A 288,358-nucleotide genomic window follows, 5' to 3' on the forward strand; every position below is an offset into this window, starting at 1 on the left:
TGTGTTTGAAGTTGCTTGGGTGCATACCCAGAATGAGCATACAAACACAGACACCAGGTGGAACATCCTGGTCCTCGTCCCCTTTATGCCTGATCAAAGTAACTAGCAGAAAATGTACAAAATATATCAAGTAGCTGGTGTTGGGCACTCAGACCGGGTAGTTTTGGCTCAGTACCTCCCGATCTCCACAGTTCCTGGCACTTTGATGTGTGAACCTCACAAGCCCACAGCCCTGCTCCAGCTGCTGCTGCTCAGGACTCTCTCGCACAGCCGTGCCCTGTGCACCCCTTCACAAAATGAGCCCCAGACACAGGAACCAACCCGTATCTGGCCCTCAGACCCCCAGGTCTCCCAGTTACATGCATACACACACTGATAGACAAAACCCTGCTGGATCCGTGCTGCTGTTCTTGGTGCCCCACACGCGGCCCCTCTGAGCCATTGCCTTTTTGGTGGCAGCTGGATCTGTACACACACATACACACGTGCAATGAAAAAAACTCCCAACAAGGTAAACAGTTAGAAATGAAGTTTAATAAGACAGCAGGACAGACTGTGGTGGTTGGGCGTGCAGCAGGACAGGCACCCTGACCCCTCCCGTCATGGCCGGCCCCCCTCCCTCCCTCTCTCCCCGCCTCCCCGGCACGGAAGCTCGGGGCTCTCGCGAGAGGCACGGCCTCTTTTCCCCCTTTCCGGCAGCGTGGGGCTCGGGCAGCCTGCCGGCATGGCGCTCTACAACTTCAAGAAGATCACGGTGGTGCCGTCCGCCAAGGTAGGGCGCCCGTCGCCATCCCCCCCTCGTCCCCGTCCCTCAGCCCCTGCGCCCGCCGCGCCTCAGGGGAGCGCCGCCTGCGCTGCCCGGCGTGGCCGCGGCCTTCGCCTTCTCCCCCCTCCCCCCCCCTCCTCGGGCTCGTGGGCTCGCCCTGGGGCAGTGCGGGGCGGCCCGGTGGGCTGTACCATGCAGGGCGCGGGGGGGGGCGCCTGAAGGGGGGTCCCGCGGCTCTGCCCTGGTGGGGCTGGCCCTGACAGGAATCCCATCTGTTCCCTCCCCCCCCCGTCACGCTCAGCCTGATTGCCGTGCATTTATCTAAAATAAAGTTATTTCCTGGTCTAATGAAGGAGTTTCGTTCCATAGCAGCAGGCTTGCATTAGTGGGGCCATTTCCCGAGCTCTGCTGGGGAGAGGAGGCCAGCCCTTCAATAATTGGCAGGAAAACCCCACTCCGAATGCACGTTCTGTTACTGCTTGGAGATAAAAGTCTGTGTTTCAGGTGTTTTATACTAAAACATGCTCAGTTCATCCATTGCAGAGCAGTGGCGTGGGCCACATCGCTTAGTGGGCCTAACTGCTCTGCCCACTCCTCCACCAAAATACAATTAAAGCTTTATCGCTTCATTAAAACTTGACAGCTTACGTGATTAATAACATGTATTTGATTGCAGGACTTCATAGATTTGACATTGTCAAAGACTCAGCGAAAGACCCCAACCGTCATTCATAAACATTACCAGATCCATCGGATTCGACAGTTTTACATGCGAAAAGTCAAATATACTCAACAGAATTACCACGATAGGCTCACTCAGATCTTAACGGACTTCCCCAAATTAGATGTAAGTATTTGTTCGTTTGATCATAAGGAAGGAACTTCAGGAATCAGAAATTATTCTGCAACAGTGGTTTTATTAGAGCTTATTTTGGCCTGAGCAGCATGCTGCTGATTTCCTGCATGGAAGATTTAGACTAAGTCTCAGTAGACTTTTTGAGAGTAAATTTAGGCAAACTTGTTCTACAGAAATACTTTATTCCTGCTAAGAAAAGTCAGAATTGTGCCCCTGGGTGATTGCCAAAGGATGCATTTTCAAGGTTTTAGCTGATCAGCTAATGTTGGCCAGAAACTGCTGTTAAATGATGAGTAAGAAAGTTTCTTTTACCTAAGTATGTTGTGTTTGTGTACTTCTTCTTAATGTGTGTAAATGTAAGTCATTATGTGCCTATGGTCAGTCTTTCCTACAAAACACCTACTGGAAATTAGGAATTCCAATAGCATATCACATTGCTTCCCATCTTCAGTTCTTCAGGAGTGTTAATTTGACAGCAAAAACCGTGTTCTTGGCCACACAAAGGATATTGTTGGAAATGCACTTTGACAAGACACATGTAGCTTTAACTTCCCAACAGCTACAGTTGCATCCAGGTGTCCAGTGGGACTTCTTTATGGACAGCTGTACGTTCTGCAGCCCCATTCTTGCTGCTGTTTTTGTATCCAGTGATCATTACTGAAGGATTTCCACAAATATTTTCTGCATTTTAATATCTCTTGATGAAGTTTCTGCAAATAAATACATAAGTAACTCAAATAGCCTTCTAAGATGAAATCGGAAAGTATTTTATAGTGCAAGAGAAGAAATAGAAACTATATGAATGATTCCAGGATATGCTTGCAGAAAAAATATGACGTGTTAAGAATTAGGCATGTAATGACCAAGGAGATTGTTTTCCTTAAGTAAGATGATAATGAAGACAGTCTAGGTTGCATTGCCACTTGTGTTGCTATATTAGAGAAAAAGATGAACTTATATAGTTGTCAAGACATAGTCATCTTCAAGAAAATATGAACCTTAATTTTATTTTATGCTTTTTTTCTAGGACATCCATCCTTTTTATGCGGATTTGATGAACGTTCTCTATGACAAAGATCACTACAAGCTGGCTTTGGGGCAGATTAATATTGCCAAGAATCTGATTGACAAGTAAGGAACATTTATTTCTTTGATTTTCTACCTGTGTGGTTGGTTGATAGCTAACTTCCTATTTCATTGTCTCTGCAGTGTTGCTAAAGACTACGTGCGCCTGATGAAATACGGTGATTCTCTGTACCGCTGCAAGCAACTGAAACGTGCTGCTCTGGGACGAATGTGCACGATTATCAAAAGACAGAAACAAAGTTTGGAATACTTGGAGCAAGGTCTGTGTAATAAGTAGGCTAAAACAAAGGAGTATAAAGAGAATCTGAAATTTATTTGTACAAACAATAGCAGTTAGAAAGAGAAAAATGTGTTTAATATGGGATGTAGATAAAGGGAACATAGAAATAGTTCCAAAACCCCCAAACACATAGAATTTATTTTTCAACTGAGTGCTTCTCTCTTTTTAAATTCAAAAATGTATATTGTTACTAACAGTTATAAAATGTTTTTCTTCACTTAAAGATCACAGGCATGCTTTTATTTATCATTATTTTCACTTACATATATTTGAAAGATTAGTACTAGACATTTTCCAAACATTACTTCTTACTTCAGGCTCATTATTCCTTTAGGCTGTGTTGCCTGGTTTGATTGGCTCATTCTAGCTAAGAGACAGTGGTCTTCGTTTTTAAAATACTTACTAAGTTTCTTTATTGTTGTTGTGTGTAGATACTTCTGTAGTTAACAAGCAACGATATATTTTCATAAATAATCGCTCAATAAATTATGATGTCCAAAAATATTAAGTCATGAGTAAATACTTCAGAATATGATTTTTTCTCCCATTCAAACTGGAATTATCCCAAATACTTAAGATTTTTTTTCAACATTTCAGTGCGACAGCATTTGTCTCGTTTGCCAACCATCGATCCCAATACAAGAACTCTTCTGTTGTGTGGCTATCCAAATGTTGGAAAATCTAGCTTTATAAATAAGGTGTGTGAATTTTTTTTTAATTATCCTGAGATATCATTTAATTAAGATAAAGTAACATTTAAATAATTTGATTTAATTATAGCACTGTCTGATACAAAGGATGGGAAATTTAAATGTGTAGATAGAGACTGAGTGAAATTTTTGGAGGGTTATATGGAAAATTGCAACAGATGGCACTCATAAAATCATTATTTTTTCCAAAATAGCATGTATATAATTAACATATTTTCTCATAAAGTCTTACAAATAAACAGTCAGAACAACTAGTTTTTAGCTTTTCTGTAGCAAAGGAAGTGTGTTACAATTATCATGTCCTTCTTGGAAGTTCAGGAAATTATCACTAAATGTGTGAATAACTTGTTTTAAGGTCACAAGAGCAGATGTAGAAGTGCAGCCTTATGCGTTTACCACCAAATCTCTCTTTGTGGGACATATGGATTACAAGTATCTGCGTTGGCAGGTAAGGACCATCACTGTTCTGCATTTTCTTCCAGGAATTAACAGGTTATAATCTGATTTGCCATTTTGGAAAGTGAGTTGCATTTTTGTGTCTTGGAACTATTGATTTACAGTCTATTGGTTTACAACTATTGTAAACTATTGGTTTACAATCTTGTTTATGAGTGAAAGGAAGGAGTACTGCTGTCTTTAAAAGGATAAATACTGACCAGATAAATATGGACCAGAAATTGAGTACATGTTACAGCATATCAATTACCTTGTAATAAAGCCTGAGTTAATTCTGTTCGTTTTAGGTAGTAGATACTCCTGGTATTTTGGATCATCCTTTGGAGGACAGGAACACCATCGAGATGCAGGCTATAACTGCACTCGCACATCTCCGTGCTGCTGTGCTTTATGTGATGGATGTCTCTGAGCAGTGCGGGCATAGCCTGGAGGAGCAAGTAGAACTCTTCAGAAACATTAAGCCATTATTTGCCAACAAGGTAGGTTTGCTTTACATTATGAATAAAATCCATTATTTTTTTTTGTAATATGATAGCTTGGATTATGATTCTTTTTTTTTTTTTTTTCTTTTAATTAGCCACTTATAATTGTTGCCAACAAATGTGATGTGAAGAGAATTGCAGAACTTCCTGAAGAGAGTCAGGTGAGACAACTACTCCCACCTCTCTTTTTCTTCTGAAATTTACAGAAATACTATGCAAGATTCATGGGTTTGCATAATTTATATTGGGCAAGAAATTGTACATGATCATTTCTGAACTTCATTGTCTAATAGTATAATGGAAAGTAGTTTTCCAGGTCTTGACCCAGGTGTCTAACGTATGTACTTGTATTGTCTAAAGCATGTACTTGCCTGCCTATTGTAAATGCCAAACAGAAAGCAGCTCGCTAATGGTTTCAGAAATGTTGGACACACTGAGAACTGCTATTAATTATTACAGTAGTTGGAAGACTGAATGGCCTTGATCAAAAATGCCATTTCACTAAGAGTTCAGGCTGAACTGACAGTTGCTGCCAGTTGCAGTAGGAGCTCCCGTTGGGCAGCAGTTTGTGTATATGCAGGGCTACTTCTTTTGTATCTGTGACTTCAAGGACATGTTGAACTGGTGTTTCTTTATCACTCTTTTTCTTTATCACTGTTTTTTATTCATGTGTCATTTACAGTTACCGTATAGGAAGTGTCTAATTACTTAAAAAAAAAAAAAACACACACAAAAAAGATAGAACTATAGTTGTAAATTCCTCTCATGTTTTTAGAAACAGATTTTAATGAAATACTTAGTAATGAGTTCCATATGTTTATTGATGTTAGATTAAAATTTCAGTTCTTAATGTAATGATATATTAAGAAATGGGCAGAGTGTAATTATTTGGCATAATGTTTCTATTTCAGAAAATATTTGAAGCTTTTGAAGCAGAGGGATTTTCTGTCATAGAGACAAGCACTCTAACAGAAGAAGGTGTAATCCAAGTTAAAACAGAGGTATGTCTCCTTTCTCTCAATTTCATTCAAAAGGAACAGCTAATGTTTTTGCCTCATTTGCATGAATTTAATCTCAGTTAAACTGTGCATTATAGTGACAAGCTTTAAGCACACTAGCCTTACTGTCCTCTTGAGTCTCTGTGGACTTGTTGCAAATGGAAACTTACTTATCTAATACTGTTCAAAAATGTGGTGGTATTTTTTCAGGGTCTTGTTGCTTTTTCTTATAGTCAGCTCATTATAAAAGATGGGTTATACCAGCAAAACAGTATCACATGCATCTTCCTGTGCTGCTTTTTCATATAAAATAGTTTGATACTTTCTTAAAAGCTAGAGAGGTAAAACACAAGATAAATACAAAGCTAGATATTTGGAATTGGAAACTTACTGTATCATTTGCTGGGTCAGGATGATTTAATTCCTTACCTTATGTTGCCATGTGCACTTTCAGGCCTGTGACAGACTGTTAGCCCACCGTGTTGATACTAAAATGAAAGGAAATAAAGTGAATGAAGTGTTGAATAGATTACATTTGGCCATGCCAGCCAAAAGAGATGACAAGGTATGTTATATATTTACACTTTTTTGTATGTTTTCCAGTACTCTTTAAGAAGGATAAGAATTCTCTCCTTGCTTAACAAGTGAACAACTTATATGATGAGATTTGCTTATTTTTTGAATCTATAACTGCTGTTGCTGGTGGGTGAGTCAGCCTGGGCCTGTGCTTTCATTCAAAATCCGTTACTTTAAAACCATGATTTATAGCATTATATAAAATTGATTCAAGACTTCAAGACTTCTTCTGTTTTTTGTTTTTTTTTTTTTTTTTTGTTTTGTTTTTTTTTTTTTTTTTTTTTTTTGTTGTGTTTGTTTGTTTGTTTGTTTGTTTTAATCGGAATGAATTGTTGCATTAATTTCAGGAGCGGCTGCCCTTTATACCCGAGGGAGCAATAGCACGGAAGAAGCGCATGGAAGTAGACACACCCAGGAGGAAAACAGTGAGTGGCATCTCTTAATTAGGAGATCAGCGGATGGTTTTTAAATGCTTCATAATAGCACATAGATGTACAGTTATGAGATACATAAAGCTGTGTATGTCTTTGCAGGAGAGAGATCTTGAACTGGAAATGGGAGATGATTATATTTTGGATCTTCAGAGTAAGTGTTACATAAGTCTCAGTATTATTATTGATCAGTAAAGTTTAACTATTTCAGTCTTATTGGAGAATGCTTAACCTGGACTCCTTTCAACTGAGTAACAGTGCCACCTTTTTATTTCTTACAGTCCTTTTCTTCTGTTCCAAAACTGGTGATCTTTATTGATTCTTCCTTGGTTTTTAAATTTTCTTAGTGGTTTCCCATTTTAGAGTCACAGACAGAGTGACTGGTCTGTTGATTCCCTTTCACTTTATATTGTGGTGTTTCATTAATTGTTGATGCTGACTTTGTTAAGAAAGCATCAATATGAGAACTGGATATCTGTTGCTTATTATAGTTTGCAGTGGACTTGTCATTACTGAACAATATTTAGCAGTAGGCAGGGGATCAGAAGTATTTATGAATATGTCAGAGATGCTGTCACATTTTTGCCACAGAGGGATCTGATTTATTTATTTTTTTATTGTGATGAGTGTTGTTTTCTGTCATTGAACATTCTTTGAAATTGTTTTTGTCTTCTTATTAACATCTGGTTTTGTGTGTTTGCTTTCATTTAAGAATACTGGGACTTAATGAATGCATCTGAAAAGTATGACAAGATACCAGAGATATGGCAAGGTCACAATATCCTCGACTACATCGATCCAGATATAATGAAAGTGAGTTTTCCTTTGTACTTTTTACACATTCTTGCCTCTTTATCCCTTTATTCGTTTAGCATAGATTGCTGTATTCCTGGATAAAAACAGTATGTTACGAAAACAAATTCTTCTACACTGTCTGTACTTGCCATGGGAAAATAGACTGTTTTCTGAGTGATCAAGGACACAGTTTCAGAAGAATGGAAAATTACTTCACCCTTTCAGACCTAACGGTGATCTTGTCTCTTGCATCTTAAGTTGTTTCCTTACTCTATGACTGTAGCTAGAAGGATTGTAGTTATCAAACAAAATAGACTGAATTCTCAAATTTATAGCATTTTTATTTAATAACAAAAACCTGACTTAAGAACCTAATGGTTCTTAAGAAGAAGTTCTGAGTACAGACAGCAGAGCCTGCTGGTTATGCAGTTGGGTTCATCTGAATTGCTAGTGCTCCAGAATCACTCTAAATTATAAATAGAAGATTTTTTGAGAGTGTGTTACTAGAAACAGCACAGCTAGTACAGGTCACAGTACGGTACATCTGAACTCACACAGTGGGCTACTTCAGGGCAGCTGTACAAATACAGCCAAACAACAATGTGATGTCATGTGATCAAGTTGGTCTTCATAGGACTTGAATCCCCTTGGATTCTTGCTCAGTAATCTGTATCACTAAGTGCACTAAGCATGGCTGGAGGGACCCTAAAATAACACAGTTCCATTTTTGAAGTGTCTGCATGCTGTCTTTGGAAAGGCCCTGTGCCATGTAAAAATGTAATGTTGAGGATTATAATTCAAGGATTTGATGAGCTTCTTGGTTTTCATTTAATCTCTTCTAAGAAACTGGAAGAATTAGAGAAAGAAGAGGAGCTGAGAGAAGCTGCTGGAGAATATGACAGTGAACCAGAAAGCGAAGATGAAGAAATGATGGAAATCCGACAGCTGGCAAAACAGATCCGAGAAAAAAAGAAACTGAAAATCCTGCAGTCAAAGGAAAAAGATACTCGAGGGCCAAGGATGCCTCGAACGGCTAAGAAGGCAAGTATAGAACATGTTCTGTAGTAAGACTATATTGTTGTATAAAAACTTATAAAACCACGTACTAATTTTGGGCAATGATGGCTTTTTCTCATGTTTGACCCTCTCCCTTGCTGCTTGCTTCCTTCTGTGCTCCTAGGAGTTCTGATAACTTAGTTATGGAGGCGAAACCTTTCTTTCTTTTTCTTTTTCTGGAATACAAGTGAGTCTTTTATAGGATTCTATACATATTATAGGAAAAATTTCTAAGAGTACAGTTCAGTTGTTCAGTTGGGTTACTGCATCTTTTTTTATTTTTTTGCATATTAAGACAAAATTAAGATATAAATATCATTTTTTAAACTAAACATGATTTCCTAACTGTCTTTTAACAGGTCCAGCGGAAGGTGCTAGAGAAAGAAATGAGTGATCTTGGACTTGACATGACTAACAAAGATGATGTAAGTTTCTGCTAATTTAACATTGTTCATCCGTTACATGCTAAATTTCCTTGTGCACACTTGAATGGCATATCACAGTTGAGACGAGAGAGAGGTGGAATCGATTAAGGACGAAACAGGAAACCTAAATGAGGCAGTTGATGCTGGAATTTTTGAGTGATGTGATAACAGCATAGTGGGTTGGCTGAAAACATGTACTAATGTGTATTTCTGTAGAATCACACATGCATATATGCAATGCTTTCTGTTAGAATTCTTCTGGAATTGTATAGGATTTAAGAACTGGGCTTAATTTTCAGGACTGCGTTGTTGGATGAGACACAACTATAAAGTAGTGATATTTCAGAAAGTGGTATTGGATCAGGCTCATCTTTTTACAGTTCATTAATGTTGTGACCTGTAATTGAATTTCGGATACCGTGACTGGCATTTTTAGATGTAAGTCAGTCAGAGTACTTGAGACCTAGATTTGCCTTAGGGAGCCATTTTCTTGTATTTCAAGTCTAAAAAAATATATTTTTGCACAGAAAATCCAGCAGTATTACGGATATGTAATTGAATTCTTTAACTGAACAAGGGGTTAGGAAACAAGGAGTGTCAACAGTGCCCATCTGAAGCAAGCATTCGCGCTTCTCAGGGCCGGTATGCCATGTTGACTGAAGAGCTATCTCGGTGAGGAGGAGTTTCATTCTCACGCTGTGGGATGATGGTTCCCTAGGGCTTGGTCCTGTAAACAGGCTCTAATCAGGGGAGATTTCTGCATTGCTTTTACGCTGTTGCAAATTCGCTTCAGTATTGCTATCTGTTAGTCTGTGTCTTTTTATCCATTACTTACGAGCTTTTGAAAAAAATATTATAAAAATGGAATTGATAATTTTTAAAAGAATGTGCTAATATTCACTGAAATTTGAATATTACTCTGGGACAGAAAGACAGTGACCACCAGGTGACAAGGTCTTAATTTTACTGTGGAGTAACCAAAATGCCGCAGGTATCATTTTGTCTTTTGGTATCCAAAGTAACTGTTTGCATCACGACAATGAATCACAGCAATTTACTTCCTGTTTTCTCATGTTAGTCTAATTAGAAATGGGGCATCTGTCCGAGCCGATTGGTTCAGTTTTCAATAACCAAAGTGCTGTTCTGAATTTCAGGCACATTATGTCAGAAGGTCCCGCAGTGTCACAAGGAAACGTAAACGCGATGAGTCCGAAACCCCCACATCTGTGGCACGCAGTCGCAGCTCCTCTCGCCCACCACGGGATGTCTCCGGGCTCCGTGACGAAAAGGTTTGTAAAGTCATCTGCCCTTTACAGCAGGTGGAGTTGTACTTAAACCAGCTTCTGGGAAACTTGCAGTACTGGTTGGTTGTGCTTCTCTTTGCAGTTTCATCGTCTGTTTGAACTCTAGACTTTAAAAACGCCTAGTTTGTTCTTAAAAATAAGATGTAACAGTACAGACTAAGAAAGTACTTTTTATTTCTCTTGAAGTACAATTATGCCAGAAGAGATCTAAAATCTGTATATACTCCATAATCTAATCGTGGAGTTCCACCTTCAGTAATGTAAGATCTCTAGGGATAGCATAATTGTATTTTTAGTATATTGGAGGGGGGAAAAAAAAAGAGTTTTTCTATAGCAGTTAATTGTTACTTACCCTTATAATATGCTAGAGTAGCAGCAGGTGGTTATGTTGGGCATTATTTCATGTCCCTGTTAAAATCCTCTAGCTTTGTTTTTTTAAAGGTAAAGCTGGTTACCTGAGTTACCGAGGAAGTCACTCAGCATATTTGTGTGCTTGTTTTTAAATAGATGGTGAAGAAGGTCAAGACTATGGCAAAGAAAGCTCAGACGAAAATGAATCGCATGGGCAGGAAAGGAGAGGCGGACAGGCACATATTTGACACCAAGCCGAAACATCTCCTGGCCGGAAAGAGAAAAATGGGTAAAACACAGAGAAGATGAGCGCCATTCTGAATTAAAACATAATTTTATTAAAAGTCACTTCTGGTCCTGTTTTCCTTTTTCTGTAACAGAGAATATCAAAAAAAGCACATGGTATTTGAAGCTCAGAAACTTCTGATATGCTGATCTTACAGCTCTAAGTTGTTACTAAGGGTTAATAATAGCAGGAGAAATTTGTCAGTACTGGTGGCAGAAGCCATTTCTAAATAGACATGACAAATGACACTGCTGACTTTCCTGTAGCAATAAAGCATTTGCTATTTAATGTAAAACTAGGTTTAAAATGAGGTTAAAATATATTATATAAAAAAAAGTATTTGTTAATAAAGCTGCCACCAGAATTAAAAGTGCAATGCTTTATGAGGAGCTGAATTAACGAGGCTTGGTTTTCAACGTGCCTGTTAATTCTCAGATGTAGGTGATGAGTTCCTGTTGCAGGTAGGGCTGGAACTGGTAGGGAAGGGACAGGAGACAGGCAAGCACTGCACTGAGTTGGTGTTGAGCACTGAAAGGGGTTTGGGTGAATGAAATGCTTGCCAGTTAACTAAGCTGAATGTTGACTGCAACTGGAGAAATAGTTGCAGATCTGGTGCTGACCCACAGCCTAATGGTCTGTAAAAGTGTGAGCAGGGTAGATTACAACCTAGATTACTCATATTTCAGATTATGAATTTAAATAGTGTTTAAAAATATGGATCAGACTGAAATGGCTTGAGTTCGTGTCAACACTTGTTTTCCCTTCAGAAGCTGAAAACTAATCTGTATACGTTCAATGCAAAATGCATTGCCAAACTTTAAATATTCCCTTTTTTTCCCTAGTTGGTCAAAAACAGGGTAGAAAATATCTGTACATGAGTAAAAGTGCATTATAAACGTGGTGCAAGAAAAAAACACAAAGCAGTTTTAAAGTTTGTACTGGAGTCTGGTGAAACATGTAAAAAATATAAAAGGCAAGGAGGAGAATCCTTGATCTTGTTTTTACTTCCAACTATTTTTCAATACCAGAGGGCGTTTTGGTTAAACCCCAGCAGGCAGCTACACACCACAGCTGCTCGCTCACTCCCTGGTGAGATGGGGAAAGAACCAGAAGGGCACTAGTGAGAAACTCCTGCATCGAGACAGAGACAGTAGAGCTAAAACAAGCAAAGCAAAATAACAAAAAAAAAAGCAAAAATAGTCACCGTTTCCCACTGTCGGCAGCTGTTTAGCAAAGGAGCCATCACACTTCACAAAAGACAAATGCTGTAACTCCCAATGCCCCCCTCCTCAGCCCCCAGCTTTTATTGCTGCCCCAAAGCCCCATGGTAGGGAACATCCCCGCGCTGTCCTGGCTGTGCCCCTCCCAGCTCCTGGTGCACCTGCAGCCTGCTGGCTGGCAGACAGTGTGAGCACCACACTTGGCTCTGTAGGTGCTGTGCTGCACTCTGTGAACCTCACTGCGTGAGCCACGCTGTGTTTTCCATCACAAATCCAAAATACAGCAGCCTGTGAGCAACTGTGAAGACTATCCCAAGGAGGCCCAGTGCAAGGGGTAACAGGAGTGTTCAGGTGTCAGCTTGTACATACTAGAGCTGTATTTGTGGATTTACACTCGTATTCCTTCCCTCGTCTCCTTCATGTAATAAATTCATTATTAAAAATGTCTTTAATGCTGCAAATAAGTTCAATGTCAAGAAAAACTTTAAAGTTCTCTAAATGTTTTGATGTTAAAGAATTGTTTAGCACAACTTTGCTCTCAGCTTCATGTCTGTTATTCAGGACATGCTTTGCCAGCTCTCGCTCCAAGTGGCTCTTTGAAATAGAGGAGACCTGTGTTAGAACACGTGTGCCCCATTACTCCCAGCCATATCGCTTCAGTGATGCGTATTAGGAGGCCTGTTCATGGGGCAATTAAGTCTGCAAAAAAAAAAAAACAGTTCACGTTTTTAGGTCAGGAGTTTTAATAGTCATCTTTTATTCAAGACAATCTTTAAAAAGTATTCCAGGTATTTCAAAAGGACTATAAAGACATTACTTGGGTAATGTGACTGATTGAACTGAATTCGAGAGCTGTTACACTGCATCACTATTCCCTCCCTGTTATTTGCTTCATGATAATCAATCTTTTCAGATCAACATACAACAACTTGGCCCTAAAAACTTTAAGTGTAGAGCTGCTGGCACAACTGGGATGAGAAACACAAAGCATTTGAAAATCTGGGTTTTACCTTGACACCAGGCACAGGCTAGTTATAACCACAGCTCACAGACACGGAGCACCAGTAGGAACAATACCCTATTTCACCAATAAATGACCTGAAGGTACCTGGATTGAATGCTCTACTAAGAGAAGAAATCAATTAAAATTTTTTGGGGGTGGGAAGAAAAGGCAAGATGACAATGGATTGGCTCTTACACTCTGCTGGAATTTCTGATCAACTGAAATTAAGACTTGGTATAAACCCCCAAATTCTCAATCCTGAATTTTGGTATTGAGGTTTGCATTTTCCAGGACTCTGGAAGGATTATCACAGCAGATGTTGCACAAAGAAACAACTTGTAGCAGGATGCCTTTGCTGGAAGATGAGGAAGAGCTACCCAATGCATATCCCTTCCCCTCCTGCAAGGACACGCCACTACCTGTGTTAGGTACCCACCATCTATACCTAAAAATTAATGGTTAATTATACTAATTAGCAATGTCCAGTATTTGGTTGTCAACCGAACAGGTGGGGGACGGGGAGAAATCAATGTTTTGATTTTGCCCACCACGTAGCACTTGCAGTCTGTGTGGAAACTCAGTCCACACACTCCAATTACTGAGCCTTTATGTGCTCGGTTAATTGTACAGTACAGTAGTTGAAGAGTTGCACACTCTGCAATTAAAATCATCCTAACCACTTTGAACTAATCACCTCTCCTTTGGTGATTACTTTTCCCAACATCAGCACAGAACCCTAATTCCTTTGTAATCGCTGTTTAAGACATTGTCACCTCTAGGGGACGAGCGGGGCAGCAGGCACCCAGCTCCCTCCCCAGGGCACGCGGCTCTGCCAGGAAGGGCCAGCCGGGCACACACAGGCTGAGGATTCTTTAATATCACACGAGGCAACGGAGGAAGATGAACCCAAGGGGGATTCTTGTATTACTGTTGCTCATTTTAAATGACATCAAGCTTAATTCACTCACGGGGAATGGGGCTGGAAGAAAGGGGTGAAGCAGCAGGAAAAAATGTCTCTAAACACCTCTGTATAATATTATTTGTTACACGTGCTCCATATGGGCCACTTTTCTGCACCTGAGTGGTGAGTTACCACGCTTAGCACATCATTACTAGCCTTCAGCATCTTTCACTGCAGCTATTTACATTCTGTGTATTTTTTCATGATCAACAAACTTGTCCAAGTTAGGCAAGTTGTCCCACCACTTAAACAGAAAGGTCTCTGCAATCAGTTTAAACCACGGAGTAATCTTGACTTCGTTCCTGGAGGCTCTGTCCAAGAGCTGTTTCAGTTCTTTCTGCGTCACGTAACAGTAGCTCTGGATCTCGTTCGGATCAGGGTTCAGCGTTACATCCTTCTGCACAAACAGGATATAGTCTATTTCGTGTTCACCCCAGATCCCATCAGACTTGGCCTTGTAGTGAATTCGGGTCAGGTAGAGGATTTCCTCCGGAGTTACCTACAACCAAAGCGCACGTCAGAACCAGGAGCAAGGCAGAATAATTCAACTGCTAGGAACTGCTGAGAGTTACCAGCTATTACCATCCTCCCTCATAAATTATTTCTCCCCTCAAAGATACAGCTGCACTGCACTTCTTCATAAATAATTACTAGGAAAAAATCATTTTTGTTGCGCTTTGATCAGATAAATTGCGCAGCATTTCTCTAGGCAGATTTACCTGACAATATTTTGACAGGATTTCTTCTGTACACTGAAGTTTCAAATAACGTTTCCCAGAGCTCACAGCACGCTTCTGGAAGCACTGATGGACAACCCTTCGTACCTGCCCCTTATCTCCCAACAACTATCTGACACCACGGCCAGAAGTGCTTGCTGACAGACCATGTGTAACGCTGACCCAACAGGGATCCGTGCAAACAGCAGAGCAGGGAATTAGTTCAGGGGATCACCTAACCATCGTGTTCCCCAACAGCCCACAGCTTCTCCCGTGTCCCATGACACAAATGTACCTTGTTACAAAATGTGGAAGGAGATTTTGATCGCCAGCATAAACCAGCCAGCTTTACCCTGCTCTCTGTGCGCTCCCAAAATGCCACTGTACCAGAAGGCAGCCAGGGAGTGCAGTTGTTTTGGAAGGAAAACCAGGTGCCCAGGGCACCCTTTTTCCCCCACAGGAAACCTGGGATCACAAAGGGACTCATAGACAGATGGTACAAGTTCTCCTGGGCGAGCAGGATGGCCTGCTTAGGAGAAAATGCAGGCACCCTTAGTTAGACCTGAAGCAATAAAATCCTTTGTTACTGCTGAGGCCTCAAATTCATTAAGTCCTCTGCAACTCCAATATTAAAGGCATTTTTAGGTTTCATGCTGCCCCCATCTGCCAGCTGCAGTTAGTCTGAGTCAGCACACGCTGTTAAGAACTGCCCCCTCTCCTTCCTTTACCTGCTCCATGGGGATTCCTAACTCTGCTTTCATTCGTCTTTGTGCAGCTCTTCGAACACCGATGGCATCATTTTCTTCCAGTTCCAGTGGGTGGCTCAGTGGGTGGCTACAGCAAGTGTTGGTAAAACAATCTGCAAGAAGTTTCAGTTAGCACACTTTTGACATGTATAAATCATTAAAAAAACACACACACAAAAAAGCCTGAGACATTGACTAGCTAATCAACATACCACATTTTGTTTCTCATTTGGAGAAAAGGTTCAGAGAGGAAGGAAGTTTTCCTTATTTTTCTTTCCATTTATGTACCTGGATTTGCCTGTCATGCACTGCTTTGCAGGTTAGTGACTGACAGACACTAACACACGTGTTCTGACTGCACAGCACCTACTTCAAAAGCCAATTTGAAAAGACCTTGCAGATGCTGATTGAAGCAGCTTTTGAGAGTTGATATGCAAAAGAATATTGGCAATACCTCTAGAGCTTACAAGACCAGCTGACAGGAAGTAAACAGGCAATTTATGTTTGTAAAAAGTTGTAAGAACGTACCCTCTATACTCTATTTCAAGTATATTAAAAATTATTTATCAGTAACGTAGAGTAACTGGTCAGCCAACCTTTCACCTTTAACAGTCTAGCTCATAAAGCATCTAAAATGGAATCTGATTACTTACAGGCTACACTCGAGTATTTTGATTAATTAACAGTCAGGGGAAAAAAAAAATCAATCTGTAAAATAAAAATTTGCTTGGAAGGAAAGCTCTTTCTTTCGTAAGTTGAGAAGGGTTAGAAACAGTTCCACGATAAACCAAATGCATGTCCTTCCCAGAGGAATTCAAGCATTCTCTAGAGCTGCCAGAGCAATTTCTCTTAACGCCATACAGATCTCTTACAACAGATAAGGTAAACAGCATATGCCATAAACAGGATCAAACAAGTCAGGGAACAATCATTTCCCAAGAACATGCATACCAATAAATTCATGTTCCCATTATGTTGCTTCATCCACAAGAAAAGTGCTTTAAAATACTTTAGAGATGCATCTCCTCTCCAAAGAGAGTAAATTCTAAAGCCTCAGAAGGAGTTACTCTGCAAAATTACACTGACATATTTTAAATATAGATTTAAACGTAACATTTACGTGCAATGTGTTTCAGAACTAACCTGGAAATGTAATTTTAGCATTTGACCTCTGCTGCAGTAACAGTTTGTTTTCTGTATTGAATAAGAAAACGCTGAATGCTCGGTGCAATAATCCTAAAAACAAAAACACAATGTTATTTTACAAAGGAGAAGAATCACATGAAGACAAAATTTCAGGGCTTAGAACAGCCTCATTTTTTGATAAACTGAATTCAAAAATTTTCAAGTGTTACAAATAAAGGATTTGATGAAAAAGAGTTATTATTTAGGTTACTGTGTCAGTATACACTAAACATCATGAAATTAGCAAGGTGCTACAAACAACAATGCAAAAATTACATCAGAAAATGAACTCCCTCAAGCACAGTACAATTATTATTATTATTACTATTAATTCTGAGCTTTTTATTCCTTACTCTCCAGGAAAATACTTCTGATGACTAGAAAAAAGGAGGTCACAAACTGCTAAGAAACTCACAGATAAGACTAGCCTAAAATAAAGCCCATCATTAATTAAAATGACAACCAAAAACCCTTTCCCATTAGAAGCAGCTGAAGCAGAACTCCACGTTCGTTAATTAGACACCAAAGCCTCCTCTCCGTAAGAACCTGGCAAAGAAGCAAGTGGCACTGTTTAGAAAAAATTACCTAAAATCAGGTGTCTATAACAGGAAAATAATACTGTTTTACCAACAAAATGCAATTCAGAAATATTTATCATAGCATAGAGCTTATGCCCATGATCACACATCTCTCTGCTTTGCTGCTGCCTCCAACTGCTTGTTCCTCCCTATTGCAACATAGACATTAAAAGGCAGGGAGGCTTTCATTCAGCCACATTTCTATGACTTGCATACTCGTAAAAACCTTCAGCCTAACTCAGAGGGAGGTGAGGCCCTGTCCCAGGCTGCCCAGAGGAGCTGTGGCTGCCCCATCCCTGGCAGTGCCCAAGGCCAGGCTGGATGGGGCTGGGGGCAGCCTGGGCTGGGGGCAGGGGGCCCTGCCCATGGCAGGGGGGTGGAATTAGACAATTCCACGCAGCCCTACCTTTATCGATGTTCTCGTTCAGGTGGCAGTTCTTCTTGGTGTCCGCTCCCACCCTCCGGTCGTTCTCGTCGATCAGGATGCACATCTCGGCCAGCAGCCGCACCTGCTGCTCGTCCAGGCTGTCAGTGCTCACCTCGGGCATGGCGGTGACGGTGCTGAGGGACAACGGGACGGGACGGGTCACACGGCCGGGGCCCCTCACAGCCCCTCGGCAGGGCGGCTCCTGAGGGACCGGCTGCGCTGAGAGGCGCTCCCCGAACACCGCCCTCACCCACAGCCCTCTCCCTAACAGGAACCCCGCTGATGGCCGCTGGGGACCCCTTGGAGCCGGTTGGGGACCGTTGGGGTCGGTTGGGGACCGTTAAAGGACCGTTGGTGGCCGTTGGGTCCCCGCCGCCACCGCCGCGCCCCCCTCCCCGCAGCCCCTCCGCCCTCACCTGAGGGCCCGGGCCCGGGCCCAGTTCCCGCGCAAGGCGGCGGAGGCGGCGCGCGGCAGCGGCTCGCAGTAGCAGCGCGTACAGCAGCAGCAGCGCGTGCAGCGACGCCCCTGATGCACCGCAGCAGCCCCGCGGCGGCCCAGGGCGCGCAGCAGCACGCGCCACATCGCCCGTCAGCCCGCCGCCACCAATGGGCGGGCGGCGGCACGCTGACGTCACCGCATCGCCCGATCGCCCCACCGTGACTGGAGGGAGGGAGGAGAGTGGGATGGGGGGGGACAGGCGTGAAGCGCAGCCAATCGGCGCACAGAGGGGTGGTGGCATGGGCCAGTGAGGAGAGGGGGGATGGCGAGCTAGCCAATCAGGATGGGGAGGGCGGGACTCGGCTGAGGCGGGCGGGCCGCACGGGGGCAGGGCTTCGTGAGGGGGGCGTGGGGTGGGGGCAAGGTGAAACCGGGCAGCACCACAAGAATAATTTAAAATAAAATAAAATAAAATAAAATAAAATAAAATAAAATAAAATAAAATAAAATAAAATAAAATAAAATAAAATAAAATAAAATAAACCATCTGCTGCACAGCCCACTCGCTAGGTTCATTGCTCCATGTGAAAAAATATAATTAAATAAAATAAAAATAAATTAAATTAGAATAAAAGAATGCTAAAAAGGAGCCAAAAAGGATGTGAGAGCCACAATAAACCCTCATCACAAAACAGACAAGTGAGAGACCTCCCAAGCATTTCTCTAAGGATGCCCTCAGGACCAAGCTTCATGCCACCTGTATCATCTCTCATCTCCCTCACACCCCTCCTGCTTTGCCCTATATCTGTAAACAAACTATTTGTGTTGGAAATAAAAGACTCTAGTTGTGGTAATGGCATGCATTACACTGAAGCCTCACAAGTTTTGCTCTGCCCTGCATGAAAAGAAGTGTGAGTGAAGTGACATCTATATAGCTTTACGACTTGATTTAATTTATGCATCTCTTGAAGTCTGCTGACTGTTTTCCGATACTCTACCAACAAGGAAAACACTTGTCACCACTGGGAAGTCTCTCACCTGAAAATCCAACCAGCTGCAAATTACTGACAGAACTTTGCTGTCTACTGAGTTGAAGGGAAATGCAAATATACCAAACTGGAGCAAAACATTGTAATTATCCAGGAAGTTAAACGAGAAGGCAGTAAACGGCAGGATAAATAAATGCAGAGTTCCATGGGATTTGACCTCAGAAGACACAGACTTGCGGAGTAAGCCTCTCCTCAGTTCTCAACTTGCCAAAGGAAACAAGTTTTTATTTTTCTCCACCCTTCACATCCAATCTGCCTTTGTTTAAGCTTCCTTTTCACTTGTTTTAAAGCTTAAGTCTTCCAGTTTGCCCTTCTTAGCTGTAGACCGAGCTGCTGATCTCCCTGCAGCATCCTTGTCAGAAGTCAGCTTCTGCCTTGGAGTCATAGCTCTTCAGAAAATACCTGTCTGAAGGCTACACTAACGTGCAGAGCTAACACCAGCCTGGAATTTATCTGTATTGGCAGGTAATAACTCCCTGTCCTAAACACTCTGCTGTTTGATTTCTTAAAAGACCAGCTGCAGGAAAGTGGGTTGGTTTTAGCTTGCTTCAGAGAAGACAGATGGCTTTGTAGTAAAAATGTAATACATGTATGCTAAATATATAAGATGCTGTATTTGCAGTTTGCTATCTCAAGTGTGATGGGAAGACTTGTGATGGAAAATTGCATGTACGGCATAAGGTGACGATGAATAATATAGGAAACAGCTCTTATAGCCAGGAATTATTAAGAGGTTTCCTATAAGAAGGACAAAACCCTGGAGTGCTTTTATCCCCTAGATCTCATTTTCTTTTCTTTTCTTTATTTATTGATGTTCTTTCTTTTGGTTTGTGCACTGGGCAGGAAGTTCTGCCTTTTCCTGCTACATTTTCAGGCTTGGGAAATTTTTATGTAGAGGATTCAATTATTATTTTGTTCCATTGCTGGTTTCCTAAGCCTCGTATCTTGTTTTCTCAAGTCCAGTTATGGTGCAGAAGTACAGCGGCAGACAGTCTGGAAGGTGGTGTCAAGGACAACCCAATGTGTGCCACTATTTTTACTGTAGCACTTAAAACAAACAAAAGAAAAACAAACAAACAAACAAAGCTGTTGGTAAGACTCATGCTAACTAATCCTGTCCCATGTTTCCCTAGGCTCCTGTACTGGTACCTGTGCAAATGTCTTTTTTAAAACAAGTAATTTGTGAAAAGCAGTTTGTTCTGTATGTGTTTGTTAAACGGTGCCTTGCTGCCCTTGTCATGCAGCAGCAAAACAAAACCAGGCCCAGGGCTAGGGTGACAACAGTGCTGCTTATCACGCAGTTCTTGTGAGAAGGCAACTGCATCCATACCAGCCCTGTTGATTTTAGGGTTAGTCCCCCCGTGTCAGGGAAGAAGTCGCTGAAAGCCCTGTCTTTCCCTGTTGCAGTATTTTGCATTGCTTCATCAGTAAAAAAAAAAAAAAAAAAAAAAAAAAAAAAGTGTTATCTTTATTGCCCCCTGCTGTTAGAGAGTGAGCTGTTCCAGAGAAGACAGTTGCCAAGCATTTTTTTTCAGGGAAATCTCAAATGTGGATTCTCATTTGCTTTCTGGACATTTTTTCCATTGCATTACATTAACAATTACATTAGGATGAAGTAACTTCGGTAGGAATAATGAGGCTTAAATAAATTTTTGCTTAGGGACTGAATAGTGGTGACCCCAGTGGTGCCTTAGATAACACGGCTGAGATAACTGCACCTGCAGTAACTATAAGGAGAATTCAAAGCATCAAACGGTGCCATTTGCTTGGTTTTGCTCAAGCTTCTTCTCAGGTGATGCTGTTCTACCCCTTCTCCATCTTCTTTTGCCCATGCTGTCTGCCCCTTTTCCTCTCCTTAATGCCACTCAGCCACTCTTTTTGCTCCCTTCCTTTTGGGGGCGTTGAAAAAGGGAATAGGTGAAAGCTATGGGAAGTTCTCAACTAGTTAGGCTGGTTATCTTCTGGAATAACCTCCAGTGAAGAAAAAGATGCTAGTAAATAGGTGAACCACACTATTTTTTTCTGTTAGTACAGTTGCAATTAAGACGTAAGACGTGGCTGCACAAAAGGAGGTAGAAAGGAAAAAAAGGCAAAAGAAGTCGGAAGGCACAGTTGTAGCTGGGAAGCACATGAAAAGAAAATGTGATAACATTTGTAGCCCTCACAACGAGGCCCATATTCTTCTGGCCTCTTTACAGACCTCTTCAGAGGCCGCTAGATAATCTGAAGAAAGAGAGCAAGTAATTAGGCAAAGGCCTCTTCTGACTTTCATAATCTGCTACAATGAATTTTACACTGGGGCTTCTTCTGAGCGTTAATCAGCAGAGGAATTAATCCCATTTCAATTACGCGTTGTAAGCCTCAAAGCGAGCAGATTGCGTGCAGACCGTGGCTGCTGCCTTTGATTTTCTCTTTCTGTCACGGTGTCGGCGGTCCCGCTTGGCTGAGCACCGAGGCTCGGTGTTGCTCTGCCTTTCCTTATTGAAAAGTAGGGAATGCTGCTGGTGGTTTTGTGAAGTTTCATCTCCCTCCTCAGCCAGCTGTGGGGCTGAAGTAAGGAAATCAGGCTGGGTTGTTAAAGGCCAGCATAAAGTGAAGGCTGAGGGGGGTGGTGAAGGGGATGGTGAAGGGGAAGGTGGTAGGGAATGATTAGGGGAACACTTAGGGAGATGCTGAGGGGGATGTTTAGGGAGACACGGGATGCTGAGGGTGACAGTTAGGGGGACACTTGGGGGACAGTTGGGACACTGAGGGGGATGCTTATGGGGACACTTAGGGGGATGCTGAGGGGAACACTTGGGATGCTGGAGACCATTTAGGGTGACACTTGGCGAGACTCTTGGGGGACAGTTGTGACGCTGAGGAGGATACTTGAGATGCTGAGGGGGACATTTAGGGGGACACTTTGGGGGACGCTGAGGAGGATGCTTAGGCAGACACTTGCGGTGCCTCCCCGCCTTACTCCCCACACAGCTGCCTCCCTGCTGGGGGCTCCCCAAGCCCCTCAGCAACTCCGCGGCGCGTTTTGCCCATGGCGGCGGGGCAGGGACCCCCTCAGCGCCGCACTCCCTCCCCGCCCCGGCCCGTCCCGGCCCCGTCTCCATGGCGGCGGAGCGGGGGCCGCGCTGCGCTTCCGCCCGCCGCCGGATGTCACCGCCGGGGCTGCTCCGCACCGAGGCGGGTCGCTGCCGGGCTGCTGGCCGCCCCTCCCGCCTTCCTCCTCCTCCTCTTCCTCCTCCTCCTCCTCCTCCTCCTTCAGCTACCGCTGCCGCTGCTGCTGCCACCCCCCCCCCCCCCCGCCGCCCGCCCGGTGCTGACAGGTGAGTGCGGGGCCTCTCCCCTCAGCGCGCCTCCGCCATCTTCCCGCCCACCCGCCCGCCGCCGGCAGCGGCTGCCCTGAGGGGACGGGACCGGGGGGGACCGGGGAGGACCGGGGGGGGGCCGGGCTGTGGGCTCCCAGCGCCTCAGGGCCCGCTGAGGGAAGCGGGGCTCCCGCCGGCAGTGCCTGGCGCATCCCTTCCTAAAAGCCAAAATCGCCCAGAGCGAGCCTGCACGCTCTCGTATGCCTGCTATCCTATATATATATATATATATATATATATTTATTCTTGATAGGGCGTAGGGATGGTCCAGTGCTGCAGGCGGTGGGAGTGGGAGCGCTTCCTCAGGGGGCTGCTGGCGAACTTTGTTTACCTCCTGCTGTGTGTGCTGAGGACAAGCCCAGCGCTGTGGCTCACGGTTTGCTTCAGACCCTCTCATCACGCAAAAATGGGGTTAAAATCCCAAAAGGCCCCGTTTTACACCCCCTGCAGCGGGGCACAGCTGGGCAAGCCAGGGAAACGCTGGCTGGGGAGGCATCGGGTAGACCTGGCCTCCGGCAGTGGGAGAATGTTGCAGAACTAGGCAAAATGTGTGAAATTCAGGCCTGTGAAGGTGCACTTGCAGTTTGTCTTTATCCGTCCCGGAGCTAAAAACTGTGGAAACAGATTTTGGGGAGGAATTAATATGCTTCATGTGTTGAAAGGTGGAGTAGATTTGTTTCCAGTTGTAGGAAACGAAATAGATGGTGCGTATGTGGAGGTGAGGAAAACTTTTTCAAGCTAAGCCCTGAGATGTTGTTCAAGGATATCTTGTGAAAAAAGGGAAACTTCTATGTGTGTTGTTATTACTTGCTGTCCTTTCCAGCTTGTGGAAGTTTGTTTTGTTACAGCACTTCCAAGCATGCTGCCTATAACAGCAATTCATGGAGGATTTACCTAAAGAACTGGTGGAACAGCCTTTTTGAGGTGATTCAGTGTCACTGAGTGCGCCTTGGAATTATACAAATCTCTATTGTTCAGCCGCTGGGTTTGAAACATCACTATCCTTCTGCCTAGACCAAGTTCTGAGACTGTTTTCCAAGCAGGCCTGCTGTTGGCATTTTTTCTAAAATCAGATTTTAAAAAGAGATCTGGCAACCTCAAGAATCCTGTGGTGCATTTTCTTATGGGTAGTTTATATTAGATAAGATCTGTGCATGTGTCAGCCCAACCCTGTCTTTCAGTAGTAACTTTAAATGTAGCTTTATCCGTTGTGTACTTGGGCAAGTTTTTTTAGAAGAGCATGCACAAAGTGTTAGAATTTAAGGCAAAGGCCAGTGTAAATTATTTTAATGCCGCTAGTTTATGTGTATACTTGTCCCTAAACTAGGTTTATTATGTTGAATTTAAAGGTAACTATGAGATGAGACTTTATCTCTCTAATGTAGACATGCTTGTACATCATGTTTCTTTTAAATTTAGGACATGTTTAATGGATGCAGTGCCTCAGGTATGGACTGAAGTGCTTGGGATTGTTGGTATAGTCAGGGGAGAAGTCTTGTGAGTGGGATGAAAACGTGTTAAAAGAGGAGTTTGCTGTTACACGATCCAGGAATTGCAAACCAGAATTACCACGTGTCACATAGCGAGAAGAGAAGCAACGTTGTATTTTATATGTTTGAGATGAGGTAGGGGTTATGCTGTGCAATTTGTTGGTCTTGGAGCTAAGGCTTGTAGCCTGTGAGGTGGAGGCTGTGTGTGGGGCTTGTTCCAGATGCCAACACTTCAAACCCCTGCGGGGTGAGTTTGCCAGTGCTCTGCATGCGAGCAGTGAGGAGCCAGGACCGTCTCCTCAAGCCAGAGGAGTTTCTTGTTTTCTCCTCATTGATTAACCCCTGCTGACTATCTTGAGACCTGGTGTTTCAAAGTGGTGGGACTGGGTACTCGCAGGGCTGTTAGGTGTGCTGACGAAAGATTTGGTAGCTCTCCCTGCTCGGTAATAGGAGGAAATGCTTCAGGAGTGTGCTGTCTGAGGGTTACTCGGTGCTTCAGGAAGGCTTGCTAGGTGTGTTACAGTTAGAGTCCAAGTTGCTTGCTTCTGCTGACATCTCATCAGTAAAAACCTCTAATTTATTAGCAACTAATATATTCCCAAATGAAAGGCAGTGATACTTGAGGTCGCTTTGCTCGCATAGAAATGCGATGGCAATTTATCTAGTACTTGGTAATAAGCACCTATGTATTGTTTGGAGAATTGCAGAGCAAGAATCTGACCTCTTAATTAGATGCAGCGCTTCCTTAAACAAATACTTGGCTAAACCACCTTTGTGCTCCAGCTTCCTTGGGATTCCTCACCCTCAGGTCTTGTATTTGCATACCCGAGCACGCATCTAGACTGCTTCCAAGCTATTAGGGATTTGCTGATACAGGAAGGAGAGCTAAAGGCTTTGTGAAACGGCTAAGGAAATAAAGTATGTTTGAAGGCTGCTCTTTGGGATTTAACCAGCAGAAAGTAATTTAGCAGGTCTTGATGCTCTTTATTGAGCTCTTCAAGAAAAGTCAGCTAATCAATACTTATTAATAAAATAAGCACAGTGTATATACTGCAGAGGTAAGTAACTAGTGTTAAATGTAAGCTTATATTGTGCACTGTGCTCCTTAAACTAGTAGAAACAGTGAACCCATTCTTCTATATTCTAAATAAAAAGTCATCTACTTTTATTGATTATTGTTTAATGTCAACTGAAATAAGTATGTATGGCTAAGGGTATAATTTTTTGCTTTAGTAGACAGCAGCCTAGGTCCGTGTTGCATTTTGATGGGATCACAACGTTTGCTGACAGAGCTGAGTTAGCAAGATCAAAGCTTGCTAGCAGCAAAACTGGCCTGCTTCACTCTTCAGTGTTGGTATTAGAAACTTGCTTGGGGTAGGTTCCTGCTAGTGCATTGAAGTTTTTATCATCGCTTCCCAGCTGTATAACATACTTAAAATTCATCGATGCAGTTCCTTTACCATGCTTGCTGTCAAAGGGAGGTTGTCTCCTTTTCACTGGGGGCTGCTCTCCCCTCTTACGTTTCAAGTAACATCCAGTTTTGTTTGAGAGCGTGCTGTTCTAAATTTAGGGGAAAAAAATCATGTTGTAACGCTCGAGTGGGTTTTGTTAGGTTTGAGCACGCTTATCAAGAGGTTCTAGCATCATCTAGGATGATCCGGAAGGGTTTTGTTTCCTAAATATTTATCTTTAGAAAAACATTGAGTCTTGCAAAGAAGTCTGTTCAGTGTGATCCTTCTCAGGTGTGCTCTGTTCCTGGCATTTGCAATGAATTAACTACACTTGAATGTATAGCATCCTCGAAACTAATTGTTCAGTGAAAACTTCAAAACGCTTTTAAATTTGATTCCTTTGCATATTAATAAAGGTTGTAGTGGTGTAGGTTGATTTTTAAATTCCCTTAACTCATGAGTAATGCTGTCAAACTCAGTTACATGTGATTAAGAACTTCATAGCTGCAGTCATTCTTCTCTCTTTCCTGTTTCCTTCCCCATTTATGAAGATGTGTTATATGCATCTTTGTACCTTAAGGTTTTATTGTTGCACAGGACAATAATTGCTGTTGCAATAAGCCTTTGCTTCTTGTATAGTATATGCCAAAATTGTGTTCTCAAAATATATTTGAAACAGAGAGACCTGAAACTGTTTAAGAGATTTAAAAGCACACGCAAACCCAGTAAAATTGTTTTGTTTTGTTTCTGACGATCCTTTAAATAGTAAGTGTTAGCATTGCTAAACTTTAAACAAAATGGAGCAGGGAGATCTTGGGTAAGAGATGTTGCTGAAATTTCCTGATGCTTTCCCTTTCCAGCCTTGCGTGTTGTCTTGAATGAACAAAAAAGGAAATGCAGTACTGTAGCCGTTCTGTCTGCGCTCTGACACTTCTTAAAACAGATTTTCTCCTTGGCTTCAGCAGTACGCATACCCCAGGAATTCTTTCCTTTCAGCAGCCTGCTGCTCTTGTTCCATGCTCGAGAGCAGAAGCATGCAAGGGGAATCAGTTGATGGCTGCAGTGAATTAATTCTTTAAGTCGAGTAAGATCTGTGTGTGCAGGTCTGTTCAGTGCCCTTTGTTGTAGCTGAATAAAGCAGTAACTGGTTTGCTGTTAACTCTGATGAAATATTTCCTGTGACTGAATACATGGTAACATCTGTTACAGAAAGGTAGGTGGCAGAACTTTAATTTAACACGCTATAAAATATGATAGGAGTTTAATTAAACAGCATAATTGAAATGCCAGAGTAGCTTTGCGTTCAGAAAGTGGTAATCACCTATGGTCTAGACTGTTTTCTAGGACACGTTTTTTTCCCCCTACTTCTGCTGACTGACTTAGTTGGAAATTCATTTGGTAGCACTCCTGAGGCTCTGACAGATCACTGTGTGAAGAGCCCTATGCAAGCCGTCTTTTCCCAAACAATTGTGGAGGAATGCTCCATGTGTCCTACAAGCTCGCTTTGTAATAATACAGTGCTGGTTTAGTGGTGTGCCTTTATTGAATGTAGTTTAGTAATACAGCTGTTTTCCCCCTTTTCTGTTGTTTTTTCCCTTGGGAAGTACTTTTGTTCAGTTTGTGTACTCTATGCTAATTTTTAGCTGTTGTGAATTCAGCCTCATTTGGTTCAGGAAACCAGTCCCATGCCTCTTGGTGACTTTCCGTTCCTACTGGTAGTCTTGCTAAGCAAGGGGAAATGAATGTGTCTTCTCACAACCCATTTATAGCATTCCAAAGCTCTGATTAACTACGTCTGACTAACAGCATATAATGGGTCATTTTGATGCCTTTTTTCTTACTCTGTTTGACTCAGATTTGGTGCTTAGCCCTAACTTGTATCGATATATCCCCTTTCCCCCTTTCCCGTAGTCTTCTGTGTTCTAACTACAAACGTTTCAGAAATGTGAAAAACTTTGGTTTGCATACTACTGACTGTGTCACTAATCAATATTTAATATGGTTTTCATAGGATATGTAACATGACACTGATATTCTGGACAGGTAATTTTCACTGCTTGAAAACCTTACGTAATGAGGGGAATCAGGTAACTGCTAGAAATGAGCACCTTATTTATTTATATTTTAGTATCGTATTGCCAAGGATCTGTTCTACGAAATCTGCTCTTGGAAAATCCCTAGCTTCTCACTGTTGCGTCCAAACACTTCTGAAATTGTCAAAGAGAAGTCAATATTTAAAGGGACACTGTCATTCCTTTTTCTATATGAATTTACGTCTTGCTTTTATAAGCTCTTAATGACTGCTCCCTTCCTGGAAGTTTGAGGCTGTTGGGTGGAATTCTGACTAATATTCCAGAAAGTTGAGCTGGTCCCCTTTGGTTTCTCCTTCCTGCCCTCTGTATACACGTGCCTGCTTGTTGCCTCTCTGGCTGCAGCTTTGCTCTGGCTGTGCCCTGGTGCTGGGCCTGGGGAGGAGCGTGCATGCTTTGCTGGCTCCAGAGCAGTGCATGAGCGACGTGGTCCTGCTGGTGCATGAGGAGAGTGCGGCTCCTGGCAGTGACACTGGCTGCAGGTGAAGTGCATACAGTTTAGAAGTGTCTCTCACCTTTCTGTTTGCTTAGCAGTGTTGAAAATAGCATCTCTCGTGCAGTTACTGGGAGCGTTTCACTGTGTAAAAGTACAATCTTGCCTGACTGTGTCCCTTTAAATTCTACGTGGTGGGATGTGCTGGTGTAGAGCTGTCGAATGTGTACATCCTGGAGCAGCGCAGAAAAGAGTGTAGCTTGGTGACGTCTCCTAAAATGAAGGAGCTTGGCAGCGGAGGGCAGGTGGGAGCTAACACAGTTAAAACAAGGAGTAAGTAAACGAACCTGGTAAGGAATAAATATAAACAATGTTAACATCTCTGTGGGTACCTACAGCTTAGCAGCTGATGTCTGGCAGGATCTAGAAATCAGATTTCTTTTCACAGAGTTGAAGTGAAACAGTGTAAACTGATTTATATGATTATATGCAACTGTGTGCGTGTGTAGGTATAAAACTGTTCAATGCATCTATGCGTGTGCACAGTTTGTTTCACTGGGCCTCAGAAATTAATCACAAACACCACAGAAACTGCTAAACTGGAAACAACCAAAAGAGTGGCTCCCAGGTGAGATAAGAAAGAGGAGAATCTCCAACAGTGCTTGGTGCCTAATTGTAGTATGGAAAGAAACACAAATGTGAGGAGCACTGAAAGCCTATTCCTGATCATTTACCATATGTTCAAGAACAGGAAAATACTCAGTGAAGCCTAGAAAATTGGCAATAACTTGATTATGGGGTTGGCTTTTTTTGTAATTTCACCCCTGTCTTTGTAATGATAGAGGAATCCAGCCACAGGGGAAAAAAGAAACCTAGTGAAATACGAAACTACCCGATGGTAGCTCTTCCTCTTCTTTCTCCTTTGGTTTGTGAATATAGGTAATTAGTTACTACTGCTTAATCACACACGAAGAGCTCCAGTGGGATTAGGTGCATGGGGGGACTGTGCAGAGTCCAGTGGAAATGAATGAAATCATTTCAGCGAAGGACAAGCTGCCAGGGCTGCAACCTGAATTTTGTTTTAGATTCACTCGGGGATTGGTGTCAGGTTACTGGAGCTCAGGTGTTCCAGCAGCTAATTGAAATACCAATTATATTTTTAGAAGGTCTGAGGATTATGGGCATCAAAACCTTAATTACATCTAGGCTCCTTTATACCACAAAATGAAGATACAAAAAAAAAAAAGTACAAAAAAACAAGGCAAATTTGAAGCTGTTTTTATTCACGGTATACTGTGTTTTTAGTAAGCTCTGCTTTTCCTTGGCTATATGATATGTTAAAAAGTTGGAAAAACCATGTCAGAAACACCAAAGTGGTTAATGCCTCATCTTGTTCGTAGCTATGGTGCTCATTCCTAGCTTGAGATCTAGTGTGTTGGCGGATCTTAAATTGGAAGTGGCCCTGGGTTTGCTTTAAATTTTTCTTTGATCATCTTGTCTGAAAGGAAGCTCAGTTGCCTTGTTAGCTTTGCCAACTCTGCTCTCCTATTTCTCTGCAGACTGTTGCAGCTATTTTAAGTTGTAATTGTTGTTTCAGAAATCTTTTATGCTGGAGAATGAATTTTTATTTTCAGAATAATAAATCCTGAAATTTTGAAAATGTTTAACAGCTGGTGCCCCATGAAGCTAAAATAATTGTTGTTGAATATCAGGTTTAATAATAAAAAGAAATCCAGAAATTAAATGTTTGTTTAAAAATAATAACAAATTGATGGTAAAGAACATATTCTCCATGTATTTATGCAGAAATCAAATATGATTTGATTTTTCTTACACAGGGGAAAGCAGTAGATCATGCATGGTAATGCTCTTTGGTGATACTGTCAGGTTCTTTTAAGGATATCAGAACGCATAATTGCCTTTAAAAAGTTGACAAAGTTTGAAAATTAACAGCAACAACTTGGTAAGTCAGGCTCGGTTTCAGTGGTCACATTAAGGCAAGTGCACTTTTACTGTCCAACAAAGTGAAACCATGAGCTGTCAAAAAACAGTGGAAAGTAGTTTTCAGAATGCCATTAAAATTAAATTCTGCTATATGTAAACAAGCACGTGTATTGACATTCATATGCTAGTGCTTGAAGTTGCATTACAGAATTTGAACCTGACAGTGTCCTTAAATTATCATGTCTGTTTGCTTTCATTTTCCAGCTGGGTTTTATTTTCTGCATGCATTTCAGTGAACTATAGTATGCATAATAATTGTTTTCTGGAAGCATTTTGGGGCTATTGCTGCTGGTATTCACCAAAATGAGCAAGGTAGTGGAATTTGTTTTCCTTTTGTGGAGGTTGGGAAGCTAATGAAACAGTAACGTGAAAATGATTCCATTATTTGCATTTATGCATATGATTTTGAACTTATGAGTAATAGGATCTCTCTATTTTAATGACACCCCAAAGAACTCCAAAATTTAGCAGAATTTTATTTTGAGGAAATAACCAAAAACCTCCAATTAATTTGGGAAAGCAAATTGTGACATTTAACGCTTGTCCTTAGTTTATCATAGGAGCCTCTGTGAAGCTGTTTTTTTGAAGTAATGCCAATAGAAAGTGGAAGTTGTGCATCTGCTCGCCAAGCAAAGCAGAAACGTAAATCGCACAGCCTTTCCATCCGAAGAACCAACAGTTCCGAGCAAGAACGGGCTGGGCTGCAGAGAGACATGCTGGAAGGGCAGGTAAGGTAACACGCTACTGCTCGGGTAACTTCCTTAGCTTTTTTTTTGTTTTTAATGAAGTATTTCCTACGTGAAGAAGCTAAGTAAACTTAAGTGATGAAATACACCCAGTGAAGTTGGAGAAACAGCAGACATGTTTGCTTTCAAGTGCTGACTGTCTTTGAAGACCATTGATGCAGATGTTGAGCGTTTCAGGTTGTTTTCAGACCTGGGAAGCTTTTCATTAGCTTTTACGTATTCTTACACGAATGATGAAACCATTAACAAATACAGGGGAAAAGCCTGTTTGGATTGCTGCACCTCCCCCTGCCATCTCCACGTACCTTTAAGGTGAAGACTGGTTCTTGATTTCATAAGTTTGAAATTGGAACAGAAGTAATTTAGGAGTATGATAAACTGAAATACTTGTTTATTACAGCTCTGATAGGGAAGGTGTTAGTGAGAACACTCTTCTGCATTCCTTTCTGTAAAATAAATAAATATTGCCCACTTGACAGGCTTGAGCTAACTTAGATTTTTGTTTGTGGTGTGTTTTTTTTTTTTTTTTGAACTTGGCTCAGATACACGTGGGATTTTCTGTGCAGTTAATTTAAGGGAAAGGACAACAACCACAAACTTCTGTAGCTTTTTAAATTGTGTCACTCTGTACAGTGCATGCAGTTTGGAGCCACTTGGAATGCTTCACCTTAAACATTGAAATTAACTGTAGGCAGGACCCCTTTATGAAGTGCTTGTAGCAGTGCTGGCAAAGATAAGCAAGTAGCAGTTTGAAAACTATCTGCTTTCAAGTTGAATATGCAATATTAGCGTGGGCCTGGCAAAGATGATGCAAAACTTGATGTTTATCAGAGAGTTGGTTTGAAATTGTAACGGCGTTTAGCTATGGGAAACCTCACTTTCTCTTCTGGTCTGCAGATACTCTGAAGTGAACAGCTTGTTTGTTCTGGTGTGACAGGCTTTTGTGCTGAATCTATTTATTCAATTAATTACACTGTTAGTTTTCTGAGAACTGACAGAGCTGAAGTTGTTGCTGCTTGTCATCTGGAAGTTGGATGGCAATACTTCCTCGGACAGAAAAGTGCTCATGCGTTTGGGCTGTTACAGCCTGACTTCAGGAGGGAAGGGCAGCTGGGAGGTCATGATGTCACTTCTGTGCAGTAAAACAAACAAACAAACAAAAAAACACATTAACTTATTTTAGTATTTCCTATCAGACTCCACAGGTGTATTGCGCTGTAGTATGTAGATCTTTTAAATATTTTGTGTGTTATCTTAGTGAATTCTGTTGACCTGTAACCTTGAACAGCCAGTGGCCAGCTCTAATGCATAGAGCAACTTCATAGAGGAGCTGCAGACCTCATGAAATCCAGATAATGCTGTCTGCTTATCTGCAAAAATACTTTTGCATGGTATTTTAATAAGCTAATTGAAGCAATGCCAACTGACAAGTTAGTATAGGAAGTGGATGGGTTTTACTGTGTTGGTTACTTTAGGACAGATTTAGATTTTTCTAATGCTATCCAGCTCTGAGAAGTAGAATAAAAACTTCCCCTGCTTTTCCTTCCCTGTTTCTACAGTTTTAGAAGGCTAGCCTAGTATCTTTTATAACCTTGCTGCTTGGAATTAGTGGGTATTTGAATCAGAAATAATTGTTTGAATTTCAGTATTTCTTTTGGTAGTGTTTAATTTGTGTAGTATTCTTGTTTAATCAATTTTATCCCGGGCTGGTTTTAATCTGGATCTGTTTGATATTCTGGTTCTCTGTGAATGTGTGAAGAGAAGTACCCTGTCTGGGGGGAGGCAGATGATGATGGAGAACAGAGTAACTGGGGAGGCATGAGGAGCGTAGGACTGCTTCTTTCAGCACTGTGCCTGCTTCTCCCAGTTGAAAGTAGCCATGAAACAGGTGTAAGACAGAGCTGTGCACAAAGCGGGTGTGCTCTGTGTTGTGGCTGGCGGTGGTTTCTCTTGCTCTTCTCTTTAAGCTGGATATCCAGAGACAACCTATTAGCTAATACAAAATGAGGATCATGAGAGGCTTTTCTGCTTCTCTGTAGTCAGTCATGCTGAATGTATGAACGAGAATGTTAGGCTAAATTCTGGTCGCTTAGATGCTGACTTGATCAAAGATGCATGCTGCCCTCTAATGGCTAGTGTGCAAACGCTTGTTCGTATTTCAGTCAGTGTATAGGAATGGAAACTATTTCTTTTGGTTTGGGTTTGCTGGAACACGTAAGAACAAAACAAGCTATAATCATTCTGTAACTTGCATTGAAATAATGAAGTTCACTATAATTTGGGTGGTTTTCTGTATTAATGTTCCACTCAGTAATGGTTTTCCTGTACTTCCAAGACCTCAAGTAGTGGTGGTTTGTGCTGTGGCAGGAGCTGACTCAATTTCTTTTTTTTTTTGTTCAGAGCTGATGGTTTCAAGACTTTGAAGGTATATACTTGTGCTTTTTTCTTTTTTAAGTTGCTGATAGGCACATTCCCTGTATTTGCTAGATGAACTCCAAGATGACAGGCTAGATATGCTACAAAGGAATAGTTGAGCTTTTTCAGTGTTAGGGTAGGGCTCACTAAGTGGAAATTTCCAAATAACTGGCTAAGTAGGTAAATGATAACTGCAGTAAGCCCATATTGTGGTCTATCAGCAGCAGAAGAAAATAACAGTTTTAGCATAATTTATTTGCATGGTGTACAAGGACAGCTCGTCCTTCAATCCATATTTGTAGATTAAGCCAGCTAGTGGATTAATTTACTACATTTATCATCCTTATGACAATATTTTTTCCCTTCTAATGTACCCCTTTTTAGTAGCATACCATGCTTTACATTTTATAACATGCTTGTTAGTACTGGGTCGCAAGTTTATCAGTGTGCTGCAGCCTTCTCCTGTACTCGCTGTCTTCTCAAAGCTCTTCAGTAACTGATAGAGTGGGGACCTTGAATCCCGACAGAAATCAGTGCTCAGCTGTTGGTGGTATGGTATGGGTTTCTTCAGTGACGGTGTGGTATTTCAAAGGCAGATTAATAAAATTTAAGTAGTTTGCCTTCAGAAACTTGTGTTGAACTGCATACTGAAGTTGGGCCCTTTAAATCCCGCATTAGTGGTTTTATCACACGTTTTTATGCCTCAGAACTGTGGTGTTGATTATGCTGAAAAAAATTCAGCCTTTCTCTGCAAACTTATCTCAAAGCATTTTCTGCAACAGGGAGGTTCTTGAATAATATGGAGGAGGGATGGGTTAGAGATTGCTGTTTATTTCACACTTAGTTATGGCTAGTGACAAAAATAGGTGACTGTTGAAAAGCTTAGTTTGTCCATAGGTTTAGTAGTAGATATCATCACAAAGCGCTTTTTTCAGGTAATGCATAGTCAACTTGTAAGTTACTTTGTCAACCAGAAGTATTTTTCTTCTTGAACTAGAAGCATCTTGACTTTATAATACATTTTTTCACCTTTTTTTTTTCCTTTATTGTTATATTTTTATAATTTTTCTCTAATAAAAATAATAATAAAAAAATGGTCACTTGAATTCTGTCCCTTGAAAGAGAAAGCATATGTAAAATGAAGTATTTGCATAGAAATGTCCCCAAAACTTTTTGTTTTGTGTTCGATGCTAGAAGAAGCTTTAATTTCCCTCTTTGCTGAGAGGTAGAAAACTTCTAAAATTGGCATAAGATTGAAAGGCAAATGCAGCTCAGAGTAAACTTTTCTATGTATGCATATATATATATATATATATATATATATATATATATAGTATCTATGTCTATACATAGATAATAGTATCTAAATAAAACTATAAAACCCACTATTTTGCCTTCTAGGATTCTAAGCTACCATCTTCTGTTCGGAACACACTCCTTGAACTTTTTGGACAAATCGAGCGGGAGTTTGAGAACCTGTATATTGAAAATTTGGAATGTGAGTATATCTTTCTTTCAGCAACTTAAGAACTGTTTGGACTTAGGAATTGGAAGAGTTTACACTGGATACTGTAATTTAATGTATTTTTTGGTGAGGAATTCAAGAACTGTTTTGTAGTGAACTTGTAGTGAAAGACGGAGTTTGTCCCCTTTCAGAAAAAATAACTTTCTTAGCTCTTTGACGCAAGTAGTGAAAACTAATGTGTGATATCCTCCTTGGCAGAGAAAGGGAAGTGTCTGTCTCCTTGTTGCTGCACGTTTGGTTTTATACCATTTTAATCTGGCAGTAACTGTGCAGCCATTGATGTTTGAGACTGTGACTGCAATATATATTTACAGGCTTCATTTTAATGATGTAATTTTAGTCAGAAATTGTCTTAAAACAAAAAATAAAACACACCACAACAGTATAAAATGTAGTGTTTCTGGATCATACTACCTCACGCATTGCATAACCAGCACCTGCAGCTGCTCATGAATTTTGAAGTTGAGCACTCAGTTAAAAATCCCAGGTGTTATCTGGAAAAAATGTTCTATGTGTAATGACTGGATTGTGATATAAATGATCTAAAGTGATGTAAGAGGACCCAGAGTAAGTAACACAAGCAACCATATTGTGAAGCCCCTGCTAAATTTTCCTTATGGGGTTCTGGAAGCTGCATTGCATGGCTTGGCTTCTGAATTGTGGAATCTGTCTGTCTTGGCTCCAAGTCAAACTTTTTTCCAAAGCTGATCTGTTATCACAGTTAAAGCAGACACTCATGTTACAAAAACACTCTTGCATGCTTTTGGAAAATGTGCTGCTTTTTTCTTATTTTAAAAATTGGAGACAGTGTTGGTTAAAGGCCGTCAGAAACACTGCACGCTTCTTGCAGTAGTGACAATTTGCACACCTCAGTTTTCAGCCTCCTGCTGTGAAGTTGGCTGGAAGCAAGAAAAGTATTTTATGACCCCCTTCTCCTTCCAAAGTTTTCAGAAATTCACAAATGGCTGTCAGAAAACAAGTGGTAAATTTGGCTGTACCCTCCAGAGCATGGTTATTTTTCCTTCCATCCTATTTCTGTTACTTCTGCATCCTTCTTCACCTGGTAGTTATATTTTGCTCCTGGCATTTGTGATCTCTTTCTGCCTCCCTGACAACTTCCGAATTTTTCTCTTTTGATGCCGAGTGTGTTACTGTGGCTCATGATCTAACTCCTGTGTTAGTGTTGCAATTATTTTATGTGGAGAATCTCACTCAGTTTTTCTTTCCTGGCTTTTCATATATTCACTTTTCCTTGTTGCAGTTAATTTCTAGTTTCTTCCTTTTCTGATTCCTTCCATGTTGCAGTCTTGATTTTTTTATATTTTTTTTCCCAGCCATTTCTTTTAGTCTGCCTGGCTTGTCTGTTTCAGTCATTTGTTACTACAAGCTTGTCTCTCTGTTTACTTCTCTTTCATTCTGTGTTTAGTAAGTTTAGGTGCATGTGACCTGGAACACAGGAAAGAGTCCTTGCTTTGCTCATTTCAGGCACTTGGATTTGATACACGGTTGCAAACTGACTCCTAGTGCTTATGACTGAGACTTCTCTGAATTTCTTAGGAATGTCAGAAAACACTCTCCTGGTGGATTATTCTCCCAGATCTGAAAGCTTTATTCCAAAGTCTGGGGATGAGTGATTATTTATTTATTTATTTTAAAAATAGTAGTCCTAAGAATTTGTGGAAGAGACAGACCTAGATTTAAGAACAGTTAAAAACTGCTTGGCTAAAGCCTCTCAACCAAGTTTCACCTAAGGAAGATGCTTGAAGAATATCAGCCCAGATTTTGAGGAAAAAACTCTAAGCCATCTTCATCTTTATAAAATGAAACTGGGGAACTTTAAAACCAACCCAGCAACTGGAAATCACTTCCAAGTACCTGATCTGTTTTAGCTATGCCATCACTCTGGTGTTCAAATGGCATTAGCAAGAGTCATAAATAATTGACAGATTATTCTTGCATACATGCTCTGTGTAACATGCACAAACATTTTGATTGTACTTGATGTTTTGAAAATGCTTAAGTGCAAATTTATGTGTCATTCTTCACTCTGAAATACAACAAAAGTGTTGTAAAATGCATGTTTGCTCTACTTTTTTTTTTTTTTTTTCCCCTGAAACTAGCAGTAGACAAGCATTTGGGGGAAAATACTATTTCATGATGAGTAAAATCTTTGCCAAGAAATGACGTATTAATTGTGTGGCTAAAATATTTCTGATGATGTAAGTTTTCTGCCTTCTGTTGGATTTAAGTCAGTAAAGGTGGGTCATTTATTTCACAGAAGTTGCTTTGTTAATCTTTAGTCACGTTTCATAGTAAAAGCAACAGTAATTAGAAGCCAGTAATACTTTCCTTGGAATCTGGGTCAAGGTTGATCTCTGGAACATTCAGCATGAGTCTTGGTTTATGTCTTGGTGAGAACTGCTTCTATAAAATCACAGTTAATCTATTTTCCTGTCCTTAGTGCAAAATACATTGTGCATATGTTACATAACAATTCTTAAATAGTATGTTAATGACATTGTTAATTATAGTTATATTTTTTTGTATTAATATGAATTTTTGCTCTCATCAGTACGTAGAGAGATAGATACACTTAATGAGCGTTTAGCAGCTGAAGGACAGACAATTGATGGAGCTGAACTGAGCAAAGGACAACTGAAAACAAAAGGTAAGAGATCCACAAAGATTTCTGTATAGTCTTTTTCAATGTACTTTTTTCGTACGTGGCTGGCCTAAACTTAGAATTTATTAAAAGGAATTAATGCCAGATACCTATTACAAATAAGCTAATGCTGTATTTGAAATATCTTCCTTTAAATTTATTTGTCTCAACAGCCAGTCATAGTACCAGTCAGCTTTCTCAGAAATTAAAGACAACTTACAAGGCATCTACTAGCAAGGTATGAGACCAATTAAACCTCTACTCATCACTGTGTACTCATGAGACTAACATGGCTGTCCTGAAGTTGTAAATTGTGGTTTCTTTAAGCTGAGTAGTGCTGTGCTTTATGTGAACCTGCCTAATGAGGAACAGTGTCTTTATCTTGGATTCATCAATTACTCATTGCTTCAACCACGCTACCACCACCTTTTTACACTAACTCTTCACATTTTTAAAGAGTGAATGTTGGAGGGGAGAGAATGTGCATGTGTGTGTATGTTTGTGTGAGACTGCTCTCTTGTAAAGATAGCTAAAGGTTTGATGAAGGAAACAGAAATTAAATGAACTGTGTTTTTCTGAGCAGTTGAAATTGGAACCTAAGATATGAATAGGCATTGTAGTGTAGGTTTAGATTTTTTTAAAAACTGTGAATTCCTTTTCTTTATGTCACAAGCCTTGCAAATTAGTAGCTAGCTATCTTTTTGTCAGGTCTCTTAGCACAATTACCCTGTCTGATGTTTTTCTTTTTGTACAGCTACGTTTGTTCAGTACTTTTGTTTTTCTCTTTCGCATTTTTCAGTTTTCCCTGCTGCTCTTTCTGCCCTGTCCCAGGGTAATTTTGTGATATGTTAAGAGTAAATAAAATATGAAGTCTCAGAGGAAAAAACAGTGAGAGCTGGTTGTGAACCTAATTATGAGAAGCTCTGCAGAGACTGTTGTTGCAGGCAATAGAATGACTGCAGGTGTCTTGGAAGTACAATCTATTAAGTAGTTTGAAAGTGAGATAATAAGAATAGTGTGGTGAAATACATCTGAGTTCATATTTTATTTGGTCTCCCCCTTTTTCCTGTTGTTTCTCAAACTTTCTTTTTTATTCTTGTCAATCTGGTGAACAGAGATACTTTTTTTTTTTCTTTTAATAGCTAATGACTCATAAGTGGCCTCACTAAAGGATTTATATAGGGACAACATAGTATTAATAGTACAATACCATGGAGTTATCAATTAATACTTTCTGCTTTATTTTTTTAATCTTTTCACCTGCTGTTAAATGCTTGCCTTCTTTTACTTGCTAGCAATGTAGTGCTCATATTATTTCCTGGGCAAGACAGGTGAACCTAATAACTTCAGTGCAGGAAACTGGGAGAATCCTGAGTACCTGCTTTGTTTCCCAGTGTTCTGATATGCATGCACATTGAAGTAGTCCTGAGTAGTGTAACAAGAAGAATTTAATTTACAGTGAGCATCGTATTGATTGTATCAGTTGGTAACTAACACGTCTGAACGTGGTGGAGTATTTCTTTCTGCAACTTTAAATCAGAATTTACTGGGATGTAAAGAGGAGAGGTGAGAACATTCAAGTTGGCAAAACTCTTATCGGAGAATAAGGATACTTTTGGCACCTGGGGTAACTCACTGGTGCTTAAATCCCGGAGAGAGAGTAGATTTAGTGCTTGGTACTCTAAAAGTCATTTTTGTGTATGTTAATGGACAAGATGCTGTTATTTAACGTTAAATTAAATGTGCTGCAAATACAAGAATTACTCTATGAAATTCATGCATTGATGGCAACTTTATTGCTGATGTCAACAACCCCCAGCTGTAACAAATTATAAGATGTCAGGAGCACGTTAACATCTTATGCAGAATCCGAAAATAAACTGAAATTGCATAACTTGCTTCGTCATGAACTATCTTCCAGGATCTCTGATTCTTTTGGACCAGGAAAAGGACTCTTAAAGGAAGGAATTACTTCACCTGTCCATTGAGCAGTTGAAGGGAATAAAACTTTTTGGTAGAGGTAGTGTTTAACCTCGCTGCTTAATGTTCTTTGACAGTAAATTCCATTAGTCAGCCACAGTGCAGTGTTGCTGATCCTGACTTGGCCAAGTTTTCATTCTTCTAATGTATCCTGTCCATTTAAGAGACATCTTTACAGTGTTTTGACACTACGTGCAAACAATTGCTTTCTCACTAGCAAATCTCTGTACAGAAGGAAGTACAGGAAACTATCGATTTAACAAGTAGGACAAACTGGAACACTGTCAAGATATTGCCCAGTTACTTGCACTTGCATATGATAATATGAGGTCTGCTCAAATAATTTAAAAACTTTCTGCAGTGCAGAGGCGTCTAGCAAATTGCATAGTATTGAAATATTTCCTTTCATTTTCTGGAAAAAATGTTTGTGAACGTGTAAGGAACCAGGAAGTAACCCAGGGAAGATCCAGTTGATCCAATTACTGGTATGTGAAGTGAGAGACAGCAAAAGAGGAGTGTATATGCGTGTATATATATGTTTTTAAAAAGATTCCATGTGTAGAGAAAGTGTCAAACAAATTTATGTATCTATCTTTAAACATGTAATATTCCTGAGCTTTTATCCCTTGTGTTCATTCAAAATGGTTGATGCTCCAGCAGGAGTATTGTGGCCTTTCTATTAAATAGAAACTGCCCAGCAGTTTTGGAAACATCAGTGCTTGTTGATGAATAGGAGTTAGGTTTCCCATACAACTTCTGCATGAGGATTCGACTCAAAATTAGAAAAACAAAGTGTAAAAGGAGCTTGAGTGTGGGTCTGAGAGCTGAAAAACTTCAAGTTTGGAATTTGAGCTGAGTGCTGTATTAGTCCTTAACTGTTATTTAGTTCCTTACTTAATTCTGTTGTTTTGTTTCTCATGGATTGATTTTGTTTAGTTCAAGGACAAGATTCAGTGTTAAGGCTGCACCCATAGGATTGTATTCATCACCTGTGAAACTCTGTAGTATGACTGAACTAATAACTTTTCCATTAACCCATTCTCTTTTCAATGCAGCCTTAATAACCATTGCTTCTGCTGCCATGAAACATTATCATTTTGCCACTGTAAAGTCAGTGTGCTCAGGATTTGGAATGTACCCTGGTTTTAGGTCTGGAAGATGCCCTTTAAGAACATTTTAAAGAAGTAATTTCTTTAATGATATGCGTCAGAACTTCTTTTTTGATGCCACAAACTAATGAGATTTTAACCTTAGTTTACTGTATCTGAAATGTAGACTTAATTTCTAACTTCTGCTAAGTTGTAGATGTCTTCATTTGATTTGTGTTGAAGCATTTAAAGGTTTTGAATCAACTGGTCAGATACTTTCCCATAATCGCATGCAGGATAAAAGATTTGTAGGATAATAGGGACTATTAAATGAGACTTTACTCTTACTGAAGTAATCTTTCACCACTCTTGTTTTCAGTTGTCTCTGGAAGTGTTAGAGTGAGATAAACTTTTTTTTTTTTTTTTTTCTTTAAAAGTATTACAGTCTTCTTTCAGCTGAAAATACAGAATTTCTGCAAGTGGATTACTTTTCTATAGACACCAAGTGGTTTTTATTTTCTTGTCCTATAATGTCCTGTAGTTTTCCCATTTTTGCTGTTTTTTTTCTTCCTTTGATTTACTATTACTTATGCATATACTAATTTGGATTTGTTGAGTCTTCTCTGTTTTCCCTTAAAAACATTTAGGGAATGTATTTATCAAACGCTTAGATGAGTTTGACATATCTTGAAAAATGTGTTAGTGCAGAAATAAACTGTCAGATGCTCTCAGATTACAGTTTGATTTAATTAGTTTTTTGCAGTTTTGAAAAAAAATGGTGAAAAAAATGAATGCTTGTGGGTTTTATTAGAATTATTTAATAGTAGATTTTATCAAAGATTGCACTGTCGTTAAGTTGTCAATTATAATTGTTTGGGAGTGGACAAGTGGAATTGTTAAGGAATTGGAATCGTTAGGGAATACGAAGGTGTCTTGTTGGTAGTCTTACCCACGCTGATGGGAAGTGTGCACTGCATTTGTACAGTATTTTACTTCAAAGAGGTTGTATTAGTGCAGTACTAAGTTGTTTAGCCTTCTGTAAAAAAAAAAAAAAAAGGACATGTTACAAGAAATTGTGGTATGTTTGCATCCAAACTCACTTTCCTGCCATCAAGTGTCAAATTCTTGACAACAGTGAACTGTTGAACACTAAAGAATTGGTGTGAAAAAATTGTTTAGCTATTTGTATTTGTGAAATAATTACTTAATCTTGTGTTAGTGTGGGGAAAAAAAGATTTTGGTCTTTCTGCTATTTCAGATCGTCTCCAGTTTTAAAACTACCACATCAAGGGCAATCTGTCAACTGGTAAAGGAATACGTTGGCCACAGGGACGGTATTTGGGATGTCAGCGTTGCGAAAACTCAGCCCGTGGTTTTGGGAACTGCATCTGCTGGTAACGTTTTGTGTTACTCGAATCTTCAGAAAATTGTGGTGTAGTCTCTAAACAATAGTAAGTGTAGATCAAAAGCATTCCTGAATACTTCACTCCACCAATGAGCACAGCTCTGAAAAAGTCGATACAAAGAAATTCCATGCCTCAAAAATCCTTAAGTTGGATTTTTCTTGAAATGCATTTAACCTTCAGAAAATTCAGGCATCCTTATTGATCTTTTTAAAGTCTGTGTCAGTTTACTTCTGTGTGGGTCACTGACGTACGTGTTGTGATCCAAAAATCAAGTTTTCAAGTTAGGAAAAGTACCACAAATAGAACTTGCCTTTTGATACCTACTGCAGATTAATCTGATTGGGGTAATTTCTTTTACTTGTTTTGAGAGTTGCTTTAAGTTGTAATGATTGGAAGCTTTTCTATGTTATGTGAAAGCTAATAGTCAAGAGGAGCTGGCATTACCTGGATTTGAAGTTGTTTTTGTATGGTATGCGGTACAGCCCAAGGTAACTAGCTTGTTGAATCCGAGTTAAAAGTGAAAAGTTTACACTTGTAACAATATTTACAGCTGTTTTTTAATCTTGTAGATCATACTGCTTTGCTCTGGAGCATAGAAACAGGGAAGTCCCTTGTCAAGTATGCAGGGCACGTTGGATCAGGTAAGATAAGGGCGTGTTATGTAAACTGGAAGCAGAATGTGTTTGGGAGGGGGACATGTGTTTTGGACAACTGCAGAAATGTTTATTGTGGTTTTACTGTCAGGTTTGCCAACACCATTAGCAAGTTAACTGTAAATTTCCATTAGTCTTCATACTGCGAATGTTTTCTAATGTGATTCTATTTTAGAGAGGAATATTAAGACAGTTCTGCAAATGCTGAATGAATAAACAGCTCCATATAAAGAAATGTAACAGACACAGGTACAACACTTAGAAGTTAAATGTCAGAATTCATTAAGGCCTTCATGCGCGTGCAGAACAAAGAGAAGCTTACACAATCAGAAATTGGTTATTTTGTAGGATCTGTGTTTTATTTGGGATTCACTATACAGGTGCTGGGTGACCATCGATCTTCACTTCTTTGTTCAATGTGTAATTTGATATATAATTTATTGCATGGTATTAAAATCTTATTTTGAAGACAGTTAATTCCCTTTTGTCTTCCTCTATACCAGTATGAACATTTCAGAAACGTGACCTTAGTGTTTTTGTATTGCTTCTTGGGTGGAAAAATGCAGTGCAGTAAGTGTTCTGATGTTAATCTTCATTTTTGGTATCCAGTTTGACAACAAGCACCTGTTTAGCTCCCTTCTACCTCATAATGGGCAAGAATATTGGGTTTTATAGACCAAAGGTGGTGATGTTTTCCATAGCTTTAACTTGCTGATGAGAGTTAAGCTCTCATACGCATATGGAGCATTGAGTCATGCAGCCGGAAGGTGAGGGACACCATTATTAACCTGGTGTGTTTGGTTAGGTAATGCAGCTGGCACATCACGTGAACTCTTTGGCAAGGACACAAATAGGATTAAGTTCTGTGCAGTAAGGTCAGCTGCTTTCAGCCAGGAGTTCTACTTTTTTTTCTTTGCTGCTACGACTACTAGCTCCTGTAGCATAAGGATTCTAATGCCCTATACATAGATGCACAGAGACAACAGGTCACACTTAACTCGTGCAGGTCGCTCAGGTTGCTTGCAGTGTGGTGAGGGTACAATTGGTGCCCTTTTGGCCACCAGGACTTGTCTTTGGCTCATGCTGATCTTACCATCAACCAGAACCCCCCAGATCTGCAGGGCTGCATGCCAACCTCTTGTCCCCCAGCCTGCATGTGCAGCCAGGATTACGCTGTCCCAGAAGCAGAATCTGACATTTGTGCTCGTTAAATTTCATACAATTGGTGATTGACCAGCACTCACATCTATCAAGATATCCCTGTAAGGCCTCTCTACCCTCAAGGAAATCAGCATTTTCCTCTAATTTAGCATCACACATAAACTTAGTTAGTAAGTACCCAGTTCCTGTGTTGAGGTGATGATTTTTTTGTTTATTTTCTTTTTAAATTGCTCTTTGGCTAATCATGAAAATAATAAGACTCCAAACTATAATTAAACAGTTTGTAAACTAAGTTTTAACGGAAAAGAATTACAGTTAAATTTCAGTTCATATAGCTTGTATTTAGTTAAACTTTGTTTACTTGTTTATGTTTGACAGTTGGTTGGAAATAGAGCAGGGATGTTGGATGCCAGCAATTAGTAGACTTGAGGTAGTTCAGCATGAATAATGAGTAACTTTTTCACTTTGCTACTAAATTCTAGCACTCTCTTCTGAAATCATGAGCATCTCTTTTACTTGTATGATAGAAATGATTTTCAAGTTCTTTCTTGAAGAACTATTGAAGAGAAGCTCATGGATTTTGAAAATGAAAGTGCTTAGTAATGTAAAGTAATTGAATTTTAAACATTGAGCTAAGAACAGCTTCGTAGGCTGATAGAATTCTTGCAGGACTGTGTTGTAAAACAATCATGCTTCAATTACATGTAGTTTTGCAGGACTGAAGTCTAATTTCTGTTATTTCCATTGGATCTTTAGGCATTTGTTCCAGTAATCTGTAGCAATAAGCAGGAAGTTGATGGTCCTGTGTAGGAAGTTTTCATTATGTTATAAATGATTATGAATACTTAATGCTTTAAATTTCCCTAGAGTGAATTTATCTCCAGCCAGCTTGCACACAATTACATGAATATAGTTTTTTTTGTCCTTTTTAACATGAAACACTTGCACTAGGTTTAGGAAATAACTTGCTAGAAAATGTGTACTGTGGTATCTGTGATTGACAATAACTGCTTTCTTTGATACTACATAGGCTTACGTACTCAAATATCATTGTGGTTTCTCTCACCTAAGAGACTATGATCTGACAAGAAGTTATTTAAAACTGAAGACTTCTTGATGTCTCAATACTTTATGATAAAGCATTGTGAAATAATTCTTTTAGTATGCTAGCTTAAAGCTTTCCTTTGTCTTACACAGTAAATTCCATAAAGTTTCATCCAACTGAGCAAGTGGCTCTTACAGGTATGTACATCGTTTTCATCTGCTGAGTACTTTAATTATGTTGGAAAAATAAATGCATCCTTTACTACTGTCTCCCCTCTCACCACTTTGTCAGTATCATTGCTGATAGAATGATCTTAATATTTGAACGTGTAAGAAATCAGAGCTAGATCTTTCCGTCTGTTTATCATATCATACTGTCAGTTGTGCTTACCTGCTCCAAAACAGACCTTTGGAATCATACATCTTAGCCTTTTTGGATTAAGTTATATTTCCAGAAGCGAAGGAAAATGTTGATACTGAATGTGCAGAAAAAAAGAAGGAAAGAAAATATGGATGGTAGTGTAACAATGTTTTCAGGATTGAGAATTTTGTCATTAAGCTTTGGGTTTGAAAATTGTCTAATGTGGTTAGTGCTGTGTTTTGTATGGGCCAGCAATTAGGGTACTACCCTTGGGATTAAAGAGATCTGGATTCAATTTGTGGTTTTTGGGTAACTCACTGTAAAATGAAGATAATTGCTATTGATGTTAGAAATTAAAATGCTGCTGCTTTCTGCTTCAGCAGTGGCTACCTTAAAAGAAGGTAGGTATGATTTCTAGCTAGGCTAACAGTGATTTAAGTTCGGCTAATTGGATTTTCCTGTTTTCATACGCTAACTCCTATAGTTAGTGTTGCAGTACCATAAATAATACTGTTATGTAAACTGACTTATAAAAATAAATAAACCAAAAACAAAAACCAAAGCAAAAAAATAGCCATAGTGAGACTTCTGTTTTTCTTTGAGGCGTTTCCGCAAAACATTTCCATTGAAAATCTGTGTCACTCGATTGACTTGACTACTTTACATGAGAAAAAAAAAAGGGGGGGGACGACAAGTGAGAAAACACCTCCCTCCCTGATCCAGAATACTGACACCCAAAAGCATGTAAGGCTGAACTTTTTTTTAACCTGTCTTACTTGGTCTATTAAAAAGAAATTTCTCCAAATGTTTTCACACACATTTTACTTTCCAAGTCTGCGCACACACATAACAGACTGTTTTTCTTCTCAGTGTAGCACTCTCAACATTGTACTCCCTAAGTATTAGGAGCATGTTTGTTTTGTCCATAACAAAGAGAATCTTGTTTAGTGGGTAGGTTTCTTTGAAAAACAGGTGAAGTCTAAAATCAAATGATACCTGCTGAGCTGTGAACTGGTGCTAGTTAAGCTGAGTTGCTTAAGGCAGAGGCAGAATAGCTCCACTCTTGCTGTTTTGATTTTCTCATTAAAAATGTGCTAGAAACATGTAACAGAAGAAATCATTGAATGAAAAGGAACCCTAGCATTTTGGGAAATGGCAAATGAAAGATGGCTCTTGTTAATGCATTAAGTAATTTCTTCAGATGTTACGTACTAGAACAGCAGTGATACTGGTGTTCTGATTTGTAGTATTTAAGTAGATATTTTTCACTGTAAGAAGGATTAATTTGGTAGATACTTACATTTTGCATGATTAATTATGTTCTTATCTGTATTGAAGCCAGGGGCCATTTCATTGAAACTTGCTTACCAAAAAAGTTACAGTGGTGTCTGCTTTAAAAAAAAAAAAAAAAAAAAAAAAAAAAAAAAAAAAAAAAAAAAAAAAAAGATGCCACACAGACATTATTGCCAAATATGTAACATTAAAGCTTGTTTTTATTTTTAACGGAAATGCTCTTACTCAGCGAGTCTCCCTCTCTCTCTCCCCCCCTCCATTTTTTTGTGCTTTCTTTTCCCTCTGCAGCGTCTGGAGACCAGACAGCTCACATCTGGAGATACATAGTACAGTTGCCTACACCTCAGCCAACTGCAGACTGCAGTGTAAGCAATCAACTTACTGCAACACAACTAATTGCACAGCAATTTCATCATATATGGGTGTTATGATAATACTGAACATTAAATTTATACATAATTAAAAAATTGCATGATTTCAGGACTGGAAAAGGTGGGGTTTAAGGTTTTAGTTGAACAGGTATATTTCAGCATCTTTAAAAAAAAAGATTCATGTTTTTGAAGATCAGAATAGAAGTGCAGAACAGACTATGAAACTGCAAGCACTTTGACTTTTTTTCTGAAGGTGCTGAACGTGTAAGTAAATGAGGTGGCAAGTATATTTTTTGTAACTAGTACAATCATAAATAATTACGAAGTTAAGTTAAACTAATTAAGTTCTTGTACCTTACCTTACCAAGGTACCTGCATAAGCTGTAGTTGCTGTGAATTGCAAACTGATGGTAAAGGTTCATATTTTCAGCAATTATTTAATTGTATCTCTAAATCTGATTTCTGTTTGACCCTTGCCAGTATTTGTCATACTAACTGACATTTGCTGACTGAATAAAAGCCTGGGAACAACATTTACTGTAGACTGCCAAGTGCTGTATTTGACTTCAAGTCACCCTTACTAAATTGTGAAGACAAATGTAAAATGTAGTTCGTAGCGTGAGCTTCTCAGTAAGCTGCGTAGAGGCAGGAGATGGCTGCGTAATGTGAGATACGTAGGTTGATTTCTGAATGGCAAATGTTTGATTCAGCTGAGTTGATTGGTACAAATGTTACTTTTTCTCCTCTGAATATGGTGAAGGAGAAGTGTATTTGGCTTGCATAAGTGAGGTAGGTTTCAGAGCTGGATGCTTTCACCTTAGCAGAAGAGTTTATTTTGTTTGTGTCAGCATGCAGTTCTGATGTAAGGACCAACAGACAAATCCTGATGTCAGGATTTGAATTCTAAGGGATAAAAATATTACTGTAAATGATTGTCTTCCCCGAGATTAAAAAACAGCGTCCTTCTAGATGCTTCTGATTTAAAAAAAAAAAATTAAAGGTAAGAAAGTCCCTTGATACGTGCATGGGAATGAAACTCAGGGTAATAGAGTGAGAGGATTTACAGAAATGATTTGCCAGACTGTAAGGTGGGCAGATATTCAGAGCTAAACAGTTCAGGAGAGATTTGAAAATGAAGAAGCTATTAAAAATGCATTTAACTCACCTGCCTTATCCCTTCAATTAAGATTTTCGTAGTAGATACCTGAGTAGGCTAGGTTCTAGAGAATTAAGCTACCCACGTTCACAGTAAAGGGGTTTGGATGCATTTACACTGTAAAATGTGACTTTGAGACATTCCTTCCCATTTATTTTTATTCCTTTTCCTATTGCATTTTATAGCAAGTGTCTGGAGAAGATGAATATGAGTTCTCAGATAAGGATGAACCTGATGGAGATGGAGATGGTTCTAGTGACTGTCCCACTATCAGAGCCCCGTTAACTTCGCTCAAAAGCCATCAAGGAGTGGTCATAGCAGCTGACTGGCTTGTGGGGGGAAAGCAAGCTGTGACAGCTTCCTGGGATAGGACAGCAAATCTGTATGATGTAGAGACTTCTGAACTGGTCCATTCCCTTACAGGTATTTCTTCAGAAAGATAAAATTGGTGGTTTATTTCTATATGTGGGATTACTTATAGACATTGAAACACTGGGGAAGTTAAGTTGTTGCTCTGGAGTATGGTGTGAGCTTGCAAAGGGCTTATGCTGCTGCTCAGTTCTGAGTGGCTTCTCAAATTCCAACCTTGTGAATCCTGTGAGCATGAATTTGTGTTCTTTCATGTGATATATGGCCAATGAAGCAGTTGTTTTTAAAGTGAATGTAGCCAAATTTTATCTCTTGCAAAAGTTTTTGTTAGCTTCGTGGCATATTAAGTAGCAATAATGTATTGCTACTTAACAGTTGTGTGAACTGAGTGGTAATTGTCTGATTTTTCTTTTTTGTTTTGGCTTTTAAATATAGTTCTAAACTTTTACAGCAACAGTAAAATGAAAGTTTGGAATGATGATTATTATTGTTTACTGTTTGTTTTAAAAAAAATCATCAGCATTTCATTCCAAGCATATGTGGAAATGAAAAGTCTTATTTTCATTACCTTACATGTCCTCATCTGTGCTTGTAGGGCATGACCAAGAGCTAACGCATTGTTGTACGCATCCCACCCAGCGTCTTGTGGTGACATCATCCCGTGATACAACTTTCCGTCTGTGGGATTTCAGAGATCCTTCTATCCATTCTGTGAATGTCTTTCAGGGCCACACAGAGTAAGTGACACTTACTTCAGAATTAATACAAAACAAAAAAATTGTTTTAGAAGTTCTAGAAGTATAAATGTCCTCAGTTGCCAATCTGAACAAAGTTGTTAATGTGCTCTTTGAGGTACTAAGTTAATTCCCCTGTTTTATAAGACTTTTTTTTTTTTTTTTTTGCGTTGGTTATACTGTAGTTTAGGGTTATTACTACAATTGATCAAACAGGTCATCTCTGCTTGTTGTGGTTTCAGTGTGAAATAAATCACTGAATTACAGAATAATTAAGGTTGGAAGGGACCTCTGGAGGTCGTATGGTAGGTCGTAAGGAGGACAGGTAGGAGTTTCTGTGAAAATTGTCTTTATTTTCACCTACAGTCAGTATTGTTACTGCCTTTTTGTTCTCATCTGAGATCTAAACCAACATCGAACCCTACTGATGTATGGTTCAGAATTGAAGTTTTGTTCCTTTCTGCTATATTTTATACTTCGTAGCACTTGCTTCGCTCTTGAATGCAGTAAAACTTCTGGTGGGGGAGTAAAAGCAGCTTTTCCTAAATACTTCGCTGCTTGGTGGCAGAGCCAGGAGCACGGGCACCAGAGCGCCCAGCAGATGGCACCACAGCTCTGCTGGTGGCCGCCAGCCTGGGTGCCTGCAGCCCCAGCTCAGAGCTGTCAAAGAAAAAACTCACACATAAAAGAGGCTCGTAGGTGCCAGACTCTGAACTCAGAGGGTGGCATACCACTTCTGCCTCTTAAAACTTTGCCATCAGACATGTGATTTCTTGGTTCCAAAAGCAATTTTTAGTTTTGGGAATGTGAGGGAGAAAGTAAAGACTTTAAACCTGCTCAGAAACTGCATTTTCTGTTCACTGCTGTATTATGCTTTGTGTCTGTTTGCATACTGAAGATGTAGGTGGATAGTGTAATTTCAAATTCCTTTTTTATTAGCTGTAATGATTGCAGATTTAGTCAAAATGGCACTTTATCTTTTAAAAATAAACTACAGTGTAACAGGCTGAGACTGTTACATACAAAGTATGATTTTATAAGTTGATTTCTAAAAGCAAAAAGCAATTACTGTGTGTTGCCTTGTGTGATCAACTGATACTTGCTCAAAACAGGTGTATGTATACCAGAGGTGAATCTGTTTGTATTTTAAATGAATGGACTAGGAAATCACATGTTATTTTGGTGTCCTGCGCATGTAACTGTTTGTTTTATTAGAAGTGGGGTATTTCTTGTAGTTTACTCCTGTCACAGTTCTGCTATAGTCCAAGGAAATAAAACCTTGTCCAGTAAGGCCAGAAGGAGCCTGTTGTGATCATCACATCTGTCTTGGGCTTCTTATAGTGGTGCCTATTTTTAATTAAGAGGTAATTTTAGAAGACTTGTCCAATTTTATATTAAGTTCTTCAGTAATAAAGATTTCAACTTAGTCCTTGGTACATCCTGTAAGTTGCTTGTTCCAGCATTTAACCTCCTTGTTAAACTTTTTGTGCCTTTCTAGTCTGAGTTTGTCTAGCTTATTATACCTGGTATACCTCCAGTTTGTATCACTTACTACTATTCCCTGTCTGATTTTTCTGTGTGCACCACAAGGAATTTATATTCCTAGTAATGTTCATTTCCAATCATATTCTTCCATGTGATGTTTAATAGAGCCCTGGGAAAAGGATGCAGTATCATCCAGATGTTGACCTGTTGCAAGTTAATTGAGCTCATTTCCCGAGTTAAAGCCTCTGTGTTTGGCACTCAAGTGGTTTAGCCCCAGCAGGCAGCTGAGCACCACAGAGCTCCTTGCTCACTCCTCTGCACTGGGATGGAGGAGAGAACTGGAAGGGTAGAAGTGAGAAAACTCCTGGGTTGAGACAAAGAAAGCTTAACAGGTAAAGCAAAAGCTGCACCCACAAACAGAGCAACGAATTCATTGACTACTTCCCGTCAGCAGCAGAGGTTCAGCCTCTGAGGTGCAGAGGTTGCATACAGCAGATGAATTGGGGCTTTCCACTGTTGTCATCTGCAGTCACACAGTGAAAGGAGGAGGAATATACAATAATCTGAAAGAGCTAGAGAATGTCAGTGTTTTTCTGTCTCTTCAGGTATTCTACATGTGGTGAGATCTTTCTAGATTTACACCTTCAAGGTGTAAAATACTGTCTTCAAAAGCAGCTTTGGGTAGCTCTTAGTTGAATGTCCTTTGTTAATGCTTCTTGACTGTGTAGTGCCTCATTAGGCATCAACTTGTCATGGCAATAAGCATGTTTCTGGCTTCAGAAACATCATCTGAGCAGGTGCTTTTGACCTAGGCTGAAAAAATTGCAAAATTTGAGTTCTCAGACTCAGAGCCAGTACATCAACGTGAAGAATGTGCTAGTTGTTGGTCTTATGTCTTTGTGGGCAAACTCAGACAAAAATTGCTCAAAGTGGATCTTGTGTTATTGCTGCTGAAGAGCAGAATGGGGTGGCTTGTAGCATTTCCAGACTACTGCATATGCCTTCGACTTTCATTCCAATTGTGTGGCTATAGATGTGTGGAAAGCTCCAGCACCCCTGCTGGCTGTATATCTCTGAATATACAGCTGATGGTGAGTTGTGCTTTGTGGGCGCTGTGAAATGAAGGAAGTGCAAACTTCCTTCGCTTCTTCAACTTTTCATCTTCTAACTCCTATTTCTGCTGAATTAAAAAACGTAAAAATACTTGATTAGTGGCTGATTAGGATGCTGGGTTGAATTCTGACATTTAATGAGTGTGGAATTAATGTCAAAATGGCATCCTGTATTAAGAGACTAATAATTGTTTTAGTTTCATGGACACTCAAGTTTGCCAAGGTCAGCAGGCTTTCCCAGATCCTTTATTCTGCAAGATTTAATTCTCATACCTGCTATGTGTCTTGTTCGCCTTTGAAAGCCAAGGTGATGTGGGTGAAGGGGGAATACCTTGTTGGATGCTGTCAGTGAAACTCAACAGTTTCAAGCACTGGGTGTTCTTGAGATACTCCTGGTCTTTCCTCAGCTATTAATGCCATCAGTGATGCTTTACTCTGTCTTCTGTTTATCTACTGTTCCTAATCAAGGAGTGCCTTTGGCATTCCCTGTGTGTGGGTCTCTCAACTCAGCTTCTGTAGGAAGTGCAAAACTTGTCTGTGAAATCTGTTGTTTTTCTGCCCAAGCCTGACTGATTAACTTGATGATTCTTTTCTTACTGTATCTATCTTGTTCTGTCTCCTCCAAAAAATTAGTTTTATTTAGGGTATCACTACCATGTGTGTAAAAAGGTAACGTGACTGGGTTTGTAAGCCCCAATAATCAGTAGTATTCAACTTAGCTTTTTTCGTGTAAACATTGTATCATCAGACTAAGAGGGAAGGCATTAAAATGTGATGCTATGGAGCTGATATCAGATTCTATTTTTTTTAATGACAATTTCTGTTTTTGAAATATTTTTTGTCATCTTTATTTTGAGAGAATAGTCAAGACTTGAAGTTTAATCCTTTCTTCCTGTAAAAGGAACGTACATAGTGTTACAGAGAAAATCAGTTACAAGGAGGTTTTGCTGTAGGATATAATACTAACAGTTCCAAGTAACTGACCTTATCCTAGCAAGTTCTCTGCTATACAACCAGTAGTACGCACTCGGAAATAAAGAGATGTACTGCAATCACTTTTGAAATTCTGGCAAATGAGTCATTCCATAAATGCTAGCTGTATGTACGTCAGTATTTGAACATTTTGACAAATAAAGAGAGTTACTGCACCGTCATGGAGTTGAAGTGATGAAAAAGCAGTTTGAAAGATAATATTATTTGATAATTTTGTTTTCTTTTTGATTTTTAATTTGTCACTGACTAATCTTCTTGTTTACTTTTTTATATTTATTAATTACAAAGTAGTTTCCTCTACATCTCTTTAAGCTGGAAGAGTAACTTTGAAATTAAAAACCCTGTTGCTCCTTAATAATAATAATAATTAAAAAATCCATCATATGTTTTATTTGGGGGAATGGAGTATATAACATACAGAGTTTGACTGTACTTGATGTTAGCCATTGGAGATTTTGTCAGCCACTTCAAAAAAAAAAAAAAAAAAAGCTGAGGGCAATAAATCTATTTAGCTGTTTGTGAATGCTCTCAGCTTTACTACAGTAGATGGAGAGAATCTTAATTCTATTTGTGAATGCATGCTCTAAAATGTACTATGATTTTTTTTTCAAATGACCCACAAAAAGCGTAGCCAAAGGCCTTTTCTTTATATCCTATTCAATGGAAAACACTTCATAGTGTTTTGTTGTTTTAAAGCTTACCTAACGCATGCAGCAAGACTGCAGGGATAAATGAACCTTTTTTATCCATCATAACGGTAATGGAATTGATTTTAAAGACATCTGCACCTTAACTAATTTGCTAACTTGCCATTGAATAATTCTCATAAAAGCTAGCAATTGGTTTTCAATCCTGTATCGTTTTGTTAAGACAGAGAAGAAGAGACACGAGGTGTTTTCTCTGAATGTCATGGAACGCGTATCTTTGAAAGGCATTGTTGATTTAAGTGCTAGAGATGACTTTTTGGTGTGAAGTTGTCTCTGAATTCCCACCGTTTTTGTGTTAATTCTTTCATGGTTTGTTTTTAGCGCTTCTCAGGTGGGAGGAAGAAGCTCTGCTGATATTTGGAGATAAACGCAGAAATAGACTTGGGGAGTTGTGTGTGTAGCTGCTCTTGGACTTAAGTTCCTTAGCACTTCTAAAACCTGAGTGCGCGGTCAGATGTGGAGGTATTGGGGTGCTCCTTACGTGGTACTCCTATGTCCAGGGCAGACTGTCCTCCATAAATGGAGGCTTTAAATCCAGGTCCAAGCTTCCCCACAGGCTGTGGGGTGTTCTGTGTGAGGATATGCTTAGTTCCCCAAACAGAAGGTAGACTCCCGTGTACAGGAAAGGCTGCCCCAAATACCTCTTTCTTTAGGTTTCATTCCTAAATTTTACCACTTGCAATATGAAACGTGAGTTGGAACGCTCTCATTTTGTTAACTATGATTTGCTGTACGTTGACTGTGTTTATCCAAAAGCTCTCTTTCAGTTCATTTTCTCCAGAACCCTGGCCCACATGCGGGTTAGTGCTTTTTAGTAGCTGCCTTCCCACTGCCAGGAAAACAAGTCCTCTCCAAGTACTCAACAGCAAACCCCAGCATAGGTTGCAAATCAAAATGGAAACAGCAGTGTTAACTTTCTTCTTTGGTGCATTGCCAGTAAGTGTTCTGCATCAGCATTTCATGGTCCAACATTTTCCACATCATTTTTTTTTTCCCTGTGTGTGAAATTTCAGCAGATTGTTATGCAAAACAGTTCTGTGTCTCAGTGTGACTGGGGAGACAGCTGTTCGGCCTAATGAGGAGTGCTAGCACTACAGTATTTCTGTTGATTGAGACCCACGGAGGGAGCAGAATGTTCGAGGCCAGGCAGCGGTGTGTGGTGAGGAAGTGCCACGCTGTCAGCTGGAAGTACACGCTCGGCTGCTCCCTACGACAAGATAAATGAGTTTTGCTGGGGTTTGGCGGGGGCTGAAGCTTTTCTGGAGAATGGTCGTAGCACACCAAACTCCCTGTGGGACCCGTGGTTTGAAGTGTCATAAGACTGCTGCTTCCTTGCCAGTTTTTTTTTTTAATGTCCTATAATACCTGTCATCTTTTTGAGTTATTAAAAACCTAATGTCTTCTAGCATTCCATTAACACGGGGTTTGATGATCTTTTGTTGACACTTTTTATTAATTTTGCCAAGGGGACGTTAACCACAATTTCAGTTGGGTTAGAATGAATTGAAGACTGGTATTGATGGAAAGTAAAAGCAGCCCCATGAAAATGCAGAAAGCAGCCTTTTATTTTTGTGATGTGGGTGGGATTAGGGAGGCAATACTTCTGAAAGGTTATTGGGATGTTGGCTGCTCTGCCAACTTCTTTCTTCCCACACAGACTTTGCTTAGCTTGCTTCTCAGGAAGTGGGTTTTCTCAATGTTGCCTTTTTGCAATAAAAAGTGCTTTTATATCTAGCCTTTGAATTCAGAGCTCCTTATGAAAAAGGCTATTGTAGTCACGTGTGCTTGTAAATAGTGCATATCTCAGTCTGCAGTGCCTTCCAGTGAAGCTTTGGGATGGGAGCCAGAGGATGAAGACTAGTAAATGCCTTTAAGGACATCATGGAAAACAGCATGGCAGCTTTCCTTTTGCCTTTCTACCCTTTACCCAGTCATCACAGAGAGCTACAGGAGAACTCTGTTGCACTTCTATTTTACAGGCTTCTTCCTGATGTGCCCAGTAATATCTGAATGAATCGTCAAACTGAAAGTAGTGCAGAAAAGGATTTTGGTTTATTTTGAAAATCTTTTTCTTTTGACAGGAGCAGAAAGAGCTGAGCAAACCTAGAGCTGGCGTTCTGTTTGCATGGCAAAGGCTTTGAATGTTTTCATTTGAAAGATGATAAATCTAAGAAAGAGAGACTTTATGTGGTCAAAAAGACTTAACTGTTTGACAGTGATAAGTGATAAAGGAGAACCAATACGAGATCAAAGAAGCTGGAAAACTGTTTAAAGTTGTGAAAAAAAGCATCCAAAATTGGAGGGTTATTTAAAGACAGTTTGGGAACATATTACGATGATAATTGGAACAAAATGTATGATGGGAAAACAGATCATATCTGTGTGTTGGTAGCAGAATACTAAAATGCTGCCTTTTCACTCACTTGGAGTCTTTCTACAGCTTGAATTCCTTATGCTGTCATGTACAAGGTGGTCTTGCAATGCTTATGCAAAGTGTACAGATTTAATAGTCAATTTTAACTGCTAAACAGTATTTCAAATGCGTTACACCGATACGGAGTGCAGTGGAAGTCTGAAACGTTTTACTGTGAGGTATTTTGCAGCTTGCGTTCAAGAACGTGGGGAAGGAAATGCAGGAATTAGTAAGTCGTGTGGAGGTCAGGCAGGTGGAAGGCAAGTTCTGTGCTAAGAGCATACCAACTGTATGTCTGCAGTAACTTGATCGTGTGGATGAATTTTCTTCCCAAATGTGAAGGTGCTTATTGTAAGACTCCTCGTTTGTGGCCTTCGTGTATCTTTTAACTTCTTGACTTTTGGTTCATGAGTCCAGAAGATTAGGCAAAGGCCTGTTATTATAATCATCTCCCTGATAGCTTAGCTGCACTCTAATAATGCATTAGGAAACTTGGTGTCATGAATAAAGTGGACCTTCATCCTAATTAAAACTTAATTTGGTGTCAATTTAAATTAAGAGGCTTGCATAAACTGGTCCATTGTGACCTGGCTAGTGCTAATCTCAATCAGCAGCTTGGGTAGGACATGAATTCAAATTTCTGCAGAACAACCAAAGTGACAGTAACAACTGACAACTTAAATTAAAATTACTAAATTCTAAGAAATTGATGTGCATGACCCAAGTTACAAGATAGGTCATTAAATCAAATCTGCAGAAACAGAGTTGAGAAGCCTTTCCTAATGATTTTAGGGAGAGATTGTATGCTTTCTTAGTGTACTCTGCGAGCAGAAAATAACTGGTTTTAGGTTAAGAATTCAAATTGTACTACTATTTTCATTTAAATACTGAGTACTACTGGTATGGTACAATATGAAATAATAGGTAAAAGATGTAAATAAGAGAAAATTCTAAAATAAAATAGTTTATGTGAGTAATATTTAATAATATAAATATATATTTAATAGATACCTAAATATATATAAAATAAAAACATTTTCTGAAAGTAATATTTTGTGCTTCCAGTTGGTATAAATACTCTTGAGAGTCCTTCTCTGGTTGAACTTGTGCATTTGAAGCCATAATAGGTCGAATTTGAAGAGTTGGCTCGTCATGCTTCTTCATATTACTGCTCTCCATTTTTCTTACCTGACTCTCAGACTTCAGCTATTGTTGAATAGGAATTGAAATCAGAATTGGAAATTGTTAGGCTGATGTAGTTGCTGCTAGTAGAGTTGTTCTGGAAGCTCTGTGTACGTAGTAACGTGTTTAGGTGTGTGCACACAATAGCATTAGTTACATCTCAAGTTGGGTATTTTGGATCTCCTCTGTGTCTGCAGTGTGAATAACAAATGCCTGAGGTATTTCTACAGAAGTTTTTGAATGGAAAATAAAAACAACTTGGGTTAGTGGTCTTAAGACACTTGAGAGAAAGAATTTGATTGTATACTACTGATTCAGTTTTCGGTGTCTGTTGTTCAGTGTAGTGAACGTTGACATAGAAATTGAAAAGTGAATTAAAGCTTCATGAGGTAAACGTGCCCAGTCCTATTAGGATAAATGGAGTACGAGTGGTGCCTCCAAATTGACTCTGCACTATTGGGCTTCTTTTCATAGCATGTTGGCCAGTCAAGGCCTTTAGACCTTAAATGAAACAACCTCTCTTAAGATTGCTTTATTCTGAGATACCCCCATCAAGTTCTGTATTTCAGGTTATTTTGGTTTGGGCAGGGGCGAAGGCAAGCTGTATCTTTTAATGGAAACATAGGAGCAGGAAGTAGAACTCTAAATCAGCAGCTAGTTTAAATACAAAATTCAGAGCTTGATCTTTTTTCGTTTTTACTCCTGTTTGTTCAGCACTGTGACATCTGCAGTTTTTACCGTGGGAGACAATGTTGTTTCTGGCAGTGATGACCGTACTGTAAAAGTTTGGGATTTGAAAAACATGAGGTCTCCTATTGCAACCATCCGTACAGATTCAGCAGTCAATAGGTAAGCAGATCTCCAAGTTACTATTTTCTTAATTCACTGAACAGAGATTTAGTTTTAGTCACTATAATTAAAGCTGTGCAGAGAGATTTATGAGTTTTTGAACGTGTTCTGAAGTGGTTTTCCAAAATACAGATTTAGTCAACATTCATTTTCAATAAATATATTGTATTGATTTTCTGAGATTTTTATATGGGATGCAGAAGTTAAACCTGTTAGAGCATCTGGTACAATAAAAGTCATCTTAATGATTTAATACTTTATTTTTTTCCACTTTTGAATACTAACCAGGAAAAATTCAGCTATATCACTTCTTGTGAGCTTAAATTTATATCATCAAGTTTTGTTTGCCAGGCTGATTATTTTATGCATAACCTACTTTTGTCTCTTATGTGCAGGATTAACGTGTGTGTTGGCCAAAGAATCATCGCGCTTCCGCATGACAACCGACAGGTTAGGTTATTTGACATGTCAGGGGTGCGATTAGCACGGCTCCCTCGCAGTAATAGACAGGTAACTGAATTTTTTTATAGCCTTAAAGTATGTCTGTTCTTCTCTTTCATACAAGGTTAAAAATAGGGTTTGATATCTGTAGTGTAAAAGCTGAAGAAATGCTGAAAGACACTTGTCTATACAAATACACTGTTGTTGAAAATGACCGAAGTGCAAATAAGTAAAATCATATTTTGGAATTGGAAATGTTTCAACTGGATTTCATCATAATTTTTCCTCTTGTGAAAGTTACCCTAATGTCTGCCTTCTCTATTAAATGAATAAAAATGTTTAAGAGCATTTTAAAAGTGTTTTAACATCTTGCTGTGAGTCTCATCAGAAAAGTTCGATTTGAGATTTTGAGGTTTCAGGCTTTTTTCAAATAATGTGTGATGAATTTGTTTTGTAAATAAATATAAAAGGAAAAAATGGGACACAGTTTTAAGAACTCACTTTATATGATTTAGTGAAAATCATTTTTTCTCCCATGCTTATGCAAAGAAATTCTTGTTATTTGATACCAACTACTCAACCATCCTTTCTGTAGCCACCAAGTTTATTCATTTGTGGTGCTATTTGGCACGGCAAGCACTGCTATTGTAGCAAATTAGACTAAGTGAAATTAATTGGATTATGTCACTCAAAGGGACCTTTTACAATACCTTTTTTAAAGACCTTAGTTTTCCAGCACATTTCAAATATTTTATAAGAAGTAGTATGCTTAACCATCTGAAAGGCAGGGTTTCTGACTGTCCTGTATCACTCACAGCTTTGTGGAAACCAAACACGTATGTGGATACAACACCTGTTGACAGAATTGAGGAAAGGATTTTAAAAGCTGTTTCGTGCTTACCTATTTTTATGCCTTGATATTGTGACTTTTCTTTTCTGTATTTCTCCTTAATATTTACATTCTGGTCGACACTACAGAAATCATGGATATTTTTTGTACTTGAATGTTTATCAGAATCCTCCTTGAGGTATTTTTCTTACTATTGGACTTGAACAATAGATAAGGCATTGCTTTTCCTCAGTATGACATTCCTCCTGCTGTACTGTTATCCTTTCTGAATTATAAACATGACAGACAAAAAAAAATCAACAGTAAACCTTGGAGGTTCATAAGAAATCAGTTGCCAGCAAGTAGTTCCTTATTTTAAGATTGCTTTTATAAGTAAAAGTTTCAAAATCAAAATTCAGTTTGCTTTTGTAAATAAAGTGGCAATTAGATAGCAGACATACTGTGAAAACATCAAAAGTTTTGATTCACCTGTTTGTAGGCTTCTGTCTTTATGGACCCAGTGCTGGTATTAAGCAGTCTCAATGTCATAAAGATTTTACCTTACCGATGAAAGTGGCTATAATATAATAGGAACCTCAAAAACAAACAAAAAAAAAATAGAGCATGAACAAGTTTCTATTTTGACTTTATGTTGACAACAGAGGCTTTCAAATTTGTTGTAAGCAGTACTGATACGTCTTGAACTGTTGCAGGGCCACAGAAGAATGGTATGCTGCTCAGCGTGGAGTGAGGACCACCCAATCTGTAACCTCTTCACATGTGGATTTGATCGTCAAGCTATTGGCTGGAACATCAACATCCCCGCTTTGTTACAAGAAAAATGAAATGCTGGAAGAATTTTTGCATTTTATGTTGCCATGGACTTCTACACTCCTGCAGACTTCTCCGAATACTGGTCTGCTATTGCTCTAAAAGCTCTTCCTTACATGGAGACTTCAGCAAATGTTGTTCTTGTTACCACGTTGTGCACAGTTTGCATGAATTGTACAGAAAATGTGATTTTTTTAAAATTAGTTCGTCTCGTGTATGAACTTTTATATTTTGGCATCCACTGGTCAATATGTTCACTATTGCATAGAGCACATAAATGTTCATAAGTTATTTAGCATTTGATAGATAAACAGTAGGGCATTACATTTGTGACATAAATGTGAAATTTATGTAGTAAGTGTAGAGAATGTATAGCAGTCTGTTACGTTTTTCCATGAGTCTACATATCTGCCTTGGGTTAAAAAGAATCTGCAGGGCTAAAAGTTTGAAATGAAGTGTGAATTTCACTAGGTATATGATTGTAAACGTTTTCCTGTTTGCATCTGATTGGAATAGTTTTTTGTTTTTTTTTTTTTTAGTGCTGCAGTATAGTGCAACTTCAACTCCATTTTTTAGTCCAGTTACTGGAGAAATAGTAGATTTGAGAAGGAAAATACAAACTACTTGTAGTGAGCATAGGCTGCAAGGTTTATTCTGAATGCTTTTTGTACTTTTTCTTTTGAAAAAGAAAAACGGTCATTCTGCCCTTCTTATATAAAGTGATTCTAAAAATCTCATGGCATTTCACACTAGCAAAAATCCAGAATATTATGGTTCTAATCACTGAAATCTAGTCAAGCAAATTTTGAAGCACTTTAGTTTATAGCTATTGTTATAAACCATGTATGAAAGTTTGACTTTACCAGTGAATGTGAGCTGACCTTTGTAAGGATTGCTTCTTTTTGGTGATCTGCCCAGAAAGGAAATAGTTTTTTTTTTCTTTCTTTTTCTTTTTTTTTTTTTTTCTTATACCTACAGTGAGCATGTTTTTAAATGTGCTCACTGCCCGGATTTTTTTTTTTTTTTTTTTTTTTTTTTTTTTTTTTTTTGAGCCAGCAATACAAAATAAATTAGTACTACCTCAAAAGTGAATGCTGGTCAAGATGCATTGAATCTCTCTGTAGCTTAGAAAAAAGCACTTTTGGTCTCTGGCTGAAGAACTATCTCTGACATGAGAGGAAAGACAATCATACTAAATGTGATCCTTAAGATAATTAACACTTAAGGCTAATGGAGCAATATGATAAGCAAACATCATCTGTCACCTTTGTGTTCTCAGCTGTGGCGAGGGCTGCTGCAGTCCCTATCCTGTTCCAAGGGGGATAATTAACACAGGTCTCCCTTCTTTCTCCCAAATGATCTTACTCTGGTTTTGCTCCTCACTGTGCTCAGCCTCTTTTGCACTGGCAATGTGGTGTTACGCCACAGCTGCTGATTATGTAAGTAAATGCAAGTGGCGGCTGACATCTTTAAAAGAACAGGAAGGCTGCTTCAGACAGACGCTTCTTAGCTGGAGCGAGATACTGCCCCTATCTGTCTGACATATCACACTATAAGATGAAGGGTGAGGGAAAGCACTCTGACGGTGGGAATCAGAGTATATTGGGTTGCTGTAAGGAAAGTAGTTGAAACTTTTTATCACCTTCTTAGGATTACATGAAGCTGTAGCTGTGCTCGTGTCCCGTACAGCACTGTTCATAATGACGTTAAGGCTGATGTGTTTGCTGGTTTGCCTGTTACCTAACATGTAAAGGCATTAGAGTGCAATGGAAGGGGATGGTGAATGCATCACTGAGTAGTTACAGGGAAGCTGGGGTCCTGGAAATGGTTTTTGAGTGCATAATATTGAAGAAACCCAAGGTATTTAATGGAGTAGTCTAGTGTCTTTATAGTATGGGTTGTCATAGCTTTTTTTTTTTTTTTTTGAGGTACAAGATATATGCAGAATTGTATTGAAGAAATCTTAAAACACCAAAACGAGTGAGGTTGAGGAAAGTAGCTGCAGAGTTTTAAGCCTTTTGATAACAAAGGTTAAAAGATGGTGTCAAAGTTTGTTTTCACTTTTTTTTTTTTTTTTCTGGGTTTTTAACTCTTGGGTAAGGCCATTTGATGTTGGGTTGCAGGTTTTATTCTTTAAGAAAAAAGGCTCACTTCTTCTTTCAGTTGGTGATGGAGAGAGCTTTAGGCAGGTTGATGCTGCTTAGCAAAGAGAGAGACTTCTTTCCAGCCAGTAGAAACGGTTTCTCCAGCATGGCCTGTGTAGCATCTTGAGCAATGACTAACCTTTAATTACGTGAGGTGGGGAAAGTCACGGTTTTGGTCCTGCTGAACTAAATTGACAGCTTAGGCTTCTCTAATATACATATGTAACACAGGACCACTGGATTCTATGCAGTTTAATCATTGCTGCAAACTTTTTATATCACCAGAGGGACACACCTCTGGCACCAGTAACAGAATGATTACACACTTCTACTTTTGAAAAATTAGAAAGAATCAACCAGACAAGGTGCTAGAGCCACGTTCTTATGAGCAGGCTAATACTCAATCAGCTAAATACTGAACTATCCCTTAGCTTTATTTTATATCCTGTACTGAGGATATATCCTATATCCTGAGGATTAACCCCAGGCTGCCATTCCCCTTGAAGCACATCACCCTTGAGCAGTAGTAGCAAATGCTACTGCCCTGGCTAAACACGTGGAAAACATTTCATGGCTTTGAATGTTCTAGAGAGTTTTTCAGCATTGAACAATGTCCAACATTTCATAAAATGGAGGAAAGTTGCAGTTTCAGTATTGTGCAGAATTTCACAGGAAATTGATCACTGGGCAAAATCAAGCTTTTATGTCTTTCAAGCAATGCACATCAGTTTTCACAAGTTGTGTGTATACTTTACACTCAAATCTGGAGTGAAACATTTTATTTGTTGCCTAAATCTGTGAAAACCATCTTTTTAGGAAAAAAAAAAAAGAATTTATAAGTTATGTGGAACCACTTTTTATTATTCTGCTAATTTGTTTTTAGATGTAATATGTTATTCCTCATTATGATTCAAAATGCATTAAAACATTCAACTTTTTTTTTTTTTTTTGCAACCTGCTGTTCTTCTGTTCTGCATTAAAATTGCTATTAATATTTCATCTTGTTAATAGTCGAATGATCTTCCTATCCATTTTCCCCTCTTTCGCTCAAAAAGTTCACTTCCAGTGCAATGATGGGCGCAGTTCTTCGGGAAGAAGGCCAAGTCTGCCCCTGAGGTAGGACTTCTGGAGTGCTTTTGGTCGTGCTGGCAGTTAAGTGTGTAGGCTGAAAGGTGCTCAGACTTGGCATTTATGCTCTCATCTTCAGTTTTGTATGAGACATTTTGTAATCACATTTTGTTATGCAGATTAAACAGAAGTCTCCATGCGATTTTTCCCAGTACTCTATAGAGTGATATTTTAAATGCAGTCTAAAACCTTCCATCACTATTTCTTTAGGTTAATGATGGTTTGCTTGTTGCACCCATATCATTCGAAACAGAGTTTTGCAGTGATAAAATCAATCCTAAGAAGCTTGGTGTCAGAGCAGGCTGTGCCATCTGGTTTCAGGTGCCTTAGCAGAGTCTCAGCCAGTACCTGAGTGCAGAACACAGCTGTAGGACACTGCAGTAGGATACTTCAAAGTTCTTCGGGATCCTGTATTGCTACTTCAAATCGTCAAGGTCTAGTGCTCTGGAAAATTGTTATTCCTGTCACTGGTGATACGGATCAGAAATAAAAGACCAAAGTTACAGGATGATACAACAGACTTGGGGGCTGGTTTGGGATAGAATGCAACTCTTTGGTTTATTTATTTATATTTTTGGTCAATCTTGAGGGATTCAGATCAGGACTTACTGCAACTGATTTTAAACTTGCAATACTTACAACCTTAAATCTCCTCATGACTTCAGTAATATACATTTACAAAGGCTATTCCTGCTCATACTTTGGGTTGAGGGGGGTTGAGGATAAGTATTCTGAAGCCCAGATTTATTTCTTTTTTAAACCTGTGAGTAAATCGCATGCACAAGCGAGTGGTTTCAGTAGGATGTCTGTGCTCTACCTTGAAGAGCTGCAGGAGAACCGCTCTCATGCGTCACACTGTGCTTCTTTGACTGGCACGGAATTTTTATTTAATGCTCCATTGAGACTAAAGTATGTCACTGAAAAATTACTCAGCCTTGTGATATTTTATTTTTAAGTAGTGTTGTTACCTTTTCTAATTCCCACAGCTCATAATTTTCAGAACATAAGTAATTTGCAGGAGCTTACACAGAAAATCCCATTTAATTCAGACTGTAAATCCTGGTCAGAAGGTACCAGCGACTGGGAGAGGCACCGTGCTGGAGAAGGGCATCTTTGCAAGCGTGCCATGGATGCTGCTCATCAGTGTCCTACAGAGAGTGTTCATGCCAGGACACGGCATTTCTCAGCAGTCAAAAGCACCTTAGGCTCTTCATACAACTTGTGGAGCTTTCAGAAGGGTGGTTCACTTTGAGGCCCCATTTCCAGCTGCTGCTAACTGCGTGGTCCCACCTGCTTCCAGCAGCGAGGAGAAAGGGCCCGTGGTGTGAGCAGGGATGGTGACCCAGCATTTGGGAGCTGATTTGAGAAGGAAGCAAGGTTGTATGAGAACATAGAAGGGCAAATTTGTGATGAAAGTGTTTGTATTGCAGTTGAGGAACACAGAAAATGAAGGGAAATGCAAAGCTGAAATAAAACCGGGGCAGCTTAGGAAGACAGGTATAATGAGAGAACAAAGCAATGAGGAGGAGGTGTGTGCCTAAAAGGTGAAACTGTGACCCTCGTGGTGGTCATCTGGAGACGAATGGTGCTGGGAGAGCAGAGCCCAGTGTGTGCCCTTGACTTGATGAGGAGAAAAGGAAGAAGAGATGGGAACTGGGCAGGGAGAAGCAGCAGTTCCTGAGCTGCTGGGAAATGTGGATATTGGGATGTTCTGGTACCCAGATCCCAGTGTGGAAACTGCTGGATATTAAAGATCTTTGCGTTTTTAATAAGAATAAGTTGTTGTTTTCAGTATCCTTGGTCTGGGGAAAACCTCAGTTATATAAACACAATGTTAATGATATATGTTCAATTTTCTACTTCAACTGTTGCAATGGTGCTGTGATTACTGGAGTAGCTGATGGCTGCACTCCTGGGATGGGGCTGTTCCAGTGGAGGATTACAAACGGTGCAGGCAAACAAGCTCCATCCTGCAAACTCAAGGTATGACAGCATGACATGAGGCTTATTAGGAGTCACTCAGACTGGAAATCTCTTCCTTTTTTTTGAATGAACAATTGATTTGCAAGAAAGACGTGTTTTACAAGGTCCCTTTGGGTACGTGTGGCTAGTCTACAAAGAAAGTTTCAGCATTTTAAATTTCAGCATGACTTCAGGCCAAAATGCTCTAAATACTTTCCTTAATTCTGTTTATTTCAATTTAATTTGAATTGACTGGGGCTGCTTCCCAGCCAAGCCAAAATAGAGGCATTTGATTGCATCAGGGAGATACGGCTGTACTTCCAATAATTCTCTTAGTCCTGGGAAAGACAGAACCAGCCCTTCCTTCCAATTTTCACTTTGAGATGACAAAATTTGACATTCTCCATCACAAACCCAAGTGAGTAAAAATCTTACTCTTGGCTTCAGTGGTCAAATTTTTGATTCCAGTTTACCTGAATTTTGGTCAAAATACACACCTAAGGATACAGGCACTATCAGTCTTATGCAAACGTGACATTCTGTGTCTACATCAAAACCATTAGCTGATAGAAAGGAGAACAAGTAACTGGTCAGCTCCATGAGGTTAATGTTCTAAACTTACATGCTTTCAGTACTTAATATTTTTAATTACTATTTTTCCCAAATGCTTAATGTGCCTAAAGCCAGAAATCCAAATTCTTATTTTCCTATTATTTTTTTTTTCATCCTTATCTAAATTTTTATGATATCACTAAGATCAGCCTCATACACATGTAAAACTGAACTTAGAGTATTTTGATGGAGTAATGCATGTCCTCTGAGGCTGTAGTTGCTGAGTATATAGCAAACAGACTAATCCAAAAAATAAGAGAGAAAAAAATCTGACACAGCGGGCAATAAACAGCACCGAAATCAGGTTGATAGTATGATAAAAACTTGAAGGGCAGGATTAAAGCATTAAGGTGCAGGGACAGAGATGAAGGAAAAGCAAAACTTTTCAGCAGCAGTTAAAGGGCAGAGGGAATAGTGATGATATCGTTATTAATTAAGATTGTTTTTCAGTGGGTAATTGCAGGACATGTTGTTTTGGCCTTTGATGTTTTATGAGGCTTGTGCAAACTGCTCGCCAGAAGGCTGTCAAAAAGTCAGATGCTGCAGTTCAGTGGTGCAACTTCCAGAAATGACGAGCTCCCATCAGCCTTCTGTGCAGGCTGGTGGGTGGTTAGTAGTTTGGAAAATCAGATTCATACGCCTAAATGTGGAATTAGAAACTTCATCTTAGGTTCCTGCTTTTGAAAACCATACCCTAATTTTGTATACGTTTTATGTTGTTGCTGAATTAATGTACTTGAAAAGTTCTTGGACACAAACGCATAGTTCAATGAAACGTAAGAAAAGTAGAGAGATTATTTTCCCTTTGAAGTTATATAAGGCTTCTTGGAGTTTGCTGCAGAAAAACTGAAGCGACATTGTGTCAGCTCCAGATACAACTATTTACTGATCAGGGAATAAATACCTTTTTAGGATACTCATTGCTCCTCTTTCAAATGAAAATCTTCTCCCCAGCGTGGAAGTCATAGCATATGTTTTCCACAGAAAAGGAAACCAAAGGTTTAGCTACAGACACATTTATGAAAAGTCGAACACTACAAATATTACGTTGGTGGCTACATGTGCTTGCTTTGTTACAGAGCCTTGGCAAGTCTGTCACCTGAATTGGGTGACTGAAGTTGTACTCATCCATATATATATATATATATATGGATGGTGTATATATATATATATACATATACACATATATATATATGTTTTTTATATTTATATATATATAAATAATATATATTTATAGATATATAATATATATATTTATATACATATATATTTTTATATATATACATATATATTATGTATTATTTATATATAAAATCCTCCATTGTTCTTCCATTATGTGAAAAATGAAGGAAATCAAATCCAAATGCATATATTTATGGGGACCGGACCTTTCAAACCGATGCCTTATTTCTGAGAAACCGCCTGTACAATAACTTGGGTTGCAGTTTGGTCTTTTCCGTGCCTACCTTGAGGGTAGCACTGGATGTCCGTCAGCAGGTGAGCTTACTGAGGGGCACTTTCTGTGTCAAAGTACTGATGTACAAGCAGGCAGTGCCAGAGAGGAGGTGTGTCCAAATGTTTCATTTACCAGAACATACAACCTCCTTGAAGTGAGCAGCATTTATTTGCATTGGTGCAGGCAAAGGGTCTTGGCGATGAATATCAATTACTCTATATGAGATGGTGTAAAATGAAACTTGGTCTTAACTTTTGTGCCAATGGGAGATGGAGCAAGGTGGGGGCAATGTCAGGGGCTTTGCCCCTAGCAGCAGCTCGGGCCTAGGCAGGAGGGAAGGGCCCAAACCATGAGGGGGCCGCCTGCAGTGCCGAGGGCCCGCCATCTCTTCCCAGGCCTCACCGCAGCTGGAGAGAGGCATTTTTGAGAAGGCTTTCATGGCTTCACACAGCCTCCTTCCTCTTCAGTACTCAGACATTAGTTTGTCCACATTCTGACCTTGCTGTTGTGTGCTTAGCACTTCTTTGCAGCACTAAAGTCTGGTGTTGTGGTGAGAGAATAACCGGGCTGCAAGGGGCCTCAGCACTTGCCTCTTAACACTGCACTTTTCTCGTCATTTACCTGCTCAGCTCCAGTGTGTCTCCCTCACGTTCATGCAAGTTCATGCTTGCAGTAGTATTTTCAGTAAATCAATTTTTGTCAGACTAGTATCTTCTTTTGAAAAAAGCATTGGCAAGTTCTTAAAAGGGGCAGCTATAAACAGATCAACAGTGCACTGAAGGAAAGCTTAAGAGCAAACGCTAGATAGAGCCATATCCCTGCAGATATTAGCTGTGGCCCATGTAAGTCAAGCGCTCATGAGAAAAATATGAATATCACAAGCGAAGATGACCCAAAGTCCTTGAGTTGTGCTCTGCTGGGAATAGAGACAAGTAGGTTGAGGTACTTCTGGGGAACAATGTACAGAAAATTAGTGTTATTTAGCCCTATATCATTGTTACCATAACATATAGAAGCCTTAACAGTAGATACAGCCAGTAAGAGAGCACGAATCTGGCCTTGGGGTGCTGCCACGCTGGGCACAGCCACCCGTCAGCCCTTTGGGGTTCCCCACTGGGGACACATTGGGACCAGGGTGACACAAGCACAGCCAGGGAGCATGAGGAAACATTGAGTGGATTTTAGAGGGCTTCATGGTGAAAACAAGGTGGCCCAGAAGGAAATCAGCGACAGGGCCCTGTGGTGCCCCAGGGACAGGATCTGATGTCTCCCAGGAGCTCTGCAGGAGGAGGGATGGGACCAGTGGCGATGGCTGGCCCCACAGGATGATGACCTGGTGAAGTGCACATCAGCTTGGGCTGTGAGGTGTGACAGGAGGGAGGTGGCTTGCTGCCTTGGGAACATAATGAGGGACAACATTAGAGGTGGTGGGAGGGGGTGCAGAGGGGTAGCGGGGGCTCAGTGAGGAAGATGAGTGAGGAGGAAGGCTGGAGGGAAGCCTGTGGGACTCACAGTGGATTGTTTAGGATATGAAAAACTGATAAAAACTTTGATGTCAGCGGAAAAATAAAATTAAAAAGAAAAAGAAGAAAGGACACAAAAAGCTCAGAAGAGGATGAGAGTGTGTGTGGGTGTTAAGGCGATAGGCTTGAGTCACTAAGGCAAGTGAAGGAGTTAGAAGATGAAAAAAACACAAAAAAGTCGGCGTCTGTGAAAGAGGAGGAGGAGTGGGCTGTGGGACAGGGAAGGTGACGTGTTTTTGCCAGTTTTCTGATGAAGGAAGCTGGAGTGACTCAGTGCAGTGATACCCAGAGGGGCTTGGGATGCAGGAGCATTTCAGGAGGAACCCACTGAGGCACGAGTCTCAGGTCAGGTAGATCCTGACTGGTGTCTTCACAGACTGAGAAATCAGGGTAATCTGAGCCTTTAAAAATGAAAGCAAACAAAGAAAAAGCCCTCACCCCTCATTCGCCTAGAATGCTGGCTTTATAACTGAAATTTAAGAAAGATTGGAATAATATTCTCCTTAGCAAAGAGACAGCACTTTCTGTTATTGATCGTAAGAATCCTTGCCTAAAGGATGAGCATCTGTTCTAGTAATCTCCTTGAGGGTAAGGTCCTGACCCGACAAGATATTACTTGTGTTTGTACTGCTGCTGTGCATTGCCTCAAGTGCTTTAGGAATGCTGTTTAATGTTACATAGATACAAGTACGCTATTCTGGGGGGGTCTTAACTATCCAGATGTGCTTCACCTCTTCGAAACCCTGTGCCTCCATGCAGTGCTGTTGTACTCAACAGGCCTTTGGCAATAGAGTGTTTGCAAGAGTCTCAGCTGCTCACTTGGGTTCCCTCTTTGAACCACCCAGGAGTGTCTCTGAGATATAACATATTTCTGCTCTCTCACTTGAAAGCCACAGCTACTGAGATGCCCCCTTACAGTCTCCTCTCCTCCACTGAAAAAGTGATTTTTCCCCCTTTGGTGTCTTCCTGCCTCAGAGTGACTTGAGAGGGGAGAGAAAGGTAAAAGCAAGCACTAGAACAAGTCCGTATCAGACTTCCTTTTTGCCCCAACCAACCAGCTTTGTAAACAGTCTCCTTCGTATTTATTTTCCCATACTGAAGGCCAAAGATTAATTTATCTGGACGTCCACTCCACCTTGCAACAAAGCCTTGTGTTGTGCTCAATAACATGTAGAGCTGTTTTAATCCGGCTTAATTTGATCTTGATTCTTATTAAATGTCCTTTTGATTTTTCCTCTGACCTGTTTTCCTGAAGTTTACAAGTATAAAATCATAGGAGAAATGGTATCTAGCTTCTGATCCACTTTGTTAATAAGCTGATTACAAGTATTTAAAGTTATCTCCTTTTTTCCAGATGCAACGGAAGGAATGACCTCTAAACACAGTCGGCCCTGCCAACAACTTCCAGAGCTCCTGCTGGAAATAAACAATGTCAAAACGCAAACACTGGCCCCAATCCCACAAGTCAAACCATTGTGCGGGTCCAGCTGGGTACCGTGGAGCTCTGTTAAGGCAAAGGTTTCCAGTTCTGGAGCTCAAAGCTGCAGATGCAGCAAACGTGAAGTCTTTGGCTGGGGGAAGCTGCTCATAAACTGTGTGAATAATGCAAAATATTTGCTGAGTGTCATAGAATGATGTCTCTGCAAGTACAGTGCGGAGATTTTTCCCCCCAGCTTAGTCTAGAGCCCAGCCCCGAAAGTAGCAAAGATGTTCCTGCTGACTGTAGTTGCCTCCTGCCTCTATTCCCTCGTCTTTCCTTTTCCTTTTTTTTTTTTTTTTTTTCTTTTTTTTTTTTTTTTTTCACTGTAAGCTCTTGGACAGGGACAACCCTCTATCCCCCTACTGCATGTTTAATTACTGACTGGTGAGCTGGAGCATCCACACATGGGTCCTACATCTCTGGGGGGAACAGGACTCTGGTGTCTGCTGTTTCCCATTACACAGAGAAGGGAAGGGGCAGTCCTGGGGGTCACCTCCAGCAGGGAGTGGAAATGTGGGACAGTCCTGGTTTGGGGAGCTGGGACCGGTGGTGGTGGGGCATGAAGACATGGTTGGGATCCTCCTCTGAGGACCTGTGGAGCAGCAGTTAGAAAATGGTTGAGACCAGCTTTTTTTTCTTCAGTTTTTATCATCCAAGTGCTGTGGAAGGAACATCCTCACCCTGGGGTCTGCTAAAAGCACTGCCTTAGGGCTGCACCATTTTTCCCCGTAAGAGAACCCATCACTTCTCCATGATGTTGATTTTGTACTGGTGCAGCTCCATTAGCAACATCGTCTTTCCATGGGATATCTGAGAGCAGAGCCAGATCCTTTTTTATTTGGGAAGAAAACAAGTCTTTTCTTCTTCATTAGGAAAGGCTCTGCGGGGAGACAATTGCAGTTTCCTGCCCATATGCTCCCTGGTCCTTTTTGACAGAAAGTTCTGATTGTTTTAAAAACAAACAATCCTTCAGGAATATATAGACACTTAAAAGGCATTAAACGAGGAAATCTCTGACTGCCCCCAGAGTTGCATGATCTGATCAAGAATACGCGAGGCTGAATTCTTCTTTTGGGGGATTTATGTTTCCATTTTCCCAAGTGAGCTGGTTTTCCAGGGGTAAGTCAGCACCAAGCTACATCATACCTTTGGGGAAGAAGGAAAGAAATGCTCTGGCTGTGGGAGGACAGAGGCTACGTGCGTGGTCCCTGCCAGAAGACAGTGTCTGTTGGTGTCTGCTGGGTGCCTGTCTTGCCACTAAGCCGATGGAGGATGCACTTGCTTTAATTTTCTCCTATTTCCAGAATTTCTCATCATGTGCATTTACCAAAACCACCCTTTCTCGCCGAGCAGAGCTGCTGGCCCCGGGTGTTCCCAGCAAGGGGGCTTTGAGCAGGCAGCGAAGTGCCACCAGAGGGCACGCCGAGATGCGAGGATGGGAAAAAAACGAAATTACGTATGTGCAGTTTGTCTGAGGAGTTAGGCGACACTCAGTTGGTTCATAATTCATGTGCCTGTAGGACATTGTAAAGGAATATAATTGGTCTGTCAGGGAAGTGGTGGTATTTTGCTTTGAAAAATGCTATCAACAAAAATATCTTAAAACAACCACAGAAGCAGCATAATTTTAGATATGCTGATGAAAAGCGCCTCCCTCCCTCCCCTGACTTACCTGGTCTTTTCCCATTAGCTTTTCCTTCATGACATTTAGTAAAAGGCAAAACTAAAAGCCAAGATTTGCTGTTATAAAAGCACAGAAGCTCTTTGTTTTTGTTGTAATAATTGCATCTCTATTTTTTATATCATGTTGATTCTGTTGCTCTTCAGGGCTAAATTTACAATACATGGGTTTATGGCATTAGGTGTTTTCCAGTGCAGTGTGCTGGTCTAGGTGGGATTGTACCCATTGAACATCTTACTGATTGACCACACAAATGTGAGTCTTTATGGGGAATAAAACCTCCCCCGGCCATGCCGCTGGCAGGAGACACAAGCAGCCAGCTAGTGCCAATACACAACTGCATCCTACCAGAGAGATTAATGACATTCAGTGATTCATTGGCTGTTATTATAAATCACTGAATGAACGGATCTGCCCAGAGGACCCCATGCAGAACCATCAAGCCCAGGGTGTCCCCTGTCCTCCCTGTCCACAGGGCAGAGGCTCCAGGCTGGTGCTCGCCTTGTGCTGTGCCGGTGGGCTCAGGGTCTGATGGGATGAGGTGGTGATGGTGCAAGGGGCTGGTGGAACAAATGTGTGGTGGGACCAGGGGCTGGATGGACCAGATGCTAAGGTGACCCTGTGGCCCGGGCCATCCCAGGTGCATGGGGGCTGATGCTCGCTGCAGGAGTGGAAAACCTGCACCACTTAAAAAAAGAAAAAAAAAAAAAGAGAGAGAAATCGCAGCTTGATTTCTAAGTGTTTAAAGACAGGAAAAGTGTTTTAGCTAATCAGGCAAAGTGCTTAATCAAACTCTCCCGTGCTGTTTAGTTTCTCATAGATCAGAAACACAGTTCTCACCTCGGAGTCACTAAAATGAGATTTCATTTCGGCAGGTGGGTACAGGGGGCATGGCCCTTCCTTGCACTGAGCTAACATCACTCTGGGGCTGGCACTGGTGTACTCAGGGTCATGTTGCACACCTGGGGCAGGGGCAGACCTGGAGCCCCTGGCACAGCTGCTGCTCATCAGTGTGGGGTCACAGCCCTGGAGGCACTCCTGCCCCTGTGTACCTCTGTCTTTTGGGATCGAGGGAATAAACAGCTGCCCAAACCGCTCCTGGTTTACATGGGAGGAGTGTCGTTTAAAGGAACGTTGTCTGCACAAGTTTTTAGGGGGATGAGATAGGATCCCTCAGCAAGGAAAGTCTTGTGTACTCAGATGGACACCTGGGGACAGCCCCACAGGAGGTGGTAACCCCAGCACCTCCAGTGACTTCCCTTCCCTTCCCTTCCCTTCCCTTCCCTTCCCTTCCCTTCCCTTCCCTTCCCTTCCCTTCCCTTCCCTTCCCTTCCCTTCCCTTCCCTTCCCTTCCCTTCCCTTCCCTTCCCTTCCCTTCCCTTCCCTTCCCTTCCCTTCCCTTCCCTTCCCTTCCCTTCCCTTCCCTTCCCTTCCCTTCCCTTCCCTTCCCTTCCCTGTTACTGGAACAGCTCCAGCAATTAGAGTAGTTCCAAGGTGTTCGTTGTTACTCATTTAGGATTTATTTCAAGGATAGCACAAAGTCTTTCTCCTTGCTGTCTTCTTAGGCAATATTTCTTTAATTGGCCACAATAGTTTGTGGTTGACCAACAAGGTTTTCAAACACATCAATTTCTACCCCTGAAAATTAGTGTTGCTTTGAAGGAATGTGTTTTTCAAAGTAACTAAGCAGTATTTGTTTCTTTTAGCTAACCAGTAAAATGATCCCAAAATTAAATTAGGAGTTTGCAATCAACTGAAACGTCTTTCTCAATCCAGCAGAAAATCTGTTATTTTTCCCTTCAGAAAGGAAATAACCCAAGACTTAAATATATTCAGGTGGTCCCAACTACACTTGTAAAAGCAACGTGTAGGTGGAAAACATCACGCACTTTATGAGAAGATTCCTTTTATACAGATACAGGAATATTTCCAATACTGCCTTTGGTACACAATCAATTTCCCAATAAAATATCTTCTCCTGGATCAGAACAACAACAACAAAATCCCCCCAAACTTGTTTTGTTTGGCCAAAAGATGTATAAACTCTAACTAACAGAGAACTGGTGGAGCAATAAACAAACATGTTTAACACCTAAGGCACTGGTACCCTCCGTGGACTCTAAGAGTTCATTAAACCTTGCCCTGTAAACTTATGGACCAATTTCGTCTCATGCTGTCTGCTCTGCCAAGTTCTTGCTCGGTAATTCCCCAAACAGGATAAGCTCCTAAACATTCAGCCGGCAGCCAGAGGAGCAGCAGCTGAGCGTAACCAGCAGTCCCACCACCGTGCTCACGCCGTGCCTGGAGCTCACTTCCATCCCTGCCTTAAACAATCATTATAATCAATGGAGCAGTCCGGGAAATAGCCTGACTTTCTGCTGCTATTTGCTGCGTGCCCCAGACCTTCACTAGCACCAGGACACCCCTGGTTTGGCTCTGGGGACCGGGGACCTCAGCCAGGCTGGCAGCACGTGCTGGTGATGTGTTAGCAGCCAGAGGTCATCCCACATCCCTACAGCCCCCTCCAAAACAGAGCATCGTGATGGTGACAGATAGCTGTGCTGCTGGTGTCGTCAAGGCAAGGACAGGTATCTCCAGAGGGTGAATTTTCCTTCCTGAAAGAGCTGGCCAAGGCAGATGGGATAATCTTCCCCTGGGAAGCGCCTCCCCAGCATCGATAGAAGCCCCTGCACGCCCAGCTTACACCGAGTGTGTGGCTTGTGAATGGCAAATGTCATAGCAGACACACTCCCATACGCACTCTGTGGGTTTGTACACAAAGTTTTAAGTAGCCGCATTATTCCCAATAAAGTAACTGGGAGGTCTTTATGAAACATCTACAAAACCACAAATTTAAGTCCAAGCCACTTGTATTTTTACATCTCTTTCCATCACGGCAAAATGTATATTCAGTAAAATGCCAGTTCTGAAGTACAGGAAGCTATCATGGTTTTCCTAGCATAAGAGAAGTGGTTAAAAAAAGTAAAATATCTGCCTATAATTATCTCCTTTTTTCCATCCCTCATATATTTATTTTCTTCTCTGTGCACTGGGTCTGTGTTTATCACAACTTAGTGCCAGGCTAAGTGGCAGCCACTCTACATTATTAACCTAAGCTATCGTATATTCTTTATAGATTACAGGCCTTAGAAATGCCTTAGAAAACTTGGAATACAGTCATTAGGCTGATTTTGTGCTCCTCTAACTGGCAAATCGTGCAAGCCTCCTAGAAAGAGAAAAATGTAAGCTAATAGATCATAAGCAGTCATTTCTTGTAAACAGCTTTCCAGCCCTTATAAAGTTAGGTTTTAATAGCCTAATAGATGGGGCTGTGGCTGGATCTGAGAGGGGATCTGTGAATGTCTTTCTCCTCCCAGGCTGGAGCTTCCACCCCTGCCTGTGCTGGGCACTGGTGTCTCCCATGGGTGGACACCAATGGCCACTGCGTTTCCTTGTGTCATTGAAGGGACAGCAGTGAATGGGGCAAATCAGGGCTTCGTTTCGGAGCAGATCCTGCCCTGGACCAGAAGGGGGGTAGGTGTGAGCAACCCATGACTTGTCCTCCTGATTTGACCATGGACTCGTCCCCACGGACTTGTCCAGCAATTGCTGTCCTCGGTTGCCATCACTGGAGCTGCTCAAGCCTTTTTTTTTTTTTTGGGATTCCCAACCTTTTTGTTTTCATTGACCAGCATTCAAGCGTGAATTTAGCTGCATAGTAAGCAGGGTTGGCTTTCTGATTTGGGGCCAAAACCATCTTTGTAGGACAACAGTGCCAAGTTAAGATGATTTGGGATTTGAACGTTTCCTATTGAAATCAACACCAGAGTCCAGCTAATTTCAATAAAAGCTATAAAAAGAACCAGAATTATACATATATAAGTCACTAGGTGGGAATAAAACACCTGACTCTGATACAGCTATTGTCTATTGTTCAGAATTTCAGAGAAATTACCTTTGTGCTGGCACACATTTTCAAATAATGGGAAAAATTATATATACACTTCTAGTAAGGGGTTAATACAAATTATATGTTCCTACAGAGAAAGAATGAGTAAGTTTGGTAATTATGGGGAAAGGGAATTAAACCTGACTAACTTCCTGGGCACAGTAGAATTGCAGTCATGAATTTTTCTTTTGATTGATACCAAGAACACACAGCTGTTAGAGATGAATAATAACACTGAAAAATACATCATCCCAAGCAGCAGCTTAACTCTGTGTACATATGTGTCAAGTCTCAGTTAAATGTTTGTTTTGAAGCGTGTGATTATTACAGAAATACAAACCTTAGGCTACAAAGATCAAATGTGAATATCTAGTACATTTTGAGAAATGTGCAACAATATTTTTATTTCAGACTGGACACCAGCCGTAGGTAAATTAATGGGGCTTTTGAAAACATTTCTTTGAAACATTCTGTTCAGTTTTTGTGTACTAAAGCTTCTAGTACAGCACCTCATAGAATTAAAACATTGATGACATTTAGAGCCTTCCTAAGAGCATGGGGCTGGACTGTGACAGAGTTCATATGGTCGCATTTCCATGTGATTTGCCCACAGGTTTTTTCTTTAGTGTATTTCAGAATCCGTGAAGTCGACATGGTACAGGAACTGCTTGATTCCTAAAAGACTGGTGTCAGTAACAGGTGCAGACCAAGAGGGCACCAAAGCCAAGCACGAAGCTCTAGGTGACACCATCCACAGCCTGGGTAGGGCAGCCAGCTTTGGCTGCTGGCAGCAGCGGTAGGGAGCCCTGGGGTGGTTGTTTGCAAACACTGAAATACTTCATGTTGTGTTTCCCCTCAGAGCTCTGCTGATGCAGCCAACAAAACCCGGAGCATGGCTTGCCTTCTCCTAAAGCCAATGACTATGATCATCACCCCAAGACGTCATGCTTCACTCAAGCCTCGCTGTTACAGATCTCAGGCATGTTGTCACACAGGACAAAGGTGCAGCCCACTGCTCCTGAAAGCCATCTCCACAAGGACACCTTTTTCTCTATCCTTAGATATTTCATTTTCTGTGAACGCTCCACTCCTGCCCTGCAGTACACGGGGCCGTACCTTCTTCTCAACCCCCTGAAGCCCAAGCCTCTTTTTCCTGACTGGTCTGTGCCCACCAATGTCAACAGGCAGGTACTGGGACTTCTCATTTCAGAGCATTTTGGGGATGATTTCTTACCGAGTCTCTCTACAAGCTCTTTTGGGGAAGCTGCTGCCGCTAATTAATCTTGCAGAGGGCTAGGCTCAACCATGGCACTTAATGAGCAATAACATTTGATCACTTCTGTAGTGATTAGTGTTGGTCATTCCTGTCTGAAGAAGGGTAACTTGTCTGACTCACTAATGTTTTGGGGCTGTAAATTGTCTTTTAGCACATTAGCGTTGCTTCATGGCGTGATATTTGATGGATGAACGTGTACATTATCTGTAGCCTATTTTCTCTAAGCTCAGCCCAGGAAAGCAGCATGCTCTGCTCTCCCTGGGAATATTGCAGAGTACCTTCATTTTAAGTCATAACCACATTTAGACATAGTGCTGCTGTTTTAAATTGGGGTAATGAAATCTTGACAAGTGGTTTGGACAAACACAACACAAGCAATAACATAGACTTTAATAAAATGAAAGGATTTCCAGGGAATACCTTCATTTCTTCCCTGCTCCAATTTAATTCTTTCTGAGAATAATCAGACCATAACATAAGACTAAATTCAAGAAATGAAGTTCAGCTGGAGAGGAAATAATGTCCATAAAATGTTTTCAAAGGTTGTTCATTTGTCTGAAATGAGTTCTGTGAGCCAGACTGATGTTCCTTAAATACTTTATAAGCAAATATACTTTGCACTTGAACTATTTTTTCATCTAGGGATCTCAAAGTGTTTGGGAGGAAGGGGGAAGGAAAACTGTTGCTATTGCCTATTGCCAACTAACAGCAGGAGGCCAAGCCTTTCAAGACAGCTTTAAACCTAATCCCAGTGCTGTGTGGGTGGAGGGGACCAGTCTGCTACATCGTCCCATGGCCTGGAGCATAGATTGCACGGGGTGGCCACATGCACCTTCACAGCAGAGCGCTCACTGCTTGAACCTGCAGTGTGGGAAAAGTACAAAGGTTTTTTTGGTGTTTCAGGGCATTTGGCTGGAGAGCCAGAGTTGATGTATGAAAGTAATGACTTGTTTATTAAGGAAACCTTAGAGTAAGCTTGAATTCACATGATCAAAGTAACCTTCATGTAGGTCCAAAGAAACTCTAAATGCTTCCCTTCCCCTCCTTCCATGATAAATACTTAAAAAAACACACTCAACAATGCCCAAAACACTCTGTTTTCAGCCTCTTCTCTGAACGTGTTCCTTGCCTGCCTTGCTCTTTGTCTGTGGCAACTCTGGTGAGCTTCATGTGTGTGGAAAGGGTGTCTGAACCACAGCTCACAGCTCATTTTCTCAGTAGGATGGGTATCATTTCCTAAATCCCGTAGTCTGACAGCCAGCAAAAACTTTTCCAGAAGTCCAATGACAGCAACGTGTCCCATTGAAACAGAGAAAAAAGGCAGCCTTTGTCTGTCCTGCTGCTGTAAAGGCTTGAATGTCTGTGATGTACAACATGGTAAAGGAGTGATGGCTGGGGAGGGACTGGGGTCACTATGTGCTGCCTTGTAGTGTGGGAAGTGATTGGGAATTATTTTGTATTTTTGCCTTGAGAGTCTCACTGAAGGACGTTTCACCCTCAGAAGAAAGTTGAGGCCCTGTACTGAGTTCACCATATTCCACAGTTTCCTTTGGATGCATAACTTAGAGCAGCGGGCTAACGAAAGTCAGTATGAAGATGATGAGATTGTGTGCTTCATTAGTATCGTTTGTATTTCAATGGACAGTGGGGCAATTAACATAGGGCTCATTACACAAGAATTTTGATCATTTGATCTGCTTATTCATCATAGTATTTCCACTGAGAATACCAGAGACTGTGATTAAGCACAGGAATAATTCATGCAGTTTCTTCATTGAGATTTCTATCACCTTTTTTTGGGGTCTAATTATTTTAGAGCCTTCATTCCTGATGTACTTATGACAAATATGTGCAGTGCCTTGCACATAAACTGTGCTTTTCAGCTTCTGGTTGAGGTTATTGTCTTCTTCTGCCACAGACTAGTGGATCCAAATAAAAAAAAAATAATAAAGCACCAGCCTCAAGGTCCAACAAGGTCTAATGAAATATTATAAGGACCCTGAGACAAGCCATAATAAGCCCAAGGGAATACCTGCTTTGGTCTTGATCCAGTTATTAATTAAAAAACATTATTAAGTAAAAGCATTACAGAATGGCTTTATTGGTCCAGGAAAACCTCTAATTACCCCCGTTTGTTTTCAACAACAGATAACCGATGCCCTTAGAGAAGAGTATAAGAACAGGACAAGCGGACTGTGATATTTATCAAAGACTTTTTCTCAAGCCTTCAGCAGCAGGACCTTGCTGAGTCAGTTATGACATCTTCATATTTCATAGCTTTAGACAGATTTTTCTTATACAAATTTGTTTATTATACATATAATGAGAGTTGTAATCCATAGCCCCTTGCCAGGACATGAGAGGGATCTAGGAAGCCCAGTCCTCCAAAGAGCAATATGATCTTCTGCCTACCGTCCCCACAGTCTTTTTCTTCTACCAGTTTCCTTTGAGTCATCTCCAAAATCTCTCTGCAGAAGCCAGACATGCTCTGTTGGGAGTTTCAGACACAGAGACACAGGTTGTACTTGTCCAAAATGTGCCTAGGGAGGACTCTGAGGGCAGCAAAGGGGGACGCACCTGGAAGATGAAAGGGCATAAAATAGCTTTAATTCTGGCACATAACTTCTCTGGGCCTCTCTCTCCTGCATCTATAAAATCCTCCTCACTCTGATATCTGGGGATGTTGTTGAAAAACCTGCCTCAAATGTCATACCGATTTGTGTGCAACACCACACGACACAAAGACACTGTAACGGGACTTTTAAAAAATGCGAAGAGAGAAATTGCATAGAAATGACATAATAAATCATTTTCTGTTGGAAAGTTGTCTTTTAATGTATGGGCACCGTGTAAGATTTTAAAACCTGAGGAAATACAAATACTTTCATTCCCAAGTGGTGGGATAATCTCAGGAACAAAATATCTTATTTTTTAAAAGCTGGAGAGTGAAAATTTGGGGGCATTTCTCAAAAGCTTTGACCAAAAATCAGTCTTGCATTCCTAAGTTACTTATTTTTTACCTCTGTTTCAAATTGCTGGCAACAGTTATTGTGAAGCTGAAAGTCTGCGTTGAAAAGATATGGGTCATTTTTGCTAAAATCTATGCAATTATAGAAGTTTTCAAACATTCAGAATAAATTAAATGAGTATCAGCTGATGTTCACAAATGGAATATTTTATTTTTTAGAAAACTAGAAAAGCAGTTTGACTGCTTGTTAATGAGTATACGAACAAATCAGGTTTCCCATTATTTGATTAGCATGGGCACTAATATATTCTGCCTACAAAGCTAAGGCAAGGAGAAATTCTGGCTCCAGTGAGTTCAGAGATGGAAGAAGGTTTCCTTATTTCTGCGAAGATTTAATTTGCTTTTCCTGCTCAGCTGCAAGCTGATACAAAGGCCTCTCCGTGAGAAAGATAATTGTGCTGGGGTCTTGGCAGATGGGAGAGGTGGGTGCAGAGCCTGAAGGTGTCCCAGCTGGTGGGAGAGGCTGGAGAACTGCTGGCTCCCCAGCCACCTTGTTGAGCAGCACCTCAACATCCTCCTACATCTGGCTTGGACTCTGTGAACAGGTTCACCGAAAAGCAACCAACCCTGATCGATGGGATGGCCACGGCTCAGCATGGAGGGACCAGCCATGCTCCAGGGGTGGGCACCATCCCCACCACCCTTCGGGAATGGGAAAAGGGAGATCCAAGGCCTGAGCATGCATACCCAACAGGCTAGGTCCTGGGATGATGCCACTCTGCTCGTGTCTGCACAGGCCCCAACACGCGTGGTACCAAAACTCCTGGGGGTGTTCTGATTCTGGTGAATCAGCAATTTCTAATTTAAGAAGCAGTTGTCTCAGTAAATGTTTCCTGGCTGCTGCTATTGAACTATTTTAGTCTGTGCTAACAGTATCATATTGCTAGCAGGGGAAGCTCATTCCACCTAATTGTTCTAAGCGTGTGGTGATGGAGATGGGAAGCTAATTATCTTCATCAAATTGATTTCATTTTGGTTACCACATGGCTATTAGAGGAATGACAATAAATTTTGGTCTCTTTGATCAGGACTGGAGTTTAACCAACATTTCTGAAGTCATTAATGTGTTATGCCTCCCCCAGGCTAATGATCTGATGGCCACGTAAATGTACTGGAGCCAAACACTTTCGCTATACATTGCAGGTGATAGATAGGAAGAGCAGAAAAAATGCATGTTGAACCTAAATACTCCAGCAGAGGAGTACGGGAGCTTTTGGATAGTTGCTGGCAGGCAGGGAGAGGCACTCACCTGGCTGCTTCATTGCAGGTCAACCCAGAGCACAGCAGGGTCAAGGCAACCCTGAGAGCCAAGTCTTGGGTGCTTCCCTGTGAGAAGGATAATAAAAAAAAAAGCATATATTAGTGTAGTGCTCAGGGGGATTTTATTTTAGAGGTTTTAGTGCTAGTTTTTAATGTGACAAGAATATAGGTTACATCAGGTAAAGCATCATATTTTTCACATTTGTACATATTTTAAAATATGTGTGTGTATGCATGTTGCTAGCATGCATGTTACTAACATACACACAATAACGTGATGTGACATAATAATGTTACATTTAAAAATTCCATTAAGTATTTTAATGAGATTTATTTAAAACCGTTTCTGTCTGGCTTGCTGTTTTTGTTTTGTTTTGTTTTGTTTTGTTTTATTTTATTTTATTTTATTTTATTTTATTTTATTTTATTTTATTTTATTTTATTTGTTTTACTTTCTTTTATTATACTTATTTTACTTTATTTTATTATACTTATTTTACTTTATTTTATTTAGCAACTGTATTTATGTGTAAAGGAGACATTCTGGTGCTTTAGCTCAAGGGGCTTAGGGTACCAGTTCAAAAGCTTCAACTGTTCACAGGACACCAGCTGCTCAATTACGCAGTCCCAAACATTCAGGGCAGCTCGATCAATATTTTAACTGCTGTCTGGAAGACACCCCACTGCCCAGCTGAATCCTTAGCCACAGCACTACACACCATCTCTGCCTCACTGAGTCCTTTCCCCCCAGCTCCATGCCTTGGTGGCAGGAAATCTTGCAGAGATTTCTCCATCCTGATGATGCTTCGGTGTGGAATAACACAAAGTTATCTGTCCCCTTGCAGTGCATTTGTAAAGAGACTTCAACAGCAGGAGTGTGCCCGTGGTCCCTGTGGAGGAAAAGAGAGGTTCAAGGGACTTTGCTGAAGCTTGGAAAGAAGCACGTGGGGACAGTTCCTGCCTCTCGTGCTGCCTTTTGCTCAGTTATTGTGGAAGGCAGCAGGAGGGGAGAAAGCAGTGAGCAGTGCTGTGAGGTGGGAAATACCAAAAAGAACCAAAACGCAACAAATGGGAACATCTGTGAATAAATGCAATTCTACAACTGACAGAAATATATTAAGTGCAGGTGCTTATATCATGGTGACTATCTGAGGAACCGCTCCATTATGTGCTGGTGAGAGCAGGCATAAATAAACCTCTATTCACCAACCAACATGGACAAGATCCTGTGCTGTGCCCTATATAAAAACTTTACAGCAGCAGTTTCTCCAGTGGGGAGCGGGGAGCTCTAAGACATAGGGATACCACATGTGAAGACCACATGTGCCACATGTACGGTGCTGCAGTGAACCAGGCCAAGTGCTTGGACCTTCTCCGAAATTATATACCAGACAAAAAAAAAAAAAAAAAAAAAAAAAAAAAAAAAAAAAAAAGAAGAAAAGGTTTTTGGCTGGATCAGGTTTCCTGCTCTGCATCACCTGGGTACCTCTCTGGTCTCCAGTGCCAGTGCAGTGCAGGGAGAGAGAAATGGGGGGACACAACGGGGAACACAGAGAGCAATACTGTTTTCAGAGGCTGTCCTGGCTTAAATGCAAGTAAAACTACTGCTTGAACAGCAGGACATGCAGCACCTCACCCCCAGTTTTCTGGCAGTGGAGGCACTGAGCAGCTGATGGGCCATTAAGTACCAGTGTCCTGACACAGCATGTGGGAAGGGGCCCTTGGGAAAATAAAATAAATATGTATGTATACACATCCATACACTCCCAGAGAGATCTACACATACCAAAGCTACCAGCCCGTGAACTACAGCAGCCCCGTGGACACACTGAGGGTTTTTCCATTTGAAAGAAGAGCTGGAGGCACCTGGTTCGTTTCCTGGGCAGCCCCCGCCTTTTCCCTGGCACCGGCTGCTGCTGCCAGTGCTCGGGGAGAGGGATGTGAAGGACTGAAGGGCTCCAGTCTGTTAATTTATTTTAATGAATATAAATTAATGCAGTTTTCTTTTCTCTGGCTTGCAGATATTAAAGGCCAGTATGACTCATGAGTGTGCTCTATCTTATCGCTGGTGGCAAGAAGACATTAATCAGCTCTGACGGTGGTTCCTACGGCCCTGCTACAGGTGGGGAACAGACTCGAAGGGCTGGGTGAAGGCACAGGACCACACACTCTCCAGCTACTGCAGGCACAGATCTACAAGCATGGGGGACCCCAAGTGATTTTAACACCCATCATCTCTGCATTGGCTCATCCCCATGTGGCTTAGGACTCCTTTAGCGGTAAAAAAGATAACCTCGGAGGGTGGAAGGACTATCAAACTGGTTGACCACTGATAACAATGGTATCAGAAGCTATTGCAAACTTCCCTGTAAAAGATGGAGAGCTGCTTCTGTTAAGATGTATTTTTAGTTTGTTCTCTTGTTTCTTCATGAATTGTTTTACATTTATCTCTGTTAGCTAGCAGGGGACCCCAAAAACACCTGACCTCCTCATGAGTATGACAATGAAAACAGTTGGCTTGGGGCATGATCAGGGATCTTTCTGCCAGGGATATCTGGAACAAGAGACAACAAGGTGAAAGAAAAAGCAGCAGAAACCGAGCATATTGATTAAAACAAACAAACAAACAAACAAAAAGGCAACTGAAAAAAAGTGCTGTGGACCTCTTCTCAGGACAGAGGTGCTGAACTGCTGTGACATGCAGGATCACACTAAAATCTCCCACCTTCTCATTAGGGTCCAATCTTCCCTGCAATGGCTGCATAGCACTTTTTCCCCATGAAAACTGGAGGAAAGATGACAAAAGAAGAGAGAAATTAGAAGCAGGAGTAAAGTATGGCACTCCTTGGCCAAACCTATAAGCACTAAAATGCTTCACCAGTTTAATGTCATTTCACAGGGTAATCCTTAGCCAGCCTTGTCCAGAGACACTAGCAGGCTGCTTCGGTGCTCAGTGGTGCAAATCATTGAGTTGCACAGGGAAAATATAAGGAGAGGGAATGATTAAGTGCTTTCACCTACCTTTTTTTATGTGACCTTAACCCCCTGACCCCCTTCATAAAGTGAATTCTGCTCAGTTACAGTAGTCTGAGTCCTCTGAAGTCAACGGGGTTGCATTAAAGCGACAGAGTTTTACCTTAGTTGGACAGTCCCATAGCATTGTGGGCCAAAATTATTATTTTAGTACAGCTCACCAACGGTTCTGGGATAGAGTGATCTCTGCATCACCTCTTGAGTGAACACGGGGTTATTTCCAGAATTAGTCAGTCTTTGCTTTTGCCACAATGCTTCAAGAGAAACAGGTCAGCAATGAGACAAATAGATGAACAGTTTAATTACTTCTCATCTCGGCATCACCACCTGAGTAATCCACCCAAAAGATAAAAGGATATTTTAAGACAACCATGCACACAGAAAACAGAGCTAAACTTGTACAATGAATGTTTCAAATAACAAGGAAGGTTCTTCAAATGTATTCCCACCTGTCTGAGGGTCGAAGAGTTACTGGGTCAGATATGAAAAAATAGAGCTGGGAAACGCTGAGCCACCACCAGGAAATTCTAACACAAAGGCTTGGATGGCAGTGATGGATGGTTTTCGTTTTCCAGCGAGTACAGGTGCATCAGGGCTAGGAACCAAGTTTTGGCACAAAAATAATAGGAAGCAGTTCTCTTAGCTCTGAAGCTGAAACATTCATTTAGTATCAGCCCAGTCCTGCTACTTGCTGCCAGCAGGGACCCTTTCCATGATTCCGGTGGCAGCAAAGTCGTGTAAGAATAAACTCCCTTACTAAACCTCTAAATATGTACAGCTATGTAAATTTAGTCAGCTATTGAAACTTAGAGCTGGAATGCCTTCTTCCCAGAATATGAAGGTCACACTTTAAAAGCAGACCAACCTACTTCATGTATAGTATACACATAGAAAATTAAGAAACCTCTCTAACAGTCTTTGATTACAGCCTCATGGCATTAATTAATACTCAGAAGAGAGCTCACTGCTTTTTGAAATGGAGGAACAGGAGGTCCTGTGGCGTGCAGGCTCCATGGCTGGGAATCACCTCCCCATGTGTCCTCCTGCGAGACCAGCAGGCCGGGCACACTCTCCTGTCAGCTGGGAGAGGCCAGACCCTTGAGATAACAAGTTCTCCATGTCTCTGGGACACTGTGTTGAGACAGGTAACCTCCTTACGGAGCCGCTTTTCCCTGCCCGTGAAGCTTGGAAAACAGGTTCGAACCAGACACCTAGCCTTGGATGGATAAAGTGGTTTAGGGGAAGATGGGCCTTGCCATTTTGTTCTGAGAATGTTCTTCCATGTGCTATGAACTAGGTGCTTGAAGGGCAGGAGCTCCCCTATTCTGAGCTCAGTTTGGGTCTCTTACTTCCTTGTGCCTCACTCGAGAGACAGAACACGGAGAACTCAGAGCTGCCCCTTTCCCAGGCAAGTGTCCTAAAACCACTGATCTTATCATATATTTTTTTCTCTCTCTTGCCAACATGTTATTAAATTATAATACCAAGTAATCCAACTTTTTCCATACAGCGTAAAACAATATAAATGTGAGGCACATCCTTTCAATATCTTTCTTTCAGAGTGCCTGTCTTTCTGGTGACTGCAATACCTCCTTGTCCCTTTAGACAGCAGCATCAATCTTGTACCAATTTGGCTGCTTTTTCTCTTGGGCATGACCCTGTAAAGGCTTTGAGAGGACCACAGCTAGGAAGTGTAGGTGTGTTTCATGAATCTGGACAGGTCCAAGCATGGTGGGGATCAGCAGCAGGCCCACAGCAGGCAGAAGGACAAGGCTTGTCCAGAAGGCATGCAGAGGATATTTAATGCCAGAGGCTGAGTGGGGAGGGTGGTACCCAACAACATGGGATTTAGGTGTTGACAATGACAGGCAGAGTAACAAGACCCTTTTGTATGTTACCGTGTCTCCCACTGAAATCTGAGGTGGAGGAGCCCAAGTCTCACTATTCTGGGTAATGGTCAGGATTTGAGGAGCCTGTGGTGTCAAGGGTATGCTGCCATGTAAATTATGTTGTTACTTCTAAACATGCTTCATTTCACCACTGAGGCCAGGATAAGAAAAAGCCTGACTTAGAAAAAGCAATTTACTTCAGAATACACAGTAAAAATGTATCTTATTATAGATTTAAGAGTTGAACACTAGATTAGTGAGAGCACAACTTAAAGAGCTTGTTAAAATCAAGCGAAACAAAAGCAATCTGTGGCAAATGATATGCTGTGGAAGGCAGGGGTGGGTGTATTTATGCTGGTGGTGCTGATGGGGAAAGGCACCAGAGGTAAACTCCATCCTTGGTGGGTATGTGAAGTGCAGCCTGTGCCTGAGCGTGACTTTGAGGACCCCAGAGAAGGAGTGGTGGGCACCAAGTCCTCTATGAGGGGGACTGGTCAGACCCACCAGCTAATACTACTCTTCACATCTTTATTTGCCTTTAGAGGAGGTTGCTTTGGTCCTGTCGGGTGTAAAGGAAGGAGCTGCCTCTTCCTTTCCATGGCAATATAGGCTCCTCAGTGATCGCTGCTGTGAAGGCATCTGTTCAGGGCCAAAGGAGAATGAGCAGGACCTTCTCCTCTTCTGGGCAGAACAAGGCGTTAATGGTCTAGTGGAAGTAATTCTGTATCGCAAAGGAAGTTGATAAAATAGAACATAAACTTCTCTAATGGAGGATTTAATTACCAGAAAAGCCAGACTGAATGAAGCATTTGAGCAGAACTATTTCATCACTGAAAAGGCGATGATCATTAATCCCCTTTCTCCAAGCCCAAATTACTTATTCTGGAGGTCTCAGAGTGCTGAGACTTAACACGTATCTGTGTGTGTGGATGTGCTTGCATGTCTTTTGTGTGTGCATGTGTCTTTGCATCCAGGCTGTCACCGTGCTTTAAAAAGTCTCAGATTTTCTGTGACTTCACACAGATTTCCAGCTAAACTGGTGTATCCACATGATCAGGCTGAAACTAACCAAAGTAATCAGGTCTAAAGGCTGGAAAGTAGGCACAACAGTAATGAATCAAAAGGCTTAAAAAGCTCTTAAATTGCTATTTCATTCTTCCACACACAAGCATGGCTATCAAGGTTTAACTGCAGCAGAAGGACTTATTTATTTTATCTGAGAAACAGGCACTTCTCTGAAGCCCTCTATTAGCCGATATATCAGCTTGTTCATGTTTTATGTTGTTGTTTTTCCAATATACAGTTGGAAAAGAAATAACTGTGCCTGACGAGGCCGGGATGTATGCCTGTAAAGTTTTAAATGCAGTTCTGGTATTTAGCCTTTAAACTTAATGAGATTAAACACAGAATCCATCCATATAATTTACCCTAATGACTGCTTTGTAGTTGTTTTCGTCAGCCAAATCGCGTTAGAGTGTTTGCCATGGTCGGGCACTAGCAGCTACTTTTGGAGGCAAAAACAGGCTGGGAGCCACCTGCAGTGAACTCAGCCATGGCCAAAGTGCCCAGGTGTGGGCTGGGGGCTCCCAGCACGCCGGGAAGCCCTGGCAGAGACTTCCAGGTGATGAGGATGAGGACACGTGTGGGGCTGCCACCTCCGTGTCCCCTTTTGCCTTTCCTGGCCCATGCTGTGCTCAGGAGCAGGGCTGAAGCTGGAGCACAGCCCCTCTGAAGCCTTTCTGTGGGGGAAGCCAATGCTACTGATGACCCAAGCAAGGAGTGTGAGAGTAACCCGAAAAGATGAAGTTAGAGGTGGACCCAGCTCAGCCAAACCCAGACTGAGTGAGAACAGACTGTCTGCAGATCTGTGGCACCTACGGATAAAAATCTGTTTGTGCAAGTGCACAAAGCCACTGTGAAAAATGGTCAACAAACATCGAAAGAACAATTTTACTTGTCATTTTATTCACTTAACAGAAACATTCACTTATCAGGTATCACTGAAGTGCATTTACAGAACTTAGCAGCAAATTCACATAAGTAAATTCGGATTTATTTTCTCTTGTTGTCTTTTTTGTTTCTTTTTCTTTTTTACAAATATTACAAATGTACATCCATTAGTACAGTATTGCCATTCACTCATGCGTGTTATGTACAGAAATCTTCGCTAAAGAGTTACTACTGAGCGAGTTTTCCTTTGCTTCAGGAAATGCTGCATTGTAGGTCATGCGTGCTTCTGGGAGGTGGTCCCACCACACTCTGTCGCTGCACATAACGAGAAGAAGTAGACATCTAAGGTCACATTCAACCCTAGTGCAAGCAGGTGCAACTCCACTGCCTTCAAAGGGATCGGCTGGTGCCTGCCTGCAGCAGGGGCTCAGTTCGATCCCCACTGCTAGATTTGTTCTGGCAGCTGAAGCCAAGATTAGGTTTAGGTATTTCTTGCAACAAAGGATAATTCAATCTCACCACACTTCTCTTTTTGTCCGTAGGAATAACCAGGCATGGCATTTTGTTGTCACCTTAGCAAGCTGATGTCGTGCCAGGGCTGGAAGAGGGCGGATGAGGGCAGGGAGATGTAAGGAGGAGCCTTTGAGGTCTTTTGTGTGCTAGGTAAAGACTAACTTGAAGAGGAAAAGTAGAAGACATGCTTCCCCATGTCATACGGGTCTCTGCTAGAGCCCTGGTCCTCCTCTCTGGTTGCCCAGTGGCTCCCCTCTCTTGGTGGGAGCAGCTGAAGCCCCTGGGACCACCACTGCTGGCATCACCAGCAGCATCTCCTGCCCCACCAGTCATGGGACTGACCACGAGCCCTCCCACCACCCCCGTGTGCCTTTGCTGCCCAGGATTTGCAGGGCAGCTGCAGCAGCAATGGCTGTGTTGGAGGAAAGGACCACGTGAAGGTAGCGGGAAGCTTCAGGAGACGTTAGAAATATTCCGAGCTCTAATCAGAATTCCTGACAAAGTGGTCAAAGCATTGACAAAGTGGTTACTACAAAATGCTTCCATTACTGACATGTCTCTCTCTTTTTTTTCTCTCTATTTTTTTTTTTTTTTTACTATTTCTACTCTAAGTCTTTTTTTTTTTTTTTTTTTTTTCTTTTTAATATTTTTGGTAGTTAATATGGAATGTATTATTTTGTTGAAAAGGTTTCTGGAAGGGGAGAGCTTTCTTTTATCTAATTTAAAAATTCTAATTTATCACAATTGTTTTTATACAAGACACTATAGATACATCTTGTAGTTTATAATCTAAAAATAAAATCTCATCAAAATACTGTAGCTATTCTATTGTGGGCATCAATAAACAATGTATTTACTGTATATGGCTCTCCAAACATGATAAACCCTATACAAAGAGCATCTATCTTTATTGATAGGAACAGTTTCCCGTGTAAAGGAAATTACATGGAAAAATATGAGCCTTATGTTGTTTGAAAAGTAACTCAGCTTGACAGTTCTGAGAAAATACCAAGACAATTATCACAAATCAGTAGCAGCATGTTATATACAGATTTAAAGAGAATCACAGGAATAAAAAGAAAAAAAAGTAGTTATATACCCGCAAATTCTGTCATTTAAAAACAAAACAAAACAAAACAAAAAACGTTTAAAGAAATATACAGGGCATTTGAAGGTTGGTTCTGCAGTGGGACTATCAAAGCTCAGTTCTCCCATGACAGTATCTTCTGCCTTCTGATTAAGTTTGGGATGGTTTGAAGCTGAGATAATATTAAACCCAGCCACAGTGATGAAGGAGATGTTTAGCTGTTAGGTGTTACTCATCTCCTAACTGAAAAAAACACCTGATTTTCAGGCAGCAGATGAATAATAATAATAATAATAATAATAATAATAATAATACTTGCCATTAATACATAAATAGAATCTGGAAACTCTTGCATTGAGTAAGATCTTACCCAAGCTCATAGTTGTACCTACCGCACCTCCATCAACTGGATTATGTGCCGAGGTGAAACCCACTGTAAGAGTGACTGCACCTTACACTGTTGGTGTATCTGACCAGAGAACTTTTCTCCTGCCAAGTTCTTCAGACATGAAGCAGGTAAGTATTATTATCCCCATTTAACAGATGGAGAAACGGAGGCAGGAAAGAGACAAGTATCAAACGTGCTGTCTAGTTTGGGATGTCTCAGTTGTGGCTACCCAACCCAGCGATTTTTCAGCTGTAGGGAGCATCCTGAGCTCATAATGACTCAATTTAAAGTGGTGGACCCTTGGCATCTTTGTGGTCTGAGGCTCTGGGTGCTGGCTTCAGCTTGACTGATTTGGGGCAGAGCGGTCCTCACCCGCAGCCCTGGCAGAGCAGTGTAGGGGTGGACAGAGGAGAGCATCTGCCCTGCAGTGCAGGCTGAGGGAAACCCAGGTGGCCCTGCTCCCCGTTGGTGCCTAAAGGTCACGCGGGATGAACTGGGCTCAGATAATTAAAATTTGCAGTGTGCAAAATTCATGGCCAGAATTGAAAATTTGGTGGGAAGTAGTTTGGCCACGGCGCCAGAGGGAATAAATGTAAACACCAAGGGAAAGCCAGTGTCTGGCATTGTGCTCAGAGCCAGCAGTGGGAATTGGTTTAAAAATGCTGCATATCTTCAAGGCCCAAATTCTTTCTCACAGATTTAGGCAGCGAGCTGGGTGATTTTTGCATAGAGGTTAGACGCTTTTTTGTTTGTTTGTTTGTTTTTTTTTTTGGTGGATGATTATGGATGCTCAGAGACCTGCTGTGTGCCTGGGGTACCTCCATCTCTGTGTACTATTTTCTGTTATTCGGTGACAACTCTTGCACTGATTGTGTGAGGGAAAACAAACTCTATTTGGGATCAGCCAGGTGGCCTGCTAATGCCTCAAATTGTTAATACCAACAGCAATAAACTATGAAAAGCAGAATCTTTGTGGGATTGGCATTATTATTTGGGCAGGTACATTCTTGGGAAGGGGTTGTTAAAAAGCAGTTTTCTAAAGTCGACTTCAGTGCATCATACACATTTATATTTGTGTATTTCCAATACAGAATCAAAAGAAAATATTCCCATGGAGTTTGCTATTAAATACCAAGCTGTTTCAATTCTCTCGGCTCATGCATCCTGCCTAGCCTCCTCTCCAGCTGATTTGATCTGGTCACATAGCAAAGGTCTCGAGTGATTTACACAGTTAGTAGGAACTGATCTTGCTCTGGGGGTTTCTTCACCCAGGTGCCCAGACCGGCTTTCTGAAACGCTTTAAACAGCTGCTGCTTGACAGACTGGTACGTCTGAGCCACCAGCTTCGCCTCGCTGTACACCGATGGCATGTCTCCATGGCTTGGTGTTCGGGTGCTCAGCTGCAGAACAAGAGTCAGAGAAGAGGAAAAATGAAATAATAATAAAAAAATCAACCCATGAGCCAAAAGAAACAGGAGGCTTCAGTAGCCGTATAATCTTCCTGTCTACATTTCATAAGCAACAAACAAACTATCACTGTGCTTTGTGTGTTTGCTTTTGGTTTAACAACAACAACAGCAAAAAAAAACAAAAACAACAGGAAAGCAATGAATGCCCATGACACTGTTTCAAACTGTTGCAAAGAGGAATGAGGTAAACAGCTTTGCCTTGGAGTGGGCATCATCATCAGCAAATCTTAGTGTGCTTTGCAGTGGCAAACATCTGCCTCTCGGTTAGAATGATTTTTAGAAAAGAAAGAGAAAAATCTTGTCTCGGAATCTTTAAAGAATGCACACAGGTTACCCCAGTAGCTCAGGGCTTCAAAGTAACACTAGGAGGCTGCAGGAGGAGAGTCTCCTGCTGCACCCTCCCTTTCCCTTCTTTAATCTGTTACTGTCAGAAATGCTGTGAAACCTGCCTGGGATGGGGCAGAAATCAGTGTCAGGATCTGTGGTGGTGCTGGAGGGAAGGAGGCCGGTGCAGGACAGCAAAGCAAGCGCTGTGCTGACAGACAGACGGCCACCTGCAGCCCTCATGGCCCCAAGCACGCACACAGCAGTACGCACCCTCTGTTTTCACAAGGACCAAGCAGAAAACCTTCTCTGACCTGCCAATGCCTTAACAGCGCCAAAGCAGTGGTGAGTCTTTGACATTATACGAAAGAAACTGAAATCTGGAAAATGCCTTAAAGCTAGAAGGCAGGTGAAAGTCCAACGCTTACAAGCCAGGGAAATAGCACCCTGTAGGAAAAAACACTGTCAAAGCACAGCCTTGGCGAGCAATCAACACTGCTTTCCTTCTCTGTAAAAAGCAGAAATGCTGAAAGAGGGACTGCAGGAAAAGTCCACAGGAACACACAGCCTGAAATGAGCTGCTCTGCTTCGCTTGGTGCCATCTGGGCACACAGCACGGGCCTGCTCAGCCCCGGGGTGTGTAGGCCCAGCCAGCGAGGGAGGGCGATGCTCCAGCTGGGGGTACATGGGCTGCAAACTGGCTACGGCCCTGCCATAGGCTTGTCCCGGGATTTGTTCCTGTGAGGATCCCTCCATTTTGGGTAGCAGTTGGAGTGTGCTTCACCTCCTGTCCCATGCCTGGTCAGGACCCGTGTCACCACATGGTGACAGGGCACAGGGCATGAAGCCCAGGCTGGTCCCTTCTGCTGTCCCCAGCCTCTAGGTCTCTGTTACTGCTTGGTATGGATGAGTCCTGTCAGACTCCTTTACCTGGGTGTCCTGCAGAGCAGAACAAGCCCTTTGGGCTCATCCTTACACCTCCCCACCATACCTGTCCTTATGCCTTCTTGGATGACCTTGGTGGTGGAAGTGGCTGTAGACTTCCCTGCAATCATTCTGCCTTGTTCTTTCCCATTAATTTCCCCATAGGAAAAAGATTTGGACACTTAGTAAAATCATTTTTGTCTTGTCCTCATTTTCTCTCACCCTACATGAACTATAGGATGATTCTGGACAAGCCTCATTATAGCAAAATAACATTACAGCAGTGAAAGGAGGAGGGCTGGAGAGACAGTGCTTTTTTCCTGCTGCTCCTCCTGGAGGTGGCAGGGTCAGGCTTGCTGCCTTAGTCCCTGCCTCCACCAGCACCTCCTTGAAAGGTCAGGCAAGAGGAGAAACAGTGACTTCAGAACTAGGAATAATGACAGAAAAATGCCTCATACAAGCATTCAGGAGACAATGTACTCCCTGATAAATTGCCAAATCCTATTCATGTAAAATAACAACACTGGCTTGAAATTACTTTTAAAAACACCCCTTTTCCCTGGGTTGGTTTGGAGCCTGAATGCAGAAAAAGTTCTTTTTTTTTTTTTTTTGTTAGGCCCATTTCTGTTTCAAAATGTTCATACTCAAATCTCCTCGGCTTCATGTTTCCCACCTGTCAACAAGAGGAAGGATTTGAGGCACCACCCAGTCCTGGCAGGAGGTGGTTGCTCCCTGCTTCCCACTCCATATCACTCTCCTTTCTTGCCCAAACCCTATTTGCTTTCATTTCCTTATTCCATACCAGGCTTCTTCCTACATTTCCTACATCCCTAAGCTCCACCTTCTAGTTTTCGGCCATCCATCTGACCTGCCACTGTCTCCTGTCTGTGGAAACTAAAGTGAAGTGTAAAGGTAGGCTGACCATGGTACCATTTCAAATGAGGGGAGCTGATGGCCATCTTTCCTAGAGAAAGTGGGGCTGTTGAAGGCTGGCGGCTATGTTAACTAATACAGCTTGTAGTTTTAATGCCATTAGGTTGTACTGCTGCTGAGTGTAATGAAATCAGAGAGCCTTCACCTTGTGACAAGTAGGTGTGTCATTGCATGGATTTATCAATATTAAATAACTCATCTGGGGGAGTGGGGAAGGAGAGGGGAATGGGCAATCCATAGCACCTGCTTCCATCAGTCAACTTGGGTGAGACAGGGAGCAGTTTAAATCCTAAAGTCTAAATCCTTGTGTAGGCCATGAAGTGATTCAGATGCCTCCAGGACAATGACAAATACATCCCTCAGGCCTCTGAGACTTGGTGAGTTCAACACTTCCCTTGGAGACAAAGAGATACTTGGGGTAAGACATAAAAAATCCCCAGTTCTGTTTGTGTGGACACTCAGCACTGTCTTGGCTTTTCACTGCTCATTGGAGCTTGGCTCCAGTGCCATGAAGAGCCAGAACACCCATCTGCTCTTCAAACCTGCCTGGGTTTCTGCTGCTGGCTTTCTTTGTGCTCTCAGCTACTGCAGCTGACCCCACAGGGTCTCTTACCATGAGATTGCCAAGACAGGGCTGACTCCTAGGTAAGGACTAGACCATGTGTGATGGGCAGCAATGTTCAATTGTGTCAGGCTTACCTTGCCATGAAGCTTTGCCCACCGAGCGAAGAACATGTGCTTGCAGAGCCGTGAGGGGCTCCCGCAGTTCCTCTTCCCCGTTGTGGCGTTGATAACCTCCAGGTCGGCATTCCCCACAATCCAGTTCACACTGAAGCCAGGAGATTTTCCAGGCTGACGAGCATCAGCATGACTAACCCCTGGCAGGAGAGAAGGACATCAGTAACACCCAGAGCCCCAAACCTTAAGAGGATGAGAATGTTTGGTCATTCACTGCGGCACATGCGACATCCTCGGGTGAATGCATTGCATGTGCTCTTGTCACCACTGGTTAAATGTGACTGGTCTGAGCACCCTAGAGAGAGAACGTGCAATTCCTATAGAGCTTTTCCTACCTGGCAGACAAACCTTTTGTTAGCCTGAGGAAAGAATTATAAAATTATATTGAATTATATTGAATTATAAAATCATAGAATGGTTTAGATCCAAAGGGACTTTAAGGACCATCCAGTTCCAACCCCCCTGCCATGGGCAGGGACACCTCCCACCAAACCAGGTTGCTCAAAGCCCCATCCAGCCTGGCCTTGAACATTTCCAGGGATGGGGCATCCACAGCTTCACTGGGCAACCTCTTCCTGTACCTCACCACCCTCTGAGTAAAGGATTTCTTCCTTATATCTAACCTAAACCTACCCTCTTTCAGTTTAAAACCATACCTCCTTGTCCTACCACTGCACCCCCTGACAAAGAGTGCCCCCCCAGCTTTCCTGTAGGCCCCTTTAGGTACTGGAAGGCCACTGTGAGGTCTCCCTGGAGCCTTCTCTTCTCCAGGCTGAACAACCCCAGCTCTCACTCTCTCAGTTTGTAATGTATGGTGTTGACAGTAGTGTCATGGTTGTTGAATGAAATCTTCCGGGAAGGCTTTAACGGGATGACCATTTTTTAAAGGAACTAAACAAAATGCTTTTGCCATGAATTACTTCAAGTGTGCTTTTCCTGGTCTGGTGTATTTATCTGTTATCAATTGTGGGGACCTTCTCTATGATGGGTACTCTTGATCATAGGTGATATAAATGGGGGATAAGAAAATATGAATCATGCATTCCAGCACCACAGAGAGATTATTATATCCAAGTTAATGAAGATCATGTTGACATCACAGACCAGCACATAAAACAACTCCTCACATTGTTTCTGCCTGCAAGATTCCTACCCTGCAGGATGTGACAATTTCTTCAAGATCTAGTTAAAGTCACCATGGCAGTATTTCGGACTTGCTTAAGTGTGATACATCTTTACTTCCAGACTGTTATAGTGATGATGTTTTCAGTTGCCTGTGGTGACTGAATGACCTCTGTGTCATTCACGTGGCCAGTTTTGGACATCTGATAACACTCTGCAGTCCACTACAGAGCCTACGTGGGTGAGATCTCCCTTGGCTATAATGGAGGGTGGCCAAAAGGTCAGCTGTGGATGTCTGTGTGATGGAGTTATTGTTAATTAGGTGTATTCCTAACCCTTTGTAACCATTTACTGTACATCGTCCTTTTCATGATGTCTACCTCTTTCCCTCTTCTCTTACCTGGAACCAGGAAAAGATGAGTCTTTGTGAGGAGATAAGAGGAATAAAGTGTGTATTTTATTTTCCAGTACAGGAGTGAGCTCTGCTTTGCCCTGCTCATTAGTGCTTCTGGGAGCAGACAGTTAACATCTGGAGCTTCCCAAGCTGGAAAAGATGGAGCAATCTGAGGCTGTCCAAATAGGTTGGACAATTTGGGCAGTGGATGATGTGGGAGGAGATGGGGACTGGTAGAAACAAGGCATCTGCCACCACCTCTAAACATGGTGAGTTCAGTAGGCACCTGAGAGGGACTGTGATGGAGGAGGAGAGCTATGCAGGGCTGGTGGCGATGGGGATGCTGCCTCCATGGCAGCTCCTGCCCATGGCCCTTCAGCAATGTCAGTGAGGGATGTGCTCCCCGTCTGCTCCTTCCACCATGGTCCCTTCTGCCCTGGGAGGGAGCTGCAAGAGCCTGGCAGAACTGAGAACACACAGTGAGAGAAAGGTGGCCAGTGAAGGGAAAAGAATATATGGCACATCCACTTTGTACTGGTGGCAAAGCTGGAACTGCAGAAATCAGCTCAGTCACTGGGACCAAACTCATTGCCGTGTAGAAGAGAATTACAGCTAAATCATAACCTCACCCAGGATTTGTAAACACATTCATGGTGTATTAATACCTCGTTCATTTTTTTTTTTTCACCTGAGATAGCAGATCAGTCTGCATCTAAGATTCCAGTTCACCTAGGCAACAGACTATAAACTGAAAGCCTGGAAATCAGATAGCTCCTGGAGCTATTGAAACGCCTCTGTACAGAACAAGATGCAAACAGATCAAAATCTGCTGTTTGACACTACACATCGGCTCTGCCAAGATAGCACCCAAAAAGAATGAGTGCCAAAAAATGCGATAGCAAACACCCTCCTGTGAGAAGCTGCCATGGGTCACAAAATCAGTAAAAAGGCCATGAAAAAAACTGTGCAGAGGAAATGGAAAGGTGGCACTGGGGCCAGAGCAGGCTGTGGGTGCCCATCAGTGGGGAGGTGTGGGCTGTACACCCGTTCCACGTCCAGCCCCAGACCTCCCTCTGCTCCTGGTGGGTGTCCATGAGAGCAGGGGGCTTGCACTATGCCTGGAAAGTGCTCTGTGCCAGTTCTGCTTTCACACTTTTTCTTCCCAGTTATCATATGTCAGTATACATATTTAGCTAAGTGAAAGATATTTTCACATCGTTGTCTGAATGCAAGAGAAGAGGCTTCAAAGCAAACACCATGAGACTCATGCCAGACGCAAATGGGATGGCAGACCTGGATATATTCTGTGATTGCTGTTTTTGATCCTTTTTGTAACATTTTTCTTCAAGTTTTCCTTTTGACAAGTAATTGTTCTGACTTTGTTTGAAAGGTAACTCCCAAATAATCTAGATCATTTTCTCTCCTTTATGTAAAACATCCTCCTTAAAACCAACACAACAAAGAGTACAATAGGAGACTGTAGGAACTTGAAGGAAAAGAAAAGTCTTTGTACAAACAATACGAACTTGAGCATTGTGGGATATGAAATGAAATCTATTCTCATTCTCCTCTCCCTCCTAGCAAAGCCTCATGCCTCTTCGCTATACCCTTTAGAACGGCCTCAGTCTTAAGAGAAAGAGAAATAAAAATTAAACAGTGTTTTTCTTTCTTCTAAACCATACACCCAAGAGTAATTCCAGTGAATGAAAGGATTTCCATCTGTCTGGGACTACTATGAGTAGAAAAGCTCACTGATTATTTATCTGTGGGGCCAAGGAGATATTTCACGATATCTCATCACACAGTATGACTCTTCTCTCCACTGAAATGCTTGTAGCATTACGATGAAGAGCCAAAATAATTGGTCTCCTTATAATTGGAGATCTCCTGCAATTTAAAATCCCCAGCTGGTCTGATCCCAGGGAGGGGAGAGGGAGGTGGAATAGCCTGGTCAAGGTTGCTGTGGTTTGGTGTTTAATGAATTCGGTATGGCTTTTGGTAGGTGGTCATTCCCACAGTCACTGAATATGTTGTCAGCACAGTTTTCCAGCTAAGAGAAATGCAGCACAAGGCTCAGTGATATAAGTTCTAAGCAGGGCTGCAGTGTGGGCTCCCTGGGACTTGTGGGGGAGGGAAGATTACAAATAATGGCTTTAGAGACAAAAACAATGCAGACAGAGAGAGACAGATTCCTCCCACTGCTTCTCCTAGGCTGAAGAAAACCCACAAACACTTCCGAAAGCAAAGCAAAAGCTTTTTCAAACAGCAGTCTCAGGGAAGGAGGAAGCCAGCCACGAAGCATGCAACTACTTGGAGTGCCACCAGTGCCCCTTTGATGCACTTCTAACTGCCCTGAAATCTCTGGCAATTACTTACAGATATAAACACACACTTGAGCAATTATGTCTTCTCTGCAAGTCCAACCCAGCCAAACAATGGCTATTCTGTGGTTAAATCCCTTGTTGTGTTTTCAGTCCTCCAACGGGTCAGGCTGGGTGTGATTTTGATCTTAACACATGGGTGGGCTTGCAATGACCTAGGGCTGGCAGAAGTGGCATGGGATGCAAACTGCTTCCCCGGTGGGAGATGCAGATGCCTCCTGAAAGCAGGGGTGTGTTAGCAAAATAACATCCAGGTTTGGGAAATGGAGAAGTTTTTCCTTCCTCCCTCCCATGGCATGGTGTGGGAAGAGGGGGCTGAGTGGTGCCCAGGCTGGACCAGGGCAGGAGGGACACGGAGGAGGACGAGGAGTGTGGAGCACAGTTTCCTCATACTTGCACTACACAGGCTTTGGCTAGCTGCACTGAAGAGTTAAAAATTGAGATAAGCTGTTCAAACAAGATAAGCCTTTTGACCTATTCACCTTATAACACGTACATGCATATTACACTTACCAGATGTACAAAACCACACAGAACCTGAGAATTTCCCCAGTGGCTAAACTATCACTTCTGCCTCAGCTAAACTAATTCTGTCACAAGGACACAGAAAAAGAAAAAGAAAAAAACAAAAAACAAAAAACAAGAAATAGATAAAGGGTAAAATAACAATTTCCATGACTTCAGGACCTAGAGGGCTATGAAAGGCAATGTTACACCCCACTAAAGCATCCCAACCTCCCATCTCTGTACTCCTGACATTGTACCGGTGTCTCAGTGAATCCTCCTGAAAAAGTTATCAGTGTCTAAGAGCAAAATAAAGGTCTGATTGTGCAGAGCTAGTGTCCTTACACTCACATGCCTCATGGGGATCTGAAAGGCATTCAGGACTGTGAGACTTTGCTGGGGTGAGGCTGGGCAACTGCTGCCTGGCTGGGGGTTAAGTAATCTGTGGTGGAGATGGGGAGAGATGAAGAAGAAAGGATCAGAGACCTGGGGCAGGGAGAAGGGCTGGAAAGAAGTGGTGGCAATGGAAGAAGCCCAAATAATAGCTGGGAACCACCAAGCTGCTCGCACAACTGGCAGCAGCCTCAGTAGGGAGCAGAAATGCCTCCAGGAGGTGTCCTAAGCAGGCAGGGACCCCTGCATGAACCCACAGTCCTTCTCTGAGCCATCTGCTCTGAGTACGACTGGTGAAGGAGCAGGGCTCCAACTAAGGGGCACTGGCTGGGGGTTGCATGCATGGGTCCAGAGATGTGAGGACTGCTTCTCCTGACCCCAAACCTTTGTACCCTCTCTGGGTGTGGGAGAGCAGGATGAAAGACTTAAAACTAAAATGTACTGAACAGTTCCACCTCCTTTAAAAAAAAATAATATATATATATATATTTCATTATGAATAACTTTTTCCCAGTTAGTGTATTGACAGGTTTCCTAGTTGGCTTATATCCACTACTAATCTTTTTCATGGTCACTGAATTTAAAAGCACGCTTCTTCATTCTACAAATTCATACTCAGCAGGAAAAAAGGCGGCACGGGCTAATCATTTACTCACAAACATGTAAACTTTCCTGTTAGTGACCTGAGCAATTAGCAGTGGGAGAGGGGCTCGTTTGTCTTGCAGGCAGGTGTTCACTTACCACTGAGAAGCAGCTGATTGCGCCGGTATGAAGCTGGCAGCTGACCAATGTCTTCTATTCTATGGCTCATTACCCGGGAAAGGTGACCAGTGTGACAGAGGCTTCCCACAATGATGCTGTGCAAGTACATGGGTTCGATGAAGGAGCTGAGGAGTGCGCCTTGGAGCCCAAGGATGTTCCACCTAGAAAAGAAATTCGGGAGAGAGAAAACACATGGGTGGAGGAATGGCCACAAGAGAGCAGTCCTGGGAAAATCAGCAAAGGCCAACACATGGATTGGAGGGATGAGGGGTGAAACCATTCCTGTCCTTGTCCTATCATGCATGAAGCACTGTGCTGATGGTTTATTATACTCCCGTAGGACTGATTCTCCCCACACAATGTTTTTAGATTACTGTCATGCCACTGATTCAAGGGATGTATTTCTATCTTCTGTTATTGCAGAGGCTTCCTGTTAAGAACTGTTCTTTATATAGGCATTTTTGTTTGACTGAAGTTAATTTTGCACATTTTTAGCCTCTTTCTTTCCTTCTTTCTTTCTTTCTTTCTTTCTTTCTTTCTTTCTTTCTTTCTTTCTTTCTTTCTTTCTTTCTTTCTTTCTTTCTTTCTTTCTTTCTTTCTTTCTTTCTTTTTCTTTTCTGCATGTATCCTTTTTCAATTGCAAGGGTAGAGCTATAATGAGTGCTTTTGTTATTCTTCCTTTACTTACCCTTTGTCCTACATTACTACCATCCCTATTCATACAGCCAAGATGCCATGTGACTTAGGATGCCAAAATTATCACAAAGGTCTTGTGAATATTTTTTGAGAACCTCATAGGGTGGCACTTACTTGCACAAATGGACATGCAGATATGAAGACATATCTAAGAGACATATCTAAGTGCCTGTTCCTGATAAGCACTTATAGGCAATTTATTTGTAACCGATACTAAAATGTTCCCAGTGATGAACCTGTCTCACATTGCTGATATCTCAAAGGTGCAAGAAAATTATGGTGAAAACCTTGGGCTCTTCAGTCTCTTTATGACTGAGCTCCTTACTGGATTAGTTGCCAGAACTATCATTTATTTTAATTTCCTACACATTTTTCCATCATGCTAGGCACATATATGAATGGGTTGTGAGTTCTTCAGGGGACAGGTGACTGGTTAAAAATTGGAAAAAAAAAAAGAGGACGAGATGTTGTGTGATGCAGTTATCTTCTGTAGCAAACCTGCTCAGCTCAGCCCATCTAACGAGTTGTTCCCTACCACACAAACACTAACATGCTCTCTTACAATATTTTTATGTAAGCTGAATGCTGTCAATCTGTTTGAATAGTTTTGAGTTCAGGAGTTCAAACTGAAAACTCCTCAGAAAATGTAGTTTTGCAGAGTGTATTTTGGCTCATTAAAAACCAAAACACTGGCAACATTTGGAACGCCGTGGCTGACTGAAGTAGAGGGTAAGAGGTGCCTGCTATTTAAGGCAACAACCAGTGGCTGCCATGCTAAATAATGTGTTTAAAGCACAATCTCCATCAGCAGCAAGCATTATGTAGCTAATTTCTTACATCATTGTTCTTTTCATTAATTAACATTTCTCAACCGTTAGTGCAATTATTGCAGTGCCTCAGTGCTGTATGTCTCTTTTCATGATTAATAAGGAGTCATTATATTTCCCTTTCCTGAAGCAGTCAATTAACACGGAATACTTTCCATTAATTACTGAATGTTTAAAACCAGCATGCTGTACCTGGAGAGCAATCTGCTCTAGGAACCTGTGACACCAATTGCTTTAAAAAGTTCTCTTTAAATTTTATTCCAAAAACACAAGCAATTTAGCTGGCTATATTAATTTGCCTCCGAAGCAGGGCTGTGAATGAGAAACATCTTTTAATCTCATGCAAGAAAAGGCAGCCATCTGGCTGCCGAGGATTTCAGAGTCAGACTCTCCCTGTCTCCCTCTGTAAATGCAGGTCATTAAAGTAATGTGTTCATCTACATAAAACTCAAATGGAATATAAAAGGTAATATTTATATACAAACAATTTAGTCCCACAATTTAAACAGTCATTGGTTTTATGAAACATTTACTTTAGTTGATCAGATTTGCATAACTTCATTTCAAAAAAAAAAAAGTGTGGTCATTCCTGCAAATAACATCACTTTTAAAGGAAAGAACTAGCTGCCTCTTTGAATAAATGTCTTACCATGATGCAAAATTAATAATGCAAGCTTAAGAAATTGAGTTGAGTTCAGATAACAGCACTATGCCTCAAATGAGCTTCTGAGGACAGTAAAAAAATTAGACAGTGATATCTTTGTCCAGTTGGAAGCTTGTGAGATTTTGGTATTGTTTTTAACATTTGACATTTCCTTAAAAAAAAAAAAAAAGTATGTTTGATTGAAGGAGAGAATAAAAACAGCTAAACAGAAAAACAACATATGTTCAACAATATTGGAATTTTAATGATATGCACATCACAAGAAATCATCTGAGCTTTATTTACCAAAATAGGAAATTGTGTTCAGATCATAAATTACAAGGTAATAGTGATTATTTCATTTAAATTCTTTGCAAGGAACCTGCCTTTTCTTTAGAGATATTTCTCTGCCTAATTCTGAACATGTTCACCCTAGCATATAAAGGGATTCGGATGTCAATGGAATTACACTATTGTAAATCATAGTATAAGCACGATCAGGTCAGCCCCTATGTGTCAAAAGCATTTCATAAACATTAATTAATTCTCACAATGCTTAAGGGAGGTAAAGCCCCATTTTTATACACACTGGGAAATCAAGGATGAAAGGCAGCACGATTAGCTGAAGTCTGTGGCATTATTCCCGTCCCAAAAGAAGACCCAGGCAGGTTTGGTGGAGCAGGTGGGGGCACAAAACTCCTATATCAGCAGTGGTAGGTATAAGTGGCTACAAAACAGATTGGGTGGAGAGATAAGACCAAAGAAAACAGGGGACACACAGGGCATGAGAGCAAGTCACGCCTGATGGGGAGAAGGTGGTGTAAAAACCACGCTGTCCTAGAATCAGAGAGCATCCTATGGTAGAAAGGGAAAAAAAAAAGCAGAAAAGGTGCCAATATCGACAAGACAAGATTCAGCAGCTTGGATGTCTTGCTGGATCTCCTCAAGCAACACCAAGGCTGGTGTCCACCATCATGGCAGGGGGGAAACAGTATGAGGGTGGCACTGGCACTGCTACCGAGGGCAAGTGATGTACTGCTGGTGGCTTTCTGGTTTGGCATGACCTTAGTTTGGCTGCAACCATGCAAGAAAGAGGAATTAAAAAAAAAAGAAAAAAAAAAAAAAAGAAAAAAAGAAAAAAAAGAAAAAAAAAAAAAAGAAAAAAAAAAAAAGGAGCTTTTATTGAAAGTCTGGCCCAGGTTCAGTGTTTGGCTGGTTACTTCATTCTGGAAAGCAGCCCTGAACACAAGTCCCACCATGCCAGCACAAGCCCTAGGAAAAGAGGTGCCCTGTGCTCAGATGACCAAGCAAAATGAGACCCTTGCACTGCTGCTCCTGTCCTTCAGAGCACAGGAAAAGGATGTTACTGTTGGGGGAAATGTTGACTTACTCATTCTGTTTCTGTTTTGGGGATAAACAGATCTGCCTTAACAGGCTGCCAGTTCAGCAGTTTGCAAAAGGAATAGACTTAACTGACAAATATTGGAGTACTGGGGAGAAGGTCTCCTGTTCTGTGTGGTGTTCATCCCTTGACCAACAAACATGGATACTGCACTGAATTGTAACAACAAAACTTGGTCCTTTGATAACTGAGAGCCTAAAAAACTTTTTTTTTTTTTTTTTTTTTTTTTTTTTTTTTTTTTTAAGGTGGTTGATAAGGAAAGTTCTCTGAGCAACAGTGAAGCTATCAATATGGGTGTTCATTTCTGAAGGAGCAATTTCTCTATAGCCTAATTTAGGTGTATGAAAGTAGCTGTGTTCCCATCTGTAACAAAGTGCTCACTTCAAATGCAGCTTTTCAAAATAAAATTATTATTCAGAGCAATGCAGTGTTACATTTTGGGTCCTCAATATATCAAAGTGACTTTTCTCACTATGAAGAAATATGCTGGATCATTCTGAATTTTCCTAATTGAGCAAGATTTTAAGGGCTGTTTTCAAGGCCAGGCATCTCTCTAATAACTTATATGCTGTGTGCTCCTTAATAACCCTTACACTAAAGAGAAAATCAACCCACTGCTCCCTTAGTCACAGATCATTAAAAAAAAAAAAAAAGCACAACAAAATCTTCAGCAAGCAGGATCAACAAAAACAAATGTCTCCCCTTTTCACCTAAATGTGGGAGCTTTCAGTGCTTAAATGGAAGGAAAGAATACCCTTCCTTTTGTTCAAACAGCAGATATTACTGCACTGTTTACAAAGACAAAATCCAGCGTATGGTTTTCAATATAGATAATCCTTAAATCAATATATTTTTGCCTGTTTGTCAATCATGGAAATGCCAGCGGCGAGCTGGGAGGCATCCCAGACCAAGGCAGTCTTTCTTTAATGAGACGCCGTGCTCTCCTGGCCCCACCGAGCCCCTGCCGCCTCCTGCGCTCTTCGCCAACCAATACCACCCGTGAGGCATTCAGGGAAATATATCCCCAAGCCACCCCCAAGTTATTTGCAGCCTTGGTTTGCACGTGGCATCACTCAAAGAGAAACTTTGGTGCCTGCCTGCCCTCAAATGGCTTCAAAACAGAGATATGGAGAAATTGGCATCGATGCTTCACAGCGTTTTTGGGAGCACTGTCCACCTGCCGTTGAAGCTGAGGCTGAAGTGTCTCCTCGGGACCTTTGGAAACCTCGTCTGTTAAAATGCACTGCTGATGAATTTCAAAGCTTATTTTGTTAAGGCTTTTAATAAAACACACACTATTTGTGTTGTTATTAAGAGCTTTAAGTCTTACCCACTTTGCGTGTTGTTAACCTCCTGTACCACAGTTTCTATTACCGATATTTCCAGCTATGCTTCACACAATATAAATTGTTATTCATGGTGGCCTGTGCTCAGCAGAACACCTGTGGTGTTCCTATTTATATGACCATTTAGCTATTATTGGTTTGGAAACTGGAACTAGTGCATTAGTTTTTGATCTGTATTTTAACAGTGGGTGGTTTATATATGTTTTCTGGAATATACCTCGTGGTGAAAGATTGAAATTGAAATCTCAGTCACACAGAAAGGGGTTAAGAGGGAGAATTACAAATCATGTGCACAAATCATCTCTAATTGAAGATCTCGCTGTGCTAATTGATTTTCATTTACATTAATATGCAGCCTTTGAAGTAGCTTTTCTTAACAGTTACCTTGTCAGGCTCAGCCTTCTGTTAACAATGGCTCCGGTCGACGGGCTAATGCTAAAATAGATCTAAGAATGCCAGTTTCTAACACTGACTTTTAGTCTTGCATTTTTATATGCTATATTTAAATATAGTTTAATGTGCCCAAATCATCTTGTAAAGTGCTTTCAAATTCCCACTGCTAAATCCTGAAACAGTGCTTTAAGACCACATTACCTTGCAACACTTTAAAGATATTCTCAAAAGATCCCTCTAGCTTGTGGGCCCACATAAGCTACGAACCTTAGCCATGGGACAGGAACAGACTGTCGGGGCTGTAATGCCAAGTTTGAAGGTCCTTTGTTACTGTTTGTGACATTTTATAGGTGAGGTATAATTTAGATGTTCTAGGTCTTATTTAACCTCCAGGCTTAATGCTGCTGTTTCTGTGAAGTACAAGGAAGTTGATGACCATTAACCTGGTAGCAAGAAAATACACAGTCTTTTAAAGGTGACCTTTTAAGAAGCTGTAGTAAGAAAACAATTTCAAGGCCAGAGCTTACAAGATACACGCCGAATTCTGGCTTTTATTTGCTGTATAAAGACAATGTTTGTGAGGACTGTTTCCCCCAAATCCTGTGTAAACACTTTCTTCAGGCCTGCATCCTGCAAGGGCAGCTGCAGATTGGCAGTTGGCAGAGGCCACCTTCTGGAAGAGGACAAGTGCCTTGTCTCGTGCATTTATTGGTACATTCATACACTATTAGATGCACATTGGATGCACAGAAAACTGGCACCTCTCCAAAGTAAATGCATCAGCTAGGTCAGAGTTTAAGATCTCCAATCCATTTGTTGAGATGTATCAAGGAAGAGGGTCTTGGGGAAGAGCAGTTCACTACACAACTCAGCCTCCAAAGGGACACACAGATAAGAACCGATTTTTATGTAAACCTTAGCATTAAATGCTCGTATTTAGATCCTCTAAATAATCTGCACACATTTCTACAGTGATGATAAATGACCTGGAAACACTGCTTTATGCTATGAGGCTGCTGTGTCATGGTGGCCTCCTCCTTGCACTCCCAGTGCTATTGCTCTTCTCTGCCAAACCACAGGCAATGGTCATCATTAAAACTTTCTGTGCAGCTATTCAGGGGGGAATGCCCCGCTATTACGGATTGGCTGGTGATGGGAGAAATAATTTCTCTACTTTCTCTGCATGGAAGATGAAGGGAGACAGGTGCTGATGTATAAGTTTGATGAGCTCAGAGTGCAGAGCAAGAGACCATACAGGAGGAAGGACAGACAGTACGCGTTGGCAAACCAGGGGCATGGTGGGACTAGGGCTTGTGTCATGGTGGAAGGAGCTTGGCCTGAAGCTCAGACAGAGTTTCCATGAGCCAGAAGACAAAGCTTATGGAAAAGAAGTTTCTGGACTCTGGCAGATACTGTCTTTCCTCTATAAGTCTAACTAAAGGATGATGGACTTCAGTAAAAGAAATATACCATTCTTTAATATTTTTTTCCCCACTATATTTTTCCTACTTTAAGAAAAAGAAGTAGAGACATTTGGGACTTCTTATTTTATATATGAATGTATTTGTTTGTGCAAATTATTACCTGCAGATCTGGAGTGCATGTATATGCTTGATGTGTTTTGGGAAGCCAGAAGAGTTGTGCAGGGGAGCGTGGAGGCTCTGGGCTCTCTTCATGTAGCTTCGTGTCACTGAAAGGGACACAGACAGCCTCTGTTCCCAAGCCCCAGGGCACCAAGGGAATGCTGAGAAGCTTGCCCCCATGGCTGGTGGGAGCCTGAGTGCCTTTCAGACCTTGCTATTCTGGATATTTATGAGGGTCCAAGGTGAGAATTTAGTGCTGGACTTTACAAAATGTTGATCACTGCACTTGAATCTTTGAAGAGCAGCTGAACTCTAGACATATCCTTTCTTTATCTAATTGTGTGTCCTTTAGTGTGTGTGCTTGTACGTTTTCCTTCAAACATCTGGACAGCAAATGTAGAGGCTTCCACCAGCAGCAGCATTAACTTGGCATTGACCTTCTAATAAGCAAAGGTATGAGCTGATTCCATGTCCAGCCTTGGTGTGAGAGAGTGAGAGCAACAGAATTTTAATCTAGTCCATTGTACGAATGTGTGTCATTCCATGAAAAAAGAAAAAACTAAGCTTTTTTAGGGCTGTGATGTTGACCTAGGATATCTTTGTTGATATAAAGGCTAATAATAACTTCTGATCAAGAAAATGTTGAATTACTCACATTTTACCCCAAACAGTTGATCTTTTTCAGAATTATTTAGCTCATGATATTGCTCTTTTTCACGGTGTACATTACAGAGAGAAATGAAAGTCAAAATCCTAGGTGTTAGTGTAACTAATGAATTTCGGGTCTAAAGAACATGGTTTAATCCTAAAATCTGTGGCACAAAAAGGCTGAACTGACTTTAGCTGCACTGTGAGACTCACAAAAGTTCTGAGTGTAAAAGCTAACACTCTCTCAGGGTGGGTTATCTGGGGATTCATGGCGCCCAAACCTTAAATTTGCACATATAAATGCATAGGATTTTAAAGCCAGAAGGAACCACCAAGATCTAGTCTGACCTCCTCTATAATGCAGTTGCAGAATTTCACCTCGTAATTCCCTGCCTGAGCCAAATAACATGAGTATTCATGCTAGAAGTGTTTGTGCTTTAATTCAGTAAGGGAATAGGTATGATACCAGGCTGTTTATCCTGCAATCTCAACACAGCCACAGAACCCGAATAATGCATACCAAGCATCAAATTCTCTCAAATTTGTGGTGATAGTAATAAAAATTGCTAAATGCCTTTGAATAACAAATAAATCTGATTAAATCACTCCCTGCTTGTGGCTATCCTCTGAGCAGGAAGAACATAAATTGTTAGATATAAGATTTATAGAATGTTATTCACTTTTCTGGGTAACTCTATTCTTGGATCTTTGATATTCGGATAGCAATGTCCTTTGCAAATAATGCAAAATGATGTATATTTTAGCAGCTGGTTAGGTTCTCAAGAGGAAACGTTCTCTAATAGCCCAGTGTTCCTGAGGGGCTTTTACAAGCAATAAAATCCAAAGTATACAAGTCAGATTTTTGTCAAATCTTGGTTATACAAACATGAATTTCAGCTCTGGAGATTTTTATTTTTCTCATTGCTAGACACGTCCAGATGATGTGAAACTAGATTCCTGCATCCTGCAGACATTTGATGAGTCAACTCTCGTTGTGTTAGAGCAAATATTTGAAATCTGATGAATGGCATGGAAACCACTTTCTGATTTCTCCACTGGGGCAGAGAGGGGGGGAAAGGGCCCTCGCACACCAATATCATTGTTCACCAAACTCCACTCCTGTCTGTACTTTCTACGTCCAGAGATAAAGGCAAAAAAATACTCTATATGTGATGACACATAGGTGAGGTGAAATCTTTGACTTCTTCTCTGTATGGTTGAGGAGGATAAGAAGGACAAAGGTTGATCATAGATCGTATTTAATATGGTAAACTGAAATTTGGGATCAAGTTTATTGAATATGTCATATCCAAGCCTTTTCTCACCAGTCTTTGCTAAGCCCTACATAACATTTCTAGCAGCCAAAAATCACTGACAACATACTCACCAGCAGCTTGCCCTGCAGGGACTGCTTATTTTCTACCATGATAGACATGTTTTTGTGAACATTTCCTGTATTGGTCCTTTGCTTTCAATACCACAGTGATTCCCAAATTAGAGCTTGTGAGCCCAACAGAAGTTATGACACAAAGATGTGTAGTTTGGAGGCTGTTTTTTAATCCTGGAGTTTTGTAATCCTGGAAAAATCCTGGTAGATTCTTTTGTCCTCACAGACAATGCTGCTTAGACATGTGGCAACAAAGAAAGGATTCACTGAACGTGCTTAGCAGATGTGCTTGGAGAAAAACTTGCTTCTGCGAGTATGTATTACAGTCAGCATCCACATCAACACCGTTTGCAAAGCTGATATTTAATTCACTGGCTAATGACATTCAAAACCACGGAGAGTGCAATATTTCAATTCTCAAACTTGAATTTTTTCTTTTATCTTTTTTTTTTTTTTTTTGAGTCTGAATTTGGAAAACCCAGCTGCATCTAAAACAGTGTGGGAGATCCACTGGAAACAGTTTGGGTTTTCTTTTATCTCTTTATGAATAAATGAAAATATTATAGCAGAAGATGCTCTTTATCTGTCATGCAAGCACAACATTTGTGATGATTACGCTTAGCAGAGTGTGGATTTTTTGTTCTGTCTTTTGAGCCTGTTAGTATTTACATTTGCTGGTTCAGTCGTACATTTTTTTGCCAAAACGCCAGGCTTTGCTAAGCCTACAGACCAATTGAACTTTAGTAGGTCATCTGGTTAAAGCTAAGTGAATAATTTATACATTTACATTAAACAAAAGCTTTATACTTTTTAAAAAGATTTTGCTTATATTGGCTTTTAATGATTGGGCCAGATTCTCAACTGCTGTAATTTAGCTGAGTTCTTAGGAACGATATTCCAGCAGAGAATTTGATCGTAACATTTACATTTTTATAGTTATAATGCAGTGTATTTTACATGGAGAGCTGCATCTATACACATTATATATATAATTATGAGCATAAGTATACATGCATGTAGAGGTATATACTGATTGTATAAGTATGCATCCAACTGCACATGCTTTGTTTTCAGTTTGTGATAACCATCATTTGTTATCAGTTAATGCTCTAAATAGAGAAAGGCAAGTATGATGACATCTTATGTGCCACCATGGAGTAATTATGAAATATTTGTAAATGGCAATTATTCTCCATAAAGATATGTCATATTTACAAGACAGAGTGGAAAGCCACGGAGGTGGCTGTGACAAGAGAGCTCTGCAATGACATTCAAACTATTAGCAATATTCTTAACAGTATTTAGGGCACTTTATTGGTGCAGATGAGGTAAGCTTATCTGCATGATGGTTGGTTTGCAAGTTTTGCAGTAAATGATCCAATAAGAGCAATAAGATGTATTTTATTTGCACACTGAAATTCTACTGGCAGAAAATGCTGAAAAGAGGGTTTATATTTTTGTCACACTGTAAAGAGCAACTAACGACCCATGGAGAATTTGGGAAAACGTCCTATTTACATTCCATCCTATTTATAGGGTCTATCTTTGCATACAAAGGCAGTCTTTGTTTCTGCAGGCTTTGTCAGCACCTGTGAGTTATTCCCCCACCAGTAGCCATCGTTTTTTTGTGGCATCAAACTTCATTTCCACATGCAAAGAGATTCATGATGCACATGCATCTGGTGGTACGGTACCTGGCGATTTTGTCTGTGCAGGACATGGTGATGAGCTGCTCTCCCAGCAGCACGCCGTCCCATGTCTGCACCGCGTTGTGGCACCGGACGGGTATGGTTCCTTCTCCAGACTCGATCTTTGTTCGGAGGTGCCCTCGGTATTTTCTCACTATGTGCTTGCTGCTGTTCACTGCACAAAATGAAGACAAGAATGGCAATAGTTAATTTTTTCAGATGCCTTTTGAAAGAAACAGGCTGTGGTGACACCATGGCTTGCATTTGCCTGTGGAAGGCCTTGAAGTTGGGTGCAAAATTAGGTGAGGCTATAGCTGAAGAAAGGAGTACAGTGGAGAAAAGCATGATTTATTTTTCACATAAATCAAAAGTTTTACATCATAGATTCACAGAATCATTAAGGTTGGAAGAGACCTCTGAGATCATCTGGTCCAACTACCTACCTACTGCCAATGTCACCACTAAACCATGTCCCTAAACACCACGTGCAACCTTTTCTTGAACACCCCCAGGGATGGTGACTCCACCACCTCCCTGGGAAACTTGTTCCAGTGCCTGACTGCTCTTTCTGAGAAGAAATGTCTCCTAATCTCTAACCTAAACCTCCTCTGGCACAACTTGAGGCCATATCACTAGTTATCTGTCTACTAGTTACCTGTGAGAAAATGCTGAGCCCCATCTCCCCACACCTTCCTTTCAGGTAGTTGTAGAGAGCAATAAGGTCTCCCCTGAACACCCTCCAGACTAAACAAACCCAGGTCCCTCAGCTGCTCCTCATATGACTTGTGTTCCAGGCCCTTCATATACATGTATGTTGACATCACATAAATTGAGGTCACATTGACGTTCTCTTCCATATATGAAAAGAACAGAGATGATTTTCTTTTTTAAAGAAGCAACATGATATTTTCTTCTCTTTTCTTTTTCTTTCAATCTTATAAGATTGAGCTGTTTGCTTAAATTCCCTCTGTAGTCCCCCTACACAAGGGAGGTACGCTGCTGTCTTGTGCCATACTGGTCTCTGACATTGCCATTCGTCACTTCAGCGATATCACACATTTGAGGACAAGGTGACTGCTGTTGGGGTGGTGAAGGGCACACAGCTAATACACGTATCCTGTGCCTCAGTGAGCTTGCCTCACAGATATACAGTGAGTGAAAAATATAGTGACATTTCTGAAGTACTTTGCCATAATTTTTTACTTTTTATAAAAGGTCATTATTGAAATTACTCTTACTGTCTTATCATGCTTCCTTGTTCCTGAGTATTTTGGTAGTAAAAGAACAGCATTGTAGGAGCAAGGAAATCCTCTGGGTCTGCTCACTGTCTTACCTCAGAGGGTTTTGTTGGAGGACACCTGAAGAATACCTTTTCTGTGCAACAGACCTTTTATATTTTAGCTCAAAGGAAAAGAAGCAGAGATGGTACAAGGTGGCCTTTGCTTTCCAGGAAAGGAATACTAATTCCACAGACATGAGGGTTTTGACCATATTTGCAGGTCCCCCGCTTATTCTTCCATGGCCAGCTCCTTAGCTGGACCAGGAGGTTTCTGCTGGTGAAGGCGATGCTCCTCAGCCCTTAGTGTGCTATGGGGTTGCCTGGCCTCATTCTTCACACTGAGTAACACTGGGATGTCACAGGTTGACTGCTCAAACCTCTGGCCATGAGCGGCTGGGTGTGTGGATGCTCCCCAGCCACCCGCTCTCTCCCTCCTGCCACTTCTCATCTTTGCCTTGTAGGACTGCTGCCTGCACTGCGAGCTCTGGTTGAAGCAATTGATTGACTTTGGCTGCTGCCAATGGATGGCTTACAAAAACAGAATGGGAAAATAAATCACTTCAGCCCACTGGGATTAGCAGAAGCAGCAAACACATGTAGAACAGCAGAGTCAGCTGTGACCTGCCAGCAGACGTGGTGGCTGAGCCCCTGCAGATCATTCCTTTTGGATCCCTTCCTGCTTTTTTAAAATTCAATGTGGGGATGTACGTGTGGGCAGCTGGCTGGACCAGGTATTGACTGGATTAAGCGGCCAGAGCCAAAACTGATTCCCACCCAAAACCAGGTTTCATCATACCTGAAAAGTTTGCAAATGCTGCAAACTGCTGCTTTGGGAGCTGATTTGGGGGAAAGTGGTTGTTGCACTGCCATCCCCACTAACTGCTGTGTCCCTGGTGGGAGACATGGTGGGTACTGTCAAACTTTGGTCAAAAAAATAAAAAAAAATCCCAGCCTCTTGGAGATGTCTCAGATCCCTCTGCCCTCAAGTTGGGTTGTGCCAGCTCTGGAGGGAAACCATCCCCATGGCTGTGTGCTCTGCCCACAGGTACATCTCTCCTGCCGGGGCTCCCTCCTGCAGCATTGTTCAGAGGATGTTATGTGCATGGGATTAGCTGTCTGGGAACCAGTCCATATTCTTCTGGTGTCTCTGCAGGCAACTTTTTTAAATGCTTCTGAGCAGTGATGAGCAGCATATTTTATTATTAAACAACAGAGGGATGGGGAAGGAAGCATGAAATTTGGACAACAAAAGGAGAAAGTGATCACTTCTGCCTAACAAATGTGTCTAGCTGTGCAACAGAGGAAATGTACAGCAAAGCCACTTTGCCTCAGTCTGATCACACTGAGATCTGGAGGTATGGCAGAGCCAGACCTCTGCCAGGGGAGCAGTGAAGAGTGACTCAAGAGGCTATAGCTGTTTCGTCTGGAAGAAAGTTTTACTTTAAGTAAATTGGTTCTCTTTTCCTAAGCTTTCCCGCAGGTAAAATGAAGATAATGATGCTTCCTTGTTCTGCAAATTCATTTAAAGGTACTGCTCAAAAGCTATTTATGAAAGCCAGATGTTACTCTTTCAATAAAGATCTACCACAGGAGTCCACCTGCAGGAAATCCCCTAGGAAAAAATGATTTGTTAGTGTTTCTTTCCCCATCTTGTTTTTTTTTTTTTTTTTTTTTTTTTTTTTTTTTTTTTTAAGAATATTTTCTCTAGCTGGGTCTCTCTCACATTTTTGACCTCTCTCTATTTTTTTCTTATTTTTTCAGCTCCTGCTCTGAACCTCTCCTGTACAAAGACTGGTCTCCTTGACCACTCTCTGTTTCAACTATTTCTCCATATGCTTTGCATACGTGCAAGGGGCCATGCAACTGCTAGGGAATTTTATTGACCACATGACAAGATGAGCATCCCATTGGGTACGTAATTTTGATTTCACTACATATATATATATTACTTTATCTAGGGAGTGGCAAGGCATCCCCCAGCATGGTGACAGAGAGAGGGAGAGAGCCAGTTCAGGGATAAAAATATCAGCAGCCCTGCAAACAGCTGCTGAGCATTTGAGGAATTTAAAGCAGAGGCCAACAAGTTGAATGCAGAGGATCTTAAACATTTCTGTGAGTTTTGAGGGAGTTACTTATCTAATTTTTATTTGTCTGGATGTACAAAGACCAAAGTACTCTAGGTCTGGTTGTTCTTGTAGCATCTCAGAGCTGGCCTTCAAGTACCAGGAACTGAAACTAAAGTTTTTTTAAAGCGTTAAGAAGTGTGTGTGACTACACAGATCACCTCACTTTCCAAATGCTCACACTAACTCAGCCCATGTATCAAACTTCGCTCCCCGCACTGCGTGCCCTGCCCAGGGTGCAGCCAAGCAGGCAGCATTAGCTGATAGGATTCAGGCTGCTGAGGCCAGCGTACACTCACCCTGGGATGCACTTCCACAGCACCGATAAGGGGTTTTAGCTGCTCAACTGCTATTAAATTCAATGAATAGGGTGTGACTAAAACCCTCTGCTGTGCTGCCTGTCTCAGGCTGCTCTCATTACTGGGATAGCTGGCGCATATGCCCCAAAAAGAGCCGTAGCACATACAGAAAATACTAATAACCCAGACTTCTGAATACTTTCAGATTGGCAACAATTAAATAAATCCAGATCCACATTTGCAACACACCTAGATCCTTTTTAATGTCATTAAATAGTGCAGGGAGATACAAATATTGAGGAAAGAAAAAGATGTCTCGTGTTTTGCACTGAAGCTGCAGACAGACTCCAGCACATGAGCTGCTTGCTGGCAGTAAGAAATGCAGTCTGCTTGCTGGCACAGTCTGCTATGGATCATTTTAAAGCAGCCTCAGAAATATATTTATTTATGTAACAAAGTCACAAACTACAGCCTACTGCTGTTCTGCTGTTCAGTATGATCAAAGCGTCAGTGACTACGAGCATTTCTGATCTTTGCTGTGCTGCTCCTCCAACTGCTTAATCTCAGCTAATTGCAGGGGAGAAGGCGTCTGAGGATGCCACTTCAACCAGAACAAAATGTCAATTCAAACCGGAATTGGAAAGGACAAATTTAAAAATCATTTGGAGTGGATTTATGATGTGTGCTGTGCTCAGATGTGGAAATTACTCCTGAGAGTTTCTAAGATAAAAAGGTGCTGGATTATTAATTATTGGATTATAAATTTACACAGGTGGCTTGTATTCAAAATAGCATCTTGAAATCCACTGATTTCAAGGCTCGACCCTTATTTTCACATTTTCTCCAGGACCAGTTCTGGCTTAAATGGTAATGAAAAAAGCCACTCCATATTTATTATTTAGTTGAAGAGTGAAGAGGAAATGGACGGTGATTAAACAGAATCACACGAGTAAGGCTCTGTCTGAAATTTTGCTTGACTGCCTCCGAGGTTCATTTTCTATTTCCCTGCTTCAGTGGAGGCTGTTCTCTCCTCATGAAGGAAGAAATAAAGCAGCATATCTTGCATTTTTTTTTTCTCAGTGCTGGACCTTCCATTCATCAGCATAGTTTATAAAGCTTCCTTAAAGTGGTTTGAAACAAAGGGGTGGAAAGAGAGGTGTTAACATCTGACTACCTTTGTACTTTGATGGTTATTAGAGATGCACATTCCTCAAGCAGATGCTGGATAAATGTACAACATTGCAGTTTCTGGAAGTGTTGCAGTGAGCATCGCAGCATTCTGAGAGCCTTGGACATCTCTGCTTTGCTGGTAAGTGGCTGGCCAGATAAATCTCTGCCATGTTGTGCTTTGGCAACCAGCAGAGAGCAAGGCTAAGGTGCAGTGGCCCAGCTTTTGGAAGCAAGAAACTTTAGGGATATTTTGAAAGGAGGCTGAGTTTAGGAAAAAAGAACAGGGCTTCTCACAAAGGGCTAAGTTGAATTGTGGCTACTGATGGTGGGATTCATCGCACCCAGAGCCAGGTAGGTAGAGGCAAAGGTCTCATCTGAGGGTCTGTGGAGCTCCCTCTGTGGCAAGTGAAGCGATGTGTCCTTCACCTGGGAATGTGCACCTGGCTTACACTAGTCAAATGTACATGGAGGTGAATCCCTCAAAGTCCAGACGTTTTTTAAATGCAGGCCAGGAGGCCTGTTACATATCCAGGAAGCTCTTCTGCTCACTGCCAGAGCCGTGCAGTGCCTACAATGTCGTGCCAGAGCTCAGTTCACATCTGGGGTTTGGACCATGTCATTAAGCCAGATATACACATCTAAGTACCGAACACGTACTTTATCCAAGAACACCTGTGATCTATAGAACTGGAATTAAAAGTTGAATTTGAACTTCTTTACCCTTTCCCTCCACTGTGCATCTTTCCTTGCTGAAATCCTGGCTTTGGACAGCAGTCAGGTAGCCCATGGTCTGATGGAAGTTGCTAACTTTATGATGGTATTCTTTCTTCTCATCATTAATCCTCAAATAACATTTATGAATCTTTCTACTTCTTCCATAATTTCTCATCTATCAGTAGTTTCAAGTGATGTACAGATAACGTACAGATAAGAAAGCGAAGGGAATCCGCCCATTCATTCTGCATCAATATGTGGCACTGCAAATGCCACATGGAGGCAAATGCCTCCACATATGATCAATGAAGGGCAAATTTTCACCTCTTCAGGTGACACAGAACTTTTATAAAGACTTTTTATTATATTTGCAGAACAATATGAAATGCATTGCATGCTCATCCTAGGGGGAGGTGTTGGCTACCTTTATGAAACTAACTGCTAGCATAGGAAACTGTGCTCTAACACAAGAAACCCATTTTGATATTGGACTAACTTCTAAGTGAGCCCTGGTCTCTCATCTAGCTTTAACCCTTTGGGACAAAAAAATAACAAAACAAAAAAACAAACCAAACCAAACCAAAAAACAAACAAACAAACAGCAAAAACAAAACAAAACAAACAACAAACAAACAAACAACAACAACAACAAAAAAAAACAACCAACCAACAAACCACAGAAATACATCAAAGTATGTACCTTGCAAACAAGTTCTCCATAAAGTCTTTGAGGAACCCCTGGGATCAAAATATGAGTAACTAATGAAAATTCTCTTTAAAACAATTTGTTGACAACAAAATCATGCCCAGTTTTCTCTGAGAGCTATAAATAACTGTTACAGGCAAGGAGGAATGAACAGTCCTGGGTCAGGGAGATCCTTCACGCCACCCACAAATCCAGGCTGGAGACTCCAGCCTGCTCTGGAGGAGAAATGCATTAGTATGTTAAAGACAAAAGCACAGGATCCGTCAGTGGAATTAAGATTCTGTGCATGTGGCAATCAAGGAAAGTAAAACTCAAACACTTCAAGATTATTATTTTTAATTACTAATTGCTCCTCTCATCTAAAATTAGATGTGCAGTGCCATTGCTTTGGAAGTATAGAGGCCCCTGAAGAGAAAAGTTTGGAGACCTGGCAAAAGGTTGTGTCAGCACTGTGAAACTCCATGATGGAGAAAACTTCTGCCTTTCATTAGCCTCATCTCCAGCCACAGAGGCAAACCAGTTGGACTCCAGCAATGATCAGATGTTCTCTGGTAGCATGGACTGCTGGTGCCTAGGTTATCAGCTGAGCAAAGCCAGGGCAGCAGTGGGAGATGCATGGGGACAGCAAGAGACTTGGTGGTGTGCCATCAGCTGGAGACCACCAGCAGGGACCAATGCGTCACCTATGTAATCAGCTATGCATCTTCTGCCTGTTTTCAAAGAAAATGGAAAAAGCTTTTCTCTTAAAGCTGGGCTTTATCTTTTAAATGTGCTTTCTGTGAAAAATTGTCAACATTCCTGGAATTGCCCATTTGGTGACAATTTTCTTCCCTGCCATGTTTTAATCAAAAAGTTTACACAAACAGAGGCAATGTACTATTCATCATAACCCTCTTTTCTTTATCAAAGAAACATGTTGTTATTCATGTGAGTTTGGGGTTTTTGTTGTTGTTTGGAAATTGGAATCTTCAAGAGTGATTTGGAAAAAAAAAAGTTAAGAAAGAAGCCAGCAAAATATGAAAATAGAAAACGAAGCCCAGGAGATGGAAGGAACAGAAATCTGTCAATAATATTTCTGCTTTAAGATCAGCTTCAGCCCCTGTGAGGCTGGTATGAGCCTAGAGAGGCTGTGGTTCCTGCTGCATCACTAGACGTACTCAGCTCAGCTTCAGCTTCTGGATCTGCAGATGAAAATCACTGAGTCCTATGGTCTCTGGGTGGACAAATTTAGGCTAGATCATAAGAAGATGGTCCCCATTGGTCTTAAAAATCTATAAATTGTAATTGCTAAATTATCCTGAATAATGAATATTCTGAATATAACAGTCTTTAAAATATATAGTGCTTTCCACTTTAATACCTAATCTCTGCATTAATTACCCTTCCTCAAAGTTGTGACAGCTGGATACCTTTTATTGCCATTTTACGGGTATGGAAATAGAAATAGCCAGAGTAAAGTGAGTTCAAGGCTAGCTAGAGAAGTAGCAGCAGTGTCATAGTTAAGATTAAGCTGTGTTTGTCACGCTTACATAGCTGTCTCCAAATTTCTTTCTTCAGAAGACTCCAAGAAACTCCCCAATAGTCCAAGGAGTTTGAAAAGCCCCACAGAGATCTCAGCTGGACCTGGAGGTGCCTGACAACCTTTATAAAACTCAGCTCATGAGCTTTACCTGTGGCTCCTTCTCAGTGGAAGAGTAAATTGGACCAAATTAGAATCTGAATGGGTGCAGTTTTTACCACAGGGATTTTTTTTTCCAGTTATGGTTTGATCTTTTCTACCCTAAATACATGCCACATTTAGATGTGTATCTCAGTCTCTGATCTCCAGTGGGCTGTTGGATGTTGGGGGTGAAACTGGAGCAGCAGTGTCCTGGAACATGTGGTCTGTTGGGCCATTCTGCAGAAGATCTCAGAGAACCTTGGAAATCATGGACAAATTCTGGGATAAGCAGCTTGTCTGGGTGAAAAGTTCTACTGCTATTCTGAAAGCCTCTCAGCCATGACCTTTTGCTGAATAAGTTAGCCTTTCTATCATATCTGAACACAGTGTCCGAATGCAATGTTTTACCCAGCAGCAAAACCCAACAACAAAGAAAAATCAATAAATATGGTGCAATTCTCTTTGGTGATTCAAGCATTCTGTTAAAATTAGGATCTGATTATAGCTGTGGAAACCTGTTTTCCTGAGTCCTAACAAACACATTTTGCTTTACATGAAAGCTTTTCAATGCTGTGCCCAATGCTGGCTTTGAGCTCTCCATAGTTTCCAGACTCTTCTTTCTCTTTTCCAAGATAGACACAAACTACACAGACATATCCTTCTACAAAATCTTATTTTCTACTTTAAAACTCCCCCTGAAACAACAGAACCCAAATAAGCCAAAGCAGCCAAGCATATTACAAGGAGAGTGAATTGGGATATTTTTAATGCATTGTCAAAGTCAAAGAATTTTCTCATAATGTATTGGTTTTGACAAAGTTTTATAACAGAAACTGAAAAGAGGAGACCTGCTAGACTGTCATTTTACTGGAGATTTGATGTAGGACTTGGGAGATACAGCTTCAAGTTTCTCTTTGAGCCTAAGTGCTCTTGGATGAGAAACCCACCCTGAACTAGGCATGGAAGAAAGTGAAGTTTTTTTTTCTTTTTTTTTTTTTCCTACCTCTAGCTAGTATGCTGATAGCAAGGAGACATGAAAAATATGGGATGAGATCCCATTTTCACACAGTTACTTTATTTCAAAAATTTGCCCAGAAGGTTTTGATTCATCTCCAGCCAGTCAGTACTTTAAGACCTGAAAGTTGCCCACGTAGTTGTTATTCTCCTGTCAGCTTTAGCAAAATACCACTAAGATGCCTAACTACCCGGCCTGACAGAGATTAATAATAAAATATAAAGCAACAGCAAACTTTGAAAAGATGAGTAATTGGTACCAAAATCTTCTTCCTGTGTAGCAAAACCTCCTTCAAAGGCCCATTCTGGGCATGATAACACCAACACCAGACCCACCTGTGCTTTTGCAGCCTCACCTCACCCTGACCTCAGCCTTTCTAAACCAGGGGATTACTTGTTTCTCTGCTAGGTTTAGGGATTAGAGATGAATTTAGGCATTGGCAAACCAACCAGTACGGCAGGCTGTTTAGGACAACAGACATCCTATGGATTACCAAAACCGATGGGATTTTCAGCAGTCAGATGCTGGGGGAGGAAGAGCTTCTTGCAGCACTGCAGGTGAGTCAGAGCACTGCCTGCAGGCCTCGTGTAGGGTGTTGGAAGAGGAAGAAAAGCTCTGCTCATCCCAAAGCTCTGTAGAGCCCTCCCCACTCCTTGCAGGCCTTATGTTGCTGTCTGTTACCCACCAGCCACTGAATCTGACCGTTACCAACCCCCTCAGGCTTCCCATCCTCACCATGGCCCTCCTGTCCAAGGTCCCACTGCTCCCTCTCCACCACACTTCCTTCTCCTCAAATCCCTTTTCCCACCTCTTCCAGAAGAAGTTTCCCCATTCACAGACTTATGCTGGATGTTGGGGAGAAATCCTTGAACTGGCTACAAGCAGCACCACCTCCACACCATGAATGTCATGCATGTGCAGGAGAGCACTAGCCAGAAGTGATGGGGCTGTGGCCATGGTTTCCATACAGAGTTAATTTCAGCAAAAGCAGCCACACTGAAACAGCATTTCATCACTGTGGGAGGACTGTGTTAGAGAAAAGGGCAATTGTATTGGAAGCTGATGAGTTGCTACTGGATCTGAGCAGGGACATAAGTTCCTTGGCAAGCCAGCTTCTAGCTACCTGTAGAAAGTCTTTGTGTTTCCTCTGTATTTACTTTGGCAAATTGAGGCTATGATGGTGGTACATGCAGAAAGGGGCCATTGCTTCAACAGGACTTGAGGCTGGCAAAGATGCTATGCTCATCCCCCAAACCCAAACAGTTTGGACCATCCCAGTCTAGCCCTAATGAAACAAAAGGAAAATTTCACCTCAACTTCTTTAATAAACAGATCGCAAGTCACTGAAACAATTCAACAGCCTCATGCTGTGTCTGCCATTCCTGCAGTATCCTGTAAATGACAAAGCAATCTGGGCTGACTACAAAAATTCATCCAGTGCTGGGATTATTTCTCTTGAGGCAGTGTTCAGTGTTACAGCCTACAGTGCTGTGTGTATTTTTTTTTTCATTCATGTTACTTCTGGGCATGGTTCTCTATGATAATTTTTTTTTCCTGAGGTCCCCCAAGGTATTATTCTGCTCAGTCACATGAAAAATAGGAAAATAATGCACCTTCATCCCAGTGCCACAGACGGGTCATTCATCAGCGTAAAATCGACTTTACAACCTAGGAGGAAGCTGCTTCACGCACTGAATAACTACGAATTTCCACAGTGGATTCCCAAGCTGCAGCAGGCCAGCAGTCACAATGGAACAAAATGATACCTGGGAGAACTTGTACAATGGAAATAAATAGTGTCCAGGCCCCAGTGATGACAGATAGCTACCCCTGATTTTCCTAACAAGGGCATGTATCAATCTGTTAGAACCTGTGATAGCTACAGATATTTGATTTCTTTTCAGGTCACTGAGTTATTTAGATGGTTCTTCTTGCAATGCCTTTTCTTCCTCAGTGTCTACTCACAAGAACAGATTTTTTTCCATTTAAACAAAGCATGGGATTGGCAGAAGGAAGGCGGAGATTTCTCCCCTTGCACTTCTGTAGTGGGTTTACGTGGCAAGGTTTTGGTAGCAGGGGGCCATAGGGGTGGTTTCTGTGAGAAAGATCTAGAAGCTGTCCCATGTTTGGGAAGGGCCCCATTGTCTTCCAGAGCTGAGCCAATAAGCGATGTTGTTTTGCGCCTCTGTGAGAGCATATTTAAGACAGGGAAAAAACGCTGCGCCACACAGCAGCTGGGAGAGTGAAGGGAGTGAGGAACGGCACCAAGGTCAGTGTAGAAGGAGGGGGAGAGGTGCTCCAGGTGCCAGAGCAGAAGTCCCCTGCGGCCTGTGGTGAGGACCATGGTGAAGCAGGATGTCCCCCTGCAGAGAGGTCTGGGGCTGAGAGTCTCCTGACAGCTGCAGATCATTTGTGTTCCTCTCTTGCAGATGGACAGGTTCCTTAGCTTCTATTTGAACCTGGCCCTCTTCAGATACTTTGCCCAGGACAGGACTTTCAGATAATCTGGTTTGGGTATCTTATGCTGCTGCAATCTGGGTCAGCCCCATCTGAACACAGGGCTGATTCTCTGGTGTGAGCAGAGCACCCCTTCAAGGCAACACCATCTCTGGGGGTTAACAGAGGCCATCTCGTCTGAGCATGGGACGTAAAATCCAGCAGCCAGAGCCGCAAGCAGGGAAAGCACAGGTTTGTACAGGGAAAGCATGCTCGAATTAGAGAGGGCAAACTTGTCTTACAGGGTACTCCTCAGCTCTCCAGCTTCTGGGAAAACTCCAGTGCACATCTTCTCCCCACCACATCACCTACTAAGGCAATGATCCAGCTCACGTGGTCGCAAGTGGATCCTGTTTAGATGAGAGCGCTGCTGAATGTGTGTGCATGAGAGCTTCAGCACAGCTGTAGGTTAATAGACAAGCAGGAGGAAGACCCCATGTGGAGCAGATGCAATGGTGTGTTTCAGACCTAAAGGGAGTGTGGGATAAAACGGGAGCTGGGCTATCAAGGAGTCAATGGTACAAGGCAATACAGCATGTTAGCAAGAGATAGAAAAGCAGCCCAGGGGACAAGAATGGAGACAAGCCCTGGGGCAGATTCTGTTCATCTCTTTCACAGTCCATGTAGTGAAAAAAAAAGAGAGTGTATCTTTAGGAGAAAGATGGACAAAGAGGTAAAATCCTGCCAGGGAAGGACTAGTGGAGAAGTGGAAGATTTATTAGCTCAATTTTTAAGCAATTCATTTTGCTTTTCAAGAGGTTCTTAAATAATAATAAAAAAGAAGCCAGCGAGTCAAGAAGCCCTAAATTAGCTAGAAAGGTACTTCAGCAAATCAAGGGCTTGATTGTTCTATGGCTTGCCCTAGATTCAGGAAAAGGTGTAAAATATGCAACAGTTACTGTAGGGCTAGCTGTCCCCACGGCTGCAGCTCCAGCTCAGGAGATGGAGTATGTGTGCTGTAAGGGGAAATGCCAGTCTCCATGAAACCTCCAGGAAATCAATGTTAACTTTGTGCTGGGGTACTGCTGGCAGAAGGCAGAAATACAGGCATACCTTGCTCAGATGTACACAGAAGAAAAGAGTACTGGAGAAGGAGATGAGCTGGCCTCCAGCACCAAACTAAAGCAGGGCAGATGTGTGTGAAGGAGCAATTAGAGAGAGTGGTGAGGGCATTGGGAACTTGCTGTTTCATGATATAGTTGGGCTACAACCTTGTGGCTGGAAAATGAGGAAGGGAAGAGAGTCTTTGGATGGAGAGTAGCTGAGAAGAAGGAGCCAGGACAAATCCATATAAACTCTCACAACAGCCTGAAAACCCTCTGGTATTTCCCAGCCTCTCATTCCTGCGACACCACTGAACCTGGCTGGTCTCTCCTCCTGTTCACTTCTTTGACCCTCATCCCCTACTTTCTTGGATTTTACCAGCCTCTTCCAAAGCTTCAAATTTCCTTGAATCCCCTCAGAAACTGTACCAGCCCTGTACCAGCTGGCTCTTTGCCTCTTTGTTAGAGCTGGCTTGGGATACATCAACAAACAAGTCGGATCCCCTCAGACCAATGAAGGGCATCATTGCAAATCAATGCACAATTTGCTCTCTTTGGCCCTAATCTCTTACTTTTCTGAGTGAAGCTAGCATGGGTGTGGACTCCCTGACCTCTCCTGCTCTGCATTGCAGCCATTCCCAGGAACCATGGTAAGGTCAGATTTTTACACATGCCATTGACTTGGTACCCAGCACTATCCAGCAAGAAATAAACTGGGTTTCAAGTGCATGCTAGCTTATCTCCTCCCTTACCAGAACAAAGCTCATAAGAAGAAAATGTGAGGCCTCCCTGAGGGTGCTGGGAAGACACGGTGGATAATAGGAAATTTTTGGAAGGAGATTTGAGAAGTGGATTTTACTCACTCCCTATATTGATAAAGGCTTATCATACTCCTTTGCAAAAACAGAAACCACATGGCGAGACACTGTTTTTAAATGTTAATGCATCTTTAGAGAATAATCAGTAACGTTTGATGGCTTGTGCTAGCTCTAGGAGAAGCCTCTTTGTTGTTTAAGAAATGAAACAGCATTCATCTGGAGTTCCTTGTCATTACTGGATGAAAGAAAGGTTATTTCTGTAGTTAAAAAAGAGAGGGAGAGAGGGAGAGAGAGAGAAGATCTGAACGATAAACATTATAAAATACTTATCTTTCCAGATGTCTCTGGGATAATGTGAGCTAAAAGGAAATGCTTATCTCACTGAAGGACAGCTTTTGGCAACATTGCTTTTTATACAAAGCTAAATTCTCTTAAGAGCATGGGACAAAGGTAGAGGGAGCTGCTTATAGCAGTGAAATGCAAACCAGATGTGGTGCCCCTTCAAGTCCTGTTATTGAATCACTCCATAACCTTTGGTAAGCCACACAGCCCTTTGTGCCTCAGCTTTTGCATCAGGACAACAATTGGTATAAAAACCATGATGAAAAGTATTTTTGTGGCCCTGTGAATGCCAGGTGTTGTATGAAAATGTATCTCTAATGTAGCTTTCTGTATGTTGTTATCTAAAGAAGCATTCCCTCATTAGTTGGCAGATTTATGTGTTTGTTGAAGCAGTCCATGAGCCGAGCAGGGCCTGAAGCACCTGCTTCCTTGTGCATGCAAGAGCTGCATCCAGTCCCAGATAGTCCACAATTGTTCTCAAGAATGAACCACATTTTAAAAATAATAACTAATTTTGGTGTTTCCAATTCTGGTGTTGAGAATAGAGAGCCCCAGGAAGCCTGTCTCTTGGAAAACTTGAGGGCATTTAACCAAAAATACATCTTTTCTGATGTCTTTTAATATGCACAGAAAGTGTGAGGCCAAAATCGTTTCTCATTTTTGATATTCATAGGTACTTGTTTTTAGTTTTATTTATAAGGTGATGCCTGTGTATCCTCATTTTCCTACCTCACCACAAATTTGTCTATTTGCTGCTTGCCTTCTAAAAATTTCCTTGCTTTTCTTTATTTTATATGCCCTACTGACAGAATGTAGAAATCATGTCTGGAAAGGAAGAGTATTTTCTTTCTGAATAGGTGCATTCTCTTTTCTCGCCCCAGCAAGCTGCCGTTTCACACATGACAAAAAGATTCCAGTCTGGGGAGAATAATACTTAATCGTTAATAAATAACTCATACAAATAAGAACCGGGAATGAAACCACCATCTGATGAATTTGCCTGTGAGGAAGTTAGGCCATTGTGTGACCTTGGATGATTAATTTTACATTCCTGGGTCTACGCTTTCCCCTCCATCCGTTCTTCTGTCTTGCCTGCTTCACATTCAAGGTAGTCAGGGCAAGGACTGTTTCTCATTATATGTACATTTAGCAATGAGTACTATGAGCATTATGCCACTGTAAAATGCAAGTATTGGAAACAGTGCCTAGGGGCAGCAATAAGCGTGCACCTTGTGCAGCATGCACTAGATCATGGAGTGACAGACACGTGTGACAGCAAGACACAGATCTCTTGAGTCCACCATCCCTTGGTGGGACCAGGCCCTGAGGCCAGACAGAGGCAAAGGTGGTGCCGTGGGTTTGCAGCAGGGACATGCCTCCTCGCTGGTGGGGCAATGGCAGGGATGTGCACGTCTGTGGGGGGCTGACATCATGAGATCACTGGGACGTGTGGAAAAGATGGGTTGTCCCTTCGTGGCCAACAAGCTCTGCAGGTCTCTTGGTGGCATCCACACTAACTCAAGGTCTGATTTGTTTACCTCAGTTGTGGGATCACCTCTAGAGGACAACTCCCTGTAATGTCATGTGCCTGTTTAAATATCATAGGTATGGATCCAGGGACTCCAAGGCTGGCCCGCTGGTCTCCATCTAGTTCCTCTGCCATGCAATGACCGTGTAGTTGGTCTGACCCAGGCAGGATGGTCTGTGAAGGATTCTTCCCAGAAGGGTCTTGACAATGTTTGCGACAAGAGCAGGTGGCATTTGGAGTGAACCCAACCTTCGACCAGCAGTGCAGGTGCCTTATCTCATATAATGATCTACCTCAGGCTCCAACCACTGCAGGTTGGACAGCTCAGGTCTGGCATAAACTCAGCCCCTCAGACCATCCATACTGCCTAAGCCTTGATAAAAATGCATGCAGCCCTGGCTGGATACCTAATCCTCTAGTCCAGTCCATGGCCAAGAATCTGTTTGATTGTGAGGACCCTTCCCAAAGCATTTTTTTTAACACTGGGGTTGCATTTCCCAGCATAAAGTGAAGGCTTTGGGGTATTGCCCAGCAGAGCCACGGAGCCTCAGGTAAGCAGAGCAGTTCCAGTTCTGCCCAGCTCTGATTTTCCCCCTACACCTTCCTTCCCAACACGCAGGATGGAGCACCAGTCCCACAGCCACACACATGCCACACAGCCCTGCTGTCGACTTAAACACATTTTCTGCAAGCAAACAAACAAAGAAAGAAGGTTTGGTCTTAAAACAAACAAACAAACAAACAAACAAAAAACACACAAAGGGGAAAAATGAGAGAGATTTTTTTTCTTACAGTCGGTTGTGATTTCATAGGGGGAGTTGAGGCGTGCATCCCCGCAGGGCGAAGTGCTCACGTACAGATGGAACAGGATGTTCTCCTGCAGCCTGTAGCCTCCCTCTTTTAATCGCACAAAGATTGATCGCTCCCAGTCTTCTCGCCGTTTGCTATGATCACAAAAGAGGTTCCAGGTCATTTGTTACACGCCAAATCAGAAACATTTCTGCTCTCTCTCTGTGCTTTTCTCCCTCTGTTTGTTTGTTTTTATTAGCACCTGGCATCATATATTTTGCCTGGTGACAAGAAGAGAAAAGCAATAAGCTTCTCCAAGTGAATAAATGTTTGAAGGGGGTCAAAACTGTCAACATGCTTTTGGCTTGCTTACCTGGGATATATTCTAATGACAAAGCACGTGGATTTTTGAAGGGTAGCTCTCTTCCTCACAAGCACGGATACATAAACACACTGATTTTAAAGAGGTTCTGGCACATAAAGAAAGGTGAAGTTTTCTTAGGCAAATCAGATCTGCTTATCAGTGTGTCGAGCCACATGTTTAAATCCTGTTAACATGACCATAACTGAGATGTGTGTTTCTATGCTCTGTTGGAAAAGGTCTCTAACAAAGCACCTAGAGTTTCTGACCCCTGCCAAGCCTCCCACTCTCCTGGCACTGCTTTTCCTCCCCGTTCAACCAGAGCCACCCATGAGCACCCCATCTAAGCCAGCAGCATCTCCTTGGTCCCGTGGTGTTTCTGGAAATCAGAAGATGTCCTGAAAAGTGCAGAGAGGACTTCTGCAGGCTTTTCTCAGCTGAGATGAAAAAGATACTTATTAAGATGAAGCTTTTATCTGCGAAGTGGTTCAGCAGCTAGATGGGGACACAGCGCTCGTATTCCATTAGCAACAGCTGCCCGGGAGGCCAAACCCTCCCCGTCCTGCAGTTTGCATCAATAGCTCACATTAGGGCTATGCTGTGGTGTGGTTTCTCAGATGATTTACATTTGTGAAGACATGGGTGATTTCTCTGACAGACAGCTGCCTGTGATATGTACATTTGGGCAACGATTATCACTTTGAAGGTGAAAATGTGATCAGTGAAATTCTAATGAAAGATTTCTTTCCCTTGGATGCCCTGGTCCTTCCCTCAAAAACTCGAGGGTCTTTTTGTAGGAATGTCTCTGAGCGGAACTGCGTTTGCAGGTGATGGTTTCCCTAAGAGGCTCCTAATAAAGCCAGAGTCCTACCCATTTAATTCACCCTAGGACAGACCATTAACCGATGCAATTTCTGCTGGTCTCTCTGCCTCCCGTTAGAGCAAACAGGGGTGCTTTTTACCCAGCCTCAGAGCAAGTCCTTGGATTTCATCCAAGCTGCCTCTGCCTGTTTTCTCCCAGAGCAGCCTCTGTGCTATTGAAGCTGTTTGGCTGTCACTCTTCCGTGCTTTAGGTGTTTTGTCATTTTTTATGCTGGGATGCGTTTGCTGTCAGGAAGAATTTACAGGCACATTACCTTGCCTGCCAGGGGCAGGGAGCCGCGCCGGCTCCTTCCTTCTTCTGTGGGCTGCGGTGGAATTTCCCAACCACACTAATTATATTATCGCCCTGATGCAAGCCTCTGAAATAATAAAATACCCGTAAGTCCTCCTGCTTGGATTTTACAGCGAGTGCAGTTGGTTTTAAATAATTCACTGCAAAATCAGATGGGAGAATACAAAGCTGTGCAGTCCTGGTGCCTGCTATTAGTATGTTAAACCGTATTAGTGTGGGGGGCAGCTTGTACGACTTGGAAACAGTTGCTATGTAGGGTTGGAGCAGTCATGTTTTGGGCTGGGTTACAGGAGTTCGCAGCAATCAGCACCCATCCTGTGGCTGTTTTTCACTGATTAACCTTGCTCTCTCCCTCATACCTCGAAGGGTCTGTGGCCAGTGTGGTTGATGGGTTGGGCGATGGACAGCTGCTCTAAACACAGGCAGCTGGAGGGCAAGGCAGCTTGGCTCTTCCTCCAGGAGGATGAAGTACTCCGTACTATATATGCTCTTGACCTGCTGCTGGGGTGGTTTTTCTGGGGGTTGAACGGTTGATTCATCCCTGCCCAGTGGCTGCATGGGCTTATTAACAAAACTCTGAGGATATTGTTATAAATGAGTTCTGCATTTATTAACTACAGTGGCTTTGCAGGGAGTCTTGTCTGTCGGAGGCTTGGGGACCCCACAAGGCTTCGGACCCCAGGGGATGTGGGGACCTGGTAAAAGTGGGCTGTGTGGAGCATGAGAGGCACTTCTGTAATGCCACTTCTCACCCTTGTGAGGGGGGAAATGAATCTGAGGTGGTGGGACCTTCCCAAGCCACGCTGTATAGCCATGCACACCTGCTTGAAGCAATGAAGAGAGAAGCCCATAGTGAGCCCACATTGTCATTCATTCAGTGGGTGGCATTAGTGTGTCACTTCCACATGCTGACAGTGACTAAAAGAGCAGAATTTGTCCCTAAATCTTTGCCTGTTATGAATTACTGCAGCAGAGTCAGAATTTGAGGCTCATTCAAGAGAAATACTTCAGAAGGTGCTAATTTTAATCTTGTGCTTAAGTTCATTATTTAATAATCATGCATATGTTTTGAGATGACTTCAAAAAGATTTCAGCATGTACTAACGGTTTAATATATGTGAAGTGTTTTGCTGACGCAAGGCCTTACTCTCTAAAAGAGGAGCAGAGGAGCTATTTTTAGCACATAAATGTAGGTATGGGGAGTTTCTAGTGCTATGTGGATTGCTTGGCATAGAGCACAGCATCATAGAGAAGTTAAGAGCAGGCTTATAAAGGCTGTATCCATTGAGAGGCTAGTAGGACAAAAATAAGAAATAGTAGATTTACAACAAATAGCTGGCATTTCCTGGAAAAAAAAAAAAAAATTGACTGTACTGGATGAAGACTGATCCTTACTTTTTACATATAAAATCAATAGTGGTTTTCATATAAACCTCTCAAAGAACTACTGGTAAAATCAACCCTCTGGTACCAGTAAGGCTACTATAGTAGTAAGACTGTTACAGTGCTGATTTGTTTGAAGAATAGCCCATTAGTTTTAGTTTTCTTTAATAAAGAAAATTTGGAATTTGTTTCTTCCCTATTGGCCTGTTGATGTAAATAATCCCACTGAAGTCAACGTGAATTTTACTGCCATCCTTGCAAGATAATCAGACTAAGATATTCGTGTACTTTTTGATGGTGAATTTTAGAAAAAGCTTCTCCAACGGTCTTTCTCATCCTTCTTTTGTATATCAGAAAACTCGTGTCTTACTTTTCATCTTTTTTGTGAAAGTCTTGAGAACTTGAGGATTATGGTTGTCATAAAAATGAAATCTGGGAGGGGTAGGGGTTTTAATCAGACTGGTTGGAAACTGTCAGGTTTTAGTTGTGCTTTTAGCTTTTATTTAACTCAAGCTCTTGACAACGAATTGTTGAAAGAAAGTTTCCTTTTGAAGTATTTGTCACTCTTGCTTCTTAGAGAGGATAAAGTTCCCATTCTGGAACTCTCTTCCACAAGAAAATTAAGGAAAGCTGCACCTTTAACATTTAGCAATATGAAGAGAAGGAAAAAAATGTAATTTACATATTGCTGCAACTTTGTCTTGTAGATGGGATTATTCTACATTTTAAATATCTGAAGCAGCCCCCCCGTACTATCTTTACAGCAATGGAAAAAAATTACCCCAGTACATGGCAATTCACCTCGCCTACAATAGATACTTTAAATAGGTCTGCTGAATCACACTCCAGAGAGGCCCATCTCTCTTCACTGATGATAAGAGGAGCCTTGGGGTATCTAGTTCACAGCTGACTAACTTGTAGACATCTCAAGCAAGGTGTCAAGAACTAAAATCAGCTCAGTGAATCCATCTCCCCTGGACATTCTTTCTCTATCCTGGCCCTCAATCTCTCTAGCCTCCCTGTTGCTGCTCTTTGAAGCTTCCACGCTACATTCAGAGAAGCAAAAGTTTTGTTTTCTCTGAAGCTAGTGAATCTATTTGTAAATGATGGAGAAGTGGTTCCTTTACAGGGAGAACATCACTTTGAAAAATAAGTCTTTTACTAGAAAGTCCTGAAGTTTGAAATCCATCTGTGGAGATCAATTTGAGCAGGCAGGCTTAGTGGGAAGATGTGTGACAAAATAGGGAATACTGTCCCACAGAACAACCTTGTCTCTTCCATAGGCAGGGATGGAAAATCTAAGCTGAGACACGTACTCTGCTTTTAGTATGGTTTTGGTTAGGGAACCATCTCTTTGATCTCAGTTTGTATACCACTTTGTACAACAGATTCTAGGAGAGGACTTGAATTTGGGTTAGGTTAATGTAAATGCATAACAACACAGAAATCCTGTCTGTGTTTCCCCCAAGCTTGAGGAGCTAGTATACAGGGAGTCCCAGTGGAGCTGAGTTAACATATCTGTCCTAAAAAAGCTGTCTTTCTATGTCCTAAAAACCTCATCTTTAGCTATGCAGTAGCACAACGTGGCTTCCCTACCAGTGGGAGTTCCCTCTTTTTATAGAGAAAAAGGGGTAAATGTGACTTTAATATTCAGTAAATGCATTTTTCATTTAATTTTAAACACCCCCACTCTCTTTCATGACAAAGCTCCTGATGATGGCCTAAAACTGAATGCAGCAATAGATACTGTAATGTAATTGGAAAATATATTACAGCATGCAGTTTTGCTTCCACATGGATTTTAAGAAAGCAAAACCTGATTTGACAGTATCTTCAGCCCTGTCTTTCAAAGGTGCTTAGACCTGACAATTTTTGGTTGAGATTTTTATTATATGTGCTGGTCAGGGAAGCAGTTGTGTCTGCTCTTGGCTGAACAGGGAGTGATTTGAAGTTATTGTGAACAAAGCTTGTGCTGCGCTGAGGATTCTCTTAACAAAAGACTGTTAACATTGATCCAAATAAAATAATAATATGACTGAACATGTTAGGGAAGTGAATCAATACAATAGTTTAAGATACAGTGGTAACACTTGTTTCCCAAGAGACTGTAGCACAAAGGAAGTACTAGGGTTGCTACACTGCTGAAAACATAATAATTTAATGTAAACTTGAAAGCAATTCAGATTGAAATAGGGAGAATATTGTTTTTTATTAAACCCTTCAAGGCTCTTGTCCTCCTTTGTCAGCCAAGCTCATCTACTCAATATACTCTCTTGTCTTCAACCCCAGCCTGAAGTGAAAATAACTACTACTTCTATTAGCATTGCTTTGGAGCCAAAAATATCATAGGCACTCACAAGAACACACAGTCTTTGTGCCTGTGACCTGATGCAAAATCTTCTGAAGACAAAGGCAGTTTTTTTCACCACAGTTAATGGCCTTCAGTTAAAATTCCATGAAAATGCCAAGAAGAATGGAGGGCAGAAGAATGGTCTCTAGCTCAGGGCTTTTGATTTCTTTTCTTCCTTCCTTCCTTAGTTCCTTCCATACAAATAAATGCCACCTCAGCTTCACTTCTGCTTGGGTTTCATAGGATCATAGGATTTATAGGATTCAGACTGGAAGGAGTCTCAGCTCTCTAGCTAGGTAGCACAGGGCTACCTAGAGTCTAGTTGTGTCTTGAAAACCTCCAAGATGGGACTGCAGAACCCTGCTGGGTGGCATGTTCTACTGTGTGCCTATTCCCATGTGGACAGTTTGTCCTTATATATCCAGACTGAGATTCTCTTGTTCCAGTGCTTGCCTGTTTGCCATCATCCCATTGTGCTCCCCAGTAAAGACCCCATTTCCCCCTTTTTGCTGACCTCCTATAAGTTCTTCTGGGTCAGCCATCTTGTTCCCACATTGACCAGGCCCAGCTCCCTCAGCCTCTCCATACAGGCCAAGGACCTGCTTGCATGCAGGTGGCCGCCAGCTTACTCCCCCCATCTCTGTTCAGCAGAGTTGCCCCAAACTGTGCTGTTGCAGGTCATTCTTTCCTTCTCAGTGCAGAACTTCTTGTTTATCCGTATTGAATTTCATGTTGAAGTTCCTGCTGGCCCATTTCCACAGCCATTCTGAATGGCAGCCCAGCCCCTCAAGGTTGTCAACTGGTCTCCCCACAGCCTGGTGTCATCTGCAAAGCTTTTGAAGAAGCACTCCATAACCTTTTCCAGATCACTGATGGAAATGCTTAGCAAGGTACCAGGACAGACCCTGGTGGTACCCTGCTGGTTACCAGCTTCCAGGCAGTGTATGACCCATTAATCATTTAAATGGTAACAAGGTGGGTTTGGCTGAAGACAGGAACAATAATTTCTCTATAGTAACTCTACATGCTATAACATTTTAGAACATCATAAAGAAGGAATGAGTGATAGCATCTTGCACTTTGGCACCAAGTTTACTGTAATGTTAACACTCACTGGTTCTCTAGTGAGTCAATGAAGGCATTAATGATCAGTAAATCACTTCCTTGAAGTATTTCAGCAGCAGCAAGGAAGACAGAAAAATGTCTGTAGAGAGAGCAGAATGACCCCCTTCCAGTCTATGGTTAGTGAGTGATGTTAATAAGCCTGCACGTAAAGATTTGTACAAAATCATCAGGCTTCATAAAACCAAACTTTATGAGTCATGTCTAATAGCTACTGAAAGAAAATCAGCTGAAGTAAAGGAGCTCATGACCCATCACTCTAGACTACCTAACACTCATTTTGTACAGTACAGTATGTGGGTCCTTCATCAGCCAAAGACTCAGAAACAACAACATCAAGAAACAAATAGTTCCAATGTCTGGAGGATGGATCTGTTCCATTGAAGGCCACATAACATTCACTAAGCATCAACAAAATTCATTTACCTTAAGTGTAGCTCCAGCTGTGAGTAAAGGAAGTGAATAAATGCCCTTCTTGCAACAATTTCTGCATGGCAGTCGTTGACCGCAAGCCCTTGGTCATTAATGTATTCCCCATTTATACATTTGGTACCCGATGACAGCACAATAACCTGAGCTTGCCTGATGTCCAAACCTGCAGAAAGAAAAACAAAAGTGGTTGAAACTGCCTGGGGGTGAGTATGATATCATAATTTTTAAAGTTCGCAAAGCCCACACTGATGTGGCAGCTGAGATGGCCCTAACAGGATGCTTATAGAGTTGCTGATATGGTCTTTGGAATATACGTGAATCTCACGTCAGTGTTATTAGAATAATAAGGGTTCTATTTCAGTCTTCCTGCTAATTCAGAAATAAAACCTTGCCACAATGTTTACTTGTTAAATCAATAACTACATCATAGCAGTGCATATGCTGTAGAGAGGTAATAAATATCTCCTGCAGTGCTGATAAACGGCCAGGTTTTTATGAGCTGTTGAAAACATTTTCTGGTGGAAACACACACTCCCTGTAATGCTGGTTTTCATTGCTGTTGCACTAGAAGTGCTAAATAAAATGCAAGTAACACTTCTAGAGCTGCTCTTTAAAATGTCAGAGAACAAACAGATCTGATTTTCAGTAGAGTCTCCTTTTTGTTTCTCCAAGAGCAGTTACATCAGTGCCTCTTCTACTGTGGCCCCCAGGGGTGGAGCGTTCCTCTCTGACACCAGCTTTATTTGTCTACTGGCTTTCCAGGCAACAGTGATAGCAATTGAAGAACATGCCTTTCTTGGTTCAGATAGACACTTTCTAGGATTAATTCCTCATTTCTCTGGAGTTAGTGGCAAAGTGCTCACAGACTTCAACAGGAACTGGGTTTCACCAGAAACGTAGCTCATTCAGCCCTGCAGACAATTTGGAAGAATTGCTAAGAATGAACTGAGCCCAAACTGAAATTACCTACTGAACAGCACATTTCAGAATGCATCTCTCTGAAGAAGAAAGAACAGAGGAGCAGCTCTTGGGGGAAAAAAAAAAAAAAAAGTTTTTTTTTTTTTTTTCTGGCAGATGGGTGCTTCCTCTAGGCAAAACAAAGCAGTCTAAGAGCATAGGACTGTGTTTGACAACTGTACATAAGTGTGTATATTTCAGTATTTATTTTCCAGTAATATGTATTGAAGTCAATGTGCGTAGGCAAGCACATTTACAGACAAGCAAGCCAGGCTGCTGGAGTTTGGGTGTGCCCATGCAGAGTCACTTGAGATGCCCTTGGTGTCCTGCTTAACCTTTGGCTGCTGCTCCAGGGAGGAGGGGGTATCCAGGTGGTTCTGTGCCCTCCCCAGTTGTATCACATAGAAATACAAGAGGTGACTCAGTGGAAACAGATGCCTGCCTTTAGGCAAACAAATGAAGCCCTCATAGTTTTCACCACAGAGTGAGTAGAAAAAAATCTCACCACGGGCTAAATGCTTCTGACTTCAACACATTTTACTGGAGAATGAATACTGAATCCATACACGCTCTTGCTTTGTTCTTATTTCTGTGATCTTATTTTAGCTGTAAAAAAGCTTTAGGAATAATTTTATAGAGTCAGCAATCTTTATTTTTCTAATGATGAAGTCTATTGAGTGGCAGAAAAAAAAGATGCAGAGACTTTTCTGCATAGGAAGCACCATGCTTGGGGCCATGTTCTCTCATAAGACCTATAGGTTTGATCTGAGAAAACAGCTGAACAGAGAAGAAATGAGTATTTTAAACTTAAAGGCCTGGTGTTGCTGATAATGTCCCAGTTTGTAAACAGAACTAATGATACATCTCAATCTCAACAAAGCACCGGTACTAGCGGTTACCATGCTTAATATCTATAATAGGAGATGACTCCAAAATTATCTCATGTCTATACCAATATGAGAGCTACATCGTAGTCCAAAAGGTTCAGTAGTATCATGGCATGGCAGCATTGTGACATTTGTGGGTGAGGTATAAGTGGTGTGAAAAAGTTCAGTTAGTCACAACTGATGCCTTGGTCATGACACTCTCAGACAGAAGTTGTTTTAGGTCTTAGTGACAAACTGCACATCATGGTATACCTGTGTCTGCAGTTTCATTTCTTGTTATTAGGAGAGCTCAGAGTCTCGAAAACCCAGAGAATCTTGCTTTTATTACCTGATAAAAAGGTACAAATGGCTCTGTCCATACAAAGAAAGGTATTTATGCTCTTGTATATAAGAATTGCTTTGGTGGTTTAAGGGCACTGTCTTCATGAGAAAAATAATGGGTTTAGATCAGATTGATGTCAGTCTAGTTAGCTGTGTCCTTTGCATGGGTTAATACCAAGCATTTCACGAGGCATTGCCTGCAACAAAGGTGTCTGAGTCCCGCTCTGCATCTCAAAGAGTGGCTTATACTTTCCTGAACAGTACATAGTGGTTTCCTTGGTTGGAGGGTGCTATTTTATTTACTCAGAAATGTCCGTGGAATCTTATTTTCCCCCATACACTAGAAGGAAACCAGCAAGAGGCAGTTCCCTGATTCTGAAACCCACGACCCCTCCCTCTGCCATCCTGCACCTGAGGAGACCAAATCGATACTCCTCAGGGCAGTGACACCAGCTGCTTCTTTCTCTTTTTATCCTGACTTTCTGCTTCTTTCACCCTCTGAAGTATGCCCCTAATGTGCCTCCCCTTCTCCCCCTTCACCTCACAGTCAGTGCATCAGTCTCTGCACCACCTGGGGGGTACTTTACTCACCTACCCCCCGCCTCTCCCATCAGTCCAGTGCTCTGTGTGATAACTTTCATTATTTCAAACATTTGTTTTTCCATAAATGATCTCTTCTAGCATGAGTGCAAGGTGATTAGCATGTTCAGTGTCTTCTGTGAGGTCTAGATTTGTTCACAAATGAAACAGTCTTACGGAGGCACCCAGCACTTGTTGATGCAGCTGTGGTACGAATGTCTCTGATGTTATTTGCTATAACAATGTCCACATGCACAGTGATAACAAAGTCTACTTGGGATGTTTGTTTTAGGGTGACATTAGCTCCATATGTTGGCTTTCAGTGACACAGGGCCCAGCAGGTAGTTGTGTGTGGGCACAGCCTGGGGTGTCTGCCAGTCCTGGCAAGGTGCACATGTTTGCTCAGCATCACTTTGATGGTGCCTGGGGCTGTAGGCAACAGTTCCCAAGAATTTGCAGAACTGGTCTGAGCAGTAAACATTAAAAGTCTCCATGTATTTTCCATTTACAACGACAGAGAATATTATCCATGTTCCTCCATGCTCAGAAATACCCAAGAGTGATATCTCACTACTGAGGCACTCCAGAACACAGGGGTAAATGACTTATGCACTCTCTCTGAAATATTTACACCTCACTGGGGAGCCAAATGGGGAAAGTGATCTGTGACCAATATACTACCATTCAACACTGCATGTGAGGGTACCCTTCATGATGAGAAATATGTCCAACAGCCTGATGTGTTCGTGGGCATATATGCTAACAGATTGTCCTCTTGCATGCCTTATCTCAAGTGTGTACATAGAGCTGGAGGTTTATCCCTTGTCAAATGCTTTATAATACTTCCAGTGAACATAGGGGGAACTTGTCTGTGAGAATAAGGTATATGATGCCCAGTTAGTGCAGCCAAATTTTTAACACAAACTGAACACATTGACATTTTAGGCAGCATTTCCAAATCTTGAGCCTACATACTTTCTGCAGTGATTCAGAATTAATAGGCACTTCTGTACATTTCTCTATGTTACATAAAAATGTCATTACTAACTTGTTAATATTTATTTCCTATTTTATTTTGTTTTCAGAATACTTCAGATTTGTTAGGGGATTTCTGTTTACGAGAGTCAAGCTGCCTCCTAAACACTGATTAATTTAACCTCAAACACGTGGCAGATCTAGACAGATCACAACTTCAAGTTATGCCTAAGAAAGCGTTGGGTGTGGCAAAATCTAAAAAAATTAGCACTGTCACCTAATCCTGTCACCATCAGCCCTGTGCCTCACTCCCTGCTCCAGGGAGTACGTCAGGATATGATCCTAGAGGAGGATTATTCTTGCCAAGATCCATGTTCTTACTGAGGGAAGCCAACCTCAGATTAAAGACCCAGGGTTCTCACCGTGTTCAAGTCATTTGACAAACAAGAAGAAATGGGCTACATTATTGTGACCTTAACTCCTGACCCATTGATTGTCAGAGTTCTTGAAGCATTTCTTTCCTTCGCTGCCTTGCGAGAAGTAATGTTTGAGAAGACATTAGGTTAAAAGTAACTAGTGAACGATTTATAACAGGCACCTGCATTAGGTTTCTATTATTTGCCTAAAGCCTCCTAATAGTTTTCAATTTGAAAAGGAAATGGAGCAGAGGAAGGGAACTGGGGAGCTGTGTCAGTGTGCAGGCTGGGGACCAGCTAACACCATGTTCACAGTGACAGCTGGGAGAGCAGGAAAGGAATTTTCATTCCCCCTTTTATTCCCCTAAACGATGCCAATTAATTAGTTGTGTTATAGAACAAAAATACAGTCATAAATGCCTCACCCACTCGGCTGACAGGTCCAGTCTCATGGTGTGGGGAGGTGACAAGTCCTTATGTGCTCTGCTAGAGGTCTGAGCCCCTTTGAGCCCCCTGAAGGCCAGGAAGGCTGGGTCCCCTCTCACAATTAGGGGGGACCTCAACCCTGCTAATACTAAATTTTTTGATGTCAGTGATACTCCAGACTTCCAGATCATAGCTGAGCAGTTAAAAAACAAATTGGTTTCATTACAGGCCATTTTCAGTTTGCTGACACCAGCGGTGGGATTCATTTCATCTATTCCAGATAACTAGAGTTTAGATGTCTGTGGCTGGGCTAATTGCTGCGGACTCTCTTTACAGTCAATGGAGAGAAACTTTCCTGGGAGGTGATTCATCTGGCCTATTTTAGATATTTGCATTTGGATAGTCTGAATTACACCTCAGTACTGACACTTTCTCATCATGAGCTCTGAAGACCTGTAGGCAGCCAGCAGCAGTACAGTTTTCTGTACTGTAGACAGCTGCTTGCGGTAAGATTTCTCTTATTACATGCATTCATGCATGAATCAAAACTTCCCAAATCATGAGAGGGCAAGCAAAACAAAACAAATTCGGTGCCTTTTAAAATTTTGTTTTCTGATGTTTGAACTTTCTGAGGTAAATCTTTATTCCCCCTTCCCTCCCCCCATAATAGCTAAGGATATTTTTTTCTGTTAATGTTAATATATTCATAGATTGTCATATTGTCTGAGCTGGACTACTATGCAAATAAAGCAAACAATGCTGTCTTTTCTACTTGATCTCCTATAACATCAGTCTTGAAGCCACAGAGCTTCCAACGTAAATGGTTCAGAAAGATGCTGACAGAAGAGACAGTAAACAAGAAAAAATATGTAAGTTTGTTCAGCAAATAAGTTGGATATGGAGAACTGGCTAACATCTTCTAGACTACAGTGATGAGCTCAGCCGTGGCCATAAATGCAAACTGTCTACACCGATCTGTTTTGTGACACAGCTCTACCAATAAAAACAGAGAGGCAGAGTTTTGGCTGGCCTAATTGGTGTTTCAGCTGACTTTAATAGAGTTACTCTCACTTCTAGCATGCTACAATCATTAAGGTCTTCCATAAAAAAGAAGTTGTAGCGCTGCATATTTATGTGTTGGAAAAGGAAAATCAAAATCACCGGGTAATTGCAAGAGGTGTTGACTGTTAACGTGCAATCAGAAGACGGTATTCAGTGGCATGAAATCTGACTCACACCTGCTGTATGTTGGAGAACTTCTGTGGAGCTCAGTGGGCTTAATTCACATTGAACAGGATGGAGCTTGCAACTGCTAATGCCAGCGTATGACTGGGATCACACTTTGATTTCTCAGCAGCTGGCGTAACACGGAGAGAAACACCAGTCACTATGCATGTATCTACTTCACTGCATGTTTTAGACCCTGCTAGGGATAATGAAATCTGTCTTCTTTTCAACTTGACACCGTGAAGACATCTCACTGCTTGAAATATATTCATTTTAAATTAGGAAAAATAATCAGAAAAATCAGGTGTGATTAATTAAAAAAACTCCACCTCTTTTATTGTGTTGGAAACAACTGACACGAAATACTGTTCAGTGAAAAGGAAATCCAGAAATAATGATAGTGTAACATCAGCCCTCGTGAATAATTCATGGGGTACAATTTCATGTTATTTTAAATGGTGCTGCTTCTCTCTTTGATAAGCAATAATTTTATGTTCTATCTTTACCTTTTTTAACAAATCAGTCAAAAGGATTGTCTATTGTTACCTGAAAAAAAGTGTATTTGGAATAATGTTTGAGGCAGCTTAATAGAGCTCTGATCACAGAGGAGGTTTTTTTTTTTTTTTTTTTTTTTTTTTTTTTTTTTTTTTTTTAAATACTCTCTACTCGTAGCTGAGTAAGTTCAGGTTTCCATTTCTAGTTTGTTTAGGGAAGGAAAAATTTTTGATGCTACATAGCACTGACAAGTCCCGTATTATTTTCTGTTATCTCCTTCCCTGGCAGCTCCACTACATCATTCAAAGGGCTTTAATTTTGTAATAGGAGATAGTCAAGACTATGAAAATGCACTGGCGCTGGAAAAGCTGCCCCTGGGGATGTGCTGTGGGTGTATGACCACCCCAAGGCAGGCCCTTGAGCCCTGCAGGGGCAGGCACGATAAACATCATGCATTTAACTATTGGCTGCATTTATCTGCCAGCCCCATTCAAAGTCCAAACAAAAGACAAACACACAGCTAGCTAATATTAGCAGTACAGCACGTGCTAGCAGCAGGGTTAAAGATATTTAGGGGTGTAAATGGAATATAGATTTTGAAATGCTGGAGTTGTACAGGGATTTCTTTTAATGTCATCAATACTTCGGGATATGTACAAGTAAATGCAAAATTCCTTTCTGACACAGGCAGTTTTGAACTGCTCGATCAGATCTTCAGGTGCCTGAAAAAGGACTTAATCCATTTGGCAAGATGCCCCTGTGCAGGTCTTTCCAGTAAGTCTCCTTCACAAAGACGATTTCCCAGCTCAGAAAAGACTGGGGAGGAGGTTGCCCAAGCGGAGATGAATCAGAAAACAGGGAAAAAATGGCTGAAGAGAGTGACCCAGCTGGAAAGAGTGCAAAAATTAAATGTGTAAGCCTTTGCTAAGTGATGCCTGTGAAAGTAGTGTCAGTGTCCGCATGTATCTGAAGGGTGCTAAGAGGTGGGTACCAAAGAGGAGTGGGTACCAAATGGACAATTTAGGGCAGTAAGACTGAATACCTGGGATGAAATTGCAGAAAACAAAGACAGCCTGAATAACTGATGAGAATGATTAACAATGAGATCTACTAGACTAGAGTGGTTTCCCAAGTTAGTGTTGAAATCTCCATTGCTAATAGATTCATTTAAATCTAGACCAGAAAATGCACTCAGGAATGCACCACGGGGAGCCATTTTGTACTTGCAGGGAAATGGACTGGATGTCTTAGTGGTCTCTTCCAGTTCTCATTTCCATGGTCCATTTCTCTCCTCCCCTTAGCAGACAGAAAGGATAAACCCCATCAGAACTGCATCTGAAGAGCCTGGAAGGAGACAGTGCTGTGCTTGCGAGTCCCCTTCCCTTCCCTTCCCTTCCCTTCCCTTCCCTTCCCTTCCCTTCCCTTCCCTTCCCTTCCCTTCCCTTCCCTTCCCTTCCCTTCCCTTCCCTTCCCTTCCCTTCCCTTCCCTTCCCTTCCCTTCCCTTCCCTTCCCTTCCCTTCCCTTCCCTTCCCTTCCCTTCCCTTCCCTTCCCTTCCCTTCCCTTCCCTTCCCAAAATGTGGAAGGGAAGGAGGGTCAGACAGTCCAAGCCTCTGAGTGCTTCATCCCCATATCAAGTCCACAAGATTTTTTTCTAACTTAAATTAATAGCAGCAGAATCAATGGTATCTGGCAATCCTTTCAAGTGAGTATGAGCTCCAGTTTTCTGCTCAGGAAAAGAGTTATGCTTACAGATAATTCCTAATTTTAAAACAGGACTGAATTGCACTCTCTTGCTAAGTCCTCACTGCTGACTGATATCTGTGTTTCTCTAATAAATTCTGAGCCACTAATATTTAAGCATTAGGTAAATTGACAGTCTTATGTGCTAGTGAGATCCTTAATTGGAGTGAGAAATGATGAAATCCTGAATGTGGATTTTGTACAAGAGGACCTTATTCTCAAATCTTATTTTTATTAAGTATACCTGCATTTTAGTCTTCCTATCTGTTTTACTGGATCACAACGTAAAAGCAATGGCTGATGTCACTAAGCCTTTATTCACCCGAGAAACCTCCCTGGTTTTGGGATCAGATGCACTGTTTGTAATGGGACTGGGACAGTTTCCAGTTTGGCTTTTCATAGAGCAGAATAAAAATCTGCACATTCCAACTCCTTGCCTCACACAATCAGGAATGGACCAGAAGTGTCTATTTCTCCTTTCCATGTTTTACATAAATTATTATTACCTAGAGGCTGACACAACAATGTGTGAAACAACCAGGGCCTCGCATGCCTCCAGACTTTGAGAGGCATCAGAAAAATCCTTTAAACAAGAACCTAAAGGTCCAGAGACTCTCAATGATTTGGGATAAAGGCTCAGGGTCTGTGAAAAGCTAGGTGCTCTGCAATGGAAACCAGAACAACCAGTGGGCGCAGTGCAGAGGAAGATGTTTGCCACTGGAGCCACCCAGAAGGCTCCAGTAGGAAGAGCTGAAGACACCCACAGCCTATGCAGCAGGTGGACAACGGGGTTTCAATTCCCTTCGCAAACCTGTGGGCATTTTCTCCTGTTCTTGTTGGATCTGTGCTACCAAACAGATAAGAGGACAGAGGCAGGTTAGTTAGCAGCTGGGAGGGGCTGTACCTTGAAAAGGGAAGCCCTGGTTCTGTACTTCCAGCTGGTGCATATGTATTTCTAATTTCTGTTTAATGTAAAATATATAACCAGGCCCAATTATATATTTGAGATAAACTTCCACACATTTTTTTTTTCCTACTTTGTGAAAGTACAGCAGGCTACACAGCTATGACCCACCTTATATTTTCTGTCTTTAAGTCAGTACATCTTGAGCTATTTTCTGCTCCTCAGCAAGGATGTAACAGACAAGATGGAGAGACACCCAACGTCACTCCTGTTAGGGGAGTGACTGCAGTGTTTTCCCTTTCAAAACAACCCACGTTTCGAAAGAAGAGGTGAACCTGGTGGAGCTGCAGTTTTAACTGCAAGACCTCAGACCTTCCTTTGTACCTGCTGGAATTTGGAAACCTAAATCTTTTGGGCCACAGAGATCCCAGACTCCACATCACACAATTTAGGAACAGAGTTGCAACTGCAGAACAAAGATGCTCTTATGGAGTTCAAACTTACTTATGGAGAATCAGAAGTTGATTGGTTTAAGGCTTCTAACCAGAGAAAAAACGATTTCTGAGAAACTGAATTACATACGTGGTTTCTATCTAAGTAGGTATTTACTTATTTTAAAATGGTTCAGGAAAACTTGTCATCTAGTAGTGATGTATCATATGGGAACTTGTACGCAGCAGATAATATTCTTGAGAATGTCCAATGAGTTTGAGCCACCTCAAAAGAAGTTTAACAACAGCAAACAACAGAAGCTGAAGAGACTTCATGAGAATTTTAAAAGCAAGTCAGCAGCTTGGGCACCCATTTTCCATGTCAGGAATCTTATTGAAACCCCAAGTCTCAGTGGCTCTTAGCATCCATCTAACTGCGCAAATGGGACTGGAGACCCTAAATTCTGTGTCTCTCTTCTTGAAGACACCTGCCCTTCTAATCTGTTACTTAATCACAGTTGTCCTAAATGTTTTTTGGCTACTTGAATTCAGTCGGGGATGGAGCAGATTGATAGTCTACATAGGGCCTGAATTTTCTCCCGTATTTTACCAGTTTCCAACTTTCTATTTAAGCTAAGGAGCAGAAATCAATTGCCCATCAATATTCTTGATTGTACTTAGGTGTCAGGCTTTATGAATCTTAATATGACTGTAAAGATCCATGGAGACATATTGTCAACTTTACTTTTTTCTGTTATTCCACTTAGCAATTATGAAGATCTGTTCCATGAGGTATAGATGATAATTTGCCATCTTTTATCACAGCGTGAAATAGCTATTTAGGGCTCTTTTGTCCAGTTCATCTTTATGTCATACAAGATAACTGAAAAGACCTCCTAGTTTGCTTTTAACATCAAAATGATTGTCAGCCTGAAAAAAAAAAAAAGGATAGAAAAGAGAAAATTGAAGTGAAAAATCAACTTATAACCTTTTTCTATGAATGCCATGCTCCTGTGAAAAGGAATGAACTTTCTTAATGCTTCATTTTTAACAGAAAGCATGACAGAAAGTTCCTATCAGTATTTAAACTGCTAAGATTTGTCAAATACAAATGGAAAAATAGTGTTTAAATAGCAGCCTCATTTTGTCCACACTGATTATGGGAGGGTTTTTGAGCAAAAAGAACCTCAGCAATCATCATCCTTGCAATGAGCGGCAGTTTTTCTTCACCATGTCCGGTGATTTCATGTAGAGCACAAATGTGTGCCCATATCTCTTCAGAGCTGGCAAAGACAAACTCTGTTAGGATATAAATAAACACTGTGAATTGCACCAGCCTTTAAATTGCAGCACTTCATGCGCAGTTCCACTTCTAACTCCCACCTGATGCTGCCCTGGACTGCGGCTTCCAACCTCCCAGCTCCGATGGGCAGCACTGTCTGCCCTCTCTCCTCGAGGATTTACCCGTGTGCTGGTAAATCCTCCTGACCTGGCTGGGCCAGACCCATGGTGGGGCCATGCACTTCACTGAGCCCTGAAAGAGCTGCTTCTGGCTAGAGCTGCTCATCCTTCTGTCATCAGATAACCTGACTTCATGCATTGGGGATGATGGTACATGAGAGTGCTGCAGTTTCACGTTTGCTGGCCTGTGTTAGAAAATATCAACTTGTTTGCCTTTTTTTTTTTTTTTTTTTTTTTTCCCAACTGTTCTAACTGCCCTAATAATAATAAATTTATTTCTCCCTGCAGACTTCACTAGAAAAATGGTAAAGCAGACCAGTGGATCAAAATAAGATGTCTAACTTGTGTCTGAGAGGCAGAGTCACATAGGAGAAGAGGGAACTGGTTACCTTAATCTGTGGCAGCAAGAAATGCTATGTCCAGCTATTATTGCTACACACTGAAATGAAATATGTCCCCCTTGGTGGCCTGTCATCAGCATTTCCCAATGCCCTTTCCTCCCTGTACTGTGCCTACTGTCTTTGTCTTTCTGTAGGATTGATAGCTTCAAAATATAAAACACAGTCCCTGGGTGCATTGGAAAAAAGGCTGGTATAAACACTTGGATCACAGATATTGTCCTGAGAGCCTCAGGTCCCATCTGAGCTGAAGAATCCTATGATCCTATGGTCCTTAGGCTATAAACAAGACATATAAAAAGTAGAAGAATTAAGGATTTTTGAGATTTTTTTAAAGATATGTCTGCTTAGCAGCAACTAGAAAATCTGAATATGAAACAGAAAGCCGAAGTCTGAGGATCTAGTCTCATGCACAATATTTTTCTCAGTTACATGTTTGACTCTCACAGCTGAAATTTCAAGGAAAACCTCATTAACATCACGAACAAGGTATATATATGTCTACATTGTCTAATCTTAAGATTTTGTTTCAAAACTCTGGATCCAGTTTTGGAATCCAGAAATTAACCCTTTGATGGAATGAAATCTGCCTCTTCCTGTCTTGGAAGAGTTTCTAGGGAACCTAGGGGACGAATAAATGGGAGATGCATTTACATCCCTTTTGACTGCAACCAGTACAGGTCAGGAAATCTGGAAATTTGGATGGTATTTACATGCATGATACAAGACTCAGTTTGAGGACTGACATCCTCAAATGACAGAGCAGAGATAAATCATTCTGTAGGTGTTAGCTAGTGCTTCAGTGGGGAGAGCCTAGAGGGGAATAAAGTTCTTAAACTTGGCAAAAATGTGTTGTCACACTCCATCTAGAATTATTTAGGTATAAGTCTGAACTTCTACACTTTCAGGAATTTTACAACCTGTGCCAAAACACAGGTCCATATACAGACAGTATTTTTAAAAATTCTGTTATACATGATCTGAATGATTTTCAGATCATTTCACAGGTCTGAATATATATGTGGTGGGTTGACCCTGGCCAACAGCCAAACACTCACCCAGTGTCTTGTTCACTCTCCTCTCTTGTGGGTTGGGGGATAAAATGGAAGGCCAGAAGACTCATGGATTGAGATGACACCTCATGGTTGCTTGGGAAGAAAATTGCCATAACCCCAAATGTTCTCTTTTTCTTCTCCTTTCCCTGAGCTTCTACTACTTAGTACAATGTCATATGGCATGGAATATTGAATTCTTCATCTTTGGGACAGCTGCCCTGGCTGTGTCTCCCCCAGCCTCTTGCCCATCCTCAGCCTACTTGCAAGGGGCAGGAAAAGAAAGAGAAAGCCTTGACACTGTGCAAGCACTGTTCAGCAACAGCCAAAACATTGGTGTTATCTGCAGCGTTTTAGCCACAAACACAAAGCACAGCATTGTACATACTGCTCTAAGGTAGATTAGCTCCATGCCTCACATGCATGGATATGTGTGCTCTGAGCTGATGGTGTGTAGTTGATGAGATGTGGTCTGGACTGTCTTTCGCACAGGTGAACCAATGACCATAGTTTACCAGCTGTAAACCGGTTATTTCTTCAGTGAAGTCAGAACTACTGTGGATAGTCCGTACACAATAAAATGTAGGTCCTTGTATTAATATTATGTTACAACAGCAAGAAGACTTATTGTTCTTGGAGATATTCCACTTATTCCAAGATATTATTCTGCTTGGATATGTGGGAATATGGCTTGCTATACATGGAAGATTTGAATGGAGTGTCTTACTTTTTAAACATTTTTTTCCCAGAGTAAATCAAATCTTTTTTTGATAGAAGAATCTGTTAGAGGACTGGCAGGTATTAAATATATTACAACTGGAGAACTGTTAAATAATTTACTTAAACCATTCTATCTTTTTGTTTTGAAGCATTTAGTTCAGATCTGTTATGTTTGTTTTTGATTTATTGTTATGATTCAATTACTATATTACATCAGATAACATCACATCAGCTAGTATCCAATGTGATAATTTGCTCTTCGGTATTAATTCTAGGCAGAGGTTTTCAAAGATTATCTTGATATCTACTAACCAAATGTTTTGAAGACTTACTTTCACAAAAATGTATTGAGATTTTAAATTTCATAAAAATTCAGAGCAAAGTATATGTAAATACATTGAACTGACATGCTTTTCTGACTGGCAATTTATTACTTGAGAACATTCACAGTCAGTCAATAACATAATTTTCTAAAGTTTTTTTCTTTTTCCTGCTTTGGAATATGCCCTGGGTGCTACAGTATAAGTCAATTACAGTGCCCAAATGTAGCTCTCTTTGGTTTCCCTGGGAAACTGAAATGGCAGAAAAAATGTCAGAGTTCAGGAAAAGAAAACCAATCTAGCACACTTCTGTTTTCTCTGTAGAGATTTCTGTATTATCTCAACAGCAGTTATCACAGAATCACAATGTGCTTTTTACCAGCTTTGTCTGAAAACTCTACAAGCACAGATAAATCTGTTTCTAGTCACGATGACATTAAATTGAAATGAAGGCAAAAACAAATCAATTTCTTTACCGTAATAGTTGTGTATGATACCAAACACAACAAGACATTACCAGATTTGTTTTTATTGATGTCATTAGTATATTGTTTGCAGAGATCTAAGGGTTTTCAGCCAAGTTCTATGTTAAAAACATGGGAAATCTGTACTTATTTGAGTGTTTGATGTGAAAAACCTGTCTGTGCCATCTTTGAACAGAGCATGTCAAGATCCTTGCTCCCTCTGGGGATGACAGTGGGGAGCAGACCACACTGCTGCAACTTTAGTACAGAAAATGACACAAATGGCAAATGATTCGTCTTGCCATGGCTGGCAGACATTCTCACGCTGGAAGGAACTCAAATCTTCCTGGAAAATGTATGAAAAGGAGTCTGTTTCTAGCTTTGCATCTTCTATGAATCACATTATATCTGTGAGTTTCTTTTTTCGGCTTCACAAGACCAGGAAGATATTGACAAATTGGATGGCTGACAGATTGGGGAAATTCATAAAAGGGAATTCAGAGTTAAAACAAAAGCCTTGAGAAAAATGGGTTATGAACATAAGAACAATTATACTTTTCTTTAATGCTGACTAAGAATAAATATGAAATAAAAAATGTGCAAAATCTTACTAAAGGCATGTGGCTCATTAAAAAAACAGTGGGAGGACTCTTTCAGTTCTTCCCCAAAGACAATGCACAGATAGGCCCAGCTGGACAGAAGGACTGGCAGGGGTCTGGACATGCTCCTTCCTCCCCCTAGCACTGCATCCCCTCAGCAGCTGCAGTTTTAAAAGTTATGACCCCTTTGGGTGACTCCTCTTTCCCTATGATGTGGGGTCTTACACTGTCCTTCCCATGTCTGCATCTCCAGTGATAGAGCAGTGAGACAGCATCAGCTCCATCAAGTTTGCTTTTATACCTGGGTCTAAAGGATGCTGGTGCTGTAGCAAACTTAGGAATGAGGTGAGATTCTTACAAACAAATTCATATTGAGTGTAAGAAAAATGAACAGGGACACTGAGGACTCCCCTCAGAAACTGGGGAAAGCAAAAGTTCTTGTGTCCTGTAACTTAGCCTCTTCTAAAAGACATGCTTAGACTTTCTTTGTTGTGGTCCTCCTGCTTGAAAAGAGCTCATCTAAATAAATTACAGCACTTTGTTTAGATCTGATGAGTGCCATGGTCAAGAAACCTGGCTGTGACAAGGCAGCTAGTAGGCTGAGCCTAGTGTACATCTTTCACATCCCACAGTCAATGGGACTGTCTCTTTTATTCTTCTTTCTTGGTGCTAAATATGTCTCCTGGGGTCCTTAGGGCTCGCAGACCATGTTGAGTGTTTGTATAACCGTAAAATAATAGAGTCATAGAATTTCCTGAGCTGGAAGGGAATCACAAGTATCATTGACACCAACTTGTGGCTCCACAATGAGTATCTAAAAGTTGAACTATGTTCTTTTTATGACACATCAGAAATAGAAGTCTCCTCCATTATTGCAAGTCCTGAAGTAATACATAAAACAATCACCGGAAACAGATGATCTGTAATGACATGAGATTTATCCAGAGAACAGTTCATTTTAAACCAGAGGTTGAAAATGTATTTACGTCAGCTTTTCTGCTTCTAACTTCTGGATCTGATTGCTCACTCTGTCCACATCAGAAAGAAGTTGTTCTGCATAAAATGGTACCTAGGCTCTGTGGTTGGAAAACGTACAGCAGATCATTCTGTCTCTATCCTGTTGTCTCACAATATTCACAGTTGTTTCTATTGAATCTAGCTAGTACATGTACAATTGTTGAAAGGAACAAGTAAGACAAGCCTGGATGAATTATACATACCCTTCCCCCATGAACTTATCCTCTCATTTCTAAACTCAATCCACTGCACCACACACCTGAGTGAGAAGGGATTTTACGGCAGCATCTCAGCTGCTGACATCTTCATAAATACTGAGGTGCCTGAACTGAGGTGTGCTCAGAAGGAAGGAAAGGCCATTTATGCAACAGTTTCACCAAAGGGATAAAGACTTCTGTATGGCGTGTGCCGTTTGGGTAAATCTTAATTGGAGACAATATCAAATGATGGCCCTGTTGATAAGTACTTTACATGGTCAGAGCAGAGCAGAATTAAAGCTACATGTGCTCTGGGTTTCCTTTATTTGGGAAGGAAAAGGGTTGAGATTTGCTTTTACTGTTGGTCTAAAATAAGGTTTATGGTGGCATAGTACAAAAAGAACTCAGTATTTCCAGATTAAAAAAAAAAAAAGCAATTAACAAATAATATAGCTTTTTATTGATAACTAAAAAGAAAGAAAACCCCACACCACAAACAAACCACAAAAAACATCTACTAGGAAATGTGAAGTAAGACAGGTCTGCATTTTGTCCTGTAAACGCAGCAATGGGGGGACATAGTTATGAATAAATCTTTACCTCTGTTGCCAATATTTTTTGTGTGAACTTACTTGAGGTGTAAATATTTAATGTGTCTTTTCTCTGCATTACTATTTATTTTTTCTGTGTGGGAGCAAAGGCATCCTTCAATACTGCGGACTAGGTAAATAATGTATTACTTAGTCATGAAAAATGCCAGAGGAAAATAAATGAGAGGATATCTTACCTTTGGTCATCACAATTCCTGCAAGAGATTTGTGGCGTGCATGCATGGAAGTGAAATTGTCTGTCAGCTCCTGGAACTTCTGTGTAACCATTTGGTACACGGAGTCTGCAAAGTCCTGAAAGACACAGTCAGAAAGAATTCTTTCACTTTCTTTGATTGAAGCACCTGGGCGTTTCTGCAGATTAATCACCTGCTGTCAACTGCTGAGCAGTCCCTTTTAGAATTAGACGCCACCTACCTGAGCAGAGATGAAAGGAGCATCTCTGCCGACTACCCTCACCCCCCTCAGAAATGGCTGGTGTTAGGTTCTAAATCCAAATTAACTGAATTAAAGCGAAGGCCTGTATTGACTGGGATTAGTGGTAAGGTGGAAAGATTTCAAGGTTGACTTTTCTTTAGCCTCCTAGTCATTGCTGTGGGATCAGTTCACAGAAATTATGTTAGACCTTCAATAATTTTGTTGTAGTGAGCTGAAGAGATGAACACATGTCCCATAAAACCACTTAGACATGGATTAGGTACCAACAACATCAAGGTTTAGTAATTTTCAGGATTTTTGTTGTTAAGGAATGCTAAGGAAGGAAAATTTCCATTACCTCACTGAAGCCTAAGAGCGGAGCTGAGGCCTGGGTTATGAGTAAGGTATCAAAGGGCCATCTTTTTCTGCAGTCAAGGTGAGTTTTTAATGATGCACTGCTACTGGAGTAAAATGATCTGTTTAATACTGTCAGAGGAGCACCATGGTCTGTCTTGTTTCTGCCTTGACTGCCATCAGAAAGGAGGGGAGGGAAACCTCTGCTTGCACTTCTTACTGAGCGGGGTCAGCATGGTCCCTTTGGTGAAAGGTCAGATTTTCCTGTGGACTGGACTCTGCAGACTATGTGCTCTGAACCCTTAGGCGTAAGTGAGTTCAGTCTGCTAGGACACCTTCGGGAAGGTGGGTATTGAAGCCAAGCAGGGCAAAAAGTTTAAAAGGTGAATTCTGAAGACTACATGTGGATGAATGTGAACCTAAAACATCTGTGATGCTCCTGAGAGCACCACTACTTGGACTGTTTCCCTCCTGCAACATTTAGTATCTTTTAATTTACTTAATCTCAGCACTTTGTTTGGCACAGAGCCTTTCAAGCATACATTAGAGATAAGTCAGAGGAATGCGAGCATGAGTTGTTCTTCAAATGCTTTGCAAGTCTAAGCATAAAAAAGAAAGATCCAAAGGATATATTTCTTTTTTCTTATTTGAGCCATCTGACTTCTAATGTGAAACCATGGTATGCCTACAAATCCTTCTGGGAGCCTCTCTTGGAGGCCAGAGCTTACTCTGGGGTACTGGTTTGAGACCTTCTGTAATCTGGTTAGTCCCAAGTGACTATGCCTGTGGCTTGGCTGAGCAACAGTTCCTGTTCTTCTCGTGTTGGACTAAGCCCACCTGGTATAGCAGGACCTCTTGAGCACCCCTGATTGAGAGGCTGAGGCTGATAATTCTCCCTCCCTCACCCTGAAAGGTCCATCATCATGCAGAAGTAAGGAAATGTCTTTAAGAAGATCATATATATATATATATATATTTTTTTTTTTTTTTTCCCCTCCCTAAACTGTCAATGGCTATAAAAACATGCTGGCAAAAACACGTTATCTTAAACTGGGAGAACACACAGCTATTTTTCAGAGGAAAGAAGATTCTAATTCACAAATATTATCAGTAATACTACTGCCACTGAGCACCTCTGCAGGCTGTACGCCATATGTTTCTACAGTTTGTTGCAGAAAATCATCTTAATTTTTAAACATTATTATAGAAAATATATGTATAATATCTAATTAAATAAAACATAAAAACATTAGGCAACTGTCTTTTCGTAAAACCTTAAATATTTTTTTAACAGATGATCCTTGCAAATAATCTTGATTTGCTCATAAAGAATAGGATTTTTTCAACATGATAATTTTTCGTTGTTTTGCTAAGTGCAATTTTCCAAGGTGTTGCTCTCCCATAATAAGGAAGGCAGTTTAATATAACATAGAACAAAATGCTCTGGCTTGGTGCAAATAAAGGAAAGAGGCATTAAAACTCATCTGTGAGATGCTCACAAAATTCTACACAAGAATTAGATGAAAACTAAGAAAAATTATCAAGAACAGTTTGACAGTTCCTAAATGGAATTTCACTTTGACTGCATTTATACCTCTTCTAATCTAATTGTCCACAACCACCATGTGAGCAAGGTATTGCTAATACAGTGCTTCTGAAGGATGAATTTTGGGTCAATTCTCATTTGTCAAGCATCAAGGCACCCCTGTGATATAAATGCAATTATAGCTGTTTTACAGATGAATGAATGCAGGCACTAAAAGGGTGAGGGACTGGTCCAAGGGAATAGCACAGAGCCGGGCAGAGCCAGGTGTTCTGATTTCCTGATGTTCTGGCTACGTGCTCAGCGCTGGAACGCTGCCTGTCTTTCATAACATGAAAGTTTGTTTCCAAACTTGTTTTCCCTACTGGAGGGTGAATTCATCCATAGCTGAAAACTAAACTGTATTTGCAGGACTGATGTAACTGGGTCCCATATGGTGGTCTGAAATCTGATCAGCTTTATTTAGACTTGAAAAAAAATGGGAAAAAATAAAGAGTATATAAATAAAACTATCTGCACATCATTAAAAAAAAAAAAAAAAAAAAAGAATCAAATCATAAATTTCATCTCCTACAGTATTACAGTTCAATCCATGCCTGCACTTCTAGAGTACCCTCCAAATCTGCATCCCAGGGCATTTTGCGCTCATTAAGAGTTAATTAGCTTAGAGGCACATACAATTCCTAAAAGAATCATTTTAAAAATGCTAAATAGAACAAATAACTTTTAACTTTGGATTTAGAAATCCCTACAGTCAGAGCTTTCCTTACTTCATTTGGCAGTAGGTTCCAAAGCCAGAATGCAAAGAGACTCACTAAAGGCAAAATAACGACATGACTTCAGATAACATTTAGGGACGATAAGAAATTCAGCATTCACTGATCTCAAGGAGTGACCTGGGACATTAAAGAATAGCAAATCCATTAGATGTGAAGCCTCTTAGCTAGAATAAGTCAGGCGAATATTTTTTGTCTTGAATTCATTGCCTAAAAGGATGCCAGTGAAATCAGTAGGAGCAATGGAATACATGAATAAATGGAGGATGCAGGAAAAACAACCAGAACCATAATGTCTTATCCAAGAGGTCACTTAAGGGCAATCATACAGCCCTAACTTTGGGTATTGCAGAGTACAGAGGAGAGCAGTCTGTTCTATGTGGAGAAAAATAAGAAGTCAAGACAGCCCTGTAAGGGGTTTGATAACCTGAGGATTTAGGCATGTGTAGTACAGTGTAATCACAGGGTCTTGAATAATGCAGCCCTGAAAGCTGGCCCAGTGGTGGGTCTGGGTGTAGGTTTGGTTTCCTGATGCCCTTAAGTTGCAAGATGCGTAGTGTGCTGCCTTCACCTCTAACACACACCAGAGAAGCTATTTGTCTTGAGCCAGTCACACCCACAGAAATCAGCAGAAGCATTTCTTTCTATTTAGAGCCTTTAAACTGGCCTTCAGTGTTTGCACAGAAACAAAAAGGGTTACAAATCTACTGAATGCATACAGGAAAGATATGATGGGTAAGTGTTCCTGCATTTACCCCTGTTCAGTTTATAACAAGAGATTTCATTTTAGAGATTTTTTTGCTTTACACTTGATCAATAATCCTAGATTACTGCAAGATATACATCCAAGTGATCATTCTTGATGGGATATAAACCAGAAAAATCCCACTATTGATGACCATTGTGAGCCTGGTTGAGCTTTGGGATACAGGTTAGCTGACGTTATCTGCCATGAGGAATAACTTACAAACTATGCACAAAAGAAACCAGTCTTTTGTTACTCTTCAAAAAAATTAATCTCATAGAAATGTTGCATTTGGTGATACCACAGTTCTTACTGCCAGATATGAGTGAGAATAAGAGTCTCCATCTGGAGTAAATACAAGAGCCAAATACATCTTGGCAGCTTCTGAACAACTATCAGGTTGGTACCAGAAAAAGGGAAGATTTTAGAAGATGGAAAAAAAAAAAAAGAAAAGAAAAAAAAGAAAAGACTAGAAACATTCCTTGGGAAAAGAAGAAACATGTAATAGCAGAGAAATAGTAGCTGGGGGCAGAAGAGAAAAAAATAAAAGAAATGTGGACAGTCAGAACTCTGCAAATTCATACCGATGCTTGAACACCACCTGAATGCTTGGCCCTGGGGAAAATTTTGTTTAAGTGTTTCTCCTTGGAAAACTGGGGTCTGATCCAAAACTCCACTGAAGCCAGTGGAAATGTGCCTGACTCAGAGATGCTCCAGATGAGGCTCAGCCTGCAAGGAGGGGAATTCAAGTGGTCAGGCAGGGCAAGCTTGGCGACACCAGCTTTTGGCGCTGTGCATGGGCAACCCAGCATGTCGGGAGGAAAAACCACCTCTGTCCAAAAGGACTAACCCTCCAGCCGATGTGTTTCTTTCAGATGGCCTGCTTTGGTTTGTCTGCATTCAAAATCTTGGCTTTTATAGGCCCTTACTTATATTTTTTTCTGTACAAATAATATTTGTCTCAGTAGCAATGTCTTTGAGATCAAAACTTTGCTCATTCTTACTAACGGAGTAGGTGGTAGCAGCAAGGCAAAGAAGGCTGCTTGACCCACACTGAAGCCCAAATCTGCTTTTACTTGCACTCAGGTCATGAACATTGCCTAAATGCCATTGACAGTGGTGAAAGGAAGAGATACCTGTTCAGGTGCCTAGCAGAAGAAAGAAAACAGACAATACTAAAATTTCCGACATGAAGAAACACTGTGAGATATCACAATATATATATTTTGTCATGTAAAAGTAGGCTGGAAAAATGAAAAATAGATGTCATTACCACTAAAACTGCACTGTGTTGTCTGAGGAATTCATCTGTCCTTGATTACCATATCAAATTACCAATGTTATTCACACAGGAAAATTAAACTTTAGATCATACCATTACAGAATCAAAAACTTTTAGTCATTTCTCAGCACTAATATTTCAAATGGCATAAATAATTAAATGTGTTCAAGTTTGCAATGGCAGTCTTCAGGGTAAAACTGACATTCAACAGGAGTAGTAAGGATATTAAAATCAATAGATTATAAAGGAGAAAGCCTTTAGTAAACATTTTCTATTGAAATCCTGTCTTAGGGTTTACGGGGTTGAAATATCAAAAAGGTTAGATTTGCATATGGATGGGAAGAAATACTCTACTATACAGATATCACCAAGGGCTCTGTTTCTCCTGTCTCCCAAGTACTTTATTTTCCAGAAAATTACTGACATTTGGGGGTAAATGTTGAACACGATGAATGGGGATTGGGTTGAATTAAGTTCACAACTTCCTTCACTGATAAAAGGAGATGCACACCTACTTCTGTTTACTGGCCAAGGGGGAAACAGGCGCTCTTTGACAGTGGGAGTTTGTATTTTTTCCTGTGGAGTACTCTCAGTGCCTAAATGGGAAGGGAGGAAAACAGCACAGCGAATATCAATCCTGGAGTGCTGGTCCTGGTCAGGGTGCACAGCAAATTGCTGCTACACAACACACTTTTTCTCAGGCTTGTAAATAAGTTTGCCGTAGCCAGTTGAAGATTCATCACTAAGAGATTGCACCCCAGAGCCAATGAATTAGTCAGGCTCTTCTCAGGTACTACATCATCTTCAAGACAGCCTTGAGAAGAGAAATGGCAGGGGGTCGTGGGCTGCCCTCCACCATTCATCTGCTGGCATCAATTTCGTGTAGCCAGGAGCTCCCCCTGTCCATGGGGAAGGGTTGAACCAGGACCAAGAGGAAAGAGCAGGCAGGGGTGGCCCATGGAAGGAGGGAGGGAGGCAGGTCGGAGGTTGGGTTCACTCCTTCCTGCAGCCTCAGTGCAAGCTCTTTGCTTTATCACAAGTACCACTTCTCTAGAGGTAAAAGGGGATGATTTTTACCCTCCTCACAAAGGAGGCAAATGGCATTAACAGCAGTGAGACCTCCAAGCAGGGTCATGCAGGTACTTCTGGAGGCTGCAGGCACTCACAGCCCTCATAACTCAGCCTTCCTTCAGCATGCACAGGCATTTACAGAGTATTACTCAAAGAACAAGGCATTGCCAAGGAATTCATTGTGGTCCTTTCCTTGAGATGTGCAGTAATTATTTCTCTCCGATCTTAACTCCTACAGTATTGATCATTATGTCTGGTTCTGGCTTATCCCTCAGGGCCAGCATATATGGGCTTTGTTTTATCTTAGATGGACGTGCTTTTATTTTGTCTGGCTGTATGTTTTCATTTCAGCTGGACGTGCTCATATATCCTGTGTACATCCTGACTCAGAGAGGTCTCCTCATTCGCGCTCCTCAGAGGGGACTGTGCTCGTGCTGCACAGGCAGCAGCTGGGTATGCGTTCCCACACCGAGCTTCTAATGAAAACTCCAATAACAATAACACATTTCTGACACTGAATATCCTCATGGTTTTCTTATCAAGATTGATGGGGAAGATCAACAGCTCCTATCGATTCAGTCAAAAGAATCCCTTTCACCAACCCTCTCAGCTGTTCATGGTCCTATTACAAAGTTTTAGCTACATGTGATGCTGTGTTACCCTAATAAATTTCTCATTTCTGTAATCACCAAATGCTCTGAATTTGCTCTGCATTTGTAAAGGCTCGGCTGACCTCGGCTGACTTGGACGTCTTGTCTGGACTGTGCAAGGGGCTCATGGGCTCAGAGCCATCATATGCTGGCTGCTTGCCTCTCCTCCTCTCACCCCGGCTGGAGGCTGATTGCTCTGCTAATTTCCGAGGCCCCACAGAACATATTTGCCTCCACACCATTATTTATATCATTAGTGATCATTTACTAAATTTCAACGCTGTGCTGGCTGCTGTATGAAGCAGAGTTTAAAGACAGACACTGTGCAGCAGATGAAAGAGTGAGAAAAATGCACTGAAAGACCCTGGAATGGGAGTTGGAATAGAAAAGTCCTTTCTCTACCCAAAGGTTTTGGGGTTTATCAGTAACCCAATGGCTTTATGAAAATGATAGGTACTGCCCTGACTAGTGTTGAGAGGATATAGCATGCACACAGAAATTAAGATGGGACAAAGGATGAATGGGAGGGCTAGTTAAAGTCCTTCTTTAAGTCCTTTTTTTAAGTCCTTATGAATGTCAAAGGGGTACTGAACAAATGTCACCTTTTTTTTAACTTTTTTTTTAATTTATTTTTTTCACAGATACTAAGTCTGAAATGGGGAAAAAGAAATGTTTGTTGGAAGATTTGGAGATGGATGGACAAATTTAGCAAGAGATAGATATGATGTGAGTTCTGCTATACTGAATCATCTCGTAAATTTGTCCATAAGTACAAATATGTAAATGAGATTAATCAATGCTAAATATCTAAAGAGAAATTTGTAGCCATGGTGGGGAGTAATGAAGATCAAACAGGAATTTATTCTAAGAGCTCAGTGAAAAAATTGGTCTGTTTTCTCAATATATCCCTCGACTACAGGAAATCAATCAAACTTAATATAATGTATCTTTTTATTTGTTTCAGAGCCCCCTGGAGAGGCTGTAAGAAAATAGAATACATAAAATAAGCATACTATACAAAAAGGCATTAATGTAAAATCCAAATGTCCCAGCTCCTCCAAAATGTACGGTTTTCTATTCTGTAGCAAAACATTTCGTATGTAGGTTTAATTAGAATCTTTAAATTCACATTAGTGTGTTAATGTTAGGATGCTAACAGATGAGCCCCTCTATTTGAGGTTGATTCATTACTGTCTGCATTCATCTTGCTCTAAAAAGATGCTACCAACAAGTACCATTTCAATGAATTTAGAGGAAACAAGCTTTTCCACCGACACGAACAGTTGTTCCCTAAAGGAAGCCATACTCAGCTTCCAGCCTCTGCTGCTTCTGAGTACAGCTCTGCATTTGTCGCTCTGGTAATGAAGGATGTCCACACCAATTTTGCAGAATCATTCTTGAAGTCAATACTGCACCTGCTAACAAAAGCCGGAAAGGAGGGGTTGTTTGTTTGCCTTTTTTCTTTTTTTCTTCTACTGATCCTTAACGCAAAATCCTTCTTCCTACAGAGACACACATAAGGTTGGCTGCGAGTGCTGAATAATTCAAAACAATGAAGTAGTGTTCACTTTGCAGCCTTGTGCCTGCTTTAGGACAAGCCTCAGGTGTCAAGCTGTTGTACACCACAGATATTAAATTAGCACGAATGGGTTTTCTTTAACTAGATAAAAGCTCTATAAAGCCACCAGCGCCTGGGAATGGCTAACTCTGTAAAAAGGCTTTTATGTTCCCTATAAAAAACTAGATTTTAGATTCATATTATGAGCTGTATCTCTTTAATAAAATCAGTGCTTTATCTGAGAAATGTCCTTTCAGTTTTCTGTTTCCTTGCTTTATCTTACGTGCATTAAAATATATATCCTTTGGAAACTAACAGGAGCAAACCCCTCATCACATACAATACTCTTGGCTGTTTGAGGTCCACTCTCTTCCTACAGCCTAACCAGTCAGCAGCTCTTGGGTACATATTGAAAGCTGTGAGAGAGCCGTGCTTGCTCAAATCCCTCGAGCACCACTTGGAAAATCTACGCCTGTGTGTTTATGGTTCTCATTAAGGAGCTGCACCATTAAGAGCCTTCCCCATTACACATATGCTTTGTTAGATAAAGTGGGGTGCAGGCAGTGTCCAAAACAAATTGAATCTATTCTGAACTGCTGATCCCAGCAAGGCACTGCACAATTCAACTTTCTGAATCACTGCAGAGGTGTATAATACACTACTCGGCAATTACGATACAGACATTGGAATTTTTCCTTTCTTGTTAAAGATCTTGCTATCATTTGCTGTAATGATTCTTGAAATCCAGCTGTAACCTTGCTAGCCACCTTTCCCTTGGCTGGGAGGGATATTAAGGCAAACTGCATTTACCTCACCCTTCTCTGGGCTTCTCCTCAAACGTGTAATTAGCAAGGTTAATTTTCCTCATCTGTGGTGGCCTGGGGTGTGTGTGGCTGTGGTGATTGGAGTGTGTGTGGCACCAGGGCTAAAACCCGTTTCTTCCTCTCTTACTCTTCTTCACTGGACAAACACAGGTCATTAACATGACATTGCTGAAATTAATAAAAGATTTTACTGTTGCATGTTGGCTGAGAACCTGCACTGGATGCTAAAAATTCAGCATTAGTTTTAGTCCATGACGATCTGCCCCCAGATGGATGAAGCACAGTTCAGATTTCTTACTGCACATCAAACCTTTAAGATTTCCTCATCATACGAGAGTGATCACTGTGGCCAACAAAAGAAGAACTTATTGGGAAAAACAAAACAAAGAATACTTGGATAAACCCAGTAATGAAATTCAAAAGAAATTATTTCTATGTATTTAACTGCTTAGAAAAAATCTCAGAGCAGTTTACCTACAAATTGGCCAAACCCTGTAAGATTTGTTAGGTAGGTAAGTATATTTACTCCTATATAACTGATGATTAAATTGAGAGGTAACCAGCTTTAATATTGTGCTCAGGTAAGTCAGTGTCAAAGACAAAAAATTTCTTCTATCGACACACCACTCCTCTGGAAGGATACCTCTGCAAGTCTCTAAGGTGTCAGGGGATACATGTTTGGGCTCCTGAGTACAGCTATGAGATGACTCAAGAAGGTCCCAAAATCCAAACGACTCCAGAGAGAAATGTGGAACAATCCACAGTTTCCTACATTCATGCCCAGCTCTCATTACCTATAGAATTGTGTCACCAGTGTGTGTATTAAGGTAATTGCTGGATGTTGGCTGATTTGCTAAGATGCACCTACCCTAAAGGGCACCCCAATAAATGACATCTAGCAAGTTGCTCTCTCCTGCAGTGCTCACAGGGCTCATCGGCAAGAAGGAGCTGATGCACAGCCTTACTCTGCCCTCTCTGGTCCACAAAACTGTCCTGGGGGACTGTAGCACAAAGGCTGTAGCTACATAAAATTCTTGGGCTCAAGAGCTAATATGGAAAGCAAATCGAAATATTCTGCTCAGAGCCGCTGGAAATAATTAAGGCAAAAAGACAGAGGATTTAGAGCTGTCTGCCATTGCACCTTTGTCTTGTCTTTCTTCATCCCTTCTGCCCCTATGATTATATGTTTAAATATTTTTCCCTTTTTCAGAGGAAAAAAAAATCCACTCTTGCTGAGTGAATCTATGCTTAGCCTCACAGAGGCATTGCCTAGGTGGTCTGGAAACCCAGACAAACTATTATACAAATCGAAGTCTGTCCAGTTTCTGATAACACCAAAACTAATTTATTTTTTGTTTATACTCTGCTACCTTTGACAAAGCTTTCTCTAGAGATTTATATCTCCATCCTTACTGCCTTCCAACTGTTTGTCAATTTTTTGTTTTGCAACCTACAAAAGAAAAAAAAATCTGACATCAACCTTGGAAGAGGTACTGTGAGAAGAAGTTTATTTTTTTTTTTCAGATGTGATAAAATCTTGCCTAAAACCATGTCCAACCTTTTCAGTAGAAAGTCCAGATGGCTTTGCAGCCTGTACAACAGACTTTATTCACTGATGCTTCTCTAAGTGTCAGCAGGGTGTTGTCTTCCAGAACTAGTAAATGCGCAATGAAAGGCAGCTTGGAGGGGAGAAATAAACACAAACAAAAAGAAAAAAACAACCCAAAACCTCACTTAAATCTCCTTGCCTCTCCCGAAAAAATCAAATTAATCTGAGTATTTCTATGTGCATCGGACTGAAAATTCCCCCTGGGTGGAGTAAGGCTTTGCAAACAGCTGGAGGTGTGATGGCTGGTGTGGAAGCTCAGGCAGCCACGGGGCAAGCAGCGATTTACGCAGTCACTGCTGACTCCGGGTCACCGTTGCCTGCATCGCAAATATTTTGTCTGCAGGATCAGGACCACTCCCATGTCTGTATGTAAGCTCTGAGCTACAGCAACTTCCAGTATTATCGGTGGTATGAACAAATCAGCACCAAAAGACTCGCCTGTCCTGCAAGTCTGGTGGGCAGGCAGGCAGCGGTGGGTTGAGCCTCAGGGATATGGGCTGAGTTTCTGCCCCTGTGCCCTCATACCAAAGCCAGGCCTGCTCTCACCCTGCACCTCAGTTTCCAGTTCATAAAATGGGAAAAGAAAAGAAAGGAAAGGAAAGGAAAGGAAAAGAAAAGAAAAGAAAAGAAAAGAAAAGAAAAGAAAAGAAAAGAAAAGAAAAGAAAAGAAAAGAAAAGAAAAGAAAAGAAAAGAAAAGAAAAGAAAAGAAAAGAAAAGAAAAGAAAAGAAAAGAAAAAAGCCTACTCAAGGCCCCAGAGAAAATCCCTTCCAGCATGTCTCCTGCTTTGTTTCTGTTGACATGCTACTCTTTCGTTTTGAGATGACAGCTGTGGTCCAGCCTTTGTCAGGTAATTAATCTATGTAGTTCATTTTCACAGGTGAGTAGCAGGTTGGCAAAGTCTCCTCCAGCAGTGCTTTGTGGATATTTCTGTTTCTTTTCAGAGCAGCCTGGGTAAAGAGTGTATGAAAGCATTTCTGCATGTGAACAAGTGTGCAGAGTGTGTTTCCAGCCTGGTTGCCCATTTGTCCTTTCCTCATCACAGAATTGCAGTGAATTGAAACCTAATTGAAACCTAACTGAAACCAGGACACAGTGGCCATTACACCATGCCAACAGATGCTGCTCTTTGGAGGGTAAATGGAAGGAAACCTCTGTTAGGAGCTGAAAAGCATCAGACCTGCTCTCATTGATTGCAACTGACAAAACATTTAAAGCCACTGAGTTCACTTGCCAAGGTTGAGCACTGCTAGTCTGACTACCACAACAACTTCTGCATGTATTCAAAAATGAAATTTATTAAAAAGATTTAAAAAAAGAAAAAAAAAAAAAAAAAGAAAAAAAGAGAGAGAGAAGGGGAGAGAGAAAGAAAGAAAAGCCATCACATCCCCTGGCATGGAAGTAGCGGGTGATGCACTGCATTTTAACATTTGGTTAGCCATGAAATAATGCAGCAATAATAATAATAATATTCTGCCCATACAGCAGTGACAGCTGAAATGAGCACATTTTCTGTTTCACAGCGTAGACAGCACTCTGCGAGGTCACTGAGCTGGGAAACGCAACTCTATGGTTCTCGTGCCAGAGTGCCAAAATACCCTTACACCAAAGCTGTATGCCTTCGAGTTGTCCCTGAGCTTCACAGAGTCACTTCCTTCTGACTGATGGTTTCTTGCCACTTCCCTCTGGTTCCCAGAGATATCTACCTCAGTGAATGGCTGGGTAATACATGGCTGGACAACATGGTTTTACCTCAGGGTCTCTGCTCTTGACAGCCAACACTACCATGAGGTTTTCTTTATTGCTTCGTCCTTATATTTTTTCTTCTTTCCTTCTTCTTACAACCCAGTATTTAAAACCCAGTCTGCGTATTAGTCTGTATTATGTGTCCCGGGAGACCCCATCCCCCTGTTTCCATGGGACATCAAGCGATGGCTCATTTCAGACTGCGCTGTGAAAGGATGCATGTTATGACATATATTTTCGTCTCCTTGAATAATAATGCTAAAAGGTATTTTGAGCTGTAACCAGCCTCTGTGGAGGATAACAAGCTTTGTATCCTGGTGCCGGGTGCCTTGATGGAAAGCAGTGCAATGACCCCTAGGCAGTCAGCTATGGCTGCATTAGGAAGGTGGATTTAGGGAACTGAGCACCCTCCACCTTTGCTTGAGTGTTTTGGCTAGTTATTTCTAGGTAAGCATTTCAGCAGTCACCCTCATTTCCAATGAGGGGCCGGTGTACCAAGCATTACCCAAGTGATGGCCATATCCTGGCCACCTCTTCCCACCTGGGACTGTTTCTCTCCCCTGACAAAGTGGGGAGCCCAGACCTACTGGGTTTCAAGAGCAGATTAAAATCATTTCTCTCTCTCTTCAGTTTCAATGCCCTAGTAATGAATAGGTACCAGTAGTAGGCGATCAGAATAAAGTGATTTCCTTACACCAGAAAATGGAATAAATAAAATCCCCTCTCCTAAATCCCATTTAGCTCTACATTCATTATATTGCAATGCTTTTGTAGTGAAATGTTCAGATCCTATTGAAATGTCCTAGATATTAATTTTCACTGCTAGTAACAGGAGCCCCATGCACTTAACGTTGTCCTTGGAATGCACTAACAATATGTTTCAGTAACTAATGAAATTATCATAGACCCTGAGACTTGGGAAACAAACAGAATAAGAAAGTCTTTCCCTTGCAGGCTGAAATGATGTGGTTCAGCTGCATTTTGTCACGTACTTGGTATATATATATATGCATATATCATGCCAAGTTGTAGATTGCCATTTTTTATACATTAAGGTGGTTAAGTAGACTTTTTTTAGCTGACATTTCCAACACATCTCAACAACTGTTTTGCTAAAATTTATGTCATGTATCACATATTTCATGGTTTCTTTAGCACGTAGAGGTTTTAACTGTTGAAAGATTAACACTCATCTGCTTCTAGCAGTGATGCGGTAGTGTCATTCCATGTCTATCCAAGCTTTAATATGACAGGCTTTACTACTTTTATTTTGAACTTAATATTTTTGTCTAATTAAACTAAAAAAAAACACACCACAGAACAAACTTTCAACAAAAAAAAAGATGTAAAGGTGTCTTTCAAGGTAAAGACAATGGGAAATCTCTCAGGGTACAAAACTGGGAGATTCTTCAGGGAGCTTACTGACATTGCAAAATGCATTGTAGTAGCACAGGAAAGGATAAAAACTGAGCTCCCCTGAGGTATGTAAGCACTAAACTTGCATAGCTGGATGGTTGGAGGTCTTTGAAGAGCTCAGCCTCATTGCATACTGAAACTAGTTGTACATTTATCCTTTAAAGTTATGTGATGTCAAGGATATTGGTCCTTGTTAGCAAATGGCCTCAGTATGGAAATCCCTATGGGAAAGTGAAACACTGCTGCCACAATGTCATCACATCAGCAGCACGGGGTAGCACATTGGGGTCCATATCAAAGACATAAAATGAATGCTTACTTCCCTCATGGGTGAAATATAGCTCTTAGTAACACTTGGTTTTGTCACCAGCCGTTCAACTCCAATGGGAGGTGGCACCCCATATCCATCCTTCTGTCTGTGTGCCTCTGTATTTAAGACAAATGGGTCCATGTGCTGCCTTTGCTTCCTTGATTGCCTTGATGGCGGTGTGGTGCATGGGCTGCCACACGCTGCAAGAGGTTGGAGAGCCAACTTCTCCTGCAGGACTCTATCAGCAGCTCTTTTCTTTACATGTGGGCTGGTAGCAAATCAACAGCTGGGAGCTCTCCAAAGAGGAACACAGCTGTCCATCCAGAAAGATACAGCAGGTATCGATTTGAACATCACCAAGGGAGGCTGCCCCTGGGAAATGGTGTTTGGGAACAAGCCTCCGTCACAGCCAGCAGTGTTAGCGCCATTAGGGGCTTCTTGTTTTAAGGAGAAAATGGTTTATGTGGGCTATGGGAGACCACAGGCTGTTTCTGTTTCTGGTTCAGTACCTGGCAGCAGTGAAATGCTTTGGTAGCTTGCACCAGTTTTACAGGTATAACTACACTACAAAATGCAGGCTAGGGGAGAGGGAGGTCCCCCTTGCTGGTGCTGTTATTCTTCCCCAGGAAGGCTGAAGACCCAGGACATTCATACCACAAATATCTCTACACATCCCTAAAGAGATTAGCAAAGTCCCTTAAAGGGAGCACAAAGCAACCTACTTTGAGGATTTTAGATTAGAAAGCCTCAAATGTAAAACTCAGCCCAAAAGACATGGACTAGCACAAAACAAAGAAGAGGAAAGAAATAATTGTGAATGACTGGCAAATTTCCACTCCAGCTTTGGTAAAGGAACCACAGCTGCTGATCTCCTCCGTTGGTAAGAACAGGGTGAATTATGTTCATTTCAATGTGGCAAGACCAACTGGACTTGGCTGTCCAACATGCTTTCTTTTTAATGTTAAAAACACTTCAAAAACAATTTCCAAATCTACCACATTTTAAAATGCTTTTGCTCTTGCTTTTTTTTTTTTTTTTTTTTCTTTTTTCCCACAAAACCTCCCTGCCAGACTATAGTTATACGGCATATGGAAAGAGTTTAGAGCCTGAGCCAAACCTTGTAGAAATCCATAGAAACATTTACTGTTACTGAAGCAGGCTTTGTTTTGGACTCCCTGTGTCTTTAAAAGCGGAAGATATTTGCTATTCTGTAAGTTCAGCTTTTTATGCAAAGCTTTTAAAAAATTTGCTTGTGCATTTAATTTCAGACTACATCTGTAGAAATTTGGAATAGCTAATGGCTATCAGTGATGCCTAACAACCCATTTTGTTGGGCCAACTGGCACTGATATACACCCCTAGCATGTCTTTTGCTAACTAGTACTGTTTCGAAAGATCTCAATGACTAAAAATCAGTCACTCAGAACTTACTGCAGGGGTTTGCAAATAGCAGTTCTCAATTATGGAAGGCAGACAGACCACAAACCACCGTGTGAAACAAGGGATGGCATATTGAAATAGCCTCTGTTCTAAACAGGAAAAAAAAAAGTTTACAAATGTTTCTTGTACAAAAAAAAAAAAAAAACAACAAAAAAAAACACAAGAGAAGACAACAGGCAATAGTTCTTGTCCTTTTCCTTCCAGATTTCTCTACTCTTTCTCTTGTACTACTGTCTTCTTTCAATTTTTTTTACCCTTTGGCTTTTCATTGTTTCTTCTGAACCTCCATTTTTTAGATGTTTATTTTTCCCCTGCTGCCATTTCTAGTCCCCTTGGAGAAGAGGGGATCCTCAGCATTACCTGCAAAAGGCATAAAGGCATGAGAAGGAAAAATATGTCATGATGGGCTCAGGTGGTACTTAGCAGAGGGCAGAGACACGACCTGCTACACAGGGAGCCAAGGATGCCATTCAGTGCCTGCTCTGGAAGGTGTGATCACCCTTACCATCAACCAGAAGACCTTATGGAAATGGATGAGTATCAGGGGTTATCAGAACTGCTAGTGAGATGAATGCATGCCCTGGCTTTGGATCAGGTACTGGAAGAGGAAGGACTGCTTGTAACAAAAATATAGCTCATGTCTTGCAGGGATGGCTTAGCTTTACCCTGTTTTTAGAACCTGCCAAGAGGTTCTTACCACCACCCATGGGTGGAAAAAGGGAGCAGAAAATAGACTAGAAAGAGTGAAGTCCCTGGCTCTTTTCCCTTTTCATGCTAGGAAAGATAGCTAGAAACTAGGAAATCACTGTTGCGTATTTTACAGAAACCACACAATTTCAGGATTCTGATCTAAAAGCTCCAAGTCAAGTCACATATGGAAAAAAGTTCCAATTTTCACAAAGATTAACTAGAATGAAAAGTTATGAAGTCCGGGGTGAGTGGTGGATACACAAGATGAATAGATGGATGGTAGATATGGATTTCTTTGTAAGCAATGCATAAATAAATAAATAAATAAATAAATAAAACCTACGACTGCAGAATTTTACTGATTTTACTTTCAGCAAACTACAGCTCTCCTTTTGCTTTCCTCAGATGAATTGAGCAGCAGAAGGGGTTCCAGTACCAGGGTGAATACAGGCACTCCTATTCCTGTTTTGGTTTCACTATTGCACAGGGGTGCACAAGCCCCAGATAAAACAAGCGTGGCAGAGATTTGGGAAGAGGTGAACACTTGCTCTTGCACACACGCCTCTCTTCTCCCACCTGTGCCCCGCAGCAGCTCTGGGCACGCAGCATAGCTGAATGAGCGCAAAGCACACCGGGTGTCACCGCTGCCACGGCCGGCGTTTCCCGCAGCAAGCCATACATCATCAAACATTGACACGGCTCCAGCAGGCTGCCATGCCTGACATTTGATGTATAGCTCTAGGTGCTCTCTGTTTAATTTGGAGGAGCCGGTGAGGGATCGGAAGAAATGCCAAGGTGGCGAGGGGGGGACTGCGGGGTGCTCGGTCCCGCTGGCCCTACCTGGTTAGGAGGAGGAAGGCCAGGCTTGCAGCCAGCAAGTGAATGCTGCTGCCTCCCCTCCGACACCTCAAATATTTATCGTGTTAAATATCAACCGGGAGAATATTGCCTTCGTTTAAGCTTTTCACGTTCCAATGATTTTTTATTATTTCCATCGACCGAAATAAATGAAGAAAATGTTTCAGACTACACATGAAAGCATGTAAAAATCAATAACGGGATTTTAAAAGATCTAGAATGTCTTGAATACATTCATTTTTCAAACATTTTTCTCTGATCTTTAAATAGCTTTTCTTGGAGCATAACATTTTTTGAAAAGTCAAATACAGAGCATTAAGGGTATAATTACCATTTTAATTATAACTCAATCATCCTATCTGCTTTGCATAGAAATTACAGCTTTTATATCAGGATTTTGGGTACTCACAAACATTCAGGAGCAATTAATGCTAAAGGTTTTCAATGTATATGAACTTTACATCTAATTCAACCAGGCTTCATTCAAAAAATATAAATACACTGAATTTTATATTTACAATTTTCAAGCAAAAAATTCTTCTCCATAAATGTCTTTAAAGCTAGGACAATTTAAAAAAAAATAAATCTTGTTCAGATGTGATCTATCTGTGTAAACTTGGCCAGATCAAATTCCAGTGGTGATAATTAAAAAAAAAATCACACTAATTAGTTTCTGATCAGACTCATGGAGAATTTCTGATAATTTTGCAAATATTTCTGGAAAGCATTAAAGACTCAAAACTTTATGTCTAGATGCCTTTATAAATGTTTTTCCTGTTTGAGATTTTATGAAAAATGCTATTTTTAACAATTTACTTTAGCAAGTGAGCTGGTCCCAATGACCTTGCAGAATTGCCCATTATATTCCTCTGCAGTTATGTGTGTGTGTACAAATGAAAATTAGTAAAATTAATTACACCAAAGTTGTATTTCTTCTAGCTAACATCACAATATAGGACTGAAGCTATTTCTCCCTATGCTGTCAGTTTTGAGACAGGAAAGAAAATATTTTTATAATTATAAGGAAATAAAATGATCTCCCATATACAGCTGGGCACTGTTTCTTATTTTATTGACTTTTTGCCTTTACCCCACATCACAAAAGACTATCCTATGCATTTCTATTACTCTCCATGTGCTTTTTTTTTTTTTTTTTTTTTTTTTTTTTTTTTTTTTTTTCCTTTTCTTTTCCTTCCCTTTAAAAGCACTGTAAAGGCACACCAGTTTTACAAGGAGTCTCACAGTACAAGTCCCCTCTCATTGCTTGGACAGAAATGATATTGTGACATTTTCTGTGTCTGTTTTTCTTCTCCTCACTCAAGTATTTTTTTTTTTGGGGGGCGGGGGAAAGAAAATTCTGTTCACAACAAGGCAGTGGCTCCAGTGACAGTGCTTCATCCCCCAGAAGTGGCTGTCTGTCTTTGTGTGGTGCAGTGGCTCCTTTGTACAAGGAATTGCTTTTGCCTTCAGTGAAAGCCTTGCATGAAAGCCCAGGCACAAGCAAGCCCCTCAGCTGGGAAGTGCTGCAGGATGGAGAGGGAAGATTCATGATGCTTATTATCAGCCTGCACTTGAGATAGATGTCTGACATTCCCAGTTGTGGAGCTACAAGTAGGTTACATCTGAAATGCACGCTATTAAAGCACTTATGCCAAATCACATCATGCATTCTGCATATATATGTGTAAATAGCTCTAGCTTTTTTGATGGATGAATGAAAAATATTTTCTTATTATACCGATCAGCAGCAAAAAGTAAAGGTGAATAGATTTTACACTTGGACTGCTCCATGTTCTTGACAGTTTTGCAAACAACCCTCTCAATCTCTCTCTTCTCCTAATCTTTGCCAGATGAAACTAGGATCCTGATGTCATTTTAACACTGGTATCTGAAAAAATAAATGAGGGGGGATGTTAAGAGGGAGGCAGAAAACAGATTTTATCTGAACCAGTCCACTGGCCTGACTCGGCATTGACCTGCACCTTGTGTAGTCACTTACCCCAGTGTTACAGGATTTCATACTGCCTTGCACAGGGGAGAATTTCAGAAATGGCTAAGCCCATTGATTTCCAATAGTCTCAAGTTTTGTCCATACAGAAAACTTACACTTGCTGAATTTAAATCAGCTTTTAAACTCTGGGTGAAGCTAGACCAGTATGAACCCATGTGTGGCTGTGCTATTTTCATGTACTTAGAAGATGGCAGGGAGACAGGAATCAAAGATTTTCCCTTCCTTCCTTGTTTCATTTTTAAGCAAGAGTCAATCTTAATTTCACCTCCAGGCTCTGGAAAGCAGGAATTGGGCTGACAAGGCTAGGTTATCCCAGAGGACCGCCCCAATTATCCTGCTGGACAGGTTTCTGTGTGTTAGATCACTAACTCGATTGCTGAGGTAAAATCTTTTGCTCAGCATGAGCTATCCTAGCTCAGGGAGTGGATGCTCTCCAAGCTCAAGAGCCCAGATGGTGGCGAACTGTCCCTGCGTACTGACCTTGCTAAACCGATACATTATAGGTGGTAGGAATGGACCCAAACTAAATCTGTGTGGTTTAGCTAGGGTCTTCCATCCAGCAAAAAACAGGAGTCAGTGAAGGACCTGGCAGACCCTGTTCAATATGTAGCCCTGTCCTGGCAGGTAGAGGACTGAGCTGGAGCCTAATTTATCTGATGTTGGTGGATGTTGTAGGTAGGAGCCCTTTTCTGCTGCAGAGCTGACGGCTGCTGTGGCTGAGCCAAGGGAAAAGGATACAGCCAGGGCCTCTACGTGCAGCCCACTGGGGTGGCACACAGTGAGAACCTCCTGGGCATGGGGAAACTCTGAACCCAGTGCCCCCAGTCGGCTGTGTGTGATGCCAACCACCTGCCTGAGCACATGGTGGGCTCTGTGTTGGGGATATGCTTGAAAGAGCATTTTTCCTGTTTTGAGTCACACTGTGTGGGCCTTAATGGGAGCTGGAGCTGCCATCAGGCCTCATCCTCCCAACCCAGCAATGCTGGCTGGAGACACTGCATTCCCCAGCAGCCCCTCATCACATCCCAGCTCTGCTGGCAGCAGGGGTACAGTCCCTGCTCCAAAGCAAAGGCTTCAAGCAGTCTTTGCTCTGGGTGTTGAATAATCCAACTGCCTCCATCTCCAGTGGATTGCAGCACATTTCTGTCCTATGTTTCAGCAGCCAGGCAATGGAGCAAGCAGCTTCAGTGCAAGAGACACTGAAAACACCTGGGAGGGCTTGAGTGCCTTCACCAGAGTCAGAGCTGTGGCAGACCCTGTCCTCCAACCCCTTGAAGACCTGCTGCCTCCTTCTTTGCCTGAAATGCTTAGGAGTGGTGGAATATGAGATCACAGATCCTGAGGCTGTTCCTGGATGCCACAGTAAGATATTCACTGGGGTGGACACCTGAGATTACTGGGCAGAGTTAAGTGCCTTGAAGAGTTCAGGGAGCACTGAAAATGTTCTGAAAGGAAAGGCTACAGGAGGACATGGTTGTTGGGAAGGTAAAAAAGGCATGGCAAAAATATGGGCATTACACAGGCCATGGATGCACTGGATAAACAGTCTTAGATGATACAAAATAGTATCAAAGAGTATCACAACTGTGAATGCTGTCTTCACAGGGACCCTTTCCTTCCTTCCTTCCTTCCTTCCTTCCTTCCTTCCTTCCTTCCTTCCTTCCTTCCTTCCTTCCTTCCTTCCTTCCTTCCTTCCTTCCTTCCTTCCCTCCTTCCCTCCTTCCTTCCCTTTTGTTTTCTTTTTTGAATGGGTACAGTTGTGTTGATCCATTATTACATCAGTACTCAGAACAGGCAGATCTGTTTATTAGGACTACAGATCTGCTGATGACCTTCTAATAAAACAAAACACCTTGCAGTCTTCAGATTACAGGAGATGTTTCAGTTGCTATATTGAATTTTACAGTAAAGTTTCTAAAATGAAAATGTAGGCATTTGAAAATGTAGGCACTTTTCTTAGTAAATAAAGCCATTCACCTAAATGTGTTGATTCTAATCTGAGTAGAGTTGTAGTAATTTACCATTAAATGCCAGTGAAACCTCGGCTTCCAACTGAGGTCTAGCTTCTTTACTACAAAAAAAAAATAAAAATAAAAATAGTAATATTAGAAAGCATCTGAAATCATTAATTTTTATTCTTATGTCACTCTACTGCAAATTTTAAAAGGGCTGTGCTCAGTCCTCATAGTCCATTAAAAAACATTTTTCCCCAAACAAGCCTGGACTGCAAAAGAACCCTGATCTCAAGCCTCATGTGGAAAATAGGGTTTACGATGAAAACACTAAGTCAGCATAAACCATAATGGTGCTGCAGTGCTGCTGAGGACTGGACTGTTTCTTTCAGTTTGTTCCTTCCAGAAGGCAAAAAAAGAGGCGGATATTCTTACCCAGAGAAAAATGACCATGGAGCAAGCAATAATTCTTACGTTCTGTTTTGGTAATACCTTCAATTTAACAACTGTCTGTGAAAAGGAGTTTCTCACAATGAGTTATTTAGTCACTATGCTGTCTAGGGTATAACTGTCATTCTGAAGGGAACATCCATGCTATGATTTGCTGTCAGTCTGTTGTACACTGTAAGTCCATTCATTTTTTCCCCTAACAGGTGGAGATAATGCTGTGATACACAGTAAAAGATAGATGATAAAAACAATTCTTTAAGGAAAAAAATAGACACAAGGGGGTTGGCAGAAAAATATGATAAAACGTTCCATTCTCCTTTTTAAAGTACCATAATAAAACATGTCTGAAGTGAAGTAGAGATAGCATAAACAGTGGAGCATAGGTCTGCAATCCCAGCATGATATTGCATAAGGAGCAATCACGGAGCATTCCCACCACACTTGCCTGTCACACGTTATTAACAAGAGTGTTTAGGACTATTAAGTAATCCTGACAAAGGGACACGATCAACTTAAAAAGATGTTGCATTTGTATTGGCTGCATTTGACGCGATAGAATTATAAATAATTTAAGAGACTTTAAAGCCAGAAGGTGCCATTTTGATATATATATATATATATATACACATTTATATATATATATTTTTTTTTGGTCCACAGTCCAGCACAGTGCTGACCATGGTGTGTTGCAATAGATTTTCCTGAAATTTGCTCAGTTAACTTGCAGCTTGTAGTAAAACTAGATGGAGAATATTATTCTGTATCCTGTTGCTGCTCATGATGACTGGCAAAGGTTGCTGAAGACTGGAAGAGAACAAACACCAATCCTATCTTCAAGAAAGGCACGAAGAAAGATCTTGGGAACTTAAGGCCTGTCAGCCTCGCCTCTGTACCTGAAAGGTGACAGACTAAATACTCCTGGAAAGCAACTTCCAGATACAGGAGGTACAAGCAGGTGATTAACAGCAGTCTACCTTGATTTATGAAGGGGAAATCATGATTGACCAACCTGATGACCATCTACAATGGGGTATCCAGCTGGGTGGATGAGAGAGTGGTGAATGTTTTTTACCCTGACTTTAATAAACCCTTTGGCATGGTCTCCCATAGTGTTACCATAGACAAGCTGACAATGTATGGGTTAGATAAGTGGCAGTGAGGTGGGTCGAAAACTGACTGACCCAGCCCGGAGGGCGGTGAGCGGTTGTGATGGTGTGCCCCTACTTCCACTACATCACCTAGTCTGAGCAGAGTGCCATCAGTGGCAGCTGTGATGGATATGTCCTGCTGTGATGGCTGTCTGGGATTCAGGGGAGACAGAAGACAACCCAGGGCTAATTTGAGCAATTTTGAGCCAAATTTAAAAGAAAGTCCAACTAAAGACAAATTTGGAAGAAGCTAACATCAGTATGCAAGTATGACCATAAATCCATCACCTTACCCCATAAATAGTGAGCAGCCCTGGAAACCTTTGAGCTCTCCTGACACAACAGTGGGCTTCACACCAGGACCCCCCTTGGGCAGAGATGCTTCCCAAGGTTACTTCTTTAGATTGGGAGGACCCTTATTGCTACTGATAGTTGGTAAGCATGATAATGTGCTATAGTTCTTTGTGATCATGCTTTATAAACTTAGCTAAGTAGCATAAAGGATATAACTCAGCCACAGTGGATTTAGCTGCACCTAGGTTCAGGTTCAAGTTTAGAAATAAAAAAAAAAAAATAATATTTAGAAATCTCACTGCTGACCGTGAGCCAGCAGTGTGACCTCATGGTAAAAAAGGCCAACAGCTTCCTTGGCTGTGTTAAAAAGAATTGGCAGCAAGTTGAAGGAGGTGATCCTTCCCCTCTGCTCAGCACTGCTGAGGCCACAGCTGGAGCGCTGAGTCCTGTGCTGTTTTCCCAAGTGCAAGAGGGAGATTTAGATCTTTCAACAGCAATCAGGGAGAAAAGAAAGCTAAAACAAATAAAGAAATCACAAGCAAGATGCAAAGTGCTGCATTTAGCACTTTTTGGTTTCTTGCAAAAGTTTCAAGTTGACAATATCCCCTTAAACTACAAAAGCAAAAATAGCTGGTGACAAAACCAGTTCCTTTTTTTTTTTTTTTTTTTTTTTTTTTGTCATCTTCTCTTTAGGCCACTCTGATATATCTGCATTGGCATTAAAAAGCCATTATAAGCAATTTAAACTCTGAATTGATCCTGACGCATATGTTCAGGTCCTCCTCATATGGCCTTTCAATAGTTCTCGATTCAAACTGCGAACAAGCATCACCCTGTAAACAGAGGAGATAATTATGCTTTATTGATCAGACCCTCAGGGTATGAATGGAAACCAGGCAGCTATTTGAGAACAGCCATCAATGTGGTTTTTAAATTGTGGTATCTCAGTCTTTTCCTTTCCAAATACTCCCTAAATATGGTCCTCTAAAATGGAAACCTGGAGCCAACAAAATTTTGCCACTGGCTTCAGTGGAAACCAATATGTCAATGTAGATTCACAAATGGTGATTTTATATGTTTCCCACAGGCTTCTTCCCATGTTATCTGCTCAGTTTCCACCCAATACTGGCTCAGAGTCATCTCCTGGAATATCACCCACAAAGCTCTCAGATGCATTATTGCAGGATGTCCCTGTCCTCTAACACACCTCACCCCCCTTCACAGCTGCCTAGAAAAACAAAAGTCCCTGTTTAATCCAGTGTCAACATCAGTTTTCTTCAATTTTGCTAAAGTAAGGGTTTTAGCACCTGCCACACCTCTTCCATAACAAATGTACCATATTGGACTCATGAACAGACATTTCCAGCTGAAACTGTAATCATCCATTTCTCAACCTCTTTCTTTCTGCCAGTTAACATCCCCAGAAATCAGGACCAGATATGTTAGAAAAAAAGGGAGAGTTTACTAATTCCATGTCTGAATTTATCCTACTATCTGAGAGAAGGAGAAATAGTTTTGCTATGATAGCTAATAGTCCCTTAAACTAGCACCACACTACATTAGAAAACAGTGAAATTGTTCACAGCTGTTACTGCAATGCACTTAAACCCAGATGATCAATTTGGGGTTATCACCATAAGTAGATGTAAAATGCACCTGGTCCCCTGGCCCCACCATTCAAGCACTGAGATAGCTGAGCTCATATTTTCACTTTTCAGTCTCATCCCAGCCTGAGATGTGGGTTCATCCTCTCCATTTGTAGGGAACATGTTAGAGTGCACTATCCCTGGTTCAGTAGGGCCATGTCCCAAAGTTCAACTGTGCTGTCATTCTGCTTTGTTGCTGGTTGCTCCCTTGGGGATAACTGCCTTGTCCCCTGTCCACTTCTACAAAGCCCTTATTTTCATATTGTATAGACAGAGACTGAGTGTCTCGAGATATCTGCTGCTGTCACATATAGTTGAACAGTCTGAAAGGTTATGAGGAGCAGCAAAAAGCATGATCACTAAAAGCTAATTTTGCTAGGAAAGCAGTCTGAAAACATGCATGGAAATCTCTTCTGCAGAAATATTCACATTACACAAATAGCTGCTACCGTGAAGGGAGATAAAAAGATAGCAAACCTCTTTGACTGCTTCACTGGCCCTCCTAGCCCCTGCACTGCAGCAGCAAAAAATGTCTATGTTACTATGTATGTCATTAAACACATCTGTAAAGAGACTGGCTTTGGACTCACGGGGCAAATAGTCCCTTGCCAACTGTTTTTAATTGTTTTAAAGGATTTTTGTCCATGAAACCCACAGTGAGAAAAACAAACAAACAAACAAGAAAAAACCAGCAATTATTTACACCCAGAATTATCCCTGTAACTAAACATACAAAAAGGCTGAATGATACACAGGGCTTACTTCCCCCGGTGATAAAATGAGAATGACCTCTGGGACTTCATTTAGTTTCCACCTCTCATGAGTTATGAGCCACTCTTCACTCCTAAGGTATAGCCCATATCTCACTCAAACCCTCAGCTGACCACAAAACCCCCTTCCAGAAAAAAAAAAGAAAAAAATATTACTCTTCCCTCAGTCTGCGGAGGATTACCCATGTCATGGGAAGCTATATTATTGTCTTTAGTGCTGCTAGGAATTACTTTCAGGATGTTTCAGCTCATTACCTCAAGTCTTCATCAGCTATTTTCTGAGCGCAGTAACCTTTGTGATGCAGGTACTGTATATATCTACGGTATTGATTCTGTTTCTCCTGCTACATTACATGCAATACATGTAAACAGACAGCGGTGTTTCATTCCCGGCTAGCAAGGTGCAAAATGGTAACGGATCCAGCAGCTACAAAGCACAGATAAAACCTTGAAGTAATCAGCTGAACTGTCATGGAACTAATGCCATGATATAGTGGAAGCAATTATTTGTACTTATATATCTTACGGTAAAATGCAATCGGTGTTTAAACAATCCTGTTGGTGTTGTCAAGGACGCATTTAGCTTCAGATGTTCCCCTCTTAATCAGTAACTAGTTATTAATTAATTAGATAGTGATCATGGCTGTTTTTCATATGCAGTTGAAGTATTATTGCACTTGATTTTGTGCCTCAGCACAGATCATTGCTAATTTACTGCACGTGCGGTTGTGTTAATGTGCTCTAATGCAAACAATTATCACAAGGACAGGGCACCTAACATCTGACCTAAAATGTTATGGAATTGTTCTCGCAGCTGCTTTCTTATTTGCAGCCCCAGCCTGGATAAGGCACACCAGGGGGGGAGGCCATTCCCTGTAATGGGAGGGTGAGAAGGGAGACTGGAAATCAGCACTGGGGATTAAGGCTGGGGATTTTGGAAAGCTGCATGGGACACTGTCAGGGCAGCTTGTGAACAGATGAGTGAAGTAAGCAGAAAATGCAGCAAACTGAGTGGTTACAGACTGACAGCAAGAGGGTGTCTCACTGTTCTCGCTTGTCTGCTATGCTACAGGTAAAGATGTAGTAGTCCCCCCCTTTTTTTGGGAGGGGTCTCAGCTCTGCAAAATTATCAATTCTAATGGTGCCTGTAGATAACAATTTATTTGTTAACAGCTAACAAAGAGCAAGTTCTCTGTCCTCCCAGGATTAGCAATGCTTAGTTATGCTGGCTAAATAATATATTTTTCAGTAGATACCAACAGTGTCAAGAGAAAAACAAACAGTAGCAGAAAACAGCGTTTATCTGAATTGCATTTAATAGGGGCCAGAAGCAGTAAGCTAAGAATATTCAGCTGAAGTAGTTCAGTCAGAGATAGCTAAACTTTTTACCGTGCCTATTTAAATAGAGAGGCTTGAGATGGAGATTAGCTATTTATCAGCTGCATGGTGGAATGAGAAACAGCTGCAACATATTTTGGGGGTAAGTTTGATATTTTCTTCACTATGAATCCACAGGTTCATATTCTGCTCTGGTTTACGCCTGTGGAAATGTGGTATATCAGCATTAGCTTCCCACGTTGCTTTGTGGTTCCATGCCCACATATATCAGAGCAAATTTAGTTTATGTTGGTTCAGTTAATCAAATTAATTTCACAACCACATAAAGGACTTTAAATATATTTCTAATGTTAGCAAGTATAGGTGCAAAGAAATAAGTCCCCAGAACACAAAATGTAGCATGGGCAGCAAAACACAGCTCCCAGCTCCCAGCAAAGCATGTCGCTGTATGTACCTTGCAGCCCATCAGTAGGATTGTAGTCTTTCACTTCAGGGCTGTAAAATAACATGAAGTTTCCCTTCCAGACTTTTTTTTTTTTTTTTTTTTTTTTTCTTCCTGATTTTCCACCAAAGGTAAAAGTTTTGCGCCTTACCCCCAAACCCAGCTCCCAGGTCCTTGACAGAGCCATTTCTACATTTTGAACTTTTATTCCTGACCCCACCAAGTTCCCCTCGCGTCTGAAGCTGGGAACAGGCAAAACAGCTGCTCTCATCTCCCCGCTGACAGCTTACATTTTGAAAGGCTAGAAAAAAAAAGGCTGCTAACCTCACCAGTATGAGTGTTTAATTTGCTCGGATCAATTTCTGTCAAAGGCAGCCTGGAAGCCTTTTTTTTTTTTTTTTTTTTTTTTTTCCCTGCTTGTCTTTGCAATGTTTCTTTCTCTGCTGCTGATCAGTTCAGCCTCACTGGCGTTCAGCTGGTGACCTGTGGATATCGAGGGCTCCCCAACAGATCCCTCTGATTTGCACAAGTCCTCCTGTTTTGCCACAGGGAAGCTTTGCTCAGATATCTGCTTGATTTCAGCTCATTTACATGACAAGGCTGCTACTCTGCCTGCAAGGACTCTTGCTTTGTAGCTTGGCTTGTTGGCTTGATTTTTGATACATAAAGGACAATGAACTTTTATGTTTTTCCTTCTCTCTCTCTCCCTCTCTCCCTCTTTTTTTGAGGGAGGGCTGAAGATCTCTCCAAGTTCACAAATGTCTAAGTAGAAGCTGCAGGTAAAGATGTAAGTTTTGGAAAAACTAAACTCATTTTAGGTTCCTGCCTATTCATAAAGACAAAGGTTTCAAAATATCAAAGACTAGAAAATCTGAAAGGCAGATTATTTTCTTTTTGATGAATACAGGATTTAAAAGGAAAATTTATGCACTGCAGCTTGCCAATGTTTCGGGGAGTGCTGTTCTGTTCGTTTACTCCTGCCAGTGTTCTCCAGAACTTGGGGACTGCAGCAGCCTCATCCCTCTTTTACTCTAATTACCCTCAAAGGCAAACTGTAAAGCACACAGCTGGAGGTTCTTACCCTGGGAAAGCAAGAGGCATCACCTGTTATTATGATTGTGACCAAAAATCTCTCTCTCTCTCTCTCTCTCTCACACACACACACACACACACACACAAGGAAAGTCTTTCAATTTGATGCTTTGTATGGCAAGGTGAAATGTCTTTCAAAACATTTTTTTTTTTTTTTTTAATTTTGAGTAAAATAATTGGCTTATTTTAGAAATAAAGGTTATTTATTTATTTATTTTAAGAGGTCTTGCTATCTTCTCTGCTTAGTAGCCAGAGCCTAGAGAAAGGACAAATAGAAACCACAGATTTTTCTAGCCATGCTGAGATACTTGCCAGAATAAATATTGCTGGCTTAGACCATAGAGTAACTCAGAAAAATGTGCATGAATTATAGTCAGAGGAAACGTGCTGTGGTATTGAAGAAGGTATATATTTGAAGATGAGCACAAAATGGACAAAGATATCTCTGTGTTAAGAACTCATGTCTGCCATTCTGCTAATGTCCACGTAACTCAATATAGATATATTATGATATGCTAAAATGAACCTTCCAGCAAACCCCCAAGTAATCCAGCACCAGAGATGGGCTCCAGGAGAGCAGGGCTATTACCAGAAGTCAATATCAGAAAGTCACGACAATCAGGCTACACTAATAATGCAATGCTCTGTGGATTTAAGGAAAAGATGCTGAGTTGTCCTATGCTGAGGGAAAACATCCATCCAAAATGCAGCAAAATTTGACAGTGTTGTAATGTTTTGCCAGTCCTGGCTGGGAATAGCAAAACTCTAGGGCTGAGCTGTAAGCTCAATGATCCATATGATCCATAGTTATGTGCGTGCCAGGGATTCTTTTTTTTTCTTCCTTTTTTTTTTTTTTTTTTTTTTTTTTTTTTTTTTTGGTGGGAGGAGAGCTCAAAGTGTCATTAGCATCTGTGAAAGTGTTTTCCAGAATTGTGTTGCTTATGAGCCATTTCTCTTCTCTTCATGTTATCATGTTATGAGCCACTATTAGCATTATTATAGGAAAACATCTTTGGTGAATCATGCTGCTATTCCAAGTGGTACGGCAGCTAACTTTTGGCTCACAGGACAGCCATTTCCATTTTAATCTGGATTGTTCATACACAGGCACACAAGCTTTAGTGTGGCTCTGATTTGTGTCTTCTGGGGTGTATCAGTCAGCTCATCTGCCCCCTTACTGCTGCCATGACTATGAGGCTGCATGGAACTTGACTTTATGTTTGCTGTGTTATCAGCCACTACTCCCTTTTATTTTCTAGCTTGCTTTTTTTTGTCTGCTGCATGTTGATGGCTCCTGACTTGGTTTGTAGAGGGTTTCTGGGTAGCTTGATCAGGTTTAAACAAGAACATTCAATTCCTGCATCTCTCTTGGACACAGTTTCTCTGCAATGATCAGGACAACCAAGCCCTAACAGTTTAATTGTGGTACTATTATGAACTATTGTTCCATATTATGAGTGTACATGGGTCATTAGGCACAGAGGGTTAGAATGACTTGTCTGTGTGTATCAAGGAGACTGGAAGAAAGGAGGGGGCTGATTCAGGAGTAATGAGTTTATTCTCTGATATCCCTGAGAGGATTATTCCTTAAAAGTATAGGGCAGAGTTGGTTTGGATAAAAACTAATTATGAAACAAGAAATGAAGCCAATGCTTCTGACTTCACCCTCCCTGCAAGACCCTGGAGACTCGCATTATTCATTGTGTTTAACCTAATAAAGCAATGACCCACATAGGAGGGAAGGGAGTGGATTGTAATTATTTCTGTGAGTAGTAATGTCCAGTTCAGAGAAGATGGTCTAAAAATAGGAACTCAGCAATGAAATGACACGAATGGAAAAACCTAGAAACCATGGGACTTCTAGGCTACTTCTCTGAAGAAACTGAAACACATTCATTTTGTTCATTTGAGTTTGTTTGTTTAAAGGAATACTCTCCTTCGACCTTTAGTTTTTAGAGGTGAAGTAGATAAAGGATAAAAACAGCACACAAGGAATTTATACAGCAAATCAGTGTGGCTTCAGTAGCATATGTTCATTTGGGTGACATCTCAGCATGGCACTGATTTTAAGGTACCATTGTCTGAATTCAGGTCTGATTACGTGACTCGTACCTGCAGTAGATGTGATGACAAGTAGGTTAAGAGCAATCATGGCTAGGTGATTTCATATCAAATGTCTTCTCCAGCTCACAAAGCGAATAGGAAACAATGCTTAGCTTGCTTGAAAGTAAACACTGATTTATCAATTAGAAAGCCAAAAAGGATGAAAAAGCAACATGATTTGTCTAAAGGCAATATTGAAGTATTTAAGGTGGAGGAGGAAAGGTTCACAGACACATTATCATTTTATATTTCTTAGAATTCAGCCTAAGAAGCTGATGGGTATCATGAGATATAGAGAATATTGATGGTTTTCACTGAATAAAACTTTGTGATAAAAGGAGGCTGAGAATTTACCTACTCTATCATTTCTATTTCTCAGGAGTTCATAAAAATATTTTATCTTAACAAAAGTTCACATCATGTATGCTGCATGTGAAAAAAGGGAAAAAAACAAACATCTCGCTCATAAATTTTGCTCCCATCTGAGCAGCAAACACTTGTGAGGAGTTCATATAAAGAAACCACTAAATGAACAGCAAATGGTATTACTTTCTAGAAGAACTTCAGCCAATTCTCTAGCTTTGTTTGGTTATATAAATAGCTGAACATATAAAGAACGTATAATTTTGTATCCATTATAACAAGTCTGAAGTCTGTTGTGTCTGTTCTCACCAATCCTAAAATTAAGTTCTAATTATATTCCGTATTGAGTTTTACGATATGCCTATTTGGTGTGTTTGCATGTGTGCAATAGCACTCTGCATGAAAAGTTTAGCTGAGATAAATGGCAAGAGAAATGTTGTTTTTATCCTGAACTACTACACACGTGCAATGTTGTACTGCATTTACATGGCAAGGTTTTGGTAGCAGGGGGGCTGCAGGGGTGGCCTCTCTGAGCAGAGGCCAGCAGCTGCCCTATGTCAGATCAGAGCCAGTTCCAAATAGCTCCAAAAGGGACCCGCCACTGGCTAGAGCTGGTCCATGGCTGTTGCTGGTTGGGAGTCTGGGAGAGCAGAGTTAAGAAAGGGGGGGAAAAGAACTGCTGTGCTACAGCAGCTGGGAGAGAGGGGTGAGACCCAGCCCTGCAGCCCCCAAGGTGCGTGCAGCAGGAGGGCAGGAGGTGCTCCAGGCACGCAGCACAAGTTCCCCTGCAGCCTGTGGAGAGGCCCCTAGTGGAGCAGGCTGTCCCTCTGCAGCCCATGGGTCCCACATGGAGCAGATCTCCACGATGCAGCCTGTGGAGGAGCCTCCGGTGGAGCAGGTGGATGTGGCCTGGAGGAGGCTGCGGCCCATGGAGAGCCCCCGCAGGAGCAGGGAGTCTGGGGGGAGCTGCCGCCTGTGGGGGACCCGTGCTGGAGCAGTTTGCTCCTGGGGGATGGACCCCGTGGGAAGGAGCCGTGTGGGAGCAGTTCTTGAAGAGCTGCTGCCTGTGGGCAGCCCCCGCAGGCTCAGTTTTGGAAGGACGGCATCTGGGAGGGACCCCACATGGAGCAGGGACAGAGAGGGGCCGTGAGGGAGCAGCAGGGATGAAGCCTCAGGGACTGACCACAGCCCCCAGTCCCCTGCAGTGTTCAGGGGAAGGAGAGAGAAGAAAGTGGATAGTGGGGAAGGTGTTTCTTGTTTGCTTTTATTCTCACTGTTCTAGGATAGGCAATACATGATATTAGTTTCCCTGTATTGGGTCTGTTTTCCCTGTGAGTGATGAATTGTTGAGTGATCTCCCTGTCCTTATCCCAACCCTTGACCTCTTTCCATTGTATTTTCTCACCCTTTTCTTTGTGAGCTTCTTTTTTTTTGCTTCCCAGCAGCATCACCAAGGATCATAGGCTCTCCACAGGTGCCCAGGCACCCCTCTTCCCTGGCCTTCCCCCGGCACCTGGCAGCGCTGCCTGCCACACAGCTGGCACATGCACCACAAGAGGGAGGTAGTCATCGTAAAATGGATGGCAGTGGCGGGCTTCTGATCCTCCGTGCATGGAGCGAGAAACCTGTTTGAATAATTAAGGCTTCCTAGATGTGACTACAGATAAAAATAGAGAAACAATGCCGTTTTGGCATGAGTGTAATGCTCCAGCTCGGTCAGAGAAGGCTTTGCATGGAACTCGACCAAAGAAAAATTCACTCCGGGCACTTGTATTACAGCTCCATTTAGCAGAGCAGAACAACCATGGCTCGTATTAAGTAGATAATAATGAAGCATCATAAACAATGTCAGGATGCGAGTCCAGGACGAAGCAGGAGCTTTAATGAGGTCCAGCTTGCCGGGAGCTTTTTGAAGTGTATCTAGTTCAGTTACAAAGCCAGAAAGCAACAAAGGCGACTCTGCCAGCTGTGCGAGTATCTGGTTTAGGAGGAAGTTTTATGTGCGGATGACACCACGCTGGGATTCAGCTTTCATGTACTAACTAGCTCTGCTCATTGCCTGAGCCCTGCATAAACTCTCTCCCCATAACATGTCGCACAAATAATAATTCTTGACAAATCAGATCCATGCCACCGGCTCCCAGGATAGACAAAGCTGGTTCATTGTGGTAAATAACAGGAGCCAGCAGGGTCCTTTCTGCCTATCACTAGCCATATTTAATAAGCAATCTAGGCTGTGAAGGGAAGAAATGAAACACTGGTTCTGTGGCAGTATTGATGGCACGAAGTATTTGTAGTTACAATAAAAGAGCAGTCAGCAGCCAAGTCAGATGGCTAAATCAGATTCGCCCTACTCTAAATGCACGTTAATCACAGTGGACTCAGATTCTTTGTAAAGGAAAATGGCATGTTTTTATTGTTCCCTTTTTCAGAGGAAGAAGGGATTTAGGTTGTTTATAAACTTAAATTTATATAAATAAACACTTGAGAAAAATGCCTTTATGCCTCAAAGATTTTTTTTTTCTTGAAGATATTAAAATCAGTTTTTCACTTTTGTAAATGGAGATCAGCCATTCATTAACTAATTTTCACCATTATTATGGCTCTAACTATTATTAGTTAGGTGAGCAGTGTACTTTCTGTCAGAAGCATTAGGTTTAGCAGAATTCAGGTACTCCGAAAGCCCTGAGCACACTGCATCACACAGAACTTAAAGATAAGTGCAGAGGAGTCCTTTTGGGGTGATGCTGGAATTTTCTATGGGCAGGAGGGAGCTGAGTTACAGGGTACTGCCTCAGAGGAACAAAAAAGAGAGGTGTAGATGGGAAGGCTCCCAAAATGCGTTCTATGGCACAGACAGGCTCCTGCTGCTTTTGGTGGTGTTTGGGTGGAGATGCATACACTGTCTCTGGTGCTTGTTCCTGCAGCAGCTTGCCAGACAGTTGTTGATGCAAAGTAATGTGCTATTGTGTAATGATGACTGTACTTCATGTGCAGACCCCTTAAAGTGTCTACACTTATGTGTTGATTCCATAAGAGCAAGAGATCAAAGCCCTTTCTACCCTATTAATTTGTTTCTTCTGATTCTGCGTAGGTAGCACATCTCCCTTTGATCTTTCTAATATACATTAAAACTTGGTAATTTCTTCATCTGAGACTCTTGCTGTAATGTCTATGGGGCAATAAGCCTCTTTTATGTTGGACGTATATGAGGGGTGCGGAGATGGTCCTAGTTCCTCAACTGTGAGCCTAGAAGTGACTGCAATCTTATTAGCAGCCAGGAGAATAATAACAGTATCCAGTGCACTAACGCTGTGCCTCTAATTTTTTTTCTCTTGTTTTTCTTAAGAAACTGTAATCCCATAAGTGTCTTGACTGCCCGTTGCTGTGATTATAAAAATCAGCTTCCCCCACCTGCAGAGTCAGAAACAGATGGTTGAAAATCAAACAATATTTGTATTGCAGAGGCATTTCTTTGGTCCCCACCATTTCCCTTTCTTGCATCTCACTGTCAGGAGCTACACACATACCTATCAGCTGCTTCTCTTTGCATGATAGGAGACAGAAACAGTTATAAAAAATGTACTTGATCACTCGATGAGACAAAGCTCTTCACATAAACACACTGGAACAGCTTCTCAAAACTCAGTGTTAGTTCTGTGCTGTCCCTCCACACCAGAGTCAAATCTATCACTGCCATCCTCAGCACTGGCTTAATTGCAACACAGGTGAGAGGGCATGGTAGCAAGGAAGTTGGCAAATTAGGATAGTTAGAGAAATAAAATGAAGGAGGCAGGAACAAGTGATACTGAATGGAAATGAAGTGTTTTACAACCCAGAGAAACAAGCTTTTGGAGGGAAGCAGATGAGAGGCATGGGGTACAGGGCTTTCCCTGATGTGGTGCTTGCTCTTCCCATGACATTGTTCACTGAGGTGATACTGTGGTTAGCTGGCAGGAGGCTTCAATCAGTGCAATGTGAATACTCAGATTGCTCTGGTCTGCAAATGGCACTTTTGAAAAAAAGGATTTAACTGGATTCAAATGGTTAACCTTACTTGCAGAAGGAGAAAAAAAATTTGAATCTTTCTGATGAAACTAATGTAAGTCACAATGAGGCTTCATTTAAATAAATAAATTTGCAAGGACTGCTCTGAAGGCTCTGGATGAGAACCAGCAACAGCAGTGTTAAGCAATTTCAAAGCCAAGTGAATGTGATTTTCACACCTATTCGTTTTTAATTTAGGTCCATTTGAAATCCAAGCACCCCTCTATTATTAATTAATGGTTTTGCTCTACAGCAGTAAGAATACTGTTTAGACTGAGTGAGATAGATTAGACGGACTGTAAGATTAGAAAAACAATCTGTAAACTGGTCAGATGCAGTTGGGGGTCACCTTGATCTCCTGAAATGAGTGCAGGGCACTCAGAAAGTCTGGGAGCGTGAGCACAGATATCTACAGTGCAGACTTATTAGGGCTGGCTGGGTCAGCTCTCTTCGGTGTCACATCCCATTCTGGATTACAAGAATATTAGCTAACAATGTGAGGAGAAATAATTGTCAGACTTCCATAAAAGCTGATAATTGAAGAAAGCGCATACTATTTGATGGACAGTTTGAGTTCAGACCAAGTATGCCAGGAAACAAGGAGCAATTATTTAGTGACTTAGAAAAGGCACACAGTGGTGCATTGTACTTCCCATTCTCATGACTTACTTTATCTCTGCTGTTCTTCATTAGTTTAGCAGCTCTCCAGGCTCCTCCTTGGCTACTCTGATCAACATGGTATGCCCAGTCCCAGGCCATCAATAGTATTTATTTCGTGCTTCGGTGGCCTAGCACAGATAAGACATCTGGTTTGAGGAAGAGCAGTTGCTGGCAGATTGATGGACAAATCTTGTGATCATTTCAGATGGTCCCTTGATAATCTCAGTTACCTCCTATTCACCTTATACATGTTCAAGAGCTTGGAACCCCATTGTACATGTACGTGAATCACAATAACGGATCAAAACACTGTTGAGGACTGCAGAGAAGCCACAATTTGGATTATATTATCTTTAAATTTTGAGTTAATATATTTTTTTCCTGGTGTAAAACGTGAGGTATTTTTTATTTTGGGGTATAATCTTGCAGTCATGCCAAACACATAGTGGAACAATCACAGAGAAGAAAATCAGAGGCAGAGAGATATTCTTTTACAAAAACACTGGCAGTGTAAAGTGCTCAAACTTTCATGGTGGGTTTTCAGCATTGGCAGGTGAGGGGCAGGGGAGACAGCTGAAGAACCAAGTTTGACTGCAGTTGCCCCAGGGAATTCATTTATTTCTGGCTTTGCTGTTCTTGCATTTCTTTGTTTTGCCTGAATCAGAAGAGATCAATATGGCAGGACTTTACAGCTATGCTCCAAATTTCCTGCCGGTTCAAGAAGCCTACGGTGTAGGCAGCACCTATTAGAACAGACTGGAGAAAACAGTGCCTTTCTTTACATTTTGCCTTGAATCTCCCTTGGTCAGCAGGGAAAGTGGCTGTCAGGCTGAGAGCATGCCTGAGGGCCAGGCTGAGGAACACCAAGTCCCCTGGGAGCCTTGATGAGCCAGGCACAAATGTCGACGGTTGGAGTTCCAGCTGATAAGAACCTGTGAAATTTTTGACACTTCCTTGGACCAAGTCAAATCCGTAAGTTCAGCACAGCTGGGCTACCAGTGTTATGAGGTTTTGGGCTTTTCCTGTTTCCAGTCAGGCTATAATCAGGAAAGGCCAAATTATGGCCTCCTGTTTATAGCCACTGAGAAATGGGAACAGGAGCAGAGACACACAGAGGCATAATATTCCTTGGGAAGGACAACCACAGAGATAAACATCTGCCTGTATTCTACAAAATATTCAGAATATGGGTGAAACTGATCTAGTTTGTCTGTCCTCACTGGATATCCTGAAAAATAAGATGGAACACACACACACAAAGAAAAAAAAAATAATAGTGGTGGCTGCATAGGAGAATGGTTACTCCTTGTTCTGTGAAGAAATTAAAAATCCCTAATATTTCAAATTCTGTCCCTAAGCTGTTTGAGTTTCAGAGTGCTTTCATGCTTTTAAATAGATTTGGACACAAAACAAGCTGAACTTACTAAATGAAAAGTAGGCATAGCTTTGAAAATGTGGCTTGAAATGTGTCCTTGAAAATGTGTTTCACAGAAGATCAGAGAGATAGGAAGGAGCTGAAACAACTTTCAAGTCATCTGGTTCTGACCACAGCTCAATGAGAACAACACTCTTTCCAATACAGTTACCACTGCTTCGACTGACAAAACAGCCAGATGGACTGACCGGAGCAGCGAGCAAAGAGCCACTTGATGAGATGCTGCATAACACAGCTGGAACAAGTAGATACGCTTCCGTATTTAGTGCCTAAGGAAGTCAATGGAAATACATTTGCTGGTGTCAGTGGAAGATGGGTTACAACATAACCGACTATTACAAACTCAGGTTTTGTGTCATGGACACTGTGTCTGTTGATGGAAAAAGTTAGTAAGGAAGTCAGAAGAAATCAGTGTTAAGGCTTCTCTCTCAACGAATATGCTGACTGCTGGCATTAAAAGTGCCTGACTAATCTTTTAGTTGGACAAAACATAACCATTTAAAAATACTGACAGAGAAAGTTTGATGACACCTTTTCACTGACATTTATACTTCCAGAACAGTGAGAAAACGAAGGTAAGGAGGTCAGAAAAAGCCTTAAAAAAAGAGAGAGAGAATACACGATGAAGAATGTATTGTACAGTGAACAATCTGGGATCCAGGTAAGATGTGATATGTGAATGGAAGATATCAAGAAGCCAAACAACCGGGAAATACTTGAGAGATAAGGAATCAAAATAGTCGTACTTGTCATGCAGTTTCAGAATATGAGATACCAAGTTATCTGTTGATGAAGGCATGGTATTTACCTGCTGATCCACCCAGCGAAGTTCACTGAGGGCAGTAAAGCAGACAGTAGGACACGAACAGAGATTCCTTTTTATATCCAATTGCTAGGTTTCCATGGGGAAGGACAGACATGTTCCTCAAAAGAAATCACTTTTTTTTTTTTTTTTTTTTTTTTTACCAGAACTAATTAAGATAGGAGACAGCATGGAGTTCTCAATTAAATCTCATCCATACTTCAGAGGAGTACTAGGAGGATAGAAATGCCAGGTTGGCCAAAGCCTCCAAAATGCCTGCAAAGCAGTCTGTGAAGATCACTGCTGTTCTTAAATTATGTTAATATCCCGCTTGTGTATGGAGTTTATAAACCAGAATTAAAGGGAAAGAGGTGGAAGATTATGATGTATTTTAGAATTCCTCACATTTCTCATGTTTCCTTTTTGGAAACACAGGAAGGAAAATTCTGGGTCACCAGATAAAATTCCTGGGTTCTGTAGGCAATCATGTCACATAAAGAATTCATTTCCTATCAAACTCGGTCTTGCTAATGAACATCTTTACTAACGTTAATGGAAATTGCTACTAACAATTTGCATTTACACACTACTTAAGGATCTTAAAGTGTTCTTTCATATAATATGCCCATTTTTTATTACAGGAATATTGGATTTAAATGACTTGCCTAGGGTCTCACAGCAAGCCAGCAGCAGAATAATTCTTAGAGCTCCCAGTGCTTTGCAATAAATCCTGGACATTAACAACTCCCTTCAGAAAGGGAGCTTTGTGGTGGTAGATCACCTCCTGGTGCTGGTGGATCAAACCTTTTATGATAGTGGAAACAAACCAAGAAATCACTTGAGCCCATGTAATGCTTCTCAGTGTCTGCAAATCCTGGCTTCCTTTGAACCTAGAAAATTGACACAAGTCTGAGTAATGCTAAGATAGCCTTTGGCATATAACCAACTATGAAATTTTGATGTCCTAAGGATGTACCTCTGATCTGTATTTTCTGTATGATTACAGCAGGAATATCTACATTTATTCCAGGAAAATTTCAGAGCTTTCACCATTCCCTGTTAGAGGCATATCTGGGAAAAAAAAAAAAAAAAAGAAAAAAAGAAAAAGGGGAAGGGACTGGGGGCAAAACAAAAAATGTAAGACTATAAAAAACAAAAATTCTTAATTTTTCTAGTGACAGAATTGTCAGGAGAGTTTGCTCTAACAAAGGCACATTCCGTGTCATTGCTATCTCCTCTGGATGGTGCTGTCCACAGCAAAAAATAACTCTCAAAGGAGAATATGGGACATCCCTTTGTTTATGGACCCACATCAAGAAAGAGGCAGCATTACAAAATGACCTGCTTTTTCTGCATGTGTCAGTGTTACCATTCTCTCTACCTAACATTGACATTTTGCCCTACCTTCTGCCCTCCCATCTATGCCTCATATGGAAAGGGCCAGCAAATTGTGCCCAAAGATTTCGGATATGATTTTTAAGCTTTTGCCTGTGATAAACACTTTTTTTTTTCTATGAAAAAGGAGCTATTTTGTGGCACGGCTCATCAGAGGAGCCATCTGATAGGACAACAGCAGGAACAGCGACACCGATCGCACTAATTGAAAGAGTTCCTCCAACGTGGTGGTGGCTACTCAGGAGCTCTCACCTGTGGCAAATGGTGACATTTACTCCTGCTGGGAATGTGGCTGGGCAGCCGAATGTTAAAGAGGGCCTGCAGCGCAGCCTGCGCTGCTTGGCCCTTGGCCAGCTTCTTGCTACGTCCTGAGCCTTCAAATGTTCTCCCGTCCACTCGCACCGCCATCACAAAGCTCTTGATGTGCTGCTTCTCCACGGTCTCTGACAGGCAGACATACCGCAGGCCTGACCGCAGCTCATTTAGCAGCACCACCGGGTTCTTCTCGCTCTCCGCTTTGGAAGCCATCTTGTGCCTGTTTTGCTTACTGTGGCCCATTAGGTCCAACGTATGGCAGAGTAAGCGCCCGTGGCGATAAGCGGTGGAAAGCAATTCGTTATTAACCGGGTTATAGACTGAAAAGTCCTCGCTGTGTGTGGATGGTTCGAACTCCTTGAACAGAGTATCTGGGAAGTCTGCCTGATCAGAAGTAAAGTCCGTGGATGGGTTGATGCAGTTCCCCATGGCAAAGTGAGCTTGGCAGGCGTTGGGGAACTGGACAAATGACTTCAGAGCTAGCTCTGCAGCACGCATTTTGGCTTTCTTTTTCGTGGGCCCTGTGCCTTCAAATGTAAGTCCATTTACTTCCACAGCAACAGCAAAGACTGGAGCGTGTACTGGACCTGTCTGGGAAACCATTTTGTATTGTAAACCTGGTTTAAGTTCATGTAGCTGGACCAGAGCATTCTTTGGTGTCACTGACCATGAGACTTTCTTCCAGATGAGTTGGAGTTTGCAGAAATGGCCATTATTGCCATCCTCTAAGGGTCTTTTCCTCTTACTGCTAGGTGTTCCCCCTCTTGCCCTCTCATTAGAGGGTATTGGATGATCCTCCAGGTTCCCAATGTTTCGATTTTCCTTTACTTCTGCACTGCTGGTACCTGTCAGTAAAGAAAGAAAAAACCTCACATTACAGTTGTCATCAGAGCAGCTGACATCATGCCTGGGGCTGGAAAAATAGCCAAAAAAGAAAAAAGAAGTTAATGATAGATATCCTTGCTTGTCCTCTTTTTGGCTGGTTTCCTTGTCATAGCACAGATTCTCTGCATGTCCTGAATGATTATTTGTTCCTAAGGTCCTACTTCTGTTAGTCAATAGCCTCCTGTTTAAAAAAGATTACATCACTCAAAGATAAAGTATAACTGATGCCTTGATGCCATGTGATTTAAATAAAATACTCTATTCACACTGGATAATTATAGTGAAAAGTGAATAGTTTGCAAAGCTCCCTCAGGCTTTTTTTTTTTTTTTTTTTTTTTTTTTTTTTTTTTTTGTATAATCCATGTGTGCGAATACTTATGAACACATTATTAGAAATCAGAAATGATTCACAAATGAATCACAAATAGAAAAATGGGTAAATGCATTGAATAATTTATTTGCTATGAATACATTGACCAGTTCTACTCACACCATAGGTTCTTTTGTTGCTAACATCACAAATCCAGCTTAAAAAAATGATCAGAAAGACATTCCTAGTATTTGAAACAATAATTTGATCTGGCCTTGGATTCCAGTTTAATAAGTGAGAATCTTTCTGTCAAGTTCAATTGCAGATACTCTTAGCTCCTGCATCAGCAACAACTAATATTGCAAAAAATCTAGGTAAATCTAAATCAGAGTAGGAGAAGCCAGAGCATCATGACGGGAGTGATTACTGTTGTAAAAGATGATTTATGTCAAAGAAAGCAATGGGAGAGAGTGACTGCTAGGAAGCACTACGGTGATGGGGGAAGGGGATGAAATGACAATGGGGAGCTGTGGGGGGAGCACTCTCCTGCTGTTGTGACAATGAATCACACTGCTCTAAACTTCCCTTGTGCAGTGTTTGTGCTGCTCTTTGCTACAGCAGATGTATGACTGAGAATGGAGATTCATCTCACTGATGTCCTGAATGAGACAGAAAATGTGCTTATATCTAAATAAGTGTCATAGAACATTTCTGTCATTTCTGATGATTTTGTTTAAACGTATTGCATCTCTGATGCATCCTTCAGCCCTCCTGTGCCTTGCTTGGGGCAGAGACCAAGTTGGGGAAGTAAACATGAATTTAATCAACCCGTGAAGCAACCCATCCCTGGAGCGATGCACCTGATCCCTTTCAGAGCACTGCCTGGTTGCCTGCTGTATTCCAACCAGCATTGCTCGCGGAGCCTTTTCCATGTTTTGTTGTCAGACACGAGCATGCCACCTGTGCAGGATGTGTGAGTCCCAAGTACAGGGGAGGTCCTTAGAGGACAGAGAATCCTCTTTCCTCTTTCTGCAGGGCCATGGCCATGTTCAGCTTCCTCTCTACCCCGATGTACAAGCTGGCTGCAAAGATACAAGAGGTGAACAGTCGTCTACGCCTCAAGGAGCTTCTGTTGGAGCAGCGTGTCTTTGCTGCAGCCCAGTATTAGGCTGTGCTGACAGATGCACAGGGGCCTGCAGAGAATTATGTGGAACCAACCATCATAATTAAAAACCTCCTTTGTGTCCTGATGAGTTGCACTTTTATCAAAAGACTTTTTCTCATCAGAGTGATAAGGCTGCACTCATGCAAATCATTCCACAGAGAGCAGCTCACTGCTTGGACCTGAATAAAAATCCTGGCATGACTGCATGTGTGAGAGCCCATTTGCAGGGCTGAGGCTTTTGGCTCCCTTTCCTGAACACCCTTGGGTGCTCACTGCACTTCCAGCCTGTGTCTGTGCCTCACCGACGTTACTTGCTGAGCTCCATATGTGTGCTGAAGTGCCTTGCTGAGGCAGAACACGGACTGACAAATTAAGGTCTTAGTGACTAGTTAATTTTTACTTTCTAAAGCTAAGGGGAGAGAATGAAGACAGGTGAGGAAGGAAAGAAAAAGAAATACATAATAGAAAAAGAAAAGTTTCATCACTTGGCATTCAGCCGTATAAAATGTGACATCTTTAAACCAGCCTAACTGGAAATAAGACATTTAAAAGGTCAGGTTAAGTAAGACACAAGGATAATGTGGTCTTTTCTCGTTGAGTTCACAACACTATTTATAGAAGTTCTGATCTGAGAGGGAAGGAGACGCCAGCTTTAACTTTGCTCTATTTGTCTTGGCAGTGACTTCGTCCAGCCATTTATTTTCCACTCTGACTGTTTCTCCTGTTTCCACCCATTCTAAATACACCTCTTTGGTTGCTTGCTTGCTTTTTTCTTTTTTTTTTTTTTTTTTTTAGAAAAAACATAAGGTGAAATATTTCAAGCAGACACTTTTCTGAAGCAAGTGAGTTTGTTTCTGTGTTACACACCTCCTCTCTCCTCTTACCTAGCAGGTTTTTACAGACCCAGTTATGGTACATAATGATATTGTACTCAGGAAGCATGACAAGAAAGATAGCTTGTGCTTCACACTGTATTCAGGATTGACAAGAATTTGTATTGATTATGCACCACTGAATAAGAAAACTCAGGGGTTATTTCAATTTGTAATTCTTACTGTATTTTTTTCAGCTGTTTTTTTCTTTTTTCTTTCACAGTCAGAGCACCATAAATTTGTGAACAAGAACGTGTGACCTTAGCATCATACCTTAATCACCAAAATATGGCAACATAAAATAAACATTACTTTTTTGTCTGTGAAATTCTTTAGCCCAGCTTTTGGTGAGCAGAGTGTTTGCACTGAAGCAGTGAAAAAATGCCGTGATGTAAACACAAATCTTCTAGAGGTTAGGCACAGGATAGGTGGACAGGATAAAGCATGTGTGAAGGTGATGCATGGTGTGCCTTGGCCTAATCACAGTGAAGGAAATCCGTGCAAGTGTCCCTACAGACAACAAGATTTCTGAAGGACCTCATCCTGAAACACCAGGACAGAGCTCAGTTCTTCATGGACTTCAGTGGGAGCTGCAACAGGCCAAAAGTCATAGCATCATGTAAAACAGAAGCAGCTGAAACTCTGAGTGCCTTAGAAAGCCTGTAAGCCTGATGGACTTGTGTGATATCTGGCAGCAGCTGGACAAAGTGAAATTACTTTATACTTTCAGGTATCTTTGAAATAGGAGGTCTTTGAAATGTGCCTTTTATGAGACCTCTGTATAGCAGACATGAGATTACCTCTCTAATGGTGGCACATGGACTTCTATTGTGAAAATCAGACAAAGCAGGCAAATGACACCAAACTACATAAGATAAATACAGTAAGCAGCTGTAATAGAACAATCACAAGCAATTTTAGAAATGAAGAGCACTAAAAGGAAAGGGGTAAGTCGGAGGATACACATGGGGAAAATGCAAAACTGTGGATCATTTTCAGCCCTGTTATCTCTTGTAATGTCTTTGCTCTTGAGTTCTCCAAACACATTCTCTACACATTTGGAAGTAATTATAATAAAATATGGTTCTCCAATGATGAAAGGTTGGAGAATAATAAAATTGTAAGGGGGCAGAGTTAACAAAAAAGGAGAAAGAAAAATATTACAATTTTTTTGGGGCAATAGATTCTAACCTATTGTGTAAGATCTCAAAAAATAATTCTGCACTGTAAAATGTCCTCAGATAAGTTTATTCATTGATTTTGCAGTTTTACAAGCAAGAGGAGACATTGCAGTCTTGTATTTGCTTCAGTAATTGAATAGGAGAGAAGAAAGCAGTTAGTGAAATGTATTTATTTATGCACTATTCCTCAATCTTCTGTCTGCTCTTTCATGTTTTTCTCCTTTTGGTCATTATGCACAGTAGAGTTAACCTAGAGAGTCTGCATCATCAAGAGCATTTCAGAACTATAATGCATCACTAATAATGACACTGCCTATGTCTCTGGGTCATAAGGGCTCTACAGAACTAGCCATCCGATACTCCACGCTACATTTGAAGAGATAATATTGTTCCTGTTGAAGGTTATTCTGCTGCCAAGCCAACTTCCAGGGAGGATGGGAAAGAAGAGGTAGTAGGTGGCATCTTCACTCTGGCTGGCATCTTTAATTTTGAATCACAAGGGGCAGTACATTATTGATAAGCTCTGATGTTGAAAGAAAGAATTTGCAGTCTCTGTAGCACAGCAAAATTCTGATTCAACCTATTTGTCTGAAACAGCAAGTTACTGCTGTTAGAAATGTTTAGCAAACACAAGATTGCTACCAATGCATGTTCCACAATACAGGTAGGATTTAATTTTTATTTTCTTGTGTTCTGCATTTTAATGTCTAGCCCTTGTTTGACCTGCTTACCTAGAGCATGTTTTTGCTGTTCATCTACATTACATTAACTGCAGAGGTTAAAAGAACTGACCTCCATAATTCCTGGCATACTTGAAAGTGAAAAATTTTAAATCAGAAGCAGTAGGTATGAACCTGGGAGACAGAGCCACGATACTTTTGTCCAAGGTCAGCTACTACATCAAAAGTGATGTAGGGCAGCTTTCCTTTTGCAGGCAAGATGACATTTTCATACACATATTGAATCCATGACAGAGCTTCGGGAACTCTTCTGCTGGGGATTTCTAGGTTTATATTATTGACTTTAGAATAATAAACTTGTAGATAACAACAGAAATCATTCCTTCCTCTCTTAGATGCAAGCACACAGACATATATTTTAAAATCTTCATGAAAGAAGTCATTATGTAAGTCTACTTAAGGGAAACCAGCTCTGATCTCTCTGTTGCAGCTGTAGCCCTCCTCACCAGCTCACAGGGCTCAGGCTGCTTAAAACGATATTGCTAGGATTTACTGGTGTGTAACACCACTCTGTGAAGGAAAACATTGCCTATGCACAAAAAGTACAGTATTTTGCTGAGTTGGACTGGAGACTGAATATTTTTGAAAGGTGTTTGCCATTGCCTGTGGCTGTTCCAGCCACAAGTTGGCAGTTTGTCCACCATAGTCAGATACTGAAAATGAGCTACTGAGGGTGCACGGACAACTACTTTTGTCTAGATGCCAGTATTTAGAAACAATGCCCACCCCTGGCCTCTGATTTATATGCCATATCAAATCTGGGATATATACATGTATCCTATTTTCCACACTGTCCATGCTACTGGTAATATGTAAGATAAGGGGAGCAGGAAGGGAAGGAGGAGAGGTCATTTTTGAATAAATAAAATGAAGATACTCTACTTTGATCACATTATTGTCTGAAATAACTATGAAATCCATGCATCTCTAGTAAAACTCTCACCAATTAGGGAAATTATTCAAATAGCCTGACTTAGATGATGCTCACACTCTGATATCCTATGTCCAAGTTGGCAAACGAGCATGTGCAGCAAAAAACATGGGCAGCTCCAAGCAGAAATGGATTTAAGTACACGCATGAATCTGGACCAGACTAGAGCTTAGCTTTAAGCACAGGAGAGATCGGAAAGGGGGTAATAGATACAGTTTTCAACATGAAACCAGGGGGTTTGGTTCTCTTATGTCAGCTGGTGTGAGATAGCTTTTCTTGCTGGAGGAGGGTGTTCCCTGCATTCTGGGAACCATGGTCCTTGCTACATCTCAACTGTGCAATCTGAGAAGGGACTTGACCAAAAGGCTCATAACCAAACATACTTCTAAACACTGAATCATGGGCGGGGACTCATCCCACATGATTTTTGCTGTTTCTGAGATCCTTATGTTGGGGACCATCATCATCAGGTCTTTCTGCTGGCACTGAGAAGAGTTCTGTGCTTTCAGAAGGGAGCTGCACCACTTCTGTGCATTTGGCACCATTGCACAATGACAGACACAGGAATCATATGCTCCTGTAGACCCCAGATTGTGAGTATTTGTGTCTAGTGATGGTCTGCCTTGATGTTGTAGCATAGTGTGGATGGAATGATTAAAGATCAGGGACAGGCGGAGGTCTGTAGCATCATGAAAGGCAAGCAAGCAGTGAACAGGGAATGATTATTCACTGTTTTGTACAATCTGAGCCCTAGAGACAGCAGACTTGAAACAACAAAAGGGTGAACTTCTTGACAACACACAAAATCACTGAACTCCTGCTCCTTACTGTTGTTGAGATCAAAAGCATCAGTGGGCTCTGGAGAGGACTAGACAGGTCTGTTGGTGTATAAGAAATAGGATGAGTCAGGTGCAAACTCCAGCTGAGTAAATTCCTTGCTGGGTACTAGAAAGATATACTGAAGGGAGGATCACCCTTTAAATGTCCTTTTTCTCAGTGCATCACTAACAGCAAATGTTGAAGACAGTGTACACAGCTAAACATCCTATTTCTAATCCCATATGACAGTTCTTACACTTTTAGGTATATCTGACCTCTGGGAATGAATAGGGTGATCCTTTTCTCTCATGGTCAGGGTAAAGTCTTCACTGGAGAGTGATTATTAGCCTACCCCAAATGCCATTCCAAAGGTACCTAGGGCCTTCAGTATCTTTTTCCAGCAGTAGTTTATGGATCATAAACCACATTAGTACTGTCTATATGTTAATAACCACCAGTTTAAAATGCACTTGCAGTTAACCTGCCATGGCTCCATTTCTAAAGAAAACCTAAAGGAAAGTGAAAGAGAATTTGAATCAATTTCATCTGTTGGGACTCTGCCTACTGATACAGCACGGTCTGGGCAGGGTGCTCTCACAGGATGCTCAGTTAGCAGCTGGGGTTGATTGGACACGTTGTCGGTGCTGTGATGATGTTATGTTTATTTTGGTGTGGTGAATTCTTTTTCTTTTTCTTTTTCTTTTTCTTTTTCTTTTTCTTTTTCTTTTTCTTTTTCTTTTTCTTTTTCTTTTTCTTTTTCTTTTTCTTTTTCTTTTTCTTTTTCTTTTTCTTTTTCTTTTTCTTTTTCTTTTTCTTTTTCTTTTTCTTTTTCTTTTGTTTTCGTTTTCGTTTTCTTTTTCGTTTTCTTTTTCGTTTTCTTTCTTTTTCATTTAAGTGAAGTTTGTGAAGGTTGTTGTGATAATTGTAAAGTAAGAGTATACTGTGAGTAATCTTAAATATGCTTTTAACAGAGGCAAGGGGTGGAAAGGATGTCCCCCTGCAGCCCATGGAGTACCACGGTGGAGCAGAGTTCCACGCTGCAGCCCGTGGAGGAGACCACAGTGGAGCAGGTGGCCCTGCACCGACGGAGGCTGCCGCCTGTGGAAGACCCCTGCCGGAGCAGATTCCGGGCCAGACCTGTAGCCCGTGGAGAGGAGACCACGCAGGAGCAGGTGACCTGGCAGGAGCTGCTGCCCGTAGGGGAGCCAGGTTGGAGCAGTTTTCTCCTGAGGGATGGACCCTGTGGTACGGACCCATATCTGGAGCAGTTCTGGAAGAGCTGCTGCCTGTGGGAAGCCCATGCTGGGCTTCATCAGGGACTGATGAACAGATCTCTCCTTTCAGATCTCTCCTGTGCCTTGATGAACATCAGTTCATCAAGGACTGCATCCCGTGGGTGGGACCCCACAGCACAGGGGACGAGAGTGACCGAGAAGGAGCAGCAGAGAAGAAGTGCTGTAGACTGACCATAACCCCTATTCCCCCGTTCCCCTGTGCCGCTCAGGGGGAGGAGGTGGAAGAGGGTGGATGGGGGGGGGAAGGTGCTTTTGGTTTCTTTCCTTTGTTTCTCACTTCTCTAGCTTGTTAGTAATGAGCAATAAATCTTGCTATCTTCTTATGCTGAATCTGTTTTGCCCATTACAATAATTATTGCGTGATTTTCTCGTCCGTATTTCAACCCTTGAGCCCTTTTCACGTATTTTCTCCCCATTCCTTTTTGAGGAGGGGGAGTGAGAGAGTGGCTGTGGTGGAGCTCGGCTGCCCACTCGAGCAGAACCACAACACAGGGATAACTCAACCACTGCTCTACCTTCCTAGCATTCTCCTAGACGTCTGTTAAACTGTTAACACAATAGAAGGTTCTGCTTATTCAGAGCAAATCACTGAAGCTCTTTACAATGCCTAGTTAGTACACAGGTACCTGTGTGCTATAGGAATTAGTGGGATCTGTGCCATTATACTAGAAGTGAACAGTGAGGTATGGATGATTGCAAAGTAGTTCATCTTTGTCTTTTTTTTTTTTTTTTTTTGAAAGGTTCCTAATAGTAGCACTTAAAATGTGTTGTATACATGAAGAAGGAAGTTGCTGTCATTATCACTGAAGTGAGTGTTTGACCCAAGAGAGGATTAGGCACAGTGTTCCTGAAAACTAAAATTTGCTATTTTTTTTCCAGAAAATGTAGCTTACCCTGTCCATGTGAGCTATTTTAAAGCCAGCACAGGCTTAGCTTTACAGCAGCAATAAGAAAATGGTGTTACAGTGTTTGGCTTGTACAAACTTCCTACATTACCTAAAAATAACTAAGTGGCACTTTTGGGAAGCATTACGCAGGAGGTGCCTGCACAAGCTCATCATGTGCATAATATGTTTCCTGTGTGCACTCCTCATATCTCTTCCTGAAAATGTAGCCTCCCTGGGACCAATCTGAAGGATTTTCAGGATTTTTTCACCTTTGCTGAGATATGTAAAAACCTGCCAGTCCCCCTGCAGCAGTACAGTGTGATGTCCATTTGATCCTCAGCAGCAGAAAGTAGAGGGCTGTGCTCAAAAGCTATTACCCTTGTGCTGCATCATGATCAAACCACAGCAGATTAGCAACAATGGGGGAAAAAACATTCCTCCCACCCACTGCCTCTAATAGGGCAACATATCAGTGTGTGTCTGGCTGGGAAAGAAACCCATCTGGTAGGTGATACTAAAACTCAAAGAGTTGCTCATTTAGTTCAGAAAACTTCCCACCTTTTTTTTTTTTTTTTTTTTTTTTTTTTTTTATGATTTGAGATATGTTACTGTAAGCAGGGCTGGATAACACATGCCAATTGCTTCTGGGTGATAAATGGGAGGGCTTGCTGAGGGCTATTCAGCCCTAGGGAGATACTCCTGAGCTGGTGGGTGTTTTGAAGACTTCACATCTCCTTCCAACCAAGCAGCACTCCCATCCAGCTCCACAGCCACAGCACGAGGAGTATCAGTGCCTTTCTTGGAGTGCAAGTGCTCAAGACAATCCTGTGGCTAGTTTGGGGGTTACACCTAGTTCATTTAAGCCTGGTTAAATCCCTTCTCAACTGAATTTAAAAGTATAAACTGGGGAGAACTTTCAGTATCAAAAGTGTTCTGACCCTTAGAGACTGTGAGAAAAGCAAGCAAACAAAATAAGGTAAGAAGCAGGAAAGGAAAAGGAGCTTCACAGTCCTGTGACTCTAAATGTAAACATTTCCTTCTGTAATAATTTTTCCCTTTGTATTTGTTTCACAACACTTATAAATCCCATTTGCCAGGCCTGCATAGGGAAAAGTGGGAAGACGAGTTGAGGTTAACCCCTCCTTTCCTGGATATCGGAGAACATGTTTAAACTTGGTACCTGGGAACTTTGCATTCTGCATGAGGACTGGGCCCGGGGCCTGCCAGTGTTTGCAAGCCCACCTCCTTTCCACAATTGCCCCTACACTACAGAGCTTGTATTGTTGAACTTTGTTATTCATCTGTTTGTAAAGAAAAGAGACTGCTTACTTAAATTGTCTTCATCCTCCATGGTGCTTGTGCCAGGACTCAGATACTTGAAGGGTGCTATAAAGGTTGACAGTATGCTTAATTTTTCTAGAAGAAAACAGAATAAAAAATACATATAAAATCAGTATTTTGTCAGTACACCCTGACAAAATACAGATCTACTCTACACTTCTTCTCAGGTGAAAACATTTTGGCAAGTCCTTTCCCTTTTTGCTTTTCCCAGCTCCACATCTCCACCAAAATCCACAGAACTGAATCACATTTGTTACAGCTGGCACATGCAAATCCCAAATGCATGTCCCTCCTGATTTCTGTGTCTAAGCAGTGCTTCTGGCTGTGCATCACAGCAGTGGTGCCCAAGCACTGCCCTCCAGCCTGGACCTGGTGTGAAGGCCAAATAAGAACTGATACTGATTGATACTAGCTCAAAATTTAGCTCTTTTTTAAAGATATACTTATATATATAAGGAAAAGTTGCTGATAGCACAAACTCTAGAAACAGAAATATTGAAGATAAATGTTTTGTTTAGATTGTTAGCTCATTGGTTTAGTTCATTTAATTTGTTTAGTCTGAATTCCTTCTGGAAAGCTACAGATGCTTTGCTGGGGACCTACATGAACATAGTGGCTACTTCAGGGAGTGGAGGCAAGAGAAACACACTTTATAAAGGTGATTCATAGATCTGAAGGACTTATTTGCTTTCCTAAAATACCTATCTGCTTATAAAGCCTTAGTGAGGTGGAATGGCTCTGAATCATGCACATTGTGAACAGTGCTGGGCTTTCATCTTGTGGCAAAAACATAAAAAACAATCTAAGCATGTCTTCTTTCAGGTAGCACAGGACAAATGATTTGTGCGGGCACTCTATTGGTGAGAAAGTACTTCTCTGAATTTCCTTGAATTACCTGGCTAATAAATGTACTTTTCTCAGGTAGCCACTGGTCTGGAAGGCATTCTGTCTGAAGAGCTCTTAATCTTTTTCTATTTCAGCAGCACATCTGTTAGCTTTTCAGCTTGGTTATTCCTACATTTGCAATTAATCCTTGCTCTTGTTAAAGACTGTTATCAGAATCCATCAAAAAATGACTGCAGATGTTTGCCTTTAGCTAGGTAACATTACTGCTCAACTCTATTACGAGGAAGCACAGTAAAAGCTGACTGTTCTTTGTTAAGTAAATACAATAAGAAGAATAAAAGACTGCCTGAAGAAAACCTTTTTCTGTCCAGAAACCTTTCAGCCCAGACTAATATATAATTAGAGCACAAATTAGCCTCCTTGAATTGCAGTTTCATTAAGGGATTGTAGTGATGTCATAAACCGAAAGAATGAAGCTATTTATGAATGCTTCAGCTAAAAGATTTTCCTAAGTGAATACTTTGACACTTCTTGCTAAGGCATAGCTCCCTGAGAAATGCAGCATCTCTGTGAGATGCTGTCTCAGTGTAAGGGAGGCTGTTGGGTTGTGATCAGGATAAAGGCTGTTATTTTCTCCAGACTTTTTCAGCTAGTTTCTTTTAGGAAAGTGAGAAGAACAGAGACTTTTGGGACCTATTCCAAATGCTACATTGGGTAAGGGGAGTGCTTCAGATAGACTTAGGACCAGAGTGGTCCTTGACTTCAGCACCAGCAAAGGCCCTTTGAGGTTGTTAATACCTACCCCAGTCACCAACTGGAAAACAAAACCATATAGTTTTATTCCATATTATTACTGGATATTCTATGAGTCGTCTTTCACCCCAACACATTCTGTGCATGCAGTAGGCCGGATTTACAAAACGACTTTGAATTTTATCAAATTATTTTCCTTTTTGCCTTGGGTGGCCCTTTAGCCACCTTAAGGTTTTGTTGTTACTGTTTCCCACTTGTACCTGAAGACCTTGCTCGTGCTTTCACTTTGTGTGGCAGAGAGCCATGATGGCCTGTAAAATTTACTGCACTCTTAGATCAGCAATGGATGCGTTCATGTCAACCAAGCTCATGCAGGCCCTAAAAACAGGATACCCTTCAATCAATATGGACAATAAAAATCAGAATTTAATATTTCTGTTCATTGGTGGAACAATGGAAGATTTAGTGTATGTCTAGAAGGGGGAGGAGGGCATTTTTTTTGAGTGTGTGATGCAAGAAAAGAGGAACTGCAGTATGCACATAGCAGAGGTGAATTATGGAGCCTATGGAGGAGGGGAAGATAGATGGCAGGATAATTAAATGTAGGTGTTTACAGTGAAGTAATCTGGCTGGGTATATATCTTCAGCTATGACTGTGCACTTCCATCTTTTGCACGTTATTGCCTATTAACATATAGGCACCATAGGATGCTACTTCAGCCTTATTGTCAATGGTGAAATTCAGTGTTATTTTTGTTTACTATTTTGGAATATGATTAGGTAAATTCTGTATTCACCCTTTACAGTCCTTGTATATTTTAATGTCCATCATAATTAGTCTTATCTCTGACAGTTTGATGAAATCTTATGAATAAAAATAAGGGATATGTCTGGATATGAAAAAGCAACACAATTTCTTAGAGAAATACTTTTAAAGTCTCCTTTTCTTTCTTTCTTTCTTTTTTTTTTTTTTTTCCTTCTTTTTCTTACTCTCTTCCCTTCCTTTATTTTTATTTTTTTTTTTTCCCCAAAAAGAAGCAACAACAGGAGGCCCCAGATTAGAGCTGCTATTTTTTCTTTTTAATTGTAAATGTTCTCTGTATTTGTCTAAGGAAGTTGTTTTCCAAGGCTAGGAAAGAGGGCCTAGGAGAAGAAAACAAGACATTTTGAAAACTTTTCTCCAGAAAGGTGGAATATATAACCCTACATTTATGAGAACCTGTAAGAGGAGCTATTATTGCTTGTATTACAGTTGTACCAAAAGCCTCCAATGACAAGAAGGAGCTATTTCATGAAAGCCACAAAGGAAGTTGTATTTACAATGGAAATTGTGAGACAAAGAGCAGTTGGTAGTGGGATTTATTTCTAGTTACAGTGGAATGCTAACACCGGAGAATAACATCTTATTTTGTAGCATATTCACTATAAAAACTTCCTTCCGATTGATGACACCTGAAACTCTACTCCAGTACCTTAAACACAAAAATCACCACTTCTACACATGAGAAAAACATTATAGGAAGAAACATTGTTCTTCTCTGTTTTGGGACAGAAAAATATTTGAATTCAAACTTCTTCAGTATATATTTTCCAACAACAGCAAATAGTTAAAAATAATTGTGAGCATTGTGTTTACAGTAGCCATATAAATCATGCAAACAAAATAAAAAAAAAAAAAAAAAAAGAAAGAAAAAGAAAAAGACAATGGCCAAGATATTTTTGTGTATGAAAAACAGAAAATAATTCAGTCCAAATGTTTCAGCAAAGCTTAGCATATCGAGCAGACAAATTTCCACTAAAATCTGCTCTTTTTGTAAAGTTGCTCTTGCCCTGTGGATGCAGGCAGGTCGCAGGTCTTGTAAATGCACTTTTATTGTGGAGACAAGAATACACATATACAGCTATAAATAGCTTTTGTGCCCTTCATACCTATCAGTATTTAAAGGGCATCAGACAATACAGCTTGATCATCACACGCACTGAGGTTCTTTCACTCTCAATCACCTGAATAAAAGCAATGGGAATGGCAGGAGTTCAACACTTTTAAAAATCAGTCCTTATACGTGTTGGACAACTTGTTTAGCTTTAAGAAGAGCAGACTGAGTGGGGTCATAACAACAGTCTTCCAAGACATAAAAAGCTGCTGTACAGAAGAAAGAAGCAAACAGCATTCCATGTGCATTAACACAACTAGAAGTAATGGACTTAAATTGCACCATGGAAAATTCACTTTAAACATTAAAAAACCCTTCCTAACAGTAAGGATAGTGCAGCACTGGAATAGATAGTTTAGTAGGGAGGCTGAGGAGCTGTTACTGCAGAAGGGTTGTAGGAAGATGGTTGGCATCTGCTGGGTGTTTTACCTTTCTTTGGCTCAAATCATTACAGTCTCTCCTATCCCTCTAGTCCCCATTCGAAAGACTTGTCCTGGCTTTGATATCACACAGTAAATTTTAGCCCAAACTTGGAAAAATGAGAAGTATTTGTTAATATTAGCTAATCTCTGAGCAGAAGTGTGTGGCATGCTCTTTTGCTTGGCAGCTAATGAGCACTATTAATAACATTTTTTAAATTTTTTTTTTAAACACAACTTCTGAACACAAGAAGGATTAGACAGATGGCTACCAGTGGTTTGCCAGATCAGCATTAGCAATGTTTTACTAAATTAGTTTCATTCTCATATTTTAATTGATTACCATAAGCTACTTTACTTGTCAGAGGTTTCTTTAACAGAATTATTTTAAAAACAAAATGCAGACATTATAAACCAGTCTTAAATAATTCACTTGGTTTGCATGGAGTGTGAAATTGCTCAGGACAGGTCAGTTCTGATGCAATAATACAAAACTTACTGAAAAAAAAACTAATTTGATTTCTCTAAAGCAGTATTTGCAGCTGTTCAAATAGTTGCATTTTTAAAGCCACATTAGGCTGGCTTTATTTTGAAAGGGAGGGACATGGGGAGGGAAGAGATCTTGCACATCAGGAAATGATTTTCTACCTTCCTTCTGATATCCTACTCAGTTCAGGCTTGGGCTGACAGTGATTGACAGGAAGAGGGGATTCCTTACACAAAAGAAAAATAGGGCAAATTTGCAGGGAAAATAACAATGTCTTTAAACCACGGAACTTACTGAGAGAGGCTCACAGCCTCCTAAACGATGGCCTGTACAGCCACTATGCTGCATAATTTAGTTTAAGCAGCCGGTTTCCAGATAGGGATTTACTTGCTTGGTTTAGAATCAGTGTGTACAGACTAATTTGAGAAACAGGCATTGAGTCATGAGTTCCTGAATGTGCATAGCTGTAGCAGCATTGCCCAAGTGCTTTTGGCTGCACTGACAAGTGGGAAGCCTCTGTGTGATGTGAATGACCACAGTGATGCCAGCGTGGCTGGGAAGATCATCTCAGTCCATCCCCTCTAGCTGAAGTGGTGAAGTTTTAAGTGTGGATGCTCTGAATACTTTCAGATGGTTCATGTATCTGCACAGCCATGGCAGCAGCCTTGGCCTGTCTGTGTCAACACTGGCATGGCTGTGTTCCTGGTGCAGGAGTTCCAGTTTAGTACCTTACACTGGAAGAATTCAAGCCTGCATATATTTGCAAGTGGCTAGTAACACATGACAACTCCTCTTTGGTTTGCTTTTTGTTGTCTGTGTTCTGCACAGGGAGGTCTGAAGATGAGGCCTGTCTGGCATCATGTGCCCTCCTTGAGAGCCATCAGTTAATGCAGCTAGAGCAGCAGGTCCAACTGAGCAGCCCAAGGGTTAAAAAACAAAACAAAACACAAACCTGTGTTCTGGAGGATAGAAAAGGGTTAAAAAGTGTGGGACTGTTTCCATCTGCAGAAATGGTGCTTGGCATCCCTGAGAGTGTGGCCTCTGAGGTGGACAGTTACTAACGATCTGCTTTCTATAATTGGTTTTCAATCCAAGGCATTTGTGATGATATCCCACGCTGGCCCACATGGGAACAGCAAGGAAAGCTTTTATTGGAGGTAGCAGAGGAATATGTTGAGAGAAATATCTTCTGGTTGAATAAGATTTTTGCCTGGAACATTTTTCATAAGTGTGGAGACAAGGGAATATTCAGATTAAGGAATCTAGGTTTTCAAAAGAAATAAATTTTAAAAAAGAAAAAAATAAAAGAAAAAAGTATTCAGCATTACTCTTTGTTATCTGCTTCAGCAGGGACCTGAAATGAAGATGTGAAACATCAGAACACATTTTTTTTCAGGACAAGGGGACAGGGAACACTGGGATAGTCAGTGCTTCAGTGGAAGGCTTTTGGCTGCACAAGGCAGGCTGAGGTTTGAGTCAGAAGCTGTAGGTACAAACCCAGAGAGATTGATGCTTCCTCTGAAACAGGGCAACAAGCTGTCCAACATAATGCAGGAGCCACACAGACCTCAAAAAAAAACCTCGAAGGTGTTTTTACTTGCCTCACCTGGAAGACTCCACCAAGAGAAGGAGCCTGCTCTAAATGGATCTACTTACTCCCTTTATCATTTATTTATCTGGTTGTTTGGGCAGGGAATATGTCTCTGCTCTATCACTATTTGAAATGGGGTCCTCGTCCAAGACAAGAGCTCTGAAATGCCAGTATATTAAATAACAGGATCACGTTATGGCATACTGCAGAGACCACTGAGTGTGAAGCACCAGTGGGCTCAGGGGACTGGTAACAGGACTAATACTTCTATCTCTGTGCTCCCTATTTAGGCTGTTAATTGATCCAGAATTGCTGTTCTTGGAAAGCTTTTGGGAAGCTCCATGAAATGCTTTGCTGGTGGTGATCCAGCCCCTAACATGCAGCAGCCAGTTCATCTCCTGTGCCCTGACCACTTTGCACCCAGCATCCCAGCAGGGCCTCCACACGTGCCCATTTCCTTGAAGGACAAAATAACTTCCAGTTTATCACTTAGGAAGCAGAAAGGACCATCCACAAAGCCATGCACGTGAGTTGTACAAACTTATAAAATACAGCTTGAGGTAGAGGACATACGCTCTGGGATGTGTTGATCACATCATGGGCCTTAGCCAATACTTGCAGCATTTAGGGTGTTATTTCTTTGCACAGTAGGCTGCCCTGCAGCTCTCCTCTCCTGCTTTCCCAGGATGAAGGTGGTAGGCTTTAGCTCAATTTCACCATATGAATGTAAATAGGCATTTGAGTAGACAAATCTCTGGCTGTATTTTAGTGCTCCATAAAAGCCCCCTCCCAGCTCCTTTGCAGTGGAAGACCATTTACAGAATGAAGCACGTTATGTTGTGAAATATTAGTTTCTTATTACTTCCAGTAAAGAGCATAGTAAGTAAAAACACAAGGTGGTTGATGGATTTTATATAAGAAAGACAATACGTATGTGTGTTGTTCTCTATTAGATTCCACAGAAATCAATCTGAAATCTAGTTCAGCCTAGTAAAATTAGATCTAAAACTGTTTAATTTTGTTTCAAGAGTGTTTTTCTCTCCTGATGCTTTGCTTGAGGATACACAGAGATAAAAACTCTTGAGTTATTATCAGTTTATGTGCATCTCCATCTGCCTGTGGAGGGTACTATATTATGTATTTTCTAAGTGATCTGGCTCTGGCTTGGAAATAGCAGTTTAAAAGTCACATCTTCACAAGCTTCTTATGCTATTTGAACGTTCATTTTGGAAATATTTTTATTTTGTATTCTATAACCCAAATCTCTTTTTTTTTGGATGTCATCACTTTAGGAAAGAGAAGTACAAGAGAGGATGATTATCTAAAGCTACTAGTGCTCAGCTCTCTGCTGAAGTCTTGCAATGGAGAGCATAAAAATGACCAGTAGACTTATCAGGCATCTCATAAATCTGCATAATTGACACTACCCATGACTTCGGGTAGCATGCCAACTACATATCAAACAATATTATCAAAGGGCATCTGTCTACATATTTGAAGCAAACTGAAGGGCTTCCTCAGTCATGTGGGAAACTAGTCTGGCTAGAATTAAGGTGAATGAGCTTATTTCTCATTAGCCTGTGTCTACATGCAAGTTTGCATTACCTAAGGAGCCTGAGCTAAACTTGGACAGAAAACTATATGAAGCTCAGTTACCCACCATTAATTTATATATTAACTGAATTATGACCATGTGAAACAGGGATGTCTATGCCAAAGTAAGAGCACCAAAGTTAGCAGAGGTGTTTAAAAAGACACTGGGAAGCAGTGGATGAAAGTGATGCTGCTCTGTATGGAGGTGTGCTTGGTGGGGTTGTGATGTGGGGAGGTGAAGCAGCTGCCCATGAAGGCATCGCTCCAGAGCGTGCCTTGGGGCTGTGCCTGCAGAACAGCATGGGGGTGCAAAGCACAGAGATGCACTATCCGACTTTGAAAGGTTTTACCATCTTCTGAATCCAGCAGAAGGATGCCCGAAGTCTTAGGTGGGGTTGAGCTGTTAAAGCCAAATTTCAGTTCTCCAAAGTCTAGGTCTCCAGGTTCAGCCATCACCTGCTGTAGGAGTGGTTTAAAACTGTAGGAAGGATTGACCTCACTTTACCTTCTGAGAGGAGACATCAGCATTAACTTGTACACATAAATGCCTGCTGAGATAGGTACAATAAAACCCTCTCAGAATGTGTGCATTGATTTTACTGTGAAACCGGGCTACTGATTCTGACTAAAAGACTAACTTGTAGGTGCCCAAAATTAGGAGAGATGATTTCTACCCTTCCTTGGTCATCTACCTTGCCAGGAACACTTGATCTATCTTGTGGTGGGTGTTATCATGGCCTGTGGCTGCACCACAAGGTGCAGAGGCAGATGTCCCAGTACCCCCAGCAGCTCAGCCCCAGCAAGAAGGCTGTGTTGCTGGCAAGTTTTCTTAATACTTTTTCCTTGATCTTCGTATTGGTTTGGGCAACCAACTGGGTCACATGTTACTGAATGAAGGATAGGGAGTTCTTTATGCTCACAGGGCTCATGCTGAGGGCACTCAAAGAATGAAAAATGTTAGGAGTTATCTTACATGGGATAAAAATCACAGAATCACAGAATATCCTGAGTTGAAAGAAACCCACAAGGATCATCAAGTCCAACTCCTGACTCCACACAGCACCAACCAAAATCAGACCAAATCAAGCAATAAGAAAATGTTTATATAGGTGCAGTGTAGATGAGGTATTTCTTTTACCCTTTACAGGATGATTGTTTCACTGTGTTGTGTGTGGATCACCCAACATTGCATCAAGATGTGCCTCACCTCAACAAAAACTGCTCTACCAGTTCCTCTAAACTATTAATCTGCAATGTGTAGTGATGCCTACAAATGCACATACAGCTAGATATAGCTGTTTGTCTCCCCTCCATAACCCATGAAGAGACAAACTGGCCATGGCCCAGCCTAGTGCAGACATTGCCAGTGAGGCTGTCAGCTCTCCTGCTCAAGCTGTACCCAACTCTTTCCCAAGCTCAATACCTGCTTAAACATCAGGAAATAAATGACCAGCATCAGAAAGTTCTACTCAGCAATTGGTGATTAAAGACTTTGTTTAACCTGCTCTCTTCATCTATTGTAAGACAGCCAGCTGTGGTCTTTGTCTCTTGTACATCTGTAATAACATATATTTAACCTGAATCCTGCCCTGATTTATCCTAATATGAAGCAGTCCTCTGCTAATCATTCTGTTCGTGGGCAGAATGTTAAAGGTACCACTGTTATAATTTAGGAATGCATTTACTGAAAATGTGTACATATTGAGAGCAAACAATTCACTCCAGGTGCTACAAGAGGGCTGAGCTTTAAAGGGTTTCCTCAGACAAGATATGTCTGCTAATTGAGTCAGTTATTTAAGCATTTAGGCACTTAAATTCACATTTGATTCCATGGGAGCTGAGACAGCTAGTAGGAGTTAGGGGCTGCCCTGGGGCTGTCCCTGGTGTTGCTGGTATTACAGTGCCATTTGCTACAACACAGCTTCTCCATTTTCACCTTTTAAGGCATGAGTCTTTAATATTCATTAAACTTTCCATCACAGCTTGAACAGAGTCTGAAAGTTTCAGGTTCATCATTGCTACTTGGTTAGTATTTTCTTTTTGCTGTTTTTAGTTTTTATTCAATCATAGCACAAGTGGCTTCGAATCTGCCCTTCAATTAAAAGCAGCAACAAAGGAAAAGTTGGCTAAAGCTTTACAAAGAAGGCTAAGTTCTCAGAGTGATGCAAAGGAAACTTGACACCTGACTCCCATCAACAATAATAATGGGGGCTATGCATCTAACTCTTTCTGCATTGTGCTGACATTGTACCCTTGAATGTTAGTACAGTCCAATAATTCTCCAAAGATGAGGCAGCTTATTTTCTCTGCCATTGCTGCTTTGTTGGCATTTTTATGGCATTCCCAGAAGTACTACCTGTCAGAGTTAGTACTTCCAAGGATGGCATTGCTTTGGGGTGATTGAGGATTGATGTAATTAAAGAGAAGGCAGTCTACTGTTTGCCTGTGGGTGTTTTATATCAAGCGTTTCACTGCACAGCTACGATTGATGATTTAAATGATGACAAAGTTGGACGGCTCTGTATGTACAACAACGATTTGAGCCAGGAGTTCAGGGATGTGAGAGGCTTGTGTTTTAAGCTAAGAGAATTCTGAGAATGCTGCAGAAAAGGAGCTTTCTAGGAAAGCTGCAGCCTTCTTATAAGCAATTTAATATCGTCACTGAAAATGTCCCAGAATCTAGTCACAGAAACGGACCAGTCCTAGTCACAGCTAGGGACAAAAAGACTGTTATTTGGGAATTATATGGAAAGGAAAAGGGGAAAAAAAAAAAAAAAAGAGTATACAATATTACATCATTGAATAAATCCATTGGGTGCATTGTGTTGAGTTCTTGTTTTCTTTAGGGGGATTATCCAAATAAATCTCCTCATACTTTTGTATATATCAACATCTGGAGCAGTAGGCCTTATTTATAATCAATGAAGACTTAGTTAATATATCCTATGACATTAAAGTACATTAATTTCATCCTAAAGTATGCTCTGTGACTTAAACATGTTAAAAAACATGTGAAATATTAGACTTATGATTATCCCAACATTTACTCCTTAATAAACTGGTGAAGTGGTAAAAGCCCATAAGAAAACTGCTCTTTAACAGTGCAGATAGAGTTTGATAAGGATGGTCTGGGAGCATAAAACAGCTCTTTGTGTAGAAAGAAGAAGCTTATTCTTCTCTTCCCTGCTGTAATGTCCATAAACTCCAATTACATTTATAACTTTGCATTAAGTTAAATATGTTATTTTACACAAGCACTTAGAAAGTCTACTAAATATCCAATAATAGTTTGCTTTATTCCCTTGTTAGCAGCTGCCATGGTGGCAGGACTCGCACAGGAACGAAAGTGATTTAGTGCATTGATTTGCAGTTGGCACAGCCCTTCATTCTCAAACAGAACTGATTAGCTTAGCAGGAAAGTGCCATTTACTTTTTATCGCGTTTCTCCTCTGCTCATCTCCCTTCAGTGACTGCCAAGAGGAACAGCAGAGCTGTAACCTCCTGATCAGGTTGCTTACTTTCTTCAGCTCTAAATTCTGCAGTTCTGAGGACGATTTTGTCTGGATGGTGCTGCAGCATCAATACAATATGCCAGGGTTACTGCTTTGATAAGCTGAAAACGGGTCCCAGCGAGCTCTTTTGGACTATTTCAACACAAAATTAACCCTGACTACGACATCCCTGTATGTGACAAAAAATCTTGTCTAAACCATGATTTTAGGTTTCTTTTTTTCCACCATTTACTTGGAAAGCTAATAGGACACTGAGGCATAATGTCTAGCTGGGAAGATTTCTCCTGAGTATGTCACTTTTGCCTGGTGGACTGACCCTAGGGCTTGCCTTTTAATACACAACATTTGGAGGCCTATGTATACACTTCTGCCCCTCTGATCTTCTGTGTATTGAAGCTGCTGGGGAAGCTCTTGATTCACCAGTTAAAAGTAAAGATTTTCCGCTGCACAGAATGACTAGCAGCTGCAGTAAAAACAGTGGGAGTCATTGAATTAGCAATTATTTTCCCTTGAAGACCAATTCACGACAGAAGTTCAGTTTGCTTTGGATAAGACTCCATAATTTCACGGGTCAGATCCTCAGCTGGAGTGAATCTGTGTGGCTTTATTGAAGTCCACAAGCATACATGGAGCCATATCAGCTGAGGTAAGTAGAATAACACTGACTCAAACCAGTTAAGGATCCAATCCCATAAATTTATCAGGACAATTCAGTCTTGATAATTCTTCACAATTTTGATGCAACCTGATCAAAAAATGCCACGATGTCAAAACTTCTCAGGGGTTTTAGATATTTCCAAGTCTGTCTTTGTTGAGAAATAAGAAGAAAAAATAGGAGTGGGTGGGAGGCTGAAAACCATGGTTCAGAGTTATTTCTGGAAACAAAGATGAAGAGGGGAGAGAGAATTTCCTTCCTACTTTTAGCTGAAATTCCCTCTTAATAATATTAATCCTTTTGGACTCCTTACAGTTAACAGAGATGAAGAGGCTAATCCCTGACTCTTCTACACTGGAGCCTCCATTAGTTCTACTAAATAGCTAGTGCAGCACCAGAGAGAACGAAGTACAGACACATTTACCTCCCCTTCTCCTTTGATCTCAGCAAGAGATTATAAAACAGCTCCCATGCTCTGTTCTTTCATTGTAAAATGCAAAAGCAATCTGAAACCTTCTTCCCTCTGGCACAGGAAATCCTGGTGAGGAGAAGGCCCCTTTGCTAGAAAATGTATAGCTCACACACTTCAAATGTATCTAACTCCATTAGTCATGTGAATTCAGTATCCTTTTTTTCCTCTTACAAGCCATCTTCCCTCTTTCCATAACAACAAAGAAAATCCTCTTTTCTGGTAAAGCAGGATTTTTTTGAACTGAAGTGATTCAAAAGACCAGAGTACCTGACGTAGCTAATGAGCTCCTTACAAACTAGGGATAGGGTAACATGATGGCTACAGCCCTCTCCTAAACCACCAGAAAATAAAAGCTACCTCTACAGAAATTAAACTGCCACAGAATTGGGTACACTCACAGTCAGCAGCACCTTACTCTTTTGGTCCTGTACCTCTTTTGCTCTGCCACTGGTGGCAAACTTTAATAACCATGACATTAATTTTATGATAAGATGTATTGTACTTTAAACTTCATTGATAACAAAGGAAATCTTGGGTGACTGGCTCAGATACAGAGGTATACATTTAGTCAGATAAAACCAACTCTATGTGTTTGCTCATCTGCAGACCTCTTCACACTTCATGAAAAGTCCTCCTTAGCCTACATCTAGGTCTTCTCATCCTGTGGAAACTCAGGCACAATGTGACAGAGGAAGGAAGAGTACTAGCACCAGAATATAGGTATAGCATGGTGTCAAAAGATAACTGAGATTTATACCTGTAAACAGACAGCGTAGAAATCTAGGCACGAGGTTCTGGCTTCCAAAGTGGAATATGTGACCCTGCATCAGAACCTAGGAGACACACTTAGCTCTGAGAGCATCAAACACCTCGGAAAGGGACACACAGGAGACGGACTTCTTAACAAGGATTTGATCAAAGTAGACAGTAATGAACACTGAAGATTAGAGTATGACCTAAATCCTTTCCCTCTTCGGGGCTTGTGGAGTTCACTTAGTTACTAGGAGGGAGCTCTTCTGTTTGGGATTTCCTCCTGGGGGCTGATGTCCAGGCCCTGTCTTTCAAAACAAGAGAAAATAGGAGCAGGGATCATGCCAGTTAAAAGACGGTGTACTTGAGGGATGAAAATGGAGAGACTTTAACCAGTGTGACAGGGTTACTGCATTTATCCAGGGCAGGGCTGTGGTGGGGCTGGGAGACCAGCACTTCTAGGGCAGGGCCTGCCTGCCTGCCTGGAGGGGGATGAAATCAGGGCTGGGCAGGGCCAGGGAGGCCCCTCCGTGCCCTCAATCCTGACAATAAGCAGACTTTTAACACAGTCTGTCTGCCTGCACAGACAGCTACTCTTCTGTGTATAATTTAATGCCCCTCTCTCTACATTTTAACCTTTAAATTAGACCAGTGAGTTTTTCAATGCAGGCAAAATAATAATGAACGCTTAACAAAGAGTAATCCTGCTCTTCCATGCTGCCAATTATGGCAGGTACTAATCCATCTAAAATACCAGTCCTTGTGGTAATCATATGCTTAATGGCCATGCTTGCCATGGCCTTGCTTGGCTTCCAGGCCTGTTGATTAAAATATGCCAGGTTCTTACACTCAGAAAAGACACTGTGAACCATCACCGTATGACTTTTCCCATGCTGAATTTCCTACTCCTTGTACCAGAGTGTGTGTACCCCTCATAAGTGTCAAGCACAGCCCCACTGCTGATGGATGACAACAGTACCCTGCAGCCTGACATCCTGCACCCAGAGTCTCTTAAATAGTTCCTACTGGTCACTTCACTTTGTGCAGGTGGCTTTTTTGTCATGACACCAAATGCTAGGTATTACAGCAAAATAATTCTTTAAACCCCCCAGTTATTCACTGCAAGAATCAGGCTATGCGCTGATTTGTTCAGTTTTGAAGTATTCTTGATCATATCTTGAATGCTGGTCATGGCAATGTATTTGGAGTTATGGGGGTCACATCTCGAGTGCCATGGCTAAAGACCAAGACACTGGAACTATATTTATTAACTTTTCCTAGCCATTTGATTGCCCAGGACCATTCATAGCATCCAGGATCATTTGTGCTAAGAAAATTGAAACACCTTGGCCTTGGCTGAGCCTCAGGGGATGGATTTGCTTCATATTTGTTAACAAAAGAGAGAATGAGAGGGAGAGGGAGAAGGAGAAGGTAGCAATTTGTCTCCAGAAGTAGCCACACAGTAAATCTCCAGTGAACAGAGTTTTAGGAAAGAAAGTCCATCAAGCTGTGTTCAGCTATTCTGCTTCCAGACTTTATAGATGGTTTTCATGATAAATACAATTGTCTAATGCTGATGATTTATATGCAAACAATTCCATTATTCATTTCCTCAGCTCTGAGTGACAAAATTTTCAAGCTGTAATGTGACCTTTGCCACTTCCACAAATGACTTGCTAACAAAAAATGAACTTGTTCAATTCAAAAGGAAATAGAGAACAACAAAGCTATATCTTCTCCCTAAAGGGACAAGAACATAAAGTCATGCTCCATGTGGCCCTGGCACTGTAAGGTGATTCAGGTTGTAGACTGAAGTCTGTGCCATCGATACGTGTAAAGCTTGAGATCTGTCTAGCTCGTGTCTACTGCTGAGAGAGTGATTTGTACACAGTAATTTGCTCAGTGGTTTTAAGCTTTTTTCCTGTTTGCATCAGACTTTGATTTTTCCAGATATATTTGTCTGTAGCATTTGTTCAAACGCACTTTGTAAACATATTTCAGCCTATGCAAACTATTTGTTTTGACTGTTCACTACTCATGCTGTGTAACCAGCCACCTAAGGCAAACTGCAGCTTTCCAGTGCTTTCGCAGATGACTGATCCCTGAAGTCCCTTGAACTGTTTTGCAAATCTCCACTGTAATCTGTCTCCAGTCACCCAATAAAGTTACCAAAAGCTATTTCTCAGTCACATAACAGGGGTCACTATCTGTTGACTCTAACAGATATGCTTAGTGTCTTGACAGAAATGAAAAATAACAATGGAGTGCATTTGCACATGCACAAAATAAGTTGTAAAAGGAACATTTTCATGATTCTTCTTAATCCAGATATTTAAAATGTAAGACTCATTCCCCAAAATCTCTGTAAAATCTAATAAAAATACAAATACTAGCTTGCAGAACTCGTTGTAGAAAATAAGTACAGTAAAGCTTCTTTTCTAATACAAAAGCATTATTTTAAACTATCTTTGCTTGGCATCACCTATCTCTAATCAGGCTGCTGATTAAGAGATCTGGAGGCCTGGACCACCCCAGTTTGAATCCATGGGTAAGGGATTCAGTAAGAATTACGGATGAATCCATGGGAATGGATTCATAAGTACATAGGTGTGTATGTCAGTATGCTATGCTTTTCACAACGGAAAAAGAGATGAGATTTCTGCTGATGATGAATGGCATTGGACCTTCTTTCCTACTGAATAAAAACAGATGGCCTCTAAAGACCAAACTGTAACAAATCCTTTGACTGCCCCAGAGTCTTCCTTCTGGCCAGACTGATGCTTAGCACAGCAAAGGCTGAGGCTAGGTGAGGTAAACCTTGCCCTGACTGACCTGACTTGTAACGACTTCCAGTGCCAGGTTGTTCAAAGAAGACTGCTGGATTAGTACAGAAGGAACACTGCATTCATCCGCAGAGTTCCCCATGGAACCCAGATGCTGTTTTTATGGTTAGTTAGGCTTTTAGGAATGAGTTTATAGAAGAAATGTGACTGCTAATGACAAATCTGCGGGCAAAGGTGCAACAGTGTTCAGAGTGCAAGAGAACAGGGCTCCCGAATGTGCGTCATTTGCCATAGCTCAATGTGTTATCTCAGTGAAGTCCCAGGCACCTCTTGGGGCCATGTTTATTTCTGACAACCTTGTTAGAAACATATGCTATGTATCAGAATATTTTTCATTTTTTTAAATGTCTAGACTGAGGTTGCACCTAGAAACTTCCAGGCTCTTGTAAATGACAACCCCTGGCTCAGTGTTCATAACCCCAAATACCTTGTTATGACTCCTTGTGGAAAAACTCATCAACATCATTACATGTGACATAATTAGAAGAAAATAAAGATATCTGAACTAAAATAGGCAGCATGTATTTTTAAGTGCAGAGGAAGGTCATTCAGCATTGTTATTTTGAGGACTCTGCTGACAGAGGCTTTTCTGTAACATTCTAATTTCAATGCTACTATCTATAGCCCTTTGTGTAGATTTGTCCTTTCAATGTGCACTGTTGTCAATGAAAAGATACTGTAAGCTGGTTTCAAGGTGTGACTCAGGGAAAGTTGGCAAAAGGCTGCTCTGAGATTTTCAAAGCCGTGCTGCTTATCTTCAATTTTAAAGTGTCTTATATGCATGCAATCCGCAACAGTTTGAAAAATCTCTTCCGTAAACTGCCTCCAGTCTGCAAGCAAGAGCCAAGGTCATAGAAAGGAATTTGATCATATGGCCACAACGATTATCTGTCAACTCTTGTGGACAGCTTTTGAGCTCTCTTATGGATGATGGCCATGAGAGAGTGTATGTGCACATCACCTTCACATGTGTACACACACAAACTTACAGAAACCCTTGTGATTTTCTGAATACAGATTTCTGGTTTGTACATTATGGCTTCTGAACACCCAAATACATACAGGGGCTATATGCACCTCAGAGTTCTTGGCATCCATCTCGGGTATTCGTGTTTGAAATGGGGTTCCCCATGTCCAAGAGAAAACCTTCATGTTTGCACCAAAGAGTAAGCCTCAGCAGACTCAACAGTTTCTAATGCAATAAGCATGCTTATGGAAGAGAAAACAGGGCCATACAGAGATCTGAACAGATGTAGATCTGTAAGAATGGTGGCTTTATAAGGAACAGCACAGAATGCATATTTAGAAAAACATCCCATTTTGATTTGATCCTTGAAATTGCTTACAAGCTCATCAGAAGAATAAGACTTCCTGGCCCCAAATGATAATTTTCTATTTGAAATTAGGCTCTAAAGTATTATCGAAAACACACACACACAAAAAGTAGCTTCTCCAAAACAATTTAGAACCACAAAAAGGAAGGTTTCCCTCCACTCTTTCCTCTTTCTTACATGCTGCCCAGTCATGACAGGCTGTTCAGCGGGATGACAGGGATTTACTACTTGTTCCATGGCACAAAAAAGGCATTAAAATAAAAAGTCCTCACATAAATGATTGCATCAATTTTGCAATCAACCAGAAACAAACAAACAAACAACAAAACGAGGTCAACACCCACTGCAGTAATCTTGCCAATGCTGTGTATAATTAAAACAATTTCACCTTGGGATCTAGCATTAATTATAATATGGAGCAACTCCAAGCCTTAGCATTTCAGTTTGTGTTTATGGACATAGTTAGAACAGAGGTTTGTACATAATTTTCTGTTGCTTTCTTTTTATTTTTGATCTATTTGGCATTCTTTTTTACAGTCTATTTGCTGTGTGTTAGATGTTGCTTTTTGCTGTTGCTACACCTGTATGACTGGGAAATGCCACGATGCATCTCACTGGGCAGCAAAATTCTTCACAAAGTCATGGACACCAACATGCAGGCAAAATCCAAGTAAATGCCAAATCAGTGTTTGCATTTATTGCATACAGCATTCAAGAGATCTGCTGCTGCTGTTCTCTGCACAGCAACAGGCCAACAGTTTATAAACAGTTCTCAATTTTCAACACTAACATTTTGGATTTCCCACCTTCACAGAGGGGTTCAGTTTAAATAAGAAGTTTAAGAACGCCCTGAATAATTGTTGGTATTTTTCTGGAAATCAATTTGCGTAAGCCAAAAAGGAGGCACTGAAAGTCACAGTAAAAACCTTAGTTTTATCCTTAATTTTAACAGAGAAGATGGATCTTATCTTCAATCCTTAGGGGAATGCAGCTTTTATTTTAAGATTTAGCCCTTAAACTTACTTAGGTAATTCAGGCTTCTTACTCAAAATGTGTACTAGTCTGATTCCTGATTTAGATTTAAGTTTTGTTAAGTTGGGCTTACCTTTAATTTAAATACAGAAGATTTATTCACTTGCCTTCATTCATCTAACATCGAGAGGTTTCAGTTAAAGAGATTTGTACTTGAAATGCATGCGTTTGGAATTGGTACTGTTAAATTAATAGTGATGTATATGTGTTTGTAGGCACAGTGACCTTTATTAGCTTCTCATTATGTTCGAAAGTAGTTCTTGTTATCTGACTGAATGAATTATGTTGAGCATTGTTATGGCTCAGATAACCTATTGAAACTAGTTATTTTTCATCATATGCTAAATGTTAAAACTAACAAGGAGTTAGTTAAGCATTACACTGGAGACTAACGTCATGTCTTACATTCTGGAACATGCACTTTTAAAACTGTTCAGATTAAAGATGAATCAAAGCACTCCAGCTTCAGGGATAGGACTGGAGGTGCACATCCCCACAGACAGAACTGGAGTATAAAATCCAACACAAATTGCTTTTAAAATTTAATAATTCACAAAATCTATGGTTAAGCACAGCCTGGCTGTGGTAGATAAGTTAAATAAATACTGCAAAGTCAATTTTTAATAATCTGTGGCATGAAATTTAAGCACAAGAGAAAACATTTCACAATCAAGTCAGAAGCTTTTTGTAAATGATCAAATGAGAATTTTAAACCCCCTTACCTACCAATGTAAAATACATTCAGTTTATCCTTTAGTCCACACAGCATCTTCCTACATTTCTTTGTTTAAATGCCTTTCTCTTCTAATAGAGCCTTTGCTATAACCCCTTTTTAGAACCACAACTATTTACAACAACATCAGAAGAAGACAGGCAGATACTGAAGCCTGTTATTTGACAGTGAATTGGTGCATCGCATGCAACCACAGGAAATAATGCAATTAGTTCCTGTGCTAGTCTGGTCACAAGTGGTCTGGTGTATTTATCTAATTATTGAGACAACACATTTACAACTGAAGGGATTTTGTTATAAGAGGTTTATAAAACTCTGATTTAGGCTGATCTTCAGTCTCTTAATGCCAAGTAAAAACTGGCCTTCGAGCCATTTTTATATGATGAAGAATAAAATCCCAGATGGATTATGACAAGTCCATGTCGTCCTAAAAGAGAAATCAAAATGAAAAGCAGGGAAAATTAAATGGCAAGGATAATATATATACACACACTCGTTCAGGGAGAGAGAGAGAGAAAATGTGAAGATTTGTACATATTTTATGCATCTGGAATCAGTACGCTAACATGCTGTTTATGCTAAGAGGTGTACCATCTGCAGGGAATAAAGAAAAGGGAGAGATTATGCCATATTATGGGGGAAATCATATTTCGACTTTATTATTATGACTGTGGCTATTTTACGAAGAGGAGGTGGATTAATAATTGTCTAACCAACCAAAAGGGAAAGAGAAAGCAAAATGGATTTTTTCAAAGAAACAGATTACTGCCCATGAAATAATAGGAGGTTTATGCAAGAGAGCAGAGGAGAGAGGAAAGGGACAGTCAGAATAAAAGGAGACCGAGTCTGATGGTGGGAGAGAGGCAAGAGCTTGGGTGGCTGTGGGGCTCCGAGAGGCTGCAGAGAAAAGAGTGAGCAGCTATCAGCAGCCAAGGGCAAATGTGCCCAGGGAGAAAAGAGGTCCTTTGGTGTCCTGGACTCACCACAAAGATACAAATGAGACACAAGATGTGGTTGCACATCTCCTTGGCACACCTGCCTCCTGGGGTGCCCTGGGCACACAGAGAAGGGGCAGGAGAAGAGGATACAGTGCATCCCTCTGTGCTGAGAGCAGATCCTGCAGCCAGGGCTCAGTGGGGATGAGACATGGGCTGGAGAGGTGATGCGATGTATGAATGTAGAAGGGCGTCTCTTTGTAGCAAGATTTCATTAGAAGCAGTAGGGATAACATGCATCATATCAGCCTATGTTAAAACAGTTTAAACAGCTAAAGCTCACCCCTTCATGGAGGATCTGGACCAGGTCTCCCGCTTGCTATGTCCTTGCTATTTGTCATACATTATTTTACCTCTAACCCCACCCTGCTCCCTATGTGGCCCAGCAGCCTTCTGTTTGGAATGGAAGGACAACCCTCACAAAGGGCCTTTTCCTGGGAGACACTGGTTTCATTTACAGTGGGCTAGAAATGCATGTGCTGCAGTGCCCTGGGCCTTTCCATCACCTGCTGAGAGCACTCACTGCTCATTGTTTCCATTTCAGCGCTGTTCTTGCAGCTGCAGTTGTAGCCTCTTTGAATTAAATCTGGGTTAACAGTCTGAGGACAGATAAGCCCCAAGAGAGGGGATGATGTAAATCCAAATAGCAATTCTTTAACCTAGTGCTTTTCTATGACAGGCTTGAAGCCCTGCATGCAATTGGAAGAAAAGTGCATTTTTGCAGTCTATTCAGATTTGCATAAACCTTTCTTTGGCATTTGCATAATTTTTCAATTAATCACCAGGACAATGCACTAACTCCTGAACATCTCTCTCCCAGGTATTTAAGGTATTCTTGTTAATATAAAAGCTTTAGACACTGATGATGAGGCCAATACCTGGGGTTTTCCATTTATTTCATGTGTAAAACCCAGTCCAAATGTTTACTGCACCTTATACTCCACAACTAGTGCATCAGTGATTACTGAAAAAGCACAGATGGGACGTAGACAGTTTTTCATTCCTTGTTCCATATGATAGAACTCAACACATCTGGTATGCTATGAAAAGCATCTTTGCACTAATTTGTTTGTCAGTATCTATTGAAAGGACTATCTGTCATCCTGTCGTATTTTGGTTGCCCTGAGATGTCTGAAGACAAGACTAGTCACAAATTGCGACTGCTGGCCACTTGGGACTAGCTGGTAGAAACCACCAGCTGTTCCAAGTATCATCAGTGGCGGATTTGTTTCTTTTTGTATTTTCTATAAATGGGAATTTCAGTGTAATCTCTTCTCGGGCATTTTGTATTTGAAAGAAGAAACCAAATCACTTGAGTAAGAACAGTCTGTTTATTCTTGCTGTCTGTGTGCACATTTCCTTCTGTTTCTACAACCGGGTGAGTATTCTTTGACTGCACAGGAGTGATATGGGGGCAGAAAATGAACTTGTTGGTGTGCGTGTGGTGATCTTAATACTTGCCTTTGTATGCTAGGTCTTTTATATCATGAACCTGGCCATTAATAGGTTGGTTTGTCAAGGAGGAGTAAAGATCCTAAAAGACCTCAGTGTTTATATGGGTTGATCAATACTGGCTTGACAATGTTTTCTCCCATAACTCTTCATGCTGATCATCTTCTTGAAAGACAGCTCTGTGAGTTATGATTTGTTCTGTTTATTTTAACTCACCTCCTTACCAATGAATCAAAGTGTTTGATGTCATTTCTTTTTCAGTCTGATTTTTTTATCTTATTTTGTTTTCTTATTACAAATGCTTTACTGTTTTTAATTCCAATTGTGTGACTGATTTAAGTAATTTCTCTTCAGTCAAGAGCTATTCTGGCATGAGTACGCAGGTCTGACTGAAGGTGTGAATTTCAGGTTCTATTAATGGCTGGGCAATATGTACAAAAATAACTTTCAGAAATGTGAGAAAATCTGTGAAACACAGTAGAAGCATCCATGTTTAAAGGGCACACAACTTCCAAAAATACTGTTTTGAACTGTCAATGGTTAATTATATACTCATGCATTTTTTTATAATTAATCTGAATGATCAGCAATACACCAGCATAACTTGAACATAATGCCAGGCATTTAAAAACAAAGAAAAGACTTTTACACTTAATAACATACGATCCTATGAAACTACTGATAGGAGTAACAGATGATACCTTGTTTTTCTAGCATTAATATAGGAAGAACCAGTACCTTATCTGTACTGCAACAATAGAAATGTAGTGAATGTTTATCATCTTTTTTCCCACAAGATTATTCCAAATGTCTGGGTTGTGCTCCTAAACTTTGAACATGAGTTCCATATGAGTTCTGCCTAAAATTAACAGTAGGTTAAAAAAAGACTGTCCAAAACACTCCATAAGTGTGAAGAGAAAGAAAGGTGCTCATACTTCCTTTCTACTAATAATTATATATAAAAGATTGAAAACAAAACCAACATAGCAATTTGAACACTGTCAAGTAGTTGTCTTGCTCTATGATACATGCAGCTATTGAATAGTCTAGGGCTCTGACCAAAATGTGAGCAGAGCTTTCTTATTGTTTGTGAATCTGTGAAGTTTACTTCCATTTTGGGCCACATTTTTCAGATTGTCTGAGACAACACATGCCTGTTACCATCATACAAACAACTGGCTTCCTTAGGTTCTCTTGTGTCATGTGAGTTGTGCCCTTACCACATGACAATGCTCCTCTTATCCAAACATACTCTCTAAGCAGCACCAATTTAAAATACTTGGAGCAGTGGTTATTTAAGACTGGAATTTTTAGGTTGTCTCTGGTTTGTGAGTATGCAATTTAGAGAGATAAGATAAATTAGCAACTAATTTTATTTAAAGCAAAATCCAGCTCAGTTTAACTAATGCAATACTAGCAAGCCTGAGAAGAAAAAGCAAAACTGAAGTTGGCTCAGCGTCAGATTCACCTTCAGAGAAATGTTGCATAAGGGTATTGAATGACAGCCAACAGGACCCAAGATGCAGCATGATCATGTCCAGGATTATTTGAGGGAAGGGCTTTCTCTGTGAATGCACACTGCAGAATCAGGCCCAGAACTGGCAATCGGATGTGATGGAAGAGAATGTTTCTCATTTCTGCCAATACCTAAATTACAGTGTATGAGTGCTGCCAGTGTGTCTTGTTCTCTTAAATTCATTTAATGTCTTCAGTGGGGTAAACCTTGCTGAAGTTGTGTATGACAGACTTTCAGTTTGCCTTGGGAAGAAAAATAAATCAAGCAGCCTAGTAAACCAGGAATGGAGATGCAGAGGGAATCTTTATAAATTAAGACAGCCTTCCATGGCTGCAAAGCACACTTTGAACTGAATAATTTGAGGATTAAACAGCCCATAATGTAGCTAGTTTCACAGAAAGTCTAATTTGATAATGAACTGTTCTCACACAATTTAAGCTTTCCATACGGCTGCTAAACACAGAGGTGTAATATATGCTAAAAGATACTACGTTCTAAAATGATTGCAATGAGCAGGTAGCTGTTGTGTAGAGCAGCAGTATGACTGTAAAGCCTGCTGCACAACAGCACCTGGGAGAACGGAGTGAGACCCAGCCCTGCAGCCCCCAAGGTCAATGCAGGAGGGCAGGAGGTGCTCCAGGCATGCAGCACGAGTTCCCCTGAGGCCTGTGGAGAGGCCCCTGGTGGAGCAGGCTGTCCCCCTGCAGTCCATGGATCCCACATGGAGCAGGTGGATGTGGCCTGGAGGAGGCTGCAGCCCATGGAGAGCCCACGCAGGCGGAGGCCTTGGGCCAGACCTGCTGCCCCATATCTCAACCCATGAGCCCTTTTCATCACATTTTGTCCCCTATTTCTTTGGGGGGAGTGGAGTGAGATAACAGTTGTGGTGAAGCTTGACTGCTCAGCAGGGTAAAGCCACCACACCACGGATGGAGACTCTACAGCTAGAGCTGGTTCAAGCAGTGGCTATTGCGAGTGCCCAGGAAAACGATCAAGGCAGAGATGTAAAAAGGCAACTAATGTTAGAAGACTGTATAGTGAGTGCCAAAGTGTTTTGCCTTGGTTCTCCTATTCCTATCCACTAGTTTAAAAGAAATCTTCACATAACAAGATAATATTTTCCCAGCTTTTCAGCAGATAAGTACACATGAGTAATATTCTTATATTGTCAGAGAAAGCCAGTGGAGGAGGTGGGACTCCAGCAGCTCAGAGACTTCACTTGCCTCTCTCTCCTCTTATCCTGTAGGTCTTTTTATTATCCATCCCATTCCTTGTAGGACTACAAAGCGTTGGAGGAAATCTGATGAGAAGGTCTTTTACCAGGAGACTTCCTGTATATTTTACATTCAGTGGAAAAAGAAAATCAGATTCAATTTAGAGAGAATTTGATTGATATTGCTTACAATCAAACTCAAAGCTAAATGGCACAACCCAGGCACCTGAGAAGCAACCCAATTTTAGCATGATTTGATTTAAACTTCATAGGACATTGCAAGTCTGGGCACATTTTTTTTTTTCCCAGTGTCATACACTGATTTCATCAGGGTCAAACAAATAAAACTTTATTTAAAAATTCCTTACTTGTCTGCTTGTGTTTGCCTTAGTGCAAAATTGATGTGACAGAGATTTCTGAAAACCCTTTCTTCCTGCAGGGATTACTTCTGCTGGGACTCTCTGTGTTAAGGTTTTTTATAATCTCTGTTGGCTGTGAAAAAGGACTATAGCACCTATAGAAATGATCATGCTGTTTGCTTCTGTACTTGCTGTCAGTTTTCAGTGAATACAGAAAGACAAAAGTACCATAGGCTGAAACTGGTGCATCACGGGAGAACTCATGGTAGGAATTTTTTCTCTTTAAAAAAAAATGGATAAAAAAATAATTTCTAGTTTCCTGCTTCTCTATCACCTTTTTTTAGACCAAGCGAAAAAGAGGAGAGGTCTGGGAGAAGAATGGAAAGTGTAAAATATAAAGAATCAGTCTGTAACTCTTGAGTCTGACCTATGAAGGGATTATTTCCCTAATGTTCACTCCCAGCTGTACCCAAAGCGGCATTTGATCACACATTGCAAGAAGTAGCCCTTGCTATTAACAAGGAGGGATTAAGAGGTTGGCTATGCCTGACTGTATTGGTGAGACCATCCAGAAAGGCTCGATGGTGGTTAACATGTTTTCCCTCTGCTGCTGAGTCTCCTTTCTTGTTTGGGTGCGTGTGCCCTATTAGCCAAGTAAATGTTAGCTGAGTTGGTTTATTAACCATGGAAAGGCAAGAAGGTATTTTAGGTTCACCGCACCAATCAGAATCTCTTTTAATATAATGTCAGTTTATGGTACATATAAATCTTTAAAAAACTTTCAGCATCTTTTATGAACAGAATGAATAGTTTTATGCAAGTATGAGCTGTTCTCTAGTCACTTACATTTATGAACTGTCCATAAATTTCCTAAAGGTTTTCAGCACCAGGACACAACAATAAGCCACTAGCAGTTTTTGCAGTAGTGATCACTATTTTTGAGACTAGCACAAGACCTATTTTGGAAGATGCTTTACACCTTTCTGTAGTTTAAAGTTTTTATTCCTGCTCTGGAGATTACCTAAAAGCTATGTAGGACTGGTATCTGAAATGCCATTCATCATTTGGTAAAGACAGAAGAATAAGCAACAGCAAGTGATACTGGGCTGCTAAAATTAATCAGTCTTACACAGAGGCCAGTCTTTAGAAGGTATTTAGTGATATTGCACTTACTGCGTGGCAACTTTAATACTGAGGACTGGCTTTGTGAAGTCCTTATGTGGAATGTAATATAAAAGCACTTATTAGACTTCTCTGTTCCTGTGACTTTCATGTACTTCTTCAGGACTGCCACATCCCTGTCCCTACAATTTTCCTAGAATCTTTATTGAAATGGTTAAATTGTTAAGTCTTTAGGTTCTTAGGTGAGCAGCCACAGTGGAACCTTGGCCATACTGAAGCCGACAAAAAATTTGTTATTGACATCAGCAAGGACAGGCTTTCACCACCTCTCAAGACAAATACACTGTTGGGAAGTAACACTTCTTTTAGGTCTTTAGTATCTTAAATTGCAATGGCTTTGAGGGGGGAAAATCAGTGCTGGAACTCTTAATGTATCCAGGTACATCTAAATTTCCCCTGTGGATGGGATGACTTAACTGTCATTTCAAGTTTTACATTCTTCCTTTAAATCAGCTATTTCATTTAAATAAAAAGGTTCTATTTTCTAAGATGGAAATGCAGCTGCTTCAAGTAACCCTGCAGCATGTTGATTTATTACTGACTATATACTCGTTCAAGGAGAAGATTCCTTAAGAAGACATTCTACACCCAGCTCCATATTTCTTGCTACACAGCACTTTATATTAATCTCACCATATCTGTATCCATGAAATTTGGGAGGAAGAAATGGAAAATCAGGTAATTACATATTTGGATAAATACATTTGCAGGATTTAATGCTTTATGTTCACATGAATAAACGACTCAGCTGTCAGCTCTTAGAGATGCTTAGAAAAGTTATCTATCTCAAAAGCATCTTTTCCTCATAAATTTAGAAGTGAAAAGATTTTCAAGTTTCCACTTTGACTTTTCTGAAGTTGTTTCTTACTGACAGTAAAACTGGGTTTAAGATATACCTTTTTATTTATTAAAAAAAAAAAAAAAGGAACAGAATTCTTAGGGAAAAAACATATCTTCTTATTAAGAGTCTTTACATTTGCAAAAAACCTTTCCAGTTGCAGTTCTTCTATTAGATTTAGAAATGAAGGCTATAATGTTATATACCTTTGTATGAACATGACTTTAAAAGGATTATTATGCAGTAAAATTGGATGAACTCTCCTGGGGCTGGGTAGCATAGCTTTTCATGAACTTGAACACAAGTTCAGATCATGCATAAACTGAACATTGTAAATTCCAAGTGCTTGCACACCTGGGAAGACCTACCTTTGTATTGGAACAAGTGTAAGTGCCATAGCTGTAGCTCACATTAATTGTTAGGAAAGTGTCTGTCCTACCAGTTCCAGTGTTACTAACAGGCAGTCAAAGTCTTACTGAATAGAGCTTTAATAATAAATTGGAAATGGATGGATGGCAGTGGAGTATGTCTCTCTGAAGAGAAGTGAGATGTAGAAAGTTTTCTAAGACCACATAATTCACCATTCAATGTTGCTAATGATGGAAACAAAGCTGAGGCTTTTTGATTTCAAATCATAAGTGTATTCTGTCCAAAAGATCCATGTATGCCGAAGCAAAGGTTGCACAGACTCATAAACTTCTACATGGTTTGGGAAGGACCATGAACCCTCGAAGGGTTTCGAGAATGAGTTAGAGGTGGGTTGTTGAGAGCAATAGGCATCTAAATAAATACCTGAAACTTTACAGTGTTAATAGCCCTAATGACTAATAATGTTTCCTCAACAGACTGTGCTACCCAATGTACTAACCATTTGATTACTGCTCTGTAAAGGAGGCCACCCTTGTGACTCAGTACTGGTGAGAAGCAGGAAAAAGAGATCTAGTTAGAAGGAAAATCCACTTGCCCTTCTTGGATGGAACTTCTTTTCTTGTCTATGGTTTTGATGCAAACACTTCCACTGATGTAAAGAATAGGGTGTGATGGCTGATGAATGTCACTCAGCAAGCAATTTCTCACACTGGGTGTGCATGCAATTCATTGCTGGATCCCATCGTCCCCTGGGAGGAGATTTCATGCAGTTAAACAGATGACCTGATGTCTGTCTATAACAGGGCAACCTGAAAATCATGACGTTCATGCTCATATCTAATATGAAAAGGTGAAAGGGGCCATTAATGTTATCAGACTAGCAAAAGCAGGGAGCCATCCTTACCACTGCACATGTTCTACCTCCAACAGCGACCTCAGGGAAAAACCTTACTTTACATAAATAGCAAGACTTTTTCAGTGCTTTATAGGTGCTAAGCCTCAGTCAGGTTTCACATGTGTCTACATAACATGATGGTTTGGGATTTACTAATTGTTATTGTGGGATCAATATCCATAAAGTGCATTCATAATATTCCCTGTTCACAGCAACATACAGACAAAATGGCCTAGAAGCAGCTGAATGATGGGAAAGAAACAAAACTTAAACACACTCTAAATTCCTACCTGCTCTTCAAATGACATATTAAGCAGCCATTTGAAATTAACTATCTCACTAAATTAGTCACTCAGTTTTTTTCCACTAGTTTCACCTGGAGACCTGAATTTAAAATCATAAAATCTCCCTGTGAAAGTGTGTAATTGGAATATGGCCAGGCCAATTCTAAGATGGATTGTTATATCAGTATATTTAAGATGCAATTTTATCCTACTTTTATTGCCCCAGTCATGAAAAAAAAAAAAGAAAAAAAGAAAGAAAAAAAAAAGAAAAAAACATAATTTACAGAAGATAAATGAGATACAGATTCCAAACAAAACATGTCTACAATATAATATTTCTGCAATAAAATGTATTCCAGCACTGTGTATGTTGAATCGTAGTATTTTAGGATAAACACTGGAAATATTTTATATAGAGAGTCAATAAAACATGATGCACTGAAATAAAAAGGTTTTTTATTGCTGTGAAACAAGCCAAATGCTGCCAGTCAAACATGTTGAATAGGGCAGACTGGTTACAAATGCTCCTTCTATACAGATCTTTAATGATTAAAACTTTTCCCCACACGGTGTGACAGCCTGGTTTTTAAGCTCACTTGGTAGTGTCAGCTGAATCACTGCTAAGTACGAACTGTCAAGTCTAGCCGACAAGTGCAAAACTGTATAGTTGTTACCTGGTTTCATTTGTTATAGGCTAGTTAATAATATCAATCCCGTACACCACTTTTTTTTTCCAAATGGGTAGTGGAGGGAATCCCTGCATTTATATAAATTCAGAAGAATGTAAAATCACACTCCTCTCCTTTTGTATACAGTTTATGTTATTTGCTTCTCATAATATGGATCCTATTATTTCTCTTACAATAAACTAGTTTAATGGGTGGTATTTTGCTTAGTTAAAAGGGCACATGCAAAGCAAGTTGGCGCTTTTGTAAAATGAGATGGGTAATTTTAGAAGAGGCTGCTGCTTGTAATTTATTGTTATTGTACAAATCTTATTTTTAGAAGACATCTCAGATAGTAAATCCTCATTTGCATTCATATCTTCTAGCTCTGTATTTCAAGAAGCATCTTAATCTCAACAGCAGTAGAAATGACGATGAGCGTCTGTGCTAGACCTCTGTGTTACACTCCTTGTCCTCTTTTCTGCTCAGTGTAATTTTGTCGCGGCTGACAAAGATGCCTCGCCACCCTTCCCATTGCTAAGCAGGCCGAGCAGCAGGAGGCATTCGTTGAGTTACGGGTCAGAAATTAGCTGGGTCACCTGCAGGACATTTTGATGCACTCTGGGAAAACCTGGAGCAGAAATTCCAACAGGAAGACTTCCAGGTGCTCCAGATTGCACACAGTGATTGGGTTTGTTTTTAGAAACACTATAACATTCCGAAAACAAACATGCATTACATATTGTGGAGGATCTGGGCCATGGAGAGGCAGATGGTGAAAATTTAATTTGCCTTCCACATGCAGCAAAAAAAAATTATTTCTGAAATAATTTTGTTTGAATAAGAAGCTGGTCAGGTTATTAATTAGCTGAATATTTACCTCTAACCTTATCTTCTATGGCCTTATCACACAGAGTGCTGACAGAAGCCCCTCAGAGCCCTGCTCACTACATCCTGCAACTTCCTTCTGTTTCATTTGATTTCTGTGGCCATTTCCTTCCATACTTTAAAGACACAAAAAATACTGAAATTGCTCAGTGGCCTGACTTAATAGTAGAATAGTTCTTTTTGTGCAGGGCATCATTCTCTCTGCTTTGCTTCCAAAAGAAATACTGGATCATATTCTCCTGGTGTACAACAGCAACTCCTCTGGACACAGTACCGACACAAGCTGTGCTCAGATGAAGAGATGGTCCTGGTGATTTTATAGGCCTCTTCCATCCACAGCTTTCTGTCCTGCCTGGGCCTTGATATTTATTGTATAATCACTAGAACCTCAACAGAAAGTGAAGCAGCTCAACAACCGACCCAACAGATGAGAGGATCCTCCCACAGATCTCATGGCATGACTACACACGTTGTAAAGAGCTAGGGACAGTGGGTACACTTTTCTGCCCATAAACGCACATTTCCTGACAGACTGGAGATGCACAGCTCTACAGGTTGTAAAACAATGCTGGTGATGAAACACTAGCTTTCCAGCAGCTGCTGTAAATCCTTAACTGCAGACAGAGGAAAGAACCTAGTACTAAATACAACTATATAAGGTACAGATGAGGTTTGGTAATAGTCTAAAGACTCATCCTAAAAGATTGGGCAAAACAACTACCCAGAGATGGACCGACCCCACTCAGCTATTGACATCTATGATGCTGCAAAACACAGATACCACAAGCTGATTAACCTCTGAGTAGGTTTTATAATGTAAACACTCAGAGGACTTTAGGTAAAGCAGTGCACCCTGCCCAGGCTACAGTGAGACCAGTGGAGTACGGGATGCATCCTCAGCAGCCTTGCCCAAATCCAGAGCCAGCCTGGGGATAAAGGGCAACAGCAGCTACATATGCTACCTGCAGCAATAAAACTGTCATGGTATGAAGCTGGGCAGCTGGTAATCTCCCAAATGGGCAAACAAGTAATCTGCAGCATCTGAGAGCTTGAAGGGGTAATTAATTCCTTTGGAAGAGCTAAAATGACACGTACTGATTCCTATGTTATCTTCTTGAACATTGGGGGAATAAATATTGACTACGTCAACAGCAGTCCTGTAAATCATAAACAGGACAATTTCCTTTAAGGACTACTGAATTTCCAAGGGATAAACTCCTGATAATCATAAGAAGTTATAAAACATTTTGTTCCTCTGCTCATGTCTTTCAAAGTCTTGCCCAAGCAGGCAGCTTTAAAAACAGAAATATAAATCATTATAATCAAAGTAGGGAGTAATATTATATTTTAATGGTAAAATAATATCAAGACTGCAATAAATTATACAAAAACAGCATTAGAAAACCTAAGATGTTGAATTATTATCTGAGGTGAAGTTGTACAGCTATAAGTTCATAAATAATAATGAAACCTCTGTTGGCAACAAAAGTAATGTTTAAACTGTAGAGTTTAAACTCAGCTTTTACTGAACAAGAGCTTAAAAAGAGGAAGGACAAAGTGGAGAGGGCACAGCCTCAGATAAAGCTGCTGTTATCAGCTCTTTGGGGAATGGTAGTCTCCTACAAACAAAATGAAAGTAAACAGGCAAGTGGTGCAAGCCATGAGCCATCGATAATACCATCTCTAAACAAATCAGCCTAGGGAAGCCTGTAAATCCTGGAATATTTGGTAGAACAGAAAGCAAAGCACACTAGTAATTGCAAACAAGATGCAGAATAAAATGGACAGACATTACCATTCCCCTTTGCATTTGACCCCCAAAACTCTAACCTGCTATGGATATGTTAATTCATACTAGCTAAGGTACAAATGGCACCTCCACAGAGCAGTTTGATGAAAAATTAATGGTAAATCTAAAACTCTAGACGTAAGAAAAGGCCAAGCATGACCTGATGTTCTCCTGTAAGCTGATGTTGCTGGGTCACAAGAATGTGTGCTGCAAATACCAGCTGGTCTCTGAGGGTTTCCACCACCTGGAAGGGTGATCCATCACCTGGTTTGTTCCCTAACATGAAAATACTGGTGGGAAAACCATGGTGGTGCTACACCGAGGCTGGGAATGCCACGCTTAACTCATGCAACTTTGAACTGACATTTCCACCTGTCCCACGGGACACTTGCAAACCTCCAAAGCAAGAGACACTATTTTCCAAGCTGAGGGAAGGATCTCCTACTCCTCCCTCCTTGTATGTGGCTGATGACTTGGATACGCTGAGACAAGCACTCCTGGGAGAGCTTAAAAGTCCTATGGAGGCCTTATCTAGGCATCAGCACTGCACTTGTGGTTCACTAATAAGCTTCAGGTAAACTGTGCCTGTAGCTGAGTGTATTGAACTGAGAAGTAGTTATGGATTAAAATCTTAATAGAAACTATATTGTACCACTAAACACAGGTCTGTTAATGAAAAACAAAGAAGCTGAAAGAGGGCTTGGGTAAGACAAACAGGTTTCTTCTGGCTGGGGAGCTCAGACTTAGACCAAACCCACATGGCAGCAACCCGCACATCTACAAATACCTTTACTACTTCATTTTCACAACAGTTCCAATGAGGGGTTTCAAAACATGATGAGTGAAAACCTCATGCTACTGAGCCCATGGCAAAACTGCCTGGACTTCTGTGGAGTTATACATGTATACATCGTGCTGTGTGTATTTATCTATCAATCTATATCTATATCTATTCTATGATTTATTTATAATATTTTTGAATGTAAATGTCATGTCCTGGACAAATAAATAGGATTAAAACCATACTATTTATAGTCCAAGTAATCCCAAAATAAATTAGATAGCTTGTTGAAGGTTGCTCATCCCACTTTTGGCAGAAAAGAGATTGAATTCGAGTGATTATATTTTTCAGGTTGATGGAGCCTGAGCAAGGGTCATCACTCTATCAAAACCTTTCCAAATTTTCCCTCATTCTTTACATGTAGTTGGGTATTCATCCTGTCACTCATGGATGCAGGCTAGAAAAGCTTACATCCTGCAAACAAAAATGTACACTTTCTAGCTTCTCAAACTCAACTAACTTTCTCTCAAAATTTCAAGCAAACAAAATATTTTTAGGAAATCCTTGATTTGATTTTAAAAAGGATGGAGAGACTTCAAATTACATGGTTAAAAGTTAGTGACCTTGATATGTGCCTCCAGATGCTCTGACAGAGGAGAGTTCATACTTCTGATAAGCGGTCTTTTTAAAAATAAACACCAAACAATGAAGAAGTTACTGTTGCATTTAAATTACCTATTTATTTAGAGTAACCTTCAAGACCTGATATTTACTTTTGCTTGAATATAATTTATCATGAGAAAGAAAGTTGCAAGAGAATACAGGGACATTTAGCTGTTTTTTTCCTATTTATTAGTGTAAATATTTTTATTATTGTCTGCTTTGTTGACTAGCAGCTTGCCATGAAGGAAGAAGCACACAGGGTATTTTATTATGCAAAAAGACGAGGAAGCTTACACTGGATTTCTGACCTCAAATCTGTCTTTTGTCAATAACACTGACAGCATTTTATCTTTGTTAAGCTGAACACTATCTGCCAAAAGAAAAGCTCCTTACATACAACAACTGAATGTGTCTGTCTTTCCCTCAGCCAGCTATGAGCTGTTGCAATGATCTTTGCAATTAGTGATGATACCATGCAGCAGTGGCCCACAGGGATTGCTATGGTAGTGGTGATAGGTTCATATTTACCTGAGTACCAATGGAAGTGCCCTATGTTTATGCAGAAAGCTTCCCACTGGAGCACCACTGGGTGCTGGAAACATTTTCTCCTGGTTTTTAAGTGTGATTTTTTTGGGGGGTATATGAAGTGAAGGCACGAAAATGTAATGAGCTCAGTGGGAATGGGTGAAGGGTGAGGGTTCTGAGCAGAGACACTAGCAGTATGGTGAGCACAGCCAATTTGTTCCTGTCCTTTATCATACCTGAAAATTACTTGGGAATCTGCTCTGTGGTCCAATTGCCTTTTGTCCTATATTTTGTTGTTGTTTTATGCCTGTTCAGACTGGGTTATTTGAAGATTTGCTTCTCCACGACACAGGTTTTGCTAGTTGAACAGCTTTGTCCTATGTCCTCTGCTCAAGAGCATACTGAGAAAATTGTGACAGCCCTGAGACTGCTGACATCTCTGAAAAAATATGACATTTGTCCCTGGAGCACCAGTTGGATATGACCTGGGCACTCTGCAGACACAGCAAGGCCTGTTCTGTGCAGCATTTGTTACTTTGCCACTAATCTAGTAGCAATTCCAGAAGGCAAGGAGTACTGCAGACTGCTTGTTATTGGGATCTGCCAATGCACAGAGAGAAGTTGGGAGACTTTAATGGCACCAGCTGCAGAAGATCTTCATTTGGGCTACAGTGACCCTCTGTCAGGACCTAGTGTTTAAACAAGGAGCCTGTTAATCTTTTCTGGAAAACTTCAATTTCATTTGAAAGCCAGCAAATGGATCTTAAAATGCACTGGCTGGAATAAACTTTGAGATGGTTGCCATGAAGGTTCAAATCCATTTTCTTCTACATAGGGTCTTTCCTTTTGCAATGAATAAAAGCATTTCCCTTTCCCCGTCTGCACCTTCTGCCTTAACTCCCCTCAAAAACAGAATCACAGAATTGTCTAGGTTGGAAGAGACCTCAAGATCATCGAGTCCAACCTCTGACCTAACACTAACAAGTCCTCCACTAAACCATATTGCTAAGTTCAACATCTAAACATCTTTTAAAGACCTCCATGGATGGTGACTCCACCATTTCCCTGGGCAGCCCATTCCAATGCCTCATAACCCTCTCAGTAAAGAAGTTTTTCCTAATAGCCAACCTAAAACACCCCTGGCACAACTTTAACCCTTTCCCCCTCGTCCTGTCACCAGGCACATGGGAGAACAGACCAACCCCCACCTCGCTACAGCCTCCTTTAATGTACTTATAGAGAGTGATAAGGTCGCCCCTGAGCCTCCTCTTCTCCAGGCTGAACAAACCCAGCTCCCCCAGCCTCTCCATGTAAGACTTGTTCTCCAGACCCCTCACCAGCTTTGTTGCCCTTCCCTGGACTTGTTTGAGCACCTCGATATCCTTCTTGTAGCGAGGGGCCCAAAACTGAACACAGTACCCAAGTTGTGGCCTCACCAGAGCCGAGTACAGGGGGACAATCACTTCCCTAGACCTGCTGGCCACACTGCTTCTTATACAAGCCAGGATGCTGTTGGCCTTCTTGGCCACCTGAGCACACTGCTGGCTCATATTCAGCCGACTATCCACCAATACTCCCAGGTCCTTCTCTGCCTGGCAGCTATCCAACCACTCCTCTCCTAGCCTGTAGCTCTGCTTGGGGTTATTGCACCCCAGGTGGAGGACCTGGCACTTGGCCTTGTTGAACTTCATGCAGTTGGCCTCAGCCCATCAGTCCAGCCTATCCAGATCCTCCTGCAGGGCCTTCCTACCCTCAAGCAGATTAAACACCCTGAGATACCTTTGTTTTCCCTCTTTTCCCCTTTTCAAAGTTCTCCAATGCCCTCTGTCCTTTAAATGTTTTGACATAAAAGGCATCCATTTATTAGAGGGGCTGCAGAAGATCTGGGTTAGCAGGACTTTAGCTTACACCAAGGTTAAAACACTGCCTGAAAGAGTCTTCCCCCTCCCCTCTTTCATACTCTGTAGAGGGGAGAGCTGCACCACATGATTTTCACAGGTACAATTTATTTACAAGCAAAATTCACGTCCTGCTTATCCATACAGCCAGCTGACAGATGCTTGTTAGCAGGTGAAAAGACGGCTACTTGTTAAAGTGCAGCTGCCTCAATATTTTTTTTGCCAGCTGCATATCAGACACCACCTGGCAGGAATTTATTCATTAGATATTACTTTAAAAAACAGCAATGTGATGAATTTAAAATGTTAATTTGGAATGTTTGAAGGAGTAGGTAATTGATGAGGAAATACAATGCTAATTTGCTGTGACTGGTATTGCTACTGGCTATAATATTTGATTACTTTTTTTTTGGGTTTGCAAATGAAACAGCCATTGTCATTCTGAAGCCATAAAATAACAACAATCCCTTCCTGTATTTATCAGTAAATAAAATAAATAGTGGATTCTAGGTCATGGAGATTCAGATGAACTTAGGCTCTTGATGGAAAGTTAAGCTCCTGTTAATAGCCGCAGAAAGCGCCTGCATTCTTCGTATTAACATTTTACCTCACCATAATGTGACAATTTGAAGATCTTGCATGGGAATTGTTCACAATGCCTTCATTTTACCTTCCTGATGTTGTATGTTTAATGAGGCTACTTGTCCTTTCCTCAGTTTATTGTAACTAAAGAAGGAGGTATTGTATGAATGAATTTGCAAATCTCTAGGTATAAGTAAATTCCATCCAAGTTATAAAGCCCAATCATAGAGAATTATCCAAAATGAAAAAAATGTGTTTGAATGAAATACAATGTGTACATTTTTAAAAAGCCCACTGAAGTACTAAACACAGGTCTTTTGTTTGATTTTTTTTTTTTTTTAAATAAAGATATTAAAATTGGAATAAATGAACATTATTAATTGTGTAAGTTTTCTTTTCCATTGCATCTTAAAAATATAATGATCGTCTCTCCCACAGGACTGCACAGGACTGATTTGAATCCATATATCATCCACAGTGAAAAACTAGAATTTCCAGGAAGAGAGTTCATTTATAAGGCAGGGATTCAGCTCCCAAAGAGCATAACTCAGTTCTGGTTATTATATTACTGGATCTTTTCTTGGATAATTAATAGATGGGAAAATCTGTAATATATAATTACAAGAAGACCAAAGAGTTTCAATCTAATTTATTGACTTAGTATTTTATGAAATGAAAGTTCATTACAAAAGAAGAGGAAGTCGTCTTTGTTTTTGACCTTCTCTTTATCTAATTGATACTCCACAGATACTTTCATGTCCATTTATTTTCTAACCGTGTCATATATGCTCTGCAGAAGCAGACTTTCTGTTATCACTTCGTTACAGTAGCAGTGCAGCTCCAGGACCTCAACCTGAGAAGTTTTAGATGCAAAGGTCTCCTCTCTTTCCTCTTTAATCTGACCCCTGGAGGTGAAGCAACACCTCCTGTAAGTCTAACAGATGTGGCTTTGGAAGTGCCCTGGTGTCATGGCAAAGCAAGAAGGCACCCGGATACAGTATAAAGGGAGGGGAAAAAAACTTGTGGGAAAGTGAAAAGGAAAGGTCTGCCTGAGGTTTTCTAGAGACACTAAGTCTTTGCCTGTTAAATCTTCCTTGATGCAAAGGAAAATGGGATCTTCCCAGTTCCATCACAAAGAGGCACCACCTCTTGCAAGTTTCAGGAGCATGGTACACAGTAAAAGACAAGTGTCTGATAGATTTCCAGGCACGATCTTTTACTGGAAATCATGTCTCACCCACTGGAATTTTCCTTTAAAATTTGCTATAGTCCTGATGTATTAAAAAAAAAAAATAAAAATCTTACATCAACAGAATATATGAAGTCAGGCTAAGGTGTCTAACAACGTTCAGGTCTTTTGCTTGAGGAAAGCTGAGGCTGTAAAACCCAGGAAGGCCATGGGTGTAGGCTCAGTCCTAAGAGGAGGAAGTGACTGTGCACTGCATGGAGGCAGGCCAATGCCAACAGGGGTGGAGGAGAGGAGCTGCAAAGCCTCTGGTCCTCTCCAGCCTGTCAGTGATTCCCAGCTCCCATCCAGGATGCTGCTGCCTCTGAGCCCAGACAAGGCTGATTGTTGGCAGGAGACAATAAGACTTGAAAACTGAGGTTAAAGGGAAGCGCAAGGTCTCATGCTGCTGGATGGCTACCTTTGCTTGCAACTGTGGTCTGTGAGGCAGCATATTTGGGGAACTGCTGACATAAATGCTTGGAAAAGCAAGGCTGAACCCAGAACATTTCTGATGTGGCAGCCAGGAACATGCACAGCTTAATAACGTGTTTTTTTTTTTTTTTTTTAAGTTCAGTTTTCTTTTTCTGTTTTCTTTTGTTCATATGCTACCATTACAAAAGACCTCAGCTGGCCTTAGGATGAAAGACACAGTAACATATCACTGCCTTTTGAGATTCCCTGTTATGTCCTTAATAGATATCTATGGCTCTTCGCAATTCTCCACAAGAGCAGAGTGCACCTTACACTCAAGATTTCCTGCAAATAAATCCCATGTGCAAAGCAAGCACTTTGTACTAACCCCCCGCTAGACACAAACCTTCTAGCAGCAATAAAATGTTAAGCATGTAAGTGAAAAATTCCACTGGAGTAGATGGTTTCACATAGTTTCACCTGTCTCCCCAACTTCCCCCCCCCCTTTTTTTTTTAATTTCATTCTTTTTCAAGAGAGATAGTAGAGCTGCCTTTGTTTTATTAATATTTTTTTTATTATTATTATTTTTCTCATGTGTTCAGGTATTTCCTGTAAACTGCACCAATATATTTCAGATTGGCAAAAATATATGGTTAAGGAATGAAAAAATACCATTGTCCTCTTAAAGTCTAATCATATAGTTGCATTAATTTTAATTTTTATAAAGATTTTTTTCTCATATATATGTTTTTAAAGCATCCTGTATAATCATAACTTTATATTTACTCTGCTACCACTAAAATCACTAGTAAGAACAAATCTGTAGGAAAAGCAGGATTAGTCTTCATAAGAAATAATAGATGAGGTTGGCTATACTGTACGTTAATTACAAGAAGGTATTCCTTTTAAGTACCTGGGACCAAAAAAAGTACAAGAGAAACTTTGGTGGCTTCTGAAAAAATTAAACCAGGAAAAGGCATTTTCCCTCTGTACATTCATTCAAATACTCAAAAGCTCATTGTATGATGCTTAATTACAGAGAGATGTAATTAAGTAAACTGGAAGTGAAGATCTGAAGAATGCTAATAAAAAATTAACTAATTTTTTCCAAAATTTGAAGAGCTGAATGAAGTCATGTTATTTTTCTGCCTTTTTTTTTTTTTTTTTTTTTTTTTTTTAACTTAAAGTTGAAAAATGTATGAAATACCTAACCTACCTGGTTAGCTAAAGGTTATTAAAAAAAAAAAAAAGAGAGAGAGAGAGAGTAGAGAAAGATTATGGTATATTTTTGGATCAGTTGTCTCAGCATATAGATTTATCAGCCAAAGCTGCTCACAAGACAGTAAGTGTTGGTATGAGACTGATAACTATCTCTCAACTATCTCTCTCATCAGATTCATACTGCTGCTGCATGCAGGGAGGCTGTACAGAAGTTCTCCAGCACAACAACTCTTTGTCTTTACATTCAGGAATATGACATAACAACACTTTTCAGTCCCATACATGCTTAGGAAGCTGCCTGTACAGGCATACAAAGGTGTGCACCTATGTACCTGCACACACACACACACATTTATATTTAAAGGTCATAAAAATTCTATGGATGGAACAGATTCCTATTCTCCTCAGGGATAGCAGTGCATTAACAGTCTGAAGACACAATGGGGAAACAGGAATTTTTAGTGTGTGATTCAATCAGCCAATTGTCTACTTTAGAAAAAGATTAACAATGCCCCAAAACTACCAGTTTCTCTCCACCAACTGCAAATGAAGTTTAGGTCATTTGTAGATATCTACACGTGTTCTGATGAAGCTGTTCAAATGCAACATGGGGAAACAATGAAGGTCTGCTCTGTTAAAAAGATGTAGGGGATTGTAACCCAAGAAATGCAGAGCCACAAAAACATTTGGAGTAAGCCATCAGTTTGATCTTCTAATTACTAAGGGGTAAAGCAATAGTAGGAACACATAAGCAATGAATAAGAAAGTTGTAGCACATGGTGTTTGATGTGGTATGGCAAGTTGCAGAGAGCTTCACTAAGTTCTGTCTACAGAGCTGATAACTTAAGCAAGGTTCAGAGAAGAATTATAAAAAAGACTCTGAGCCTAGAAATAGTGATATATTATGGATTATTTAAAGAATGCTGGGAGGTGTGCAGTGGACACATGCACAGCAAAGACTGAAGATTACAACAAGAGAAATTCTGACTGCATACAAAGAAGAAAAAAATCAAAACCAGGATGGAAACTTTTGGATTGGGTAGCCCAGGGTTGTTGTGGAAATGCTGTCTTTGTATATTTTCAAAACCTGTCAGGACAGTGTCTTGAGCAACATGATCTAACTTTGGCAAGCAAAAGTGTTGGACCAGATGACCTCCAGAAGTCTGTTCCAATCTAAATTATTCTGTGCTGAGACGATTAATTTTGGGAATGCGTTGTAAATAGAAACTTGAGTTTAGCCATAAGAAATGATTAACTTATGCTTTTTATCATCAAAAGTATGTATTTTCATTCAGGAAATCATTCATCTCATGGGCAGATGTCATCCTTTTCATTTCACTCACTTACTTCATAAAACATGTTGCAGTAAAGTGTTGTTTTTTTTCTGCCTGTAATAGTAATAAAATAGAATACTCATCTGCTTCCCTTTTTTCTCTAAAAAGCTCTTGCTTACAAATCCAAAACAACCCCCAAAACAGCGACTTCAGAAGCATGATTACTCCATTTATCTGTGCAGTAAGAATTTTCCCCTGACTTGAGAATGTCTGTGTAAAGAAATCCCAACAGCCTGGAATTTAATCAGATATCAGTTTATGGTTTCCAAATGTTATGAAATCATTATAGTTTTCCCGTGTCTTCCTTTAGCACGTTTACATACATCCTGCTGACCTAAGAAAGGAAGTAATGCTTTCTAACTGCAAATTCAGTTTTGCTCTGTAAGAGGGCAACTGCTTTCTTTCTGTTGCTGTTAAGTGTAGGTTTCCAAGAAGGCCACTTAACAAAAGAATGAGGTTAGGAGCACACTGCCAAAAAGAGTCAATCTAATAGCAAAAGAGATTACCTCCAAAATCTATTTAATGCATTGAGAAACAATGGATATGCATTTTAAAAGGACTATTTTTTTATCCCAGTCCTATTTTACTAGTTTTGTGTAGTTAAACAAAGGTTTTTCAAACTGTAAGTAGTCGCTTTCATCTAGAATTATACTCCAGTCCTTTAACAGATAACTATCCAGAGACCTTTCACGTGAAAGGTCATTCAGATAAACAATATTATTTTCATTTATATTTACCAAAGCTTTGATAAAGAGAACTAAGAGCAAAATAAGCCTTGAATTAGTCCTTCAGCTAGTACTGTTACTGTACTTCTATTATTATTTTATTTTATTTCTGCAAAACATGCAACCTCCTCTCTTCTCAATTCGTGAGAAAATAACTCACCAAGCCCCTCTTTCACGAACTATGACAGTGCAAACACACACCTTGGTCACACATATGCTGATGATTGTCTTGGTGTGGGATCTGTCCACGAGCATCCGAATATGAAGGTGAAAGAGGCAGGTTTCTGTGTACCTTTACTTGGATGTTTTTGACACAGCTGCATGTCTGCTCTCACCTGGGGAGGAGGCAGACTGCGACCAGTGAAGGGTGCACAGGCATACATGGCAATGTTCTTCTTTATAGTATTTGAATTAATGCCTAGCTTCTTTATGGCTGAAATGATCTCAAGACTGTTAGGTGATTTTGATCTTCAGGTTTTTCTGTTTAAAAAAGTTTCTTTCTTGTTCCTGGTAAAAAGGCATTGAACATATATTGGACATTCTGAAAAGTATGTGTCATTGGTCGAGCTTCCATTGAACCTGATCTGATAGATTTTTTCAGAAGGTAGATATGACTACTACAGCACTGGCATATTTTCCAAAAATTTTCCAGCAATTTCTAACTTTCATCAGCACACTTCAGTAGCACTTAGTGTTTTCCCGTCTCCCTTAAGAATTTTGAACGGTACCTCATAGCACTGCACAAATATGTTTCAGCAACAATGTAGTTGTTTCTGCAAGTAATTTAATCTCATTGCCCATTTAATTCTTGACCTTTCTGCTGAGTCTGAATCATGATCAAGGCAGAAATATTTTTTTTCAGCACGCATATCCAGAGCACCATGGTCATTCCAAGCCTGTGTGCCCTCAAGGCAAAGGAGCAGAGACTTCTGCTGGCCATGCAGCAATCACCAGCCCAAGAGCTCCAGCTGTGAGCATCCAACCTTGAAGATGGAAGTCAGGCTCATGTTACTCACATCCTCCAGTTTTTGAAGTGAAGCTGATCTCAAGCTTACGCTGATTTGAAAAATCAGAACCACTTTATATTGTCAGCCAGGATGTTCAGTGGGAAGTTGCCCATTGAATGTATGCAGTTTTGTTTTAGGTAGCTATTTATACACCTAAATATGGCTTTAAGGGAATGCACTTTCTGCACAACACACAAGTCTGTTTTGCACAAGCGGGCAGAGTGCATATGACATTTCTCAATCTGTAGTTACTTACATGATTTTCAGACTTTGCCCTAGACTACAACAAAAGGATTTCATTCAGAGTATTTTGCCATGCTTTAAAAAGGTTAAATTAGCCTCTAGGACTGATACTTATTTTTGTTCTGTACTTCAGAAACAATACTTAGAAGATAATAATGTGTCAGAAAACTAAACCTGTTAGAATCCACTGCAGTGTTTCCTGTTTTTTTTTTTTTTTTTTTTTTTTTTAATTATTATTTTATTTATTTATTTATTTATTTATTGTGTGTATGTGCTTATTAGGATTTCTACTGACAGAAGAATGACACTGAATCAAATGTCCATCAACAGGTTCAAAAAGCCCAGCACGTTGCTTCATGCAAGAGTTAAACCCATTATTGATACAGCATCCAGTGCAACTAATAAAAACAAGCTATTAGCTGGTACATTTTGTTCCTGGGGATGTGTAAAACGAAAATCAATATGAACAATGTGAACATTTTGAGGCAACACTGGTGCTACTTGTTTTTGAAAGCAAGAATTGTTGTTTATGTCAGTATATTGTAAAATATTCTAGTATTTCCTTTAGTTCACCTGCTACTTTTAAATAGAAGACATTAAGCTCACTGGGGAATCTGCCTCTGACACAACACTGAATTTCTCTTTATGAACTGAAAGCAATCTGTCTGACTAGGACACTGAGGACCAGTAATTTACTACCTCAGCTGTAATTTTAAGTGCTCACCCAATGCAGGGATTGAAGCTTTCATTCTATAATTATAGAGGAATCAAAGACTGGCACACTAATGTATTGAGCTACAATGCCAGCTATTTATAATCATCACTTTTCAGGCAATACGTTTTTAATATGTTAGTATGGTATGGTTGTCAGAAACAATCTTTTTTCTTTTTTTTTTTTTCTTTTATTTTTTTAGGATCCTAAAATGTTTCATGGCTGAAAAAATGCAAATGAATTTTTAAGCTTACAGTATTACAGTGTTTTTAAAAGAAAGAAAAGATCCTATGAAATTTATTGGGATTAGAAAGGATTAGATTTGGTCCTTTGTAATAGGGTACAAGTAACATCAGAACAAGACATACACATCTTAAAAAGAAACAAACAAGCCACCATGATGTGTGACAGGGTTAAGGCAGTAGTTTGAGTTCCAGATCAGTCTACTAAGCTAAAGCACTTCAGACCACTCAAAGAGTCCTGTCACCTCATTAAAACTGCTGGCTGAACTCTCTTCTTCAAACAAAATATTTTTGCTACAGTTTTACAGTAATTGTCTAATAATGAACCTCAAGGATGAGTTTGTTACTTTTTCTGATCTGATTGCCTGTGAGCTACCCAGTCTTTTCTATCAGCAGCTGCAATATTTGTTACAAGTGACATTTGTTATACAGTTAGCTCCAGAGAAAGTCATGTATATTAGTTTTTAAAGTTTGACTGTAAGAAAACATCAACTGCATAAACCCAAAGCTTTTTTTTTTTTTTTTTTTTTTTTTTTTTTTTTTTTTTTTTGGCAGTATAAGGGTATAGAAAATACAACCACAAGGAAAGTTTTATTGAATTCCAGTGCAGAATTTATGGCCAAAGAGAAAAAATTTCCTATGGAAGAAAAGCAAGGAACAACTAGTTATGGCAATGTCCTTCTTAGAAAAGAACCCATTTTTGTTGTGGTCTTTGACCTTCCTGATTTGCATTGAGGCCTGAAGACATGCCTGAGTGCTTTGGGGTCCCATATTTCCAGATTTATCAAAAACTGCCTTTTCCCCTTACTATACTCCTTGTATTCAGGAAAAATGTCCCCCCTGCACGTACACTATCCAAGGTGAGATGCATTTGAGATGAACAGGAGCTGCTGTTTGCATGCTGTGCAGCTGATTGGTGTGGTCTCAGCCCTGTGAGTTCAGGGTGTATCAGTTTCTGCTGTGGTAATATCTGCACAGGGCAGTTCTCCACCAGGCTTAGAGGGAACACAACCAACCTGGCAGTTCTTCCCCTTGTGGCTCTCTCATCATTCCCCTGTGAATTCACCCTAACTATCCAGTTTCTTTCCCTCTTTTTGGCCAAATGTTGTTTTAGACAAAGTGTAGAAGTCCCACCAGAGAGTATTCAGACAGAAATATGTGCTCAGAGCAAAACAGGATTTTCAGGCACTGGGGGCACATGAATAGCTCACATCCCAGGTGAGATGCTAGCCTAGTCATTTTTTGTTATTTCTGTGCAGCTTGAAGAGCCCTGTGGTTCCTCAGGAAGTTGGGCCAAGGCATTTCTGCATTCTCAGACAATTCTGTGGGAAATGAGAAACATTTTTTCACAATTAAGTCTTTTCACTGTACAGGAGTCTTTCCAGATAATGCTGATCAATTCTTTCAGCCCGCTAATAAGTCTTATCAGGCTGCCCCTTATGATGTTGTTTGTAGAGTGTCCAGAACAATGAAGCCTTACATTTATTAGGGCTTTTGATGTCATATTGTTGTACAAATAATTATTAATAATGGAAAAAACAGGTTGGAATTATTCATGAATAACCTGTTATGAAGTTGATTTAGTGTCTGGAAAATACTGACTCGCACAGCCAATTAATTAATGCACGAGATCAAACTTCGAGCAATGCAGTTTTCATCAGAAGCTCTCTGCACTGCTCCCTTGCTCTGGCTCTGGCTGAGCCCAACGCTCATTCAGCAGGCAATGGGGTTTTCTGCTCCGTTCCAGTTCAGCGATCTGACGACACTCCTCTTAACTAGTTTCCTTGTATCAGAGATTGACTCAGCTGAGCATTTTCAGGCAGAAAGCTGAAACATGGAGAAGGTTCTCTGGGGCTGGCTGACAACATGTCCCTGCAGTCCATCATGCTCACCCAGAAACATTGAGAGTGGTTTATTCTCGTCTGCACTCAGCTAACAGGCACTTATAGGCTCTGACCCTGTTTTCTGTGGCTGTCTCTGTTTATTCCTAGACCTGAAAAGGACTGAACCCAGGCAAGTCATAGGGAAGCCTCCTGCCCTGCTACCCCATGGAGGTGAACCATTTATGAAAGAGATGGGCCAGGGACTTCTGTTCTCTCTTGGCACCATCTACATCCCTGGCACACGAGAATACCCACAGTTGCTATCATCACACTCAAACGCTACATGCAAAATTTCATCTTCTTGGCTGGTTGCAGACTTAAGGAATGTGCAGGAGTTAAGCAGCAGCCCCCTATATTCATTTATATTACCCTGTTCACTTGGTCAGATCTCTAGTATTACTGACTGACAGGGATTGTCTGCATATCCATTGCTGACAGACAGGTTACTTTTGACACCCTGGAGGAATTTAATTGCTTTATACATGTATATATATATACACACACACACTTATATACATATATATATACACACACTCTCTCTATACTGCAATCAATGTATATATATATATGCATATAATATACTCTGATTTCAGTGTAGAGTGTGCCCTTGATAGCAATATTAGCTTCAGGATAAAATAAAAAGGCAATGTACAAAAATTCTTGCCAGCAAGCATGAAAGCAGAGACAAAACCTAATATTTTCTTTTCTTTTTTCCTTTTTTATTTTTTTTTTTTTTTTCATTTTCTCTCTTTTTCTTTTCTTTTCTTTTCTTTTCTTTTCTTTTCTTTTCTTTTCTTTTCTTTTCTTTTCTTTTCTTTTCTTTTCTTTTCTTATTTTTGTCAAAAAAACATTTCACTATGTTATTTAGAAAAGGGAAATATTCTGTAAGGACAAATACAGAAAAATATTTTTTGATACAAAACGATATGAGAAGAGTAAATGCAACTAATGTGAGACATTACACTTATGAAGCTAATCTGTGATATTAAACACTGGGCCCAATTCAGAGATGTTTGTAAGGAGGAAAGTCCAATGTATGTGCCATCCCTGTCTGTTTCTTCTATGTACCATTCAGTATCTATCTCTGAAACCCTATGCTACTATTTTCTCTGTCCTTACCCACGCTGACAGGTTGCTCCCCGAGCTAATTGCCATGAATACCTCTGGCTTAGGACATGGCAGGCTCTGTCTGGAAGTTTCTGTCTCTCATCATTTTACTGTACAAAAATGTTCTTTGGGACCCCACACCTTAAATTAGCTGAGACAAAGCCCATCACAAACACCTGAAATGTCATGCACTACTGGCTATAGAGATCTCTTCCTTGTGCTGTACTCCTAGCTCTTCTTCAGTAAGAACAAACACTAGTTCTCTCTGGTCTTGATGCACAAAAAAAAAGAGATCCAGGACTATCAGTATGGGGGAAATATAAGGTGCACCAAACAAAGAAACAGGAATAGTTTGTTGCCAGGTCAGTGCACAGTTACCCATTCTGTGTCATGTACATGAACTATTTCTTTTAACTGCAAAAACAGTTGCCAGTTTTTCACAAGCCTGGAGATTGGAGGCCTCTGCTTAGCTTTAAATCACTCAGCAGTTTACAGCCTGTTTCAATTTGTGGTCCCATGCAGAATTTTCAGCAGTGACATGGGCTGCTTTTTCAATGCCGTATCCTCAAATTGCTGAGTAGCAGATAGTATTTGTTTTTCTTAGTCACCTCTTGGACCCCTTAGAAATATGCCATTTTCCCTGGAAGGGAAGAAAGACCCCAGATTGAACCTGACTGATGATGAGGCCAGAAAGCAGTCCCTATAGTAGCCCTACATGGCACAAACACCCTGGCCTGCAGTCATCAGTTTACTTCCAACATCAAAATCATTTGTTTCAACTGCTGATCAGTCAAAACTACACAACCACTATTAGAACTTGGAGAGGCTGGTGTTACTCATATTGAATCTTATTGTATTTTTCATTGTGCTTCTGAAGCTGAAGAGAGATGTGCAAACTAGAAAACAAACAACAAAACACATCAGAAGTTGAGTTAAGGTTCTCTCTGTTAAATGCCACATAAACTTAGGAGAGATCTCTCATTATATACAAATACATGTGCCTCATTATATTGCATTGTGTGCACATGTATGGGTGTATATGTGTGTACATCCCCATATACAGGGTACTACATAAATAATACATAGAAATAGGATGTATTTGCTTGCCCTTCTATGAAAACGGACTGCAGAAAGAGGAAAATAAGATAAAGATTTTAGAATAATTAAGAGAAAAATATCCCCTAACCTTTTCTTTTGTTATCTGACCTTGGTTTCCATGGAAACAGGATCAGAAACGACAGTAGCAGGAAGAACTCTCGCTTAAAGGTGTCACCCACAGAGAGGAACTGGTACCCAGCACAGACACACACCCCAGCACAAACACTCAGAGAGCACGAAGCACAAATGCAGTGGTTTGAAGCAAAATACGAAGCTTTCAAAGGCAGAACAGGAGGACCAGACCCTCTGCCCTCTGTAAATTAAGCCTCTTAGACATAATTCCTGCTAGGCAGGCGAAAAGGGATGTGCCCAGCATCATTAGTTACTTTGGGTTTCTCTGGCTTCTTTACATCAAAAGTATGTACCAAATGTACACTGAAAGGGCAAAGTCTGTTTTTGTAAATAGGAGGGGCTTTAAACGTCTGCTGCAAAGCCCTTTTCCTGTTGGACAAGCTGACAAAATCCTAAGAAGGCTACTGCATGGAGAACATATGAGGCTGGAGGTGTCTATGGAAACATCGCACCCAGCTGCAGCTGTGACTAAGTCCAGGCTCCCATTTATAGTACATCCTGCAAGCAGGAAATGAATGCTGACATGGCTTCATCGAAAACCAAAAAGAAAAAGCAAAAGGCACCATTTTCCATTAAACCCTGGCCACATACAAGTGGCTGACCCTGGCCACATCATTTACTTCAACTCCTTATTGATCCCATGTCCCTGGGTTCTCACTCACTCGGGCCATCCATCTGCTGTGCCGTACGTCCCTCCCTCAGACCTGACTCTCACGGCTCCCACTTGTGCTCAGAGGTTTCCCATCCTAAAGGCAAATTTTGCTCAGGAATAACTGCATTACAGATAAAGCTTTCTTAATTAAGGTATAGAACTAATTGTCTGTAATGATGTCATCAAAAGGCTGTTTGCTAGAGTCCATCAGTGGAATGATTTACAGAGAGAAGCTTAGGCACAGACCATAAAAACTCACAAAGCCACAGCCTTCTTTGTTTCATTATGAAACAAAGCATCTGGGCATCTTGGCATCTGGGTTGTTGACAATACAGATACACATCAAGCCTATTATAGAGCCTGACATTCCTGGTTTATTTTCCCTTTTGATTTTTTTAACACCCTATGTTTCTTGTTTAACAAATTGTTCTCAATATGACGTATTCACAATAAGCCCATAAGCACAAACTGAAACACAATTTCCTGCTAGCTTCAGTAGAAATACATTAATCCACTGGATATTTCCCAGGACAATATTATCTCTCATGTGCAGGCTATATTTCTCTCATTCGGCTGCAAAGGGGAGAAAAAATCCTTGAAAATCTGTTTGAAAAGTGACACGCAAGAAAGTCATAGGCAAACTGCCTCTCGCTCATGTGAAGACTTTCCTATCTATTTATCTATCTATCCATCTATATATCATCTGTCTGTCTCACAGCACACCATTATACTAAACTCCTCCCTGAACATGACACTGAAGTTAAATAATGAAAGAAAAGCAGGAAGGTAGTTAGGCTGCTGCACTGCTGATTGCTTTGAAATGTTACTGTCATCTGTTTCTAACTGCTTTGTATCACAAGAGCATTTTGCATATCAGGAAAGAAAAAATACTGTCTGCTCTGTGCTTAAAGACAGGCATCTTTTAAATACCCACTGCTGTTATTCACCCTCAGATTTTCAAGGCTGTATATGCAGCCATGCCTTATAAAGATGCAATATTAAATGTTACCAGGACTCGAGGGGTGGTTGATTACTGGCCTCTTATGACCCCCAAGGTTAAAACACTAACTTGTTCTTCACTGTCTTGTCAGCTGGTAATGATAAATGCTTTTCTCCACAATAAATAAAAAGGAAAACTATCTTAGAGTAAGTTTTATTTTTAAAGACAAAGCTGATCTTTTCTTTTCTTTTCTTTTCTTTTCTTTTCTTTTCTTTTCTTTTCTTTTCTTTTCTTTTCTTTTCTTTTCTTTTCTTTTCTTTTCTTTTCTTTTCTTTTCTTTTCTTTTCTTTTCTTTTCTTTTCTTTTCTTTTCTTTTCTTTTCTCTTCTCTTCTCTTCTCTTCTCTTCTCTTCTCTTCTCTTCTTTTTTTTTTTTTTTTTTTTTCTTCTTTTGCAAAGTGCTCACATTATGCAGAGCAAGTATTAATGTCTCTGCAGCTCAGAGAAAGGATCGAGTTTGGACTTGGGATAGAGACCCATATAGATGTCATTCTGGGTTGAAGTTAAGCACATTCCTCCTTGCCTTTCCCAGGCATTTCAACAAGATATTTTAGAAGACCTGCTGGTGAGCTACCAACTAATTCAGATTTTGCTGATCTTCCAGAAAAATGTTCTTCTGGTCTATACCAGGTGAAATCGAGCAGGTCAGGTCACTAATCTTCCTAGGGAAAGATGTGAGCTGTGAGGAATGTCTGCATATCCATGCATCTAGCAGATATCTGCCCATGTGTTTTCTAATAGCAGTCTGAAGAACTTAGTCTTAGTTCTGAAGTCTTAGTCCTTCCTGCTTTGGAAGGGGTGGACCTGAACATCAGCAGTGCTGAATGACATGAGGAGGGGAACAGATTACAGGAGGCTTGGATTTCACTCTGCCTTCCAAGTAGCTAGCTGTCTGGTTTCGAAGTGAGGAGACTGAGAACCTTCTGTCTTACAAATAGCTAGTTCCAGCTGAAAACAAATTCCACAATCAGCCTGCTACAGGGGCTTGTCTTGACTGTACCTTGTCATTTGTTGGGGAGAATGAGGATCAGTAGTTGTGGCAACTTTTCTACCCGCCTGCCCATGGTTCAAGGTCAGCCCATAAGTTACCCGTTTCACACTTCAGCATTATAACTGGATTTAGTTCACATTTAATTCAACCACTCATTCGTTCTGCTAAAAAACATCCTTGTCTTCCCTGATACTTGCAATATGACTGCAATTTCACAGACACCACCACCATCAGGTGAATGCTTTTGTTTCCTAACAACTAGTATTCCTGAGTATGTCTGATAAGAAAACATTTTAGTCTTGGTGAGTAAGACCCACCCAAAATAAGCTCCTTTTCATGATGGGAATAATTTCATTAGAATATGAACTAAAATATCTATTTTGCTGGTGGTGTGTGGGCAGAAATATCCCAAGCAAAAATAGATTTGCTGTTGACTAAAGAAAAGTAAATCAGAAAACCTGAAAGGGGTCACTTATTCTGGCACTGACATTGTAACTACCTCTGAAAGAGTGGATTTTGTGCATATGTGCAACCTCACAAATGCACAAGGGCTCTCCCACAAAGACTTGCACAGGAAGGTTTGGAGATAAGAGTGGAAGGGGTTAAAGAGATGGATGAAGCAGTGCAGTACTGCATAGGTTCTTTTGCTTTTGCGCATAGCTGGAGCTTTGGGTGCTTTGAAAAAAAAAATGCTTAAAAGTTCTGGATATGTTGGGAAACACGTCCAAACTGAACTTTCAGGCTTGGCAGGCAGAGAGGATTTGTCCTTGGTTTGGGAAGACTAGCCCTTGGAGCTCCAGAGGGAAAGAGCAGAAAAACAGATGGAAGGAAATTAATTCAATAAAAATAAATTAGACCTTTTAAACTGTATTGTTTTTAATATTTATGATGCAAAGAAGATTTGCATTTTTCTGTCAGTAAAGTATATATCTCCATTTGACCTTCACTCCCTAAGTCAACGCTTTATTTAGCCTGAATGGCAGACATTTTTCTGTCTTTTCATGAGCATTTTAAGAAAATCTAGATGCTGCTATTTTTTTATTCACATTGTAAAATGATCCTTGGCGATATGAAAATGGTAATATTTGTTCATACCACATGACTGGATCAAGGTAGCCAATGATCTGTATCTGGCTTGCTACAGTGTGATGTATTATACTTCATAAGATTTGCTGCAGGCAGAAATCTTAATTAAGGCCTTTCCTAAAGAGTGACCTTCAGGGACTGCATTTTTGAATTGGTGTAAAGATAGACAAATGCCCTAACAGCATTAGGGAGTTGTGGGAGACTGTTAAATGTACATTTCTGCTTCCCCTCTACACAAACAATTATTTGCTGCTCTTATTGAATGAGTTGTGAGGCGCTTTCAGCAAACACTCAGCTTTAATGCATGCAGAAAGAGATTTCAACCCAATGTGCAGCTCAGTTACATAGTTTCTCCTCCACTTCCTACGTAAGTTGCACATTTAACTTGAGAATATAATCCCCTGTGCTCTATTCATTCATATTTTACCATGCTCATGGATATTCATTGTTTTGGGATGCCTCTAATTAGCTCACCACATGTGGTGTCTTGCTCAGCTTTCATCAATATCCCCAGTACCCAGCACACAGTGGCACCTGGGTGGGTTTGGCTGGGCAAGAAGGGGATTGTAGGCAGTGCTTGGAAGCAAATTAAACCTATTCACAACAAAGAATTTGTAACATCAGCTACAGCCATGCAGGATGCTGGCAGGATGTGTACAAGTATCTCCAGGCTGTTTTGCAATGAATCCTGTGCTGAAGCATCCTTGCGATGCACAGTTTTAGTGTTTCTTCCACCTGAAGAGACTGGCAGCTTTGTGCTGGGGTCACACAGGGGCTGAGATAAGGCCACCAGCTTCACTTCCCACTGCAAATCCCAAGTGAGATTTGATGTCCAGGGATGACAAGAGAGAACATGCAGTGCCTGCACCCTGGCACCCTCCATGGGGCTGTGGCATGTCACAACACACACGTTCTCAGCAGTGGTGGCTAAAGGCTGGCTTTTCTGATGTCCCCAAAACTGCTGCCTCAGCTGAAGAGATATTGGCAACTTGGCTGAGGGACACCATACACTGAGATAAGGAAAGCCGATTTCAGTTGCCACAAGTTGGATAAGCCACTTAAATTTTGAAGATGAAATATACTTTCAAAGTAACTTTTAAAAAGCTTTTGACACGAGTTCTCCCCACCTCGCTCTATAATACAGCTTTCTTCATGGGCAAAGATGAAATGAAATAGCTGCTGGAGCTTATAGAGAGCTCTTGTCAGAGACAGAGCTTTTGTCTGCTTTTTTTTTGACAAGCAGAAAACCCCCAGCTTTTTCAAGCTAAAGCCTATTGTGAGAGGTACAAACCAGGCTCTGGACTAGACTCACCCGGCCTATTTCCACTGAGATTTGACTGCGCTATCAGTGTACATGTGCCATGGGGCCGGCTGTACCACAGTGGACAACCAGATCTCTCTCAGGTGGGCCAGGGCCCAGGAGCTAAGGGCCCTGCCCATGGAGGAAGCTGAGCCCCATGGAGCCACTCTCGGCACCATCAGACCAACCTCCAGGTGTCCATTAATGTGTAAAATGACCTGCAAAGTCATGACCTCCATGGCTTCATGGCCTGCAAGAAATGCCCCATGCTCCTAGACCTCATCACAGCACTTTTGTGGAAATAAATTCACCTGCTTGTTCCAGAGTGTGCAGCCTGATGGGTTTGTTCCTGTCAGGGCTGGGACACTGTGCCATCTGGGGGAGTTTCTCTTTTTATTCGCAGTTTTACTTCTAACATGACCTGAGGAAAATGACCTCATCTCACCGTTATGTGTTCCCAACCTACACAATGGATTTAATTTTGCTTATCTGAGTGGGACAGGGGAAGTCTTAATGCTTCCCAAAGAGCATAAAGGTGCTCAGATGAAAGATGCTGTGGATACAAAGTCTGAAAGCAGCAGACTTTCGCTCTGAAACACTGTCCCATAAAACCTGACTGAAAACCTCATCAGAAAACCTCCTGTGAGGTCCCTGCCCTCCCGTCACTGCTGAGGTGCAGGGTCAGCCCTCCAGCCCTGGTGGGGTGCTGTGAGGGCCATGATCTCACGTCACCTCCTCAGCACGCTGTGCCAGATCCCAAGCTACTTCTCTGTCTCTGTTCCAGGCTGCTTGGCTGGCAGAACCCTGAGCAAAGGAAAAATAAATAATGAACCAAAGAGACAGCTCGCTCTCAGCCTCACACATCGTGGAGGAGATAACAGGCCAATGCGTATAATGATCTGTGCTGAATCATTTGCCACATCGGTATCAGAAGCTCTCAGCTTCATTCAGGGGCTCTCTCATCCAAACTGCATGTGAGATGACAGTGTTAATACATCAACGCCTGCAAAGGCTGCTGTAATGAAATCTGTCAGTGTTGCCCCTGCACCAAACAGTACTTGAAAAAGCAGATGTGTAGCTCAGATTCAGTTTATTACTGTCTGAGCCTTCCTCACTTACAAAACCAAAGGGTGAATAAGGAAGGAAATCCCTGGATCCTGAAAGCTGCAGTAGCTCTCGCATGTTGCTTGGAGCACAGCAGGAACACTGTGTGGAGCCTGCTGCTGTTTTATTATTATTACTATTAATATTTAGAGCTATCTATCAGATCAAATGTCAAAGACTCAAAAATACTTCAAGTTGTTTAAAGGAAACCACATCACAAGCTTTCTGCTATTAAAGCGATGGGCAGGTTGGTACCCCATGGAGCACAGAGCCAGGCTGGCTGTTAAAGTGGGTGTTGTGGCTCAGAACTATGCCTGTTTTTACAAGTGATCTGGTAAGTCACCACAGGTAACATTTTCATAAGCATACAGCACTTTCAAAGCTCAAAATGCCATTTTCCAAACCCAAGTCCTTCTAGCTGCTAATGACATACGGGCTTAGATGTGCTTAAGTCACTTCTGAAAAGGAGAAGTAAGTTTCCTTCATCATTTTGGCACTTCCAAAATGACTTAACACATCTGAGTTAGTTACCCTGTATTTCCTTTACAGTTATGGGACTCAAACAGGCCATGGGTACAACACAACTGATCTGTCTCCCTTGAGATCCTTCTCTGCATTCAGCTCTAGGAGGGAAGTTACACTAGAAGTTCCCAACAGTAGGCGAAACGCATTCATACACCTGGAGTCCTGCTGTGCAGTGATGATAGCAACACGTCCCACCTCCTCAGCATCACTTCTCTGCCTGTCCAGCCCTATAAGTTTGTGCCATGAGCACAGTCTTGCTCTGGGTTTTCTGGGATGCAGCACTCAACAGCAGCACAAGTGAGACTGCTCAGACACAGAGGAGGAAAAGCACCCCAGCCTGCACCCTGTCATTTTTCTACAGAACACACAAAATTGCAAGCAAAGGAACTTGCCAAGCTCTAGGAATTCTCTTTTCCATTCTCTTGCCTTTACAAGGCAAAATGAAACCTCCAGCTTTTCCCCCATGTTATATGCAAAGAAAACACCTGCCTGTCCTTCACAGAGCACAAGGAAAGCCTCACTCTCCATCCCCTGAGCAGAGCTGATGAGCAGGAAGATGTAAAAGTTTCTCTTCTTGTGCCTTGTGTATTCTGGTAATTAGAGTGAGTCAAATGGATTCAAGTAGTCGGTTATTTTGGTAATTGCCTATCTCCAAGGTATAAAACACTGTATCACATACTACCTACAAATTAGGATCAAAGCAAAAACATGTGTTTAATTTTGATTTTAATTGCATTTTTACTTCAAATGTCTATTTTTCTCCCTGTGCAAACAGACCCGAACAATCTTGCAGAGATCAACAAAATCTTCCACAAATGCCAAGTATTTCTCTCTTGATGGTGCTTGGCTCTGTGAGCATTTAATCTGCTAACTTTGACAGAAAGAGCTGTCTAATTTCTACAGCCTACTTATTTTTAAATCAACAAATATTTACTGCACACTGCATTTTAAAGTATACAATTATTAGTGTACCTCTGTTTGATTACCAATGACACAGTAATAATACCAGCAGCTGCTGAATTGTAAGTGAAAATAACCCTTTGTTCTCATTTTTCTTATCTGTAGACTATAACAGCACTCATGGGGACAATAACCTATGAAATAGATTAAAAGCCTGTTAAATGCTATTTTCAGCTTGGCAGATCACCAAACCCTAGCTTACCCTTAAGCTCTGTTTCCTTTTAAATATTCCTTTTACTATAGCCATGTGACATCAGTAATGTGCAGTTTTACAGTGATTAAGTAACTGTACAATCAAGAGGCTTTCGGTTTATAAACTGAGCAGTGCTGTTCTCACAGGTGAAAAGGACTGTGCTCCACCAAAGGCACCATTGTAAGAATGTTGTAATGGTCTAATGGTCTAAATTGCAGATTTTCCCTCTTGTGCACCAACCCTCTTGATATTCTTTTTCTGTCTGGCAGTGTTGAACCTCCTCTTTTGACTCTACCCCCCTTTTATAATGCTATATTCAGATTAGCAAGGAAATACTTCATATTGATTCACTGAGTAATTCTGATGAAAGTTTCCAGTGGGGTAACTGCTGAAGGGGTCATCAGAGGGAATAACAGCCTGAGGCCATCCTTGGTGTGCCAGTCTGCTTTTCTGAACCACTGCTGACATGGCATTGCTTTATCCATCTGAGCAGGAGAACGGAGGTAAAAAAGAAAAAGAAGGACTAGGGAAACCAGTAAACTGCACCAAGTTTCTAATACTGAGGGAGGGCTTTGTTGAAAGAAACAGATGGGTAAGAGAGGGAAAAACAGGTCTAAGGGAAAAATGGGAAAAGCTTTAGTACCAGTAGAGTACTAAAGTGGAGGAAGAAGGGCAAAGGCACAGGTGGACAGATACAGCCCTGCTGGAAACATTTGCTTTCTCAGGATAGATTACTTCTATTCAGATGTGTGACAAAATAGATATTTTTCAACAATAGCACAACAGGAACTGGGTCCCTCAGAGCTCCGAAACTCTTCCTAAAGAAAGCTCAGTTGAAACTGCAACCTTGAACTCCCATTCAGCCTTTCTGAATAAAAATAAGTTTGTGGAGAAAATCCTAACCATACCTGAATTAAGCTAGTGGGAGCGAACATAAATAAAAATTATCCCATCTCTTACCGCCTTCTGAATTGTCTGGTTATCTGTGTGTTTATGGACATTTCTTTATAGGCATTTTTTTTTAAATTTTTAAATTGGAAATTATCAGCTAACTTTCAACCTTTTCAAATACAAAACCCTATCATCCTCTCACTGGAGGGACGATAAGGGTTCATGAAATGTTATGCTGTAATAAGTAACACTTCTCTACTTGAACTGCAGCTTGCTAAAAGCACAAAGGCCTCCCGCACACCTGCATGTTTCAAAAGAAGGGAATTTGCCCGAGAAACTAAGAAACTAAGAAACTCCTGTTTATTCAGGCAAGTCTGCAGCATTGAAAGGAATGAGACATGAGAAGAGGACCAGCCTCTAAGAGCATCTAAAGCACTCTGTCCCCCTCAGCAACATCCTAACCCGTAGCTCCTCCATCCCAGGTAGATCCTGTCTGGCCAGAGCTGGAAAAGGAGATTTTGTTTTTATAACAAGGTCATTATGTTCCTTAACAGAATACAGCCAAAACATATATTCTCCAAGTCTCTTTGCATTCTTCTGTGCTTGCTTCTGAGCTGTGATACTCCCCCACAGACTTTGTTCTCCCTTCCCCTTATCTCCTCATCCTTATTCAATGCAGTATGATTTTTACCATGTAGTTGGATGTCACACTCAAATATGTTTTTACTATAACCTATACATCATGATACACTAAAGAAAAAAATCAAAAAGCTTTCTTATCTGTCTATCATATGTGTGGCTACTGCAAACCAGTTTTGAGGAAATGACAGGTGTTTTAGCACACACACTTTCCGCTCCAACGCCAATATGCATGAGATTTGGTTGTGGAAAAAGAGGGAGGAGACAGTCCTGCACCCTCAGCAGCCGCCCTGTGCTGGACAGGGTGCTTAAAGCTAGAATTTCAAAGAAGTCTTTTCAGGTCAAATACGGAAATTCCAGTGCAGTTTTAAAAGATGGTGCCTTAAGTGCACAATTGAAATATTTCTGCACATGACATTTTAACGCGCATTTCCAGCTTTTTGTTCATTTTTCCAAATCCCAGAGTTTCACTTTGAGCTGTGTTGAAATGAGCATGAAACATAAAGTGAAACTCAAATGAAAGCTCAAACTTTTACCTACTTTCAGAAGAAAACTTCAAATCCCACTAGATCCTTCTGTGAAGAATGTTTTTGAAGCAAAAGCTTAGTTCTCTTCCCCTGATGTGCACTGTTATCTTTGTGCCTTAATTTCACCCATTTGCTTGTATCCCATAAGGCAGAGAGCATATTTCTGTGTACTCAGATGACCTGGTTAGGGAGACAGTGTTTGCAGTTAAAGCAATAATATCACAACTCTGAAAATGAATCCTATTCTAACTGTGTTCCTGTTACTTCAGGAGTAAATTGAAGATACAGTACCTAAACTTCCTCCGGTTGTTTTGTACTCTGTGATACCAGCATCCTGGGTTTACAACCACAAGGGTGCTGGGAAGCTACTGATGATTGTTGAACACGCCACAATTCCTGCAAGGAAGGCAGGATAAACATACAGTAGTTCATTGTAAGCAGTGACCTGGGTACTGGTACAGGAACATAAGATGTATCAGCTGTATTCTGAAAGTTATTTTTTCTTTTCTGATTCACCATCATTTTTTATTCAGAGCCTCAGGAAGATTTTCTGGGGAAAGCTGAAGGAGCCCTAAGCTTGAACTCTAGCTATTGTACAACCACAGAGCTGGAGAGATGGACCTCAGAAGGTCGCCTAGGGCATTTCTCTGCCATTTACTATCCCAGAAGAAGAAATTATTTTTTCTTAAATTATTTTTAAAAGACTGATCCAAAAAGCCAGTGCAATTCAACAGTGTAGAATTTTCTCCTACTGTCATAGATTCTATTTTTTTTAAAGCAAACTACCCGGACTTTGATACCTGTGTGATGCTGATATGTGAATACTGTAGTCAAACTGTGAACATTTATAATTTGATCCTAAATAGTCAGTTTTTTAGCCAGACATTCTAAAAACATAGGAAATCCCAACCCCACATGATTGTGATCAGTTTGCAGCTTCCATTCCTGTGAAAGGACAAGCTTCACTTTCTTGAGATAGGACAGATGGCAGCCCCACAGGTTGCCACTCCACAGTGCCTCTGAGCAAACTTTCTGTACTACAGCCATTGTTACAGCAACATATGCTTGAGAGATGCAAGCTGGTTACCCTGAATCTAGCACTACCTCTGCATGCTGGGCTCCCTTGCATCCACGATTCATTGCTTGCCTTCCAACGCTCTTCAATTTTATTTTATTTTTTTTAAGTGAATGTTTACTTACCAGAGATAGAAAACTACAGGCACAAATTTGTGTGTATAGCTAGGTATTTTTTGTATTCCTTATATATTCTATATTATGTGTAGTTGAATGGGTGATTCCAAGTCCCCTCTTAAACAAATAGAGGTACAGTTACTATGTCCTGATAGCAGTATTATCCTAGAGAAGCTATAAAAAGACACTTGTTGGGAATCTATAATCTTCAAGGACATCAGAGTCATCACTATAACACCAGAGAGCACCCACACTCTCCTGTTCATTACTGTATGAACAGAACAGATCTCTGCTCAGCTGTACAACCAGGAGAACAGGTCTTGTTCCTAGAGGTAGGTGCAGTCCCTTAGGATCCAGTACTCAGTCTCTGGGAAAAAAAAATTAGCTACTTACATTGTTTGTCAAAGGACAGCCGCTATATAAGGCAAGGTGATGCTTTTTGCCACATGCATAGTTAAGCTGTGGGAATTCTTGCTGTAGGATGTTGTGTACAGTAAATGGTTTCCAAGAACAATTAAATGAATTTCTGGAAGAAAACTCTAACAAGAGCTACCAATAGATACAGATAGATACTAATAGATACAGATAATCATGATCCTGTAGATCACAGGATGCTGAGACTGTACCAAGAAAGTACTGCTATATACATTCCCTATTCTTACACTCTTCCCTAGACATTCAGTGGGGCTATCACTTAGAGGTGATTTACTGAAGAATGGTTGATTTGACCCAGTGTGGCTGCTACTTGGCTGCTCATTGGAAGCTGACACAAAATGCCTGTGATGTTGTTTTCATGTAGTAAATCCTGATAAAGAATGATGCTATCATGGAGTCAGCAGACAAGGGAGGTGAGACTGGGTGGGATGTAATGTCCTAGATTTAGGTGTTCAGTGTTGTTTTGGGGCCTGCAAATGCTTCTGGTCTCATCTCCAGCTTCATCCCATACAAATGGAGGTTCAATTAGCTCAGCTCCCCAAATAATCAATATACTCAAGAGTTGGGAATGATTTGTCTCCTCACTCAGAGGGTGGTGAGGCACTGGAACAGGTTGCCCAGAGAGCTGTGGATGCCACATCACTGGAAGTGTCCAAGGCAAGGCTGGATGAGACCTTGGGCAATCTGATCTCATGGGTGGCATCCCTGCCCATGGCAGGGGTGTTGGGACTAGGTGATCTTTAAGGTCACTTCCAACTCCAGCTGTTCTATGATTCTATGAAAAGAAGACAACTAAAATAGGTAAGATGAATCCCACATGAAAAGTGTCTATTGCTCTTCATTGGCCACAGAAGGAACTGATGATGACTAGCTTGGGCCTGGACATTCCCTCTGTGGATGTTTAAAACACTGAGGTTTCATGCTGTGCAGCAACACATGGATACCAACTCAGTTTTCTTGTGGATGCCCAAATGATTTTGACCCAATTTTAGCTTGAAGCATCTGGGAGTGACTACTGGGACCTACCTTCATTAACTGGGACCAGAACAAGCATCTCTGAAGCCTGCCCCCCAGGGCTTCCAGCACGGGGTTTAGTACAGGTGACACTTGTTCAAGCATCCCATGAGCAAGTCTAAGCTGGGAAAATATATAACAGCATCTCAACCAGACTAAGAGATAAAATGCTGAAATACTGTACTTCCGTGCAACCACAACTCTCCCCAATGCTAACTTCTGACAGTGTGACAGCAAAGTTAAGGCCCAGCACCTTTAGTTGACAGATGACCTTTAGCTGACTAAAGCTCTGGTAGGTTTACTCCTTGAGCCCACAAAAACAAAGCCAGGCTTATAAAGATTTGCAAAGGCCAAGAACATACTGTTTCTGTAGATTTTTTGAGCAAGGCTTTTTTTACTCACAAACAGTAGCAAAAGCTATTCTGGTAATACTCTGTGAAAAACAGGGCAATAAATTGGTGTCATTTTAGTGGATTAGTACTGTCACAACAGCTGCCACAGCTTTCCGCCTGTGTCATCAACTTTGCAACTGCCATTCTCCGTATCCATTACATTGCAAAAGTTGCAGACATTACAATTAAAGGTGTAGTCAAGCCAAGACATGCTCATTCAGAGTGGATCTGGAAAACAAAGTGGGGAAATGCTGGTATTAAAATAACAAAGGAGGGGTGACCTTTTGGTAAATTCAGCAGATAATGCATAGGGCTTTTTATTTATTTATTTATTTATTTTGAGTGTTATCTATGCTGTTAATCATTAGAACATTTTTTCTTAAATATATTTATTTGCATCAAGACCAAGTGGAATCGGTATATTTTGATTTCTCAATATAAGATTTAAGTAATTTATCTTTCTTGAAACCTCTAGAAGGAGGACTGATGACGACCTGCTTGATACTTTCTAAGTAGGAGAATATGAACCAATTGCTAGAGCACATATGATCAATATTTTCTAGGCTTGGGCCTGTCTCCTTCTGGATATTCATTGTACCTTGAAGACTGAATCCAACCTTTTACACCATGAGATGATCTGTAATAAGGCAGTCTGTCATCAGAACATAGATTTATCTGCTGAACATGGGTGAGAATATTTCATATTGTGTAGAACTTAAGAACTTGTTGAAAGGACAGCTCTTCCGACATCACTATTTTCCTAGTAGACATTTGTGATATGGACACAGGAGCTTGGCTGGAACACTTCTGCATATTTTGATGAAGACTTTATAACTTTATGTAGATAAAACTTATATTTCTCAGTAACTTCTCTCAACTTGTTTCAAAGACAGTATCAGAACAAATGGAAATAAAGGGGTAGATTTTGGCATCCCAGACTTGAGACAAGGATAGAAAGAGTTTTTTGCTTCCAGTCCATTAAAACAAACATTGACATTGATAATCCAGGTAGAAACCCGTAATGATGGGGAAAAATGGATTTCAAATGTGTGAGAAAGCACTACCCTCTTTCAGTTAAACAGAGGAAATCTCTTTCTGTGATGTCTGGTCATCTTTTTTTGCTGAGGTATGGGGTGAGGAAGGGATTTAAGATCTGATTTATTGAGTTACCTTAGACCTTCAACAGTTTTGCCCTTATCTGTCTCCTGTTGCTCTCTTCTGATTGAAGAAGTGCTAACAAAATGATTAATTTACTTTCCAGTTTTGATATCTTTTTTTTTTAAAAAAAAAAGACAAAAAAACAACCACACAATTGAAAACCATTCACTACAAGAGACTTCTTGCCACACAGATCTACTCACATTGACCTGTGTCTTTTAGGCAACATGATGGGTTCAGATAAATCTGCAGGTTAAAGATGGATATTCACCTCATAAGCCTGAAACAGTAGTCAGCTATGGATTTGTATTCCAGTGCCTGAACATAGCAGGGCCAATGTTATTGTCAGGCAGGCACTTAATGAAGCTTTTGAATGCATTGTGAAAATTGTCTTTGATAATGACACTTGTCTGAGCCGACAACCTCTTGCCTTGCAGATGATGAAATGCTTTTCACAGTACAATACTATCCTGCAGTAAAAGAGTGTTAAAGCAAAAGCCTCATGACAGTCTTTGGGAAACTTCTATTTAAAAATGCTTTTAAGTGTTATGTTTTCTTTATTTCCTAATCCTCTTTATTAAGGCGTATATTGTCCCCTATCCAGACACTGATACAAAGGGTGACTGTTTCATCTCTTGAACTTCAAGCCTGCAAATATTAGAATGTAGCTCCTATGCCCCTCTAAACATTTTCTTTTTTCTTTCTTTCTTTTTTCTTTTTTTTTCAGGCAGAACTTGAATTTTTCTTCTTTTCCTGTACTTGCTTTTCTTACTAATATTCTTCTTTCATTTGCCTCCAGATTGTCACTCTTGGAAATCACATTATGGAATGAGCATTTTATGTGGTTCTATACCTCATTCTGGATGTTGCCAGGGCATGGTTGATCTGATGTTTAGCCTTGACTCTCTTTCAAAGTCTGTTTAAAAGGTCCTGCCATCTTTGTTGAAGTCTTGTTCTGTTATGTCAGCTCTTATTCCAGAGAACTTCTTGCCATAGGTGATTATTGCCATAGGTGATTACTGCTATAGGTGATGAGCACAGCAAGAAATGGGGTCAAGCAAAGAATCAAGATCTAGACAGCTGAAAGATGTGAAAATAAAGGACTTAAAAATAAAAGTCAGTACTGAACAAGGAGCCAAGGGTGGTCTGTAGTGAACTGAACTGATCAACTCTTATCAATCTGTGTTGCTGATGTGACAAGTCACCATGTGTTGAACCATCTGGATCCTCTTCATCATATTCTCCATCAAACCCTTGTACAGTAATGCTCAATTTAATACAAAGGTGACAAACACGAGGCTGGTTGATCTTTTTATCACATGGCAGAAAGAGATGCAGCCTCTTGATTAGCTAGAGCAAGACAATTCTAACACAGACACCTCTTGTGCAGTCAGGAACATCAAATAATATGGAACCCATCAGAGACTTCAAAACCTTAATGGATTCCCTCCCATCAAGGAAAACTTCTGTCTTAATCAGTTCTAAGGTTTTATTCTTCTTCCCACCTTCACCTATGTGGTTTACATTTAATGTCTTATTTGTTTCAGCCAGGCAATGGTGCATCTGGACCATAACACAGAAATAGGGATGATGATAGAAGTGGGTGACTGGCTAAGAATTCTGATCATTTTGACTTTTAACAGAATCAGTAAGCTGACAGAAAGAGAAGGTTTTAAAAATGTTCAACATTTTGAAGCTTTTCCTCAATGCACACCACTTCCCAAAGCTACTGTCCCTGGCTCCTGACCCATCCTCTGTCCTGCCAAGCTCTGCCAGACACATCTTGTTCCCACTGCTGAGCCCCATACTGTCCTGCTCCAAAAACAGCCCCCTGGAACCCATCCTTTCCCCTTGTCCTACACACAGCCTGGGCTGCCCTGCTTCACAGCTTGCCCTGCAGCATACATCCATGTGGATGCTGAAGGTGTCTCCATGAGGAGAGATGAGGACTCAAGGAAGTCAGGGAACAGGGCATTACAGCTTTACAGTGATAGGTTCCAACTAACCTGGCAAATCATTGAACAACTATCTTTGAAAACTACAGCAGAAAAATAGTTTTACATTTGGAACCTTCCCTTGCAACCATGTCTGACATGTTGACTGTGTAACAATAGAGAAGGTGAGGAATGGGGTAGGAAAACATTAGGTACTGGTTTGCACACAGGGGCTCTGTAAAACACGCTAGGTGATGTCTGGTTGATACTTTTGGATAGGAGGTGAGCTAAGGGATAACAATGGTTCAGAAATGCATAGGTTTGCTTTTGGTCCATTTTAGAGAAAATACAAATGGGAGTGAATGAAAGCAGGGTGGTTTCCGAACAAGACCAATCCATCCCTAATATGGCACTGGCCCATCTTTTGAGAGAAGTGAGCAGTTAAAATAGAAAGAATGCAATTTTCACTGTCATGTATGCAATACAAAAATTGCCATTTTTTTCCCCATATAATAAATGAGGCAACTGGAGAAGGAAGAAGAAATATAAGACAAGGAGTGACAGACTAAAAAAGATTTGAAATGGGAAAAACTGACAGAACAAGCTAACGTCTCTGCAGGAAACACTTGGTGTGTCACTAGGGCTTAGGATTTTGGATATATAATAAACTGCATGAGAGTATGAAGATGTAGAAAATATCCCAAAGACCATGTTTGAAAATCCCAATAGTAACTGCTAAGCAGCTGTTGGCCATTTTCTCAGGGCGCTAAATGGGAGTTCTTTCAGGCTTTGTTATGACATTTTCCTGAACTGTTTTCTTTTACTATTATTATTATTTTCTTATTCTTCTTCTCTGTCTCACCTATTTATACTGCAAACACTTCAGTGGAAATGATACCCATATGAAGCCCAGCACAATCATGCCTGTAGTCTTGGCTATCACCTTTTGGTTCTCTTTCCCAACGCTAGTAGACATTACTGGTACAATGAGGGAGTTCAGGCTTGGAGCAGAAAACATTCCCAAGTTTCCTTCAAAAGCTGAGCAAGTCTGGATAATTACATCCCATTTCACACATTTGCTTCTTGCCATGCATTAGCCGATCAGTATGCTTCTGTGACTAACAGTAACAGTGCATAGAAGGAAAATGCCACTTTCCAGATAGAATGATCAATCTCTTTGACTTTGCCTGTAAACATGTTTCATCAGGGGGTCACTAATATGCTTTTATTGCCTCACTGTCAGAGATGATGCCATTACCAAGCCTGATAGAGTATTCTATAGAGGGTTCCTTTTAATTTTATTTTTTATGTGATCATGAGAGACTGTAACCGATAAATTTAGTTCAATGCTTTCTCACTATTAACTAATTCTGAGTAAATCCGTTGGGGCAGCCTGGATACAAACACTTCAAAGAATTTTTACAGGATATTGAAAATGATATTCACTGTGGGACAGAGGTTTAAGTACTGAGCTGCTAGTGTTTTCTTTACCATTAAAGCTACAACACTGCTAAATGTCATTTAGTCAAAACATTGTATTCCGAAGGATTTGTAGCACAAGATGACTATTTGCTTTTAATAAATTTGTCGCATCAGGGTGGTTATGTTAGCTTATTTCTGGGGGAAAGGGAATTTGGGAAAAGATGATGCTTCTTTTCCCTTGTTTTTTTTTTTTTTTTTCTTGGGGCCCAATCCAGCTCCCCCTGAGGGCAATGAGTTTGTTATTGCCCACAGTAGGACTAGTCCCATGATCTCTGAAGACTTTGAAATGTTCATATCCAAATTAAAATACAGGGCTTTTTCAGGAAAAACAAAACCAAAACAACAACAAAACCAAAAAACAGCAGCAGCAGCAGCAACAACAACAACAACAACAACAACAAAACACAACAATGATAGCAAAAAAAATAGATAGTTTTTTTTTTTTTTTTTTTTTCAGGCTGCTTTTACATCCCATATAGCACCCTAAAACTGGCACACAGGATGTGATACCATGGAAACAGCTGGATGCTACAGGATCTGTGAACTACTTTTGTCAAGGTTTATACTTTGGGGATTTGATTTTTTTTTTTTAAGTTTAATTGATTTTTTCCCCTACTGAAATCTGTAATGTGTTGAGCTTGTTAAACCTATGTTAGAGGTCACAGAGTAAATTTAATTGGTAGTATTTCTTTTGAGCCTAATTTAAAGGTTGATTTGGCTTTATGGACAGATTCTCAGCTATCATAAATCTGTTTAGGTATAATGGACCTCTGTTTGCATCAGTAAAAAATATGATCATCTGAGATTCAAATCAGTTCTAAAACCTCAGGAAAAAAAAAAAAAGCCAAAAAGCAAAGTTTATTTTTTGAAGCACTGTTTTAATGAAAACTTCTGTAAAGTTAAATATTCTAAAAGGAAATAAAGATACTTTTGTGATTCTATTCCCATTCAACCCAATAAGACAGGGCTGTACTGTAAATACAGTTTATGGGCTGTATGGTTTGGTGTTAGTTGGTAGAGCCACCTCATAAATCACAGACAGCTCTCCAATCAGTCATTAAAACATTTTCCAGTAGAGTCCATGGCCCCTCTGGGGAGTCTTGGACTGAATATTTATGGTCTCTTCTCCTCTTTCTCCCTCCTCTGTTTGCTTGGGCTCAGATCTGATGTCCCCACTGCTTTGGCTCCCAGTGTGGCTCTCCCCAGCTTTGATCCTCATCTTCCTCCTCCTCTCCAGGATCCTTCACCTTGGTTCTGGAAGATTCCCTCACAACAGAGATCTCTAGTTGCCTGAGGGAAGATCAAAGTCAATTAAGTGGTCAAAATCAACTGTGCTGCAGTGAGAGGGCTTAATATTTATCTTTTTTTTTTTTTTTTTTTTTTTTTTCCTGAAAATTGTTCCCTGAAAATTGATGCTTGGAGAGATCTTGGGCCTTGATCCTATGAGATGTTTAATTTCATGCATTGTGGACAGTCCTAATTTTTATAGGCCTATTCATAGTTCACGTTCATAAATCCTTCCAGGTTTAAAGACTATGGAGTACACTCAGAATCACTGCTGTGAAACAGGAAGCTAACATAGGATGCAAGTGGCTTATAGACCATGTGAGGACCATGAGATTACATTGCACTTACAAATGCAGTTTCAGTAACATGTGTGCAGGATTTGAAGTTTCAGTCATGCACCCATGGAGGGGGATGAGCTGAAACATGTAACATAGAAATATGTGCACAAAATTCAGCCTGGTCAAAAAGTTTTTAGGCTGTGTTTGGTTAAGATTGTATTTCCTGAATCAGATGACCTGGAAGGAAGTACACAAAAAATAAATACTATAATAAATGCCAGTCTGTTAGCTTTTCTAACTCAATCAGAAATTGTGCTTCAGAAATTGTCTTGAAGTGCTTTTTCTGAGCAGCTCAGCAGATACAAAAGGCACTGATAAGATTTTGAGTGAAAGAGATGAGTCTGTTAATCTTTTGGGATTCTCCTCTCACCAGAAAATGTGCAAGTTACTGGAAAAGTCCTGGGACTACATGTTGAAATCATTCATTAATACCCAGTAATGACAAAACTGTAACCTCAGCATGGTGTGTTAAATAACTTACTGGATCTGGGCAAATCTGAGAGCTGTGATCTGCATATCAGCACCCCATTTTTAATCCATGTAGTCTTTATGTAGAACCTAAAGAGCAGTGCAATAATGCTGATGATATGGCACTTAGTCTATTTTTCCCTATATCTAGTACCAGAAAAAGTATTTCCATATACATCATGCTTCAGTTAGCTCCTCTTGACAGCGGTAATGTAGGCTGACAATCTCTTGAGAGAACACCAAACTTCCCACCTCTGGAATATATACTGGAAACCCTCTCTTCTGATACTTTCTCTCCTAAGCACAGGTTTTGTTACTCAAAGTACTGTGGTGCCACAAAAAGTACCATAATATTCTAGCTGTGCAAATAAGTATTCAAAACTGCCCTTGAAAAGCCGATGTTGGCAGAGAAGCATATTGAGAATGGGCTTTTGTACTGAAAGGAAATATTAGAAAGATCATGATTCACACAGTATAAAGGTCTTGAAAGTAAAGGAGGAAAATGTGTAGAGATTCTCCAAACGATGATAACTCTAGAAAGGATGAGTCTCATCAAAATGAAATACAATAAAATTATCCTAAGGCATTTTCTTCATGGTGGATACTGATCTCCAGGGAGGAACTGAAATCTTCACAATGACTTTAAAGGACTCAGGTTATGTCCTAGCAAAAAACAATAGCAGCAACAAATGTGTCTCAGAGATAGAGTTTTATCTTTGCTACAGATGGGAAACACCATCCTAAGGGCCCCATTCTCATCAGAGCAGACTTTAAGAGACAGACATACGAACTGGAGCTGAAAGGAGGTCTGAATTAAATCTTAGGCTGATAGCAGTGCAAGAAGTTTTATCTACTGTGGCTGTGACATGCCCAACACAAGGTAAAAATATTTCTTTTATTATAGGATGTTGCAACGAGTACAGAGAAAATACCTGAGGGTGAATATTTGGTCTGGAAAAAATGTCCTTAGTGAAGAAATGGAAATTTGGTGAAAACCAGTGCATGGCTAACTGACTTGTGACCAGCTGAAAACTGCCATTATACATTTGCTTGATACTTGTGTAATTTATATTGTTCACTGTCAAGGCAAAATGCTTTAAGAGGGCCTGATCTTCAAGTGACAAATGCATGAATTTACTTGTAAATCATCTCCTGGAAGACCACACTCCACAATATTGCAATGAATTACACTCTTCCACAGCCCTACTCTTCTGCTGACCACACATGTAGAACTACATGTAACTGTCTGACACCTTGTATGTCCAAGACATGAGCTGCTGATTCACATTCACATCTGATTCTGTTGAACTTAAATATCCTATTTCAAGAATCTGCTATAAGATAGATCTTTAGGTGTTTGTCCAAATATCTTCTAAGGTTTTAGACAGTCAGTACTTACTTAAAATGTTTGTAAAACAAGCAATCAAGCAAGATTTTCTGTCTTCAAAGTTTAAATTCAAAGTCAAATTCAAAACTTTTTTAAATCAAGAACAAAATGTAAATTTCAGACTCAACGTTCGAAGTTTGAATCAACTGCAAAGAGTGCATGTGAGGCCCTCTCACTCACAACTTAGGCCTTAATAAATACTATAGACCAAATAAATGAAATAAGCTGCAGGATAACATTAAAAGTAAAAAGCAGAATTATTACCAAAATTAAATAACTTCACTTATGAAAAAGGACCTGGATGAAAAGAATGATTGCAACACTTTTCTGGGACTTGCATATCTAACTGTTTTTTTACAAAACATCTATGCTTGCATCTGATTTCAGCAAATTATTCCACAAACCTGGTGAAGAGGAACAGAAAGTGTAATATTTAAAGGACAAATAAGGTACATATTTGAATAAGGTGCAAAATTCAATTAAAGTCAGCAAAAACGTTATTTGAATAAATTGTAACTATCCCAGAGTCAATAACATTACAGAGCATTTGCTTAGCCTTCTGCTTACTCTCAGTACCACCTGAAATTCTCATTCCCAGACGTGCCAGCAGCTTCATTTCTGTTTCACTTCTGGCCTTATGATGTCTAGTAGTTTAGTGGTCACCTCCTGTTCTCCAACTGAATTCCTTGTGGGTTCATGACTTGGGTTCACGATGCTAAATTTTGGAAGTTTTGATGCTTGGCCATCCACACGCTGTCGTTGCAGACAGTGGAGGCTGTCCCAATGGAGACTCCTTGGTTGCTCTACCTAACTTTGCTGCCAGGGTGAACAGTGATGCTCCCCTCATCCCCACCACTGTCCCTCCTGCTGCTAACAATAAATTAGCACCTGTTTCCAGAAAGCAAAGCAGTAAATTAGAGAAGAAACTGAAATATGAACCTACATTCTCAGGTGCTTCTAGAACAGTGTAGCTATATATTATCTCTAACGTGGTTTAATGTGGTTTAATTGTGAACCAGTCCTTATGGATGCGTGAAATGCCTGTTTAAGAAGCAAAGCATCTGTCCAGATCGTGTTGGCATAGTTAACTGTGCCTTTGGGCAACAAGATGGACTAGTTAACCTTTGAGGTCCCTTCCACTTCTGCTTTTTCTGACTCTGTTTTCTACAATGAAAACTAAAGTGCTTTAACACTGTCCACAAGTGAGCACAACTGCCAAGGAAATACACACTAGATGGAAAAATCCTCTTTGATTGCTCTATTTTTGTTAACGTAATGTACAGGTAGATCTTCTCCAAGAAAGAGACTAATTTTTTACTGTTTCTTGTGAGTACTGGCTATTTTTATTACTTTTATATCTTTCATAAAGACATTTCTTTCAGACAGAACACTCTTAGCCCTGGTAAGTATTTGATCTTTTTTTTTTTTTTTTTTTTTTTTTTTTATCAAAGCAGACATCACATTTTAACCTTAATGCTTTGTATTGTGATTTTTTTTTTTCTTTTTTTATTGGGAGCTTCTGTAATCTAAATGTCTTTATTTCTAAGAGGATGACTGTTTCCTAGGGAATGACACTGCTTCTGCCTGAGACAGAGGCTGTTCCACCCAAGGAAATCTTCTGAAGTGCTAAACACAAGGATGTACTTTTCATTTCATCCTTGGTGCAGGTAGCCTTTCTCTTCTGCATGAAGACCTCAGCTGCTGCAATACCAGGTCTTCACATGTCCAGCTTCATTTGTTATTAGCCTCCTTGGCACTCTGCCTTGCTAGTCATTTAGAAAAGGAGTCAAGCTGTAACAGCAAAAATGGTGAAACTGGTTACAGAGACCTTTGAGGTGGGTCAGGCCCAGACCTGGTCAGATGTGGGGCTGGGGCTGGAGGTAGCTAATGACTTGGTGGCCACACTGAGTTTGTGCCCTGAACCCTGATGGCAGGATCTGGTCCCAACTAACAGCAATGTCAACCCTGGCTGGAGTAAAAACAAGAAGTGAAGAGCTCCCTTGGGGTCTGCTGTGCTCTCTTCTTGACCTGCTTTTGGGAAGCTAGCAGTAACGTAGCAGGGCTTTGAGCAGTGCCGAGAAAATGGGGTGGTATGGCTTCCTCCCCCCTGGGGGTCCTTCTGCACCCTTCTGCAGAGCCCTTCAATGGAGCACTGAGTCATTTGGTGAGTGAGTAGTAATTTGAGTGGGAAATGAGCTAATAATTCACACTTGGCTCTGACCTAGGCCTAACATGAAATGACAGAGTGACTATTGCCATTTTCAAAGAATTGCTGTCAGCTTGAATAGAGGATGAAATCGTTTTCAGTTAGGGAATGACATTTTGTTTAATACACACAAACAAAAACCAGTTGCTCGTGTTGGGTGGAAAATCAGGGAAAGGGAAGTATCTGTGTAATAAACATAGAACCAAGAGTAACTGTGCTCTGCATTTGACTTGCACTGTGCTGACATGCTTCTCTTGCATCCTGGGGAATGCAGTGCTGTCAGACTGATCCCTGGTATACACACACCTGGTTCAGGAGAGTCCCTGCTTGCTGCAGAGATGGGCGACAACTCTAAAAGTCACCTCCATTAGCAGAGAGAAAAACTGCCAGGTGAACAAGTTCATAAAAACAGACACATTTTCTATTCTGTCAATAGGGTAAATTGTAATAGGAAATATATAATAGGAACAAAAATTGTATCAGGGGAAATTCAGGCAAGCTGTAAGGAGAAAATGCTTGTAGTGAGAATGACAAAGCATGACAGCCTCAGCTTGCTGACAGCTTGTGGATCTCCATCCTCAGAGATTTTTTTCCTCGTCAGGATGTGTCCCTGAGCAGCCAGGTCCCCCTGTGAAGGCAGCCCTGCTTCCAGCTGGGGCTGGGCTCTGGTGGTCCTTTCCAGCCTGCATTTCTCTGTCATTCCAAAGGGGGATAGGAACTTACAAGTGATAAAAACTTACAAACACATGAACATGAGGCCTCCATGAAAAGCAAGGACTTTTGACAGGAAGAAAGTGTGGAAGGGAAGGCAAGGTGAGAGAGAAAGGAAGGGAGCAGGTACAGGATGTGGTTATGACAACTTAAATGTAAAATGTCATTGACTGACTCATCTGACTGACATTTAACTGAGGAGGGCACTGAGTTATATGGTTTTCTCCAGTGTTGAATCTTACTGTGTCTGAGTTTTCCTAGGATGGTGTACTTGGAGATGGTTGATCTTCCAGAATGTCAGTGTTTGATAAAATCATTTTAATCAAACTAAAAAAGTGGTGGCAAATGTTTTTATTTAAACTTCTTTATTTTTTCACCTTTGGTGGGATAATTTAGTTTTGGTGGGATAAAGTAGTTTAGTACCAGTTTCTGGTGCACACACTCACTCAGTAGTGCTCCTGATTTCTTGAAGAGCCCAGCTGGGTTCAGCAGAAATACCCAGGCTGTTCAGTGCTGTGGAATTTGTTGTCAGTCTTTGATCCCCACTGAGGGCTCAAGAAATACAGTGATATGCCACCTGGGATGTCTTTACCATGTTAATTGCTGGAGAGATACATACCACAGTCAGTATGGGTAAAAAAAAACCCTGATATTATATTGAATTCTGTAGATTAACAAAATGTACTTTTTGCCATCAAAAGGAACAGTGTTTTTGTTATTATTGTTGTTTTTAAATTAGGGAATCCAAAATTTCCAAAATATTAAGAATATGAGTTTGCCTTTTTTTTTTTTTTTTTTTTTTTTTTTTTTTTTTAAGGATTTCATCTGTGGAACCCTTCAGAGTAATACTGCAGAGTACTCAATTTATCTCGTTCTGAGAGATAAAAGGATGAAATGAACCCAGCTGGGATTTAAACCTGTAGTTTCATGGAGCCTAGGTGTTTCAGTTTAGATGCTTAAACCACTAAATCATCCCACAAAATAGAATACTTGTGTTCTGCCTTTTTAGTTTCTTTTATCCAAAACTTCTGAGCTCGGTGGAGTTTTGTAGCTCTGTCTGAATTGATTACCACAGCAAATAGCACAGTATAGTGGTGAATGCACAGTGCTGTCATATACTTTGTGCAGTGGGCAAGGATTTTCCATTTCATACATCATTTGCAACTTGCTTCAGCAATTCCACAAAGTTATTATGTATCCTTAATGCAGAAAGGGGTTAAAAAATGCTTCTCTATTCCTTCATCCTCTTCTCTCTATGAAGAGAGGACATCACAACACACACGCATGCATACTTCCCCGAAACCCTGTAACTTGGCACGTTTCTAACTGCACCCTTGTCATTCACCTCATGCCATTCTTTTTTGGTCCCAAATGGGAGGTCAAAGTAGGTTGCAGTTTTGATGGATGTTAAGTCTTTTACTTGTGCAGTCAAATTTGTGAATTCAAATTTGCAGATGTTCTCTGTGGCTGTGTGAGCTTAGGTGACCATTCTCATATTGGACTGGCACGCTACTCGTTTGACTCAGTAGTGGTTACAGACCACATAGCTCCCATCTCTTTGCATCCCCATCCATTAGTTTAAATCAAAGAGGTGGCATTTGTTCCAAATTTGCAAAAAATGGCTTACAAGATGACAGAAATATAGATTTCCACAGACCTTGTTACATGAATGCAAGCCTATGAAATACTTGAGGTTGAAGCTGAGTGCGAGTTTCCTTAAACCTATCATACTCCCTGAGATTTCAGAAATCCTACTCTTTGCCAGTGGGATGAAGCCAAGATCCCCTGGAGGTGTTTCAGAGAAGCCAGAAATCCCTGCTGTGAGTATCAGGCAGCCTGGCACATGCAGGCAAGTGGGAGACCCTGGTTCAGCTGCTCAGTTTGATTCACTAATGAGATATTAATAGGGACAGGGAGCAAAAGTGATTGTCTTGATAGCTCAGTGATTTGGTCACTCATCTAAAATGTGGGGGAACCAGGGTCATGTCCCTGATCTAAATCAGGCAAAGCAAGCAGCTAAATACACATCTCCAGTACTCTGGTTGAAACTCTCATCATTAGATTAATGTTGTATAACTTCTTTTTCTTGAAAAACTATTCTCTGGAATTGAGAAGGTGCTAAATGTGAAATCATTTAGTTAAAATATTTGGAGTGCTGGCTGCTAGACTGTGGTGTGCAGAAAGGAGACAAGAAGGGGCTGCTTTGAAATGCATATGGTTGTCTGTTCTTGACCTGTGATTTGGGACCTGGGAGTGACAGGACAGTCATTTCAACCAGCTCAGCTGGCAGCACAGAGTACTGTCATTAACACCTATCGGTGGGTGGGACATTATTTCTTGTGCAGGGTAACTGAACTGTAGGATTTTAGAAACAAGGAAGTCATTTGCATGGGTTGCTGGAAGCACAATGCACAATAATTACAAATTCTCTATTCTTCTGAAGTCAATGGAAATAATGAATTCAATAGAAATATTTATTAATATTTGAAATCAAGGTTTTATTGGAAAAAAAAAAAAAAAGCCTTGTTTAGTGAGTGCTTTTCATTTGTCTACTTTATTTTATTTTTTTATATTTATTGATCTGACATGTAATGAAGACAGCTGGGTCGTGTAGTTAAGAAGGAACACTGGTGTGTTCCTGAGAGAGTAGAGAATATCCTGGTCGATCAGAGTTTGAATGGACCGTGACACCAGCAAAAGTGCAACAGCACAGAGATACTGTGTGAGGGACTTATAAATGTCTGTGTGATAAATACATAATGAGGTAAAGAAACAGCAAATCCCACATGGAATCTGATCACTCATCTTTCTAGTCTGCACATGTTTCAACATTGAGTACTTGAGAGTAACAAGCTAAAAACAAGCTGTAGAAATCCTACAATAGAGCAGTTTTTCCAAAAGATTTCCTTCTAATCTTGATTAATTAGAGATTGGCTTATTCCTTGAAGCATGGAGATTTGTATCACTTCTAAAATCTTTTTAAATCCTAATATTGCCAAATATTTATGTTTTGTGTATTAATAGCAAATGCTTTTAAAATCCTGATATGTTCTTGGCCTCAAGATACCATGACAATGAGCCTTACAGACCAAATTGTCCCAGCTAAAAGGAAGCACTTCTTATATTTTTAAAAGCTTTTCTCTCATGGAACATACCTTGTTTTTGTATTACGAGATTGGGTGAACTAGAATTAAAATTAAAAGTAGTCAAAGAATTGCATTGTTATGAGTGCCTAAGTGACTCAGAAGTGCAAGACATTTGGCAGATGAGTAGGATGCTTTGCAAATGTAATTCTAAAACTTTATTTAAAACAAACAAACAAACAAACAAAAAACACAACATTTTAAACTATCTCTTCTAACCAGTTATAAGGAATTAACATGGATAGACAAAAACAAAACAAAACAAAACCCAACAAACTTCTAATTTCTTCCATGGAGGAAGCCCTATTCCTTACTAAAGACTCACTTACAAGCATTATAAAATGTATAGAAACAATTCGTTTCCAACTGATCTTGCTTCAGGCAAGCATTTGGTTATCAAGTGCTGGAGGTTTAGGCTTGATATTGCATTAGCATCTTGCAATGTCACACCATCTACAACAGTGAGCAAAATAATATTAGATTCTTAATTCTGAAGAGGTTCTGACCTTCAAAAAGCAGTGGGATCAAATGCCTTCTGGGAGATTTCTTCACTGTATTTTAGGTACTCATATAGTAAAGCACCAAGCCCCCTTGTGTGTTTAATGTATCTTCTTTACAAACTCTCCTGTACTGCAGAGAAATATTATTATACCCATTTGTCAAATGAGGAACTGAGAGACATTGATTTGCCTAAGGTCACTCAGAAGGTCCTTGATGAACATCTGCATCTTCATCAGCACTGTAACTTTCCTTTAAGTGAACCTTTTCCCTATGCTTTAGTCAGACCACCTCTGCATTTCAAAACAAAATCCTTTTTCTGATGTTCTGCCTATCCCTTTCCTGCCACCATCTCCAACTCAGCCTGCCATTGCAATCACTTGGTTTTCCTTTACTTTTATGGTCCTTTCCAAATCCTGTTAAACTTTCTGCAGCTTACTTAGTGGACCTAAAAATCATTGCTTTGTCACCAGATCAGTGGGATTCAGACTCCCGAAACAGTTTCTTATTTGCCAGAAATGGAAAAGCCACTTCAGCACAGTGACAAGGCAGAGCATGCCATAAAGCTGTGACAGTGATGTGGCTTGGAAGTACTTTTCTTATTTGCATTCTCTAAAACTGGGTCACCTTTTAGAAGATAGTTATTATTGTAGTTATGCCCAGCTGCTTGCATATGATCAAGTAAACACTGTTCAAAGTTGTGAATAAACTAAGCTGTCATGACTGACTGGGGTAGGCACCAAGACAACTCCAAGTGTGAAGGAAAACATGCCAGCCTAAACCACCCTCATGGTATTATAATAGAAAGTCTGCATACAAAGTCCAAAGATACTATCTCCAGCCTCTGAATGCTCTGAGCTGCAGTGCTGGATTGAAAAACAAAGGTGTAAGTGGCTTCTATTAATGCTTCCACTGCAATAGCATCATCTAAATGGCCATCTGAAACTTGACAGGTATGTGCAATGGAGATGTAGAACATACAATTTTATTATTTTTATTGCAATACACTGAGATATGTTTCTCACACTATGGCAATATACTGCAAAGTAGATTATATTGTTTAGCTGTCAGGAGGCTGTGAGGAAATGAGAAACTACTGAATGGTCTCCAGTGTCTCCTCATCCTCTGTTACTCCACAGCACAAGGTAGCTAAGTGGTTATATTAAAGAGGGTAAAGCATCATTGTCTGCACTGGTTGGCTGTTAAGCAGAGTTTTACTCATAACAGATATTGTGTTATATGATACACCCATTGGGTTATTCGCACTGATTTTTAATCCAGCCCACTGAATGAGAAGAGGCTAACAACATTGCTATAAAATTATATCTACCATCTCTCCAAGGACAAATGCAGATAGAGGCATCTAATTTACCTACTAATTAGCATTTCTCTACTGGGTTATGTGAACACTACTGAGTCAAATTTAAAAGGAGTCATTGCTCCCTTTTATTTCAGAGAAGCGCTACACTCCCAGGATAACTACGTGCTTCCAAATAGAAAGATACGAAGCTATGAAGCCCAGCAGCTCTCTGCTGTAATAGGTCCATTTTCATGGGGAAAAAAATACACACAACAGAAACAAACAACAGCAACAAAACAAACATTCCTCACAGTTGCCTTCCAAGCACCAGTGGACACTGTGCTGGCTCATTATAAGTACGCTCTTATCAGCAATTAGATGATACGAGGTAATTAGCGTAAGGTAAGAATGTACTGACTATAGGAGCCTATCCACCTAACTTAAACATCCAAGCTTCATTACATTTAGCACTTAATGAAGCGGCCTACACAGGGTGAATTTGTAATATAATCAATGAAGAGAATCAGATTATTGTGATCACCTTCTGCAGGATCTAAGGGATCTAAGTACAGACGGTCTGTCTGTGTTTAGGTACTTCAATTAGACAGGAAGGATCTTCTGGAGGCCTCCAGAGGCACTTCATTATCTGTATTTCATGTATAGGGAATATGGGCTCTTGTTTAGCTGTTTCATCAAACTAGTGAAAGTTGGGCATAAGTCAGATCTAAAAATGAGGTTGACAAGAGACCACCTAATCACTACCATCATCATCATCATCCAAGAAAAGTAAAAGTTGTATTGATGAGCCTAGGTGAATGATACTCTTCCAGCCAATTCTGGTGCATTCAGTCCTTGTGTGCTGTTCCAACTGCAGGGGTGCTGAATGTAAGGACAGAAGTTTTCCTTCCACTACCTTTGCACTACATTACTGAAAACCACACTCTACTGCTTTCTTCTTTGCAAATAGCTCCTGCATTCAGCACTCCACTAAAATCAGTTCTTGCACTACTTAATCCTATACTTGCATGCAATCATAAAAGATCACTACGATATGGTAAGGAGTTTATATTGTTATGCACGCACCAGAAACATGGTGCCATGCCTTTTTCATCTAAAGAAGATTGTAGGAGATCCCTGATATCCTTGTAATAGATGGAGTTTGGATAAAATTTTGACTAATCTAATATAATCCAATAATGGTTTGTGGACTGAGGCTACCTGGAAGAATAAATGACTCAAAGGCTGTTAAATCAGCATTTCATTCCTGACTGGATCAAAATGTGAAATGCTACAAGAATACAGGGAGATAGTCACAAATCAGCATAGCCTGCTGCTTTTTCCTGCTTTGGGAGGACAGAAGGGCACAAATGACATCGTCACAAGAAGACATAGAAGAAAAAGAAGCATGAAAACAAGTTTCCCTGAAAGTTCTGTGTTCTATGCAGGTTTTCTGAGCAGGAGCAGACATCCCATGCAAATTTATCCCAAGGATCTGAGCGCAGACTTTCTGATTTTGATGGAGTCTGGGGAGATGCATTGCCTGAGATGGAGATAGGTATCTGTGTATGGTGAAACTGAGCTATTTAAACCTTGAAATAAAGCTATATAGATAAACTTCTGTCAAGACCATAAAAGCAAGACTCATAGATCTGCAAAATCAGTTACAGTCATCTACAGTGCTGGTTAATCCACAATTCATTATTAAATATTACTAAGTATCAGCAAGCCACCAAATATCTTTTGTTGGCACAAAATCATTTAACATTCTGAAGACTTAAATGCATTTGGCTGACCTAAGTTATTGGTCTCAACTCAGAGCTAACTGGAAGAAATTTAATGTCCTGAGATATATAGGATATCAGACTAGATGATCTTTTCTGGCCTGTGCTTTATAAATCTATGGAAAGTGAGACTTTGCCATAAGTTTCTCACAAAGAGCTGTCACTGCCAGGACACATTGTCCTACTGGCCTTCTTTCACTGATATACAGGGTCTGTATTAAGGCAGCTGCTGGGCTTGCTGAGTTGTGAATCCTCTAAGATTTCAGCTATCCTTTGCTTCGATTATTGTTCTTGGGATGTTGACTCTCTGCATATAACTGTGCTAAATCATTTTATTGTATATGACTGGGCTAAATCATTTTGTTTCCATAAATCTTTTACTAGTGTATGCTGAGTCCTCCAGAACTCAGAAATATCATGTAACTATCCTACTCCATTATTCCATTCGAGAAACATTTTTTTTTTGCCTAGGTTGATACTGTAATTTTCATTCATACACACCATTGGCAATACATCTATGCCTCTGACACAGGAAAGAAGCAAAAATATACACAATAAGTTTTCTTTGACTCACCAGGACAATAATGGAGACCCGTGACTACTGAAATTTTCTATAGCCATCTTCCAATTGCATAGATGTACGTTTTTTTTTTTAAATTTCTCACTAGAAAGCTGAAAGCAATGTCAAGTTCCCAAGCATGTATTTGATAACAACATCCCAGGGAATCATGGAATATATTTAAAATGAATAGTTTGCAAATGATTTATCTCACCCCAAATTAGACCTCTGAAGTCTTGATCTGAGATAGTTACCTTCCCTTGTAGGCAGTATAGAGAAAGGAGTTCTCCTATTTGCCTTTGTCATTTCCAAAGAATTTAGAGATCAAATGTGCAGCAAAGGAAGTGTGTTTTTTCTGCAGGCTGGAAAGAGAGACTATGGTGACTAGCTGAAAGGCAGATGCAGAGATTTCTAAAATTAGATGAAATAAATCCCATCATTTGTAAATTCTTAGGAACACCTCGTTTCTCAGGACTAAGATAATTGCTTTGAGAGGAAGGTAGATAGCAAGGTGGATCAGGCTAGATCCTACTTCTACACCAGGAATAATCCACATGCACTGTGCTTTCTCTCAAATATAAAGGTTAAGAGAGTTTTTGGAGTTTATATGCTTCCCACAATGACTGGAAGCAGCCATTTGTAGGAGGAATTCAAAGGCTGACCTACCCCAAACATCCCCTTAACATCACCACCAATGTCTGTAACACTGCTCCAAGTCCTGTAACAGGTATTTCCTTTGCTAGCAAGAAGCCATAGGATCTGTACAGAGTTTGCAAGGCTTCAGGACTGACACTTGCTGGTTTTGCTCTGGCTGCACTTCTGACCTGACTGCAGCTTTGTTTTTCCTGGTTTAGCAGTGACAGCATTTTTTTCTAACTGATCAAGTGGATATGTGTTTGTTTTTTGTTTTTTGTTTTTTTTTTTTTTTTTTTAATTGCATTGTACAGAAATAGTTCTGCGTAGATAAGAGAAATAAGCAATCATCCAGTGTAGAATGGGATTTTTATGACTCTAATTCAACGATGTACCATACTGAAGCACAGACTTGGTACAAGGTACTAGCAGAGGTCTTCAGTGGTGGAGACACAGAACAGGGCATACAGGAGTGCAGACATGGGGTATAACAGACAGGGCATGGGCTGACACTGGGGATCCCTAGGCTACAAACAATTCATCTATGGGAACTGAAAGAAATACTGACTGGAAGCTGAACAAAGCTGCTTTTAAAGGTAGCAAAGAAAACAAGGAAGTCGTGTCTAATGTATGCAAAAGACAACATATATAGAAATTTGGATGTAATTTGGAGCTGCAGACAAATGAGGGAAGCTTAAGACGTAAAAGCATGATATCAATCATGTAAAAATGACATGGAGTGGATCCTGGACTGAGGAAGACCAAGCCATCAACATGAACATCATACTCCTCCCATTGAAGGAGTCCAGATGCTGACTGACATTCTGCTGTAGCACCAATTCTATCATCAGAGAGATCCAGAGGATCTGGGGAAAGGTAAGCATAATGCTTGCAAAAGGGGCAGAAATGATGAAGTGAGTGTATAACAATTTTGACATTATTGAAACTTTTTCTGCAGAGATGCATTCTTTTTCTTTCTGTAATAGTGAGATTTGGACCAATAGTGGTTTTTTTTTTTTTTTTTTATTAGACTATTAATACTCAGTCACAGTAACAATACATTCGTGTCTTTACTTTTAAGGTGTGTTTTCTCTCCAAATGCAAACAAGATTTCTAGTAAAACAGAAAACAGAAGGAAATGGATGAAAAATTGGTGATCCCCCTTTGCTGTGACATCTGTCAGAAACAATGTGATCGACAGTGTGCTGAGACCACACTTCACCATGCTGAGGCTGCATTTCTTTTAATTTGCCACCACCTGTGCTGGGGAGAAACAACCCCATTTCACTGGGGTTGAGACTGACTCTCCAATGAAGCCCTACTTTTATTCTGTTTCTACAGTGACTCATGTGCCCCAGAAGGGTTCCAGACATCATAAAGACAGAAAAATTAGAGAAGGGTAACATTTAATTTTTTTTGTCCAGAACATTTCTTCATATCAATACGTGTAGTTTTCTTGGCAGTTGCCCATTCCCTAGTTCTATAGATGCACAGATTACATTGTCTGGCATGTTTGAGGATACTAAATTAACTTTAGAAAAACAGATGTGTTCCTCTAGAGCATACACTGCTTTTTTGTTATACAGCTGTGCCACTGTTCATGATGAATACCTCAGCCTCACCTCCCAAATATATAAAAGTCCAATTTTTTATCATCCATTTATATATCAATGTCTTTGCAATGTCCTCTTCTCAAGGATGGTACTATATTGAGTAGAGAATAGATCTACTCCCTCATCCTTCATACCTCTGCTTCCATGGTTTTTAAATAGTGCCAGGCAAACAATGCTGCTGCTTAAGGTATTTTGTAATTTAGATTGATTATTGAAAGATCCAGTGTTCAGGCAAAGAGTCTATGAATTATTCTGAAATGCAATATCTTATTACACAGAGCATCCAGAGAAGAAGCAGTGAAAGTGAAGGAGTAAATCCATACTGTATTAGCTGCGTATAAGGAACATCTTTCTAATTAGAAGATCAGCTGTATTGCAGGAGGATCTGCCTGGGGAAGGTTTGAAGTCTGACCTTCCTTTGGGGACACTAGAAGTGCAAGACAAAACAGTAAGCAATAGACCTACATACTAGACAAGAAACAGATACAGTAACCTGCAAGAGTTTATTTACTTGTATGGTATGCATTATTTACAATACATGTTGTGCCAATAAAACCAAGTGAAAAGGCAAGGGTACACTAGAACAGCCCTCTAAAATTCTGAATGATTGTGTTCCTGTAATCAGATTTCTCAGTCTCAAAATACACTTGTAGTTCAGACACAGTTACTCTGCTCTAATAAACTGTTCCTTTACAGAACTCCTGTGGCCAGACTACAGACAGAGAGAAACAGAGGATTCCCTAAAGAAAATGAACACTAATGAAGTTCACATTTCCAGTAATTTTTAGAGCAGTATATGCTCTTTATTATCAGACTGATTTGAGGGCACATTCAGAGTGATTGTACAATTGCTAGGTACCAAATTAGCATTAAATTAAATTACTGTGAAATTGAGTTTAGCCCTAGAGCACAGGGAAAGCTTAGCAGTACACCCTTTCACCTTTTGCCTTTTGCCCAGCTGGGACCGATGGAAATCTGTGTGCCCACGAGAGCAATGGGATGTCCACCACCAGATCTGAGAACCAAGGTATAATGCTTCTCCTCCTCCTCTCCCTTCTGAAGACTGGGCAGCTGTCCCTATCCTGGGGCACAGTGGCTTTCTACTGATGAGAGTGCTCTCCTAGATGACAGGCTCTCCAAGTTTTGTCTCTGAACCAAGAAAAGTCAGCTGGAAGGCTGGGACCTCCACTCTGCTCTATTTACTGTACTTCACAAAGGCTAGAACTGGCCCAGAACTGGCTTACAAAGAATTCATTTTCTGTCCAATAATGCTGTTGACAGAAAGGTGTAAGGAGAAAGAGGACAACCCTCAGCTGTGGAGTAGGTGATGAGAAAGAAGAGGTGCAGTGGGTATATAAGCACAAGACAACTTATTTTTCATCTGTGTTTGCTGTCTCTTGCACTAATTTTCACTGAGGTGAGTTGTTCTAGGTAAAGAGGCTGTAGTCAATTCCCTTAAAATCTCTCTTTTTTACCCCAAAGTGTAAATCTTTGATTACTTTGTGAATCTTATTCCCAATGCACTAAGAAGAGAAGACTCACTGATGTTCCCACCCCCCCAGCCCAATTTAACAAGCACAATGCATGCCTTTCCTAAGGGAGCAGGAACTGACACAGCTGGGATGCATCTTGTGCATCTAGTAGGATACCCACAAGAAGTCTGCATGCACACGGTGCTTCTCAGGTGCCCTCTGGTTGCTTATTGTCTCGTCTTCTATTGTGCTGACACACGTTTCAACCAGTCTCTGCATAAATTGAGGGGTGGTGGATAACTCTTACTGCTCTGATCCCAGGCACTGGGGGTCTGCATCAGGTCTCTGTGAACTTGAACAGCTTCAGGTCCTCTTTGGGCTACATTCACACTGTCAGCTGTGTGCCAAACTGAGAAATCATGACTACTCTTGTTTTTAAGGTCAAGGGGATGAAAAAATAATTCAGACTGTCTGCTGTTGAGAGCTGCCAGACCATGACAATGAAGACATAGTGACAATGTCTTACTGTAGGAGATCCGAACACAGACAGAGTGGTTAGGCACTTATCCATGTTCATACACTGACACAAAAAAGAGAGAAAAAAACAACAGCTGCACTTCTAGGCTTTTGCTTAATGTTGGAAATCATGTCCATTCCAGAACTAAAGCAAATGTTGTAAGATTAATAATGTCTAAGAAATAACATTCTGCACTGCCTTTGGCTTAGCTAAACTCAGGGTATCTTAGAGCTCTCTGCGGTGAGAATCAGTAACAGAAGTAAAATATAAAATGATAAAGGCAAGTACAAGTACAGGAGAAGAAAGCTGCATATATAAAGCTGGAGGAGGTTCCTAAGCAGTGGCTGAATAGCTGATTTGATCCCCCTGCCAGCAGGCCGGGCCCAGGCTCGTGAAGCATCAGACACCAGCCAGCAGCACTTCACAACTCTTTCTCACTCCGTCTGCTCTGGAGAGCGCCCGCAGCATCTCACAGACTTCTGCTCTCTCCTACAGCTCCCTCTTCCTCTTGTTGACATTGCCCGCAAACCATCCCCACGCTGGCAGCAGCTTTATGAGGTCTGGCAACAGCCTGCACGAAGTGATACCACTGCGAGGACGTCGCTGCTGCTGAAATGCTGAAGGCGTCAGGAGCAGGAACAAAACCCGCATGGCCTCGGAGTTAAAGGTTGGCTGAGCCCCGCGGGGGCAGAGAGGTGGGAATGGTAGGGGAGAGGCTGGCACAGCGGTGTGCGGGCTGGGGGCACTTAGGGAAAGCTGTGTTTTGTGCTGGAGAAAGGCCCTGCTGCCCTCACTGCTTTCCATTAGTGGCCGCGCCGTGCTGCGGGGGGCCCAGCCAGGTGAGGATGTCTCCTCCCACTGCCACTTCCCTCCGGGAGCACTCACAGCAAAATGGATTGAAACGCGCTCTCAGAGTGCTTCCCTACGACATGAAGGTCAGCTTGGAGGCGAGAAAGTGAGGACATTTCAAAGCACAAAGGCACAAAACTTTGTGTTTTCCCTCAGTCTTTGTGTCTCGCACTCCTTTGTCACGCCAGGGATAATACCAAGCCTCCATTCCGCCCCTCCGGCTCCACAGGCCCAGGCCCAGTCAGGCTCCAGCCATGCCATCCCCTCTGCTCAGACCTAGCTTGCAGCTGAAAGGAGATGCCCCACCGTGCAACTTCCAGCTGCACAGAGGCTGCCCAGCTTTCCTGCAGACATATAGACCCTTCCCTGCTCCCATCCCACTCCTGCTGCTCTCAAGAGCACAGCAGCTCTGACCACTCAGGCAGTCCCGGCATGGCTGCAGGGAACAACGTGCAAACCTGCCCACCCCGCTCCCAGCATTTAGTTTAGCAGATGTTTCCACGCTCACAGTGTGTGTAAAGTGTGTGCGTGCCGCCTTAACTTTCCTTCCAGTTGCTACATTTTTAAAGCAGTAAATTGGCTTATTTTTCTGCAGTGGTCTTTAAACCATTTTTCCCCTCTAAATAGACACAGCACATCTTTAGGAGAGGTATGGGAGACCTGTGAGAGCATTCTCTGCAGTAGCCAGAAGCCACCTGTGAGGTCAGACCCAAAAAGCTTCCACATGCTATTCCTACATCATTTCAGCAGGGAGAAGGAGACTCTTCCCTCTCTGCTCACATGATTTTCATTCCATCTAAAGCAGGATTACAAAACCACTGCAGGTCGCCTAGCATCAGCAAAGACGTGCCAGTTGGCACTTGCCTGAAAGACAAGCCTTTTAGAAACATACCTCACTTTTCATGGGTAGTAGCCACTCACAGTAGCTCCTCTTTTAAGAAACAAAATGAAAACATAATGATAACACAAGCATGAAAACAAATGCCTCATTATTATCGTTGTGTATTGGATACACTGACAAGTGCAGAGCTCAGGAAATCAGAATGCAACAAAGGCAAAAATTGTAAAGGCAATTACTGTGGGCTGCCCGCATGCAGTTGTTAGACTTCATGAATGGCATCTTGAAGGGCTGAAACAAGCCAAACTCCATCTGTAGGACAGTAGGAAGAGGGAAAGGCAGCAGCAAAACCTTTCTTAACATTTGCTAAAGTTGCTGTCATTTCTACAAGCTCAAAGCACCTGCCAGTTTTTTCCAGAGTAGTGAGCTGACATACTGAGAGCTCTGGCTAAGAGAGTGTTTTAAGGAGGGTGATCCAGTTTCATTACATATGAGCGACTGACTTCTCAGGCTGCAAGATTTTCATACCATCACACTGCATCACTGGAGTTTGATTTATTCAGTAGCGACTGCAAAACAGAAATGTGTTTCATCGCTCTCCTGATAACACCCAAGTGTGGAATGGGTGAGCATATCATCATCTACTCGCTGACATAGCAACGTTGGAATTTATGGAAGTAAAAAGCCAGGGCATGGGGAAGGCTTATCTAAGTACGTGCCAAATCAGTACTTAGAATTTTTTTGCTATTTTTCTAGCCTTTAAAAAAATGGTGTGTAATGTGCCATCATTCTTTCACCTGGGAAATAAAAAAGATTGCTATTAAATTGAAAACTATTAAAAAGGACTTTGCACTTTTCTTTGGAAATCTTTTTACTTATGGGCCACTCAAATCATTTTACAGGAAGGGTAAGGAAGACTACTATGTGCTTATTTTATGTGTGGGCAAATGAAGGTGCAGACACACTAAGCAGCCTACCCACGAGCACACAGGCAATGATTAGCAATTTTGGCTTCAGCTACACTTTGAACACTCACACTCCTTTCTGTGTGCCAGAAAGAGGTACCTCAAATGGCATCTGTTATAGAGCAGACAAAATCGATGATCTATACCTTGACCACAGAAATGTCACAGGGTAACACCTACAATTCGCTACTGATTTTTCCAACGTGTCTTTTTGGACTCTGCCATTGTCAATGAAAGAGAAAAAATAAAAAGAAAAAGAAATGTTTCAAGATACAGCTTTTGGGAGTAATGCTCGTGACCTGCACAATTCCAATAGGAATAGTATGCCAGTAGGTTTGTTATTTTAACAGCTGCTAAACGGGAATGGCTGTAAAGAGACAACCCAGAATGTGTAACGGTGTGCCAGCTCTCTCTGGAATATCATGTATTGTATAACCCCCCAAAATATTTCTTTTGTCAAAACTGAGAATAATAAATGTTCAATTCAAACCACCTTTCAGTGGCGAAATACAAAATGTACAGAAGAATCTTGTTTCCTCATTAGAATTTTTTTTAAAAGAGTCAGTTTGATTTCAAAGTGTAAAATGAAATGAACAACCAGCAATACCATAGCATCACTGCAGCTAAGTTCTTGGTAAACACAATATACCGAGGTTATATTCTGCTCTGTTTCTTCAGATTAAATATATCTCATCCTTAGATTTATACTGGCACTTTATGGCTTCTGCAAATGACTGTCTCAGCACCGCAAAGTAATTCCACCCTGTCATATTTGTCTTTGGAAATTGTAACAAATTATGGTGATTTATAACATCAAACTCAACTCTTCCATTTTTTCCCCAGATGGGAATGTCGCTGATGGCAAGGTGCTGGGCCATCCATTTACGCTGTGTGGAGGGTGACAGTGAAACATGTTTCATCTCTCTTGCCTGACACTCTCTTTCCCTTTGAGGGGAGGCTGTCAGCATAACTCAAGCTGTCAAGGAACCTTTGTAAAGGGCCTGAAACAAATCTAAAGCTCTCCTACCTGCATGCCTACTAATGAGGTGTGACCTGGCCCTCCTGGCTGCCTGGCCTCGCTGAATCTCCTTGCCTGTGACCCCGTGTGGTCTCTTCTCAGTCAATAGATGTCAAAGCATCATTTGTCTTTGGGTAAGGACAGGCAATGGTCAGAGATGGGAACTTCGGGGAAACTCAGTCCACATATACTTCTGCTATGTTGTTCTTTGTCCACAAAAAACAAACAAACAAAACAAAACGAAAAACATTGGGGGTTAAACCGTCAGTGTAATATTGTCCTCACCACTTGCCTACAGCAAGTAGATTTCCTAACTGGCAAGTCAAGCACTGAGGTTTTTCTCAGCAAAGTATTTCCTCTCATAGCAAAGGATGAATAATAGATTACATTCCTAAACTGATAAATTTTCCTTATAGACTTTTAAAGCATAATTACAGGAGAATTCTGACTTCATCCCAAAGCAAATAATTATTTTGTTTATTCTAACATTAGGAAAAGGGAGTAAGATGTGGTTCAAACAGTGTAAGTTACATGTAGCTTTACTTTTGCAAATAAATCTCTGTAAGTTTCCCCCAGGGAGTGGGAGGATGCTGAACCTTATGAAAAGCAGGTTCCTACCTTTTGTTGCCTTAACAAGTACTGCAATATTTTGAAAATCACTGTTTTGGCTAAAGAAAGAAATCCCTAGGAATTCTTCCCTGCAGAGTCCTATGGAGTGGCAGAAGCAATATATGATGCAATAAGGCTGAAGCAGAGCCACCTCTCAGTCTGCCTTGCTAAGATGTATTGCTTGCAAATTAGGAGCTCAGCAAAGAGTATATTTATTTGCCACCAGTGATGGCGTTACAGATCCCTGCTTATGGTAGAGATCACTTACAGTGCTGTGCAGAGAGAGAAGTCAGAGAGGGGAAGAAGGGCTTTAACAGTCTCCGTAGGAAATCTCTTTGCTGAGCTCCCTCTGCTTTGAAAATAGATTTCACATGATGTAAACAGAAAAATGGAAAGCTAAGGAAGTGTAACATCCAAAATCCGCCAGCCAGGCCTGATGTAAATATGTCATGTGTTTTATCACAGGAGTAGTGGAGTTTCAGTCCCTCCAGCTGTAGAGCAGAGCCGTGATGCTACCTGCAGTGGCTTGGAGGGTGGGGGCTGTAGTGCTCACTGGCAGCTCCTGCCAGTGCCACACACACGCAAAGAGGAAATAAATTGATCAAGGATATACTAGATACGTGTACCCTCCAAGATTAAGTAAGTAAGCAAATAAATAAATAGAAAGACTGTCAAATACAATCAGTCCTGAAATTACTCCTGAAAAGATGGTTTTATTTCTTTCCTCACTACGGTTGCAGAGAATTAACCATCATTTGACAATTTTTGCTTGTATTTACAGTAGCTTGATGAAATGTGTGCAGGCAAGTGTGTATATGTGTGTGTGCGTGTGTGTTTATTTTTAACATACCAAGTTGGATGTGTCAAACTGAACCACATGTAACATTGCAACAAAGAAAATGATTTCAATAAAATTACATAATGTAAAACAAATAATTGGTATACCTACATTAAATACAATTTGCATGCAATATCGCATTATACAATTGCTGACATGCTGCAGAGAGGTATTAGGTTTAAAGTAACTACGTTTAGAAAGCAATTTGCAGAATTTCTGCTCTTTTGCTGGTTTGAAAAGCAGTGATAATATGTTTTTTGCAGCTGACAAGCGAACAAAAAACAATAATTGAATGGTACCATTTTACCCACAAGGCAAGCTGATAATTAGAGGTTTAACAGACAGTTTGGATTTAATCTGAGCAGTGGCAGATACTCCTTTTGATTTTTTCTTGGTGTTTGGGGGTGAAATAAAGGTTCACCCCCCCCCCCCCATTTGCCAATAAAAATGAAAAAAAAAAGTTATTTATTCTTTCTGGCTCATGTCTGACAGTGGGTCCCTGGAGTGCAAACATGGTGAATGATTATGCACTAGGGGACAATGTCAGGAGAATGTGCATGTGAAAACAAATGTAAGAAAACAAGAGGAAACAAATAACTACGGTAGAGAATTGGCAGACATGCCCAGCCACATCTTTCTAGGTCAAAGGAAGGGGTTACTGACCACAGCCTCCTCCTTCTCCCTGGGCCAGAAATGAAAATACTTCCTTCAGGTCAAAAGGAGCAGGACCACACCCCAGTTATTTCATATTCTCCTCTTCCAAAAGGAATAGTTGCTCTTTCAGTCCAACAAGCCTTTTTGTAACAGCAGGTTTTATTTGTGCCAGCTTCATGGCTGAATTTTAAGGAGTTAACAACTTACTGATATTAACAATAAAATAAAACCACCACTGGAAAATATTGACTATTAAACACTAATGAGTATATATTAACCAATTCTATAAAAGCTCAGAG

The 288,358-nt window shown here is 40.9% G+C and overlaps 4 protein-coding genes across 7 annotated transcripts; 2 read left to right on the forward strand and 2 right to left on the reverse strand.

The window, feature by feature from the left end:
* The first annotated feature begins 690 nt into the window (after positions 1 to 690).
* Positions 691 to 10,920, forward strand: GTPBP4 (GTP binding protein 4). The gene is made up of 17 exons (XM_032182473.1): positions 691 to 772; positions 1,443 to 1,613; positions 2,650 to 2,753; positions 2,832 to 2,968; positions 3,586 to 3,686; positions 4,054 to 4,146; positions 4,442 to 4,633; positions 4,732 to 4,797; positions 5,548 to 5,637; positions 6,089 to 6,199; positions 6,558 to 6,635; positions 6,744 to 6,795; positions 7,354 to 7,454; positions 8,280 to 8,477; positions 8,852 to 8,917; positions 10,072 to 10,206; positions 10,729 to 10,920. The coding sequence occupies exons 1-17, from the start codon at positions 725 to 727 to the stop codon at positions 10,879 to 10,881; spliced, it is 1,896 nt and encodes a 631-aa protein (XP_032038364.1). The 5' UTR covers positions 691 to 724; the 3' UTR covers positions 10,882 to 10,920.
* A 1,877-nt stretch (positions 10,921 to 12,797) lies between these two features.
* On the reverse strand, positions 12,798 to 18,163 carry IDI1 (isopentenyl-diphosphate delta isomerase 1). Of its 2 annotated transcripts, none has more exons than XM_032182029.1 (5): positions 18,124 to 18,163; positions 17,674 to 17,835; positions 16,648 to 16,740; positions 15,487 to 15,617; positions 12,798 to 14,541 (listed from the first exon to the last, which is right to left on the reverse strand). In XM_032182029.1, exons 2-5 carry the CDS (start codon positions 17,813 to 17,815, stop codon positions 14,224 to 14,226), a joined length of 684 nt encoding a protein of 227 aa, XP_032037920.1. In that variant the 5' UTR covers positions 17,816 to 17,835; positions 18,124 to 18,163; the 3' UTR covers positions 12,798 to 14,223. The 2 variants fall into 2 exon arrangements, with proteins under 2 accessions (XP_032037920.1, XP_032037919.1); XM_032182028.1 differs by lacking the exon at positions 18,124 to 18,163 and adding an exon at positions 18,111 to 18,120 and having other exon boundaries at positions 17,674 to 17,828.
* Positions 18,164 to 22,487: 4,324 nt separating this feature from the next.
* On the forward strand, positions 22,488 to 60,737 carry WDR37 (WD repeat domain 37). 3 transcript variants are annotated; one of them, XM_032182850.1, is made up of 15 exons: positions 22,488 to 22,502; positions 27,497 to 27,528; positions 30,563 to 30,740; positions 34,575 to 34,671; positions 37,271 to 37,366; positions 37,534 to 37,598; positions 41,687 to 41,822; positions 42,404 to 42,475; positions 44,846 to 44,890; positions 46,635 to 46,711; positions 48,059 to 48,296; positions 48,838 to 48,979; positions 57,583 to 57,717; positions 58,113 to 58,227; positions 59,701 to 60,737. In XM_032182850.1, the coding sequence occupies exons 3-15, from the start codon at positions 30,603 to 30,605 to the stop codon at positions 59,830 to 59,832; spliced, it is 1,488 nt and encodes a 495-aa protein (XP_032038741.1). In that variant the 5' UTR covers positions 22,488 to 22,502; positions 27,497 to 27,528; positions 30,563 to 30,602; the 3' UTR covers positions 59,833 to 60,737. The 3 variants fall into 3 exon arrangements, with proteins under 3 accessions (XP_032038741.1, XP_032038742.1, XP_032038743.1); XM_032182851.1 differs by lacking the exon at positions 22,488 to 22,502 and having other exon boundaries at positions 27,162 to 27,528; XM_032182852.1 differs by lacking the exons at positions 22,488 to 22,502; positions 27,497 to 27,528 and adding an exon at positions 28,145 to 28,341.
* A 30,200-nt stretch (positions 60,738 to 90,937) lies between these two features.
* On the reverse strand, positions 90,938 to 207,787 carry ADARB2 (adenosine deaminase RNA specific B2 (inactive)). Its single transcript, XM_032183399.1, has 10 exons — positions 207,685 to 207,787; positions 199,700 to 199,786; positions 189,223 to 190,130; positions 149,914 to 150,028; positions 133,533 to 133,701; positions 126,720 to 126,871; positions 110,741 to 110,909; positions 100,101 to 100,282; positions 94,527 to 94,705; positions 90,938 to 91,577 (listed from the first exon to the last, which is right to left on the reverse strand). The coding sequence occupies exons 1-10, from the start codon at positions 207,785 to 207,787 to the stop codon at positions 91,401 to 91,403; spliced, it is 2,241 nt and encodes a 746-aa protein (XP_032039290.1). The 3' UTR covers positions 90,938 to 91,400.
* Positions 207,788 to 288,358: the final 80,571 nt, after the last annotated feature.

Source organism: Aythya fuligula, chromosome 2, assembly GCF_009819795.1.
Source record: "Aythya fuligula isolate bAytFul2 chromosome 2, bAytFul2.pri, whole genome shotgun sequence".
Taxonomy (NCBI): Eukaryota; Metazoa; Chordata; class Aves; order Anseriformes; family Anatidae; genus Aythya; species Aythya fuligula.

Bases quoted from the DNA above. Each gene is read 5' to 3' on its own strand.
- GTPBP4 (XM_032182473.1), top strand. From the start codon at position 725: ATGGCGCTCTACAACTTCAAGAAGATCACGGTGGTGCCGTCCGCCAAG. The intron at 3,687-4,053 runs GTGTGTGAATTT...ACTTGTTTTAAG, and splicing joins AATCTAGCTTTATAAATAAG to GTCACAAGAGCAGATGTAGA. The intron at 8,478-8,851 runs GCAAGTATAGAA...GTCTTTTAACAG, and splicing joins TGCCTCGAACGGCTAAGAAG to GTCCAGCGGAAGGTGCTAGA.
- IDI1 (XM_032182029.1), bottom strand. From the start codon at position 17,815: ATGCCCGAGGTGAGCACTGACAGCCTGGACGAGCAGCAGGTGCGGCTG. The intron at 16,741-17,673 runs GTAGGGCTGCGT...TTTTGTTTTTAG, and splicing joins GAACGAGAACATCGATAAAG to GATTATTGCACCGAGCATTC. The intron at 15,618-16,647 runs GTTAGTTCTGAA...AACTTCTTGCAG, and splicing joins TGCTAAAATTACATTTCCAG to ATTGTTTTACCAACACTTGC.
- WDR37 (XM_032182850.1), top strand. From the start codon at position 30,603: ATGCCAATAGAAAGTGGAAGTTGTGCATCTGCTCGCCAAGCAAAGCAG. The intron at 30,741-34,574 runs GTAAGGTAACAC...TTTGCCTTCTAG, and splicing joins GAGACATGCTGGAAGGGCAG to GATTCTAAGCTACCATCTTC. The intron at 44,891-46,634 runs GTATGTACATCG...TTCCCTCTGCAG, and splicing joins TGAGCAAGTGGCTCTTACAG to CGTCTGGAGACCAGACAGCT.
- ADARB2 (XM_032183399.1), bottom strand. From the start codon at position 207,787: ATGGCTGAACCTGGAGACCTAGACTTTGGAGAACTGAAATTTGGCTTT. The intron at 94,706-100,100 runs GTAAGTGAACAC...CTCTCCTGCCAG, and splicing joins CAATCAGCTGCTTCTCAGTG to GGGTTAGTCATGCTGATGCT. The intron at 91,578-94,526 runs GTAAGCCTGACA...CTTGTTCTGCAG, and splicing joins GGGCAAAGCTTCATGGCAAG to CTGAGCACCCGAACACCAAG.